A 250,864-nucleotide genomic window follows, 5' to 3' on the forward strand; every position below is an offset into this window, starting at 1 on the left:
GTTTTTGTTTTTCACTGAATCCATGGTGGGGTGTTTTTCTTTGCATCCCTGTCTTATATACGTTTAAAATTATGTTTGAGCTCCAATACACATACGAGTAGCAGGACAGATATACATGTGATATACAGAAACTGATATTCTAAACACGAAAATATAGTTTGTATGTAATTTTAGTCTTTAAGAAATATTTTCAAAACATCACCTTAAGCGATTTCAAAAACCGCCTTGTGTGCTGGTAATCGCCTTTGACGTAAAAACTGATGACTCCGCCATAGCCCTTCATCAAAGTCCTGGCCAAGTGGTGTTGTGGGTGAGATTCCAGTCCTTTGACAACAGAATTCAAGTGTTAATTATTTTAATTCTGTATACACTTTCTTAGCCATAAACATACAGTTAATAGGCATTACAAACGTTAAAATAAAATACATATATAAAGTGAATCATTAAAATGTCGCGATGCGCATGACATGCAGCATGTCTCATACTTACAAGTGTATGTACAAATGGTTGGCTTCTTTTCCCCTAATTTTTTTTTTTAATTTATAAATGGATAATTACTACGCGCACACAAATGAAAGAAAGCCTAAATGCTAGAAGGATGAAGCCAACTTTGCGAACCGAATGTTTTGTGGGGATTTTAAAAATTATTATTTTTATTCGAATGGACACAATTTAGTGTATTGACACAAAGGTTGTTTATGATGCAATGTGTTGTACAATATACACCACAGAGAGGGGATCATGAAGCACTACCCCTTTAACTCTGCCCCACCCTCCCCCAATTGTTCTCATCTTCCGTCGTCTATGTAGATGTACACATAATACTTTGAACATTGTAATTACATTATAATGTTTCTTCAGTGGATCTGTTTTGTTCCTATGGAGCCTTTTGAGCTTGACGTAGCTCGTGGTCACAGACTGTCAAAGTGTGGCCCGAGGTACATACCTGGATAGAGAACTCGTTCTATTTTCGGGTGTTTCTCTAAAAACTCCGCCACTACTAAAGCATTCTTGTCATGTTGCTTCATTCGAATGTGTAGAGTCTTCAAACCACGGTTGACCTGATAGCAGTCGAAGGGAGACGGGATTATTCCGAGATCTTTAAAACAAAACGAATGATTCAATATATCTTGAAGCTTGGGTTATGCCTAATGCTAGACAATAAGAATGATTCGATATATTTTTACAACAGTAGAAGTCTGAAGGGATATCGTGCTATACCTAATGTTAAAACAATAAGAATTATAGAATATAAAAAGTTAAGACCTAGTTTTTCAAAACAGTAAGAATGATTAAATATATTTAACAGCAGTCGAGAGAAGATTAGACTATTCCAACAAAACGTATGATTCAATATATTTTGGCAGAAACCAAAAGAAGTTTGAACTATTCCAAGATCTTTAAACAATAAGAATGATTAAAAATATTTTGACAGAAACTGAAGGAAGTGTGGACTATTTCAAGATCTAAAAACAATAGGGATGATTCAGTATGCCCAGGCCCGTAGCCAGCATTTAGAGTGTTGGACTAGGTATTTGATGGGGCTTTTTGGAAATGAAGTTATATATGGATCCAGTGGCATGCCCCAACCCACACACACACACACGCCTAGAAATTTCCTAATTCCTGGCATCTGGAAATTTCCTAATTCCTGGCATCTGGATTTTTTTGTTAAGAAAAACAACATTTTTGGTGCTTTTTTAAGATAAAGAAATTCTAGCACACAAACAGGAGTTACAGGTATTGATCCGAGATATATCTTAAATATTTTTGGCAATTGCTTATTATAACCTTAGCAACAGAAAAGATACCGTACGTGTACCTCCGAACTATGATCAGTTCCTTTAATAATGAACATTTTATGAAAAACAAAACACATTACGTTCTAACAAATTGTATCATCAAGAATCACCGCCAACACATGCAGCCCCTGTTAAGAGTACAGGTGTAGTCCTCAAACGTTTTCAGCAAAAGGTATTGCATTATTGTCATTTATGCGTCATATTGAAATGGCATCTATATGTTGGCCGTAAAACGTTTCGAAATACCTGGAAATAACCGGCATGGTAATGTAATGTCTATGCCAAAATGACAGAAGGATATTGCTTGATGTATATGGAAGCCAATGTCGATTTCAATCTCTTTAATATAAAGATCAAGGCATGAACAGGACTATTTTCTGTTGTTAACCTTTTATTTCTATCTTTGGTTAATAAATCAATGGAAGGTGAATTGCTGTCATTGTCATGTAATTATCTAATGCTATCTAAATCTACAAAATAGTCGAATATCACTGTTTACAAATATAATTTTTTAAGTTCCAAAAAGTACAATTAAACATTTTTGCTACATGTATGTTCTTTTGTTTTGATTTTGCTAGATTAGTTACTAACTTAGAAATTCTGAATCATGTACACTGCAGCTTTGGTAAGAGGAGTACTAAATGACGAAAACAAGCAAATATTGTTTTATGGGAGAGTTGCAAAAGTTACAATCAAGTATTTATGCAATATTAAAAAAAGACAAACGTGGACCTCAACTTTTGTGGGAGGGTTCGGACAAACCCCGCGAAACACCCCCAACCCTAAATACGGGCCTAATGTCTTAACAGCAGTCAAAGGGAAATGGGACTAAAAGAATATACATTATTCATTTATTTAACAGTCAAAGGGAGGTTTGTGTATTTGAAGATATTTAAAACAAGAATGATTCAATATATCTTGACATAAATCAAAGCTATAAAAGCAATATGAATGATTCAGTGTATCTAACAACAATCAAGAGAGGCTGCAGTTGACCTATTCGACGATTTTTAAAACCGAACGACGACGATTTTTAAAACCAAACGACGATTTTTAAAATCAAACGAATATCTTGACAGCAGTCGAAAACGATAACACTGATTCAATAGATCATAACATTCGACGACAGAAATCTTGATTTTTTTTTTTTTTTTTTTTTTTGGGGGGGGGGGGATTTTTTGTGTGTTTTGGTGGGGTGTGTGTGGATAAATAACTATTCTTTGCTCTGAATCATTTTGTACGGATATGCAACTTATGATTTGGATGTGCTAACAGTTTGGTGGTTGTACTATCTACTGTTAAATTTGTCTTGGATGTTCTCAGGCCCGATATATTTTTAAAAAGGAATCAGCTAGATCGCAACCCACAGGTTCGGGTTTCGTCGAGGGTTTTAGTAATTTTATATATTCTATTAGAGTGTTATAGATTGAACTCACTGTTTTGGAAACGTCTAAACTTCTTCGCCATGGAATCGTCATTGAGAGCAAGACTTCCCATCACAACATCACTATGCCCTGCCACGATGTAAAACAATTCATATTAATAGACAATAAATATAAAGTCCTAGGTCACAAAAAAACTTATTCAACTAGCCATGAAGTAGCCTACACTTTATACCAATATAATTTATTGTTCATACTGTTAAAAATTATTGGAAAACAGTTCTAAATATTCTTTCATAAAGAAAATGTTTATATCCTAAAAACATGTTTTAATAATAATGTAGAAATAAAGAAATGAATCTATAAGATTCTATTTTCTGCCGTTTATTTGTATCCTACCAGTTTCAACATAGCAAAGGATATTTTACAGAAATGTTTTTGTGATGCAAAAGCTTACCATTGATGTATTTTGTTAAGGAATGAAGAACCAGATCAGCACCAAGGTCCAATGGTTTCTGTAAAGAGGATATGAATAATGATTTTTATTTTTTATTATATATTTTTTTACGTATTTAAGGAAATATCTCAATATGTGACGCACCCTGGCGAATTCAGTCAAATGTCGCAAAAAAAACTAAATTAGACTATATGCATATTCTTCACCTGTTGAGTCTCAGCTTCAATGTGGTGCAAAAATTATTAAAATATATCGATTTTTGTGATATGTAAGATCATTATTTTGAGATAATGGCCGCCGAAGATAAGGTCATGGATGTTTGTCACTGGTATTAAAACATCATAGCAACAATATACTTAAAATAAAGGTACAGCTCTCAAATGTTGCACACATTGTTTAAATCATAAACTATAAGCATAAAAAGGATTTGTAGGTTCGGGTGGTTACATACAATAACATTAAACAGTTTAATACATAGTACTTTTTTGTGAAAATCATTTTGCAAAATTATGAGCTATATAAATTATAAATTAAGCAAAAAAATCCAGTAGATAGTAAATTTCTAAAATAGTAAGTCAAACACAATATACAGAGTGAAACCATTATTATTAGTAGTAGTAATAGTAGCAGTAGTAGTATTTGTATTCGTACCCAGCAGTGGGAGGTAAGTAGCAAGTCTTACCCCTCCCCTGAAAAATAAAGTGTTTTAGTCCATAAGTCACCCTTTGTCTGAAACAATGTCCCCGATTCGTTTTTACAATGCTTCCTAGTTATAAAATGTTAGGTTAAGTACGGCATTGCTTATCAAAACAAATTACAAACTAAAAGAAAAATTAATCTTCACTTTGAGATAATATTTCTATAGAATGTTTCGTAATAAAAAATGAGAGCGAGCTTTTTTATTATAAAATAATCGAAAAATGAGTGAGTTTTTCATTATAAAATGTAACCATGGACCCCTGGTTCAGACCCCCCCCCCCCCCCCTCGATTTCTACTAGCCTGCTAAGAGTTAGAAAATTAGAGATTATATTTGTTGCGATGTATGTTTACTTACACTGTAATATGGTGTCAGAAATGTATTATCCACGATAATAATCGCTTCCGGAACAATATCCCTGGTCGATTTGATGACTGCTCTGGCGTCTATTATATGTAGTGTAGGATTCGTAACAATTTCAAACCAAACCATCTAAAACAAAATATTAAAAGTCTATATTGTATATCTTGTTAAATTGTATGTTGATTGATGTAAATGATTTTAAACAAACTTTTTGTCATGTCGCAAAAGTTCATTAGGCTAGCTCATTGTGTTTTGTTTTGTTTTTTGTTTTGTTTGTTGTTGTTTTTTTAATTTTTTGGGGGGGTTTTCGGGGGGGGGGGGTTGAGTAATGATTACCGTATTTAATGCAAAGATTACAAGTTCCACCTTATAGAGAGAGAAAGGAAAGGAATATTTTGTTTAATGACACCTCGGTAAATTTTAAACTATTTGGTGTACCGGCATCGGTGGCGTAGTCGTTAGGCCATCGGTCTACAGGCTAGTAGGTACTGGGTTCGGATCCCAGTCGAGGCATGGGATTTTTAATCGAGATACCGACTTCAAACCCTGAGTGAGTGCTCCGCAAGGCTCAATGGGTAGGTGTAAACCACTTGCACCGACCAGTGATCCATAAGCGCAAATATAAGATCCCTTGCTGCTAATCGGAAAGAGTAGCCTATGTAGTGGCGACAGCGGGTTTCCTCTCAAAATCTGTGTGGTCCTTAACCATATGTCTGACGCCATATAACCGTAAATAAAATGTGTTGAGTGCGTCGTTAAATAAAACATTTTTTTCTTTCTTTCTATTGGGTGTTTAACACATACTCAATAATGATAATTGTGATAAGCTAATTAGTAATCATACGTTTTTGATGTATGTACCATACGTTTTACTTAAAACAGTTGCTGAGGACAACACCAAGTAGAGATCTGTGTTCAGTAGGTTTGAAATGGTTTAGATGTATAGTCCATATTTTTTACTTAAAACGGTTGCTGAGGACAACACCATGTGGACAGTACTTAACCTTTGGCTTTTTGTCCTTCAATGCTGCTACCAGAGACTCCATCTTCGTGAAGTCCACAAACGTTGTTTGGACGCCAAATCTAGGCAGCATTTCAGACAAAAGACAGAAGGTACCTGAGTGAAAAATAAACCGCTATAATGCATTTATTTAAATTTTGTTGTAAGAAATTCATCAACAGAACACTGTGGATATTTACAAAGTATCTGTTTGTCTACCTACAGATTAAAAACAGTTCCACATCCACAAACGTACCAGACGGTGATGGGGGATTTTGCCAACAGATTTTGGCGAATGTGTTCTGATTACCATATACACGGGGCGGGACGTAGCCCAGTGGTAAATCGATCCCCGTCAGTGGGCCCATTGTGGGCCACGACTGGTACATCAAAGGCCGTGGTATGTGCTATCCTGTCTATGGGATGGTGCATATAAAACATCATTTGCTGCTAATCAAAAAGAGTAGCCCATGAAATGGCGACAGCAGGTTTCCTTGATCTCAATATCTGTGTAGTCCGTAACCATGTGTCTGACGCCATATAACCGTAAATACAATGTGTTGAATGCGTTATTACTGCATGTTGTAAAAAACAATGTGTATCTTGATCTGAGAGGGAAACTATTTGCGTACGCCTATGACGTTTTTCAGTTTGCATAGATATATGACCCATTTCCAAAAAATAGCTACTGCTCTTCTTTATTACCCCTTCCTTGTCTTTATCACATTTAAAAGACATTTATTTTTACCATATGCCTGACAGGTAATACTAACACGAGGTGTCAATTTCACCAAAACTGCTTTTGAATGTGTCCTGGATTACATATAACATTTAAGAGAAACCGAAGAATGCTGTGTCACATTTAAAACGTAAATGTTGATTAACATTTTAATCAAATAAAGAATAATATCTGCACTGAACTTGTAAGATTGATTATTACCTCCATAAATATTTGACGCACACACAATGTTGTCTCCACTTTGTAGAAGATACGTCATGGTTGTTGCAGCCCCAAGACCGGAGGCGAAGCAGAAAGCTATAATAGAAATCAAAAGATGTTTCTGTTTGTTCGTTCGGGTTTTGTTTTTTTCTTTTGGGGTGGAGGTGTTGTTGTTGTTTGGGTGTTGTTTTTGTTGCTATTTGGTTGGGGGTTGGGGTTGTTTGCCTCCCTCCTCTCTCTCTCTCTCTCTCTCTCTCTCTCTCTCTCTCTCTCTCTCTCTCTCTCTCTCTCTCTCTCTCTCTCTCTCTCTCTCTCTCTCTCTCTCTCTCTCTCTTAGCCAAAAATGCTTTTCTAAATATAAATTGAACGGGGAGTAAATGTCTGTATTATAATTAATATTTATATTTGAATACTTTATTTCAGTTATATTATTATTCGTGTATTTTAAGTTACAAAATTATGTATACAACAATGTAACAACATCTTATTGCATTACAAGCCAGATACATGGTCGGTCTAGGATCGATTCCTAGCGGTGGGACCGTTGAGCTATTTCTCGTAGCAGTCAGTGCCCCATGACTGGTATATAAATTGCCGTTGTATGTGCTATGCTATCTGTGGGATGGTGTATATAGAAGATCCCTTGCTACTAATGGAAAAATATAGAGGGTTTCCTCTCTAAATTACCAAATGTTTGACATCCAATAGCCGATAATTAATAAAGCAATGTGCTCTAGTGGTATCGTTAAACAAAACAACTATAACTTCTACAAACTCGTTATTAGAAGATAGCCTATCGTAGTATTTCATTTGGTCACGTGAGTTTGCATATACTGCCCATGCAACTCGTATACATACCCCTATAACTCACACATTTCGACTCGACGTCATAGTGGAGAATACTGTGCATAGCTTCAAACTAATTCTGTTTAGGAATAAATCCTTACACACGAATCTTAATACAAGTATATGGACTTTACAATATCTAATATATAGTCGTATATTATATAATCCATTTTCTTCTTCTACATACCATGTTTGGCGCCTTCGATCGCTGCTAAAGCTTGCTCCAAAATTTTCCTACTGGGATTATGAGTTCTTGAATAAACGAATTCCTTGTAAAAAGGAAAAATAAAAATAAAATCTATATGAGTATAAACAATACACATGCATGTGATAAAACATCAAAAAAAGTATGTTTATTTTAAAGTATTCAAAGATTTAAAAGCAAAATGAATTTTGTGAAGAATTCACAGAATTGTTAACAAAACCAACGCATTACTGATTATGTTTACTTTCGTAACGAAATTAAGCAACATTCGGTAATATTATAATTTTGTTGTTACACAAATAATGACTGGTCAATATGCAAGTCTTGTAAATTACCAATCTGCAAATACAAGATCCCTTGCTGCATTATAAAACAAATGTAGATGTTTCCACTGATGACTACGGGTCAGAAATTACCAAATGTTTGACATCCAATAGCCGATGATTAAGTAACCAATGTGCTCTAATGATGTCGTTAAACAAAACAAACTTTAACCTTTTTACCCTTTACGGAATGTTTTACCTTAATGTCAATATTAACCTTTTTACCCTTTACGGAATGTTTTACCTTAATGTCAATATTAACCTTTTTACCCTTTACGGAATGTTTTACCTTAATGTCAATATTAGCTTAACTCATTATAGTTTGTTCAGTAAACTATGTTTCATTGGTGTGTGGGTTTTTTTTTAAAAGACCGTAGATTCCACATATTTAGATACCAAAATTATTCTTGAAACACAACAGTTCTGCTACTAAAGAACACCGTTATATCGAGTGTCATGTCACAATTTTGGAAGTTGAATAGCGGGTAAAATATGCGATGTAGAACAGTAAAATTTATTATCTTGGGTCTTGATGGTACAATCTTCATTTTGATATATTTCTTACTTTTAAAATGGCGCCTGATACCTAACGTGATATTTTAAAATATGATATATAATTGAAAACCTACTTAACAACCACAGTGCGTACTAACAACACTATTCTATTGGCCCGCCGTTATCTTACAGCCCATACTAATCTTTTTTACATGACAAAATACTTTTTTTATTTTTCTTAGAGTGTTAGTTTTGCCACCAACATGTCGAGATTTCTTTTTAAAACACTTCTAAAAATAATACGCGAAGGAAAATAAAGATGTGAGAGTGTGTGGGGATTATTCTATAGGCTGTGTGAAAAGATAATGGTGCGACAATCGACCGTCGTTGGTAGTAGGCCTACGTAGGCTACAGTAGATGTCGAGTAGATTCTGATTATCATTTTCACATTAGGTGTTGCATTGCGCAGCATTTTAAAACTAAGCCATCTATCAAAATTAAAATTTAACGTCAGTACACAATATAATAAACTGAATTTGTGCAAAATATCAAAATGTCACCTCTATTCAACTTCAAAAAGTGGAACTTTTTTAATTACTTCATATATGTAACTATTGGATTTGGAGAGTTCATTATGTTTTGGATGAAAAGTGTCTGTTAAAATTACAAATAAATTTAGTGCGAGTATTCTCCCTGCTTTTGAAAAGCGACGGTCAGAAGAGTTGACTAAGAGTTTAAAACACTTTGTTTCTGTGATATTTCTTTCTCTTTTTCGATAATACAATACAATACAATACAATACAATACAATGCAGTGCAACGCAACGCAACGTAACACAACACAACACAACACCACAATTCAATACAATACAATTCAATACAATACAATACTTTATTACCGTGCTTACATATGATGTATACATATAATTATTATATACATATAAGCACAGTCAGGTGACCCAGCAATAATAAAGCTAATGATACGAATAATGAGTGACGAACTATATACATTAAATAAAATAAATAATTTATAGTTATATTATAAGTGCTATAACGACTTGCAACATGGACTATTATTTAATACTCAACAAACTAATTCTTGCTGTATCCATGTTCCAACAGAGCTGTGCTATTGTTACAAGATGGGCAGCAGTGCAGTTGATAATATAGTAGCATTTTTCATAGCTGGTCGTTGGTCGAAATGCAGGAAATTCATCTACGAGTTCGTAAAAATGTTATTGTCTTGTTATTTCAAGTTCAGGACAATTAATAAAAAAAAAAGTGTTTTGTTCTCAATTGTAATGCTGCGTAGTTTACATAACCTGTTGTTTCTCGGTATACGTATTATCGTATCGACCACTTTTAATTTCAAGGTTATGTGCACATATTCTTATTTTGGTGAGATGTCGTCTTAGGTTACAGTTGTTAAGTTTTTCTAGATATGTTGCAAGTCTATATGGTTGTGTAATACGCTTGTAATATATAAGTTTTTCAGAATGTTTTAGTTTCTGTAGATAATGTTGTCTGTAGTTATGTTGTAATGTTTCAGTTATTATTTTCTTTAGTGTTTTAGGTTTCTTTAGAATAACGCTAAATTCTTTTATATCAATATTGTTTGTTTTTTAGCATCTTTGTTAATACAAGAAGACAATTCTTACCGTCCCTGTTTGCGGCTCATCCAACTTGAACACTGTGGACAGACAGATTGAAGGAATGACGGCCTTAGACTGGCTATCACTTGGTTTATACCCTGCATGGATTGCGTCTGTGGCGAAATGATGAAATTCATCACCACACTCTGAATCCATTTTTAACTGATCACTTTAAAAAACAAAACAAAAACAACGTATGAACATAATATTGGATATATTAGACGAGCTTATTAGCCAAGCTCTTTGTTGTCGTGTGCGTTTTAAGTGAGATCCCCTCCCCACCTCAAAGTAGGCTTAAAGGCAGTCAGTCACGGATGGCTGACCCAATTAATGACACAACAAAGTATATACCTTTGATTTGTCCCTAAAAGTACCTTATTTAATCACCTACTTAACAACCATATCCCACTTATTACTGATATTTTATAAAAATAATTGAATTATGTCGACGGTCCATAATTCAAAGAAAAATAACGGCTATTTGGATAGCAGAGGTGTGACGTTTTATTTGTTTTAATCACCTGACGGGCATCCACCGTCTAAGCGTTCAGTGTCAAAATGGCCGACCAACCTGTGTGTCGATAAAGCGTGGGCGACCTGTTCAAGTAAGACCACCAGAACGGAAAAGAAGAAGAAGAAAACAATGCCACAAAACTTGAGAAAGAAGAGGGCTACCTCAGTAGACATCAGCAATGTCTAAGAAGTGGGAAAATTGTTGAAAGCGTCATTCATGATCCCACAAAGAAATGGCCAATCGAGTTATTGACTTATTGACCAGTGTTGACAGGTAGACTTTGTCTTTGCTTGATATTTTTTTTTAAAACCTGCTATCATACTATTTAAATAATTTATTCGATATGAATACACTATAATATTAACTAGGTAAAAGCTAAAAGCGAGCGCCAGTAAGATAAATTAAGTATGCTGTATAAGTGCGTGCGCGCGTGCGTGCGTGCGTGCGTGTTTGTGTGATTATTAAAGAGAAATTACGTGGCAAAAGCATTTATTATATTAATAGACAATGAAAATAATGTTGTAGAAAATCAAAAGCAAATTGAGAAAGAAGTAGTAGGTTTTTATAAAACATCGTACACCAATCGAGATGATGAATTAATTAATGTTGACTTAGAAAAATAACTTCTAATGATACTATGTCAAAATCTATAATGAAGAATTAACCTATAATGAAGTCACTAAAGTTTTAAAGAAAATGAATAATTTAAGTCACCTGGGACAGACGGATATACTGCTGAATTTATCAAATTATTTTGGTCTGATATTACTGATTTTGTTATTAGAAGTTTAAACTTTGGAGAAAACTTTAAGTGTTTCCTCTTTTATAGATACATTACCTGTCCTCAAACTAGTGCATGTAAGGATAGTAGTCTGGTTCGAACATCCCAACAGTCAATGGGATGGCCTAAGATTCTTCTACTGTGCACCCCTTCCCGTTCCGGTCACGTGACTGTAACTCCCTTCTTTCCCTGATCGAATCGCACGGAGAACTGGAAGTGGGGAGGCCGGGAGGGTATAAACCCTTGAGGACAGGTGATGTATCTATAAAAGAGAAAACACTCCAAACTTTCTCCATTTCTTTTCAGCATCACCCGTCCTCAAACCAGTGCAGCATTCAACAGATGGCGGCGGGTTCCGTGCTTCGAAGATGCACACGTCTTCTCCCCATGGACCGGTAGGAAACTGACACCGTGAAAGAAAAGGCCAGCTGTGGTTAGTCCATTCCCCATGGGATGCCCGGAACAGACCATGACCGTGCTGTTAGTATTGACAGTGGTGATGGTGGCATCCGTCAGTTGTGTGGAAGAACGATCCCGCGTGTTTCGTACAGAATCACAATCTCGTCCTGCAACAAATGGGTTCAAACAGGGTGCGTAAGCGTAGCCACCAGGGATGCAGATGTTTGGTAACCTTCCGTGCATTTCTTGTGTTAGTAGCAACATCAACAATCTTATGGGTGCATCCATCAGAACATTGAGCTAAAACATCCCCCTGTTTTTTTCTTTCTAGTAAACAGTGATCTGCTAGCTCAATTAGGTGGAAACAAGTCGCCAATGTGCAGTGCATTAGATTAGCTAATATTATCCTGATAAACGTCCTGTCACCAACCAGTGCGTTAACTTCAGAATGTGCAACCAACAACTGTCAAAGTCGAGTCCTCACCTGTCGATTCGTTGGACATCTCGGTGTGAAATCCGTGAATCCGACAGACATCAGCGGCTACGAGGACGACCAGTGTTAACCAGAGCTTGTGCTGCGACCACAAGACCCATATGATGGAATCCATCGACATCTTCGTTAGATACATCTCGAAGATCAAGTCAGTAGGCCAAAAACACCCTGTTAAAATACTGTTAACAGTACTGGTTGCAGTGCAGCGACATCGTGGCGGCAAGTGCACGTAGTTCATGCGAATTAGATGCCAACGGTTGAGGTAATCCCTCAGCTTGGTAATAGAACAGGGTCGTAGACTGAATCCAGGTAGACACTGTGTTCTTAGTGATGTCTTTCAAGTGGCTCTGGTTGCATGAGAAGAACAGGTGCTTTCTACGCTTGCGAAAAGACTTAGTTCTCTCGATGTAATGCTTGAGGGCTCGGACAGGACATAAAGACAAGTCCTGAACATCATGCCGACCCACGATGGAAGAGTGCATGGACAGCACAGGTGCGAGGCGCTTAATCAGAAAACTGGTTCTTGGCCACAAAGTTCATCAGGAGACCCAGTGTAACTGAGGTGTTGTCTCTGTGGAACCGCATCATGTCCACATCCAAAGCAGGGATCTCTGACACTCTCGCCGCCGTAGCTAAACCCAGCAGGAACACCATGCTCCTTGTCAAAACCTCTTAGGACGCCTCAGCCATGGGCTCGTAAGGTGGTTTGGACAAGGCCCTCAGAACAAGATTCAGGTCCCATTTCGGTGAACGAAAACGTTGGACCTGGTCGTCGTGTTTGAAACCCTTGATCATAGCGTGAATCTCAGGCACCGTTGTCAGCTTGGTACCAGTGGCTGAATCACGAACAGTCGCGATGACCGCAATTTAGCTGGCTATGGTTGAGCCCTTGAGTTTCAACGTTGACCTGAGATACAGAAAAAAGTCTGCTAACTTCTGCACACAAATAGTCTGAGATTTCAGCTTTTGCAATCTCAAGTACCGGACATTATATGCAGCAGCAGTGGATTCCCGGTGAGCTTTCAGTATCGCCGCCACTGTCTTAGAAGAGAAACCTTTCCTCTTCAAACCCTCAAATATAAGGTCCACGCGTGTAACTGGAACAAGCGTGGATTGGGCTAGTGCTGGCTCGACGTGGGATGAAGCAGGAGGCGATCCCAGTCGTGTAATGGTAGAGGATTTGGATCCGCGAGACGTATGAGGTCGGAATACCAGACTTTGCCTGGCCACATCGGAGCATATGAGGAGTAGTTGACAGCGAAACTCTTGAAACCGCTGGAGTACTATTAAAAGCACTACCGGTGGAGGAAACGCATAAGCGTTTAGATTGTCCCAAATGATGGTCAGTGCGTCGAAATTGAGAGCTTTCGGATCTGGAACCGTTGAGTTGTACAACCTCAGCTGTCAATTGAAGCGTGTCACGAACAGGTCGACGTGTACACCCATCGGAAGGCTTTTGTTAACTGGCCTCGGTGGCGCAGTGGTTAAACCATCGGGCTGGTAGGTCAGGGTTCGCAGCTCGGTACCGGCTCCAACCCAGAGTGAGTTCTTAAGGGTTCAATGGGTAGGTAGCCCAGATAGCTGAGGTGTGTGCCCAGGACAGTATGCTTGAACCTTAATTGGATATAAGCACGAAAATAAGTTGAAATGAAACGGCTTTTGGGTTTGAGCATCTACTCTGTGGCTTGCACAGTGGACGTTCGGGACAACGTGTCTGCTAGAACATGCGACACCCCTGGGATGTGACGGGTTCTTGAGTTGCAGCGGAATAGCATCTACCAAATCAGGGCACAGTATTTCACGCGAACCGCCGTTCTCTTCGCGTGTGGGTTACGCAAAATTAAATTTACGCGAACCATCGGTTACGTCTTGACCTGCAGACGTTCAGAAATGAAAAATTGCAAACTTCACGATTACAGGGAGTTTATTATACAGTTGAGTATTGTAATTTCGAGACCCTAAGGTCTAGAATTCCGACAAATGTTTCAGATACTTGGCGCGTAGTAAACCAGTAGACAACGTTATATTGCAACAGTTGTAACTTGCGACCAGTCTAAACTAAATGTTCAGTATATAGTCGAGCCAAAATTTTTAAACACATGTGCACAGACCGCTTGGGGTGCCTAAATTATCTACTGCTATTTTAGCTCTAAAGGAATATATCATTAGACATATTTTACAAATGTTGAAAACGGTTTTAACGTAAACAGGAATTCAAAATTGTCACAAAAGTTGAAAAATACTAACATCGCATAATGATCATGATCTTTAAAAAACAAATATTTAGAACGTGACTGTAGTATAGAAGTACCATCAATAAAGTGAAAGTAACTTGGCCACCACCACCGCAAAACGAGAAAAGGAATCTGGGAGTGTATATATTTTGTTTCAGAACGGGGGCTGAAATTTAGTCTTTTTACAATATTGTTAACTTTAGCAAGCATTAGAGAATCTGTTTTATAAAATGTTTTCTTTTGTATTTTGTTTTAACTTTATGTTTGAGCTAAAGATTATGTACTATCGACATCCAAACTACGTTCACCTAACGACAAAAACACGAATACTATATTTAAGGAAATACTATTCTACATTTTTCAACTATGATACGTGAAACAAAATAGATTGCAATCAGTTAACGTAAAAAATCAACAATGTGGACGTAAAACAAATGTATTCTAGTAAACAAATGTACAGCACCCTCCAGTAAACAGGAAAGAGTGCAAGATTTCTAACTGCGTTCTGGCGCATGCGTTTGCAAAACGTATCGTACCGCGCATGTACGGTTCGTCATTAGGTCAGGTCATGTCATAGGGCTTTACGTGCACATTCAGAGCAAGCTGTTGTAGCGCACGCCTGTTCTGGACAGGAAAGGTGGGGGAGAGGGAGAGGAGGGACCGCCTGCACTGGCAGGTGCAAGGGAGCACCAGCAGCCCGACCGTGGTCTGTAGCAGGCGGAGGCGGGGGGGTGATGGTGCTATTGAATTTGGAATGGAGCAAAGTATTATGCCAAAGAGAAAAGGTGCGCAATTTGGGTTGAGGAAATTGGGCGCAATTTTGAACGGTCGGCCAATAAAAAAAAAAAGAGTACATTGATTTTTTATCTTATCATCGGCTATTGGGCGTCAAATATATGGTCATTGTGACACTGTTTTTTAGAGGAAACCCGCTGTCGCCACATAGGCTACTCTTTTACGACAGGCAGCAAGGGATTTTTTATTTGCGCTTCCCACAGGCAGGATAGCACAAACCATGGCCTTTGTTGAACCAGTTATGGATCACTGGTCGGTGCAAGTGGTTTACACCTACCCATTGAGCCTTGCGGAGCATTCACTCGGGGTTTGGAGTCGGCATCTGGATTAAAAATCCCATTCCTCGACTGGGATCCGAACTCAGTACCTACCAGCCTGTAGACGATGGCCTAACCACGACGCCACCGAGGCCGGTGGTCGGCCAAAAAGAAAGTTCCAGAGCTAATATAGGTTTTGACATTAGTGAATCGAGAGTAGCTCGTTAATTAGACCTCTATGATGTTGTGGTGTCTCCCTAAGTTGCCCATATGGCCCTTAAAAGGGCCTGACCGCTTCTGGTCGTGGCATGACAACCCAGGGGAGGCTCGTGGGTTCGTCATTTTTAATTTTTAAGGCCTCAACGTACATGGAAAAAAAAAATTCTTAAAGGAAGGGACAGTTAAGGCATTTGGCCTGGTATGCATATTCAACGATATATAATGCACATTATTGCTTAATATCAACAAGTATTTTCGTATAGTTAATTAATAAAACGGTTAAATCTTACGGCTATTATAGATAACGGGCGCAGCCATTTTGTACCATCTCAGTGAGTACGCCCTCAGGCGAGCTGGTGGTTACGTAATACTTAACGCGTAACGTCAGGAATGAGCCTTAGAACTAGATGATGATGATGATGATAACTAGTTTAACGTGCCCATATACCACTAGGGTTTAGAACTAGAGAAACACAATCTACCTGGTTTTTGCGGGATGATAAATAGTCATACATTGCAGTGTTCTGTAATAACCCAGTAAGCCAGCAGTAAGTATATCCAGCACTATATATATATTATTTTTCAATACAAAATAAAATACCATTGTCAAAGTGGCTACACAACAAGTCGAAATAATTAACAATGTTTTGTCCATGCATTAACCTACGGACTGAAATGATACACGGAGTGTTTTCTTAGTTAATTGGTCTATGCTATTAGTTGCTTCTACCTGTGATTCTTGATTGGCAGGTGTGTATTTGACTGGTAACCAGACGAGCCAATTAATTGACGCTGTCTAGACACAAAAATACATACCGGTGTTGTGGAATATTACCTGTCGCCCCTAAAATGGTAATAGACATGGTTTATTACTGTAAATAGTTCTGTAAAACTATTCATTAAGTAGACTTTTCCATCTAAAACCACAGAACTGACCAATAGACCTCTTTCACATTCCCATTGCGCATGTGCGCGAAGAGTACCGTCCCTTGCCGAATTGGACGGTATCGAGGTTATATACAAATTGGGGGGCATGATCGACAGTTGTCATGAGCATCGTGAGTAGCTTCGTAGGAGCTGTGAATCTCTAGCAACTAACGTACATATTTCGTATCAGATGTTAAAATGGCTGCGAAAAACGGTCTACTAAAGTTTACATCGGAATGGTTTGAGACCAAAAGCAGTGAAACATTAACTTAGACGAAGTCTCTGGAGCCGCCTGCCAAGGGTATTTTAACAACGCAAAATTAAAAGATTCATACAATAAAATTAACTTTAGTGTAATGTGGGTTTTTTGCTTTTAACAATTAGAATTATAGTTAAATACTCCAGTGATGTTTAATTCTCCACATGTATCAGTATTTAAAATTTAATAAAATATGCCTCCCCTTCCCCCTAAAACTCCCAACAAAACCCCCAACTCACATATACCTTTATTACAGCTTTATTTTCCCCCTTATCGTTTCATTAAAAAGACAGTCGTATAACTACTAATCAATGTTACATGTCTATCCACAAATTATTTATTTATGTATTTATTTTTTACTTATTTATTTATCTTACTTTATTTATTATTTTATTTTATTTTATTTTCACTATCATTTATATCAGATACATACAACTTCACTTGAAATAATATCTGATATTTACGAAGTTTTAAAACATATATGAGCCGTCACAGGCGAAAACCTACAACTTAGCAGGCGTCGGAAACCGAGTAAACGCGGCTCAAAGTTTGACATCACATGTGAACGTGGAAGTAAAAGATGACATGCTGTTTGCGTTGTTTTGAAGATTAGTTTGAAGTAAACATATATCTCTATGTACAATAGTGTTTGGTTACTATTTTGTATTTTGAACATTGGTCGAGATCGTTAACAATACCATCAGTACTTTGATACACATTTACAAATACAGGGAGAAGTGCTATATATCGATATGGTATGCAAGTATCACTTTTCCAGAGTAGTAGACACATGCAACCCAATACGATCCTAATTTGATGTTTGGTCTAACTTATGAATAGTGTATATAATTTCAGGCTCGTAGCCAGCATGATTAGCGGGGTGGGGTGGGGTGGAAATTTCATGTAAACGGAACTCATCAAACGCGAGCGTCGAAGGCGCGGAGCCGTAGATGGGGGGGGGGGGGGGGGGGATATATATATGGGGGGGGGGGGGTGGGGGGGGGGGGTATATATATATATATATATAACCCCTTGCCAAACAATGAGATGATGCCGGTTATACGAACACGAACTTTTGTTGCGAAATATACATTAACAAGTTGCATTAAGTTGTGGTATGCATGTAAAATGGCCTGGTCACAGAGCCACGAGAAGAAACCGTTTGTTTTCAGTCGTACCAATGTATTTATAATAAATGATACATGGCATACTTCTCACATCACACAAACAGGATAGCATACACGACGTCCTTTGATGGATCATTGGTTGGGACGGGAAATAATCAAACGGGCCCACTGAGGAGATCGAACTTTCAGCAAATGGAACCTCAGACAGACGTTCTTGTTACGTTATCCCGGCCATTTGGGGACAAGGACTTTTATATGTAAAATCCGAATTTTGTTTTCATTTGAGCGGAATTCTCAATCCTGCGTGGGGGGATCGTCCCCCCTGGCTACGGGCCTGACATGGTACTTAATATGCTTCAAACGAAGTACCTTATGACTGCGCATAATAAACCCTCATGAGTTTATAATAAAGAGACCATCCTGAGTTTGTAACTATATTATCAAGCTGTTGGCTAGTCTAATCTGTTATAAACAAAACTTACATCTTTATTAGGTTAAATAATCTTGCTTCGAATTTAAATAGCTGTATATGCAATACAGTTATATTTCTGAACATTTTCCGGTCGGTAGCAACCAAGAAGTCCGGGGAGGGGGGGGGGGGGGAGGAACTATAGCCCCACTTTTATAAATCCGGTTTAAAATATGGTTTTTGACCCCCCCTCCCCCCCACCAACTAGACTGTGTCCCTCCACTACAGATTGTACCCCTCTCCTCCCCCAACTCCAGATATCATTCCTACGGGCCTGATTCTAATGTTTTATATACCATAGCTCAACTTTCATATATATCATTTAATTTTATTCCAAATACCGAACAAAATTTTAAATAACTTGGTGAAAAGAAATCCCGACAAGAATCCTAAATGTATTTATCTGTATAATGCTTTATAACTATTTAAATTATGTTAAATACAATAAGTATCTGCATATATACACGCGCGCACACATTAATATTATTTTAGCCCATATCTGATATTTACTGCGTACGAATCCGAACCGATGGTTTGTCGGGCGTTAACAACAAAATATTTTTTATTTCATGACAAGCAATAATTCACAAATGTCTCCAATAAGTCTTGTTGGATGTTGACAGAATTTTCGGGTTCCCTACTGATAGAATAATTAATCATGGAGATATTCACATTCCTATTGCGTGGCCTCCCATTGTCCACGCCTTGGTGTCTAGACTATACAATTTGTTGGATACCGAAACTTTTTAATAAAAGTAGATATGTGATATACTGCTGTGATTAAACTTTATACCAACCTGTACAGTACAGTACCGAATAACACCCACTTGAAATGACTAGTCGTGTACTGAATTGTCCACTGTAGAAGTAGGTTGAAACTAGACTGATAATACTGCCACTGAGAGTTGTTGAGACTACAGACTGGCACACTGACTAGACAAGTTTCTCGTCAATGACGGACACTATGCATAGTATGACCAGTGGCGGATCCAGAAAATCTATTTGGGGGGGGGGGGGGGGGGGGGCAATGACATGAGGCGGAATGCCAATGAAACGTTGGGGAAGGTTTGGAGGTGATCGTAAAAAAAATGAAAATTAATATATAATAAAATTATAACTGTCACAAAATTTAGGGAGGGGTGGGGGGGGGGGTGGGGCCTGCAACTACTGTAATTTTAAGCGGGTGTTATTCGTTACTGTACTGTACAGGTTGGTATAAAGTTTAATCACAGCTGTATATCACATATCTACTTTTATTAAAAAGTTTCGGTATCCAACAAATTGTATAGTCTAGAGTCCAAGGCCATAAGGTATCTACTTTCATTAAAAAGTATCAGTATCCAAGAGGGAGGTGTACGAAGGCAACATACTTTCTATCAAGTTCTGACAAAGGATTATATATACTCTGTCAAAAAAGAAACGCATAGGTGATAGGGAAAGAAGAAAAGTGTTTGATTTTACAAAATATCGGGGTTTTTTGTACAATGTTGCTGAATGACCATGTTTGTTAATCTTCCTGGAATTGGACAGCATGTCCAAATGCATCCTAAAACAAATTTAACGCACGTTGTGCGACAATTGCAGGAAATCGGCGTGAAATGGTCAGATTTTGGCGAATGCATGTGAAACTCGGGGGAAAAGATTGGGGTAGTGATGGGTATTTAAAGCTGCAATGCTCGCAATGATGCCTCATTTCCATTTCGACATGGACAAATTACAAGATGCCAAGACTAAACCTGCCGAATCGAAACACTGCAATAGGCCACCTCTAGTTAGGTGAATCGCAGTCAGCAGTCGCACGCCACATGAACGTCCATCAGAGCACTATTTCACGTCTCTGGGACAGGTACCAGCAGTTTCAATCAGCTGAAGATCGGTGCAGAAGTGGAAGTTCTCGCATAACAACTGCAGCACAAGATCGCTACATCCGGTTTCTGGACTTGCGTCACCGAACTGCCATAGCAACGAACACTGCTGGACGCATACCTGGTTTGAGAAGGGTGTGCAGTGTCTGCACAAACAATTCGGAACAGACTTTGAGAAGCTGGTTTACGGGCTAGGAGACCGTATGTTGGCCCCGTCTTGCGACATCAACATCGACATTTACGTGTTCGCTGGTTCACGAATGTACAGGGGTGGAACTTGAGAAAAATGGCGACGAGTATGGTTCAGCGACGAGTCTCGTTTCCTTCTACAGCGACGTGATGGACGACAACGTGTTTACAGACGCCGCAATGAACGTTTTGCCAAGAACTGCATCCCATTTTAGATCGACAGAGAGCTCTTTCAGCAGGACAATGCCAGGCCGCATACGGCACGTGTAACAATGGATTTCCTACAGAATGAGAACATTAATGTGCTGCCATGGCCATCAAGATCGCCAGATCTCAACCCCATTGAACATCTATGGACGAACTGGACAGACGTGTACGCCAGCGTGACCCGGAGCCTCAGACGCTTCCGCAACTGAGCCATGCACTGCAGGAAGAATGGGCTAGGATTCCATGTGCCCGGATTCAGAGACTCATTCAGTCTATGACAAGGAAATGTCGCGCAGTGATTGCTGCTGCTGGTGGCCAAAAAAGGTACTGATTTCAGCGCCTTCGTGTGACGCCGTTTGGTGACGAAAACGCCTCCACTGCCGTCAGTCCATAGCAAGAACATTGTCACATACATTGTCAAATTTGACTGTGATACGATCATAAATAACAAAATTATGCCACTTTGTATTAAAGAGATAATTCCATGAATATTTCGCCTATGCGTTTCTTTTTTGACAGAGTATATTTTGTTCACAAATGCTCTGCACATCACAATCTGAATCATACTATGGATTTTGTAAATCTTTTTTTTTTCTACAAATATATCTTATCAAATCATCATGATGTTTGGTATGTAAATCTACCTTGAAATACTTTTAAAAGTAACAATAAAAACATTTTGAAAATAATATTTTATTACCATAACCATTATGATAAATAAGATGATTTCTACATTCACTCCAACACCAATGTAACATAGTAAAGTTATACTAAACCAGACACAGGGAAAACTGGCAGTGTAAAAATATTATGCAATGACATGCGTAGCCAGCATGAGGCAGACCAGGCACTTGCCATGTCTAGAATTTCCCCAGATTCATTTAAATTTTCCCATGACACTGATATTTATTTTACAGGTATGGGTTTGCCTCGGTGTTTTTTTCCTCTCTGGCTACGCCCCAGAATTATGTGTAATGATCACAACCACAGCCATCAATGCTGTTGGCACTGCATTATTCAAAAGTCCATATTAATAAAGAAAATGAAGAAAGCAGAAGAAAAAATCCAGTTTCAAATATTTTTGAAAATAAATACCATAAAACATCAAGTACAATGTATATGAATTACCATAACTATTAAAAATAGATTACTGAAAATAACATAAAAAACTAATTCTAAACAAAATTGCTTTTACAACAGAATCAAGAGAATAATATCATTCATCAAAAGGATTATAAAGGTATGCATACAAGGGATGAATACTAATAGGTTTTTTTGGGACACCTCAAAAAAAAACCTGAGAGGACTGCATATATTTCCCGTTAGTGACCCCCCACCAATTTTTTTTTTTTTGTATAATAATAAAACCACAAATAAAACCACCCCATCTGTAAACCATACTCAAGCATCTATCTGATGTAGTAACCAGTCACCGGACTGAAGAGATCATTTAACTGGATATGAATAAATCTACTGTATAATCAACCCATAAAATCACAAGTATTGGTATACATATAATGAATATATGTTCGGTTATAAGAAAACATTTATCAAAATATACACAAATAACAACTTGGTATCAATTTCAGCTGTCTTTGAAAACCTATGTAAATAAATCTGAATACAAATACATACGTTCCACAGAATTAACAAGAATGTTCACTGTTACAAAGAGGCTTTGAAATTGTTTGAAACACTTCTTAAAAATATGCACAATCTATAGGCAATATCTCACAACTATGTACAGTGTTCTGTCAAACGGCATAACTGGTGGCTTCTCGCCAAAATGTCTTAACAAGTTTTGCTTTGTTACCATGTCATCATCCACACTTCCAAAAAATATTGCAACCAAATAATGCCACTTATTAAGAGAACAAAATTAATGTTCTCTACACATGATCTCACACAAGTTGAAATGCATGACATCACAGTCTTATGCACATATGCTCTGCACACAATGATAATGGATATTTAAGGAAATGAATTAGATGTTCTTGAAGTTAGTGCTAGTACTTAATCCATTTAGCTGCAAAATTTTGCCAATAGTTAAAAAGTGCAGATTTCACTCAACCATGTTCCAAATAAATTTGTTAAATGGTTAAAGAAAACAATGCTTGATCAATTCAGTTCATAGAAATGTAGTATTATTGGTATAAAGTGCTCCTACTGGCAGTAGCTAGTGTGAATTTCCCTATTAGCTCAGTTGGTAGAGCGCTGGACTCTCGAACTGAGAGTCTGTGTTTCGAATCCCATCAATGGAGGTTGATTTTTCTGTCACATTTGTTACACCGCCAATTTCCTATATTTTAGACAGAGCCAAACCTTTCAATTAAGAAATATACAGATTCATGGATTTCTGGTGAACAATAAGGTCTAGTGATTTGAAAAGCACAATACAATATTAACAATATCAAAACCAAACAAGCAGGCAGTCAGTGTTCATTGGTAAAATCACATATAGAAATATTGTAATATGAAAATATTATGCCGTAAATATAGAGAATATTAAGTATATTAAATTGTGGAGAAACAAAATTGAAATTGAAATGATGTAAGCAAATAAAATATGAATACTACCCCCAAAAACAATTTAAAAAACAATACCACATTTAAAACAAAACACCAAAAAAAAAAAAAAAGTAAACATTAAGCAATATTGTTTTAAAAAATCTGCAGCAAACAGTGGTGTTAAAATTTTGAAAAGTACTGATCCCTTAACAGCCAACCTCAATGGGAATTAAATAACTTTATAACTGTCAAAGAAATTACATAAAATCAGTAATAAAGACATTACTACAACTTCTGAAGTAAGTAACACATCTTTCAAAGATACAGTCTCATTGTGTTTTTTTCATTTTAATTAACACATTACAAAATTACTCTAACACCATATATGCCTTTAAACTACTTGATGATATTTAATTGCCACAAACCACCGGATTTGCTAAAGTCAACACACCTCATCTGCGGCATAAGTTAGAAAGATATCCAAAATAAAAATCATAAACTAAAAATTTTAGCACAAGCATATTAAGCACTAATTTCATTTTATCTAAAACAAAACATATATTTTCGTACAATATATTTCAAATGGAATATTTTTTAATTATGAGTGTAAGTACTACATAATAACAGTAGTAACATGTTGTATTGCAAAATGAACATACAGACTTGTTTTAAATTTTGGTCACTGTCTCAAAATATAGATGATTTTAACAGATATTAAGATGAAAACACTTTTAAGCCAAGTAAAACACTTGTAACCACCACATTTCAAAATGCAATATATTCAGATTATATGTTGATTGTCTTGTATAAAATCTAAATAATATAAAGATGTCCCTCAATAAAAGTATTACGGTAGCAGTCAATAGTCAGAATCACCGTTATTTATGGAATCTGAAAAAGAAAAGGACCAAATTAATAGTTATAAAGTAAACAACTATTTCTATAAATTTATTACTTTTAGTTATTTGCTCCATTTTAACATGTTTACAACCAAAAGATCTTTTTTGATGACATATTAAAGATATTTTCTTGTTTATGATATCAGTGTCTGTAAAAACAAGGTGTTTGTTGTCGTCCTAATGTTTGTCGTAGCCTAAACCAGATTTTATCTCCCAATAATTTCTTATGTATGAAACAATATATATTTCGAAGTACAAAAAATCATTATTGATACAAACATTAGCACATGACTGCAAACAGATTGGATTAACAGACACTGGTACCCTAAATAAGAAAAAGGTATAAATATGTCATTTCAGTCGTCAGAAAGGCTTTTGGTCTGAATCATCTTACAACGGCTAAAAACTCTGGACAGTCCCCCTAATAATGGAGCCGTCGGTATAAACATTTTCCAACCTATATATTATAAAATTCAATATTTAATATTTAACATATCTTTTCCTAAATTTGAGAGGTTTTTTAAAATCTTCATAATATATGATTTTGTCCTGCTATATTAACACCATAAGGATAACCTGCAGTAAATATAATTACACCAAGAGTAAAACTCTAATTTCAAAATTTAAAAGTGTCCGATTTCTGGGGGGGGGGGGGGGGGAGGGGGATGAGGAAGAAACCCATCATCTGTACGAGGACAGGAGGACATCTATATCACTGCCATAAATCCACCCCTGTGTTACATACATATCAGAATTTATTCAGTGAAACCCCTCACAACCAGACCCACTATAAACTAGAATGCCCTCAAAATAGTTCACTGTCCCCTTCTAAATATCAGTACAGAACAGAACCTCAAAACGGGATACCTGTTAAAATAGAACTTTTTAATTGGCATCATGATTGGTTTTGAGGGGTGTCATTGTACATCTTTTTGCATAAATAACTTACAGCAGCTTTTAAAGCCTTATCGATGTCTTCAATGATATCGTCTAGATCTTCTATACCAACCGAGAGCCGGATCAGATTGTCTGAGATACCCAGAACCACACGCTGGTCGGCAGGCACTGAGGCATGGGTCTGCAAACCACTGAAATCATAATTATAAATGTACTCATCACAAACAGTTAAGCCAGAACCACACGCTGGTCAGCAGGCACCGAGGCATGGGTCTGCAAACCAATGAAATCATAATTATAAAGGTAACTCATCACAAAACAGTTGAGCAATAGCCAGTTAACTATGAAAATGAATAGCATTTGAGAACATTGTTAAAATAATTTGACGTGTTATTAAACCATGACCAAACGGTCAAAATATCCAACAAATGGAATTAGCAGTGCTATGGTTTGTGTTAAGAGTTACCTAGTCTTGAATAAAAGGTCCACAAAAAGAATGAATGAATGAATGAATGAAGTAAATGTTTTATTTAACAACACACTCAACACTGCCCAGATAAATGCATGCACAATCTGATCAGCAAAACATTAAAGGGACAGACATTAGTTTTCAAACACTGTAGCATATTCGTCACCTAGACCCTAGTTTCAACCCATAAAAATGGGCACTACGTTTGGTTAATTTACAAACCTGCAACAAATTTAGATACAACAGAGTGAAACAAGAGTCAGTGACATTGAAATACCCTTAAAAATAGACTAAAACGTGACTCCATAATCATTACTTCTCACACGTGAATTTTTAAAAATATGAAAAATGCATTTTGTGGTATTAGAAACACCAGGATGACCAGAAACACTCAGCTTGTACAGAAATTGATACTCTAAACAATAAAATATAAGTAATGTTTGATTTCGGTGATCATAAACGGCTCTAATAGTGAAAAATATACCATAGTGTTTAAAAACTATGGTCTGTCCATTTAATGTTACTTGGTTGTTGCTTAAATTTTTGTGACGAGTATATATTCATTTTAATTAGAAACAAGAGGTTTTTTCATTTTCACAAATAATGTTTATTTCATTCCACAGCATAATCAAGAACATTAGCTATTTAGTATCAAACGATCAAGTTAATATTGTCACGTTTTGAAGGTCAAAAACTACTGTATGATGGTTTGCAAGGACAGTATGGCCATCAAAAACATTAAGACCGATAGCTGCCCAAGAGAGGTGCTAGTTAAGCAGGATGGACCATCATTTAATTGTTTTTTTATTAGCCAACCACAGTGCTAAGAATTTGAAGTATTTAACTTACGGATGTTCACACAGACTTTCAAATCCACCCAGACTTTCAGCCAATGTGAAAATCTGAAAATAAAATATGCAATCATCAACATACACAATGGGCTTTGTCCAAAACAACCTATGTGTAATTAGGATTTTGAATGATGTGTAAACTGACATGATCTCAAAGTCACATTGAGTGACAGTTTACTATGCATTAAAATCTTGGTAATTCACAAACTGTAAACCGCATGCTATCTACTCAGGATGCCAGACAATTCCTTAGTAATTTGGAGGTTGATATCAAACACCTCTTGCAATTTCCTATCAATAGAGTATTGTGTATTTCTAAATAATTCAATCATATAAAAGGTTGGTGACATTATATGCAATTAAATATGTCTCTACAGCATTTTTTACTTTGACTGTCATTAGCCATGAAATGAATATACCATAAAACCCCTCAAAAGTAGATCCTCTGTAAACTGGATGTTTTTCATTATCCTTTTTAAACAGTAGTGTAGGACAGAACCTCTCAAAACTGGATACCTGCCAAACCTGACTTTGTACTTGGTCTCATAGGTTCTCAGTTTAGAGGGGTTTCTCTATGTGTATGTGTAATTTTGTCAAAATATAAATGGTAAACTAAAAAACATTAAGTGGAAAATCTGACATCAAAATTGAGGGTAGGTTTGAGGATTAATGCCAAATCAGATAATAAAATCTTGAATAGTATTTGTTGATATACAAACTGTAGAGGTAAAAACATGCTATGCTACATGGTATGATTAAAAAACCCAAAAACAAAACCCACATAGTATTGCAACAATGTAGCATCTACCAACCTTAACCGTTCCCAGGAATGTCTTTGCCTGTTCCAGCCCACCTTTGATTAAGAAGGTAACCATACCACTGAATCCCTTCATCTGTCGCTTGGCTAGCTCGTACTGCGGGTGAGATGGCAGCCCTACAAAACCAAACACGACACATTTTACTTTCATTAAAACATAAACTGTGTCCTTCACTCAAGTCCTGGCTGTTGTTCGTGATTATGTAAATAAATAGGTCTCCGTTGGTTTCTATATACATAATTCAAAAACAAACAAACAAACCAAAATAAAAGAAGAAAAGAGCCAGGGATAATGGTGGAGAGTAATTTTATATCATCATTCTGTAAAATTCTGCACAAATTGTCAGTTTTTGCACAAATGTTCAGAAAAGAAATAGTCCGGCTCCCAGATACCAATTTTCATAAGAAAACTGCATATGATCCGGGCACTATTTTCAAGATGGCTGCCAATTTGCAAAATGGCCACTGTTTTTCGAGGTGCAAACACTAAAAATGATAGAAATAACTGGTTTCAATGATCTTAGTGTCCATTCATATGTTTTTGACAACTCTAAAACTGAATATTTTGTTTGTAATTTAGAAAATCCAACATGGCGACCCATAGTGGCCATTTTCCAAGATGGCCACCATTATTTAATTTTTTTTAAAAAATAATTAACCAATTTTCACAATCTTGGTGTCGATTTATATGTTTTTGACCATAGTAAGACAGATTATGAGGTTTAAAATTTGGAAAATTGAATATTGTGATCAGTAACGGCCACTTTCCAAGATGGCTGTAATTTTTTGGGAACTTGAATAACTATTGAGAATGAATGATTCTGGTGTCAAACTTTGCTATCTGTAAAACTCATAGGCCATTTTCGGCGATTGGAATTGATCAAGCCCATGAGCAAAACAACGCTGTTGTCAAAGGTGATGGAGGTGCTATCGGACTTACTGAAGACAATGATGCCTTACGTAGATGGAATATAGTTGGTCCATTACTGAGTGAACTTATCAACAAATTCGAGGTTAGATCTCAACAAGAACTCTGCTCCTGTAAATCCTAAACACCATAAGCAGTATTGATCCTTTCAAACGAAGTTCTTGAAGAAAGTTCAATCTGTGTGGGATTCATTCAACGAGTTTGGTAATCCATTCAGTGATGACAGTTCAGAGCTATTCGTCTTAGACTCAAAGGTCGTCGTTCAAGCTGACATCGTGGAAAAGATGAACGGAGCAGAATCAACTGGACTGGAATGTTACAACAAGTTTCGAGAAGAAAGATTTGTTTGGAGATCAGAGCCACTGGATGCAGCAATTACTCGGACAAATCTACAACCATTTGCGAGTAAGAAGAAGCGTCGCACAAAGGCCGATGGACATGTCCATATCCTTAAATTGGATGTAGAGTTGTTCTCCAAATTGTTCATCATCAGCCAGAACCGTCAGCTAGATCTAGATACATTCTGAAAATCAACCATTTCCTCCTGCCTTGTCTGCAGATGGTGATCTCTATCTCGGGCAGAAAGCTGACCTGCTCGGACTGTTGGAAACTGTGCCAGACAATGCTGACAACAAAGCAAGCAACCGTGTCACATGTGATGGTTTGATCAGTAATGGAGCTGCACTTGTTAACATCTTGCAACACGGAAAAGAACTGAAAACATTTGACCAGTACTAATCGAACACGTTTGCTCCTCATCTCACCAAACAAGTCACAACAGTTAATGCTACCCGTCTTGATGTTGTTTGGGATACATACGTAAAAGATAGCTTGAAAGAGCAGACATGACAGAAATGGGGTACAGGGGTGAAGATGGTTTGTTCGGTTATCAGGTGCACTGCCCAGAAGTTGGAAGGATTTCCTCAGAAATTCAGACAACAAGTTATTTGACTTACTTGCATCCTTGACCGTTGAAAAGATGGGTAGTACGATGGCAGTTGTATCCAATGTCCACAACAGTGTACACCAGTCAGCATCTGCATCAACCCTTCCACCCACCGTAAAGCATGAAGAGGCAGATACCAGGATATTCGTACATCTAACAGATATGGTAACAAACGGAATAACCAAGATAGGCATTCGGACAGTAGATACGGATGTGTTAGTGCTTGCTTTTGATAGCTTCAACAAGTTATATGCTATAGGACTACGAGAACTGTGGTTATTATTCGGAACAGGTAAGAACTATAGAAATATTCCTGTACATAGAATTGCTGGTGAAATTGGTACCGAAAATGTGCTCAGCTCTTCCTGACTTCCACGCGTATAGTGGGTGTGACACTGTGTCTGCCTTTGTTGGCAGAGGGAAGAAAACAGCCTGGCAAATGTGGAAGGCTTTCCCAGCAGTTACGTCGGCATTCACCAGTATATCTACTGTGTTACGTTCGTTACCTGATGATGTATTTAGGAACTTAGAGCGCTTCACATGCTTGATGTACTCATCTAACACTGAACAAACAGAGGTCAACATGCTCCAAAATGAACAGTTCACCATTGGGAACAACGACTCGAAAGTCTGTCTCCAACAAAGGAAGCATTACAACAGCATACCCTACGTGCAGCATTTCAAAGTCGCCATGTTTGGGGGCAGTCGCACGAAGCTGAACCAACATACCCATGTCCTGAGGAATGGGGATGGCAGAAAACTGATAGTCACTGGGAACCTAAGTGGTCCACTTTAGATGAACTATGCAAATCTTGTCAAGAGTTAGTCAAGTGCAGATGCACGAAGGGATGTTCGAGGATTTGCTCCTGCAGAAAAGCTCAACTCAAATGCACTCTTCTTTGCCACTGCCAAGGTGAATGTTTGGAGTAAATATGTAAGTTGACACCAGAGATTACCTCCGACAACTAAGCCCAATTTCACATTCATGGAATACAGTGGCCACACCTTGGAAAGTGGCCGTTACTGATCACAATATTCTATTTTCCAAATTTTAAATCTCATAATCTGTCTTACTATGGTCAAAAACATATAAATTAACACCAAGATTGTGAAAATTGGTTAATTATAAAAATTTTCAAAAATAATGGTGGCCATGTTGGATTTTCAAAATTACAAACCAAATATTCAGTTTTAGAGTTGTGAAAAACATATGAATTGACAATAAGATCATTGAAATCGGTTATTTCTATAATTTTTAGTGTTCGCACCAAAAAACGGTGGCCATTTTGAAAAATGGCGGCCATCTTGAAAATAGTGCCCAGATGAGTGGGCACCCCTTCTGAGATTGAAGCCACATATGTTACCTTCAATCCCTGAAAGTTTCATAAAATCTTCAAAATATGCAGTTTTTTTCTGTGTGGGACCCAGACTAAAAACCTCTACTATTAATAACTGTGACTAACAACATGACAGAATTTATGAAGCCGGGTTTTTTCTTTTTTTAAACTCATGTAGTTACACGTGTGCAAGTCAAAAACAGGCTTTGTAAATTTAGCCCATATCTTTATCCTTTTCTGCTATGATGCTGAATCGAAGAATTTATTAACTGATACAGAATACTCTTTCATTGCAAATTTTCTTCTTGTTGTAATAATGAACACAGTTGGTTATAAATGTGAATTCTTTTACCTGGATATATAACTCTCTCAACTCTTGAACTGGATTCCAGGAACTTGGCCACAGCCATACCATTTTTTTCATGTTCTCGCATTCGGACGTGCAATGTCTTCAAACCTCGATTCACTAAGTAACAGTCAAAGGCAGAAGGAACTGGGCCAATTGCTAAAACATAACAGTTTTAGATATATAAAATATATTGATAATAATTACATTTATATAATAAATTAAATCATCAGAAAATATATATTAAAACACATGTAATTTATAACTAAGTATTCCATGGAAGATAAAAAAAACTCCAACAATTGCATATGTCAAGCTATAATCTAGAATTGATCATACAGGGTGATGCAATTTTGGGATTAATCTAGAATTTTAAAAGGTATATGTTTTGACTACTGAATACTCCTACACACCTATAACAAGTCTACACACCCGCCGAATATGTGCTACAAGTCTACACACCTGTTGAATATGTGCTATAACAAGTCTACACACCTGTTGAATATGTGCTATAACAAGTCTACATACATGTTGAATATTTGCTACAAGTCTACATACATGTTGAATATTTGCTACAAGTCTACACACCTGTTGAATATGTGCTATAACAAGTCTACACACCTGTTGAATATGTGCTATAACAAGTCTACACACATGTTGAATATTTGCTACAAGTCTACACACCTGTTGAATATGTGCTATAACAAGTCTACACACCATTTTGCAGGAATCGAAGTTTCTCATGAAGATCGTCTCTGTTGAGTGCTGCAGCTCCCATCACAACATCAGAATGTCCTGAAACCAAAACAAACAACGTGTAATCTAATTTGTTCATTCGTTATTTGTGTGCATATATCCAATTAGGGTTGAAGCACAATGACCTGGGTACACACCTCAGCTATTTGGGCGGTCTGTCCAGGACATGGGTTACTAGTTATTAGTGACAAGAGAAGTCGGTGTAGTGGCCTTACACCTCCCATCTGAATCATTAAACTTGTTCTGGGTAGGAGTCGGTACTGGGTAGGAGTCGGTACCTAGCCTAATACCTTCCAGCCTAAGTCCAATGGCTTAACCGTTACACCACCTAGGCTGGTGTAACATCAATATGCATGTCAGTTTAAAAGAAATAAAAAAACACAAAACATTTTGTGAACTTTCCAGCCATTAAAGCAACAATCATAAGTTCACATAGACCATCCACATTCATTTTTTTACTGTCACAAAATAATTATCTTACATCCTTTGGCTACATCTGCTATTACAGGTTATACAAAAATTGTTTTCCTGCAATTTCTGTTTATACTGGTAAAATATAATGACATCCATTGCTCTAGTTTGGTTACTGAAAAGTTATTGATATTTACACATTTTGAAACAATATAGCAGTGTAATAATTAATAAATGTCTTACCATTCATGTACTTAGTTAAGGAATGCATAGAGATATCAGCACCAAAATCTAATGGGCGCTACAAGAATAAAAAAACACACACATCAGAATGACATATATGGATAGTTTTAGAATACTGGGGTAAGCATTATGTCTCTGAAAGCTAAATAGTATAAAATAATTACATTAAAATCATGTTTTACTATTTAAGTATCCAACAGAATCAAGAAAGTGACTCAAATGGGCTAATAGTGTGGAGAATGATAGGTGAGTGAAGGTGAGTATGGGAGATATAATAATGCTTATTTTACTATATGCATTTGTTGAATGGACTCAACAGTAATATTGTTTGAATTGTAATTTAGTGTCACATGGAATAATAATACTGCTATTTTGACACTGTTTATATACCCATTATAGGTTAATAGTCAATCCAGAAGGTTGACCTCAGTCAATATCAATGTCTTGGGTCCATAATACACAATAATCTCACGTAGAGTCAACAAATGAAAAAGTATTGTAAACCAGGGCTTCTAGATTATGGTAGACACACTCCCATGGCTAGTAATATTCAATGTTGGGCTAATTCGTTATCCTTCCATGAACGTAAAAGAAATAACAGACACTCCTTAAATAATAATAATAATAATAATGATATATAAATATATATAGAGTGATGACGGCTCTGTACAGGACGTTCCCACACAGGTCCGTCTAGTATTTTATATACTTAGATATGGTGGAAAACACATTAACAGTAAAGAAAATAAATATATTTTGTATAATACTCAATGCATTCATGTTGACACTGTATAAAAACGTGTGTATGGGTAAACAGAACGGCATCTACCTTCAACCCCCAACCCCTTCAAACCCCCTTTTTTAAATTCCCACTTTATGGATATACATGTAACAGCATAAAATCTCTTTCTTTTTTTTAACTTTTCCCAATTAGATAGACACTAAGAAAAATGCAACAAAACACCTTCTGATATACAGTATAACCTTGATTTAACGCCAACCAATGTTCCAAGATAATTTTGGCGTTATATCGAGTTGGCGGTATAGTGAGGGTGCCTTGGGTTTAAAAGTAAAGTTTGTTTTATTTAACGACGCCACTAGAGCACATTGATTTTTAATCTTATCATCGGCTATTGGACGTCAAACATATGGTCATTCTGACACTGTTTTTAGAGGAAACCCGCTGTCGCCACATAGGCTACTCTTCTTTACGACAGGCAGCAAGGGATCTTTTATTTGCGCTTCCCACAGGCAGGATAGCACAAACCATGGCCTTTGTTGAACCAGTTATGGATCACTGGTCGGTGCAAGTGGTTTACACCTACCCATTGAGCCTTGCGGAGCACTCACTCAGGGTTTGGAGTCGGTATCTGGATTAAAAATCCCATGCCTCGACTGGGATCCGAACCCAGTACCTACCAGCCTGTAGACCGATGGCCTGCCACGACGCCACCGAGGCCGGTCGCCTTGGGTTTACTACCAAACTTATTTTTTTTATAATACGCAAAGTCGGAAATGTTTAGTTCATCACCAAAGGACCTGGCTTTAATTCTCAGGATTTCATCTGTAATAGGGACATTTTGAGCACGGGCATTGCTGAACGCGTCTAATACGATACATTTTCGCTTTAAATTCATTCTGCTGTAATAAAATGCGTTACCGGTGTCGTCATATTTATGCCAAAGCTAAATAGCAACTTAACATGAGGCCATGGTCGAAATATGCTTGAGCATAATAAAACTTACCTAAAGTTTGTTTATTAATTAAACTTCAGTCGTTGCTGCCAGCACTTCAAAGACCTGATGTAACAATCCGCGATTGAAATAATGAATCTAATGCACCCCTCTGTCACGTGATCACTATAGTGGCTGTTCTTTCTATACCGAGTGTTGATTGGACACAAACACCGCGCCTGCCTAAACAATTCTAGCACTTGCATCCGTTAATTGCTACACAATAAACACAAACAGATTCAGTGTGTACTGCCAGTGTACAACAGTGTCAGGATTTCCCCAATCAACAGATCGCTAGTAATTATGTCACTATAATCAACATTGGCGGCAAAATCGAGGGAATTATAATAGCTAAATGGCGTTTGGTTCAAAAACGTCGTTGGCGGATACTGAGGGTGGCGTTATATCGAGGGAAATAAACATGAATGAAAACGGTATTTTAAAGAAAGTTGGCGGTATGCGAGGTTGGTGTTAAATCGGGGGGCAATAAATCGAGGGTACACTGTATGTATATATATATATATATATATATATATATATATATATATACAGCGGCCACCTATACTCAGCGGTCACCTGCCTTAAGCGACCACTTTTTTCTTCCCAAACAATTTATAATGTAAATGCACCTGTAATAAGCGGTCACCTGCCTAACGTGGCCAGCGGCCACCTAAATCAGATCCCAAATCGCTAAAATACCTGCATTAAGCGGCCACAGTAAAGTTTTACTCTTATATAAAAGGGATATTTTAACAACAGCGATAAGGTGCAGCAAATAACCGATCTTCACACCTTCAGGAATACTAGTACCCATTCAGTCCCGACATCTCCACTGTGTATCAATTAAGGAAGTATGAATCTGACATGCATCTAATTGCCTCTGGGCAGGCTACGCTTGACATTTGTAGATTCACTTACTCTGACAATACATCGCATGAAGTTGGAATTAAATAATTAAATGGAAAAAGAAAACAAATTTGTGGAGAACGGTTTAATTTAATACATTCTATTTGCATTATTTCTAAAGGAGACAACATGTCAAAAGTTGATTTATAGTCAACTATGAAGCACACATCCGTTAATTACCAGTACAGACGGTAAAACAAGCACAAATGTTTTAAAGACTATATATGTGGCAACCTGTACTCAGCGGCCACCTGTCTTAAGCGGCCACACAAGTCGTAAGCAGCCACGTTTATCTACTCCCTTGTGTGGCCGCTTAAGACAGGTTTGACTGTATATACACACACACACACACACACTCACTCAGTCACTCTCTCTCTCTCGATGCCATAACCTATGTAATCTGTCCAATGTTTTGTTTATACTTTTGACGAGATAGTCTTTTAATCTGGCGTTATCATGAATGAATGAATGAATGAATGAATGAATGTTTAACGACTGGCGTTATCAAAACCCTCGGGTACGAGTCGCAGAGACTTTGTCCAAATTGTTGCACTGCTTTTTAATTTGAGCCATTCCGCTGTAAATTTCAGCGGACCGTTTTCTACGGCCATTATACCATCTAATTCAAAATATGTACATGTTAGTTGCCAAAGTTTAAAAGTCTCCTACGAAGCTACTCAAGTCGCCCATAACAACCTGTCTGTCACACCCCCCCAATTTGTAAATAGACTAGTTTCAGTCTATTTTGTCAAGTGACATTACTCTTCGCACACATGCGCAATAGGAATGCAAAATACCTCTATTGTATTAACTTAAAGTAAAGTAAGGCTAGTGAATTTTTTATCATGGATAGTAAATTTTTAATATTACTGATCTCATGGCTAGTGGATTTTATAAAAATTCTAGAAGCCCTGTAAATAAATTGCGTTACCTGGAAGTACGATGACATAAAAGTGTTGTCCACTACAATGAAGACATCTTTGGAAGCAGCCCGGGCTATTTTGCACACCGCCTCAATGTCGACAAGCTTCATGGTCGGGTTCGTAGGCGTTTCAATCCACACCATCTGTCACAAAAAAACTAATTCAGCCTCACAAGATAATATAATTAAATTTCTGTTACATTTATTACAAAATAATGTCATTTCATTGGTCAAGTCACAGAAACACAAGTTTGTTCTATCTCAACGAACGGAATAGAATAGATGCTTAACGACACCCAAGCACAAAAAATACATCAGCTACTGTGTGTCATACTATGGTAAATGCAAAAAGAATGTGATGATCAACATCAATATAAAAATTCATGAGTTGAATCAGAATGCAGTGTTAAGAACTGTGCAAAAAACACAAATATCACTGATAGGTAATATTACAATTTACAATAAAATTCAGTATCATGAAGAAATTGCAATAAAAGTTCTGGATGGAATCGAAATGATTCCATCACATTTCTTCGTTCAAATATATCTTTTCTAGTTTCTCTGAGATTATTGTGACCGGCCTCAGTGGCGTCGTGGTTAGGTCATCAGTCAACAGGCTGGTAGGTACTGGGTTCAGATCCCAGTCGAGGCATGGGATTTTTAATCCAGATACCAACTCCAAACCCTGAGTGAGTGCTCCGCAAGGCTCAATGGTTAGGTGTAAACCACTTGCACCGACCAGTGATCCATAACTGGTTCAACAAAGGCCATGGTTTGTGCTATCCTGCCTGTGGGAAGTGCAAATAAAAGATCCCTTGCTGCTAATCGGAAAGAGTAGCCCATGAAGTGGCGACAGCGGGTTTCCTCTCAAAATCTGTGTGGTCCGTAACCATATGTCTGATGCCATATAACCGTAAATACAATGTGTTCAGTGCGTCGTTAAATAAAACATTACTTTCTTTCTTTCCGAGATGATTGCACTCCACCAAAATGTGGCGAACAGTGTACACTGACAGTGCTCACACTGAGGTGGAGGATCCTTCTTCAAGATAAATGAATGGATCAAGTATGTATGACTGATGTGTGCATGACACAAAACTATTTCATCCTTCACGTACTGCCTATAGGAGGAATGGCACTCTCCCAGGATGACTTGATATGAAACTTGTTCGTAACCACACCGTTCCACTCATCTTGCAAGTCAAAAAGATAAATTGGTTAATACTGTTTAAAATCAGTATACGGTACACCAACCCTGACATAAGGCAATCTCAATTAACATAAAAATTATAGAAATCATAGAATGATGTGCCATAGGAAGAAAATTGAATTGCATGATATACTATAAATGTTTAAATATTGTAAACATATATTCAATGTTGCACATTGTACCTTTTAGAGAAACCAAACCTAGAGGCACTGATTTTCCGTTTCAGATTTTTCCCTCTTCCCGTTTCATGTTACAAATTCCGGTTTTTTCCGTTTCAGTATTAAACAAATTCTGTTTTTGTTTCACTCACTCTCTCTCTCTCTCACACACACACACTAACACACACACACACACCGCAATTAATTGCTGGTATAAAATAAATAAATATGCAATGAGGCAAAACATGTCAGTAGTTTGTATTTATTTTTGGTGTAAATTTAAACACGAATATGCCACGACACAGACTTCGGACATTTTCGGTTTTCTTTACGATATGATCGGGAAAATAATTACAAACGATCACACTATAAACCACTTCCCTTGTATAATTTATTTTGAACAAAGCCTGGCATACAATATGCAATTACTGCATTCCTTTGTGAGATCGGAAATATGGCAATGCCGCAAATGTTAAAAATTAATAAGCAAACATAACATAATATATCTTTCACTTGAGTAAATATCGGATAATTTTAGCTCACAATGTTCGGTTTTTCCCATTAAATCGCCAGGAATAAGCGAAGAAAACACGACTGGTAAAACGTCTAGATACATTTGGCGTAACATACAAAGGTACTAGTGTCCATAGTTTCTAGTTCGAAAAATAAATTTTAATTAATCAAATGCGCTATTTAAAGTTAAATGTTTTGGGAAAAAATCGGGAATTCCGTTTCAGATAGGTATTTCCGCGATTCCGCGATCGCGGAAAATCAGTGCCTCTACAAACCAGATTAAAAGATGTGGATTAAATTCTGCTCCAAACTTGTAATACAAATAACTAGAATTCTACAGCATATACTAGCACAAAAAAAAGAGTTTAACAAAATTATTATAATAAAAAGATCAAACCTTTGTGTTTGGTTTCATGGCTTTCTTTACTTCATCAAGATTGGTACAGTCAACAAAACTCAGTTCAAGACCCATCTTTGGTGCAGTATTTCTGAACAGGCGGTTTGTGCCTACAAGATAAACAAATGATTAATCTTAAAAAGAAAATTAGGTTTAAAAAAATATTTGCATTAATGATCAAGGTAAAGATTATTTTAGCTCAAAGCTTCATTCAACTGCATTTAATGTGTGGATATGGGTGGGTTGAGTGGCTATTTAAGACATTAAATATATTATTATACATATAATCAAATTAGAATATGATTTTAACATTAGTTATTAACTACAACCTCTTTATTTCCCCAAGTTGTATACAATAATGGTAATAAAAGTTTTCAAAAGGAATATTATTCAATAACAACCAAACACATTTAGTGTTTTACACATGATTATTTTGGCATTGATGAAAGTGAAACACAAAACCTCCTGCTGCACACACATAGGCTACTCCTATCAAATAGCATCGAAGAATCTTTTATATGCCCTTTCTCAGACAGAAACACATGTACTACAGGAAGGAAATGTTTTATTTAACGACACTCAACACATTTTATACTAGGCGGCAATAAAAACGCAATCTCGGAAATGATCATGGTTTATTTTATTATGCGAGATCCCACAAAAATGAAACTGATACCACCAGTGAGACCAACCACTGGCCCATCTGACTGGCACTGTCAGCCGCCAACAGTGAATCGCGCATAACGTCTCTGGCGATGTCAACGTCATGGGTGTCAGTATTTCGTGTGACCTCCATGTGCTGCGATGCACGCCTGCAGCCTCCTAGGCATTGACATGCACAGGCGCCTCACCACACGTCGTGGGATGGCTACCCAGTGATGCTGCAATGCCTGCTGCAGCTCAGCGAAGTTCTGTGGTGGATTCGGTTGGTTTTGAACACGACGTCCCAGCTCGTCCCACATGTGCTCTATTGGGTTCATGTCCGGGGAAACTGCTGGCCAGTCCAACACAGTGACATGGTGGGCACGAAGAAACGCCTGTGTACGCCTGGCAGTGTGCGGCCGAGCGTTGTCTTGCTGGAAGACGAGCCTGTTTCCGCCATGCCGTCTCATCAATGGGAGGAGGACCGGCCGCAGGATGTTGTCGACGTAGTGTTGCGCATTAAGGTTTCCCTGTACCACCACGAGTTCGGACCGGAAGTCAGCATTGATGGCGCCCCAAACCATGACTCCGCTGCCCCCGTAGCGGTCCCTCTCCAGAACACAGGCCTGCGCGACACGTTCTCCACGACGGCGGTAAATGCAACGACGTCTGTCCGTGACACTCACGTTAAATCTCGATTCATCCGAGAAGATGACATCTCACCATCTCCTGGGTTGCAAATGCCCACCATTCCTGGCCCATAAGAGTCTTGCTTGACGATGTCTGTGCAGGAGGATAAGGCCACGGTAGGGTCGGTGGCAATGCAGTCGTGCTGCGGCAAGACGTCTCCGGACAGTTCGGGCGCTGGTGAGTCGTCCCCTGGTTCCCACTTCAGTCCTGGCAGTGCTTGCGGCTGTCAAAAACCGATTGTGCAGGTGCCGCAACCGTATGTTCCGGTCCTGTCTATTGGTCGTTACGCATGGTGTGCCCGAACGACGGCGGTCATTGACGGTCCCTGTCGTCTGATATCAGTTGAGGAGCCGATTAATGGTTGACGGGTGCACGTGGAACCGTTGTGCTACCCGCAATTGCGAGTTTCCGGCATTCAACAAGCCAATGGCTTGATTCCGATCGGCGTTGTTCAAACGAGGCATCGTGTAGGAGTGAGATACTCATTGCCACCCGCGTGTTCTGAGTGTGCCCGGGTATCAGGAAATGCACGTGCAAAGTGTTATTTCGCCAAGTGGTTGCGTGTGCGCGATTTACCGGATAATGCGTTTTTAGCGTTGTTCCCCTTATGTTGGGAACAGGCCGGAAGTCGACCTTTACATGCTGCTGAAATAATGTGTACCACTGTACCATGTACATTGACGAATAGCGTCAACTAAGTCCAACCGGAACGTATATTATTTTGACAAAAGGAAATTGCGTTATTAATGACGGCTAGTATATTTACGGTTATATGGCATCAGACATATGGTTAAGGACCACACAGATATTGAGAGAGGAAACCCACTGTCGCCACTTCATGGGCTACTCTTCTTTCGATTAGTAGTAAGGAATCTTTTATATACACCATCCCACAGACAGGATAGTACATAGTTGTGGAGCACTGGCTGGAACGAGAAATAGTCCAACTGGTCCACCGAGGGGGATCAATCCTAGACTGACCACACATCAAGTGAATGCTTTACCACTGAGCAACGTCCTGCCCCCACATATACTAGTCACTGGTTGGAATGGGTTAAGAATTTCTTGGGTCAACTGAAGGCTATTGATCCTGCAACTCATCATACCTCGGGCAAGTGTTCTAGCACTGGTCTACATCCCACCTCTAATAAACTATAAGAATATGAATGGGTAATCTTGACTGCACCTCCATATACATCATCCATGCTGACAATATGGTCGCCAAGCTGCAACAGGTGGGTTATAGTCATTGTTGTTGCCAAACCCGACGAGAAGCACATACCTGTTGGGAAGACAAAATATATTTTAAAACATACTTTAATTTGTAAAATATCTATTAGCGTTTGCCAGAAGTATAAAACCCTCCTGATTACATAAACAATAAAATAAACGTCTGATATGTCACTTCCTTACAATATACTATCAAGTTATATTGTCCTTTCTGCAAACAGCTTGGTTAACTGGTGTAGCCAGAGTGGGCGCAGGAGGGCATGCTCCTACAATCACACCTCTTTTCTTTTTGTTCCAAGTTTTACACCCCAGCACGAAAAATGCATCGGCTATTGGGTGTCAAACTGTGGTAAACGCAAACAGTAAGTGATGATCAACATCGATATAAAAATTCTTTACACTGTGTTTTAATTTAACTGTTGAATTTTTATATTGATTTCGCCCAAGAATATATAACACATGGTCGAGTGGCATGCTCTTGTGCAAAATAAACGAGTGCAATAATTAGGAAGTGAAAACAATGTATGTTAAGTTCTGTATTTATTACATACATTCTTCTATTTTTTACAAAAACAGTAACATGATAAGTACACTTTCTTAAATCTATGATCAATCCTCCAACATTAAGAATCATACCCTGCAGCAATTCTTGTGTAACATTTCAAATACAAAGTGACGTAATTTGTAAATCATACATGACATCAGTAACAAAAAGGCGCTAAAATAAAAAATAAAAAGGGAATTCCCCATTTACAAGTTCCGGTCCTGATCGCATATATGTGTGATACAAGATACATTTATCATACAGTTTGAAAATGTCTTTATCACTACAGTAAGATTGAATCTAGGTATGTAATAAATACCATGTTTGGCTCCCTCTGTCGCTGCTATACATTTCTCCAGACACACTCGTGTAGGATTTCCACTCCTTGAATATTCAAATCCCTAAAAAATATATATATTTGTTATAGCAACAACAAAATATACATATGGAAATAAATTAAGCAACACCCAATTCATAGACCTATAATTCTGTGAATTAAGAAAACAGAGCATTTTCTTGAATGACATATTGACATGTGGCATCTTGCTGAACAGCATGACTTTCGTAGAGATATTCAATGCACGTGCAATTACGAACAATGCGCATGAAATGTCATACCCTCAACAGTGTTGAAATCAAGTTTGTAATGATTACATGTCACACTCTCTCGTCAATTTGCATTGAATATTCAGTACCATAATTGTCATGGCACGTCGTAAATTGTCAGAGGCTATAAGGTGGCAAATTATTGGCATGAGAAATGCAGGAATGTCCCTCAGACAAATTGGACGTTAACTTGGGCGCAATATTTCCATCATTTCAAGACTGTTGACCAAACACTGGGCTACCAATGATGTTAAAGATCGTCCAAGACCTGGCAGACCCCGTAAGACAACAATAAGAGAGGATAGAGTATTGTTGAGACTTGTTAGGCGTATTTCATGTCACTCAAGCACATCTTTAAAACAACAGTGGTTACCAGCCATTTCCTACAGGACCGTCAGGAATCGGCTGAAAACAGCAGGATACAGGGCCAGAAGACCCATCAAGCATATAAAACTGTCTCCAGCTCACAAAGCAGCACGACTTGCCTGGTATAATCAACGTGTTCACTGGAACATTGCATCATGGCGGAGGGTTCACTTTTCTGATGAGAGTCGTTTCTTATTGCATATGGTGGATGGTCGTACACGTGTCTGGAGACAAAGGAACACAGCCATGGTTCCCCACAATATTCAGGAGATGGTTCCCTTTGTGGGAGGGTCAGTCATGGTATGGGGATGCATTTCCTTGGGTTGCAATGACCTCATCACCATTCGTGGTAACCTTAATGGGCCTCAGTATCAACAGGAGATCCTTGAGAGCTGTTGTCCCCCATTTTGATAATCATCCTCATCTTCATGCATGACAATGCCAGGCTTCACAAAGCACGTGCTGTCACCCAGTTCTTGCAACAGAATGCTGTTGAGACCATTCCATCGCCAGCCACGAGTCCAGATCTCAATCCCATTGAGCATATGTGGGACATTTTAGGCCGTCGTGTTCGACAGAGAGACCCACCTGTCCAGACTCTCAATGAATTGACTACTGCTTTGCATGATGATTGGAACAGGATTCCTCAAAATCAAATCCAGAGATTGATCCAAGGAATGAGGAGGCGTCTTGAAGCAGTTGTTCGTGTGCAGGGAGGTTACACGAGATACTGATGGAAAGTCAATATTTGGACTTGCCAGACATTATTCTTCACTTCCGTGAACCAGATGTATGCACGGTTAAGTCTGTGCAACAACAGTGAAATTCGTAATGTTTTTGAATGAAATGAAGTCATTTTCCAAATCTGTACCATCTTCAAATAAACCACATTATGTCATGGTATTATTGGCTATGTTTCTCCTCATCCCTTTCTGTTCACTGAAAATTTCATATGGTATGGAAATCTTTGACACATTTCATGCACCAGTTCATTAAAGTTGCTCAGTCTGAGCAAATACGGGTGTTGCTTAATTAATTTCCATATGTATAATTAGATCCGAGTACCATGTTTAAAAGCAATACCTCCAATCAATAATCAATATCTGTCAAATATTAGGCTCAAGGGGGTGGGTGGGTGTATTACTTTGTTTTCATAAGTGCTCTGCCATTGCAACAATGTTAATATATACATGTAGGTAGTTATAGGTAGACATATAGTCAGACCTCGTTACAACGACCACATTCGTCCCTGGGTCACTTTGTCGTAATATCGAAATTGCTGTTATAAAAAATGTCTTTTGTTTAACAACACCACTAGAGCTCATTGATTTATTAATCACTGGCTACTGGGTATACTTTTTCCATTAGTAGCAAGGGATCTTTTATATGTATCATCCCACAGACAGGATAGGACATACCACAGCATCTGATATACCAGTCGTGGTGCACTGGCTGGAATGAGAAATAGCCCTATGGGCCCACCAACGGGGACCAATCACAGACCATTATTACATATATAATTATTAATCAAGGCACATTCACTGTCATTTTAATCATTCCTTGGTTAAAGATATCTACGATTGGTACCTACTTGAATTTCATTTACATATCATAAAATAGTGGAGCAATTTGTTGGAAGTTAATCCTTTGATTGAATGACTAAAGGCTTATTTTCAAAAGCAATACATGTCTACAGATTTAGCTGACATCTGTAACTCGAACATCATGTGATCATGTCGGCTCGCGACGAGATCATGGAAGGTAAGTGGCTGTGTGTGTACTGCCAACGTACTATGGCATCTGTGATTATGTACGTCGTAAAGAGGTGTTTTCAGACGTCGGATGCACGTTTGTTCCTAAGTTGATCTGTCATGTCGGAAGGTGTGAATTCTGTTGTAATGAACAGAATAACATTGATGAGTTTGTTCCAGACAATTTGTGGTCGGATGGTGTAAATTTCGTAGTAATGACAGTCGTAACAAGGTCTGACAGTACACAATGAGTTGAGATGCATAATTCATCGCAAAAGGTTGCGGTATGTTATACCTCAGTAATCAACAAACCAGCAGGAGAATTCTTCAACAACAGTAACAGCTGAAATTACTGTAGACTAAATAACATCCAAAATTAATTTTAGCAAAACCATGTGCAATGCTCATTGAAATAATTAGTTAACCGTCTAACGCAACCTTTAAAATTGACCATATAACTTTGAAGATTTTACTATGTGTTTATTAGACGTTAGCCAAATTAGTCATGGGCTAATTTTTACAAAAATGCACTAATCAAATTTGCAAGTGGTTACATAATCCTTAAGCATATTCTAAATTTCTACCGAACATTCAACTTACAATTTCGCGAACAGTCACAAGAAAATAATGTCATCCAGTTATTAGTTAACAACATGACCTCAACATGTATTAAAAGAAAGATCTGCAATTTGTTATTCAAACTTTATTTGAACCAAAGTAATAAAAACTGGCCGAAAATAAACTGTTTTTCACGCAGCCTATCAATTTCAAAACACATGCTCGTTTAGGGCTGATAGCAAGTGTCCCAAGCTGGAAATGTTATATGTCAGCTCTGTGATAATCTGACTATTATGATTAAACACCATGCTCGCAGGCCAGTAAATCTTAATGTAAATTTGTGAAAAAACAATAGTTGTTCACATCAATGGAGACTAAATTGCAGTTTTATGTACCCATTTCAATATTTGTTGATTTTGTGCACATTGTCAAGTGCATGTTGTCAAATGCACGGTTAAACCTATACACTGAATAAAGTTAGTTTGCAATCAGCAATGATCACAAGATAAAATATTATATTCATAAGACTGACATCACAAAACTGTCAAAGTTAGCTTGATTTTAAATACACAGTTAATTTTGATTTCATAATTATCTATAATATACGCAAACAAGTGCTACTGACGTAAAGAGAATGATTCTAATACAATGTGTAGTCAGCATCAAGAAGCTGACATCACAGCTATCACATGGCTGAATAGACTAAATGAAAATCACAAAATTGGTGGGTGGAATTGAGGGGTTAATTTTGAGAAAGAAAACACACACACACACACACACACACACACACACACACACACACACACACACACACACACACACACAGAGGGAATTATATTTTTAAAGAGATAATGAGCGCAATTTGGAGAAATTACCAGTTCTCAAATTCTTATTTGGAAAAAAAAAGGATATGAAAGAAAAACAACACTGTCCACAAACCTCTATATTTATGTACGTTTCCATAATTTTATTGATAGTGAAGTGTTCAAAAATTTATTTTATTTTGGTTTTGGAGAATGGTGTTCAGCACAGCAGATGATGTTTACATGCTTGTCAGGGCTCTAAAACAGCCTGTGGCCAGGTCACCAAATGTGACCAATGTCCTGTTTGGATGACTTAAATATTAAAAAAATAATGGCGTTATTCACTCAAATAATATTATCTTATTTAGAGCTATAACATGTGAGCCACTATTAATATTTGTATTCCACATTAAAATCTTGCTCGTGGTTCACTTACCATAATTTGTCAACATGCATTATTATTTTTTGGGCCACCATATTTTTAGCGAGTTTCAAACCCTGCTTGTTTTGTTTTTGCATCAATTTTCTTTTTATTACAATTTTATTTTTGTAATGAACATTTAATTATTTAATTTTCAACATCTAATATTCCAAAGTTTTATCAAACACATCCTACTATTTAAAGGCTATTTTTTACTTGTTCACTGGTGGGTTGCTTCATTCAGCAAGTCAGTAGTACAGTATTGGTAGATTCACTGTAATTATTGGCATTCGCGAATATTTATTCATATTCGAGACCCATATTCGTGATACATATCGTATTCACAGGCTCTAGCATTTTTACTTCAAATGCAGTTTTATGTCACAGCATTGTCAGCAAGAAAAGCCCCGCAAAAATCAACGTCATCCAGCGGAGGGGGGGTGACGTGCGAAGGTCAAAATCCATGCGCACGCTGACCAGAGACCAGAAATTTATTTTTAAGTTTTATTTAACAACACTTTCAACACATTTTAATTAGTTATATGACATCAGACAAACCAAAGTGATAATTAGCCGCAAATAACGAATAAACATGCTGCCACAACATAATGGGCTACTCTTTTCGATTAGACTACAAGCTTGTGTGCAGGGGGAAGATTTTAGTGGTTGGAACACTCCTACCCCTCCACTGAAGCAACTTTTCTCTTTGTTAAATACATTTTCAGAGGAAGTATGTCTCGACCCACCTTTAAACTTTGTTCACCACAGGCTAGACACACAAGCAGGGGTTTCCCCAGGGCCGTTAGGCGTAGCGGCCTGACACGCCTTGGTCCATAAAGTAAGTGCCTTAAATCAACTGCCGCTACGACTTGATTTTAAGTGCTTTAGAATTTTTTTTATCACAAGTATGAGCATGGCAGTTGACTACCTCTTGCAAACAACTTGTGTACCAGTATATCAAGCACACCTAATCACTATGACAGGTAAAACACTTCCTAAATACCTAACAATGAACCAGTCGTCTGCTCACAATTGGTGTTTGGTAATTTTACCACATCTACTGGGACCGCTAATTCGTCAGAAAGCCGCTTACACGTAACGGGATTGCCGTGCCGGGGCAATCAAGCTTCAAAGAAGATGCCCATTGACAGAATCAACTGTACCATTTAACTGAATAAATGATAGGAGAAGCACTTTTTAAAAGTACAGTTAAGTTGGTAATCAATCATTTCTATCCTAACACCCCATTCCCAAAACACACACACACACACTGAAAACATCCAGGGCTCGCACAGTCGGTAGCCAAATTAGCCATTGGCTAATTAAAATTTATTTTTACAAAAAATGGCTCATAAAATTTACAAGTGGCTAAAATTTTGGTTAAGCCATTTTCTATCTTCTGATGTGAACAGACGGGTTACATAATCTATCCGACACCTCAAACATAATAATAATACCAAATATTCAATTAGCGTAATAGCGATCTCGTGATCGGAAAGGAGAAACGGTGTTATCCAGAATACAGCATAGGCCTTATGATGTTTGCTTATTTTAATAATCACGGTTATTAATTTTAACGGCATGCATTCGACGTGTATGACAGCAATGTGACGATGATTCAATGTCTGGAAGATCTGTAACTTGTTATTTTAACTTTGTAAAGTCTTTGAACCAAAGTAATAAAGACATTGTTGCGGACATTAAACAATACGATTACACAGAAGTAAATCGCGGGAAATGAACATGCAGTATTTATACAAATTGCAGTTAAACCTACACTGAATTAGTTTACAATAATTATATTTTTTAGATAATGTTAGACTGTGAGGTGACATTTAATAAGTTAGCTGGATTTTAAAGACTGTATAATTTTGTTTAATTTATAAGTGGATTATACTGTGAAGTCAGCATTCTTAGCCTGGGTATTTTATAAGCAGAAATCACAACAAGCATTTAACACGATGCTGAAATCAACAGCAACAACATGACACAAATTATGAAATTGTTGGGGGTGGGGAATTGATGGGTTACTGATGAGCTTTGTAATTGTTGCGACGGAGTGTCACGAAGCGTAGCTGAATGTGGGTGCTGTCGGGTTTCTTTCTGTAGTATGTGTATTAGTGATTAATATGTGGATTTTTTTTTATCACTTAACTCGAAAATGATTGATGTAAAGGTATTTGACGTCAAACATAGGATTGCTGTGGTATTAGAGCGGGACTCGTTGCCTACCGTTTGGTAGTCAGGAATTGCCAAAAAAAGACATAGGTTGGTCTCTGACTGTAATGAGAGCGTGTTTATGTCCAAATGTCCGTCTAGCTCTCTTACAGTCAGAGTACTCGGGCTACGTAACCGTGTACGATATCGTTAATAAAATATGTCCGTGAGGCTCACCGCATGTTCGGCAGGTGCAAATTGTTTGAAGGTTGTAGCGAGAGATATAGGAGGAACAACTGCCATAGACTTCCATTGCTCCGGTTCTTGTCCTGCGTGAATGGCGTCGGTAGCAAAGTGGGGGAACGTACTCTTGCTCTTTTCGGTGGCCATGCTGTGTTTCCAAATGGCCTTGACCTTTCTCAGAATGACCACGCAAATTTGCGAATTTGCAAATAAATAACTTCGCATTGAGCAGAATAAATCAAGTGTACTTATATATAAGTGATAACATTGAAAAGGCGTTTCTATATCTAGAAACAGTTAAACTAACAGTCAGTAACAATAAGTAGTCTAACTAAACCTTTTATAGAGAATGCTGAAAAACGTCTCTTGTAATCCTCGGTAGTATAGTGGTGAGTATCCCCGCCTGTCACGCGGGAGACCGGGGTTCAATTCCCCGCCGGGGAGGATATTTTTTTTTTTTCGTCTCTTTCTTCCACACTCTTTTCCTTTTCATCCAGCAAAATCCTAATTTTACAACGTAATTTATATCTTTGTTTTGTCATTCAGATTAAAATAAATGTTATTTAGGAACTCAAAACCATGCTTTAAATACTTCTTCAAAAGCTATAGTCCAGTTGAACTGCTTTCAATCAGATTGTTATATTATAACGGTAATTAAAATGTGTTGAGTGCGTCATTAAAATAACACTTAACTTCTTCCTTTTATGTATCATGCATCTATGATACTATACCCCGTCGGTAGGCCCATTGGGCTATTAGTAGCCCATGAAGTGGCAACAGCGGGTTTCCTCTCTCAATATCTGTGTGGTCCTAACCATATGTCTGACGCCATATAACCGTAAATACAATGTGTTGAGTGTGTCGTTAAATACAACATTTCTTTCTTTCTTTCTATGATACTATAATGACACACGTATCATGCATATAATGACACATATCATGCACATGTGGTACTATAATGACACATATCATGCACATGCGGTACTATAATGACACACCATTCATCTGTGGTACTACAATGATGCATTATGCATATGTGGTACTATAATGACACATCATCCATATTTGGTATTATAATGACACACCGGGCATCTGTGGTACTATAATGACACATATCATGCATATGTGGTACTATAATGACACACAAGGCATATGTGGTACTATAATGACACATCATGTATCTGTGGTTCTATAATGACACAAGGCATCTGTGGTACTATAATGACACATAAGGCATCTGTGGTACTATAATGGCACATCATGTATCTGTCGTACTATAATGACACATAAGGCATCTGTGGTACTATAATGACACATCGTGTATGTGTGGTACTATAATGACACAAGGCATCTGTGGTACTATAATGACACATCATGTATCTGTGGTACTATAATGACACGTCATGCATCTGTGGTACTACAATGATGCATTATGCATATGTGGTACTATAATGACACATCATCCATATGTGGTATTATAATGACACACCGGGCATCTGTGGTACTATAATGACACATATCATGCATATGTGGTACTATAATGACACACAAGGCATATGTGGTACTATAATGACACATCATGTATCTGTGGTTCTATAATGACACAAGGCATCTGTGGTACTATAATGACACACTGTGGTACTATAATGACACATCATGTATCTGTGGTACTATAATGACACAAGGCATCTGTGGTACTATAATGACACATAAGGCATCTGTGGTACTATAATGGCACATCATGTATCTGTCGTACTATAATGACACATAAGGCATCTGTGGTACTATAATGACACATCGTGTATGTGTGGTACTATAATGACACAAGGCATCTGTGGTACTATAATGACACATCATGTATCTGTCGTACTATATTAACACATCATGTATCTGTTGTACTATAATGGCACATAAGGCATCTGTGGTACTATAATGACACATCATGTATCTGTGGTACTATAATGACACGACATGCATCTGTGGTACTATAATGACACGTCATGCATCTGTTATAAAATAATGACACATCATAAATCTGTGGTACTGTAATGACGCATCATGCATCTGTGGTATCTAATGACTATGTGTCATCGAACATTCCTTCCTCCTGTTTTTGATGAAAAAGCTCGCAGTGGTCAGAACCTGGGCCAAGACATGCGTTCACTATTGTTGTGAATGTGCAGGTTAAAACCCCTGACATTGACATTGAAATTATATCCTATGTCCATAAAGGCATTAATGGGGGGGGGGGGGGGGGGGCCTTAATTGGATATAAGCTCAAAACTAACCTTAATAAAAGAACAGGTATTAGTGCCCTATATTGCCAGCTTGTGCAGCCTCAATTCTCTCTCTCTCTCTCTCTCTCTCTCTCTCTCTCTCTCTCTCTCTCTCTCTCTCTCTCTCTCTCTCTCTCTCTCTCTTTCTCTCTCTCTCTCTCTCTCATTATTTCTCTTTCTCACTACCTCTCTTTTTTCCTTCTCCGTCTCTCTCTCTCTCTCTCTCTCTCTCACACACACACACACACACACACACACACGTGCACACACACACACACACACACACGTGCACACGCACATACATACACTATAATGTGTCGCGATAATCTATGATAGTCACCAAAGAGCTGTATTTTAAAATTGTGGTTATAGTGTAGCTCGAGTCAGCTCTGGCCCTCCCATTTAATTATTTGTTGCAACAAATAATCAAAGGGGAGGGCTAGTAGTGACTCAAGCTAGTTGTGGTGGTGGTGGTGTGTGTGAGGGCTTTTAATTATGTATAGTGTGTGTGCAATATGTCTCAAACAGCAATACTTAATACAACATATTCGTAATCCTCGGTAGTATAGTGGTGAGTATCCCAGCCTGTCATGCGGGAGACCGGGGTTCAATGCCCTTCCGGGGAGTATTATGATTTTGTTTTTTCCTCTTTGTGAGTACGTAATTTATTTTTATTTTAAAATAATTTATCATAATATTATATTATGTGCTACTGAATCTGGATTTATTCTAAAAAAAAAAAAAAAAAAAAAACTTAATTTGTTTGTAATCTGTTAATACAATGTTCTGATATACTAGTATATCTCGATTTCGTTGAACTATTCTCGCTTTACTCGGTTGGTTATTAACTGTGTTGGGGCGGGACCTTGTCCAGTGGTAAAATTATCGCTTAATGCGCTGTCGGTTTAGGATCGATCCCCGTCGGTGATTGAGCTATTTCTTGTTCCAGCCAGTGCACCGCGACTGATATATGAACGGTTGTGGTATGTGCTACCATGTCTGTGGGGTGGTGCATATAAAATATCCCTTGCTATTAATGGAAAAATTAGCGGGTTTCCTCTCTCAGACTATATGTCAATAGTGCCAAATGTTTGACATCCAATAGCCGATGGTTAATAAATCAATGTGCATTAGTAATAGTGGTGTCAAAACAAACTAACTTTTTATCAGTTGTGATATTTATACTACTGAATAGCTTGTCATCGCTGATCATCACTTGATGTTTGCTTAACGCCCAGTAGCGGGTGTATTTTTCGTGCTGGGGAGGGGGATATAGCTCAGTGGTAAAGCGCTCACTTGCTCTGGCCTCATGCGAGGTCAAAATCATACAGCGAAGTCACTTCTCTCTCAAACTTCAGAGAGGGTGGAGTTTTTAACAGCAGGGAGACTTGAATTTTTAATCCAAAAAATAAAATACGCAAAAAGAAGTTATGTGCTATTGAATTTGGATTTATTCTAAAAAAAAAAAAAAAAAAATTAATTTGTATGTAATCTGTTAATACAATGTTCTGATATACTAGTATATCTCGATTTCGTCGAGCGATGCTCACTTTACTCGGTTGGTTATTAACTGTGTTGGGGCGGGACCTTGTCCAGTGGTAAAATTATCGCTTGATACGCTGTCGGTTTGGGATCGATCCCCGTTGGTAGACCCTTTGGGCTTTTTCTCGTAACAGACAGTGCACCACGACTGGTATATCAAAGGCGGTGGTATGTGCTATCCTTACTGTGGGCTAGTGCATATAAACGATCCCTTGCTAAAAATGCAGCGTGTTTCCTCTCTAAGACTATATAAAGAGTTTCATCGCATCATGTGTGGTGGTCCATTTAAAAGATATTTTGGTACATACAGTATATGTCAAAAATTACCAAATGTTTGACAGCCAATAGCCGATGATTAATAAATCAATGTGCTCTAGTGGTGTCGTTAAACAACACAAAAAAACTTTCTTTTTGTTCGTGCTGTGATGTTGTTAAACATATTTCATAGGGTAGTTACACTTGCGCGGTACATATATTTATAATTACTCTAGGGACGTAGCCCACTTAGTAAAGCGCTCGCTAGATGCGCGGTCGGTATGGGATCGATCCCCATTGGGCCATTTCTCGTTCCAGCCAGTGCACCTTGACTGGTATATTAAAGGCCGTTGCATGTGCTATCCTTACTGTGGGATGGTGCATATAAACGATCTCTTGCTAAAAATGCAGCGTGTTTCCTCTCTAAGACTATATGCCAAAATAACCAAATGTTTGACATCCAATAGACGATGATTAATAAATCAATGTGCTCTAGTAGTATCGTAAAACAAAATAAACTTTAATTTTTATGGTACTTTAATAACACCTCATGCATATGGGGCTCAGTGGTAAAGCGTTCGCCTGATACGTGGTCGGTCTAGGATCGATCCCCGTTGGTGGCTCAATGGGTTAGTTCTTTTATATGGGTATATCAACAAAGTAGTATGTGGGATGGTGCATATAAAAGATCACTAGCTACTAATGGGGAAAATGTGTCCGGTTTCCTCTCTAAAACTATGCTATATATATTGATAACAAAAGAGTAAAGGTTACTTTTGTGATAGTATAGAGCTCTATTAATTAGTAGGCCTATTAAGATATAATTCCTGGCGAATCCAGGAGAGGTGGTCTCAGCTAGGGGTCCCGTGACAGCCCTAACCCCGTCTGTTTCAAGTGTGTTTTGTTTTGTTTAACGACACCACTAGAGGACGTTGATTGATTAATTATCGGCAATTGGATGTCAAACATTAGGTAATTCTGACACGTAGTCATCAGAGGAAACCCGCTACATTTTTCCATTAGCAGCAAGGGGTATTTTATATGCACTTTCCCACAGACAGGAAAGCACATACCACGACCTATGACCAGTTATGGTACTCTGGATGGAACGAGAAAACCCCCCACCAAATACTAGTTGAATGGATCCAAAGAGGTGGTTTGATCCTGCGACGCAAGCACCTCAAGCGATCATTTGACCAACTGAGCTAAATCTGGCCCCTCCGTTGTTTCAGACGTCCTTTTATATGAATTTGGGGTTGTTTGTTTAATTTTTCACATTCACAATATATATATATATATATATATATATATATATATATATATATATATATATATATATATATATGTAAAGTGCCCTAAAAACGAGACTGGGCACTTTACATTTTATGTAAGCACAGAACCTGCCCCCCCCCCCCCCCCCCCCCCCGGCTAATTTTCCTTCGACAAAATCAAATTGAATTCTTACACACACATACACCCTTACAAAATTCTGGATTCTGGATCCCCCCTCCCCAAAAAATGTGGTCCTGGCATCACGTGGCCTCCCTCTCCCCACTTCGTTCCTTCTCGCATGCTGTGTTTTTATTATTCATGAATTATTGTGTCTTTTAACTGTAAGATAACACTGTGGTGAGTTTTAATAACAAAATAGTGTTGGTGGTAGAATACACACAAACTTCATTCCCTCAATATTTTCTTTAGACTTTTCCAACCAACGATCTGGTTCAGTCTAATTTCACACAGGGGTTGAGCGGGTTATTCTCATATTCTCGATGTAGGTCACAATTGTAACCCACATAATAGTATTAAGACCGATGTACCTTTGCTGCAAGGAGGTAAACCAAAAATGGTATGAAAATAGTACGTAGGTGTGCTAGTAAACTGTTGTACGATTTTAAAATAACTTGGTTAACAGATCATGATCATCACCATGTTATATTTTACTGTTAACCACAACAATAGTAGTGCTTGAGCTGTACTAGTAATGCATGTAGCTGTACTAGTAATGCATGTGTTAAAGTAGCGTAGGGCTAGTCAATGTTGGGTATGTATTTCTGTTTATTATTCATACCAAAGGGGGGGGGGGGGGGGGGGATTTAAGCAGAAAACTAGGGTTTTTTTTTTTTTTTTTTTTTTTTTTTTTTTTTAAGAATAGATAATCATTATTTAATATAACATGCCATTCTTCAATTTCCTTTAAATATATGGGCGGGACGTAGCTCTGTGGTAAAGCGTTTGCTTGATGTGCGGTGGGTCTGGGATCGATCCCCGTCGGTGGGCCCATTGGGCTATTTCTCTCTCCAGCCAGTGCACCAATAAAAACATTTCTTTCCTTCCTTTAAATATTGTAGGTCACAGTCAGTGCAAATTGTTTAACAAAGAAGGTATGTACAAAGGAAACTAAGCTAATGCAAGTTGGTGACAATGGCAATGATATTTGTGAGTTGCATGTAGACTGCTGACAACACCTGTTGATATAGGAAAATAGACATGGTGACGAATAAATTATATCATGAATATGTGCCAACGAATACAAAGATACATCATGCACACCTGTTTATGAATATACATAAAAGTGAACTAGGTTTGTTGAAAGAAATAAAATTGTTGATTTTGTTTGCAATGCTGATTACACGAGTGTATCTAATTCATGATCATATTCTTTTTAGGAAAAACATATTTAACATGTCCTCGAGAATTCAGTTTGTGTTGTGTTTTGGTCAACATGAATCAGAAATATATATTGTATACTAAACATATATATATGTGAATATGTATTTGTGTATTTGGTTCAGCTTGTGGCGAGTACAAATGCAACAAATATTTAAGTATACACTCCTAGAGAAAGTGCACTAGTTTAATTGTTTTTTCCCTACAAGCTGTGCATCTTAACAGCCTTAACGAGGCCACACACATGGACATATAGATCAGACTTTAAACTTTTAGACCTTTAGTGTTTTCCCTAGCTTGTTTTAGCATGGTGCAGCACCATGCCTCAATAGTCTAGCACCATCTTGCCTCAATCAGCGCCATGCTGCCCTGAGATTAACAAGCCTTTTTTAGTAATTAATTCTAAAATTGCCTTTATAAAACACCCAAAAAGGTATTATTAATTAATAAAATATGCCTTTTATATCTTTTGCCCCAAAAGTGTTTTGTCTACCATGCCTTGCCTAATTTCTAAGGAAATCACTAGACCTTCGTTCAAACTTTTATATTGAAATTACTTCTTCTGTTTTTTTAATATTATTAAATAGTCCGATCCTTTCTTCTTTCTCTTATTTATTTTTGGACTGTCCTTTTAAAATGCTTCAAAATTTTATTTGTTAAATTCTATTAACTTTTTCTCTAATTGATATTTTTTAAATTCTGCCCAGTTCCTACTCTACAACCCACCCCACCCCCCAGCCCCCTTCTGTTCCAATCACTGGCTAAATCAGAGATTATGCCCGGGAGAGACATGCTTGAACCTTAATTGGATATAGACACATTAATATGTTATCCAATCCAACCCATGTTTTTATTGTACTTTAGTGAAATACTGGATTAAGGCAAGACTTCAGTTTTAACACCTTGAGCAGTAATAAAATACCTCTTTGCTGCCTATCAGTAAGTATACGGTAGCTTATGTAGCCACAACAAGTTTTTTCTCTAGACCAAGTGATAACAGGAATATTAATTTTTGTTCCTATAAATAGGCTTTAGAACTGTTCCAGAATTATTTATGTAAAATGAAACCTGAATGCTCCTTACCCTAAACCTACCTTGGCTGTACCACTTTTGTGTGTGTGTGTGTGTGTTTGCGTGTGGGTTATATTTGTTGTATCTTACAAGTAATTTGAAAAGCGAGTCTGGCAACCATGATCCATACCACTATGTTTTACACTGTGCCACCCCTGCCCAGTTCAGCCATCTTTGTACTTATTAGTGCAATGAGATGGGGACTAGCATACACTTGGCTTATAAACCAGTTAGCTGATTTTTCTTTTTTTATGTCCTCAAAATAATAAAAAGTCAAATACTTATTTACTTCCCAGGCTAACATGACATGTAGGCTACAATGTACAGGTGGCTGGGTGTAGCTGTCATCTTGTGTCTAATTAGCATGTTGAAATGTCTGTGTATTACAAGGTGTGTCAGTTGTTTAACTCGCCAGATATCTGTAAAATCATCCATAAAAAACAGATAGGTCTGCTGTAAGCCAGTGCCCTCGCATTTTGTGAAACTTTAACTTATGCATTTTTAAAATGACTTTTTTAATAAAGAAAAAAGAAAAAGGAAAGAAACATATACTGATATCAAAAACAATTAACTTAGGCAGAGGGGTTTTTTCTTTTCTTTTTTTATGTTTTTTTTTTATAGGTTTTTTTTTTTTTTTTTTTTTTGGCTTTGTTTTTCTTTAAACTTGGGTCTGGTTACAGCAAAAACAGTGTTGTTTTTTTTTCAGTTTGATGTCCATGAAGGTCATTTCCATCTGCCTGTCTCAGATTTGTGAAGAGCGGTGATCAGCAGGTCAGTCTGCAGTAAGACAAGATGGGACAAGCTGCAGTGAGGTAGGTTCAGAGCTGTGCCATCACATTCCACAGGGTTTATTCACTTAAACAATAAGTGCATTTAGAATAGATTTTGTTTTAGAAAGCCCGATCAATTGTGTCAGATTTTAAGTTAATATTTATTTATTATTAATTTGGACATGTGCACAAAAATTATTTAAAGTCCATATTTCATTTAGGCCGTAATTATGTAAACTGACCCAGTAATAATTTCTGTCCCAGATCAGGTCCCTGGCTATCCAGAGGCAGGATCTGGGGCAGACGTACTCGAAACCTGCGTGGTATAAGACAAAAATATATGGCCTTCTATTACTTTTGAAAATTAACAGGCAAAACAAATATATCCTGCTAAAAAAAAATATGGCCCCCTGGAAATAACAGAGTACTGGGTGAGGCAAGGGTTTGGGAGAGTTTTAAAAATTAAGATGTCGGCTCTAAGTTCAGCCAGGGAACATTTCGCTAATGTTCGCGAACTATTTGATTGGTTCCCGACATTGTCATTTGGTTTACCGTGAAATGCATAAACCAGTCTGGCGGACATTTTTCTGCTCGGTCTGGCGGAACACAGTCTTGATTAAATTTTGTTTCTTAGAGCATTATGGAATCAAATTTTTGTGGTTTTTAGCAGGTGAATTTCTATTTCACCTACTAGGTTTAAAAATGGACTGCTTTTCTGCTTTTCACAGGCTACTATTTTGAGTCCTGAATCTAAATAAGTTTAAAGGCATAAAATGTTTCAATAATCTCAGTCATAATGAATGTTGTTTTTCTTGTGTTTTTTCTAGTAACGCCACTGCATGCACGGCTACAGAAATCTTGCCATTTGCTATTGTATACTTTAAAGGTGAGTAGCCTGATGGCTATTGTGTTGCTATGTTCACAATCAGTGGCAAAAAGTGGGGGTGGGCACACTTTTATATTTACACACTTTTAAACTATTATAAAGTTAGTATAAAGCAAAATATCTGAAAAGTGGGGGGGGGGGGGGGGGGGCAATTGTCAAATATTGCAGTTAAGTCTGTTTTGTAAATATGAATATCCTGACTCCACCCCAACTACCCAATATTAGTGTTTTTAAGCTCTATCTCCCACTTTAGGTGACATATCTGATTATTACTATTATTTAGTAAAATTATATTAACTTAAATTAAAGTAGGGCTAGTGAATATTTAATCGTGGCTAGTAAAAATTATAAAATCACTGATCCCATGGCTAGTGGATTTAAAAATAATTCTAGAAGCCCTGTACTCAACACATTGTAATTATGGTTATATAGTGTTAGACATATTGTTAAGGACCACAGATACTTAGAGAGAAAACCCCACAGACAGGATAGTACATACCACAGCCTTTGTTACACCAGTTTGGGGTGGAACGTAGCCCAGTGCTAAAGCACTCGCTTGATGCATGGTTGGTCTAGGATTGATCCCTGTAGGTGGGCCCATTGAGCTATTTCTCGTTCCAGCTAGTTCACCACAACTGGTATATCAAAGGCCGTGGTATGTGCTATCATGTCTGTTGGATGGTGCATGTAAAAGATCCTTTGCTACAAATGGGAAAATGTAGAGGGTTTCCTCTCTAAGACTATATGTTAGAATTACTAAATGTTTGACATCAATAGCCATTGATTAATACATCAGTGTGCTCTAGTGGTGTCGTTAAAATAAAATAAATGTTAACTTTAGTGCACCAATTGTGGAGCACTAGCCAGAACAAGCAATAGCCCAATGATCCCACTGACAGGGATCGATCCTAAACCAAGTGCTAGCACTTTACTACTGGGCTATGTCCCCTCCCCACCCCCTTCCCCTCCGTCTCCTGTGCTAATGAATATTTTATTTATTTTAGAGTTGACGATTGGTGAAATGATTGGTGTTGCTGTTTGCTGTGGTCTGACTCTTCTGATTGTGGCAATGTTTATTGAGAACGTCATCTTCCTTCTCAAGAACCTGACCTGCAAGCGCACACTCAACCTCTCTGTTTACCAGATTGGAATCCATCCAGTAGTTAATTTCTTATATTCTTGTGAAATGACTGACCCTAGTGGCTGTGTAACATAGTTTTGGCTATCACATCTTTAATTATCTCTTTTGCTGACAGCATTAATGTCTTCTTTGATTACCCTATCAGTAGTTGGACAGTTGTAGGTTACCTTAAGAGTTAAAGTCTTCTTTGATTACCCTATCAGTAGTTGGACAGTTGTAGGTTACCTTACGAGTTAAAGTCTTCTTTGATTACCCTATCAGTAGTTGGACAGTTGTAGGTTACCTTAAGAGTTAAAGTCTTCTTTGATTACCCTATCAGTAGTTGGACAGTTGTAGGTTACCTTAAGAGTTAACCTCTTCTTTGATTACCCTATCAGTAGTTGGACAGTTGTAGAGTTACCTTCTTTGATTACCCTATCAGAGTTAACGTCTTCTTTGATTACCCTATCAGTAGTTGGATAATTGTAGGTTACCTTAAGAGTTAACGTCTTCTTTGATTACCCTATCAGTAGTTGGACAATTGTAGGTTACCTTAAGAGTTAACGTCTTCTTTGATTACCCTATCAGTAGTTGGACAATTGTAGGTTACCTTAAGAGTTAACCTCTTCTTTGATTACCCTATCAGCAGTTGGACAATTGTAGGTTACCTTAAGAGTTAACGTCTTCTTTGATTACCCTATCAGTAGTTGGACAATTGTAGGTTACCTTAAGAGTTAACGTCTTCTTTGATTACCCTATCAGTAGTTGGACAATTGTAGGTTACCTTAAGAGTTAACCTCTTCTTTGATTACCCTATCAGTAGTTGGACAATTGTAGGTTACCTTAAGAGTTAACCTCTTCTTTGATTACCCTATCAGTAGTTGGACAATTGTAGGTTACCTTAAGAGTTAAAGTCTTCTTTGATTACCCTATCAGTAGTTGGACAATTGTAGGTTACCTTAAGAGTTAACCTCTTCTTTGATTACCCTATCAGTAGTTGGACAATTGTAGGTTACCTTAAGAGTTAACCTCTTCTTTGATTACCCTATCAGTAGTTGGACAATTGTAGGTTACCTTAAGAGTTAAAGTCTTCTTTGATTACCCTATCAGTAGTTGGACAATTGTAGGTTACCCTAAGAGTTAACCTCTTCTTTGATTACCCTATCAGTAGTTGGACAATTGTAGGTTACCCTAAGAGTTAACCTCTTCTTTGATTACCCTATCAGTAGTTGGACAATTGTAGGTTACCTTAAGAGTTAACCTCTTCTTTGATTACCCTATCAGTAGTTGGACAATTGTAGGTTACCTTAAGAGTTAACCTCTTCTTTGATTACCCTATCAGTAGTTGGACAATTGTAGGTTACCTTAAGAGTTAACCTCTTCTTTGATTACCCTATCAGTAGTTGGACAATTGTAGGTTACCTTAAGAGTTAACGTCTTCTTTGATTACCCTATCAGTAGTTGGACAATTGTAGGTTACCTTAAGAGTTAAAGTCTTCTTTGATTACCCTATCAGTAGTTGGACAATTGTAGGTTACCTTAAGAGTTAAAGTCTTCTTTGATTACCCTATCAGTAGTTGGACAATTGTAGGTTACCTTAAGAGTTAACCTCTTCTTTGATTACCCTATCAGTAGTTGGACAATTGTAGGTTACCTTAAGAGTTAACCTCTTCTTTGATTACCCTATCAGTAGTTGGACAATTGTAGGTTACCTTAAGAGTTAACGTCTTCTTTGATTACCCTATCAGTAGTTGGACAATTGTAGGTTACCTTAAGAGTTAACGTCTTCTTTGATTACCCTATCAGTAGTTGGACAATTGTAGGTTACTGTAAGAGTTAACGTCTTCTTTATTTAACCACACCACTAGAGCACATTGATGAATTAATCATCACCTGTTGGATGCCAAATATTTGGCAATTCTGACATTGTTTTTAATGGAATCTTCTAAATTTTTCCATTGGCTGCAAGGAAAGTTTTATATTCATTTGCCCCCACAGACAGGACAGCACATACCACAGACTTTGATATACCAGTTGTTGTCTTTTTTTTTAGATATCACTGATTATTATGTTTCATGATATTATTATTTGAGTATTGTTTTAAGTGTGACTCAATGTTCTTACACTTCAGATATTTGCTTCCTTAAGTGTGACTCAATGTTCTTACACTTCAGATATTTGCTTCCTTAAGTGTGACTCAATGTTCTTACACTTTAGATATTTGGTTCCTTATGTGTGACTCAATGTTCTTATACTTCAGATATTTGCTTCCTTAAGTGTGACTCAATGTTCTTACACTTTAGATATTTGTTTTTTTAAGTGTGACTCAATGTTCTTACACTTCAGATATTTGCTTCCTTGGCCCTGTTGGCAGTTGTTGTGCCTCGGTCATCCTTGCTGTGTGATCTCGTAGGTTCAGTGTAAGTATTCTACCTATACCAGGGGCATAGTATGGTCTGGACCTCGGGTTTGAATATGAATCTAGCGAACCCTTTTAACCACATTTTCCTTTGAGATCTAAAGGAATAGCCTAATATTGCACTGTAAAAAAACCCAGTTTTAGCCTCAGTGGGGGAGGTTCATCCAAGCCCCCCAAATCCCTCCCAGCCCACAGTACACAATATTTATTACCCTCATTTCAGCAGGAGAAACTGATCAATAGGCCTCTGTGATATATTTATTACCCTCATTTCAGCAGGTGAAACTGATCAATAGGCCTCTGTGATATATTTATTACCCTCATTTCAGCAGGAGAAACTGATCAATAGGCCTCTGTGATATATTTATTACCCTCATTTCAGCAGGAGAAACTGATCAATAGGCCTCTGTGATATATTTACTACCCTCATTTCAGCAGGTGAAACTGATCAATAGGCCTCTGTGATATATTTACTACCCTCATTTCAGCAGGTGAAACTGATCAATAGGCCTCTGTGATATATTTACTACCCTCATTTCAGCAGGTGAAACTGATCAATAGGCCTCTGTGATATATTTCAGCAGGTGAAACTGATCAATAGGCCTCTGTGATATATTTATTACCCTCATTTCAGCAGGTGAAACTGATCAATAGGCCTCTGTGATATATTTCAGCAGGTGAAACTGATCAATAGGCCTCTGTGATATATTTCAGCAGGTGAAACTGATCAATAGGCCTCTGTGATATATTTCAGCAGGTGAAACTGATCAATAGGCCTCTGTGATATATTTCAGCAGGTGAAACTGATCAATAGGCCTCTGTGATATATTTCAGCAGGTGAAACTGATCAGTAGGCCTCTGTGATATATTTCAGCAGGTGAAACTGATCAGTAGGCCTCTGTGATATATTTAAGGTGTGGGATGTAGCCCATTGGTAAAGTACTGCGCGTGATGCGCTGTCAATCTGGGTCATTGGTGGGCACATTGGGCTATTTTTCGCTCCATGGGATGGTGCATATAAAAGATTCCTTGCTACTAATGGAAAATTGTAGTGGGTTTCCTTTCTAAGTCTATGTCAAAATTATAAAAATTTTGTCATCCAATAGCCAGTGACTAATAAATCAATGCGTTCTAGTGGTGTTGTTAAACAAAAAAAACTTTAACTTAAACTATGATATATTTGGTTCATTCATTATTACACAAATCATCAGGATGTTTTCAAATTACAGTTTTTGGTTTTTCAACTCTTACCAGTGTTCACAGGTATCCCCAAATACTAACGTCAGATATGTTATAGTAACGTTATATAATAAAGAGAATTTGTATAGTATTAGGGTTTTCTGTTTGGGACACCTGTGCTGGTGTCTACCTCTTGTGTAGTCATTGCCAAAATGTTGTGGCCACTTCATTTTGGGCATTTATAAGAAGCCTTTGCACTGACGTAGCCATGGAGACCATGCCCTCCACCCAATCGCATCTCTTTTTTTCTCCCCCACCATCTTTTATGTTTGCTTGTCATCCCATAACAGGACTCATGGACAGTGTGGTTGGGCCCACCCCATTATGAAATCCTGGTCCACCTACCTCGTTATGAAATGCTGGTCCACCCACCCCATTATGAAATCCTGGTCCATCCACCCCATTATGAAATACTGGTCCACCCACCCCATTATGAAATCCTGGTCCACCCACCCCGTTATGAAATCCTGGCTATGAAAATTAGCTTTTAGAACATCCTAGTACTACTTCTTCCCACTATCAGTGGTCATTAATAATTGTTATGATTTCTTATCAAAAAATATAATATTCTTAGTTCCTAACAACTTAACTTGTGTCCATTATCATGGGTTGACACTAGGGTCTGCCACTTTAAATGATGGTTTTGTTATTTCAGTTACTTGTCACTCTGTATTAATGTCTTTCTGAGGCTGACTTTAAATGATGGTTTTGTTATTTCAGTTACTTGTCACTCTGTATTAATGTCTTTCTGAGGCTGACTTTAAAAGATGGTTTTGTTATTTCAGTTACTTGTAACTGTGTATTAATGTCTTTCTGAGGCTGACTTTAAATGATGGTTTTGTTGTTTCAGTTACTTGTCACTCTGTATTAATATCTTTCTCAGGCTGACTTTAAATGATGGTTTTGTTATTTCAGTTACTTGTCACTGTATTAATGTCTTTCTGAGGCTGACTTTAAATGATGGTTTTCTTATTTCAGTTACTTGTCACTCTGTATTAATGTCTTTCTGAGGCTGATTTTAAATGATGGTTTTATTTCAGTTACTTGTCACTCTGTATTAATGTCTTTCTAAGGCTGACTTTAAATGATGTGGTTTTGTTATTTCAGTTACTTGTCACTGTATTAATGTCTTTCTGAGGCTGACTTTAAATGATGGTTTTCTTATTTCAGTTACGTGTCACTCTATATTAATGTCTTTCTCAGGCTGACTTTAAATGATGGTTTTGTTATTTCAGTTACTTGTCACTGTATTAATGTCTTTCTGAGACTGACTTTAAATTATGGTTTTCTTATTTCAGTTACTTGTCACTGTATTAATGTCTTTCTGAGGCTGACTTTAAATGATGGTTTTCTTATTTCAGTTACTTGTCACTGTATTAATGTCTTTCTGAGGCTGACTTTAAATGATGGTTTTCTTATTTCAGTTACTTGTCACTGTATTAATGTCTTTCTCAGGCTGACTTTAAATGATGGTTTTCTTATTTCAGTTACTTGTCACTGTATTAATGTCTTTCTGAGGCTGACTTTAAATGATGGTTTTCTTATTTCAGTTACTTGTCACTCTGTATTAATATCTTTCTAAGGCTGACTTTAAATGATGTGGTTTTGTTATTTCAGTTACTTGTCACTGTATTAATGTCTTTCTGAGGCTGACTTTAAATGATGGTTTTCTTATTTCAGTTACTTGTCACTGTATTAATGTCTTTCTGAGGCTGACTTTAAATGATGTGGTTTTCTTATTTCAGTTACTTGTCACTGTATTAATGTCTTTCTGAGGCTGACTTTAAATGATGGTTTTCTTATTTCAGTTACTTGTCACTCTGTATTAATATCTTTCTAAGGCTGACTTTAAATGATGTGGTTTTGTTATTTCAGTTACTTGTCACTGTATTAATGTCTTTCTGAGGCTGACTTTAAATGATGGTTTTCTTATTTCAGTTACTTGTCACTCTGTATTAATGTCTTTCTCAGGCTGACTTTAAATGATGGTTTTCTTATTTCAGTTACTTGTCACTGTATTAATGTCTTTCTGAGGCTGACTTTAAATGATGGTTTTCTTATTTCAGTTACTTGTCACTCTGTATTAATGTCTTTCTGAGGCTGATCGTCACCTACCACGGTGGCTCAGAGCGGATGTTGGCACGGATGTCGCAAGATAAAATACCACTGAGAAGTCCACCATTAGCTTGCTGCTGCTGCTGCTGTCCAACTATTACCATCACTAGGTAATAATTCCCACTATTTCTGTCACTAGGTAATAATTCCCACTATTTCTGTCACTAGATAATAATTCCCACTATTTCTGTCATTAGGTAATAATTCCCACTATTTCTGTCACTAGGTAATAATTCCCAGGATTTCTGTCACTAGGTAATAATTCCGACTATTTCTGTCACTAGGTAATAATTCCCACTATTTCTGTCATTAGGTAATAATTCCCACTATTTCTGTCATTAGGTAATAATTCCCACTATTTCTGTCACTTGGTAATAATTCCCACTATTTCAGTCACTAGGTAATAATTATCACTATTTCTGTCACTTGGTAATAATTCCCACTATTTCTGTCACCTGGTAATAATTCCCACTATTTCTGTCACTAGGTAATAATTCCAACTATTTCTGTCATTAGGTAATAATTAGTTCCCACTATTTCTCTCACTAGGTAGTAATTTCCATTATTTCTATCACTAGGGAATAATTCTCACTATTTTTGTCGCTAAGAGTAATATTGTATATACCATTCGGTATCAGTATCATGTTAATACCAATTTACCATACCGAGCAAATTTCTAAATGTTATCCACCATTTAGTAAAGCACCAACAGTATATCTGACAAATGCAAAATAGCTGAAAAGAAGAGAGAGATGAGTGCCTTGTGTATGCAATCAATCTAATTAAAATTAGCTCCACTGGTTAATTACCTGTGGATCTAACAGCACCCCGTTGGACCTCATGTCCAGTTGACCTTTCATTCGACCAATCAAAACCTTACTTGCAAAATTATTCCAGTGATTTGAAAACATTCTGGATTATGCCGAGGGTATACAAAATGATTCGGGTGAATTATGAAGTATGCCGGAAATTAATTTCAATATAAAATTTTATATAAAATTTGTTTCAATATGAAAAAAAAACCTGTGATGGTATAGCCATAAAATCTGTTTATACTAGTATACAATACAGAGTTTATTACTGCACTTTTCCCCCTATTTTTAATGTTGAAATAGACCAACAAGTTCGCCTATTGCATAAATAGTCTCGCCCGATATTTTTAGAATTTTTATGTTCCCGAATAATACTATAAAAGGCAAAGTGTAATTGGTCGATATTTAAATTGTTATTTATAGATGAAATGTCACCTGGACATGGGAGTCCACACAATGCTGGTAGACCAGTAGAGCTAATTTTAATCAGATTGGTATGAAATTTAATTTTATCTAGATGAGATTAGTGGGTGAGCCTTAACTCAGTCATGCATTTACTGAAAATACTGCTCGATATCAGTATTGTATAAATACCAAATACCATACTGATACTGAGGTAAATCACCCCAAAAATACCGATACCAATACTGAACCTGAAATTTCAATACCATCCAGCTCTAATAATAATTCACATTTATGTTTACCTTTTTTTTTCCGCTACAAAGTCATGGATTGTCTAAACTAACATAATACTGGCATTCATGCTTCCATATAGATAATCTATTATATTTTTTTAAAGTAAAGAATGTCAACAATAAAAAATTGTCAAAAGAGAATTCATTAACTCCTACCCAAAATGTATGATGACATATAAGGAATTGGGAGGGTACTTATAAAACCTATTCAGAATTGTACTGTTGCGAATATGATAAAACAATGGACAATCAGGTTACCGTACTTGCTCAAGTAATACTCTGTGTATATATTTCAGACGGAACTTCAATCGAATCAGGGTGATGGTGGTACAGGTTACGTTTGTGCGGCCAGTTGTTATGTTTATTGCTGCAGCTTTGTGGACTGATGGCCGATACACAAAAGGAGGAGTAAGTAGCAAAACCCCACATTTTACATACGCATGTTAAAAAACACTTTTTGTCTTCTTGAATATATTTGACTGAGGTCAAAAATGAAACATTTGCAGGTGTCAAATAGACAATAACACCCGCAAATCTAAAACCTCCATATGGTTACATGTATCTCAATTATAAACTCAATCGTTTTTCTATGGAACCAACTATATATTTGGTATTTCTTGAACAAAATACCTGGCTACAATCTAACTGTAGACCCTTGTATCGTCAACTTCGCCTGTTATTTTCATTTGATCCTGGAAAAAGAATGTAATTAACCAATCACAATACAGAACACACTCGCCATCAGTTTACAATGTGCAATAACCATGTATACCACAAGTAAGTTTATGCAGTAACTGACTTGTACCATCCCCTAAATGATGTTTGCATATAACACAAGTTTGGTTCAATGAAAGTTGGGGTTTAAAATGTGTATAATGATACAGATTTATTGCACACTTTTGTCAATGGGTGGAAAGGTGTTGTGCAGGCTCGTAGCATGGTGTACATTATTGGGGGGGGGGGGGCAATTGAATGAGCACTGAAGGCGCGAGGTATTAAATTCATGTGTAACATAATCCCCTTTTAGGAACACTGTTATATATAATGGAGTATATATCAGCTGGACTAAACAAAACAACTTTGGATGGGTATTTATTTGATTTAGATCTTACAAATCTTTAAAAACAACTACTACAACAAAACACCATAAACATATTCTCCAAATCTAATCACCACCCTAACTTTTGAACTGTCATGATTAGGCCTACTTTTTGAGACAATGGGTTTTTTTTTCTTCAGCAAGTCGATAAAGATCAAATAAATAACCATATAATGGATCATGTTTTACTTTTATTCACATCTGTAGTAAAGTAAACATATTTGGTTTCTGATTTATGTTTTTTAATTAACACAGCAGCAAATAAATTTTTAAAAACTCAAAGAGATAAAATGTGCAGTTGGTAACAAAGTTGACATGGTAATGGAAACATTGACTCCAGTGTTTTCACAATGGATACCTTGACCCCTAAGTGTTTTCACAATGTGGTTATAAATCATTGACGCATGACCTTTTGATCTGTAAGTGATATGTGTTTAACAAAGTATTTCATTAAAAGGAACATACAAAATGAGCCTCAACTCTTAACATTAGTATAATGTTTCTGAGGCAATAAAATAAACATTAATGGGAAAAAAACCAGAAGACAAAACCCCCATACAAAATGAATACAAATAAGTATAGGACTTTGTATATTTTGTAAACTTTCAAATTGAACTGATCTTCCAGTTTCTATGTGGAGTTGGTAGAGCACTCACATGAGGTGCTTGGGCCAAAGGATCTAATCCCTTCAGTGGTCTCATTCAGAGGTTTTTCCTGTCCCAACCAATACCCCGTGATTGGTATATTAAAGGTCATGGTATGTACTGTCCTGTCTGTGGGATAGAGAATATAAAAGATCTCTTGCTGATAATGGAAAAATGTAGCGGGTTTCCACTAAAGAGTACTACATGTCAGAATTATCAGAAGTTTGAGATCCAGTAGTCAGTAGCTAATGGTTACCCTCAGGTTTTTAAACATAATTATAAAACTTTGATTTTTAACTTAATCCTATTCATATACTTATATTTGTTTGACACCCAATTTAGCAGATATGAATTTTTGTGCTGGGGTTTCTTTAAACATTAATTCATTCGTTCGGTTGTTCATTCATTCATTCATTCATCCATCCATCCATTCATTCATTCATTCATCCATCCATTCATCCATCCATTCATCCATCCATCCATCCATCCATTCATTCATTTATTCATTCCAATAGCTAATGATTACATTTTTAAATGACTGATATATGTTATTTTCTGAACATCTTTGATTAGACAAATCACACAACATGGGTTTTTTGTGCTTAGTTTTCCGGAGCCGGTGCTGCATCATACATCAATGTAATAAGTTCGGTATCCACCCTGACAGCGATGTACGGTCTGATCCTGGTGTACCGCGCGTCGCGGAAACACCTAGCGAACTTCCACCTGATGCCGAAGTTTATCAACCTACAGCTCGTGCTCATGTTCAGCAGTCTCCAGCAGCTCATCTTCACCACACTGCAGAAATACAACCTGCCAAGCTGTAGGGGACACCTTTCCACGCCGGCCCTCGGAAACGGTAAGGGCAGTTCCAGAATTGGTCACATAGTGTGTGTGTGTGGGGGGGGGGGGGGGGGGAGGAGAGGGAGGCACTGTAATGATTGTTTTATGCCTGGTGGGTAGGGCTACTGCAGAAATACAACCTGCCAAGCTGTCGAGGAAATCTGTCCACGTCAGCTCTAGGAAATGGTAAGGGCAGTTCTAGAATTGGTGATATCATATATAGGGGAGGTGGGAGGCACTGTAATGATTGTTTATGCCTGGTGGATAGGGCCACTGCAGAAATACAGTCTGTAAAGCTGTCGAGGAAATCTCTCCAACCCGGCCCTTGGAAACAGAAAGGCCAGTTCTGTAATTTATCACATGGGTGGGTGGGAGTGAGGCACTGTAATGATTGTTTTATGCTTGGTGGGTAGGACTACTGCAGAAATACAACCTGCCAAGCTGTCGAGGAAATCTCTCCAACCCGGCCCTTGGAAACAGAAAGGGCATTTCTGAAATTGATCACATGGGTGGGTGGGAGTGAGGCACCGTAATGATTGTTTTATGCTTGGAGGGTAGGGCTGCTGCAGAAATACAACCTGCCAAGCTGTCGAGGAAATCTCTCCGTGTCAGCTGTAGGAAATGGTAAGGGCAGTTCTAGAATTGGTCACATGGGGCACGTGGGAGGCACTGTAATTATTCTACTATGCATTTTTGGAAAAGTGCTAAACATTTTTTGGTTTAGGTTGAGTAGGCTGGATTTAAAAATATATATATTTACTACATTTACCCCAAAGGTCATGTATGACATTGTACTTATCATCTACATAATACTACTACTACTACTAATACATCAAACAACAAATCAGGGTTGGCCCTTTTGAGGTACCATAGAGATGGGTTCCCAAAATCGTGCAAATTTTTTTAATGCACTTTTAGTTTAAATATCATTTTAAACAGCCCTAATAAAAAACATAGAGACAGCATAATGTATACAGGGCTTACACAGTGTATTTAAAAATGTGGGTGGGGGGTGCTGTCAGTTAATGGTCTGGGTTATGAAAATACATGTATTTCAAGGCCCAAAACTTTTGGGGGTGGGGGATCCTGGGTAAACTCCCATGAGAAAATTTTGAATTTTAAGCATTAAAATGCAACTTTTCTAGCCTTCTGACCAGAGTAACTGGTGAAAAGTGGGGGTGGGGCATGACCCCCTGTGGCCCCCCTGCTCCGCAGTCATGACTTATTTATAATTGCAGTACATATTTATAATTGCATGATAAATATTATTAGTTGTATTTGGCAATGGAATCTGAAAAAACCATCTATAATGAAACAAATATGTCATTATTACATAGTTTTACAAAATGGAACAAATACTTCATTATTACTTTGTTATAGGCACTTAGAAAAAACATTTGCTTATTTCATTGTATTAATGAAACATCAATGTTATTACTACACTGTATTAATAAGTAACGATTCCTCGCATCTACCATACTGTTCACATTAACAGTGATTATTTGTTTTCAGCTATGAACCACATGATATTAATTGGAGAAATGTTTCTCTTGGCCATTTTGGCTCGCTGTTACTACCGACGACGGGAGGGAGAACCAATAACCATCGCAGAGATAGGTAGTGACGGTGACAACGATAGAAACAAACTGAAGCAGAATGGTAACAGCCCAGAACTGACAGCGATTGATGGAGTGTACAGGAAACTTGACACAGAGGAGCCTGTTGTTCATACAATTGCTCAGTAGCTTCACAATGAAAAAAAAAAAAAAAAAAAAAAAAATACATTGATGGAAACTTTCCAAAATTCAGCTATCCAATTTTTGCATCATATATATTTACATCCTAAGCATATGGTATTGCACTTTACCTTGGAGTTCAGAAGGCATTTAGTCTGACTTTTTTTTAAGTTCTCCAATTTTCACATAAGTACTGTATGTAAACTAAAATTCAGGGCCGTACTCTGATCAAAATCCTAGTTGGGGCACTACTTTTTATAAACAAATGAAACACTATACAAATTAAACCCTGAGATGTGTGTGCTATTTTCTAAAGTCAAAAAAAAAAGTTTATGGTTATAAAGTAAAGTAAAGTTTGTTTTATTTAACGACGCTGCTAGAGCACATTGATTTTTTATCTTATCATCGGTTATTGGACGTCAAACATATGGTCATTCTGACACTGTTTTTAGAGGAAACCCGCTGTCGCCACATAGGCTACTCTTTTTATGACAGGCAGCAAGGGATCTTTTATTTACGCTTCCCACAGGCAGGATAGCACAAACCATGGCCTTTGTTGAACCAGTTATGGATCACTGGTCGGTGCAAGTGGTTTACACCTACCCACTGAGCCTTGCGGAGCACTCACTCAGGGTTTGGAGTCGGTATCTCGATTAAAAATCCCATGCCTTGACTGGGATCCGAACTGTTTATGGTTATATGGCGTCAGACATATGGTTAAGGACCACATAGATATACAGAGAGGAAACCCGCTGTCGCCACTTCATGGGCTACTCGTTTTCGATTAGCAGCAAGGGATCTTTTATATGTACCATCCCACAGACAGGATAGTACATACCACGGCCTTTGTTACACCAAATGGGGCCACCGACAGGGATCGATCCCAAACAACCATGCATCAAACAAGCACTTTACCACTGGGCTACATCCCGCTCCAGGATTTAGAAAGTTCTGCCCTAAAAAAGATCAGTTTGTGGTCTGAAAAGTCCTGACTTCCCTTGTGTGCTTGTGATATAATTTAATTTAATTCATCGCTTGTTAAAATAAAATAAAATTTAGATCCCTATCATTTTTTATGAACACAAAGATTCTGTGATGTATTCAGGCTTTAAACTTGTTTAGTTATCGACAGAATATAGGCCTAATTGTAAAACTTTTCTAACTTTTAATTCAGATGACAAGATTAAAAGATAAATGTTCATGTTGTGCACAAAAGCACTGTGTAAAATCATGCATGCTGGCTTCTTGTTAACTTTTGTTATTATTATACATGGATTTATGTGCCTTATCAATAGTTTGTTCTTTAAAGACAGGTTGTTATTTCCCCCCATGTTCATCAGGGTGCTGGTTTTCTGGAATTTGAATGTCTTTTATTTGGGATTTTTATTTTTATTAATGTTTTCCATTTGTATTAAAAGTATTAGTTTGGGATTTAGTATTGTTGTACAATTTTGTAAAATTTTTATTATAGAATGTTACAATCATCAGTATGATAAGTCCAAGTTGTACCCTATATATCTGTTGTACATGTATTTAGACCTGTAGAACTAGAAACCAGGAGAGCCAGAGGGTCTGAATTCCCCCACTCGATGACAGTGAAATTTACCTTCTGCCATTGAAAAAAATACATTTTTTGTTGGGGAGCATGTGTTCTGTACACCACTGAATAGCTGTGCCCTATCCCTTCATATGTTATTCCCACAGACCCCAGGTGTAATAAATAAAATAAAAGTATTTTAAAACTCAGTATTTATACAAGGAACGTTAAAATTTGAATTTAGCCTTAAATACAGTGAAAAAAACAACAACATTGTATACCGTAACTATACTGCCTAGAGTGAGTGCCTTTAATAGTAAATAAAATATCAAATATATATATATATATATATGTACACTATATCTTATTTTTAGATTGTATATATGATATGTCTTACTTATAATATATTTAATACACTTACATATCTGTTATTCTATGTATTACATAGTTTTTACTTGTTTAAATATATATGTATTACACTATTTGTAGAATAATGTTTTTTTGTAAGCTACTGCTCAATTTTTATCTGTCATGTCTTGGGCTATTAAGATTTTTTTTTTAAATATTTTCTTATAAAACAGCAGTGTATGTTATAATTTTATGTGTTTGTTTTTCATTGTACAAATGTAATACATAATTTTTGTTTGTGCCTTTTACATGATTTTTTTTTTAACTTCTACCATATTATAAAATTTAAAAAATTGTGTTCGCAGAAGTTTTGAAAAATGTTCATTCTCTTCTTGAGTTGAAATTTCAAACTTAGATATACATAATACGATTATTTTTATATATAATATATTGATATGCAGTGTGGGTGTTTTATTTCAAATGAGAAATAATGATTCAGGTATGTTTTATGTTTTAGCATTACAGATGGGTTTATATTGTTCTTCATTTTATATTTTATTTTAGTTACGAATATCTGCAAAATGTACCAGTTGCTAACAAGAAATGTTTTGTTAATAAGCACACATCGAGTACAGAAGCTATGAGATGGTTAACTGAGTACAGAAGCTATGAGATGGTTAGCAAAGCTATGCAAAATGTTTTAGTGGCTTGAGGCGATTCAATTCATTTCAGTTAAATTTATTGCACAATACCAAACAACTTGGTGTTAGAAAACAGAGATAAGAATTATGAATATACAGTCCATACGAAGACACAAAATTTGTATTCCTATTTATAGAAATAAAATATCTATATTATAAAACTACTCATATACCAGGAAATGTTTTGAAGTACAGAGTACAAGTCCTAACATGGTATATTGTGGAAGCTGTTAGAGACTTAAATTTGAGGTATTTTATATAAAAATTAATGTTGATGACAGGTCATTTTCAGTGCCAGATTAACAAAGGTATAAGATGTAGCAAATGCTAAGGACCCACACTTTTAGGGGCCATACAGATCGACATATTATTGTTTTTACTAGGGTACATGTATTTTATGGTTATTAGGCCTACTGGCTGCAATTAGATGTACATTTAATTTTGTCACTATGTAAGCCTATGGTAGGATGGGGATTCATTTAATTTTGTCACTATGTAAACCTATGGTAGTATGGGGATTCATTTAGGCTACTTTTGTCGCTATGTAAGCCTATGATAGTACAGGGATTAATTTAATTTTGTCACTATGTAAGCCTATGGTAGTATGGGGATTCATTTAATTTTGACACTATGTAAGTTTATGGTAGTATTGGGGATACATCTAATTTTGTCACTATGTAAACCTATGGTAGTATTGGGGATACATCTAATTTTGTCACTATGTAAGCCTATGGTAGTATTGGGGATTCATTTAGGCTACTTTTGTCGCTATGTAAGCCTATGGTAGTATGGAGATTCATTTAATTTTGTCACTATGTAAGCCTATGGTAGTATGGAGATTCATTTAATTTTGTCACTATGTAAGCCTATAGTAGTATGGAGATTCATGGTAGCTTATGGTAGTAGGTTGGTCTACCATTTTGCTCCATGCTCCATTGCTGCTTATTCCGGCACTGGACATTCTGGTTAAGTACATGTGCCATATTGTAAAATCTTTCAGACTGTATTATATAGAAGATTTATTCATATACATGTATGAAATGTGTTAAATAGTTTTAAAAGTTTAGTAAGTTGTTGTTGTTAGATTTTATTATATATTTAATAATCAGATATATTGGCAGGTTTTAGCCCCATTGTTGTTGAAGTAACCATTAGTGTATGACACCCATTCCAAATGAGACTTTTAAAATGTTCTATATTTATACTTTGCATTTAAATGTTACTCTTGCAGATACTAAATCAAAGTAATATCACAATGTTCAGGGTATGTTTGTATTCCTTGTGGATCTGCTGTTTTTAATGTGCATTTTTCATCTTAATATAATTGTTTTTAATACATGTACATGGCTATACTATACTGTGTTTTGATTCTTATTGTATCGATACCCCCACTTATTTTAGGCTTTAGGTATGGCCCTACAGAACATATATATATATCTATACTATATCTATACTATATATATATATATATATATATATATATATATATATATATATATATATATCTATCTATATATATCTATCTATATATCTATATATATATATATATATATATATATATATATATATTGGGAGTGATAATTTAGGAGAATGTTTTCGGCAGCCTACAAGTAAATCCTTTTTCCATGCATTGTGAGTATTAAAACAAATTGTCCACCATGTTACATTTCTGGACACTCCTCTGCTCTGAAAAATAATGATGTAGTGTTATCCGTGAGATTATATCTGAGGCAAGCTCTCATAACCATTTTATTTCGCTCAATATGGCATTAAGTTATTCTCAGTTAATTCTATGGTCTTCTTTGTTAATCATAGATCTTTTATATTTGTATGTTATAAATTAAGTTTACTTTGTTTGTTTATTATTGATAGTTCCATACATTATTCAGGCACAGCAGAGCAAGGGGTCTTGGGGGGGGGGGGGGGGGGGGGGGGATTAGCCTCACACAATAATTCTGAATCCAAACTATTATTTGTTGTAGATCTTAAGGCAGAGATAAATTTTAGTTGTAGAATGCAGAAAATTGCATTTCAGTACATCTAGTTTTCAAAATTTTACAGGGGGCATAACCCCAAATCCCCTAGAAATTTTGCTTAGCATCCTCAATCTCAGTCAGCCTCCATAACGTCTACTTGCTTCCGCTGTGCCTGTTATTAATATGTTATTATGGCGATATGATGCATTTTCCATTCAGTATACTAAATCAGTCTGTGTATGACTGTAATATTCTTAATATATGTTGGTCGTGAGATATTGTGACAGTTTAGAAAGTTTTCAATTCATATTTTTAATTATAAAATGTTATATATTTAAATTATTAAAATAGGGATATCGAATGTTAAAGCTGATTGTTATGAGATTGGAATAGCATATACATATACATGTACTGTGAAATCACTTTTATTCTTGGTGGTACAGCTAACGAATTTAAGAATACAATGAAAATATAATACATGTATTCATGTAATACGAATTAATGATGCACATCGAAATATGTTTTTAACAAAACCATGAAATTTAAGACCACGAAAATAAAGGATTTCACAGTAATAATTACTTTTTATTGAAAGATAAAGTTAACGTTTGTTTTGTTTAATGACATCACTAGAGCATATTGATTTATTAATCATCGGCTATCAAAAATTAGGTATTTTTTATACTTTTTATTGAATGTTTATTTTTCAATAAATATACACAACTAATAAAATGAGAACATCGAAAATTGCTGTTTGAAATAATAAAAATACTTTTATACATGATATTGTGTATCTGTCATATCTGTATACATAATATACAGATATGCATTTAGGCCTACATATACATATTATGTATATACATATACATATACTGATGGAAAGAAATAAAGGATCACACAGATAGCAACAAAATCAATTGATATTGTCAGAAGTTGACTGGGAACATATAGGCAGCACATTCAACACTACAGACATTCAGTCCTACATTACAACTTGGTATGAAATACAGACATTACTACGCTAGTTGTGAATTAAATTTGGTCTACAATTTGACGTGATCCCATATTTCTTTCCATCAGTATATACAAATACATAGCCTATACATATACATATACATATACATATACATATACATTATATACATTATACATATAATTTTTATATTGGATGTATTATTTTAAAAATTAAAACTGAAACATGCACTTGTAAGCAGTAAAATCAGATGATTAAATTGCCTTTTACAAGATGAAATAAATATTTTGTATTTCCTAACTGCTATATATGGTTTTACAAATAATTTTCTGGGTATGTGTTTTATTTTTTAAAATAAAAACTTTTTTCAGTAAGTGTTTTCTTGCAGTATTTTAATTCTGTCAAACACTGTATATTGATACATATAGCTGTGCACATTACATTTGATGTTGTCTCACTGTACAGTTGATAGAATGCCATGTAGACACAATAAGTTTGTTTTGTTTAACGACACCACTAAAGCACATTGATTTATTATTCATTGACTATTGGATGTGAAACATTTGGTAATTTTGACTAATAGTCTTAAAGAGAAAACCCACTATATTTTTCCATGAGTTGAAAGGAACCTTTTATTTGTACCATCCCACAGACAGGCACATACCACAGCCTTTGATATACCACTGGATGGAACGAGAAACAGCCTAGTAGACCCACCAATGGGGATCGATGATAGACGACCATGCATCAAGTAAACGCTTTACCACTGGGCTACATCTCGCCCCTAACAGGTGTAACAAAGGCTGTGGTGTATACTATCCTGTCTGTGAGATAATGCATATAAACGATCCCTTTCTACTAACCGCCTGCTACCGATCCCGGTCGGACTGCTGGTGCTCCCTTGCACCTGCCAGTGCAGGCGGTCCCTCCTCCAAGCTCTGTCAAGCACTTGCGCCCACGACAGGCGTGCGCTACAACAGCTTGCTCTGAATGTGCACGTTAAACCCTATGACATGACATGACCTAATTAATTTGTAAAAGTAGCCCATGGAGTGGGGGCAGTGAGTTTTCTCTGTAATTATCTCTATGGTATTTAACCCTATGTCCAATGTCCACCGATGGGGTTCGATGATAGACGGCCGTGCATCAAATGAGTGTTTTGCTACTGGACTGCATCCCGCCGTATGTAGATACATACAGGTTATTGCTTATCTTGCCGATTGGCGGTCTGCCTTTTTATCTCAGGGGCGGGACGTAGCCCAGTGGTACAGCGCTCACTCAATGCGCGGTCGATGTGCGATCGATCCCCGTCAGTGTGCTATTTCTCGTTCTAGCCAGTGCACCATGACTGGTATATCAAAGGCCATGGTATGTACTATCCTGTCTGTGGGATGATGCATATAAAAGATCCCTTGCTGCTAATCAAAAAGAGTAGCCCAAGTGGTGACAGCGGGTTTCCTCTCTTAATATCTGCATGGTCCTTAACCATATGTCTGACGCCATATAACCGTAAATAAAATGTGTTGAGTGCGTTAAATAAAACATTTCTTTCTTTCTTTTTCCTTTTTATCTCGTTCATGGCCATGGGGAGACGATTATTATTTTAATAGAATTTTTCATTTTAAAATAATGTTTGTGCATATAACTACTTATGGTTCTAGCACGCTGTCCTGGGAACACATATTAGCTTTCTGGGCTATCTGTCCACAATCTAATTAGAATGATCTGTCCACGACGGAGGTTACTGGTTAATTATTAGTAAGAGAGAAGTTTGTGCGGTGGCCTTAGATCTTCCCAATAACCATAATTGATCTATTAAAATGCATTCTCTTTCTGTGGGTGGGAGCTGGTACCAGTCTTAAGACCTGTGACATGTTAAACGGTACTCTCTCCAGGGCATATATTTTGAAAGTATATAGTATAATTTTCATGTGACTATGCAACGTCATTTGTCTGCACCAAAACAAATTTGACAAATGAAAAAAATATGGGTAACTGAAGCTAGGTCCAAGTTCTCTCTCTAACTTTGAAAGGACAAATTTTTTTAACACGGGATATTTGATTTGTTTTTCTTTAAAAGATAAAAATATATGCAAAAAGCAATTATATATAACGTACAGTCCATCATATCATAAGCTTGTAATTCCTCAAAAATGTAAGTAATAGTTGACTGTTTTAAAACGGTCGCACAATCCTCCAGTTGTGTTATCCTTTTTATAAATGCATACAGATATGTCGAGTGTTTATGTGTCCAGAAATTATGAAAGTTTTCTTTCTAGTCCCCTTACTTCGTGCTTCTACAAAAAGAATAATTAACGTTAAAACCACAAAATGTACCAGGGCCCTGTTCCACGAAGCGATTTTAGTGCATAAGGTGATCTTAGGGCTAAGATCGCTTTGTGGGACGGGGCCCTGGGCTGGCGGAGGAAGGGGGTGAGGGTACTGTCAGAGCAATGTCGTGGGGATGGAAATTTGAGGCCTTGAGGAGCATAAATATGTTATGAGTATTCGTGACTATCGCCCCCCCCCCCCCCCCCCCCCCCCCCCCCACCGCCCCGGAAATTTTGAATTTGAAGTGTTTAAATACGGCATTTCTAGCCTTCTGAGAATAATGACAGGGAATATGTGCACGAGAGGGCCATTGCCTCTGACCCCCCCCCCCCACCCACCCATTCTTGTTTAAAGACAAGAAAGAATAAAAGGTCATCAAAAACAAATTAAATAGTTAATGTAAAAATCGTAACCCCCCCCACCCCCCTCACCCCCACCCCCCCCCCCCCCAAAAAAAACCCCCCAAACAAACAAAAAACCCAACTTACATATTACAAACTTTGCATATTTTAAAATAATAGTACTACTGCTCTATTAATTTCAAACATCAGGTAATTAATTATTGAAACGTGTGGTGGGTGGGTGGGAGTGAAGTGGTGCTGGAGGGGTGACATATATGGATGGAGACTCCGCAATACCATAAATGATGTTTCTTTTGCATTGGGCGCATGACATCATGACACAGTTTAACCAACGTCTCATAATGAATGCTCCGCCTCGTAATCTCAAATCTGGTCCACCGAGCTTTATCCTAAAATTTATCACCAGACTGATACAGATATAAATGTATGTGTGTGTAATTTATATATATTGTTATTAATTCGGCTAATCTGATAAGGCTATCCATTCATAGTTAGTAATAGCAGTTAACTCTTGGTAGGTGGGTTTGTTCAAATATCCAATAGTCAGCATATGCCGATGTGTTAAATATATTAACACTGTGTAAACATTGTGCCCAGTCATAAATCGCCTTATCAACTGATCTGAAGGCGAGACAATTCTCACGTGTAATGTTGTTTGTGAAATTTCACTGGACTTTTACGCAAAAGAATGAAAAAAAGGTTGGGGTTTTTTTTCAACGACACCTCAGCGCAGTTTTAAACTAAAGTTATTCGGTGTCTTACATACTCGTATTTTGACGGGGGAAATCTTGGTTCATCGAGTGCGACCGATCCTGCGACCCTTCGCACGCCTACAGCTGCACCCCGCACTTATATTCCATCGAAGTGCGAGTTGAAAAGAATCGTGTGAGAATCGAGATACACCAAGACAGGTAGTACATACAGGTTTAGTTGAGAATGTTTGCAGGATGTATTATGTTAAAGCTTGTTTTGTTTAACGTCACCACTAGAGCACATTGATTTATTAATCATAGGCTATTGGAAGTCAAATATTTGGTAATTTTGACATATTATAGTCTCAGAGAAAACCCGCTACATTTTTTTTTCAGGTAGCAATGGATCTTTTATATGCACCATCCCACAGACAGGATAGCACATACCACGGCATTTGATATACCAGTCGTGGTGCACGGGCTAGAACGAGAAATAGCGCAATGGGCCCACCGACGGGGGATGTACTATGTATGCCTGGTGAGTTCGACACATCTTTTCCATATGTACATAAGAAAATTAATACATGTATGTATTTAACAACACCTCGGCACATTTTAAAATTACGGCTAATTTGTGTCTAATACATGGTTATTTTGAGAGAGAGAGAGAGAGAGAGAGAGAGAGAGAGAGAGAGAGAGAGAGAGAGAGAGAGAGAGAGAGAGAGAGAGAGAGAGAGAGAGAGACAGACAGACAGACAGACAGACAGAGACATAGAGAGAGAGGGGGGGGTCTAGGTTTCTCCTACCGATATAGCAGCAAGGAATCGTTAATATGTATTTTTCCACAGGAAGGACAATACATACCACTGCATTTGATTTACCAGTCGTGAGGCATTTGTTGTGACGGATCGAGGGGTGGAACCCGAGGCCGTTCATCCAGGGCGATCGATCCTGCAGCTCCTTGCAGTTTTCGCACATCAGGCGAGCGTCATACTACAGAGTTACAGTAGGTTTTCAAAAATGGATCTATCCATGTAATAGCTCTATAACATTATTTTTTCTCTCTACTTTATATATTGGTTTGTCTTACAATCCTTACAGAACTTATTTGGAAGGGTATTTGTTAGGGTGCTTCCCCCTATAAATTTTGGCTACATCAGTGTCCTATTTTATTGTATATAGGCAGCGCTGAATATCAACTGACAAATGTACTAAAGGTATCCAAGAATGCCAGACAGACAGACGGACGGACAGATAATTTATTAACGTGTGTCAAGATATGTCTTTGGGGTCAACCAATCCATTTATCCAATAATAAGGTCTACTACTATATTACATAAACATATAATTATGAGCGTCACTTTATTTCATTTCAACTTAGTTTCGTGCTTACACCCAATTAAGGTTCAAGCACGCTGTCCTGGGCACACACCTCAGCTATCTGTCCAGGACAGTGGGTTAGTTGTTAGTTGGTTAGTGATTAGTGAGAGAGAAGAGGGTGTAGTGGCCTTACACCTAACCACTGAACCCTTAAGAATTTGCTCTGTGTGGGAGCCGGTACCGGGCTGCGAACCCTGTACCTACCAGCATGTAGTTCAATGGCTTAACCACTGCGCCACCGGGGCCGGTTGCGTCACTTTAAACAGACATTCGTTGGTGAAAAGTATAATGAAATAGCTGACAAATCTCGTGCGTTGTGTGTTTTTCACCTGTAATCAGTTTCTTTTGTTTTCTCATGTCATCTATTTCCTTCAGTTCCCCTGTTTCTGTGGCTGGTCGATACTTCTTCAGTCTTTATCTTTCAGGTAATAATATCTCGGTATTGATTTGCTGAAATGGATAACGAAACCAGGTGAGATTAATTCGATTTTAATGTTAGTATACAACTATATACCGATTATATATATATATTTATATTTATATTTAAATATATATTTATATTCTATAAAGTAGATAACCTAACAGCTGCTTTCTTCTATACATGAGGGTTGTAAAATCAATAACTATTTGAATATTCTTTTACGTTTCTGCCAGGACTGTTCCAGAAATGATGACATATGGATTTGACATAGACGGATTGGGGGTGGGGGGAGACTTAGCACAGTTGTATGATTGATAATCGACTTCATGTTAAATGTGTTATACAGGTACTAATGAAAACAAAATATTAATAATTATTATTATATATGCATATAGAAGTGTATGCGTATGCATTCTTGAACGTGTGTGTGTGCGTGTGTATTTACGTACAGATATAGGTGTGTGTATACCCATGTGCATTCGTGCGTTTGTATATTTGTTTACACAGCTTGTACAGGGCAATTAACAGGTAAATATTGAATATATATATATTAATGGTGTTCCGAATAGTGAATAAATATACAAACTGAATACTGTTTTTGTTTTAACAGTAACATGACAGACCATTGTTCAGATCCTCTGCCTTACTCGGACAAGTATTTTCAGGGTAAACCACTATCATTTTATCATGGAATTACTCGAAAAAACACATCCAAATATTTCACAGCTATTAAAATTATTTTAGCTGTCTTCGTTAAGTTTTCGTTTAAGTTAAACTGAGTTTCGTGCTTGTGTCTAAATAAGGTTCAAACACGCTGTCTTGGGCTCACATATCAACTATCTGAGTTGTCTCTGGTGGATAGGAGCCAATGATTAGTTGTTACCGGCCTCGGTGGCGTAGTGGTTAAGCCATCGGACTACATGCTGGTAGGTACAGGGTTCGCAGCCCGGTACCGGCACCAACCCAGAGCGAGTTCTTAAGGGTTCAATGGGTAAGGCAACTACACCCTCTTCTCTCTTCACTAACCACTAAGTCTAAACAACTAACCCACTGTCCTGGACAGACAGCCCAGATAGCTGAGGTGTGTGCCCAGTACAGCGTGCTTGAACCTTAATTGGATATAAGTAGGAAAATAAGTTGAAATGAAATAAATTAAAAATGATTATAGTGGAGCAAATATGATCCCACAAGTAGCCTAAAAATGGTAGGTAGTGGTCTACGGAGTATAACATTTGTTATTATATATCAAAATGTTCGTCTTGGTCTCTAGTTTTGAAATCCAGTGTTTGCCACCTTGGCAAACCTTGCATAACTCCACAATTCAAGATGGCGTCCAAGATGGTGACCAAAAATAGGAATTTTACATTAAGTGACACTGGTTGCCTCTGAGAGCTTCCTAATGGAGCAAATTATTTTTAAATGATTGCAAATGCTCTTAGATGTATTCCTAGTACTGTTTACATGAACGCTATGCCTGGTTTTTCATTACTTATTGGATATGGTTCGTACAAATGCATCCAATATGGCTGTTAACAGCAATTATATAAAACAAAACACCTTGTTCCTGGTCTTTTATGAAATGTCCATTTGTCAACTAACTAGTGAATAAGTTTGTTATCCATTGTTTTGAACTATGCTTAACACAAAATGATAACATATAAATAGGATTAAGCCTTATCCACCGACTGGGAAGTTAACATCAAATCAAATAACACATGTTCAGTCTTCAGTAATTCAAATGAAGCAGTATGCTCCAAGCTTAATTGTCTGAGTCTGATTCACTGTCATATCCCTCGGTGAACATGACAAAAAGAATATACCGAGTCAAATTAAAAACTTCACAACCGTTTCAACTTGGCTAATTAGCAAATATGACAGAATAACGTTTTAAATAAGGTATGACGTCCAAAGAAAGAATAGAAATAAATGTTGAGTCAAAAATCTGTTCGATGCGCCCACAGCATTTGTCAAAACCACAGTCAAAATAGTAATTCACAAGCAGGGTCGTCTGATGAAATCACAGATTCAGTAGCGCGTATGCCCTTCATGTGTACCCACGTGTAAAGACTGCATTAGGGATACGGCACCATTGTTCCACTAATGAAGCACCAAGTTCCTGCAAAGTATGTGGAGGGTTCCTAACAGCGCGCAGGCGTCTTCCCAGCACATCCCAGACGTGTTCGATGGGATTCAGATCGGGTGACCTTGAAGGCGTTCATCAGGTAAACCCTTGTCAAGATGGCAGTGTGGGGTCTGGCGTTGTCATGCTGAAAGATCAGGCCTGGACCATGAGTAGGATCTCCACGAGTACTCGGGTACTCGGGCACGGGCCGAGTCTCGCAAGACTCAATTCCGTTCACAGGACTCTAGTATCCGTAAAAGGTGGAATACAATTTTCAACTATAATACATTTGACAATGTAGGACAATACTTTCAGCAGTAGATAATCAACGATACAAGTTACACAATAATTATATGACCATGCGCTAGTTTCTCTTTTTAAACTTGCCGTCCATCCATCACTGAACATATCAACCGGTTTCTAAATGCAATACAATGGCATAATTTGGCATCCATGTTCAGCGCTGGAATTAAAATGCATAATGCTATTTAGAAATTAAAAAAAAAAAAAAAAAGTTTTATTTAACGACGCACATTTTATTTACGGTTATAAGGCGTCAGACATATGGTTAAGGACCACACAGATTTTGAGAGGAAACCCGCTGTCGCCACTACATGGGCTACTCTTCCGATTAGCAGCATGGGATCTTTTAGTTGCGCTTCCCACAGGCAGGATAGCACAAACCATGGCCTTTGTTGAACCAGTTATGGATCACTGGTCAGTGCAAGTGGTTTACACCTACCCACTGAGCCTTGCGGAGCACTCACTCAGGGATCCGAACCCATTACCTACCAGCCTGTAGACCGATGGCCTGCCACGACGCCACCGAGGACGGTAATGCTATTTAAGTTTATTCCTTAATCTCATCATAATCTAGTGTAAGTGTCGGGTACTCGGGTCCGGGTCGAGTTTGACCCTCGAGTACTCGAGTCCAATACTTTGGACTCGTGGAGGCCCTAATCATGAGCTGCCATGAAGGGCACAAGTTCCTGGGCCAGCACCTGGTCGCGGTATGCAACAGCATTAAGGTTGCCACGGATGCAAGAAGTGGAGAACGTCCATTTCCACAGAAAGCACCCCAAACCATTACACTTCCGCCTCCAAATCTGTCAACTTCACTGACACAACACTGAGCATGACGTTTACCATGTCGTCTCCAAATCCTCTGCCTGCCATCGACAAATCGCAATGTGAATCTTGATTCATCGCAAAACACGACTCTATTCCATTTCCCCTGAGTCCATCGCAAGTGGTGTTGTGTCCACAGTTAACGTTGACGTCGATGAAATTGGGTCAAAATGGGTCCAACATATGGGCACCGTGCGTGGAGGTGAGCAGTTCCCAACCGATTTCGGATCGTTTGCGCGGACACCCGACGTCTGAAAAGTTCATTACTGGTTGCTGTCATGAAACGGTTGCCGAGGTGACGTAACACAATATGACGGCCATCTGCTTATGACATCACACATGGTCTACCCGGTCGGAGGCGATCAGCTGTGGTGCCCGTTTGTTGTACTCGTGTCCGCAGATCATAAATTGCCCGTCGACTGCAACTCAACGCCCTTGCAACGTTAACCACTGACTTTCCCGCTGCACATTTGCTAGGTGTAGCATCGAAACAGGTCGTAATAAATATTATTTTAATGTGTTTTTTCGTTGTTAGACTACTGAACAAGTAACGATGAAAACACGTGTGCTATTGTAGTCAGGTCACCAGTGGCACATGCAAAACCACTTTTGCCTTAATGGTGCTGTGCACGTGCTATGGATCGGGTCACGTGTGCTGTGGTGGGCTTTAAATGGAGTGTAGACATTGCCATTAAAATATTTATTCCTGAAAAATACCTGCTTTCAATTCTCACTGACTTTATTCAAATTTTAGATTGTGAAGTTTTTAATTTATTTAGTATAGTATGGACATTTGTGCACATTGCGGCATCAGAATCTTCATCATTAGCGACTGCAACTTTACATTCACATGCTACAGTACAGGGCTGCTAACAAAGAGAGCATGAACAGTCTTCATCACAAACATCTTAACCTTTTTACCTGGTACTTACGATACATCGAAAGTTCTGTCTTGTACCCTGGGTATTCGTGGGAAAGATACTTTCCCGCCAATCTTTGGAGATACTAAGACAGAGGTCATGGTATGAGTGGTCCTTTTGCCAGCTACGGTCCATTCGTTATGATCCCAATTGTCAGCCACTCCCAATATAAGCTTACCACCTTGATTGACACCCATCTATCAGATTTATCCAGCCAGTGCACCACATCAAAGGCAGTAGTATGTGCTATCCTGTCTATGGGATAAACAGGATTTGAAAACTACAGACCAAGACGAACATTTTGGTATATAATAATAAATGTTATACTCCGTAGACCACCCCCTTGAAAGATAGCACCAGATATTTGCTCCACTATTAGTGGTTAGGCAGAAGTCGGTGTAGTAGCCTTACTCCATTGAGCTACTGAAAGTCACTCTTGGCTGGAGCCTGTACTGGGGTGCGAAATAAATAGCTTTGAGGCCATTCAAATGCTTTAACCACGAGCCCATCAAGTTTAAAATTATATGAAACACCTTTGCGGCAAATAACATTTCTTCTCTCATGGTAATTGCCACATTATGATGTTACTTAATAACCCCTACTTATACACTGTGATTAAAAAGTTAACATTTTGTTTTGTTTAATGACACCACTAGAACCCATTGATTTATTAATCATCGGCTATTGGATGGATGTCAAACGTTTGGTAATTGGGAGGAAAGTTCGTACATATCTTTTATTAGCAGCAAGGGATCTTTTATATGCACTTTTTAGACAAGACAGCACATATCACGGCCTTTGATATACCAATCGTGGGGTAATGGTTGAAAAGGAAAAACCCCAAAAGATCAGAGAATGGGGCCACTGAGGGGGTTGGATTATACAACCCAAGCACTTCATGCAAGTACTTTCCTACTGAGCTACACCACAACTAGTACATCAAAGGCCGTGGTATGTGCTATCCTGTTTATGGGATGGTGCATATAAAAGATCCCTTGCTGCTAATCGAAAAGAGTAGCCCATGAAGTGGCGACAGCGATTTTCCTCCCTCAATATATGTGTGGTCCTTAACCATATGTCCGACACCATATAACCGTAAATAAAATGTGTTGAGTGCGTCGTTAAATAAAACATTTCCTTCCTTCCTACCTACTGAGCTAGATTTCGTCCCCAAATGAGTTATTAAATAAACATTATTTTTCAAGGTTACATTTTACAAATGATTCAGAATATGCTTTTAATTTGTTATGCCTTTTGATTCAGCAAAGCTTAAATAATAATTTCTGCAATGTTTAAACTAACTTTTATATAGATCTTGTTATTTCTGTCTTGGGCAGGATTTCTAACCCAAGTTGAATTTGTGCCTGATTGACCTTCAGTAAATATAGACACACCAATAATTTTCCTTCCCTGATTTTGCTTCTTTTCCTCTTTTTTCCAGATATTTCCACTGTAGAGCTGGTGTTTGTCATCGCCAGTGCAGTGTTGACAGTCGTCGTCTGTTTGATATTTTTCGAGAGTGTCTGGTATTTAAACAAGTACTACCACTCGTGGCACACCAAGGTCTTCTCCGTCTGGCAGATTGGACTTCATCCAGTTAGTTCATCACTTTATAAACCATTTTAAAACATCCATGAGTGGGTCCAGAGTAGTACCCATACGAAACAGCAAAAGAAGGGCGAATATTTTAATACCGTATATACGGTATTTCTTTCGTAATAGGCCCTACTGTTAATTAAGTAAATAGACCGTCAAAATGGGCCTAACATTATTCACTAGACATTGATAATTGTAACAGAAACAAAAACTAAATAAAAGGAATTCAAACTAAATAAATTTAAATAATTGAAAGAAATAGTTGCTGTTATTTTGTTTTTCAGTATAGTTAGGTTAATGTAAATAAAACCCATGTATCTGGTTTTCGGGGCAGTAGGTTTGAATTTCGTCAATATGCTCATATTGTTCTACATCTAAGGTGAAAATGCCTATGTCATCATCCCCTCTCCTTCTGGTCCCGGGGAACTATATCTGTAACTCCTGTTGAGTGCCAACCAGATGTGATGGACTCGCTGCTGTTCTTGTTCCAGGCAATTTCACTCACCTCTATGCTGACGGTCGTTGTGCCACGGTCATCAGTTATTAACAGTCTTATATCATCAGTGTACGTATACTAGTTTTATATATAGCGATTTGAAGTAAAAGTTTTCATTAAGTTTCTGGGAGGGGGGACGGTTAGCTCAGATTTAGCTCAGTAGATTGAGCGCTGGTCTGGGGTGCATTGGTCGTAGGATATAATCCATTGTTTCCCGTCCCAACCAATGCTCCACGACTGATATATCAAAAGCCGTGATATGTCCTGTCTGTAGGAAAGTGCATATAAAAGATCCATTGCTGCTAATGGCAAATTGTAGCGTGTTTTCCCTGTGGACTACGTGTCAGAATTACCAAATGTTTGACACCCTATAGTCGAGGGGGCGGGACATAGCCCACTGGTAAAGCGCTCGCTTGAGGCGCGGTCGGTTTGGGATCGATCCTCGTAGGTGGGCCCATTGGGCTATTTCTCGTTCCAGCCAGTGCACCACGACTGGTATATCAAAGGCCGTGGTATGTGCTATCCTGTCGGTGGGATGGTGTATATAAAAGAACCCTTTCTGCTTATCGAAAAGAGTAGCCCATGAAGTGGCGACAGCGGGTTTCCTCTCTTAATATCTGTGTGGTCCTTAACCATATGTCTGACGCCATATATCCGTAAATAAAATGTGTTGAGTGTATCGTTAAATAAAACATTTCCTTCCCTATAGTCGATGATTAATTAATGTGCTCTAGTGGTGATGTTGAACGAAACACACTTAAACTTTTTATTTCTCTGTGGTTTCTCAATCTAATATCACGGTTTTAAGAAATGCTGATGTTTTGTGCGCCTACATCATATAATCCTTTATGTGCAGTTTCTATGTCCATTAGATAATTTCAGTGTTTTTTGTAATTATTGTATTTTTGTTGTGCTATAAGTGTTGTGTATCGTATGCTATATTAGCAGGTACGTGTCTATGCCACAGCACATCTTCATATCACCGTGCCATATTTCCAGATACATGTCACTATCGCTGCACATCTTCATATCACCGTGCCATATTTCCAGATACGTGTCACTATCGCTGCACATCTTCATATCACCGTGCCATATTTCCAGATACGTGTCAATATCGCTGCACATCTTCATATCACCGTGCCATATTTCCAGATACGTGTCAATATCGCTGCACATCTTCATATCACCTTGCCATATTTCCAGATACGTGTCAATATCGCTGCACATCTTCATATCACAATACCATATTTCCAGATACGTGTCAATATCGCCGCACATCATCATATCACCGTGCCATATTTCCAGATACGTGTCAATATCGCTGCACATCTTCATATCACAATACCATATTTCCAGATACGTGTCAATATCGCCGCACATCATCATATCACCATACCATATTTCCAGATACGTGTCTATGCCACTGCACATCTTCATATCATCATGCCATATTTCCAGACACGTGTCAATATCGCTGCACATCATCATATCATCATGCCATATTTCCAGATAGGTGTCACTATTGCTGCACAGCTTCATATCACCATGCCATATTTCCAGATACGTGTCAGTATCGCTGCACATCATCATATCACCATGCCATATTTCCAGATACGTGTCAGTATTGCTGCACATCATCATATCACCATGCCATATTTCCAGATACGTGTTTATGCCACTGCACATCTTCATATCATGCCATATTTCCAGATACGTGTCAGTATCGCTGCACATCTTCATATCACCATGCCATATTTCCAGACACGTGTCAATATCGCTGCACATCATCATATCATCATGCCATATTTCCAGATAGGTGTCAATATCGCTGCACAGCTTCATATCACCATGCCATATTTCCAGATACGTGTCAGTATCGCTGCACATCATCATATTACCATGCCATATTTCCAGATACGTGTCAATATCGCTGCACATCATATCACCATGCCATATTTCCAGATACGTGTCAGTATCGCTGCACATCTTCATATCACCATGCCATATTTCCAGATACGTGTCAGTATCGCTGCACATCATCATATCGCCATGCCATATTTCCAGATACGTGTCTATGCCACTGCACATCTTCATATCATGCCATATTTCCAGATACGTGTCAATATCGCTGCACATCGTCATATCACCATGCCATATTTCCAGATACGTGTCAATATCGCTGCACATCGTCATATCACCATGCCATATTTACAGATACGTGTCAATATCGCTGCACATCATCATATCACCATGCCATATTTCCAGATACGTGTCAATATCGCTGCACATTTTCATGCGACTGATAATCCACTACCACGGCGGCGAGAAGAACATGGTGAGGACGATGTCTGGAGAAAAGATTCCTCTTCGCAGTCCTCCATTGGCGTGCTGCATCTGCTGCTGTCCGAAAATCACACTTACCAGGTAAAGCTGACAGAAATACTTATTCGATAGAAAGTTGAATCTGATATAATCAATTCTTCGGTAATAACCATCAATATATTACGGTCTGGGCCGAAAACGTACTCCTATTTGTTTAGTTTCAGTTTAGTAGTTTCTCTTTTGTCTACTTGAAGAAGACTCTATATTATTGTCTTGATTGTCTTCTGCTTCGATTTAAACAGAGAGGTTTTGACCCCCGAACCCCCATCCCTCTGCACACGCGCCTGGAGGCTTAACACAGCTATGACCGTATGTTTTTCTTTTTTTAACATTAAAAGAAATATTGCCATAAAAAATATTGTTAATCAGCATTCATCAATCAAGTTTTGTTTACAGTTGATTTAAGGCTAGTCATGTCCTTGCGTGCATGCACAAATGGAGAAGGTGCATAACAAATTGTAGACTCATGTTTAAAAATGTCTGTATCTGATATACTTTTTGTACAACAGGTCCAATCTGAAGAGAATAAAGTATTTAGTACACCAAGTGGTGTTCCTGCGTCCAATCCTCAAATTCCTAGGAGCTGTCATGTGGACTGATGGCAGATACACAAAGGGAAAGGTATGCAAGAGGTAGCTGTTAACATAATAGAGTTCTTGACTTCAGTGTCAACGAGTGGCTATATATATATATATATATATATATATATATATATATATATATATATATTACAATCAATGTGTAAAACCAGGCAATCTGTAGAATGCCTGAACATTTCAGGCAATCTGTAAAGTAACTGATTCACTCAGGCAATCTGTATATTGCCTAAATATTTCAGGCAATATACACGTTGCCTGACTTTTCAAGGTAATTTCTAGACACATTGCCTGAAATGAAAGATCCACAATTCATTGACAGCAATTGTTGTAAAGGTAAACACGCCTAGTGACAAAATGCAATATTAGTTAAAATTATGTAATTTATTTCAAATAAAAATCTCCACAAAGACATTCTTCAAAAACAAAACACTGACGAAAAGCTTGACATCAAAGTAATTAAGATTCAAAATATTGCTTTTAATCTCACACTGTCTTAATCTGTTAATTCTATACTTTGAAAGAATAATCGTAACGGTTAATTACCTTAAAATAGATTGTTTTTTCAATGGATTAGAAGCCCGTTGAACATGTATTCATAATAACTTTTGATATGGTTATATGAATGTTTTTGCAACGGATTAGAAGCCAGGGTAAAGGTGTTTCTCCATAAATACAGTATGGATAGGCAGGCATCTCAGCCCCCCTACCCCCCCCCTCCCCCTTCCCCCTTCCCGCCCCGGAGGTGGTCACTGGCGAAGTCAGAGGCTAGATCCGGGGCGGGCGTGCCTGAACCCTTGTGGATAGGGGCACGTAAATACAGTTGCCAGTTGCCAGTTGCTCTTAGCAATGGCAGAGTTAATGGATGTTCGTTTTAAGGAATTACTTCTAGCAAAGAAGGCCAGTGATACAAAGTCAGTGCTTATGCTGAAAGAGGAATATTTCTAAACGATGGATGAGTTGAAGGAAGCTTATTCGGTCAAATTAAAAACTGCTAGACAATACTACATTCTAGGACGGTACAAAATGCTCCAATGTGGTGATGTGGAGAAGTTAATTCGCAAGCGTGCCAACTCGGCAGAGGAACCAATATACTTTGTGAACATTGATGAAATGTATGACATCATTAAGCGTGCTCACATTTCAACAAAATGGTTACGTTTTTGTCTAGATATGCAAACATTACGAGGGAAAGCACTGAACTCTTAAGTCTCTTTGCATTGAGTGCCAGAAGAAAAGAAAACGTGCTACAACAAAAGGGGTTGTCGTGAGACCGATATTATCAAAGGATTTTGGATCACGAGGGCAAGTGGATCTAATTGATATGCCATCCATGACAAAGGCACCACACAAGTGGATCATGGTCTATCAAGACCATTTGACAAAATACTGTGTCCTGCGCCTACTAACATCTAAACGTGCAGTAGAAGTAGCCTTTCAGTTGATGGACATATTTCTGCTTCTCGGTGCCCTCAAATTCTACAGAGTGATAATGGCAGCGAGTTTACAGCATCTGTCATCACAGAACTCAAGGTTCTGTGGCCCGATCTCCTCATGGTTCACGGCAAGCCTCGGCACCCTCAAGGATCCGTTGGGCGGCTGAACTGTGATGTGAAACATATGTTGATTGCATGGCTCGGTGATAACAACTCAACAGACTGGCCTATGGGATTGCGATTTGTTCAATTCCAGAAAAACTGCAGTTATCATTCTGGCATCAAGCAGACACCATACAAGGCCTTATTCGGTACTGATGCACGAATTGGATTGCGTACCTCTGTCTTACCAACTGACATTCTGGAACGCATGGTGTCTGAAAAGGATCTCATTGCAGCATATGCTACAACAGACAGTTCATCAAACATGGATGCTGCAGAATCTGATGGACCTGAGCAGGACACAGTCAACGTCGCCAATGATGTTCCCGAATCCTTGTCAGGTATGTTCACTGTTCGTCACTATATGGCACGCTGTGTATGTTATCACCGTATAGTAATACTTTCAAATTAACCACTTTAAAATTAATTTTACTCTGTACTTTGTGCATATTATTTCTTTTTCATACACAACAAAAATAGTTCACCACTATGCCACAATTAGTACTATTAATAATATGTTAATATAACAGGTTTTTTGGTTAATGGATGACAAGATTTTTCTCTCGGTGGTTTTTCATGTAATAAAAAGTAAACTGATATATGTATTATCAATACTTAAAAAAATATTTAACAACGTTTTATTTTACATCTATAAGAACCAGCTCAACTCTCAGTGCAGCAAGAGAACATCTATATTCAACGTAAGCGAGCAGCTGATGGTGTCATATGGCACAAGCAGAACGCATGGTCAAACGAAGTCGTCTGAAGCATGTTGCTGGTAACCCAGGAGACAACGTGACCATTCCTATCCCTTTGGTAGACCGTGGCAAAGGGGATCCTCGTAACATCATGGGTGTGATTGTTGATCGAGATCAAAATTACTTGTACTGCATTGCAGTTCACGCAGGACTACTTAAAGGACGATACCGCAGGAACCAGTTTGATTTATGTAACCAAAAGTTATATACTTTAAGTGACATGTGTACCGACATTGAGGTGGGACTCAGACATGCAGTGAAAAACGAGTCATTGGGTGGAGGTCAGGGCTACGCAAAATGTAATTGTGCTATGAGTGGCAAACGATACTCATCAAACCGCTGCAAGTGCTACAAGGCAGGTGTAAAGTGCAATAGCAGATGCCTCTCCAGTCTGACCTGTCTAAATAAATAAATGTGTAGAAGCGCTAGTTTGTAAATATTTTAATGATGTATGTGATATGTTTTTATGCATTTATCTCATATCCGTAGTAAAAATATTCAAATTGTTTTAATGATTTGCATCTATGTATGCTTTAATGTATTTATCTCAAATCTGTAGCAAAAATATTCAAATTGTTTTAATGATGTGCATCTATGTATGTTTTAATGTATTTATCTCAAATCCGTAGCAAACATATTCAAATTGTTTTAATGATGTATGTGATGTATGTTTTAATGTATTTATCTCAAATCCGTAGCAAAAATATTCTAATTGTTTTAATGATGTGCATCTTGTGATTAATTATCAATTATGTGAATTAAATAATATTGCATTTTGTCACTAGTTGTGTTTACCTTTATAACAATTGCTGTCAATGAATGATGGATCTTTCATTTCAGGCAATGTGTCTAGAAATTACCTTGAAAAGTCAGGCAATGTGTATATTGCCTGAAATATTTAGGCAATATACAGATTGCCTGAGTGAATCAGTTACTTTACAGATTGCCTGAAATTTTCAGGCATTGACTGTAACATATATTATGTCTATGAATAAGGCCGTACGTGTTTTAAATTAATTAGTTTGTTAATATAATCATTCCAAGTGCAAGGTTGAGTTAATAAGATGAAAATATCACATACAGACTAGATACATTTGAAAGTTATTCAAGTGGGGTTTTTTTTATGACTTGGATTAGAATACGGTGAGATCATACTGTTATCTCGGGGCAGGGTGTGGATGGGGGTGGGGTTTTCGATGAAGATACAAAGAAAGGGGTTTTGTCTTCTTTTTGTTTTGGTTTTGTTTAAATTCAGTTAGTTTTGGAATCGTAATTCTTTGAAACAATCTCAGTACATGTGTCTTGTGCATGCGATACTACTATATGCACTAGCACGGGTTGTTTTTGTGTATTTTTAAATATATATATTTTTTAAAGTGCATGTATATTATTTTGTCACCAGTTTCATAGAGTACTAAGCGACTGATAACTGTGCCTGTATTTCAGATAGATGTGTTCGATTCCTTCATTTATATCACAGTTCTGAACGTCGTCTCGTCCCTGGTGGCGGTGTATGGGCTGGTACTCCTATATCGGGCATCAAAGAAGCATCTCAAGAAGTTCCACATCATGGCAAAATATATCAACCTGAAGGTCGTGATGGTTGTTACAAGTCTCCAGCAGCTCGTGTTCACAATCCTCAGTCACTACAACGTCCCCGCCTGTACTGGCTATAATACAGCCATGGCAAGAGGAAATTGTTAGTTCATCCAAAAGAAACTTTACAAGGCTTGATATTGTATTATAGAAAACCAACAAACGGTATGGTGGGATATGAAAGTATCATGAAGTTCGACATCTAAACATCACAATGCACTCCGTGATACATGTACATGCAAATTGTTTGTAAAGTGGTTTCTAAATTGGTTATTTTCGATAAGCAACAATATTTATAAAATTATTCAAATGTTATGTATGTAACGTTTCCTTTGGACGTCAGTACATTAATTATGTATACTGATGGCAAGAAATAAGGGAACACATGGTATCTGAGATCCACTTTAATTCTCTACTAGAGTAGTAATGTCTAGTGTTGAGAACTGGTTGGAATTTCATCATCGATCATCGGTTATAATCGTTTGGCTCCAACCGATCAACTTTCAATTTCACAATGGTTAGTTATATGAACATTATAATTATTTGAATTATAAGGATCATGCACCTACACCTGGCTAATTTTACCTTTATTAACTATTTATCATCTTTTTTCTTTATGTACACATGAAAACAAACCCAAACCTCAGCATATTTAAATTATATCATCTTACGTTAAACTGGTGGAATAATTAGTTAACATTTCCCCACATAATCGCTTACAGATTTTTACAATCGACCATCACATCTTTAGAACCAAACCGATAAATTTTCAATTATAATAGAACATTGGACATCACTAGTTATAAAATCCAGAGATGTAATATGGGATTTTATTACCCATATGGTTTATAATATCTTGGTACATATCAAAGTGATACGTCCCATTAGAACGTCAAGTGGAACGTGACACTTCTTGACGTCATCGTTTGGCGTATTACAACTTTATAGGAACGTCAACCAAACGAGCTGAGTGATATAAATTAAGATCGATTGTGGGTAATAAATAGGATATTAAACTCACTACCATTTCGTATCATGTTTATGTCCGTCGTGAAAATATGTTCATTGTTACTCGCTTAAGCTCGCGACAACTGAAAATTATTTCACTCGGACATAAACATCATACGAAATGGAAGTTCGTTTAATATCTTATAAATCCTGAAGCTAAATGAAAATAACCGTAGCTATTTTACAATTTCAAAGTTTAGATGCAATACTATTCATCGTCAGGTTAGCGCTAGTATTGTCACAAATATTTCGGTTATTTTCTAATACCGGGGTGATTTACGTTGCGGTTACTATTCATCATTCATAAACGTGAGATAATTTATCTTATGGTCGCAGTTTTACATTGTACCAGTAATAGCAGATGTATTTTAGTAGGTCATAGTTTGCTGCATGTTATGTAATACAATATCAATAATTGTAGCGGACACTTTCAACTGACCTTAAACCATTTTCGTTGATGTAATACATAAAGAATAATACATGAGTGGTCGTTAGATGCCATTTATCTTACGAGTTGTTTTAAAACATATCTAACGAGCGACTAAAAGTTAATTACAGTTACTTATAGCTAACTTACAGGTCACAGACAAATGATAGTTGGGATAACTATACGTCACAGTGTAATCGATTTCGATCGTGCTGTTTTTTCATTGGGTGTATGGCATTGGTGACCTGATCATCACCTAGAAGCAGCCAGTCGTAGGTCTTAAAGTTGTTAATACACGTACACGTGTAAACAAGTTTGTATTACCAAAAATAACAAATGATGTTCTGACCAACGGGTGTGTAAGAAAGAAAATTAATAGACCTGTACTTGTCATATTCACGGATTCGTAACCAGAATGAATGAATGAATGAATGAATGAATGTTTAACAACACCCCAGCACGAAAAATACATCAGCTATTGGGTGTCAAACTATGGTAATGGAAACAAACATGGTGATGATCAACATCAACAGAAAAATTCAAGATATAAATAAAAACAGTGTAAAGAACTGTGCAAAAATACAAATACAAATATCACAGATAGATACTGACTTTTACTCTAAACTTCAATTTGTGCTGTATTGGCCATTCTCAAAGAGAATGTTACACCCTTGCATCACACGGTGAGGTTACATCACGCGCAGGGAGGGGGGGGGGGGGATTCGTAACCAAGCAAATAAGACCATAACAACAAAGACAGTTTTATTTCTTTTTTGCATTAAAACAAATTCATACGGGGGCGGCTTATATCAAATTATGGCTTACGCATACTGTCCTGGGTACACACCTCTCCTATCTGTTCAATACTGTGGTTTGTGATTTGGCGTCAGGGAAAGTTGAGGTAACCTTACACATCCCCGCTCAGCGATTAAAATCAGCTCTGGGTGAGATCAAAGAATCTGGCCTCAGACCACAATTAATTTCGCTATGTTTCTATATAGCCTTAGTGGCTATAACATTTTTATTAATATCAGCAGGCCCGTGACGTTTTGTATGTACCTTTGCCTGCATGGGGGACACATACCCTGAAAAGGACAACCCCCTGTTGTCCAGCTCTTTCTCCCAGCATATTGGTTTAAACAGACACACCCTCTAAACCAGGCCGGAGTACACCCATTTTACACAAAAAGCACTACTTTTGCATGGGCCGGAATTACCACAAACAAGTCTTCGATGTCAACAAGTTACACATGTTTACAAACTACATGCTATCCCCCGTCACTTCAGTCAAACAGTTGCCACTTCATAGCTGTCTGCCATGAAATAATCAGTCAAACAGCAGACTACTTGCGCGGTGAAATTTCCGGATTTTGGACAACCAAATGGGAAGATAACAGTAATCTGAGGCCATCTATCGGCCTCAGAAACAATGGCTTATCCTCTACGCCACTGATGTGTTGTTATCTCCTTATTTCAGCTTTCAACAACATGCTGCTGATTGGTGAAATGTTCGTGCTCACCCTGCTGGCTCGGTACTACTACAGAAAACCCGAGGAGCCTATCACACTGGCAGAGATCGAGAGTTACGATGCATCCACCGAATCCATCACAGATCGCCATGTCCAAACGGTCAGCCAAATCTCAAGCATATCCAACAACTCAAAGGACGCTATTCCACAAAGTAATGGATTTGCATGTACGAACCCAGCAACAAAGATGGACGAGCAAGTGGAATCATAAATCCATTGCAATAAACGCTTATACATTTGGTCATTTCAAGCAGTTGTGCAGTCGATACTAGAAACAAGATCTGGTACCACAGAAGTACGCTATGGACGTATTTGAACTGAAGTTCTTCCTGTTGAGTTATTAATTAATATATTCTATTCAAAATAGCAAAACCATTATTCGCTGTTCTTGTCACTTTTATTTCATTGTAGTAGCCCAGACTATTTGACCAGCTCTTTTCCAAAACACAATAAACGGGGGTGGGGACCAAATACAAACGCCAATAAAACGAGGTATGACCGAGGACACAAAATGGCATCTCGATCAAATAGGTTTGTACGAGCAACAGGACATTATGTATAAAAGTATAATTCCAGTCGCCCGACACCCCCTCCAACAAGTGACTTGAACCATATGCACATCTTCTTGAGACCTCTACAGGGGCAACAGAAATTGTTGAAGAGCATGGCGGCAGACATGTTTTTAAGGACCAAACAAGAGAAAGAAAACCCGCTCTTGCCACTGGCTACTTATTGTTTTACTAGAACAAGGCATTTTCATATGCACGATCCACGACAGTACAGGATAGTATATACCACTGTTTGTGAAACCAGTTGCAGTGTATTGGCTAAAACAAGAAATACCCAAAACACACTTATTTTGATTAGAACAAGGCATTTTTACACAGTACAGGATGTTATTTACCAGTCTGTTAAAACAGTTGCACTGGCTAGAACGAGAAATAGCCCTGGCGACGATTGGCCTTAGACCACTGGGCTAGGTCCCGACCCACACTCATACAAGTGAATCAAAAGAAAACATGAAAATATTTCACAAGTTTTTATTTAGTCAATTTCTCAACTGTATGGGTTCATTCATTTTGATATTCATGTTAACAACTGTGATATAAATACAAATGAAATGGATTAGGTTACAAAGGAACTAACTGAAATGTAAATGTGTGTATATATATATATGTATGTGTGCAAAAAAAAAAAAAAAAAAATGGAAACAGAAAATGGACTGTGTCCAGGATATTCTAAGGAATGCCAGTTTAATATTGAACCTTGATGGTCACTAGACAATAATGTTTAGTTCTTTTGACTTATTTTTGGTCCCTTTGTTAAAAAATATTCTTTCATCCAATCAGGGATGTGATTTTTCAGCTTTTATGTGTAAAATAATTTTCACAAAGTTTACTATAGACTGGATTTGATCTACATGAAATGCTCAAACAAATGACCTAAAAAAATGGTAGAGAGATTTCAGCTTTTTAAAATCAGTTAAGCTTTTATTTTTAAATACCTATCACATCTCTGTAAAATATGCAATTAAACAAAAATTAATTTAACCGTATTTTGGCAGACCAGAACATTCCTGAAACTACCTGGCAAGTAAAACACCTCTAGAATATAAGTATTCAATTTTTTACTCAAAATATTTAAAACTGAAATGCACTGAACTCTACAGAAATCAGTGATACAGTTTAATATGCATGATCAGATTTATATCAATAGTGTTAAATTGTTACATCTAAAATCCAATACAAATTTCCAATTATCAACAAAACAGCCATTTCAAACAAAATGTTTGGCTATGAACACCTATTTTAATCCATGGATTATAAACGACACCAAGGAATTCATTTAAAGTTACTTTGGTCCGATTTGAGGATGCTCTATGAAGGAATATTTTACACACAAAGAGAAAAACAAATTCACTTCAATTTGGTAAATCTGGAGTAAATGTAACATTATTTATAACTTATAGCCACTGTATATTGTTAAACATATTTTATAACAGTCTCGTAAGCCTGTTATGGCTGGATGTGGTTGTTTTATATATATTTCTCTATGTACGAGGGGCAGTCAAAATGTTTATAGAACTTGATACTGAAAGTGATGATCAACCAAATGTTTGTATATTACTTTTCAATATAATCATCATCGACCACAATGCATTTGGCCCAATTATCCATGAAGCTACTGATGCCAGCATAACAGAACTCTTCTAGGTGACTTTAATCATCATTAAACCAGGTACCACGAAGGAAGGCGTTCAAATTCCAGAATAATAAACATAGTATACAATTAACAAAACCATGTTATGGTATTATTTACATTTCAAATATTATTTTACCCCTATACTTGCACCCTAGCTAGTAGGTAACATTACTCATTCTAGATCTATATCCTGGAAATGTTGACATAAAGATACGCAATGTGAAAGATGAAGAAAATGAAACAAAAAAATTATGGAACACTACTTAAAAAGTGGAAAACAGCGTACTCCTCTACATATACATGAAATGATAGCAGCATTAAATTGAGCAACAGCATGCACACTAACTGCATGGACTGAACACCAGAAGATATGTGAATGTAATTTTCAGCTGAAAAATTTAATTTTGTTTTTATTAAAGAAGAATTTAACACACATTATTTATGAAATACTACCCTCCTGACCACTGGTTTTTGCCGGTTAACATCACCACAGGCCAGAAGATCTTATTTTGCCTGCCGTGGTATCAGACCGCCAATTATTTTATAATTTATGGTCATGTTTGGTCTAGTCCAGCAGAATTTGAAGCTTACTGGACAGAATGTCCAAAACAAATTTCAGCCAATTTCGACCCCTGATATATACTGAGAATTACGGATTGATATCATTTTACAGAATCAAGATTTTGTAATAAAGTTAGTTTGTTTTGTTTAACGACAACACTAGAGCACATTGATTTATTAATCATCGGCTATTGGGTGTCAAACATTTGGTAATTTTTACATACACTAAGAGTCTTAGAGAGGAAACCTGCTACATTTTCCATTAGTAGCAACCCCTGCGCGTGCTGTAACCTCACCGTGGTGCAGGGGTGTAACATTCTCTTTGAGAATGGCCAATACAGCACAAATTGAAGTTTAGAGTAAAATTCGGTGTCCGTAAAATTCTGTGATATTTGTATTTGTATTTTTGCACAGTTCTGTACACTGTTTTTGTTTAAACCTTGAATTTTTATATTGATGTTGATCATCACTTTATTTATTTGCATTACCATAGTTTGACACCCAATAGCCGATGTATTTTTCGTGCTGGGGTGTCGTTAAACATTCATTCATTCATTCATTCATTCATTCATTAGTAGCAAAGGGTCTTTTATATGCATTATCCCAGACAGGATAGCACATAGCACATCCTTTGATATACCAGTCATGGTGCACTGGCTGGAACAATATATAGCCCAATGGGCCCACCAACTGGGATCGATCCCAAACCAACTGCACATCAAGCGAGCACTTTACCACTGAGCTACATCCCGTCCCAATTTGTAATAAAGGAAATCTATTCTAATTACAAACTAGCCATAACCCTAATTTGATTTCCTTTTGCAGTTCAGTATACTAAAGCAGATTCCATTCGAAAGCAATGAACACACTCAACTAGTCTTCTTCCCACTTCTCAACATTACACTTTCAACATAACTATTTACACTTCTGTATAACAAAATAAAGTGGTTTTGGGTTTTTTTTAAAGTGAAGAAGTTCTTAGTGCAATCCACAGGAATAAATATGTAAGCCATTACTGTCTTTCACGGCCATGTATAGGTGGATCTGAGTAAAGGACATATTTTTAAAAGAATTAATTACAATGCAAAAGTATGTACAAATTTACTAGTTGATGCATTTTTCAGCATATTTCATATCTTTTGAGGTATCCAGTAAGTCTAACATTAATTCAAGTTATTTTAAAGCACATGCTAAGTAATAAACAGCACACAACATATTACACTATACATCTGAACAAAATAATAGTCAACAGTTAATTTAGAAAAATAAAGAAAAGAACAAAAATATCCCTAAACTCTGTCCAAATTGCATTTTTCTAATCTATAGTTTCTATCATCATTTGTTTCTGTGTTTTCAATAAAAAGGAAAGGAAAAAAAAAAGGCCATCAGGGACCAATTTCACAAAACATCGCAAGTTTACTTGTCACTAGCAGTTATACCGGTTATGTGTTTACACGTTTGCCATCCATTTCATACAACAAATTACACTATTACGGATAATGGGAGCATTTTAAGAACTTTTTTTTTTAATAAATTTATTTCAAATTATATTAGTTGTACAGTTATTAGTAATAAGAAATGTGGTTTAGTCATAGATTTGTTGTGCAAAATTAGACTTAAATGTTTTCTAAAATTGGGCCCACAAAATGTAATCCAGCACATTTTAAAACTTCTTTATGAAATGTTGATTGAACATTATTGAGAATTGAAATTGCTGCAATGATACACGTAGTACTTAAAAAGTTCTTATACACGACCACTCATACATATTTTAACCTGCATAAACAATATTGTGTAGTAAAAGGAAAAGTATATGTTTAACACCCTCAAATAATTTTAATTTATGGCTATTTGATGTCACCATATAGGCTACTCCTAGCAAAAGAGCAGCAATGGATATTTTCAATATGTACTTCCTCCAAAGACAAGACGGCACATGCCACCATCTTTCATGTACTTACCAGTCATGGGACACTGGGTTGGACGGTTAATGTCCATTACAAACGTTAATATGCCAGTTACAATTTTCATCGTTTGATTTGCTTTCTTGCCTATAAATCCACTTGAGATTCAAGCATGCTGTCCTGCACACACACACCTCTGCTGTCCGAGTTGTCTGTCCAGAACAGGCACTAGGTTAATGGTTCAATGTTGCTGGAAAGAGACTCCCATTGAACTGCTGAAACAGACCTTGCCATAGTCTTAGAGAAAACCTGCTACATTTGTCCATCAGCAGCAAGAGATCTTTCATACACTTATTCACTTTCCCACAGATAAGACATACAAATCGTGGAGCACTGGTTGAGATGGTGAAAGACCCAATCAGAAAATGGGTCCACCATGGTGATTCGATCCTTTAAGCAAAGCATCTTGGGTGAATACTCTATCGACTAAACTAGATCCCGTTCCAAACTGTGAAATTTGAGGCTGATGGCATAACCCATTTGCCACCGCGACTGGTACATCTTACAAGCATTTTTAATCAATATCACAAAAGCAGCAATATGAAAAAATTGCAAAATCCTTAAAATATCTGGCAAGGATTACCTGTATGATAAACAAATATTGCCATGCATTACAAGAACACAAAAATACTGAGTTTAAAGGCAACACCATAGATACTTTTAACTCATTAATAAAAATGTTTCTAATGAGTGGATTCAATTGTAATAAGAAAACAAATTGGAGTTGTAGGAAACACATTTATAGAAAGTGGTACATGAAGGTATGTATGTATGTATGTATGTATGAGTTTCAGTGATTATATTTAAATATGAATATCACAAGACCGCTTTTATTAATGATGAAGAACCTCTACACTTGAACCCACAGTTAGATGCTGAACCAACAAATTTTCAACTGATCAAATCTTAGTACTGCATTGCAAACATTCTCCAACTGTGCACTGTTAAGGTTCCATTGCCGATGATGTTCTGGGTTCTAGTGTAAATAAATGAGAATGGCTTTACAACCCGACACCTGTAACAAAAGTTACATGAATTTATGAATTCTGAAGCTATGGCAACATTAGTTTTAAAAACAAAGAGATGAAAAAAAAAAAAAAAGAGAAAAAACATGGATTCCAAAGGTACATGGTGATGTCACTTGTAAAAAGAATATAAACATATGACGAAAGATGTATGCATGCACATAAACAAAACATTCAAAAGTGAGATTACTAACAGGTACATACAACACCCAGAACAGACATCACCTGTTGTGTTACTGGCAAGCCGTCCCATTTCACATGTATTCTTCAATAGCTCGTAAATTATAATGCAGTTTGGTTTAACAATATCAGGCCACATGTATCACTTATTAACACAATGCCTTCAGTACACATTGCAACTGCTGTGATATTGCATGCTTTGAAGGCACTCTTTAATACTTTTATCATCGTATAATACAATCAGCATCCATTCCACATAGACAAATCATGCATAAAAACCAACGTTAGTATACAAAGCTATTTTACTAAGGAAAATGTTCTCTCTTCATATTTTCGATGATGTTATGTGTTTTAAATGAATTGAAAGTACAAACAAAACAATACACATACTGTAATATTAATTTCATAAATGCCACTAGCACTGAATTCCTGTATTTAACATCATTTCATACAGTTAATACTTTGACTACAAAAACCAGTGTACAAAACAGTTCCTTTATTACAAGTACTACAAATGCTCAAAGTATCAACACAAATATGTGAATTTGTCGATAATAAAATGAAAACACTATCTTTCACTCAGAATACCATTTTGCATTATCCTGAGACCCAACAACAGTTCTCCTCAGAACCATTAAAATACATTCTCACTGATCAACACATCATTAGCAAATATTGTATCTTCTCTTATTCATCTTTCTTTCTCTCAAGACAAGTGTTTGTTTATTTTTATCTTCTGTCTCGATACCGGTCCCGATCCATGCGATCCCGGTCCCGACTGCGATGGTGCTCACGATCTCTGTCTCGATCCCGGTCAGTCGATCGAGAACTACTCGTCCCATGCGTTGTCCGCCTCAAGAAGTCATCGACGTCTCTTTCGTACTAAAAATGGCAAAAAAAGAAAACAAATTTATTTAAGTATATAAACATTAAATGATATCAAATATTTTAGTATAAACTAAGTGTTCACGGCAAGAACTAGGGGTGTGGCGGTGGACAGCAAAGAATTCAGAAGCTAGGAAGCTGCTACATTGGGAGGAAATAAATGGTATTCAAAAGAAGGATGAAAGATGGAAGGAAATGTTTTATTTAATGACGCACTCAACATATTTTATTTACGGTTATATAGCGTTAGACATATGGTTAAAAACCAGACTGATATTGAGAGAGGAAACCCGCTGTTGCCACTTCATGGGCTACTCTTTTTCGATTAGCAGCAAGGCAGCTTTTATATGCACCATCCCACAGACAGGACAGCTAATACCACAGCCTTTGATATACCAGTTGTGGTGCACTGGCTAGAACAAGAAAAAGCCCAATGGGCCCACCGACAGTATTCAAAAGAGGAAAAACAAAAATTTAACATTATATCCGTGCCAGTCACATGATTAGATTTTTGACACTGTTCATAAGGGTTTTGGTTGAACTCAACACTTGCTGTTAATACTTATGTGTTTTCTCATATCTTTCCATCAGTATATTAAAAGTTTATTCTAGAGAAGCAAAAACAAAAATACCTTAATGATTAACTTGCCCTACAAATAATACAACCCATGACATCAGGTCAGATTGGTAGTGATAAGTTATTCTTAATCCTATAGGCCAATTACTTTTTAGTTACATTAAAGTAATTACAATGTTCAAATATTATGTGATAACACTCAAACAGTTTCCCTTTACCTTTTGGCAGACCGTTCAAAAAGTGCCCAAAGTCCTTCATTGAAACTGTGCTTAATCCTACAGGATTTTTCAAAAATACCATAGAACCAAACCCCCTCGGCCACTACTGACCCCGGTGGGGCTGCTAGTGCTCTCTTGCCCATGACTGGCGTGCGCTACAACAGCTTGCTCTGAATGTGCACGTAAAACTCTATGGCCTGACTCACACACAAATTACAGTACAAAAAATTAGGACTCGTTCCCATTTCTTTCAAATTACTCAAAAATTAAACCACCTAATAAACAAAGTTTTAGAAAATGTATTCTACGTACTGATCTCTTATCACTGTTTCTTGAATGGCTTGATTCTGGTCTGTAATCGTTGCCAGGCATGAAGTTTCTAGGCTGCTGGTGTTGATGCTGGCCGCCATAGCCACGATAATCTGGAGGTGCTTGGAAGTAACCAGGGGGCTGAATCAAAGACAAACATGATTAAAAAAAGCTGTGATAATGTAGGAAAATGTAATTGCACTACTCTAGCTGTAAATTTATACTGCACACATAACTTTCATTTTAGAATATTTAAACTTTGATCATTAAACCATTTTAAAAGCAGTTGACTCATGAAAATTAGTTCTAATGATTATGGGACTATTACATGCTGTTCTGCAAACATTATGAACACTTAGACCAAGTCAAAATAAACAATGTTATTTTTTCCGATTTCTCGAAATGTATCCGTAATTCAATAATGATATATTCCAATATATCATTAAAGGGGTTTTGCCAGAAAGTATAATTATGTACCCTAAAATCTTTGCAATTAATGGACATTGTAATTTCAGACAGATCATAGTTAGGAAACTGTGTTCAAATTTTGTCAAAGCGTATGAAATACAATCAAATTCTACTGAAACATTTCAAACCCAGACCCATCTGGTAAGGGCACTTATGGTCTGTTTCATTTTTATTACGAACCCTCAAATTATGTTCTGAGGTGGCATATGATGACTATGCATAGCCCATTTGGGTAAAAAGGAACAGATGAATTAGCATGTAATGTTATAATGAATAATATTAAACTTATATTAAAACATAGTATAGAGTTTTAAACCCATACCAACTCAAATAAAAAATGTTTACAAAACCTTTCTATGACTATGTACAAAAAAAAAGAAGTTTTTTTTCTTCAAAAAATTATATAGATTAATCTTATTTTTAATACAGGGGTGAAGACAAAATGTTAGAACAATCAAAGTAATTAATAATGCAGTACACAGACTAAAGGTAGAACTGTGCATGCTTTACATTGGCCGTTCCATTAGTTGTTTTCATACCTGTAATTGTAAAATAAGATTTAACCTATGCAATAGAGGTATTTCGCATTCCTATTGCGCATGCGCGCGAAGAGTAACGTCCCTTGACAAAATAGACTGAAACTAGTCTATCTACAAATTGGGGGGCGTGACAGACAGGCTGTTATTGGCGACTTGAGTAGCTTCGTAGGAGACTTTTAAACTTTGGCAACTAACATGTACATATTTCGAATTAGATGGTATAATGGCCGTAGAAAACGGTCCGCTGAAATTTACAGCAGAATGGTTCAAATTAAAAAGCAGTGCAACCACTTGGACAAAGGGTTTTTGATAACGCCAGATTAAAAGACTATCTCGTAAAAAGTATAAACAAAACATTTGACAGATTCCATAGGTTATGGCATCGATCGATATATATATATATATATATATATTTGAGAGAGAGAGAGAGAGAGAGAGAGAGAGAGAGAGAGAGAGAGAGAGAGAGAGAGAGAGAGAGAGAGAGAGTATATACACACACACATACTATATATATATATATATATATATATAGTCAAACCTGTCTTAAGCGGCCACACAAGGGAGTAGATAAACGTGGCCGCTTAAGACAGGTGGCCGCTGAGTACAGGTTGCCACATATATAGTCTTTAAAACATTTGTTGTTGTTTCTTGTTTTACCGTCTGTACTGCTAATTAACGGATGTGTGCTTCATAGTTGACTATAAATCAACTTTTGACATGTCTCTTTCAGAAATAATGCAAATAGAATACATTAAATTAACCGTTCTCCACAAGTTTGTTTTCTTTTTCCATTTAATTATTTAATTCCGACTTCATGCGATGTATTGTCATAGTAAGTGAATCTACAAATGTCAAGCATAGCCTGTCCAGAGGCAATTAGATGCATGTCAGATTCATACTTCCTTAATTGATACACAGTGGAGATGTCGGGACTGAATGGGTACTAGTATTCCTGAAGGTGTGAAGATCGGTTATTTGCTGCACCTTATAGCTGTTGTTAAAATATCCCTTTTATATAAGAGTAAAACTTTACTGTGGCCGCTTAATGTAGGTATTTTAGCGATTTGGGATCCGATTTAGGTGGCCGCTGGCCACGTTAGACAGGTGACCGCTTATTACAGGTGCATTTACATTATAAACCGTTTGGAAGGAAAAAAGTGGCCGCTTAAGGCAGGTGACCGCTGAGTACAGGTGGCCGCTAGGACAGGTTTGACTGTGTGTGTGTATATATATATCTATCTATCTATCTATCTATCTATCTATCTATATATATATCAGAAGGTGTTTTGTTGCATTTTTCTTAGTGTCTATCTAATTGGGAAAAGTTTTAAAAAACATGTATATCAATAAAGTGGGAATTTTAAAAAGGGGGATTTGAGGAGGGGTGGGGGGGGGTGAAGGTAGGTGCCGTTCTGTTTACCCATACACATGTTTTTATAGTGTCAACATCAACACATTAAGTATTATACAAAATATATTTATTTTCTTTACTGTTAATGTGTTTTCCACCATATCTAAGTATATAAAATACTAGACGGATCTGTGTAGGAACGTCCTGTACAGAGCCGTCATCACTCTATATATATTTATATATCATTACTATTATTATTATTATTTAAGGAGTGTCTTGTTATTTTTTTTACGATCATCGGGGTATGAACAAAATAAATCATTCGTAAACTGTGACCGGCTTCGGTGGCGTCGTGGCAGGCCATCGGTCTACAGGCTGGTAGGTACTGGGTTCGGATCCCAGTCGAGGCATGGTGTTTTTAATCCAGATACCGACTCCAAACCCCGAGTGAGTGCTCCGCAAGGCTCAATGGGTAGGTGTAAACCACTTGCACCGACCAGTGATCCATAACTGGTTCAACAAAGGCCATGGTTTGTGCTATCCTGCCTGTGGGAAGCGCAAATAAAAGATCCCTTGCTGCCTATCGGAAGAGTAGCCCATGTAGTGGCGACAGCGGGTTTCCTCTCAAAATCTGTGTGGTCCTGAACCATATGTCTGACGCCATATAACCGTAAATAAAAATGTGTTGAGTGCGTCGTTAAATAAAACACTTCTTTCTTTCTTTCTTTCGTAAACTGTGATGAACATAAAAGTAATAACAGACAATACGTATAATTAAATTTGAAACATACTGAGTAATTATAACATTAAAAGTTCATATATATATAGATATATATGTGTGTATGTGTATGTGTATGTGTATGTGTATGTGTATGTGTATGTGTATGTGTATGTGTATGTGTATATGTATGTGTATATATATATATATATATATATATATATATATATATATATATATATATATATATAACGTGAAACGATTACCCACAAACGTTTCCGATATCCATATGCTGGATATCGATGGAAGGATAACGAATTTCCCGGACATATGCGATTGGAACAGTTAATAATTGAACAATAGTCGTGGCCTCCCATTGCTTTTGCCCCCCAATTTGCAGATAGGTCTATTTTGGCGAGATCTCGCGAAATCTCGTGGTTTGCGTCCTCGAGTAACTTCGCAACGGGCACATGCGCAGTGGAATGAGAAAGAAGTCTATTAGATGATAATTTGTTACATTTTTTTTTTATATACAGATTTTAGTTTTTTCTAAAAAAATTTTACTCAAGTTGGTTTAGTTTTAAAATTTAATAGTATATTTTTATATGAATTTTAACTTTCTTCATTATAGAGTTATATACCAATTCATCGGTTCCCTTTTAGATACCTACTGAATGCACAGCAAAAGCCCTTTAAAGTGGACAGCCAGAAGACCAGGTAAAGAGTCTGGTTATAAATGGTATCTGGTCAAAAGAGCTTCCATTCTAGGACCATGAAAATTTTGTTTTGAGGGAATCTACTTTTCAGTGGTTTCACTGTATAAACTTTCAGGTGATATTTTGTTCCAACAGTTGTGCTTATCCTGCTTTTATAACTAAGATGAGTAGATCATACCAAGCAACACGTGTTAGTATAATACCTGCCACCAGAAGAAATCAAAATGTTATTACCATACTCACTGGCGGACCATACGGTGGCATGGGTGGAGGTGGTGGTCGTACATGGGCAAACTCCCTTATGTAGTCACTGTACGACTGAAATGATACATTTTAATATTCATGTGTAAAAACTGTCAATTCATTCACCTGTTGATTCATTATCATTGCTTCAAACCACCATGCATTGTACAAATAAAAGGGTTTTATTTCTAACATTTGACTTGACACCCATGATGGCTTTGAAATTGGGAATTTTAGTGTCATTTTACCAAAAACTGGGATTTGAAAAACATCTTATTAAACCAAGTTAGAATTAAAAATGTAATGTTTTATATATATATATAAATATATATATATATATATATATATATATATATATATATATATATATATATATATATATGTATATATGTATATATGTATATACATGTACTTGTGTTTATTCAAATAAATATATCTATTGTGCATTACAAAACGTTAGTGGGGAGGGAATTTACTCCAAAATTGGGAATAAAAAACAACATAGCCTCTGTAGAATGGTGGGGAATGGTGCCCATTATCGGAGTCTAGAAACATAGGTGATAAAACCCTGAATACATAAACCTAAACTTTCAATGTAAAGTAAATCATAACTTAACACATTCACTTGGGTAAAACTTGAGCCATTTCAATTTTCAATATAACAAGTACTAGCAGAGCAGCCATCCATATGGCAGATATCTCATTTTGGTGAACCCATCAAAGTACAAATACCACTTTAATAAAGACTTTAATATTACAACAACAAAAAACCCTGATGTGTATAGAGCAAAGTACAAAGTGGGATAACATTGTTCTGTTGAATTTCCATTTTCTTCAAGTGAAACAAGTAACATTGTTCTGTTGAATTTCCATTTTCTTCAAGTGAAACAAATGCATATATTTACATTATTAGGACATAATTGTAGTTTTGTTTTTGTAAAGACAGTGTAAATAATATTTAGCACTAAGACGTCACTGTAATAAAGAACACTACACCTTATGTTTTGTAGTGTGCCAGTAAAATCCATAACACAATGAAAACTTCTGATTTTTTTTTTTTACGAAACGCAAAATAAACAAGAGACAGTAAAAGCCATCAGTCATGATTAAGTAAAGCTGCGATGAAGACAAATATTAGACGACAGTCAGTGATAAAAATCTTTTTAAAAATAACCACTCTGAATCACATGACAAATTACTTTCAGAGTCAAATTAGTGTTTTCAGTCAAAAATTGCAAAAAAAAAGTTCCATTATTCAAATACAGTATGTAAGTGTAAGTTTTTACTTAAGTTTTTGAACCGTCGATTAGCCAACAGGTTTTCATTTACTGTTTATTAATACTTTTTAAATTTATTTTTTAGAATAGGGTCAATCTTTTCCCATTTTTCGGTGTGTGGATAAACAGAGGTACGTTCTCAGTATTTTTTTATCACCATAACCAACACATAGCCTAAACAACTGTTTGAATCTTACACCAAGCTCTGAAAACAGAGCCTAACAATGACTTAATGTTGTATCCATCCCATGCACTTACCAATGACAGATTGTACAAGCCTCTAAAAATTGAAAATTTACGTAACCCAATTATGGGTTATGCAAAATTAATTTCAAGTAACCCATTTTTTATTGGCTTAACCCGTCATATGATTTTACCCAAACAAAAAGTAGATTACACACAATTAGATTTGCACGAACAATGCACAAACAAAGTTATCGTTCTCACAATTTTTAGAAGCCTGTCCTAACTTTTATTGGTCAGTGTATGTGTATGTTTGTTTTCTTTATTTTATTAATCTAATCTTAATTGATAATGAACTTAATTGAAACCAGTCTGTTTCATACACAATAGCTGTTGACCGACTTCAGTATCTCTAACCTTCTTCACAATGGTAGCACAAAAACAAACAGCTAATCTAATTACTTACATAGTACATTTCAACCAAGTCCTTATGTAGCTTTCCCATTCAACAGCTATCAAATACTCATAATACTCATGCTCCATTCAACCCCCAAGTCCATGCCATTAAGTGCAATCCAATAATTAGTATGTTAAAAATAGAAATAGTCATAACATCATCCCTCAGCTGAAACTTGCATAACATTTTGTATATATATATATATTTGTACTGCATTTACTCACCAAGAAAATTTGTACTGCACTTACTCACCAAGAAAAATATGCTGGTATCACCTTTGCCGAGTTCCACCGAGAACAGGAAGATGCTCAGTTTGTAAAAGGGGAGGGGGAGAAAAAGCACAGGATTGGCCTTGTAAATGAGGACCAAAAAAAAGAGAGAGGGAAAATAGCCGAAGATCTGCCCAAAGAACCTGCTCAAAAGCTGTGCTGGAAAGAGTTGTAAGAGAGAATGGATTTGGAGCTACACCACCATGAAATATCTACTTGTAAATTGGGACTCACATAAACATGTTCCTCTGGCAACTGGGACTGAAATGAATTCTGTCAAAGAGAACGAGCAGAGTTGATTTTTGTTCTGTCCAAGTACCCATTATAAGTAACTGGTAACCCAAAAGCATAGCATTAATTTTAACTCATTACAGATCAACAATGCTGAAGGTATAAAACCAGGCATCAAAAATGTCCCAGACAGTGGGGTTTTTTTTTTTTTTTTGTAATGGATATTCCCAGAAAGCACTTAACATAAAAGAGAAAAACATTAAAGTTCCATGTCAAAGTTATAATAATGGTGGTTCCCATTAAAAATATTTATTATTTTTTGGTTTGAAACATAAAATTTTTATACTTTTAGCTATGCCTATAAAAAAATTACAACCAAATAATTCCATCTACTAGTAAAAACAAAATGATTATAGGGGGACTGGGGGATCTTGAGTGTCCCCCGCAGGCAATAACTAGTGACAATGTTATATGTACACATTCAACACAAAATTTACCCAGAATTATTTGTGGTCAACTGACAAAAGAAACAAAGATGGTAGCCAACCTATATTTAGCAACAAATTATTCGGGAAATTCCTCGTCATCCAGTGCAAGACTTTTAAAAACTATTTTCTAAATAAAGTTAATTATGGAAAATGTATGCACGGGACCAATTAATTTGTAGTTATTTATTACAAATAAATGTGAAAATAACAAAACAGTGTAGTTTCAACTTTGACATAGGACCTTTAATGGTTATTGCAAAGAAGTTTATAACGTGTACCTAATGTATATTTTTAATTTAAAAAACAACCCTATAGCATACCGATACAATTTATTTTAACATGTGCAATTTGAGGATGTCTGTGCCTATTCTATTTTAGTTCACAAGATAGAAATAAGTACAATTGAAATCTCAAAGGTCATTTCCCATGTTTTAAACTATAAACTACAAGATCTAATGGATATATGGGTTAGAAGAAAGAATGCAAATGAGATAGGGATGTCACAACGTCAATACTCTACAGATATCACAGTAATGTACATTCACTTACTCCATTGATAATAGTCTCCCTCCGTACACCTGGAAAACCACGTGGAGGCCTGTAAGACAAAAATGTTTTCCATTAGTTGTTCACAAAAAAGCCAACCAACTAACATCCTTTAAAATTCATATGAAAATCTGAATGTACATTATTAAAAATTTCATGTTTAGGATTAGATGTTAAAGGAAACATGTCACATGACCTATATTTGGCACAACCATGTACAATTAATTATAAATTGAATCACCTAAAAAAAATTTTTTAAATTAATTACTTAAAATATCTCCATAAAAAAAAACCAAATACGAGCTCTTAGCAGAAATTGCCCATCTTTAATGAGCAGGGCAATCACGAGGTCCATGACGTCAGAGATGCGTCGCTTGATCTGAAGCCTTACACTTAAAAGCATTAGTCCGTACCACTCATAAAGAATCTAAGACTTGCACAGCTTACCAAAACAATGAGTGTTCGTTCGCAAAACGTTTTGCCGTATCGATTTGAGCTGTTAGTAAATGAAGAAAGACACACATTTACTTACAACAGTGATACTGAAGAAAAAACGGATAGCGAGTCGGAGGGTGGAGAAACCGATGGTGCCAGACCAGACCGGTCGACTAATTTACAGCCCGGAGCTCGAAAGTAACCCGGAAACAAAACCAAAACCCGGATGCTAATGCCGAGGTGTATACTGTTCATATTTAGCATAAAGATACACCTCGATATGATGTATTTAAATATGTAAAAAATATAAATGTAGGACAATTTTATTTATTTTTCATTTTTTTTATTATTATTTTTTAATAGAAAATATCGCATTTTTCATGTTCGGGCTGTAGGCTACATAATGAAATCTGTATACACAGTGTAAACAATCGCTCTAATTTTACGACAAGGCGCTTCATAAACCTGACTTGTAAAACAACATTGTCTTAGAGCATAATCAACTTTTTAACTAAATATATTTCAATTTGCATCAATAGAACAAAATGGGGTTATAGTATTTTTCTCTCTTAAAAAAAAAAGCAGCATATTATTAGGCCTATTGGTAGGGTGCGTTAGAGTAAAAACGACCACTCACGATACCCAAGTGATAATTTTCTTTTCTTTGGTACTACGTAATTGGTCAGTTTTGTAATTTTAGATGGGAAAGTCTACTTAATCAAGGGTTTTACAGCATTATTTACAGTAATAAAGCAGGGTGGCTGATAATGTCCATTAACATTGTACTATAGTCGCGACAGGTTACGCCACAATACCCTGTGATCTTAAAAAAACTGGCACGTATTTTGTACGTATGTCTAGACCGTGGTAATCACTTACCTGGTCGATACCCTGCAATATACACCTGCCAATCAGGAATCACATGTGCAGGCCACGGAAAGAAAGGACCAATTAACTAAAACAACACTCCGATTCTCAAGTCAGCCCGTGGATGAAACATAATAGTTATTTCGACACCCACAGTAGTGGTTTATTTTGTATTGAACTTCGTGTTGCTTTGGGGCTTCGGGCGATGAGGAACGTTTTTGTGACGTATTCCGCCCGAAGATTAAAAACATTATTTAAAATTATTATTGTTTTCTACACGTTTTTTTAAAAACATATTTAAATACATCGTACTGAGATGTATCCGCATGCCAAATCCCATGTTTGTATATGCCATATTTAATTACTTATTGACGTTTCCTTCTTCAGACGGTGAATACAGATTTTGTTATGTAGGCCTACAGCCCTAACATGAAAAATCTTTTTTTTTCCAAAAAAATAAATAAATAAAACTTTCTACATTTTTGTTTTAACATATATAAATACATCATGCTGAGGTGTATCTTTGTGCCAAATATGTACAATGTACACCTCGGCATTCGCAACCGAGTACTGTTTTTGTCTCCGGGTAACGTTCGGGCTCCGGGCTGTAAATAGGCTGACACCAAAGTACAATGCGGTGTTGGTGTCCAATCTTTTCTTTTGCGATAAATTACACGCGTCTTTCTTCAGACACAATCCTTTGGAAAACCATAAAAAGACAATCCCGATCGTTTAAACTGTTTATTTTTATACCCAAAGGCCGCACAGTACGGCACTGTTGGACTGAAAAGATCGTAAGCCCCTACTCCATATATAAACAGTTAACAACAATGGAAGAGTACAGCGGCTCTGACGTCACTTCCCTTTTTTTCCAAACGCTCACGAATAAATATGCATAAATTGTACTTTGATACTGATTGGCGTAATTTCTTCATTTTAAGTTAACTACGCGTATTTTATTGTTATAAACTTATTTGTATATTATTTTTATATCATTTTGCTTTTAAAATGAGCTATAATATGGTCTCGTGACATGTTTCCTTTAAAGAATTAATTCTTTGAACATTCAAAGTTATCAAATCAATTTCTACTATAGATTTTCGTTAAATCTAGATGACAGTGTAAACAGAATGAAAAGAAACTATTGTTATACCTGTCCATTCTTCTACCCCGGAAAAATTCTGAAAAGTATAAACAAAAATCAATTTTCAAGAACTAAAACAATTTTTTTTTTTTTACACGTAAATAGAGATTATATGAGTTTGTGTGTCATACTGATTTTACAAAAAGAGTGTCGCTCTCGCTCAGGCAATACATAAATCCTGACAAGTAAAATCAGTGTGACACACACAAGTGTAATAATTTTTATTATCCATACTATTCTTATAATTTTTTTATGAATAAAAATGGCCGTCTCAAAATGTTTTAACCAAATCTAGAAGAGGACGACAAAATGACGTCATATTTCACAAGTACAGTAGGGGCTAGGACTGAGGAAGCAACCTCATGTTATGATGTCGCTTCCCATATGATTATTATTAACCCAGTTATGTTGAACAATGTGGATAATAAAACAATGTAAGAAACCCTTAATGTTTTTCTAGATGTGTTTTATTATTCAAGCCTTAAAAGTTTTGTCTTGTGTTGAACTTTGTTTCGGGTACTGTAAAACTGATGATCATGTTGTGAACCCACAGAGAACTGTATTTGATTTTTGATGAAAATAATTCAAAAGCTAAAGATGAAAATATTTCAAAAGCTAAAAATACCCCAACCACATTAATGACATATATTGACTGCACCATCTAATAAAGAAATTTTTTATTTAACGACGCACTCAACACATTTTATTTACGGTTATATGGCGTCAGACATATGGTTAAGGACCACACAGATTTGGAGAGGAAACCCGCTGTCGCCACTACATGGGCGACTCTTTCCGATTAGCAGCAAGGGATCTTTTATTTGCACTTCCCACAGGCAGGATAGCACAAACCATGGCCTTTGTTGAACCAGTTATGGATTACTGGTCGGTGAAAGTGGTTTACACCTACCCATTGAGCCTTGCGGAGCACTCACTCAGGGTTTGAAGTCGGTATCTGGATTAAAAATCCCATGCCTCGACTGGGATCCGAACCCAGTACCTACCAGCCTGTAGACCGATGGTCTAACCACGACACCACCGAGGCCGGTGCACCATCTAATAATGCAAACGGCTGCATATCAGTAATTACACATGATTTATTTTGACTCAAGCAATTACTTAAATTTATCATATTTACCATTTCTTTCAAATTCTCCTCTGTTTCTTTTGAAACGCGGGCCTTCAAAATATCCTTCGCGACTGCTACGCCGCCTTCTGTCAAAATAATAAACACAAGAGATTATTTTCATTCCTTTTTAAATTATTTTTTGTTTTCTACACAAGGATTAACCTTCCTTTCAACAAGTACATTGTAGCAAATCCCATTTCCTCTCATTTAAAAACACCACAATATTTTTTAATTACTTTCCCACACGATCCACAGTGATTCTAGGTAAGATGTAAGTAAAAACAAAAAAATTGTGTGACAAATGCAATGCAGACATCATTAAAAATCACATTATCAGCTAGCAGGAGTATTGCAAGCCTACCATTATATAATCTCCATTTACCTACCCTCAATAATGGATTATCAGTTTTTAAGAATTGTTATTGCAATAAGACTGTCAGTTGTAGATAAACAAAGTGTATTAGAAACTAGAGCCGTTCTTGAATATTCAACTTTTACCTATTCCGACAGAAATACTGATGTTTGGTATCTAACATTTAGTTATTTTGAGATTTGGTCAATCAATAGAGAAAAAGGATACCTGTTGCCACCACATAAACTATTCCTAATGATAAAATAGGATGGGATCTTTTATATGCTCTTCCACATAGACTGGACAGTAATGGTATCAGGTATAAGAACCCAAGGGCATCGGACCTCCAGTGTTCAGGGCCCCATTCCACAAAACAATCTTTACACTACGATCACCCATTGTTCGACAAATGTTTGAGAAAGTCACTAGCCCTCACAGAAGCTTTGGCTAGTGCCCTACATAATATAGTAACAGAGTTGATAATTTCCACTATCTCAGACCAAATAATCACTAGCCAGGACTGAGGCCTAGTGGATTTGTCAAACCATGGATCACCATAAATGCATAACTACCGTATACTTAAAGTGATCATAGTGCTAATATTGCTTCAACTACACACTCCCTTATACCACTGATTATATTCTTTCTTCTTATCAACTACACAACTCCCTTATACCAATGGGGCAATTAATATTAATATGCTATCAGACGTGGTCCACCATTAGTATATGTAGTTCTGATAAAATAAGAACTGATGGCCGACTCTACATATGTTAACATCAGAAACTTATGTGTTCTTTTCTGTCTTTTCTGTTCCGAATATTTCAGCCAGATACCAAGACTGTTTCAACTGACAATTACTTTAGGATTTACACTGGAAATAAGAACCAGTCTACCCATTACCCTACATGTGCTCAACAATAGAGCTTCTGCTCCAGTTATTTACCCATTCTCACGAGTGCTTCACATACGGTAAATCAAAGGCTAATGCATGCACAAAAGTCAGGGTTCTGCTCACAAATTTATGAGCGAGACTACTATAACCATAGACTTAAAATGGACAGTGGAGCAGTCAGCAAATGCTGCTCAAAATACATAGTATGCTTTCTGATAATTATTTTCACAAGCAGCTTTCCATCTTATTTTTGCAGCATTCCGTATATATAATAAATTTCCCCATTTTAGAAGCAATAACAGATTATAATCTTTTGTCAATGTTTGTCTCAAGCCTTCTGCATTGCTGTTAAAACAGTTAAAGTTTGTTTTGTTTAACGACACCACTAACACACATTAATTAATCGTCGGTAAAGGATGTCAAACATTTGTAATTTTGGCTTGTACTGTTGTAGTCTTCGGAGAAAACCCACTATATTTTTCTAGCAGCAAGGGACCTTTTATTACATACCTATTCAATCTTTTGAAGCCGTGTAATAAATTTATTCTGTATCAAACATATGTGCAATCTGGACCGGAACTTTTAAATAGGGAATTCCCTTTTGTTTTTACAGCAGTTGGTGCCTTTTATTTACTCAGGGTTGAAAAATAGCAGTCTCCTGGTCGCCCATGGCAACCTTTATTGGCTAAGGGCGACTAAGAATTTTACAAAGGTAGTCCGTTGGGCAACCATTGATTTTAGAGTCTGGCAAGTATGGTACTACCAGTTAAAAAAAACCGCACTGAAACTGAATTGAATGACCAATGTGACAAAACACACCGCGTTTCTGCTGGCGCGAACAACAGATCTGGCAGGAAACAATATTATGGAACATGTTCTATATATTGACAGCGCCAGTCGCAGTCTCAGCTTCTACGATTTGGTCTGGGGATGTAAAAAAAATATAGCTCAAAACGTATTGCAGACACTTGAACTGTTTTTTTTAAAAGTCGTCGGCTTATTGTAATGGACTGGATACACCATAATTATTTAGTAGACCTACTTTTTGACATTTTATAATGTTATGGTACAAATTACCGGCCTCGGTGGCGTCGTGGCAGGCCATTGGTCTACAGGCTGGTAGGTACTGGGTTCGGATCCCAGTCGAGGCATGGGATTTTTAATCGAGATACCGACTCCAAACCCTGAGTGAGTGCTCCGCAAGGCTCAATGGGTAGGTGTAAACCACTTGCACCGACCAGTGATCCATAACTGGTTCAACAAAGGCCATGGTTTGTGCTATCCTGCCTGTGGGAAGCGCAAATAAAAGATCCCTTGCTGCCTGTCGTAAAAAGAGTAGCCTATGTGGCGACAGCGGGTTTCCTCTAAAAACAGTGTCAGAATGACCATATGTTTGACGTCCAATAGCCGATGATAAGATAAAAAATCAATGTGCTCTAGCGGCGTCGTTAAATAAAACAAACTTTTTTTTTTTTTTGGTACAAATTAATCCTATTTAATTATTTATTCTGGGACAAAATCCAAATTTATTTTGTAGTTTTAACTCACACTAACATAAAATTTCCCATTACTACAGTGATTAATCCAAAAGTCAATTATAAAATTATAAAAACATTAATTTATTAAATTGTAAACCCATCCCATCTGAAATAACTTTTTTCCAGTGTAAACAATAATTTTTTTATATATATATATACATGTATATATAAAACTGCATACAGGTTTTAAGGCCAAGGTAACCTGAACGACTAAATCATAATACGAGATCAGGGCCGTATCTCTGCACAATGCAAAGTCGAATGGGTATTTGGCAAAAGAGTGGATGATTCCATCAATCTTCATCTAGTGCCTTGTCTATAGCAGGACAGCTACTCCTGGGGAAATTCTTTAATGGAGAGTTCATCCCTCTTGCATCGCTATAAAGAGGACTTCCATGCCCCGACTAATTTACTAAAACACGCAGTTTTACCTTTTAAGGCTTTAGTCTCTTTGTACCGCATTATCGTTTACTTAAGAGACAATGCAAGTGAAGTTGCATAAATTGGCTGTTCTAGCATTTTTCTTTATACTTATTATATGTAATCTGTGTCATTTAATGGTAATTTGTAAGGAAACATTTTTATTTATAATGGATTTTTTTTTCAAAAATGTTATTTGGATTAGTATGGTTTTAAAACTTAATAATATATTTTTTAATATGAATTTGAACTTTATTCATTATGAAGTTGTATGCCAATTAATTGGTTTGCTTTTGATGGAAATGGACTATATACATGGTTATTATTATACATGGTTGCTATTCAATAAACAAAATTCTAGTTTTGATTTTTGCTGTGCATTTAAATTTGAGGGCTAGTTGAATTTGGGATGGGCCAGTAAGATTTTTTTTCAACTGGCCCTGCTGGTGACCATGGTTTTCAACCCTGTTTACTTATGTCATATATGATTTTACAAATGACGTCATAACACAAGGCTGCCACAGAGTATGATTCTTAACATTAAATGAATGAATGAATGAATGAATGAATGAATGAATGAATGAATGTTTAACGACACCCCAGAACGAAAAATACATCAGCAATTGGGTGTCAAACTATGGTAATGCAAATAAATAAAGTGATGATCAACATCAATATAAAAATTGAATGTTTAAACAAAAACAGTGTAAAGAACTGTGCAAAAATACAAATACAAATATCACAGAATTTTATGGACACCGAATTTTACTCTAAACTTCAATTTGTGCTGTATTGGCCATTCTCAAAGAGAATGTTACACCCCTGCACCACGGTGAGGTTACACACGCGCAGGGGTAACATTAAATGAATTCATGAAAGGAGTTTTGATCATATTTTTAACAAAGTGTTGTTATGACGTTAAATTAAAAACCGGTTTTGTAAAACATAAAAGAAGGTATGTAATAAATACAGAACTTGACATACGTTGTTTTCACTTCCTATTTATTGTACTCGTTTATTTTGCAAAAGAAAATACCACTCGACCGCTACGCCGTCTCATGGTATATATTCTTGTGCAAAATAAACTCGTGCAATAAATAGGAAGCAAAAACAACGTATGTGAAGTTCTGTATATTTATATGTACTTTTGCACAGACATGATAGCACATACCACAGCCCTTGATATACCAGTCGAGAGGCACCGATCAGGATGGGAAAAATCCCAGTCAAAGAATGGGTCCACTAACTTTGTTTGCTGTTAAAAGGTACGCTAGCCTACAAGTCTAATTTTGAGACAAATGCTTCTCATTTTTAGCATTCGCTTCCATTTTGAAAATTGAAATCGATCGATTCCCAGTCCATAAATTAGGGCACAGTATTTTTTGCCAACCAACATATGTTTGACTGTCAATGTGCAACTTTAGTCCTACTGAAGTGTTATTTATTTGGATTTATTTGGATCAATAAGTTTAAGTTTATTATCGAGTGATAGTTCAATAAGGTGATGTTTAGCTGGACCTTCATGTTGAAAATCGATATGGTAATGAATGCTATTGACATCTTTTTGACACGACAGAGCCAACGTTGTGTTTGCCTCCTTTTTACTTTGCTAAATAAGTTGTTTTAGGACAAAATCAAGGGAAGACATTGTAACTGTTGTTTTGTTGATCCTTGACGCAAACTATAAACCTGTTTGTGTGTGAAGAATGTCAAACCTGCCACTTGATCATTAATTGTTTAAATGTTATTTGTCAACCATACCCAGTCAGTCCATTCCTTGACGTGGGCTTGTATGTCTCAGTGACCCAGAGAGCTATGCCAGCAGGAGCTTTGGCTTTTGTTAGGGACACCCAAGCTGGACTTGTCAATGGGTACTAGTAGAGGCTAGACTGATATGGACTAAGGGTGAGGTAACCCTAAAACCTCGAGTGCTGAAGTCAGAGGTATTGGGCACTCTAATAGACCACAATACCATGCATCAACAGCTATTATGACTACATTTCTGGACAATAATAACGTGATCAGTGCTTGCCCTGTGATGTCTCGCCAGGCAGGAGCAGCGCCGGCCTCCTTACCTCAAGGGGGCCCATCCTCAGCTAGAAGCTGTATGGAACAAGAAGTGATCTACAGAGAACCCTATCGTTCATAGTCACTGCTGGCCTCAACGTGTAGTCAACAAGTGAACGAAACGAAAAAGAAGCATATTGCACTAGCTGTTAGTGGTCAGGTAATCAGACCGAAGATGGCTAAGAGACAATAAACACAACAATTAGTGGCACCATAATCATTGATAACTGTCTGATTGTCTGTTTTTCAAAGGTACAATTTTCACTAAATAAAGAGTTTGGGACTGAATTATGCATTCAGTGTTCAGTTTAGAGAGGTTTCTAGTTCAGAGAGGTAAATTTTAGTGTTAAAAGATGTGTAGGTGATGGGACCATGAAAAACGTCCGGTTTTGAGAGAATTCCAGTCTTGAGAGGTTTCACTGTAGTAAATAAAATGTTGGATTAGTTAACTCATCACCGGTTATGTAAATATAGTTCAAGTAGAACTCATGTCAACATACTTCCCCGGTTACCTAAGGTTATTAAATATTGTCATTCTGAATATTCTGAAAGCACACTGGTCCACACATTTGTTTTGTATTTTAAAGTTAAAAATTTTCTTTAAAAATATTCATTTCACTGCCACAATAAAATGGAACGATAAACGTGTTACGAATGAAAGTTATTTTAATTTTAAAAAATTAACACAAGTAATATGCACATTTTTAGTGGCACCCACCTGTGTTCACTGGCCTGCATGACGGCACATAAGTCTGCGCAGCAAACATTAAAACAACCACTTCTGTCGCTAATACTCACAGAAACAATAACAGGTAATGGATCCGACTTTTTGTAAGTTCTAGACAACAAATACTTCCTATTGTAGTCTGTTTCAGGAAAATTTAGATAATGCAAATGAGATAAATATAAATAGTGTTCCATGCTCCTTAGTTTGGATAACACAAAATGACAATATAAAAAAAGGCCAATGTCAAAATTTATGATCATTATTCAACAAAAGTTGTCTGTTATCAACTGTATAAATGAGCACAAATAGAAATATAGCAGTCAATGTTAATTTTGAAACAAGACTATAGCTAAAAATAGGCAGTTTAAGCTTAATAGCCTGGGCAGCCCATTGCTTGTGTTGTGTCACTCGGAGGGAAATTTAAAGTATGCTTGGATGTTTACATTAACAGATAAAATAAAACATTTATTTCATTCATGGATTCATAAATTACAATAAGGTATGCATTGAAGCTTCTATGTAAACTTGTGGAAGTTAATATACAAGGTTGATCATTACAGTGGTGACAGACACATGTTGAAAGGTGATACAAAAAACATGTTGATCGAGGCTGGCCAAAGTACACTTTTAGTGCATTAATTCATAGTTTTTTTCAATCAAATTGTTATGTACCAGTTTTAAACATATATTCACAATCAAGATGTGTTGTTTTGACAATTGTTTTATGAATTAAATTAACATTGTTAGTTTGTTTACAAACATACCCCAGGATGTAATGTAACATCATTAAAACGTGCAGACTTCTGTGCCACGCAGACTAATGAAACAAAGAAATGTTTTATTTAACGACGCACTCAACACATTTTATTTACAGTTATATGGCGTCAGACATATGGTTATGGACTACACAGATTTTGAGAGGAAACCCGCTGTCGCCACTTCATGGGCTACTCTTCCGATTAGCAGCAAGGGATCTTTTATTTGCACTTCCCACAGGCAGGATAGCACAAACCATGGCCTTGTTGAACCAGTTATGGAACACTGGTCGGTGCAAGTGGTTTACATCTACCCATTAGGTCTTGCGGAGCACTCACTCAGGGTTTGGAGTCGGTATCTGGATTAAAAATCCCATGATAATACTAGACACATTTTTTTTTAGCTCAATATCTGTAAAACTATGTGGGACAGACAGGACAGAAGAGCAAAAAAAACCCAAAAAACTATAGTCCCCTCTGGTTACTGGTAGAAGCAGACAGGGATTAACAAATTGAGCTTTGAAATATGATTATCAGATCCAACCAGCACTCTGCAGGACCCCTTACTATTATTAAAAAATATAGTCTATGTGGTAACAGCAGGTTGCTTCTCTCCTCTAGATTGTATCATTTATTATCAAACATCTAATTATTTTTTTAAAAAGGTAATTTCATTGAGGAAATTGAATATTTTAATGTAAGAACAGTGCATCAAGATCAGTAATAAAGAAAAACAAATCAGGGTTTTTATTTTAATGGTGTCAACTGTTCAGCTGTCTAGACTATGTAACAAAAAATTAGCTTCCTTTTTGTGATATGAGAGCATAAATCTTTGTGATGTAGTCTTTACCTTAGTGAACCAATAAGTTAAGTACTAAAACATATTTTAACATGTTATACTTCAATAACTGATATAATATAATTAGCGTTTTGATGGTTCACTGGTCTCAACCTGCCTTCTCATGTGATTTGCAGTTTGCAATTTCGCACTGCCGGTAGCCATCAGAGATTAGTTCAGAGACAAAAGAATGCATGCCTTTGATGAACTTTTTTGTGGTGTGGTAGACGTTTTATTAATGATAGTGTCCACAACTACTTGTTTTTAATTTAGAAACACTCAACACAGCTAATTAAGCCTTAACAGTACTAGATCTCTATTTTACTATCACTGTATCAGACATAAAACCCATCAACATGTTAAGAGATACAGCACATGATGCCCATTATTCTTGGAAAAACCTTGGATCATGTACACAGTGATTTACATAGAATGATTGATGAATGGCTTAAAGATATCACTTTAATACCATAAAGATGTCGCAAGTCTCAAAGAGTAGTTTTCTATTTGATTTGAATGGGATGAAGCCCGCATTTGAAGACGGCAACAAACCAGTTATTTTATTTATCTTGTAGTCCAACAGAGTTGGAATATTATATTTATTCAAAATGTTATGCAAATTGTGCATCAATGAAGGAAATCTTCTGAACTATGACATCACTCCCACTACTTTTGTCACATCAATCAAATGGGTTTTTAACTCTTTAATTTATAAATAAATATGCATTTTCTGCTATCTTTATTATCAGACAAATCTTTATTTGTATGTACAATATTGAAATTAAGGATATAAAAGTTATGTAAATAAAAATAATATTAGACATTATTTCATGCTTATGTATATAGTGATTGCGGAATAAATAAAAATAAAATTGTACTTGTAGGTTTTATAAAATGTAGTGTTGGGAACTGGATGAAATGTTTTGGCGATCTTCAGTTTGCACAAATCATTAATGATTTATTAATTAATATTGATTAAAATGTATGCTGTGCTCTGAGGAACCTAAATCGGTTTGCTTCAAAAATATAGGACGTGCAGTTTGACTAGATTAAAAAGATATTTCTCGTAACTAAAGTGCCATAAGGAGAAGATGTAGTGGGCCCTAAAACCAATCCAGCAAGCTCTACAATAATGTACCACTGATAAAACACATTAAAGGAAATTTTATACTGGACACTTTCTGTATTATTATCATTGATGAATGTCATTTTATTCTGGCTCTTGCATTTTGTTTCGTTATTCACAAAGTGACAGTATTATTTAGACATAGTATAGTGATAAAGTAAAGTTACAAATGTTTTCACTAGGAACATTTCTGCGACTAATAGGATTCAAAATTCAAAAGAAAAACTGGACAAAAATTATTATTTCCTGGTGGGTTTTTTTTAAATATAAACGTTTAAAACTACTTTAAAAATATATATTAATTACATTATGGGAGACTGTCGGACACAAATTCTTTAAAGTTCTACTACAGTCCAATATGATTTTTTTTTTTTTTAAGTACAAAGCTCCTGGCTCAGTATTCATAAATATACTTAAGTTAATGTATGATACTTAACTACGTATTTAAAGTGCATAGATAAGTATCATACTTTAACTTAAGTATGTTTATGAATACGGAGCCTGGCCTGGTGCTCATAAAACTTTTAGTCTTCACTCAGACTCTGTTATGACAACGCCATACAAATTGTGTGTGACGTCATTAAAGATAGAGTCTGGACTCTTTTTTAAGTTTTACAAGCACGGGCCCAGGTCTCACATAAAAATTGGGCACTACATTTCATGTATATACTAAAAACTAAATAGTACATCTCATTCATGTATTGCCTAAATATACTGATTTTAGTCTTTGAATCAAGAGTAAGCTAAATGTAGCAATCAACATATTCACTACAGCATCAAGGACTACTGAACTGGAAAAAAGTACTTCTGTAAAATACTCTTTTGTGTTCCATTTTTGTAATTGTAATCAATTGGTTAAGTGGTTTTTGCAATCAATGCTGATCTCAATGATCAGATCATCACTAATAAAATGTACCAAATTCTCAGCACATGCTTTTATTAATTTTCTCATGAAAGCATGAGCTGATCTATTTGCATGAAAAAGAACTAGTTAAAATAGTTCAATATTACCAACTCTACAAACAAAATTATAATTGCTGGATTTTTTAAATTTCACACCATATTTGTTTTTTGTTGCATTCGATTTGTCCTTCAATCTCCTTAAATTATTCTGATATTAGTTTCAATTCACAATTTAATTTTTTTAAGATGCAATCAGGTCAAAAAAAATGTTTTGTGATTATATTGTTTTCTGTAGCTATGGGAAAACATTTTCTGTTTAATAAACTATGATGTAAAAAAAACCCACTGTGATTTATCAATTCAAATTTTAATTTGCAAACTGCTTCCAATTAACAATATGAAGGTGAAAATTTAAATGCTTATTGCGTGATTATAAGGACTTTATATTTTAAATGTTCATCTGTTACACAGGAGGTCATTAAAATTGTAAAGCATTTTTGTCATTAATTCCAGTTTGACGTTAGAATAAAAATTAAAATCTATTTTTATGTGAATACTGTCAATACTCACAGTTAAAGAACATTGTCTGCTCGTGTAGTTTAAAATTTAAATTTTTCAAAAACTTTTTTAATTCTAAAGTGACACCTAAAAGTCTGGTCTCCAACTAGTAGAGACCCATTAATAAAAGAATAATCAAATATTGAGGTTAGCAGGATAAAGTATTGAAGAAAATATCATATTAAACACCAGGAGCAGACAACATTCTTACCATGAGTGAATATTCGGTTGGAGATTTTCATTTATTTACTCACAAATGTGTATACAAACTGCAAAATAAATGAATTTTTTATTTTATTTCCAAAACAGTTTTCCTTTCTACATGAAGCCAAATTGGAATTACTGACAAAAATACTTGTAGTGTTTGATGTAACAACGTATAGCTGCTATCAATCATACAAAATTTTAAATTTCTTTTAATGTAACATCATACAATATTAAACATTAATTTTCATCTTCATACTGTAAAAATGAAAGCACACAATTAAAATATTCTTCAGCCTGCATTGCCACACCTGCTTTACATATCCACAAATGCTAAGTCATTTAACTATACCATCCTGCCAGTGTTGTGTAAAATAAAATCAAAATGAACATACCCTTCTGTCGATGGAATCATCTCAGCTACCAGGCGAGATTCTCCACTAAAAGGTCACATCCTACGCACAATAGTCCCACGAGTATTTTTTCTACTCAGTCCAAAATTGAGAAAACCGGATACTAGTCCATAATTTCACACATTACTTTAAGTCCCAAACTTTTTGTTTTGTTTTAATTATTGTCCTTTTATGCCCCTATTTACCCGAACTAGCAAAATTGTCCATTGCAGAAAAATTGGTGTAGAAATCACATTTTTATCTAATAAAATATCCAAACTTAGCCACAAATTAAGAAAGTTCACGGATATGGCTATTTGGATGGGTACATATACCTAGAACAGACTGAGCATTCACACAACCCATACTTAGTCCACATGGTAGGAGTGGTGTAATGCACAGACTTAGTCAGTCTCTATTACCAGTAAAGATCGTCTCTGCTATTGGGCGCTTGTTGCACACTGTATACTTTTTGGCCAGTAACTTTGGCCATATTTTCTCCATGCTTTTCTACAGATCAAGTAAACACTACACCTGATGCTTGCACACAACTTGAATCTTCAACTGGTTTTAGTTTTTTTGAGGTGGAATCAGTTCTTTCGAACCGGATTTAGTTGTAAGAAACTGGATTTTAAGTTGTTCCATGCACTGGAACTGCTTTCAAAATTAAGTCCCTGTAATAATCTAATAAGAGAAAAAATATTCATTAAAATTATGTTTAAAATTTTTCTTTTTTCCTTTCTTTTTTACGCTCAAATATGTATATAACCATTACACATTTGCCCCACCCAGACATCCTCTAAAATCTATCTTCTATATATATTTTTTCAAATCCATTTCTTGTTAATAAAAATTTCCAGAAACAGGCTTGAACTCAGAATCAAAACCATGACACAAGGTATGGAATCTGAGTGTGGTTTGAATTATTTCACCAGTGATCCACATGATCATAACAGCCGAGTCTATGTTACTCCTCGTCCAGAACAAGAAGTCAGCTCTGACACAATAAATCCTAACCTAGAAAACTCAAACGGTCTGCCAGTGCCACGTCGCTCTCTTGGCTTTACAGGACGAACTAGGTGGCGAGATTTCCGAGCTTTTCGTATAATTGCATCAATATCTTGCTTAGTATCTGGTGGAAAGAGTTTACACAATGTTTCACCACATCTCCCTTCAATTTCCTGAAAAAAGAAAATAGTGTGTTAATAATTATAAAATATTAGAAAAACCCACAACACATTTTGCAAATGGTTTTAAGTCATTTCCTTCCAAGTTAGAGTACAAAGTTTAAAAATAATCCTTGGAATATAAACATAAGAGTCAGCACACGGAAAAATCATACCAAAAAATATATACATATCCAACATTTGAAGTGGGTATAAAAAACAAGAGATTGCAATTACCATGGAATGGCCTAAATTTAAATTCTACTATTCATCCAGTCAATTTTTAAAACGATCAGTTTGTGATAAAATAAAAGAAAAAGAAAAGAAGTTTTCTTTTGACTTACCTGACCATCTCTGCCTATTTTAACGGGTTTGTATTCATTCCATGGATTGTGAAGGTGACCAGCCTTTGTGAAAGGCAGTTCACGTCTGAAACGAAACCAATGATTACAATAAAGAAAAATAAAACACCTCTTCTTCATTCTTGTAAAAGAAGCAAAAATAAGTTTAATTTAAACAATTGTTTTATTCAAATGGCAAGCAGGTAGTTGTGTCCAAGGCAGCCTCAACAACCTACAATAAACAAAGTACTCAGGATGAATAACAAGTTACACACAATAAGGAATTAAATTATTCCATTTACCTACCAGCAAGATTTCTTTATTAGTTATCTGAGCAAAAAAACATTTTTAATATTTGATAATGTAGGCAAAAACACATTCTAGGCTGTGTGTTATCAAAGTGTTAGTAACCACAAATTTATACCTGCAAACCCAGTCGAGTTTGAAGACCCCACTAAGAGCCCTGGCACTCATGCCTGGAGGAAGTACCCAACGTATCGGTGGATGGTCCTTTGTAGATTCATCACCAATTCGTGCAAAACCTGAAATATCATTGACAAATAGATTTCAAAGTTTGTACTTTTGTGTACATGAACAAGTATATATAACAACAACAAAAAAACTTTTAAAAATAAACTGATACACTAGCCATTATACAATTTGTCACATGGTAATTCTATCCATAGGAAAATGCAGACATGCACATATCATACAAGTTGATTTATAGATTATATATCCTTTTAAAAACTCCTATCCTATACATTATTCTTGTACAAAGCCAATCACAAAAAATAAACTGTCAATTCTATTACATTATAACATCTAATATACTTTACCAATTACGTATTCTTGTACGAAGCCAATCACAAAAAATAAACGGTCAATTCTATTACATTATAACATCTAACAAACATACTTTACTAATTACAATTCACAACTATTACTTTTGAATCTAAAACACTAATTTAAATGAAATCATATATATATATTGTTAATTCATACCTTGAAATTTGCCACTTTCCTTAACTGAGAAAATTAGAATTACATTGTTGCTCTCCTATAATAAAAAAAAATAATAATAAAAAAATAAAAATAAAAAAATATATATATATATTATATATATTATTTGAAGACAGCAATTTTGATGCAAGACATGTAATATTACATTATCTCAATAATTATGATCAAACGATACATAATTTTAGCATATATTCAATGTGTTTTGAAAGAAAACAAATTGCTGGGAGTTAAGTTTCACTTTCAGTGCATACTAGTCCCTACAACTTCAAAGAGGTCGATGAATATTTAAAACCCAATCATAAAAATTTCTCAAATAAGTTTATTTTTATAGTTTTCTATGTATTTTTAGACTATAAGAACTAGTAATCTTAGACTTACCCGGAATGCTTGGTTTAGCCTGGCCTCGTTTTGTGGAGGTGTGGACCAAACCCCTTTGGCTTTAGCAAGAGCTACATTTTCATGGTTGTTACTTTTGATCAGAAAGTAACGAGCATTCCGAAAGATGTATTTCAGTTTGGCATTGAAACCTGTTCCGAAAAAAGAAAAACAAAATTATTTTTTAAAATTATATTATATTACAAAACAAATATACATACATAATATTCGTCAGGAACTTTATGACTACGTCAATCATTTGATGAGTTTAGAAATATTTTCATGTAAACTGAAACAGACCCTAGTTTCAACTTGTGAAAATGGATACCAAGTTTGGTTCATTTACAAACCAGTAACACATTTAGATAAAGTTACAATAGAAAGAAAAGTCTGCAACATTAAAATGAGGAATTATCAGTAAAAAATAGATGGGAGCTCATATCCATAACTGTTATTTCTCCGAGGTACAAGCATTTTTTAAAAATTTAAAAAAGCATACCAGTATTGTGGTATTAGAAACAACAGGATGACAGAAACACCTGGGATGTACAGTAATGGATAATGTAAACAATAAAATGTAAGTAATATCTGATTTTAATTATCAAAAAAGGCTTCAATAGTAAAAACATTTGCAGTAGGGTCTATCACTTTAAATACAATATACAGTTTTATTACAATTATTCAATAACCAGTTGATTATATCTGAAAATTATAAAAACTGTATTGCAATCACTGTTCTACCAAAACAAACTATATGTTAAAGAGTTAAAACACTTGATGGCTATTCTACAATTAATTACATTGTGGAAGCAGGAGGAACAATAATTATATTTTATATTATATTATACTTTTCCTTTATAGATACATTATTTAAATAAAATTCTGGGCTTTTTTTTTTATGTTGTGACTATATAAAAAAAAACCTCATGTCATAGCTTCTCCATATAATCAATTCTGGAACATTGCCAATATAAACTTTTAAAAGTATAAACAAAACAAAGTCTCATTACGTCTTCTCTCTGTTTCACTATCGCTCTTATTTCCACTCTTGTTGCTCTTGAAGCTTTCGTTACTGATGTCACTCTTGTCGTCATCAATGTCGTCCTCATCTTCCTCACTTTTCTCACTGTCTTCCTCGCTCTTGTCCCACTCTATAGGCGAGATTTCTCTTCCATCTAAGCGTTTCTTCTTTCCTTTTTTCTTTTGCGATTCGCCATCTGCACCAACCTCACCATCTGCAACAGAGCCAAATATCAGTGTCCAATTTTTCGTACTCAATAAAAAATCATGTCACTCTCTCTAGCTTTAATAGCATCCATATCAAACACCTATAATGTCCGATATGAAATTAAAATACATTGTTTTGTTTAATGACACCGTTAGAGCACATTAATTTATTAATCATAGGCTACTGGATGTAACATTTAGTAATGTTGACATTTAGTCTTAGAGAAGAAACCCCCTATATTTTTCCACTAGTAGCAAGGGATCTTTTATATGCACTATCCCACAGACAGGATAGCATATATCACAGCCTTTGATATACCAGTTGTGGTGCACTGGCTGAAATGAGAAATAACTCAATGGGCCCACCGACAGTGATGGATCCTAGACACCCCATGCATAAACCAAGCACTTTTCCACTGCACTATGTCTCACACCGCACTTTTAAAATGACAGTTATTAAAAACATAATGGTTGTTTTTTCAGGTTGACATTTTAAGGTTTAGTTTCTATCATTTAATTGGCTAAAAAAAATTGGGATTGTAGTCAATCCTAAACAGCTGTAACTTTGGTCTGTCGCTGTACTAATACATCAGAATGATATTACTGTTAGTACAAGTGTAACAAAAAAAGACCCATAAGAGTCATGATAAAATGACATAAATCAAACACAATAATAGAGAAAGTTTACAAAATATAGTTTTATTATTATTGTGTTTTATCAATGTCGTGTGGTAAGGCTTGCTGGATTGGCGTCGGGCTCTTTTTATCTCCTGCTGGCACTTCCTTTGTTTTTACCTCAAAATTGTTCACAGCAATTAATCTGTGGTCTAGAACACATTAGCACAATGTCACCACTAAGATTCTTTAGAAAGTATAAAACCAGGAAAATAATTTCAAAATTAAGAGAAAAACAAATGATAAAAATAATAATAATAATAATTAAAAAAATTATACAGTATAATATTGATAGAGAAGAGCAAATTGACACAAATGCAAGCAAGAGCACAGTAAAATAAATTAACATATATGTACCGGTAGTATTAATCACACACAACCGTTTCCCAAAAATCTTACTTATCACTACATAAGCTACCCCAAAAAATCAAACTCATGTTTCCCGTAAATCATCTTCAATCACAAAACAAACATTGTTTCATACTTTCAATACTTCACAAGACCAAAATTAGCAGACTATTAAATACAGAGCTTTAGACTGCACAAATGTGATTAATGTTGAGCACCAAATATGCAACCTAAAATAATCATACCCAAATAAGTAGGCTACAAACATGTTGACCTCAAAATGTTAAGCTCTAATTAAAATAATTTAATGAATTTCCGAAAATTCACGAACTTTCAGCAGTTATACCAAGTTAAACCAAAACTTATACCAAGTTAGTACAACTGAACATGCAGATTTTTTTGAAGAATTGAATATGACAATTTTTGTCGTTCATAAACAGTACCACTTTACATATTGCATGAATGGTGTTGTGCATTAGCGCAGAGCCTTTCATACATAAATATGTAAAGCAACTGTCAGATCTCAACTTCAGTGAATGTAAAAAATTATCATGTTCAATTTTCATATTTCTAAGTGTGTAACTATTTTACCAATATAAAACACGGTACCATGAAATATCAAACAAAACCCCACTCTTCAGGAAATTAATATACAGAGTAAGAGGAATCTATCAGTACTGACTAACAAAATGACGGAATTTTCTTCTCTTTTTTTACATTAATACAAACAATTTTAAACATTTAATAACATTTACAGATTCAACATTAACAAATAACCTAGACACTTACGTTAATTTAAAATAAACATCGAGTGTCTACTAGGCCCAACAAATTTTCATGGGGATGTAATATATGAATATAACATTTTTGAAAGGGTAATAGAATAATATGAACTCTGTCAAAGTGTTAAAATTCATTCAAAAATGGGGAAATCCCCACAAAAGTCAACCGTATCTGTAACTCTACATGCAATATGCAAAAGTTCCCAGGTAAAATCTTGAGCCACTGCAACGAAAAATCCAGAGTTTAGGGGCCACAACTCTGTCAAATATAGAAAAATCCCCATGAAATACATGATTAAAGCAATATATAAAATTTCAGTTAATATCTTGATACTTTACTAAAACAAAGTCTGGAAAACAATATGCAGGACACATGATATCATTCGGACCAATCCAAGCATTTAAAACAAGAGTATTTATAGATTGGAATTATTATGTACTTCAAAGCAAATATGTTTAATTTAAGGACGACATTGTGTCAAATAATTTGAACTTAGCTCCTATGTGCTTGTATTGCTTATATGTCAACTTGATCTCCACTACCAACCTTTTAGCAATGCATCTAACATAAACTCCGAGTGGCGGTCACCCTGCCAAGCCTCCTGTTGGTCACCTGCCAAGACACCAATCAACAGTCAGGTCGGTTTTTGTACAGTGATGTTCTAATTATCTATTTATAACTCACGGTGAACTATATCCATATACTGTAAATCATGAAATTTATGCGAGCAAGTAATTAATGCGAAAAATGTGGCGAACACATCGACGCAATAATAACTTGACGCATTTTGTTTAGACTCATTCCCAATACAAAAAATGTGCAGGATTTTACTAATTTTACGATGTATTTTTCAAATTTTCTTACACTTCATATTACTGTATACATTTAAACTGTTTTGAACATTTGTAAAATTATAATCAATAAATTTTATTACTAAATATATTCCTGTAAAAATGAAACAGTAGAAAATTATATAACTGTAACCAACAATCCGTGCATATTTCTTCAAACCATTTGGCTTGATTCTATACATAGCATTTATATTTAGACTGGTCACAAGTTGTCACTGTTGCAATATATCGCATTTGTTAACGTCTATTCCTGTGCTGTGCAACAAGTGTATAAAATCAGTCTAAAACATTTGTTAGAATAATACGTCTGTGTTCGCGTGAAATATTGTGCCCTGTAATAGTGACCTGTTTACCTTTTATTCCTACTGGTGGATTAATTAGAAGCAATCACCACACAAAAGTGCGAGGCATACCCTTAACAATAAGGTGTAGTTATACTAATTACACTACTTTAAGTAGGCTAATTAGGGCTTCTTGGTCGACCCAACATGCGATTAGCTTCAGGTTATGTAGTAGCTGTGAAAACAACTACGGACTTCTTTTAACATGAAAGTAAAAGTTTGTTTTATTTAACGACGCCGCTAGAGCACATTGATTTTTTATCTTATCATCAGCTATTGGACGTCAAACATATGGTCATTCTGACACTGTTTTTAGAGGAAACCCGCTGTCGCCACATAGGCTACTCTTTTTACGACAGGCAGCAAGGGATCTTTTATTTGCGCTTCCCACAGGCAGGATAGCACAAACCATGGCCTTTGTTGAACCAGTTATGGATCACTGGTCGGTGCAAGTGGTTTACACCCTTGCGGAGCACTCACTCAGGGTTTGGAGTCGGTATTTCGATTAAAAATCCCATGCCTCGACTGGGATCCGAACCCAGTACCTACCAGCCTGTAGACCGATGGCCTGCCACGACGCCACCAAGGCCGGTTTTAACATGAAAGATGAAGCCCAAACAATATAATAACAACAGAACTGTTTTTTATGTGATGTGGACTTTTAACCGACGCATTAATAAAAATACGCATTTTTGTTCACTCATGTACAGACGCAATAATATCATGTGTTAATTACATGATTTACAGTATATAGCACATGTGATAAGAATTATCATATATTATTTTTTAAATTTGAAATTAAAAAATATATATATGTAGCTCCCACTCACCATCCAAGCAAACAACAAAAATATTTAATCATCAAAATAATATCAAATATTTTTAAAAGAAGACACTTAACTTATAAATATGGAAATAAGGAAATAATCCTACAAATGTTATCCTTTTTTTTTTATTCATAAAAGACAAAATGTTTTTGTGCTAGGTCTTATGGAATAATTGACACACCAAAATGTTGAGTATATCCGCTGTAGTAGGGTGTCAAACAAAGGTAACGGTCTTGTGGATCAGCACGTCTAAAAATATTCAGTTTTTTTTTTTTTTTTAATATGAACTGAACATTTTAAACCAGTGTTTTTCAGTTTTCAGTATGCAATCCAACGAAAAGCAATATAATTTTATACCTAATTCTCCATCGCTCTCTGTGAAGTTTGACTCATCTCCCCCGGTGCTGTCTGCCTCACTGCGTGTGTCGTAGTCCTGTGTGTCTCCATCAGTAGTCGTCTGCTTCACCTCCTCGTCCTCACCACCACTCAAACTCAGGTTGCACTTGACATCGCTGTCGGCTATGGTGTCCGTCACCATACTAGTTTCTTCTTCCAGCTGCAAGTCATCACAAACTACAACAAAGAAGCAAACAATGAAAATAAACAAGCATTCTGAGCGCACTGCTAAAGTAATACGTGTCCCCTACCAGACACTACAAATTTTTGATCTCCTAAATTAAAGGGCCATAACTGAAAAAAATTGGTAAATTGTCATTAAGGTTATACTCGATCTGTAACAGTACACAATACAGCTATATACACATTTTTTATCTCAATATCTTCAGGCATTGCATTTCTCTTAAGTTTAAGTTCAAGGGTCATAACTGTGAAAAATTGGTAAATTACCATGAAAGAAAAACTTGATCTGTAGCAGTAGAAAATTTCAGCTCAGTATCTTGAAGCATTGCAAACAAAAAGTCTGGAAAACAAATGTTCCTACCTCCTAAGTTCAAGGGCCATAACTGTCAAAAATGTAACAGTACAATAAGACACGACACAAAATATCAGCTCAATATATCATTCTGGTAAAAACATCCGGAAAACTATATATGTGGAACAAACGGATGGACAGACAAGACACATGGACATGAAACCTATAGAGGCACCCAACTGGACCTGAAGGGCACTAATAAATGATAAGTAACAGTTAAAAAAAAAAAGGTTTTAAAAATTGCAGAAAAAGGACTCATATAAAGCTATAAAGAAATAAAGCTCAGAAACATCTAGCCGATATAATAAATGGAGTAGACCATTCATTAGAGTAAAAATCATTCAGCATCCAACCTTTTTCCTCAGCTTCCTTCAACTTCTTTGCTTTTGACACTTTTTTGACTGGCTTAACCTTTTTTACTGTCTGCTTAGCAACTTTTACTGGTGGTTCTGAAAAAATGAAAGAGAAGATTCTAACAATCACCAAATACCAAACAAAATAATTCTGACAAGAAAATACTTCAAATAAACAAGAATATTTATCCTAAACATAAGTTACCAAATGCATTTTACCAGAATATTTAACATCTGACAAAAAGTTTGTTTTGTCATTGGCTATTGAAAGACAAACGTGATAATTGTAACTCAAGTCTCCTGAGCACATTTTCCTAAAGTAATATAAAATCTTTATTTCATATTCAAACAACCCTCTCCAAAATGTAAAGTAACCCTCCCTCAAAATCTACTGCAGGGAAATGTTAATTATCATATATGGTAAAAACAGTAATTCTATAATACCTGCAATGCTGTCAGTCTCTTCTGATGGTTCTGGTGCCTTTTTCTTAACGGCCACTCGCTTCTTTACAACAGTCTTTTTCTTGCTCACTGGCTTTGGTTTAACGTTGGCCTGTTCATAATCTGGTTCAACTGCAGCTGTTACTACTTCCTTCGTTACAGTATTTGCCTGTTTTGTTTGTTTTACTACCTTTCCTTTTGTTTTTACTATTGTTTTCCTTGTCTTGCCTGTCTTTTTTTCCTTAAGATGACCTGGAATTAAATTACTACTACTTTAATATAGAACTTTTTAATATATATATATATATATATATACATAATATTACTAGATGTGACATTTAACACACAAATTTAATGAGCTTATTTTTGTTGACCATTTCTGTTGGGGAAAATAAATGACATGGTACAGCATTAAGTATAGTATCTGAAACAAGACATTACTCTTTGCATTTTGACAATTTAGTGGTGCTTTAATAGGTTTAATATTTCCGGTCTTACTCAGGTGCAAGGTGTTTGTATTTGTCTCCTAACCATACCACTGATCACTAAATACTTACCATAGTAATAACATATTAGTGTCTCCACGAGTACTCGAGTATGGGCAGAGTCTAGCAAGCCTAGAGACCATTCACAGGATTAAGAGTACCCATCCACGGGAACTCTCTCATTTAATTATATTTTTACGTCACTTTGCTTGCTGCCAGTTATGTTATAGGGCTGAGGGAAAATAAAATTTGAATGTGTGGAATAATTTGTATTCCGATATAGAAAAGAAGAAAACTAATTGTTGGTATTCGTTTTAGTTAAATACCGACAGCATCACAAGTACAATGCAAAAGCACTAGATTTCAAAGCACCCTAGATTGACTATAATACACTGGACAATGTTTTGACATTAATTTCAGCAGTAACTAATTAGCGATATTTTACACAATAATTATATGATCATGTGCACAATACTGAACACATCAACTGGTTTCCAAATGCAATATGTGGCATGATTTGGCATACATGTTCCGCACTGGAATTAAGATGCATAATGCTATTTTACTTTATTCCTTAGTCTCATTATCATCTAGATTACGTGTTGGGTACCCAGGTCTGAGTCAAGGATTCCACCAGAACTATAAACATGATTTAATACTGATATCTTGGGATTCCATCTCATAATTTCACTTTTCTGACCCAAAATGTGGGATTCACGGAAGCACATAATCATGCTAAATTCGCTACCTGCTATCTAATGTTTAGAATTGTTTAACGATTTCTAAAATTTGTAAAACAAAATGATCTTTGATTAATGCAAGTATACCCTCTGGCTTTTCCTCAGTCACTTCGCCTGTAAATTCATCTTCACCTGTAGTGCCATCAAGTATGTCATCCAAAACATTCACAATTCCATCTGAAAAAGTAAGACCGTATTTAAATGCAATAAACATAAAAAGAGTTAGTCTATATAACTATAGTCTACTGTTTTTCAAGAGTAACGTGTGTCATAGGACTTCACCAACTCTTTATTCAATGAATCTGCGAAGCAGACGAGACTTTGACAATGACAGTGGTGTAAAACTGTTGTTTAAATATTACATGCCATTTAATATAGTGCGCACAGTGCAAAATGGCAGTCATCAGGGGTTCAAAAATCCCATCACCCGACGCCCGTGTCAAGTGGAATTTTTCATGCCGGGCAAGTAATTATGTTAACTGCATATGCCCGATGACAAGTGACTATATAATTAACACCTAAAACTTTTGTTTTGTTTTGTTACAAATCTCGGTAAAACCTTTGGAAAGAGTTCCGATCGTCCGAGCATTTACATAGCTCTAAGGAGAACTAACTCTAAATGCTGGAACGATCAGAACTCTTGCCAACGTGTTAACACCAAAACGGAAAACAATGTGTTAAAAAGTTCAATAACAACTTTAGAGTTATTCCCCTTTTACTATCGACTAAGATCGGTAATTTCCGCCACTGAACGTTTGACTGAATTCGTACAAGTAATCAGTTCGATGATCTTCAAACTTGGAAATAGTGTCCAATACACTTTACAGCTTATGTATAGGGGAATGTCCGAGTAACTCTCCATTCCTGAAAAATAATGGAGACGAGTCCCATTATTTTTCAGGAATGGAGAGTTACGAGGATATTCCTCTACTTAAAATACACAACTGAGTAATAATTTTATGTGAATATATGTTAGTATGGAAATTAACACTAATGATTTTAGTGGGTTAATTAAGTAGGGTTTCATCTCTCCATTACTGAAAAATAATGGAGCGTTGAGACAATACTGTGACTTCGCAAAATATACATGCCTTGTGAATGCAATCAAAATGTTTAATCCTTACAAAAACTGTCATATTCAAATTATATTAGATGTTAACGCGGTGGACTCTGGAATCTACTCTTTGCAAATGAACGGGGGTGTAAAGCACGTTTATAATTTCTGAGTTCACTTGAACAAAGCATAAATATTATGAACTGTGTTCTTATAAAGTTGCAAGATATTTTAGTTTAGATATCATAAACAGTGTAGCAAAAACATACTTAGATTTCATTAGCCCTACGCCATAATCATGATGGTGCAATTCTCTCTAAGCATACATGAATATATTAATTTTTTCTGCTTTATTAATAGTTTTTAACAAATAAATTATGCTCAATAAATTAAAAATACAAGGCTGCAATCGATGTACAACCCGTCCCCTTCTGATGTTTACCAAACATGCAGTTTTTAAAAACATAAACAGAGCTCATGTTTACTTTGAGCCCAGCCACGGCTGTTTGCGAGACTTTTCTCAGCTATAAACAGGGTAAAAACATCCCAGAGAAGTGTTTTGGGGCAGAGAATGTTAAAGGAAACATGACACGAGACCATATTATAGCTCATTTTAAAAGAAAAATGATATAAAAATAATATACAAATAACTTTATAACAATAAAATACGTGTAGTTAACTTAAAATGAAGAAATTACGCTCATCAGTATCAAAGTACGATTTATGCATATTTCTTCGTGAGCGTTCGGAAAAAAAGGGAAGTGACGTCAGAGCCGCTGTACTCTTCCATTGTTGTTAACTGTTTATATATGGAGTAAGGGGCTTACGATCTTTTCAGTCCAACAGTGCCGTACTGCGCGGCCTTTGGGTGTAAAAATAAACAGTTTAAACGATCGGGATTGTCTTTTTATGGTTTTCCAAAGGATTGTATCCGAAGAAAGACGCGTGTATTTTATCGCAAAAGAAAAGATTGGACACCAACACCGCATAGTACTTTGGTGTCGGCCTATTTACAGCCCGGAGCCCGAACGTTACCCGGAGACAAAAACAGTACTCGGTTGCGAATGCCGATGTGTACATTGTACATATTTGGCACAAAGATACACCTCAGCATGATGTATTTATATATGTTAAAACAAAAATGTAGAATTTTTTATTTATTTATTTTTTTGGAAAAAAACAGATTTTTCATGTTAGGACTGTAGGCCTACATAACAAAATCTGTATTCACCGTCCGAAGAAGGAAACGTCATTAAGTAATTAAATATGGCATATACCAACATGGGATTTGGCATGAGGATACATCTCAGTACGATGTATTTAAATATGTTTTTAAAAAACGTGTAGAAAACAATAATAATTTTAAATAATGTTTTTAATCTTCGGGCGGAATACGTCACAAAAACGTTCCTCATCGCCCGAAGCCCCAAAGCAACACGAAGTTCATACAAAATAAACCACTACTGTCGGTGTCGAAATAACTATTATGTTTCATCCACGGGCTGACTTGAGAATCGGAGTTTTGTTTTAGTTAATTGGTCCTTTGTTTCCGTGGCCTGCACATGTGATTCCTGATTGGCAGGTGTATATTTGCAGGGTATCGACCAGGTAAGTGATTATCACGGTCTAGACATACGTACAAAATACGTGCCAGTTTTTTTTAAGATCACAGGGTATTGTGGCGTAACCTGTCGCGACTATAGTACAATGTTAATGGACATTATCAGCCGCCCTGCTTCATTACTGTAAATAATGCTGTAAAACCCTTGATTAAGTAGACTTTCCCCATCTAAAATTACAAAACTGACCAATTACGTAGTACCAAAGAAAAGAAAATTATCACTTGGGTATCGTGAGTGGTCGTTTTTACTCTAACGCACCCTACCAATAGGCCTAATAATATGCTACTTTTTTTTATGAGAGAAAAATACTATAACCCCATTTCGTTCCATTGATGCAAATAGAAATATATTTAGTTTAAAAGTTGATTATACTCTCAAGTCATTTATGTTGTTTTACAAGCCAGGTTAATGAAAGTGAAGCGCCTTGTCGTAAATTAGAGCGTTTGTTTACACTGTGCATACAGATTTTATTATGTACAGCCCGAACATAAAAAATGCGATATTTTCTAAAAAAAAAAAAAAAAAAAAAAAAAATGTTTGTCCTACATTTATATTTTTTACATATTTAAATACATCATATCTTTATGCTAAATATGAACAGTATACACCTCGGCATTAGCATCAGAGTTTTGGTTTTGTCTCCGGGTTACTTTCGGGCTCCGGGCTGTAAATTGGTCGACCGGTCTGGTCTGGCACCATCAGTTTCTCCACCCTCCGACTCGCTATCCGTTTTGTCTTCAGTATCACTGTTGTAAGTAAATGTGTGTCTTTCTTCATTTACTAACAGCTCATATTGATACGGCAAAACGTTTTGCGAACGAACACTCATTGTTTTGGTTAGCTGTGCAAGTCTTAGATTCTTTATGAGTGGTACGGACTAATGCTTTTAAGTGTAAGGCTTCAGATCAAGCGACGCGTCTCTGACGTCACGGACCTCGTGATTGCCCTGCTCATTAAAGATCGGCAATTTCCGCTAAGAGCTCGTATCTGGGGTTCTTTTATGGAGATATTTTAAGTAATTTATTTTTGATAAAAAAAATTTTTAGGTGATTCAATTTATAATTAATTGTACATGGTTGGTGCCAAATATGGTTTACGTGACATGTTTCCTTTAAATAATATACTCACAATAATGACACATGGGCCAAAATCCATAAACATTTTTCAACCATAAAAGAATGGCTTACAAGTGGAAAGGGTTCTCACCACATCCACGGCCACTAATACATACATCGACACAATAATTATGTTGAGATGAACAAGTGGACACTACCAAACAAATAAAGTTTAAATCAACAAATGGACACTATTTAAAAAATAAAGTTTAAATCAACAAATAGAGAAGACAGTGGATACTACTGGACAGACATATACATTTAGTACTTCCTGAGTAAGTGTTGTAACCTACTGGCAAAATTCTTTATTTGTGCAATCAAACCAATTACTTTCAATATTATTACATTATTAAGCACTGTATTAAATTAAATAAGAGTAACACAATTAGTTACCTTAAGAAGTATGGGCAAGTGGAAAAATATATGAGGCAAGTGAATATCTGATTGGCACTTGCCCTGTGGCAAGTAATTTTTGTGAAAATGTTTGAACCCGAGTCATGTATACATTTCCCTATATATAAAAATATTTGGAATGTCTACTGGTCTTTTCCTCATTTATGCACTTTGTTTTGGGGAATGTTTTCATAATTCAACAAAAGGATTTTGACGTCAGGGTTTAGTCATATGCAGATTCCTTAAAAACAAGTCATAGCATCAACATCCCAAACTGTGTTTACCTAACAACAAAAAGAACCAAATACGACTTTTATAGAAATACTATTCTACATTTTTCAGCTACGATGTGACATAAAATAGATTGTAATCAGTTAACGTAAAAGATCACCAATTTGGCCATAAAAAAATTCCATTCTACGAATCTAGAAAACCAAAGTGAAACATCCTCCAGTAAACAGGAAAGAGTGTAACATTTCTGTGTTTAGGCGAAAATGCTTTTGCAAAAAGTATCGTACAGCGCAGATGTGTTTGTCATTTTCCATTTTTAAAGCCGCACATAATTTTGAAAGTTAGTATTCTGATGTCACCGGTAGATGTCGCTCGAAGCACAACAATGCCTACGTCATGACAAATTTCACAGACTTGAGGTGCGTTCATTTCACCTCTCCTGGACATGTTCCAATTGTTCTGTCCTGGTTGTATCCCTTCTCCAGATATCGTAAGACTTGGCAAAATTATTGGTTTTATGGGTTTGTAACGTTTTGTATTGAGACACTTACTTGTCTGAACTTTATCGTTACTGAAAATGTTCACGAACTGTGAAGAAAAATCTCACAAATGAACAACAACAAATCGGATGTTGATTGCGCGAACATTGCACGAGAAAACAAACTGAACCAAAATGATAATGGTCACGTGATATACCAACGTCTGTGAAATTGAAATGGAAATATCCCCTCTAAAAATAGATTGGACCTCGTTTGCTTAACGTTTATTTCTCGACAGCACGTCTTGTGAAAAAATGCATTTCGTGGTTTTACAAACATCAGGATTACCAAAAAGCACTTCAGGTGAATGGAAATGTGTATTCTAAATAATAAAATGTAAGTAAAGTGCAATTTTATTTGTGAAAAATGGGGTTTAATAGCAAAAAACAATGCGTAATGGTTAATAAATAGCCATAACTAGGGTGTGTCCCTTTAAGGCCACTACATGAAAAACTATGTTCTTAAAGTTCTATGTACTGTTGACAAACACTTTAATTTTTTTTAAAAGAAAAAATTCAGTTTTTCAAGTTTTACCAACACTCATCACTAACACTTGTTGTCAATACTGATAAGTATTACACGTTCATATCAGTTAATAGTTTGTAAAATATAATTTTTTATTGAATTGATTCTTATTAACACAATTGATACACAAAAAGCCACAAAAATGTAGCATACCTTTTGTCATTCAAATACATATCTGAAAACAAATTCTAACAACAGGGTTACAGGGGTCTTAAAAATGGGATCAAGCTAAAACAGCACCACTACCAAAATGGAACCATTTTCGTTGGCAAAAACGGAACCATTTTTTTCCACCTTTTCTTTGACATAAAAAGAAAGAAAAGAAAATAACAAAATAATACAAAAACACATAATATAAGAGTAGTATATACAGAGTACCTTCCATTCTATATGTAAAGTAATGTAAGCTTATAGTTTAATTGCTATAAATAAGAGATGATACCATTAGTTAATTGTTTAACATTTTCATACATTCATTTGATATTGAATCACAGTGTCCAAGGGATTTAGTTCAATGAGCTGCTTGCTCATGACAGAATTAAGTGAGACGCTAGGGCTATCACAAACACTTGCTGGTGGTTAATTAAATTTACTATGAAAACAATACAACAAAACTTAAAATAACAATACAACAACAACAAAGACAGACAAAATGTTTTTCCTTTTAAAATGTGTTGTCTTTATCAAATGTTGAATAATGTAAACAATGTTTTTTGCAAACATCTGTGGACGATTGTCTGCAAATTGCCAACATCTAGCTGCGATTACTTCTATCTGCCTTACATGGACATAAAAATAAAACAGTAACAAATGATTAATATATTAATATAGCTGTTTTACTGGGCATATCATCGCTCACTTGTAATGATTCTTGTTCTGTTTTAGCAATCCATTTTAAAAGACTTGGTAACGTTTCAGCCAATTCCAGGTTGTTTCGCCCTCAAACAACTTCGAACCCTGCATTATTTCGCTCGTAAGTAGACCTTGCTTTTTAAGGTGTGAAAAACAGTGCACGTTACACTCAACAAACGGCGCACATAAAATAGATGGGTATATTTATTTCCACTGTTTACAAAAGTCGCAACAATTGCAAAGCTCGGCGATCTATTTCGAGACGTAGACCACGTGATCGCTCACTGGGCGATTCCGCCTTGTGCAGCAGTTACAGGGGCCGTCTCATATCAAGCGAAGTTACAACATGGAAGAGTTGGCTAATGCCGTTTTGGATGAATTTGGATTTCATTACGTCATTAAACCAAAACAATTACACATTATTGATTCCATTTTGAATTTGAAGGATACATTTGGGGTGTTATCGACAGGATACGGCAAAAGTATGTGCTACATACTGCCTCCTCTTATGAGATGACCCCTGTAACTGCTGCACAAGGCGGAATCGCCCAGTCTCGAAATAGATCGCCGAGCTTTGCAATTGTTGCGACGGAGTGTCACGAAGCGTAGCTGAATGTGGGTGCTGTCGGGTTTCTTTCTGTAGTAAGTGTATTAGTGATTAACATGTGGATTTTTTTGTATCACTTAACTCGAAAATGATTGATGTAAAGGTATTTGACGTCAAACATAGGATTGTTGTGGTATTAGAGCGGGACTCGTTGCCTACCGTTTGGTAGTCAGGAATTGCCAAAAAAAGACATAGGTTGGTCTCTGACTGTAATGAGAGCGTGTTTATGTCTAAATGTCCGTCTAGCTCTCTTACAGTCAGAGTACTCGGGCTACTAACGGCACTGTTACCTGTATGTAAATAGATCGGTTTATGGGGTAACCTGGTTCATAGTTTTTCACGATACGTAGTTTAAAATAGCCTGTGACCTTTTAAATTAATTTAATTGGCCGCAATAGAAACATTGGTCAATACAACTAAATAAACATTCAAGTCACAACCTCCAAAGGAGCTCAAAACGGAGGTCCAATTTGGGGTCATCTAACGCGTAAGCCTAATGGAACAATTACCTCTTGAATCTGGAATTTCTGTGCTCATTATTTTGATAAACACTTGTAACTGGTACTAAAAACAAAGTATTAATGAAATATGAATACTTCAAAACAATCTAATTAAATTAAATGACTAAAATAAATGTTATTAACATTCTTTCTTGGCGAAAAACATGGCGGCTGTGTTGTAGATCACGTGATACGCGTGAAATTATAAAGGTAGAATCACAAAAGAACACGAAAACAAAAGCTAGCCATATACTTTTTGTTATATTTATTTAATTTATTTCTGTCACATATTTGTAGGCGGTTGTTTATTTATTTCGTAAATTACTATGCTACTAACAGAACAGACAACGCATAATGAATAAGTCTTTTCAGTTTTTACAACAGATAACGGGACTCAGAAAAAGAAGAAGGAAAATAATAAGAAAAAAAATCATGGCAGAAGATGAGATTTTAGTCCTGAAATCAATTTATTGTTTACCTGGAGAAGTTCAAGTCATCGATGGTATATGACCGAAAGTTTATATGGCGGAATATTACAAAAACACACCACTCTTTGTTCATTACTAATCTCTTGTTGATATATTTAAAATGTTAAAACGGGGTACCAGACGTTTCGCCCCCAAGCCAGTTCGCCCCCAAATATTGAAATAAGTCAGTTCGCCCCACGTGCATAACCAGTTCGCCCCCACAAAGATACCATTGTGTCGAGTGAATGTGTGGTCTGGACCCATCTGTGTGTGCCGAGCTTCCTCTAGTGCAACCATACCCTATTTTTACTGTCCAAACCAAAATGTTAACAACTACAAAAAATTACTCTCCTACCTTTAATTACCGTTACATTTCCCCAAAATTTTGTCCACACACAAGTTGTGAAAAAACCCATTAAAGTGACACAGATTCCACATATGAGACTGTAATGATGTCGCCAGTATCGACTTTGCTGAGATAGCATAGGGCAAAATACATGCAGTTTTCTGCCGTCTGCCATTTTGCTATTTTTTATGGAATATTCTTCAAGAGGGGTGAAAGCCTCCAAAGTATGTGACATAATTAATATAATTTATAAAATCAATGATATTTAGTGGTATATTTAAACAAACAAAAAATAATTAAAAAAATTAATATGACATCATCACGTTTGCTTTTATATCATAACATGTTATGACGTTGCTAGATTAAGTCATATCCTTTTACCCCTCTTGGAGAATATTCCATAAAATGGCAGCCGGCACAAAATTACATGCTTTTTGCCCTATGCGATCTCAGCGAAGTCGATATTGGTGACATGGTTATCATCTAGTATGTGGAATCTGTGTCATTGCAATGGTTTTTCCTAGATTTCTGTTAGGACAAAATGTGAGTAAAAGCTAACGAAAAATAAAGGTAGGAGAGCAATTTTTCGTAGTTGTTAACATTTCGGTTCGGACAGTAGGCAATTTCTATAATCGGTCATAGTGTTTGTAGAGGGATGTGGTGAACTCGTATGGAAACTAACTCGTATGAATGGAAAACGAACTCATATGGAAAAAATAACGGTGAACTCGTATGGGGATGTATGGATATGCAGATATACTTTGATATTTCTCTTAAATGTGTAATTTGACACTTGTTGTCACCATCAGTCAACTATTTGCGTGTCAATCGCATTTTGTGTGTCAATGGCAGTCACCTATTTTCGTGTCACCCGTGGTCACCTATTTTCATGTCATGTTATATATTTTGTTTCGTGCATAGGCGTATGAGCACATTTTTCCCGAATTACATATGACGTCAAGAGCATCCTTGGCCGAATGACCAAACAATTTTTACCCGAATAGATAAATTCAAGTATGACACAAGTATGTTCAATCATGTTTAATTTATTCTGTAACAAGCATCCAATAAATAATAACAAGCAATAAAAAACGCACTACGCATCCAGCACTATAATCACAGACACACACATTCAATGTCACCGTCACAAATAAATATTTTATATTTCATAATGTATCCATGTGGGACCGGGCTATTCCACCCTCGGGTACATAATTTGATGTCAGGGACTGGCCAAGTTCACTGCATACGAGTAAGTCTTCCATACGAGTTCACTTTTGGATTTCCATATGAGTTCACTGCATTTTCCCCCATACGAGTAAGTTTTCCATACGAGTTCACCGCAAGTCTTTGTAGAAGATGATAATCTTTTTTGATTTTCATGGTTACTAATTATTGATCAAAAGAACCCATGCATTAATCCTTCAACTAGAATAATGCTTACCAGAAGAGGGCATATCGAATTGTGGTTCAAATCCCTCTTAGGTGTTAGCCGAATATGCATGATCAGCATCACGGTTATGTAGCTGATTATAGCATTTTTCCATTTTGACAAAATCGCATCTCAGATTACATGCATTTTTCTCCAGCCTTACATACATTAACGACTGGGGTAATAATGGGAATTGTGCCGAATATGTAAACTAGGGTGACTCTGCCATTTTAGTGCGAAGTAGATATTGACGATTTTTTTTTTACAAACATTAATAAACACTTTACAGCATTTAAACATCCAGACGCAACTTCATATGTTTATAATATGATGGGAAATACTTTTAACAAATGATATTCACCAGTGACATATTTTAAAACAACCATATTCATAGTTTGTTTATTTATGAAACGTTGGTACCGAGTAGTTATGGTGACCGGAAAAATACCTTGCAAGGGACGTAACTTCTCTGGAATACCTTGCAAGGGACATAACTTATCTGGACGTACACGTCACTAATGGTAGTTGTGTTTCTTGATAATATTGCGCATACTTCCATAAATGATATATAAATAACGTGGTAGACATTCAGTAAAGATTTTATAGGTTTAATTAGTACCAAATTAGTTTGTTTTTGAAGAATAAATCACATTGAAAAAGTATTGAGTCACTGAGGACCAAAAAGTTTTTGTAGTGTTCAACAGAAATAATAATTAAAAAAATACAGCCATTAGCCAAAAGATTTCAGCGATACAGTTGTAGAACACAATTGCACACTTCTAGTTCAAAGTTTACTCCTTTATTTTTTCTTCTTTTTTTTTGGGGGGGGGGGGGGGGTAGTTCTTTGGAACATATTTAATCACTGAGTGTGAATAAAAGAAACTGTAGATTTCTTTACATAAATTAAAATAAAATATAGTAATTAGCCACAAATTTCAGTGTTACAGTAATTTTTGTTGCATTTGTATACACTGACAAATTATTGAGTGACAGTCACTGTGTGGCAAAAACATGTATAGTGTTTCAGAAATTGATATGTAATACACCAACATGACCAAATGTATGTCTTTTATCATACCGTACTCATTTATTGTGAGATACTTGTATGATTTGTGGTTGTAACAGACTGATAGGAACATTTTGATATTGATCATGAGGGATTCACTGCATATTTCTCAAGCAACTAATAATTAAACAAAATATTTCTATATTCAAGATTACCGTGTATTATTTTGTTGACGTCATTGTTGTACCTGCACTTGTATGTATTGATAATTGAGCAAAATACAAATTGGTGCTTTTCAAACAAACTAAGTTACGAACATCAGGAATATAATCATGATATTTTGTGATACATTCAAGACAAAAGTTTCACATATATTATTTAAAATGACCAATCAAAACCAATTGTTCATACATAATGTTAGCCAATACTAACAAAACTGTGATTCCAACTGACATCTGCATTTTAACAACACCAATCATGTTTTTTGTTTCATTTGTGTTTATTACTAAAAACATGCTTGTTTTATTTAGGTATTGAAACTATTTCCTTGTTCCAACCAGTGCACCACGACTTGTATATTAAAGGTTGTGTATGTGCTATCCTGTTTGTTGGAAAGTGCATATAAAAGATCCCTTGCTGCTTATTGAAACATGTAACGGGTTTTCTCTCTAAGACTATATTACAAAATTACCACATGTCTGAAATCTAATAGCCCATGATTAATAAATCAGTGTGCTCTAGTGGTGTCGTTAACCAAAACAAACCTTGAAACCATTTTTGTTTGTTCATCCAGTAATGTTGTCTTAAGTCATAATAACTTGGACTTTAAAATAATTCTGATATCAAAACTCGATTCATAATCTTGTAACAAGATGCTTTCAAAATCAACTGCTGCTTGTAAACGGTGACGGTCTTTCAGCAAACTGAACCAGCTAAAAACACTGCAAAGAAATAGAATGTCACAAGAAACTCTCCAGTCTGTACTGTGCATTATGCATCTTGGCCCTGAAATAGAAAGTTTTGATCCAGAAGAAAGTATTCAACACTAGACTGAGTGTGCAAAAGGTACATACCATGTAAATGAACACAGTCTTCCTACTGTGAATTCCTGTGGTAGCCATGTGGAAGAGGTGGTGGAACTTGATTAATAATTCTTGACCTTTGGACAAATTTAATGATATGGTTTATATTCTTGTGTGTTTTATGCTCTTGCTTGTCTGGCCTAAAATGAAAGTTAAAACATGATTTAATTGTTTGTTTCATTTTACTGTTATATTTGTAAATTGATCAGGAATTCGGGCTAGTGCTTTCTCTTGGTGGGCTAGTGGTTTTTGCAAACCCACTAGCCTTGTGGCTAGTGACCATTCAAAACATTTATCATATTCTGTCTTGTTGTTTAATGCATTTTTTATCTGTGTGTGTGAATAGCTATATATAAATTACTGTGTGCAACTGAATTGCAAATACATGTAATGTTGTAAAATGTTGGTGATGGGAAAGCCTTTCAACTCAATAAATACATACATAAACGTTTGGTTTTTCCTATAGACATATATACCAATAAACAAACACTGTTTAGTAAATTGTATGAGTATTAGTAAATTTTATCACCAATTATGTATATATCCTTAGTAGAAATAATATATATAATTTGATTATTAATATGTAGCAACACTATAAGAAGTTTTCACTTTTCGACATTTCACAGACACAATTTTGGCAGACGGGTCACATGTTTGACAGGCAGCTAAAAATACAGGGAGTGACTAAACATATTGAAATTGTGAGGATAGTTTGGTGAGATAACAAGTAAAATTGTCATATTTTTTGTTTTTTGTTATACTGCTTCATTTTAGTGTGGTACGGTGAAAACGCGTTTTTGCCAAAACCACGAAATTAGCCTCTGCAATACCTGTGAAATCGTCATTTTTCTGACTATGAAAAAGAGGTTTTTCTATGAAAAATTAAAACTTTTTGTTTATTTTTCTTCTAATTTGGTCCATTTCCTTCAGTTTACATAAAAAAAAAGTTTTTAAAAAGTGTTTAAAAAAAATGCTTGCTCTATGCTACTGATTAACCATTGTTTTAAAATCAAATAAGGTGGAAGTTTATTTTGTTTTATTTGTGATAGTTTGTAGATGCTCATACTTCTTTTTACTCATATTATTTCTTTATTCTTAAAGGAATGCTAAAGCAAGGCTTTTGAACTGATATGCATATTCAACAATACATAATGCACATTATTGCTTAATATCAAGAAGTATAATCTTATAGTTAATTAATAAAACGTAAAATGTGACGGCTATTATATATAACGGTGCAGCCATTTTGTACCATCCCAGTGAATACACCCTCTGGCGAGCTGGTGGTTACGTAATATCTAACGTGTCAGGTCAGGAATTAGTCTTCGAACTGAAGAAACAAAACATACCTGATTTTTGAAGATGCATCGCAATGTTCTGTAATAATATCCATCCCAGTAACATAGCATCGTGTATATGTGGTTTATTTTTCAATACAGAATAAACCACCATTGTCAAAGTGTTGAAATAACTGCATTATGTTTTATATATAAATTAACCCACGTACTGAAATAATAGTCGGGAGTGTTTTCTTGGTTAATTGGGTCTTTTCTTTCCGTGGCCTGTACCTGTGGTTCTTGAATGGCAGGTGTATATTTAGACGGTCCCCAGACACTGTGTCTAGGCACACTAAAAAGACATGCCTCTTTTATTAAGATCACAGGGTATTGTGTGACAACCTCAAATCATAATGGACCTTACCAGCCGTCCTGCTGCTTTATTACTGTAAGTAATTCTGTAAAACTCTTGATTAAGTAGACTTTTCCATCTAAAATCACAAAACTGACCAATTACATAGTCCTAAAAAAAATAAAAAATTATCACTTGGATATCGTGAGTGATCGTTTTTGCTCGAACATATCCTACCAATAGGCCTAATAATATATACATTTTTTCTTTGGATTTTTTTAAAGAAAAAAATACTATAACTCCATTTCGTTATTTTGATGCAAATTGAAATATATTTAGTTAAATAGTTTATTATACTATCAAGTCATTTGTGTTGTTTTACAAGTCAGGTTGCTGAAAGCGAAGCGCTTTGTCGTAAATTAGAGCGTTTGTTTACACTGTGCATATTAGAGAAGTTAGACGGAGCCGACGTCACTTCGCCCCAAGCTATACCACCGAACGTCACAAAAACATAATAAAATGGCTGCCTCCAGTTAGCAGGAATAATCATGTTTTTTTATTAAATCTAAAATTACGCGGTTTTTATTTGTTAAAGTGTCAGTATGTGTTGGTGGTCTGGGTATGCATCTTTCCAACACATAAGGCTCTTGTTGGAGTTTAGTCTACCTTTAAGACAGATCCTATCTCTGGCAGGAATGGATGTTTTAGTAAATGTTGATGATGTGGTTTATATGTGTGAAAGTGCTCTTTTTAATTTTATGAAACACTTTCTATATACATGTGTGTGTATATATATATATATATATATATATATATATATATATATATGTATGTATGTATGTGTATATATATATGTATGTATGTATGTATGTATGTATGTATGTATGTGTATATATATATATATATATATATATATATATATATATATATAAAAGAAAACATACACACATGCACACTCACACTCACACTCACACACACACACATACACACACTTTAACAAGCCTCTAAAGAAACAATACAATAATTGTTAAAAAGTAACAAATAGTTGGGGGCAAACAGTTTGGGGTGAATCGACTTGGGGGCGAACTGGTACATGGAGCAAACAGGTCAAACTGGGGGTGAAATGACTGGGGGCAAAACATCATGAATTCATTAAAACGTATATATTCATAAAACCGTATCATTCATGATTGGACCAATCATTGGTTTTTATAATACATGGGTAAAATTTAATTTACAATGTAAAGTTGTAAATAATGTAATTGAAATGTTTTTGTTTGATGACTATTAATGTATATGTCAATTTTGAGGTGTCACCATATTACATTTGCTTACATATCAATAAATATAGGGTCGTGACCTGTAACAGGTCGTTTTGCCCTTTTTACTAGTTCACCCAAGTCGTTTTGAGCAGGATTGATTCCTACCTCCAAACGAGTCATTTTGCCCCATGTTACGATTCACCCTAATTTTTATTTTGTTAATAAAGTACATTTATTCATTGATTTGTCCAATATCCATTGATTTTTAGATGTCACACATTGTGTGTTTATATTTACAGATAAAAATAATATAATTTTTTTTTTTTTTCCAATATCATTTACTCAAGCCATATACACAAAATACGTACAGGCCTAAGATAACTACAAAAATGTATTCACATTAATAATTAATTTATGAACAGTCACACTGCATACTACTGATGTACTGTGCTTTTTTATTAATGCCAATATAATTGTGTGGAGATTGTGCTCGCTTTTAGGTTTTACCTAATTAATATTAGTCCACATTTTAAGAGAGCATTTATTTTAAATTTAGTAAAGCTCATATCAAGTTAAACATTTTAAACAAACTTTTAAAAATTATTTTTTTATAATTGTTTTTATTTTATTTTATTTTTTTCAGAAGCAAATGGTGCCAAAGAAATTACACTTAATGTTTGTAAGGGTGAATTCAAACCACAGGCAAAAGTTGTTTTCAGTATTCCATCCAAATACCCCTTAGCCACACCACATATCTCACTTTTTTCAGAAAATATTGATCCCAAGAACATTAAACATATTCGTTACAAACTTTACAGTCTTGCTGAAAACCATAAAGGATCACCAATGCTTATGAACCTGATTGACTTTCTGCAACAGGAGCTCTTGGGTGTGCCACCAGTGTTAGATAATCATTCCGCAAAGATGAGGTGTCATGCACCTGAATTGTCTGGTAGATCATTATCTGAAGAAGATGGTGAAAAAAGTGATTTCTTCAATGGGACAAAATATCAACATGAAATGGTTTCAACCATTCTTTTATATATAGACCATATGCGAGCTAAAACCAAGTATGTAAAGCTCATAGAAAAATGGGTTAAAGAACTAGAATTGACTGGCAGGCTTCTGTTCTGTAATAGACTTATTCTTCTTCTTCTGCAGGGAGAATCGGATAGACTGAAGGTTTGTGAATTCATTTATTGGAACGTTTTTTAATAAGGAGAGGGCAGAATGTAGCTCAGTGTAGAGTGCTACGGTAGTAGGATTAACCACCATTAGTGGAATCATGGTTTTCCCATTCAACCAATGCTCCACAACTGGTATATCAAAGGTTGTGGTATGTACTGTTCTGCCAAAGGGTTAAATGTAAAGATGAAACAGATCAAACCAAGTAATTTTTATGTTATAGAATTGGGTAATGAAATGTTTTTAATTCTGAAGTTTCATTTTGCATTTTTTAAACCACTTTTTATACAATAGTATTATAACATAGCCTTCATGCTTGGGCAATAATCTTGACAACTGGAATTTGCTTTTAGGAATATATCACTAAACACAAGACATCAATTGTTGATGTTGACTCAAAAGGTCATCCATGCAAAGAGAAGATGATGTCAGTGTTGTGTAACAAACAACTGGACAATCAGAGCAGGTATTGTAACAATTAGACTTACCTTTCAGTTAAATTTATGAGTGAAGTAGTGGCATCTGAAGGCTGGTATGATATTGGATACATGTCCTACCAGCCTCGGTAGTATAGTAGTTATGCATTCAGACTGGTAGGTATTGGGTTCACATCCTAGTACCAGCTCTCACCCAGAGCGAGTTTAACCAGAGACTAACCACTAACACCTACCCATTGACCCACTGTCCTGAACATAGCTCAGATAGTTGAGTTGTGTACCCAGGACAGTGCTTGGACCTTAATTTGATATAAACACATGACTATGGTGCAACTGCAGGCATCATGTAAACACTTTGATCTGGGTTAAAAAAAACCCAACCCTGTACAGTAACAATTCACCATTTACCCGTATCCTAGACCAAACAGCCCCGATAACTAAGGTTTGTGTCAGAGACAGCATTCTTTAATCTTAATTGGAAAAGAATAGTCTTGTAATTGGTTAATTACTCAGATTTAGGATGAGTTTGTAGCTTCCTACTGCTATAAAGAGAATTCTCTATATAAATACTGTAATATTTTTTGTATTAGTACTTTCTTAATAATGTAGTCATACTTTGAGCTTTATCTAGGATTATCCAACTTGTGTGCTGTAAACTCGTTTAATTATAATTTTTATTGCAGTTTTTCAGATTTTGAAGTTGTTGAGTATGCTTGTCTTGAAGATCTGCGGGAAGCATTTCAAAAATACAAGATGGACAATTTATTTGAGAATTATGTTTTAGGAATTAAAGGACTGAAATTCAGTTGAATGTACAATAATATATTAAAGTTGAAGGCAAGTGACTGGTAAAATTAAGCCAGCATAATATGAAACACTGTGGCCTATACTGGCCCCACATCTCTGAAAGTGGTAGCAGGTCGGTGTAAATATTGACCCTTTAAGGCGATGCCACACAATATAAATGCCTTGTGCAAGAATAGCTCTTTGTCACAAGACAAACTTATGATTTCATCAGTTGCTATGCAGTAGGCTAATCTTGTATGAGGCACTTGCATTGTGTGGCATTACCTTGAGCTATGGGTGTATGAGATGACATGGCATAAATTTTAGTCTTTACTCCGATAAATGCTTAATTCTCTAGTCACCCAGATTCCAGTCTTGCACATATACATGTATGAATGTTTATACCCATTGCTAAATTATTAATGAACAAATGTGCGTGTAGTTGCTGAAACAGTTGTATGTTGGTAACAAGAATCAACAGATTTAGCATCAAAATCTGGACTTATTATTGTTTTTAACAAATTATTATAAAGAAAGAATTGTTAATTTGAATAAAAATAAATATTTTAGGATTTAAAGGTTTTTTATTTTTTAATTAGAAAATTTGCTAATAAAATATGTATGTCCAGAACATGTTTGAACTGTTACTTGAATATAAAAAAAGTCGATCAAATGAATGAAAAAGGAGTTTGGGAAAGTGGGTGTATTGACCATTATTTATTTCACTGAGCTGTTCTTTCTATGTTTAGCTTTTAATATGCACTTCCCTAAAATATCCACACCCCTGTAATTATTATGCTTACCATTCTATCAGTTATCATTATGCGTAACACCCCATATAAACAAAACGTGCACTTCCCAGTTATTATCAGTATTCATTCATTATACATTCATTAAATCTGTACTCGTTAGTCATTATATTAAATCTAAAATGCTATCCTATTTTAAACTTATAGTTCATGAGCCAGAGGGGTCAGTCGGTACCATCTGAGGGGACGAATGCTCATAGCAATTTTTGTCAAGGCCTACATCCCTAGGAATGGAAAATTTATGATAGCATTGCAGGACTCGCAGCTTTCTTTGTGTATCTACCTGTTTTGTGACCCTACCCCTATTTCCACGATGGTGGTATTTTTACAGAATTGCTAAAGGGTGATTATATTAAAAGCATTGTACAATATTTCTCAGGGTATTACACATTTTATACCCCTACCCCTATTTCCTCAAACAGCATTTCCTCAATGGAATTGTTAACAGTAACTAAATAAACACATTATAAAATATTTATAAGCATGGCGAGGCAAACATAACAGAAAAGCAAGTTAGTGGAATATGAATTTTAGAAATAGAAGCAATCGTGTCATCCCTAGAGGGTTAAAGTCTCAAGGAACACCTTTTTTACATTACCTAATGCAATTTCCACCATATCCCAACAGTAATTTCACTTGAAGTTTAGGTTGACATCCTCAAATGTTCTGTTCAGGGATTTTATTGAACACAAATCTATATTAGGCTGCTAAATACTACTTAGGTCCTGCATTAGAAGTGAATATGATGTTATATGGTGGTGAGATGCCATTAAAATGATCTCTCATTAGACTAAAACCAATTAAAAATCTACGTTATTGATTTAAAACCCATATTGATAATGGATTTAGAGTTATCTTTGTAATACATGTATAACCATGACTACAAAGGTATTATTGTTTAAAATTGTATCTTTGTACAGAGCCCATGGAAGATACTATTGTATCATAACATGACCACACCCAAATAGGCATATTGTTAGACTCCACAACTTAAAAGATCAAAACAACACATTGCTATCATGAATTTTCCATCCCTAGGGATGTAGGCCTGGATAAAAATCTCTGAGCATTCGTCACCCAAGTGGTACCAATTGGCAAAATTTTGGGTCCTGGCTCATGGACAATTAGCACTTGTCTCAACTATAACTGATTTTCAGGTAAACCTAATCCTTCCCCAAAATGCATGAGAGCAGATTATCTGAAGGAGTGCTTGTTGTTTATGAAACATATATTGAATTTTCATAGTAAAATATGCCATTGTCTTGTACGTGGACACGTCACACGTCCCCATTCATATCCGTAGTATAGATTTTTCACTTGTTTTATATCTTGCTCACATCTGCCATGAAAAAACCCGTACGTAACAGTGACTTAAATGTCAGTTTCACTAAAACTGCATTTGAGATTGTATATAACTAAACAAAAATAATCGAAGAATGGCATTTAATAGGAAGAAAATAAAAGTTAATACATACGGTTAAAAAAAACCCCAAAACATGTTAGAAATAAAAACTGTCTACATCAAGGTATGTTAGAAATAAAACTGTCTGCATCAAGGTTATTATGTTTGTGTAAAAAAAAAAAAATTCTTGTGAAGATGTTCAGGAGCCAATAATTTGACATCCCATTTTTTAAAAACAGCAAAATTAAAAACACAGCAAAGATAGTTTCTAAATCAAGAGATGGGTCACATGTTTCGTAACACCATCCCCACCCACCGTTTTTATACGGCCGTCTTTGACGCGTCGTATTATGATAGACGTTGTCTGTCCGTCCATAAACTGTTCGTGTCTGGAGCATATCTTCCTTATCAATTCATATAGGATCATCAAACTTTGCATGCAAGTACAACTTGAGATGATTGTGTGTCGCGTACCAACAGTAGATCACCGCAACCTATTTTTCAAACATTACTGTACGTTAAAGAAAATCTTGGTCAGGGTCATATCTTCCTTATAGTATGATTAAACCTAGTACAACTTGGGATGGTGGTGGTGGTATCACCGTGACCTACTCTGCATGTATTCTGCACATGAAAGGAAATCCTTGTCCGGGTCATATCTTCTTTATTAATTATTCATATAGGATCATCAAACCCTTCCATACATGTATAACTTAGGTGTGTTGTGTATCATTACTAGGTCACAGCGACTTCCTTCTGATGGGCGTGTCATGTACCTCACCGGTACTCTTTGTTGACACAATGTTATGGGTTAGATTCCTGCTGTTGGCCCTAAATGTATCGTGTGTTGGGCTTCTTTTTTTTTGGGGGGGGGGGGGGGGGGGGGGGGGTGGTTTTCTTTATTTTTTGTTTTTATTATGTAGCAATACTACATGCATTTGCAATGAAATAAATCTCATGTTGAATAAAAAAAATAGCTAATACTGGATCAGCACCTGAACACCCATGAACTAAAAGTTTGTTTTGTTTAACGACACCACTAGAGCACATTGATTAATTAACCATCGGCTATTGGATGTCAAACTTTTGGTATTTCTGACTCGTAGTCATCAGAGGAAACCCGCTATATCCCCATAAAATAATGCTAAATATTATTTTTCTTTCACATTCAGTAACAAATAATACAAGTTCGACGATGTCGAAGTGGTACGCAGAGGTGTGTACGCAAACGTGTCGAGTGAAATTAATGTTGTCCAGTTTATAAAGGAAAGGAATGACACTTAAGCAAATGTATGCTAAAATACGGCTTTTTGGGGTGTAACATAATTATAGCTTTTTTGACACGTGGTCAATAACACGACTCGATGTGTTTGCTTTCGACCCATCCAATATGAAATCCCGGCAACGCAAAAGCACTTGGTCGAGATAAAACCTGCTTTCACTATACACGTATTACCTACAGTGTCCTCAAGCCCTCTTCTATTTTTAATATACATGCATAAACAGAATGGGACATTCGAGCTAGACCCATCGCCACATACGCTACATGCTCCTACCGAACAGGGATATTTTATAAGCGTTCGTTCATCTAGACAGGGCAACACATACCATCATCATTGATGTACTAGCCGTTGGGAACTAGTTGGAATGGGGGGAAAACCCTGAATCCATTGATAACAATCGATCCTATAATCCATAGCACCTTAGACGAGCGCTGTACATTGAGACACGTACGCACGCATGCAGTTACGCACATTATTCAGAGTATCTTGCTTAGAATATCGAATCTTCGGACATCTGGTATATATACATATGCAGTAAATGAAAATGCTTTTAAAATGAAAACTGCTTACGTAATATGTCACTAAAAAAAATTATGGTCGGGGAAAGGAAGGAAGGAAATGTTTTATTTAACGACACACTCAACACATTTTATTTTCGGTTATATGGTGTCAGTCATATGGTTAAGGACCACACAGATATTGAGATAGGAAACCCGCTGTCGCCACTTCATGGACTACTCTTTTTGATTAGCAGCAAGGGATCTTTTGTATGCACCATCCCACAGACAGGATAGTATATACCACGGCCTTTGATACACCAGTTGTGGAGCACTGGCTGGAACGAGAAATAACCCAATGGGTCCACCGACGGGGATCGATCCTAGACCGACGGCGCATCAAGCGAACGTTTTACCACTGGGCTACGTCCCGCCCCTTATGGTCGGGGAATGACATTTCTTTGTATTTTAATGTGACTTGATCCAGATGTATTACAGATGAGTAGATCATCATTCAATCAATCTATTAATCAAAATCGAAAATTAAGCTTCTGATGTCCCATCGGTAGCACTCGTCATAAAGAAGTGGCAGTGTCTTTTAAAAACCACCATATATTGAACTACTAATAGAAGCCGTAACATTTATAATGATTACGAATCTTTCATTAACATATTCATTATCGTATCACTGCATAAAACATAGTTCAAAAGATATGAAATAGAAGTGAGAATATGCACATGCCAGGTGCGTTGTCTACATGAGAGATGGCCCTGGCCACGATATAGGGTTTCCACACAGTAGTTGTCATTTCATTCATTTATAGTTGTTTTCGTGCTTGTATCCATTTAAGTTCAAGCACGCTGTCCTGGGTACACACCTCAGCAATCTGGACTATGTGTAGAACAGTGGGTTTGTGGTTAGTGAGAGATCGAAAAGTCGGTATAGTGGCCTTTCATTTACACAATTCTTCTTCTTCTGCGATCCCGGCAACACAATGAATCGTTAAACTCATTCTGGGTGGGATCCCGTACCAGAAAGCGAACCCACTGAAGCCAGTGCTCTGTCTGTAGGTTTTTTTTGTCGTGGGGTGTCGTTAAACATTCATTCATTCTGTCTGTCTGTAGGAGGACTGCCACTTTTATTGCCTTAAAATAGCTTAGGTAAATATAACTGCATGTCTAAATGCGCACACTGATGTGCATAAAATAGTACAAGGCGTGAACTCATAAGCATTTGACAGACATATTGTACAAAGTATTTGGAAAGAGAATTCCCATTAAAGGTAGGGTCAACTCAAACAAGAGCCTTATGTGGTGTTGGAAAGATGCATACTCGGACCACCAACACATACTGACACTTTAACAAATGAAAAACGCGTAATTTTAGAGTTAATAAAAAAACATGATTATTCCTGCTAACTGGGGGCAGCCATTTTGTTTCGTTTTTGTGACGACCGGTAGCAATCTAATTAAAATTAGCTCCACTGTTGCATGTGGATCTAACACCAGCCAGTTGGAGCTCATGTCCACCAATCAAAACCTTACTTGCAGAATCCTGCCAGTGATTTAAAAATAATTTGAAAACATTCCTAATTATCCTGAGGGTATACGACATGTTTCGTGTGAATTATTTTATAAAATAAATAATTTGTAATGTAAAACTAAAGACTGATTTTTTATTTTATTTATATAAATAAATAAATAATTTGTAATGTAAAATTGAAGACTGATAACCCACCCCGTACGTATTGGTATGGTTCGCTGTACTGCGGCAACTAAAATAGACTCGCCCGATATTTTTAGAATTTGTATGCTCCCAAATAACGTTATAAAAGGCGAAGTGTGATTGGTCAATATTTAAATTATTATTTACAGACGAAATGTTACCTGGACATTGGAGACTACGCAGTGTTGTTAGTTTTAAATCACTGGCAGGATTCTGCATGTAAGGTTTTGATTGGTGGACATGAGCTCCAACTGGCTGGTGTTAGATCCACATGTAATAGTGGAGCTAATTTTAATTAGATTGGACCGGTAGTATAGCTTGGGGCGAAGTGACGTCAGCTCCGTCCATCTCCTCTTAAGCACAGTGTAAACAAACGCATTAATTTACAAGGCGCTTCGCTTTGATTAACCTGATTTGTAAAACAACATAAATGACTTGATAGTATAATAAACTATTTAACTAAATATATTTCAGTTTGCATCAATAGAACGAATTGGAGTTGTAATATTTTTCTTTTTTAAAAATCCAAAGAAAAAATGCATATTATTACTTTATTAGGCCTATTGGTAGGGTACGTTCGAGCAAAAACGACCACTCACGATACCCAAGTGATACTTTTCTTTTCTTTGGGACGACGTAATTGGTCAGTTTTGTGATTTTAGATGGGAAAGTCTACTTAATCAAGGGTTTTACAGAATTACTTACAGTAATAAAGCAGGCGGCTGATAATGCCCATTGCGATTGGAGGGGTATCCGTGCGGTTACCACACAATACCCTGTGATCTTAATAAAAGAGGCACATCTTTTTAGTGTGTCTAGACACAGTGTCTGGGGACCGTCTAAATGTACACCTGCCAACCAGGAACCACAGGTACAGGCCACGGACAGAAAATACCAATTAACCAAGAAAACACTCCGATTATTATTTCAGTACATGGATTAATTTATGTAAACCATAATACAGTTATTTTAACACTTTGACAATGGTAGTTTATTTTGTATTGAAAAATAATATATAATTGTTGTTGGCTTACTGGGATGACTATTATTACAGAACATTGCGATGCATTCGCAAAAATCAGGTATGTTTTGTTTCTTCAGTTCGAAGACTAATTGACCCCTCCGTACGGCGTGATTGACAACCGCGCTGGACCAATCATGTTTCGCGGTTCAAAAACCGCGGGCCCAAATTTGCTTGGACGTCATTAGGTTAGACAGCATAATATTTTTCGATGTGTAACGTTTTTGTATAGTTAGCATTAAAATTAGTTAAAATAATTGTCTCCTCCAACTGAATTATAATCATAGTAAACATATACTTCTGCTGACAAGTGTTAACAGCGATGACATCTATGCGGAGCCTACGATTGACGTAAAATCAAGTGTTTTCCTGCGAAACAGTCACATGGTATTGAAAGTGAAGTTTTGCCGAAATCCATCAAAATTCAACTGATATATAAATTCTACGAAGGTAAGAGTTTAAGAATCACTTTCCCTCCAATGTAATGGAATTTACTGACTAATTTAATCAGTCTTCGATGTATATATTGTCGTTAAGAATCCGTCGTTAAACAATACACAGTCAGACGAATGGCCAAAATAAACGTTTACTCCATCTACAACTTTGCCAGGAACTGTGGTAGTTGGGTTTTGAATGATCTCGATTTCAAGGCATCACTGTTGACCCGTGGTCTCCTTTGTTCAGGTCCTGTTATCAAAAATTCCCTGTTATCTGCTCAACATAAGCACAGGGAAGGCTGCCAGTGACAAGATTCGGGAAAGTCTGCTCAGCGTTCCAGAAAATGGACGGTCACACCACCGAGAATTCCTACAGTCCTGCATTAGTGATCTCAACAGATTTGAAGAGAAGATAAAGTCCTTTACAAATGATTGTGTGAAGAATCAAAGAGCTAAAGACCACAGAATAGCTGAACTTAAGAGTACAAGATATCTTATGGTTCACCTGGTGTTACTAGCAACCAAACGGAATCTGGACTTGCCATTCATATTTGAATATTCACTCACACCTGTACCATTGTCAATGTGCAGCACAGATGGAAAAATGGCAAAAACCGAAAAAAGCGCTTCCTTCCATTTATTGGAATCAGAGGTGAAAGACGGAAAAGGCCACCCCGAATTCACACGTGTATGCATTGTAGATGGCCAATTTCTCCTTCATACATTACCTCACTGTCTACCGTCAACTTACGGAGGACTTGCAAGAAACATTCTGATTCAAACAATGGCATTGTCTGTCATTCAAATTCATCGTCTTTGACAACTACCCACAGCCATCTTTGAAAGATATGGAGTGAGGCAGAAGAGGAGCACATAACAGAGAGTTTTTGATCATTCAAAACCCAACTTTCACAGTTCCTGGCAAGGGAGTGGAAGGACCAGCAATATGTACAGATAATTGGAAGCCGCCAGCTCTACCTTGATATTCCAGGGGAATGCCATCATTTCAAAGTTGTAGATGGAGTTCTCAAGTGTGATGTGGTCGATGACCTTAGAACGAGGAGGTGGATACCAAAATATGCCTTCATGCAAAAGCAGTTGATGACACTCATAAGACTGGGGTAAAAAGAGACATATTCATCCGTGCGTCAGGTACTGACAAAGTTGTATCACTGCAGAAAGTTTGAGTTTGATACTTGGCCCTCAGATATGTGCAGCACTACCAGGATTCCATGCATTCACCGGTAATGACTACACTGGATCATTTGTTCGCAAGGGAAAGTTGAGACCATCTGCTAATCTGGAAAATAATACAAAGGTACAAAAAGTATTTGAAGATATGGCGATTGAAGCAGTCATATCACACACAAAATACCCTGCAAACATTTACCGCTAGCATCTATGAAGCAAAGGATACAAGCAAGACAACACTTAATACCTTTCGATACAAGATATTTGAAAAGGGTTATGGACCAAAGTCAACGACAAAGAATCTGTTGGAGAAGCTGAAGGCCATAAATGCTAGTGCCATTCCCATGTGAGGCAGAGCTAAACATTCATATGAAACATGCATCCTTTGTTGCAGAAATGTGGGTGAATGCCGATCTCACTGATATCCAACAACATCAACTCATCAAATGGTTGGGATTTTTACAATGGATATTATTAACCAATATTCCATGAAGAAACACAACTGCCAGAAACCCTCATCCAGATGAAAACGGGATCATTGGTGATGAGAGCACTGAAGAGGAAGACATGACAGTATCATCTGAAGATGAGGCAGTCCTTTCTGAGGATGAAGATTAAGGAAGGTGAAAGTTGTTTAGGCAGGCAGTGAAATGGAACCAGACTGGAACTCAAGTTCTGTTTTGATCAATAATTTTCTTTCTGTCTGGTGACTAAAAAAACCCCAACAACCTTGAGTTGAATTTTGATCACATTAATAACTTAGTTTAGATTTAGGGACGCACTTTTTGTTTTGATCTAGTTCTGGAGTTCGACTGCATTTAGTATAATCATATACTCACATTCTTTATTCATGCTGTGGTTTTGGAGAAATCCCATTTTTATGTCATGTGTTATGGCGTGGAATCGAAAGTATATCATGTGGCTCGTAACTTGGACAGAATTCACCAAAATTTATTATTCAAATGAGTGGCCATTACATCGCCCAGAACCATCACCTATGGACCCTGTGAACTAGCTTGTATCTTAAGTTTGGTATACCAGACTTTTCATTGTTAACTAATGGTACATTCAGAATATCACCAGACAATGGTGAAAACAATGGATCAACGTATGTATAACTATTACAACAGTTACTCTTGTTCATGCAAAAAGTATCACTGCTATAACACTCACACTGAGAATTAAAGGCAATGAGAAGATCAAGTAAATGTAATCTTTCGTTGTTCAAATGTGGAAATAGTCATATTATCATATTCATATACTATTACAATCAAATAGAAAACTATTTAGTTATATTAATCATACATTTTCATTTCACACTCATTGCATTTAAAGTGGACTAACTACAGGAGTTGACATTAAGAATCGTGGGTCTTGTTTATCATAACAACGGAGAACATATTAATGTTTTGATGTACTCGTGAATGCTACTAAACCTAATATTGGGCAAATTGTTACCTTTGACCTTAAGTGAATTCAGTACAGGGGTTGATATTTAAAAATCATTGATCCTTAGTGGGGGTACCCTAAGGAATATTTTGGCATCAGTTTCGTTGATGTACTCAGTCATGCTAATTAATCTTCTAATTAGCGCTAATTAGTGGTAGTCTTAAGTGGATTAAGTACAGGAGTTGACACTTAAGAATGGTGGAGGATCTTAATTTGTACATCAACAGAGAAAATTTTAACGTTAGTTTCGCTGATGTACTCGATCGTGCTAATTAAACCTGAAATTGGATGGATTTTGACCTTTGACCCGTTCTTAAGTGGATTCAGTACAGGTTTTGACACTTAAGAATCACTGATCCTTAGTCAGGGTACCCTAAAGAATAGTTTGGCATCAGTTTCGTTGATGTACTCAACCATGCTAATTAAACTTTTAATTAGTGCTAATTAGGGGCGTTCTTAAGTGGACTAAGTACAGGAGATGACACTTAAGAATGGTAGATCTTAATTAGTACATCAACAGAGAAATTTTAACGTTAGTTTCGTTGATGTACTCGATCATGCTAATTAACCTGAAATTGGGTGGATTGTGACCTTTGACCCGTTCATAAGTGGATTCGGTACAGGTTTTGACACTTAAGAATCACTGATCCTTAGTCAGGGTACCCTAAAGAATATTTTGGCATCAGTTTCGTTGATGTACTCAACCATGCTAATTAAACTTCTAATTAGTGCTAATTAGGGGCGTTCTTAAGTGGACTAAGTACAGGAGATGACACTTAAGAATGGCGGATCTTAATTAGTACATCAACAGAGAACATTTTGGTGTAGGTTTGATTGGTGTACTCAACCATGCTAATTAAACTTATAATTTGGGGCATTTTGAGGGGCGGCCCCTCGGATTGGTACAGGATGTGACACTAAAGAATAACCGCCAGGGGCGGTCCCACCTGTTCCGAAGAGGAGGACTGGACTTGGAGTGACGCGGGGTGATCCAAACCCGGTGGCTAAACCACCGGGGGCGGTTCAGTCTGCGCAGCACCAAGTAACCAAACCGAAGCACCCGCCAGGAACCATCCAGGGGGGACCAAAGCTGTCAGCTCCACTGACAGTGGCGGTCCCTTCTGTTGAGGAACCGACAACTATGGATACGGGCCACGTGGTCACTCATGACCCACCGGCGAACCCACCACCACCTCCGGCAGTTGTTGTAGCTGACACCGCGGCAGACCAGCGAGAGTTCAAGAAGAGGAAGATGTCATCGACCACCGTACCGATGTCGTCTGATGATTCCGATTGGATTCTCGTCTGTGACAAACTGCCACACAAGTACACGGGGGCGGTTATCGGTGACTTCACCGATAACAAATACCTTAAGGGACCTTGGGACGACAAGTACTGGCGCCAACTTCCAACCGGACAAGGGAAGTACCAGCTGCAAGGTGCCCTAAACTTTACGTGACAGCCCAGCAGGAAGGACTGTACAGGCAGGGGCTCCTGATGCCAACGATGTCAAATGGGACCATCCACCGCATCTTAAAGATGGTCCTACGAGACATCTACCCAGTAGCCATCGACCGCAACATCAAGGTCTTGACCGAAGGACTCCCCAACTTCAAGCCTGAACAGTCCATCAACTCGCCATGAATCCTGCTGTGCCAACCTTAACTAGGGCAGGTAACCTCCTTTTTGGGCTTAGTTGGACTTTAAACACGTTTTGATCGACCCTCCAAAATTTTATGTTTATTTTTTTATAAATAGTCCAACGCATTTTACTTTGGCGTCCGTTCAATTGCTCAAATCACCTCAAAACCGTTTCGGCCGAGCAATCAAACTTATTTTTGGGTTTAAATTCTTAGTCCGGACATGATGTTAGGTGCAGTTAGTCTCCGTAGACTTAGGTTTTTCTAGTTAGATCCGAAGGAATCGAAATTCAGCCAGTCAGAACACGGCCCATTTTCGGTGTCTACTAGTCGGTCCGCGCAGTCGCTGGACACTACTAAATACTTATTCAAAATTCTGCCCACTTCAAACTCATCCCCCCCCCCCCCCCTTGTCCTGGACTCAGTCACTGGCAAAGGCCAGAGATTAAGCCCAGGACAGGCGTGCGTGAAACCTTCGTGGTATATATGCACAAAAAAGATTTAAACAACAACAACAACAACTAAAGAATGGCCGTTTGGGGGTCCCACAGCCCACACCTACATATTCCAGGCCTCAGACCTTTTGTACTCGCAATGCTAATTAAACCTCTCTGGGCTCCCGGACTATTAGGTATTACGTAACCACCAGCTCGCCAGAGGGCGTATTCACTGGTATGGTACAAAATGGCTGCGCCCGTTATATATAATAGCCGTCACATTTAACCGTTTTATTAATTAACTATACGATTATACTTGTTGATATTAAGCAATAATGTGCATTATATATCGTTGAATATGCATACTAGGCCAAATGCCTTAATTGTCCTCGCCTTTAACATAGCTGGTATGTTTGTATATACATAAATTACAGTTCCGTAGCTATAAATCATATATAATAGTGGCATTAAAAATGTGGCAACTCGCTTAGGAATTTAATGTCGTAAAACATTTATGAAATTTGAAGTACCACGTACTTGTACTGAAGACAAGAGTAGACCGTAGGGCCTATATGATACCAGCACATGGCCCACGTACGTAATAAGCCACTGCTGCACAATATTACAAGCTTTTCTGATTTATGGATAAGTACAAGGCCTTAGATGTTGTAACTGAGTAGATGGTTGAATAAAAGTACTTTTAGGGTCAAATCAGTTTTATATTTGTTCGAGTAAAACTATGTATAGCCATTTAACCTCGACTCTTTATTACCCCTAATAATTATTTCCACGCTGGGCCTGCCAGTGACACAAGTCAATATTGTCCCGATCCTGTCGCCACTCCATTACCCACAATTCTTATTTATAAGTATTTCAGAAGAGAAAACACCATATCGTTTGAATATTATAAAATGTTCATTAGGCCAGAAATGCATTGACTGATCGCATACCGGTACTTATTCAAACAAAAATGGGTATGGAACATCCGACAACTTCGGTATTCGTAGCTGTAATTTATCACGACGGACTATTTGCATTCCGAAAATAAAAGCCGTAAATGAATCGTTTGCAAATATGGTATATGTACGTTACTGCCCGGCGAAAAGTGTCGTAAAGCTGTTCAGTTGAAGTCTTTTGAAATAAATCAATTATGTTTTCAAACTTATTTGACAGTGGAAGTTAAAACAGGTTCTACCGTGTTAACGGCGGAATGGAATCAGATACGTAAATCGGCGCTCGGCAACCACCATGGGTATTAAGATATCGAGCAACAAAACGCACTTGGCTTTTCTGTTTTTGTGACTCGGGTGGCTGGCTTTTAAAATAATAAATGACAAAACGAGAATTCGATTTACTCAGCTCCTGGGCCGAAATCGTGTGGTAGTAACTATAGATACACCTCTCTACATTGCTTGGTGTGGTAGTGGAAGTTACTGCAACGCATATGCGAAACTCATTTGGAAACAATCCTTAGAAAGTTTATGTAAGTATATATAATTATGTTCATATTTTCGACCCTGTATTGAAATAATGTTTTGTTACCTTTGTATTATATATTATTGAACAAAGTAGTGATGGTGTACCTCTAACTTGTAGCTAGTAGCTATACAACAATGAAATAACATTCAGAGGTCCAGTAGTAAGATATGTTAATATGTTAGATCATAGAGATATTGTTACACATTTAATCAAAGGTAATGGACAGAATGTTTAATGGATTAGCGGTGCGGGTGTATTTTAAAGGATTTTTGAAAATTTTGCATACATATAATGATACATGTATATATGTAACTATCAATGAAATTACAACGTCGCTTCAACCATCCATGGACTATATAATTATATTGTTTGGAATATATTCATCTTGGTGTCTTTGTTCGGATCCGTATACAACAAAATAAAAAGTTGTTTAACACCTAAATATATCAATAGCCATACTGAAAAGTTAATTCTAGTTTTAATCCGTAGCAAACATGGACATTATGAGACTTGTGGACTATTTTCCAGGGCAAAGACTGCACTTTTTAATTCAAGCGTTTTAACAATTCAAGAAAAACCTTCAGACTATCCAGGATAAGCGCCGGTTCATACCAGCAACTGGAGGGGATCATATCAGTTATATTAATTCGCCTCTCAACTGAGGTCCCTCCAGACCCGTAGGAGGCAGGGTGGGTGTATATTTGTCCTTCTCTGTATAAATAAAGATACAAATTTGGCTTATGCTGCCCACTAGAGACTATGTCCCACCCCTTTACTAGATAGTCCACGCACGCACGCACATACACACACAGACACACACACGCGCGCACACGCATACATACACACACACACACACACACACACACAGAGAGAGACACAGACACACACGCGCGCACACGCATACACACACACACACACACACACACACACACCAGATGTCATTCAGACATGCATGTGGTTGTTTGACCATTTATCTTGTTAGCAAGTTTCTATCAGCGTGACTAGCAGCTACATTGTTAAACTAGGTTTTTATATAAATACTTTAATCCGCCCTAATCATGTACGTCGGCCCATGTTTAAACATCACTTATTGACTGCCACTTGAGTTACTATGCAACTCGTGTGTTACCCTAAGACAGAATCCATACAAGGCGTGTTAGTATGCGATCTTTGATTCATATTCAGTGGAATACAGTATTTGTCGAAATATTAATTCCAGGTAACCAATTTACGTGAGCTGACTGGTTGTCACCCATTATGAGGTTGTTACAAAAATATTTTTGGCACGACCATTGCTTTGAATATATCGCTCCAGATATCCATTACATAACTGCAGCCAGGATGCATACACAATATAATCAAAATATTAACAATAAAATGTCTCCAAATTAGATTTTCCATGAATGTCTTATGGCCTGTTGCACGCAAGAATCACGTTTATAAGTATATGTAATATGGCAACAATGTTTGACTGTACAAAGATCAAGGATTCAAACCGACGACATACTTTTGATTGCTTCTTATTATTTAGTATAATTGTTTTGTTTTTAAATATTGTATATTACCGTTAGTGACCCTGGCCCCAAACGTTTGACATCCAATAGCCGATGATTAATTAATCAATGTGAGCCAGTGGTGTGGTTGAACAAAACAAACTGGTCCCCAAAATGTGTACTTCGGTTGTTGTTTTATTTAGTTACTACTAACACCAGACTGGTCGGAAACATTAGATTTAAAATTGTAAAATTAACCAAAAGATGTTTAAGTAATGTGAAGCAGTAATAGCCGAAATTAGTTTACACTGCCTGATACGATTGGGTCAGATAGTCTTTAGCATATATTGTCGGGGAAAATCCACAACCACCATGGTAAGATAGATTTGTTTTATTAATAAATGTCTTACTATTTAAGAAGTTTTATCAAGAATTCCCTGCTACCACGCTTAGGTCACGATTTTTTCGCAAATCCGAGACCATGCATGGTCGTCAGATTATTCCATATGGGATCAAATACCACTTAATCATGACAACTAATGGACAGCTTGCGATAAGTTGTCAATACATAATACTGGATAAGTTTCATGTTTGTTCTAAATAAAATTAAACAAGACAGTTTTTTGTTGAGTAATCCCATGTATCCCAATGTGTTTATAATACCCTTTCGATTAAATGTCACGTTTAGTCAATGAATGAAATATCACGTTAATACTAAGCTTATATTTATTTCATTAAAAATTTTCTTTGATACATTTATTGTTACATTTTAATGATAATTTATTTGTCGTTTTGCAGAGACAGCTATCATGAGTACCCGTGAAACGAAAATGAATCATTACCAGTTTCACAACAAGAGTCAGAGAGGTGGTCGTCAAGGAAGAGCTGAACGTGCAGACGAACAGAAGTCACGTGGCAAATTGGACCTCCATAAAGAAAAGCAGCCGACACTCCGTGGAGCCAAAATCACAGACATGCACGCGTACAGACCACGCGCAGGCACGGTGGGCTCCCGCAAGGACACCTTCTTTTCCACAGGAAGCAAAGACAAGCACTTCCAAGCGAAAGATCAGGATCGTCAGAGTCAAGGAACAGACGACCATAATCCGGTGGAGTACGAAAATACGTACAAAATGGAACCGGACCTAAAGTTCCAGGAAAGTCAAGTCAGGGACATCATAGCAGCGGTTCTAAAAGAAAATATATCAGAAAAAGAATACAACCACAGCACCATGAACAGGGGAATAACCTTGATGTGCTCAAAGATCCTGGAGCGCGTGAAACAGCTAGATATGAAGCGGTACAAGCTGATTAGTCATGTACTCATTGGCGAGAACAATAGCACCACATTACAGTTTTCCTCCAGATGCTTGTGGGATGTACGCTGGGACACGTTTACTTCTGTAACTGTCACTAGTGGTAATATATATGCAACTGGTATGGTATTTGGTGTGTACGCAGAGTAGGGTGTATACTACCATATCAAATCCCATAGACGACAATAGTAACATATGTGGCTAAAACTCCTACCTGCAACGTATCAACCGACATAAACGCCACGGATATAAATACTACCACCCCTCACACTTAAAGTGAATCAGAAAAAAATGGGGGTCAAGCTGCTCGTTTCTGAGATAACGGGTAGCGTCTATGACTACCCTAGTTCCGCACAGAATTCGAGTACTTTTTTTTACAGGTACCCCATACATGTTTCAAGCACAAGGCTACTTGACACATTGGTACTAGATGAAATAAAATTGCATTTTTTTTTAACCCAGATAAAACGATTATTTTTTACAACCAACACACTCACATTTATAACCAATCACAGGACTTGTGGTGTTCACTTCTCTATCAAAAGTTCGGTGTACCTCGAACTTGACCCAGCCGGAAGTTATTTGGTCTAGTACTACCAGTAACACGTTGTTCATCTAATCAGTTGACTGCAATGGATTTGGCGTGTGCGCGGAATAATTCATTTTAAAAAATATAATCAGTTGACTGCATTGAAATTGGTGTGTGCTGACGAATTATTTTTGTTTTCAAATTCTAATAGTTGGCTGCAATAGATACGCAAGCATCCAAAGCCTAAACATTTAGTGCGAAATTATAAGCTAATACAGATGGCGTGGTGTTAGTAGCAATCGCAACCATCCAAGATTGTCTTGAGGGAAGACACGACTCGTTGCATGAAATGTTTTTTGGTTAAATGTGTGGTAGGCTTATGTACAGTGCTGTCCGGTGTATCGGCGCACCAAAGCTTTCAAGGACCATTTTCTATGTGAACATTGTGAAATATTTAATAAAATGCGTCTCTCACCAATGAAGAAGTGCATAATCTGAAATACACTACAAACTGTTTTATGTCTGTAGTAAATAAACATTTTAAAATGGTGCATAAATATAGGCACCCCCTTGTATCCAAAACGATTTGCATGTCCGGTGATTCGGCGCAGTAGATGTGGATCGTAGACCCCGCTATTTATAAACCGCCCATGACCTCACTTTTAGCCCTTAAACGCTATACTATTGTCCCAGAATTATTTTGGTACTTTTTTGTTTTGTCTAGTTAAAAATATTACTATAAAAATGAACGATCACATATGACCCATCTCATGATCAGTTTCGGAATCGTTTTCTTGAGTGGCACAGTACTGCAGATGCATACATGTTCATTGTCATGCATGGCTGAGATGCCTACATGGATTTTATTTTTCTCGGGTAGATTGTGCACACACGTGGATCTTATTTCGTTTTTATTTTTTATAACAATGTGACAATTGTGAACTGGAATGACTGTCAATTAAGGTGTAAAATGTTCGTTTTGTTTGCATGTCTGTGTTTTCTTTTTCGGTTTAAATAAAAAAAATAACCGAACAAAAATAATTACATTTATACTGGTTGCTATAATTTTTTTAATGCGGGAAAGGTGTTTTTAGACTGGTTTTAACCTTCTTAATATCAATAAGGATGACCTACTTCGCGTTTATAAACACGAAAACAGGTGAATGATTTATTTTGAAATTATTATATAATTATTGATAATTCTAAAAAAAAAAAAAATTGCACCCTTAACAATAAATATATTGATACTTGATTAACCATTGAAAAAGGAATTGAACTTTAATTCGTTAAAAATTCCGACAACATGACAACTTCCTAAGCATACTGCATACTAAGCAAAATACCAAGTGCGCCGAATCACCGGACGCGCCGATACACCGGACACGGTTGTACTATCTTTAGAGATACATTTATTATTTCATACAAATGCTACGTTTAAATGTATTAATAAAACTACTATATTTTCACATTTCATTTAATGTTACTTTTTATTACCTTACTCACAGAGAAATAATATCGTACATGGTGTTAGACCACATGGGCAATTTAGCACTTGTTGACTGTTGTTTCATGACCATGTTGGTATTGGTCGGTTTGGGATCGATCCCAGTCGGTGGGCCCATTGGGTTATTTTTTGTTCTAGCCAATGCACCACGACTGGTATGTGCTATCCTGACTATGGGATGGTACATATAAAAGATCCCTTGCTATTAATGGAAACATGTAGTGGGTTTTCTCTCTAAGACTATATGTCAAAATTACCAAATGTTTGACATCCAATAGCCGATGGTTAATAAATCAATGTGCTTTAGTGATGTCGTTATATAATACACTTTTTTCTTTATGTTGGTATTGATAATTAATTGTGATACATGCGTTTAAAAACGCTCACTAGTCATCGGGCAACAATGGATTAATTTGGGAAAGAAAGGAGATGAATGACGAGAATTACTAAATGTTTGACATGCAATAGCCGGTGATTAATAAATCAATGTGATGTGGCGTGTTGTTGTGAGGGTAGGTGTAGGCCTAAATATGCGTTGTATGGTTCTTGAACGGTTTCCTAATTATCGGTTAGGTTCTGTGTTAATAATAAATGATAATAATATTGTCATTTAATACCATTGTAGATTATATCTCGTCTTCATATGAAGAACAGGTGTTTTGTTTTAGGGTGGTGGGCGACAATGATATGTTATGTAGAAACTTTTACTATGCTATTCACTGATTTGGATTTAATAAATATGCCACCGATTTCAATTAATTCCAAAATGACTCCAAGGACACCAATTCCAATAAGTATATCTAAGGAGGACAACTGTTTGTTTAACTAACGTAATTAACCGTTTCAAAAAGAAATCTAGATGGTTGTAATGCTTCATTTTCATATATTTTCATGCTTATATTCTCTTGAGGTTTAAATAAAACATTGCGTACCTCCTTCCGACGAATGCAAGTGCCATAATAAAGTTATTTGGATTAAAACTTGGGGATGGGACGGAATTTGGCTCAGTCAGTAGAACCTGAGGTGATTGGGTTATAGTATCGAAACACCGGCGAACCCAATGTTGTTGTTTGGTCCCAACCAGTGGCCCATAACTGGTATATAAAAAGCTATATATGCTGTCCTGTTTGTGGATGAGTGCAAATATACATTTAGATGTGTATATATAAGATCCGTTGCTGCTAATGGGGGAAATGTAATGTGTTTCCTCTAAAACTATGTCAGAATTATCACACGTTTAACATCCAATAGTTGACAATGAATTAGTCAGTGTGGTATCGTTAAACATAACAAACTTGTAACACTGGGTTAAGTCGGCATTGTGATTCAATTCTTGCACGTACCAGACTTAACGCTGATAGTGTAATCACTACGCCATCTGCACCGACCGGTGTTTGTATTTTGATAATTTTGATCTGTCCTTATGGGTCGCCTTCCTTAGATTGCACGCTCTCTTAGAAAGTTTTGGGTGCAGGTGAGAGGTTGTTTTTTTGTGTTTTTTTTTTGGGGGGGGGGTAACCAATGCTTAGGATCCGTACGTACTACATTCTAAGACATTAACACATATAATGTAGCTAAAGGATAGTTAACAACTTTTACACAGGTGAACATGTTCTAAGCATACGTCATATATAATTGGATGTCTTCGCCATTGTTCAGGGTAGTTATACACGAAGCTATTAATTCGTTTGAAAGGTTGCTGCTTTTTAGAATATGATTTCAATGTTTTGTTGCACAAACTGCAGTATCTGTGCTTCTTCTCTGCGAGATAGTCCTGCAAACAGGGCCATCTAAATAGGGGTACCGGTACCGGCAGGGTAACAATACTTTACATGGCTAGACTTATTCATTATGGTGTGGGGATCATGAAACCACCTGATGACACGTTCAAATATGCGTGCGTTTTGCATGGCGGTCATTTTTCAAGATGGCCATATTAAAGATGGTGATTTCAGTATCAAAACATTTTTTTTTTTTTTTTTTTTTTTTTTTTTTTTGGGGGGGGGGGGGGATATGAAAACACGCTTCCAGACCAATTAGATATATTCTGGACCACTTTTGAAGATGAGTTCACAAAAATTTACAACTTATTACTGTATTCTTGACAAACTAATATCATACTAACAATGCTATATACAGATTTCCCTGGAACATGTGATTGATTCCATTCAAATTTGTCATTTAGAAAATTAAACAATTCTGCCATATAATTTGAAAACAACGGATTTACTTGAAACTATTGTTTCAGAGTGATCTGGTAAGGGTCAAACCCAGTGATCGTAATCTGGTATATTATACAAGCTAAATTCAGTCATGATGGTGTCTGAGACTATTCTCTCATATCGTCTGGTATATTCCTCACACCTAGTTTCAATTTTGATATTTCCTGTAATTGATGAACTTCATTATATCAGTTCTTCAGTCAGTGCGTAAATATGTCCTCTGCCTTTATGATTAAGTATGTCAGTATAATTAAGCCTTACAAGATGTTCCCTTTTTAACATCATACCATATATCCATAAACCCGGATAGTATTGGGACAATCTGATTAACATTAGCTCTCCTAGTATATGCCAGTAGCTCTTAACAGCATTGCATGGACTCCCGTGTCCAGGTGACATTTCATCTATAAACAATTTAAATATCGACCAATTACACTTCGCCTTTTATAGCGTCATTTGGAAGCATACAAATTCTAAAAATATCGGGCGAGACATTTCAACATTGAAAAAAAGGGGGAAAAGTGCAGTAATAAACTCTGTATTGTATACTGGTATAAACAGATTTTATGGCTATACCATCACGGGTTTTTTTCGTCTTGAAACGAATTTTATATTGAAATTAGTTTCCGGCATACTTCGTAATTCACCCGAATCATTTCGTATACCCTCGGCATAATCCCGAATGTTTTCAATTTGTTTTCAAATCACTGGCATGATTTTGCAAGTAAGGTTTTGATTGGTCGAATGAAAGGTCAACTGGACATGAACTCCAACGGGCTGCTGATAGATCCACATGTAATAGTCTTGGGACAACATAGCCAGGGTAGGGTGGCTGCAACAACTCGAATCCAATTTCGCAGAACCCCCAATACAACCCATGCCGGGTGAGCTGATACAGTTTCGTGAATCAGCAGAGGTTGTTTCATCGCCGTTTTCGACGGATTGACTGACGTAAATGCCTAAGCAAATCAGCGTAATGACTCTTAATATTATGAGGCATAGTCAATATGGATTCATGATCCCCACACCATAATGAAAAAGTCTAGCCATGTGAAGTATTGTTACCCTTGGTATCAAAAAGAATGCTGCACATGGTCTTGCTAGTACTAGGATGGACACTGAATTTCTTTGGTGCTGGAGAATAACGAATTCCACCATTTCAAATGTTCTATTAACTATTTTACTAATTGCTATTTTCAAAATTTGGCCAGTTTCAACACTACCAAGCCCCAGAATGTCTAATGTGTCACACTGTCACTCTTCGATCCTCCATCACAGCTGGTTTCACAGTCTTAACGTTTTCTTGAGTTTTCGATATCTAAGGCCTGACCGACCTAGGGTCGCCTTCAACAGATTTCCTGCCAATAATGGAATTCTGCAATCAACCTCTTGACTATGGAATATGAAGAAGACTGGTCCTGGTACTGATTGATTATGCGAACATGAATCTCTGAAGACGTGGGTTTTTTTTTGTTCTAATGTTATAATATTTAATGACAGCACTGTACCTCATTTTTTATGTTTTTCAGTTTACCAGAATGAAAAGCATAAACAATTACAGCTATAAAATTGGTCCTTCAGAGTAACACCCCCCCCCCCCCCCCCACACACACACACACCACCGCTCTAAGATGAAAATATACGGTGGGTTTTTTTTCTTCTGTCCTACCCTATAAAAAGATGGCTTGTGCCCCACTAGTAGCGACTACTAGAGACTGTGCCCACCCTCAAAATATTGTTCCTACGAGCCTACACATAGGGCAAAGTGATATAAAAGTATTGTCGTGTTCACTGGGAAAGACTGCAAATCGCTAATTTTATATTTACATTCGGTCATAATGGTGGGTCATGAGTTGTGAATGGAGGGGACCATTGTCGACCCGGTCCGGTTGACCTTAGGTTGGAGGGGCTTTGAGTCGGATGTACGCGACACCCATCAAGGCCACTATATTGTTTTGGCGTTTTTTGGTATACACATGTATACTATTTTGGTGTGAAATTTAGAAATAATGACGGCTAAAAAATGAATAACGTGTAGTATATTCTATAGTATGAAAAAAGGTGTTCCCTGACGGAAGGACTATAGTTGCCAACACAGATTTGCCAACGTCTTAAGATTTTATAAGATTCAACAAGATTCTAATCGTAATGAAGCCGGGTCTGGTTTTCTTCACTTTCTGTTTTCAGGAAAGCAAGCCCTTCTTCGCGCAGTGTCAGCACATTAAAGGAACTATACGCCGAGTTTGTAGCCATTTTAAATGTGGGGTGTTTTTTTTACAAATAAAATAAAGTAATTATTAAAATGACAACTTATTTACATTTTCTTGCATAGAAAATGAATATCTCTATAACCAATGCATTTTTGGACATCTTAAAATTTTGCAGTATCTCAATAGAGGTAATTTTTTATTTTTCTAAAATAATTTGTTCCAGCGGCCAAACAAAATTTTAAATAATTTAGCAAAAGGTATTCTTGAGTTAATTACCTAAATAATGTGTTATGTATCACAAATATCTGGAAATGTAAAGTATGGTACTTGCAGGTTTGTAACTTTAAAGTACCCTTCTCAAAAATAAACCAAATGTTCAGTTAATTTATCAAAGGACATGAAGGGAAGCAACTCCATTTTACTAGGTCCTATGCTCAAAACCACGTAGGGCAAAAATTCTTTTTTAAATATTATATTTATTTTTAGAAATACCCGCTCTAGAATGCGACTAAAATAAATTTAATTAAAGTAAATTTAAATTTTATAGTAAAAAAAAAATAATAAAAAAAAAAATAAATAAAAAAAAGGAAATTAGTTCGGTTTTGAACCAATTTTTTTTTTTTAGATCTGCACGTCTTAATTTAATAATTATTAGTTCACTACCCCCATCCTAAAAATAATGAGTCGAAATTGTCCCGTAGTATTACTTTCCCGAGCCACGCCACTGGCTATCCAGAGACAGGGTCCGGGACAGTCATGCCTGAAACTATAGAGGTATATGGGCATGTTAAAGACTGACACACACACACACACACTCACACTATCTCAAAACCTGTCAATTTTATTTACAACTTTTACCTTTTTAGCACAGATATTATTATTTTGTGAAAAGATCACATAACAAAAATAAATAAAAAGCTAGACCATAAAAGGTATTAGTGATTTAGAAGAAATACCGATAGCCAACACTGTGGCCGTCTTGGTTCTTTAGTAAATTTAGACGTCAATTTGAAGCAAATAATGTTGTTTTTGGGGGGTTTTTAAGTATTATTTTTATTTTTACATCTCACACTTACAAACAAAATAATATGTTCAGGAGCTTCAACTATCCATGGGTTGATCCAGAAACCATTATATGTACAGCTAGTGAACTTCATCTCAACCACATTCAGACAGGACTGACAAAAAGTCATTAGCGACAGTGACCAATTTTAGCTTGGCGATTATTTTTAATTGTATGGTCTTCAAAATTCTTCAAAATGTACATGGAAAGATTTAATACCAGCTATGAGTGTAGATATGAATATTTCCAGTTTAATCAAATGTTAAACTCACTTTTAACTGAAGATTTTATGTCTTTGAAATAACAGAAATGTAAAAATAAAAGTTCTCAAAGAACAGCTATAAACCAATCAATCCCAAAATAAGTTAATGGAACGTGACAATGGCTGATGATAAACTGAGCAAGACGTACATGCAGAAAAGACATTAATTTAGTTGCATACCATGTCATAACATTAGTAAGATGTGGGGCACTGTTCATGCAAAAGAAAGAGTACAGTAGCTGCCAAATTACCAAGGAATTGCTGGTTATTATTAAGCAAAGACAAATTGCACCTATCTGAAACACCAGTAAGTAGAGTAGACAGATCTAAGAACGGTGTATAAGACTCTTTATAGAACTCGTTGTTCTTGAATTCACATCCAAAATCCAGAGATCACCTCCAGACTCTAAGCAGACATTTGGTTGAATTTAGGACTCCTGGTTTTGACTTGCACATGGGTAACTACAAACATTTATTATGCTTAAACACCTGCATTTATAAAAATAAAAATAAAAACCAAAAAAAAACCCCACCCAGGTTTCATAAATCCGGCTCAATGAACAGAACTTTAAAAAAAACTTTCATTGGGTTTCCACAGCCTTCTTAATTACACAGATGCTAGCTTGAACAGAGCCACTGTACTTATAAATTAGTGTTTATTGCAAATGGTAATTATAATCAAAAATCTATTTTCAAAATCTTTCCAAATGACAATCATAACTGAATAACCATAATAAATAACTGAAGACGTATAGGCATAAACAATTTTATTTGTACAAGGTTGTTTTGTTGCAATCTGTGTTTCTTTTGAAGAACACAGGACTGATACATCATTGCTCAAACACAGACAGGCAGTACCTCAGCAGGCTTGTGACTGGAAACATCACGGCAAGGGACACGTACACAATCTCGGAGAGTAGTACAGGTTATGCAGTAAGATATAGGAAATACATTTAAAAACCTGAAAGTGTGTTATTGTATAATATGCTTGAAGCAAAGATCACACAAAAACAACCAATCATTGAGGTATCAACAGAATCCTCAAGTCCAAAAGCTGTCATGTTCTGAAAGGATATCTTTAAAAAAAACCCCTTAAATTCAAACTTGAAAAGACAAAAAAGAGAGCGAGGATAATCATCTTTCTGGTAAAAATATTCAGCATGACAGTCATCTATTTGGTATATTACAAATGTCATTAACAATGTTGTTTCCAAAAAGATGGAATTCTTGTAACAAATAATTTTGCTAGTAATAAGAAACAGATATGCAAAGATTTAAAACATCAAAAAATGTTATTTCTTTTTGCAAATACAACAATTTAACATATTTTCAACAATACCTCTTTCCCAGGCATAAATTAAAGATGCTGATGGTAATAGTAGCTGCACCCACCGACTACATCATTATGAGCAAATTAAAAAGCGAACAGGATGGAAAGATACAATATTGTCAATGTTCTGTTTAGAATTAATCTACATAATCAACACTTTACATGACCTTTTATGAAATAATTTCCCCCAAGAAGACTGTTTCGGAAATAATCACCATTTCATTTGAAAATATTCTTTTCAATTAGGTGGGGTACTGCATTGCAGAGTCCGAGAATTAAAGAAAGAAAGAACATAGTGATAAATAATAGAAGGAAAAAAAAATTAAACCATGCTTCAAGATGCCCAGCGGCTGTAATGAATTGGTAGACAGCTCCATGTCTAAGCACTCTCTGAAAAAGTTGCTTCCATTTAAAGCGTCGTCTTGTGTCCATTATAAACCATTTTGTCACTTTACACCAGTTTCTAACCGTGAACAGACGTCAGGCATTCAATGTCCTGATCAACTCTGCAAATCCTCTTCCTCAAAATTTTCAGACATTAAAAAATTAGCCGCTAATTCTTCATTTTTTTCACATGCGAAATATGCTTGAATGACCAAAGCTTCAGGAAATCCTAAGGCTTTTAACTAAAAAAAAGACAAAATGACAAAGACTAAATATTGAGAGGTACATGTAGGTAATACACTAACACTACATAAAAACACAGATGAACCATAAACTTAATTAAAAATACCTTTGTTTTCAAACTAAATAAAATTAAAACCTAAAACTAGGCAATCTGATTAAAATTAGCTCCACTGGTTAATAACTATTACCTGTGGATCTAACAGCATCCCGTTGGAGCTCATGTCCAGTTGACCTTTCATTCGATCAATCAAAACCTTACTTGCAGAATCATGCCAGTGAAACCATTCCGAATTATCCCGAGGGTATATGAAATGCTTCGGGTGAATTACGAATGCATTAAAACATGTTTTATTTTATAAAATAAATAATTTGTAATGTAAAACTGAAGACTGATTTTTTTTTTTTTTTTTTTTAAATAAATTATTTGTAATGTAAAATTGAAGATTGATTTAGTTCACTGAAAAATTATTGAATCGCACGATTTTTTTTTAATTTGTATGCTCTCAAATAACGTTATAAATTATAATATATATAATTAGAATCAATATTTAAATTATTATTTACAGACGAAATGTCACCTGGACATGGGAGTCCATGCAATGCTGTTAGGTCTACTACCCGTGCTTGTAAAAACGTTTATAGAGTCCAGACTCAATCTCTAATGATGTCACAGGCATGCAATTTGTATGATGTTGCCATAACGTTACTGTCTCAGACTCTATTAGAGTCTCGAGTCTAGACTCTAAAAGTTTTATAAGCACCAGGCCAGCAGAGCTAATTTTAATCAGATTGAAAACTAGGTTCCATACCAACAATTTTTTTTATAAATAAATTCAAACTCAAGTCAGTTCTCAATATGTATTGCATTAATGTTGAACTCTCAATGCTGTATAGTTTAAAATACAAACAGTACCAAAACGAGTCTGGACCCAAGATGAAATACAAAGATTATACTAAGGTCTGTTTTAGACTTTCACCTCAAGGGAAGTCAGGTAGCAATTTTTTTAGTATACTCATTATATACAAAATAAAGCTTTTTAACCATGCATGCACCCATACAAAAACATGTGCACACACGCCAATAAAAACTAAAAACTATGATTTTCAAGATCCATACTACAGATTTACGAAGCTATCTTAGCTCTACGATATCGTAAAACCATCATAGGCTATAACATCACTACAATACACGCCTTAGTGATGTCACAGCCTACAATGGTTTTACAATATTATAGCACTAAGATAGCTTTGAAAATACAGGCCCAGTATTGTGCATGAAGCCACTCCACAGAGAACTACTAACCCTCTCAATAGCTTCTTTCTCTTGAGGTGTCACCTGGATGTAGCCACCTGCTCCCATGGGAGCCCCACCACCTGCACCTTGCTGGGGACCTTCCGAGGCTTCATCCAACGGGTCATTCAACATCTGGACAAATCTTTCTTGATTTTGACTTATTAGCTGAAAGGCAAAGTCTCAATAACCATCAAAACCACAAAACAGGCCTTCTTTTGAAGATATAAAGTATATGTTTAGAAAAACTAACATTTTAGACAAATGGATTATTTTGATTGATTTGGAGATAGTGTAAATGCATATTTCAAAATGAATTAACGACCACTTTAAAATAAGTCAGTGTTGGTGGATTTCTGGCTATATCGTGATTCTTTCCCGTCAAATAAATATACGGGAATATTTGTATTACTTAAAATAATTTCATGAAATGATGTCAGTTTTCATATATTATATACTGTTACCATTAAATTATATATTGTGTACAATTTATCGATTAGTAGAACCTTTTACAAAAATTATTTATGTATTTTATGTAATAAAAATATTTCATTTTATTAGTTTTTGTTGTTGTGCATTCATTTATCGTTTGTTGTGTTAATTATAATTTTTTTATTGTTTAAATATAATTAAAATATATAAATATATTTCATGAATTTGTATGTTATTATGGGTTTATTAGTTCATTCATTTTCCCGGTTTTGCCAGTTTGTTGTTGGGCTGTTGTATCATTAAACATTTATTTTAATAAATATACTTTTCATTCTTTTAACATTTAAATATTTATTTGAAGTCTTCTTCTGTTTAAAAATGTTCTATAAATTTTATTTTTTTCTGCATAAGGGGTCACCTAATTCTGCTAAGGACCATTAATTAGTTCCCCACATTCAATATATATAGTGTCAGTTACTACATAATTTTCAATATATAATGTTCATTCTTTCAATGTTAACAATGTATATAAAGTGTATTAAAAGAAAATACATTAAAAATGTGTTTAAACATAGTAACACGGGATAGAATGACAAACACTTTTAAAGGAACATCAAAGGTAGCTGTTTACAATAGTCATAGGTTCACTTTAGTATAGTGCAAGACATGAAATGAAAACACACAAAATTAAGTAACACATCAACTTTTATTTACACTTGCCACGAAATAAGAGACAAATACAATTATAACGAATTAGGTTGGTTTTAGCAATTAAAATAAAATCCATCCACTGAAAAATTAACACTCTAGACTTGACGCCTAAACAAACAATGATCAGAATTTGGACAAGCGAAACGAACACTACAATAGTAATAACGTACGAAAAACAAGATCTTGATCTACTCAATATAAATTTAGGCGTATACGGTACCTTTTACCATCTCGAAGTAATACAAAATATTTCAGCAATTTTAGTTAATATAGTTTACTCATGACTGCTCAAAACAAAACTCTTAAATAATTTATCCTTAATATAAGCTTACTTTATAAGTCAATTATTATATACCAATTAAGAAATATATGTACCAAATTACCATACCGAAATTAATACAAATAAAACAAATTATATCCATATAATAAAAATAATTTATATTAAATAAAAAATTCATACAACCTATTTTTCGAAACAACCTAAATCCGTTTTCACAACAGCTATATGCGTTTTTCTTTACTGGTTTCATTCCTTTCCTTTTATTGCCAATTTTTTTTTTTTTTTTAATTTAAAAATTTAAACACATTTTTAGTCAAAGGTTGTAAATCAGAATCATCAATGACATATTTTACTAAAAAAAATTATAAATTCACCATCCCCTTGGATTTTCAACTTCGATGTTCCTTTAAACTCCACATGTAGACGGTATTAAGTGACATATACTGTTTGTCATTCTATCCCATGTGAATGAACGGCAATTTTAAACTATTATTATTACATGTATTATCATCGTTGTATATAATGTTTGTCATTGTTTAACAGATTTTTAATGTATTTTCTTTTAATACACTTTATATACATCGTTAACATTAAAAGAATGAACTTTATATATTGAAAGAATGAACGTTATATATTGAAAATTATGTAGTAAGTGACACTATATACTGTTCATCATTCTATCCCGTATTATTGAAAGTAAATTATGTATAATTTGTAATGTCATCGTCCTATATACTGTTCGTCATTCTATCCCGTCTTTATATGTTTCACATATTTTTAATACTACTTTTATTTATTTTCCCCACAAAAAAATATCTGAACCCCTTTTTTATATAATAGTCCCCAAAATAAAACCCTTTTAAGACACTTGATAACATTTAAAGAGAAAAAGTTATATATGGCAAAATATATAGTGAATGACACTATATACTGTTCGTCATTCTATCCTGTGTGAATGAAAGTAAATTGCAATAAATGATTAGTGTCCACGTTTCATATAAAGAGATAACTCTTGATAGAATGAAAATGTTAAATGCCACTCAATATATGGAAAATTATGTAGTGAGTGACACTATATACTGTTCGTCATTCTATCCCGTGTTTATATTTTTTACACAATTTTAATGCTATTTTTATTTCTTTTCCCCCCAAAAATATCTAAACCCCCTTTTTTATATAACAGTCCCCAAAATAAAACCCTTTTAAGACACTTGATAATGTTGAAAGAAATAAACTTATATATTGAAAAATATGTAGTAAATGACACTATATACTGTTCATCATTCTATCCCGTGTTGATATGTTTCACATAATTATAATGCTATTTTTATTTCTTTTCCCCCAAAAAATATCTAAACCCCGTTTTTTTCAATATAATATTCCACAAAATAAAACCCTTTTAAGACACTTGATAATATTGAAAGAAATAAACTTATATATGGCAAAATATGTAGTTAATTACACTATATACTGTTCGTGATTCTATCCTGTGTTGATACGTTTCACATAATTTTAATGCTATTTTAATTTCTTTTCTCCCAAAAAATATCTAAACCCCTTTTTTAATGTAATATTCCCAAAAATAAAACCCTTTTAAGACACTTGATAAAATCGAAAGAAACAAAGTTATATATGGCAAAATATGTAGTGAATGACACTATATACTGTTCGTGATTCTATCCCGTGTCCATATGTTTAACATAATTTTAATGATATTTTTATTTCTTTTCCCCCAAAAAATATCTAAACCCCCTTTTTTTATATAATAGTCCCCAAAATAAAACCCTTTTAAGACACTTGATAACATCGAAAGAAACAAAGTTATATATGGCAAAATATGTAGTGAATGACACTATATACTGTTCGTGATTCTATCCTGTGTTCATATGTTTAACATAAATTTAATGCTATTTTTATTTCTTTTCCCCAAAAAAATATCTGAACCCCTTTTTTTACTGTTCGTGATTTTATCCCATGTGAATGAAAGCAAATTACAATAAATTATTACTGTTGACTTCTCTTATAAAGAGATAACTCTTGATAGACATCTCTTCTAAAGAGATAACTCTTGATAAAATAAAAGGTTAAACCAATCGATAAATGGAAAATTTTCAATCCCATATGGGATAGAATCACGATATAGCCGGATTTCTTTAAAAGAAGTATTATTTAAAATAAAAGTAAGAGCTAGGTTACTGATACCATGTATTTGAAAACTATTAGTAGTGATGTTCCAGTGATTGATTATAATCGAAAATCGATCAGTTTGGTTCTAATGACGTGATGATCCATTTATAAATATCCATAATCGATTGTGTTAGAAAATGTTCACTGTAATTGTTCCTCCAATTTAGATGGAATTGATGTAAATATGTTGTGTTGGTGGTTGTTTTCATGTGTACGTAAAGAAACCAAGCATTATGCTTTAGCAATACATGTTCCCAAAAAGGCCCAACAAATTTTCCTATTTCCTAAGTTCAAGGGCCGTAACTCTGTGAAAAATTGATAAATTGCCATGAAAGTCAAATATGATCTGGTAAGAAAACTATAAAGCTATATACAAAATTTCAGCTCAGTATCTTGAGGCAAATAATATGTCTGAAAAACAAATTGTCTTATCTCTAAGTTCAAGGGCCGAAACTCTTGTCAGAAATGGATAAATCACCAGGAAAGTCAAACTTGACATGATAAAGCTATACACAAACTTTCAGCTTAATATCTCAAAGTATTGTAAAAAAAAACCCATCTAAAAACCTACATGTGGGACAGATGGATGGAGACAAAACTTATAGTCCCCTACAAAAGGACTAAAAAGAGATAAAAGGTACAATTTGCTATTTGTAGGCACTAGATCCCAGTGTACATGACAATATGTCCATGGTCCTTATAATTTAACTTTTTTTCTTCTTTTTTAAATGTTCATATAACTCTGACTGACTGTATAATCGAAAGGTGATCGGTTGGTACCAGTTGATTATAACCAATGATTGACGATGAAATTCTAACCGATTCTCAAAACTAACTATCTGTAAGGGGTTGAGTTCATCATTCAGTATCTAGACTATCACTTACTGATAAAAGCTGTGGATTTTGCTGCCCAATTTGCTGTAACAGAGCAGGCAAAACTTGAGGATTTTCCTGTATTACTTGCCGCATCCTCTGAAAATGTGGCTGATTTCTTAAAAATGCTAGGGGATTTTCACCTGCAAAAAAACAACAAAAACTCTCATGCATATAAGCGTAGAAAATATACAAAGTGAAAAAGAAATTTTAACCCCAATAGAACATCTTATCCTTAGAGAAAGACCAAAAACAGAGTCTCAATGAAATCCATTACAATTTCAAAGGTAACATGTGAACACATTCATCAAAGATAATATGATAAAAAAAATGTTTACTACTGTATTACTGTGTTTCTGTGAAAGAAATGAAATAAAAAGAATATATTTACATATTGTAAAGTACTGTTCTCCTGGTACAATTTATATATACACCTGTAAATTAATTAAGCACCACCTGAATTATATTGCAGCCAAAAAGGAGCATAGATGTAATTGTTTGTGCCGACATAGTTTAAACCTGATATTAAGAGTTTTTACACATAATGTATCTACTGGGTTTTTACCGTGATTGCATGAATAAATTGCTTATAAATGAGAAGCACATTAGTGTGATTCCAGCTCCATAGTTCATTACCATACATTTTCATGCATTTTTACGGTTTCTGAATTTTCCTCCAATATACTTTAAATTTGAATGTAATAACTATCTCACTTGCTGTCATTATTTTTCAATATCTCCTGTATACAGAGAACATTAATTTCAGTGTTTGCTATCCACGAAATGGTCACAAATACATTCGAAGTATAAGCCACATGGTCAAAACTAGGCAGTGCTTTATTAATTTTGCAGGTGTATGTATATATATATATATATATATATATATATATATATATATATACAGTGAAACCTGTCTAAACCGGACCTTGAACATACCGGAATCCTGTCAAAACCGGCCAAGTTCCATGGTCCCGAATTTTTTTGCTATTTAAACCATGTATAAAAACCTGATAAAACCGGAACCTCTCAATTCCGAAAACCGGATTGATTTTTCGCTCAGAAATGTTAAATGCTTAATAAATTAACCTGAACAAACCGGCGTAGTGTAAATGAATGAAGAGTCAACTTCGCGTGAAAACACAACTTCCAGCTAACAAAGCCGACCGGAATTTCCACTGACCAACATCCGGTGTTACGTCACGGGTCACCGCTTTCTGCGGTCTCAGCCCAGAATAGCAGACAGAGTAATGCAAAGGATGAACGCTATTTAGAACACATTCTGAAACTTGAATCAATGTCTATGAAGATTGTCCTCAAAAGCAAATCGGAAGCAAAACAACAAACTGTGGACTCGTTTTTTAAACGTTGATCGGGTCCATGTTTTTGGTGAAAATCATGCAAGGTTTCGATAAAAACTAAATTATACTGAAACTTGTTTTGTTTTGTTTTTTGTTTTGTTTTAAAGTTAGTTCACAAATATATATATAACAAAATAGGGATACGGCGAGATGATTAGCCCTTGTTGCCTTTACCACATTCAGATTCATTCGGCAATTCTCGGACATGTTCGTTTTTAGCTACGAACATATCAGAGAATTTACGAAAGAAAGTTCTAGATCCATGGCAAAAGAAACTTGTGGAAACAAACAATGCATTAATAATTAGTAAATACTGCAGCACAATGTTATCATTAACTAAATAAATTATTATATAACTGTACGTTACAAAACAGGTTTATTGGATCAATCAAATCATTCTCAGGTAATTCGTTGCAAATTGCACGTCAAGGGCAATAACTCTGTTTTATAAAAACGCGACCCACTAAACACCGGATCCTGTCTAAACCGGATAAATATTAGGTCACCGACGTCATCCGGTTTAGACAGGTTTCACTGTGTGTATATATGTGTGTATATATATATATATATATATATATATTTTCAATGCTATATTAGTATAAAAGATGATGAATGGGCTTGTATTTGTTTTTGTTATAATCTTAACCAGAAATGTAACTCAGCCTTTTCATGACAGGAGGCAAGCAGAGACTACCGATCCCATACTGAAAAAACTGGAAGTGGCAAGTGTTTTTGCACTGCCCTTTCATAATTTTGCATTATTATTTGTTGTTGTAAAGCTATTTTCTCCTTATATGAAATGGGGTGTCTATGAATCTGTACTAATCAGCAAACATGCAACTTGTAACAACTTAATGACTTCTTTCTTTTCTTCTAATAAATAATAATGAAATGATAACAATGTTTATTAAACACAAATTCTGTGGTATTAAATGTCTAACCATAAACTTATTTGCTGTTGTTGACAGTTTTATCCACAGATGTTCCTCTCAATATTCTTATGCTATTTTTTGAAATTTAAACAAAAAATCTTTTTTAAATGCAATTAAAATTTTAATTTAATAAATTTCAATTAAAAAAAACCTAGAATTGTTTACAAACCAGCAGATGGCTGCGTTGGCCCAGTCCCAAGACCAAGACCAGCTGCAGGGGCCGCCGACTCTGTCCCAGTACCCGTCTCTCCCGTACCGGTCCCGGTACTCTGCTCGGTGCCTGGACCTGTGGTGCCTATTCCTGATGGCGGGGCAGCCTGTGGAGTTGACGCAGGTTGTGCAGCAGGAACAGCTGGCATTGCAGCTGCAGGTTCCTCTACGGGAATATTACCCTGTTAGTAAAAAAAACCAGATGGTGAAATCATGTGTGTTAAACTTTGTTTATTTCAGTGTTAACACAGGTTGTGCATTAGGAACAGCTGGCATTGCAGCTGCCGGTTCCTCTACGGGAATATTATCCTGTCAGGTGTGTTATAATATATATTTAAACATTGTTAAACCAGCGGTTCAAGATGTGTGTAATAGTTGTTGATGAAAATTATACCATAAAGCAATTTTTTCAATGTGGAGATATCCTTAGCATTCGAGATTACATTAATGGCGATAATGAAGTTTTAGCGTATATCAAATGTTTTATAATATAAAGATATTAGAAATATAGAAATAAGTAAATTTCGACTAGTCCGTTTGGTGTGTAATGACCTTAACTGAATTAATATTTTCAGTGTAATTTAGACTTCTAGAATGGCTCTCTAATCAGCATGAACTGTATTACCAGCATTGATCTACAACCAACACTCCCAATACAGGGAAAAGGGACCATCAGTTCTGTACATTTACAGGTTTGTGATGTTGACAATAACACAACAAATTTATACTAGTGATACTTATAGGCAAGTGGACAAATACAAAAGCATCCAATGGTGTAAATAAATTTAAATTTACATGTAGAAATATTGTTATCGTTTGTCAACTAAATGAAATCAATATGATTTGGGTTTTTTTTAATGACACCACTAGAGCCATTGATTTATTAATCAACAGCTATTGGATGTCAAACATATGGTTATTTTGACACAGTCAGAGAGGAAACTCGCTAAAAATATATTCCATTAGTAGCAAGGGATCTTTTATATGCACCATACCACAGACAGGATAGCACATACCAGTCTTTGATATACCAGTCGTGGTGCACTGGCTGGAACGAGAAATCCATATTACCGCATTTGACCGGAAATAAGCCCAGGGGGCCAAGACAACTCATTGTGAGCTTGGCATGGGGTGGGCTTATTCCCAGACAAGGGGCCAGTTTTGTTGAAAAAAAAATTAATAATAATAATTAAAATAAATAACAATATTTAAATGAACTAGGAAGAAAACAAAAAACGTTCAGTAGCACATCTATTAATTAGTGTTCCATTTGTTATTAATAAATAATAATTGTTTATTAATTAAAAAGGTTTTTTTTTTTTATTAGTATCTAATTATCAGAAACACACCTTCTATGTTACAATTACTTACCAGTGTTGTTTATTTACATCCAAAATTTAATGCTGAGAAGACTTAAAACAACAGCAATTAACAACAAACTCAATAGCCTATACACACGTTTCTGACACAGGCAGCTAGCTTACACTACAAAGAATTGTCAATCTAAGGTCATTGTTCTTAGCCAATCAGAATAAGGTATTTGCTTAATTAGCATTAACTGCGGACCCAGTGTGGTGGTAAAAATAGACACTGGTTTTTAGTTCATACTTGGCTTGGATACTTCAGAGAAATACCACAGGCATGAAATTGAAAACAATGTTACACACTGTTATTGTTAGACTGCTAAATCTCACTGGTGGTAAAATATTGTGTTACATTTGTGTTTAATTATCTGCAGGAGGTATGACCTTTTAAATGAACTTTGAGCAAACTTGCAATTTCATGTTATTTATAAGGTGACGAAGTTAGGGGTGGGCTTATTTACGAATGAGGGCCTAATTTCTTAAATGCTATCAAAACGGAGGTGGGCTTATTCAAAGACATGGGCTTATTTCCGGTCAAATACGGTAAGTCTGTTTACTGCAATGCTTACACTAAGAAGATATTCTACGGCTCTGTCAGGGTTGTTGAAGCTGGCTCTCAAGGCCTGCACAACCTGCTCGCGTTCGAAGCCCATACTCATCATCTCCGTTAACATGTTCTCGTACTCCTGGCCCGTGACAAGCGTGCTCTCGGCTGACTGTATGGCAGACTGCGTAGAGCTTGTGTCGGACGGCACAGTGGTTGGCGTACTCACGTCCACTGCAGCTGGAGCACTGAAAACAGGAAAGCAGATTTTAAACTATGCGAAACAGAAATGAACGATATAGAGTATACTTTCGTTTAAGGGCCAAAGTGTAATATATTTCCTCACTGTTTTACGATCTATTACGTTGAATTGTCTTTCAGAGTATGTAACGGTACTAGTCAATGAACATATAAATGTTTTAAAACTTATTAGCACTGTTTCATTTCTCTACCTGTATTATTTCTATGTATGTACCTTTCGTTTCTGTAGCTCACTTTTATGAACATTATTCATCTACTATTATGTTTTATTATTATTATTGTTAGTTATTAATTGTACTTTGTCTGTCATCTTGTTAGTTTGTTTGTAAAAAAAAAATGTATGGAAAGGTACTAATATAGGCTTGTAGCCTGTCGACCAATCCCACCAGCGAATGGAATAAATACTGTTTAAACTAACATATTCTTCATAAAAAATTCCACTTTCTGTTTAAGGAATTTCTGGAATTTCAAACCATGCCGTGCTAAACGTCAAATCAAACAAACTTTAATTTTGTGCAAAAGTTAAACCAAAAAAATCTGTTTGTTGATAATATCAGACTGGCAATTTTTGTTGTTATTTTCTTTATAAACGTTAGGGTCACAATTTTTCTAGAGAGGGTAGGATAATCGGAACCACAATTCAATTCAATTTATTGCCCAATATCAAACAATCTGGTGTCAGCAACTAGAGACTAGAATTATATAACATCAATAACAATAATAATAACAATATGAATTTTTCAGGCCAGACGAAGACACACATCATTTTGGGTATCTAGCTAAAAACCCAAGTCATGCAGCACAGATAACAATGGTATATTCAGGGAGTATTTTGTTTTCTAAATTTTTATTAACAGTAACTATCAAAAATATTTATTGGCAACTACAATACATTTAAAAAAAAATTGTTTTGCAATTTTTGAAACCTCCATAACGAATCACAACATGATACTGAACAAGATGTTATTAGATGATATTATCAAGTAGGTTCACCGGGATTGTCTCTATGATCAATACCACCACATGCAAGTGTTCTACAACTAAACTATGTAACTGTCTACATCCAATATCATGGTAATCCTCATATCATCATCACACTCCACAGTTCTCATTCTGAAAGCCCTATGCAGGTAATTATGAAACAAAACTGAAGAAATCCATCAGAAATTGAAGACATATGTATTACAATGTAGAAAGTAAGCACTTAATCCCTGCAGTGAAAGCTGATAAAGCCTACAGACAGCTCATAATAATCACTAGTTATTGACTGAACACCAGAAGCCTGTAATACTCCCACCACCATGATGTTGCTCTCCACTGTAATAATTACATTTAGTCTGCCAACTCCATATATTTCAGCACTGAAGTGGTGTCATGAAAAATGTTTAACATCCAATAGCCGACGATTAATAAACCAATGTGCTCTAGTTATGTCGTTAAACAAAACAAACTTTAATTTTGGTGTCATGAAATTTTACATCAGTTACATCAATACAGCTTAAAATTATAGGACCAACTAATTTGAAGCTCAGAAAGACAAACAGCATTAAAAAAAAAAAAAACCACATGCTTGAATTGACTTAGGAATACTTAGAGAATATTCTGCAACTTATGAGGTAATACTGTTATCTTGTATGTGTGCCAAAATCTGAAATAGAAAATCATCCCCTCTACCACACTACTGAATGAAAACGTTTCAGGTATTCTTTCAAACCGTGACAATGCAGCACTGTATATGAGATCACACAAACTTTCCATGCATTTCTCTGCCCACATGGACACAAAATCTTAACAGCTAATATGTTTTTACAGCACCTTAGTGATACACACATAAGTATATGTACATATTCATATACTGGTAAAACTAAAAATACACTTTAAAAAAACATTAGCAGCTGTTACAATGAAGCGAAGGAACCAAATGGTAGTAGACAAGTTATTAACTATGCCAGTACAAAAATCAATAGTGTATATAATTTATGTCAAATCACAAAGTGAATAAAAAGACACATGTATTTTCAAACTAGAAAGGCCAACAAACCCATGATGGCTTGAATGGCCGTATGTTATATGTTGAATGATAGACATTTCTTTTTTAAAGTATGTAGGAGCATTAGTCCAACACAAGACTCCTTTTACCTTTTTAGTTGTATACAACCCATCATGTCATGTCATTTAGAGAATTTTATAATATTTTTCTTAGGAGCTTAAAAGTGTTCCTTTCTATTTGTAACAAATTTCTAACTTACTCTGGAATCACATTTATGTATACAGAAATATGTAATTTAAATAATAATAGTATTAAATCAGTCCATGAAAGAATTGTCACAAACAATTAAAAATGTAAGACAAGATGCATGCACCCCAAGAGGCAGATGAAAGACTCACTAAAAACTGAAACCACACAGCCTATAATTATTAATATTGTGAACACCTTTTCAAAATTTAGTTAGGATTAAATAATTTGCGAGAGATTCATGTCATAAAATTATTGATTAACTATTCACCTAGCTTGGGCCATATCAGATTTTGCCTCTTCTGTTTTCATTGCATCGGGTTGAGGATGTTTTTCTGACTGTGCAATATCTTTTTCCAGATGTTTAAAAACTACCGGATGATCACTGAAATGCTGACATTTATCTGTCTCGTCATCTTCAAAGTCGGGTGGCACTGGTTCTGGATATTTTTCTTGTGATGCAATATCCATTTCCGAAGGTTTAGAAACTACAGGACGATGTACACTGTAATGTGGACATTTATTTAGGTCTACTAACTCTGACTGTACATGATTTCAGCACTGAATTAAAGATCAGTTTCATCAATATTACTTAGAGCGAAACAGCATTTTAAAAGAAAAGAACACATGCATGCGTTTCAAGAGGAGTAAAAGGAAAAGGATTGATCAACTATTCACCTAGCCTGGGCTACATCAGATTTTGCTTCTTCTGTTTTGGGTGCATCTGCTTTCTCTTCTTCAACTTCAGGTGGCACTGGTTCAGGATATTTTTCTGGAGGAGCAATATCTGTTTCTATAGGTTTAGAAACTACAGGCGGAGGTGCTTTGGGCTGAAAATTAAAGTGTTAAGTTACAATATTTACTCGTATTATGCTTGTTGTTCATGCCTGAAAAGTCTTTTTTTATAACAAATAACAAAAACATTAACAAGTAGCTTTGTTTTGTTTTTTCAATGTGATCTTGCCATCCAAAATCCTCACACTTTTAAATAAAAAGAAATCAAAATACTATGTTAAGTATTTTAGCTATTGCCATTCTCTTATTTCCTGCTATCTTTCATAGATCTTTAAAAACTGTAGCTTAGTAGAGTGGACCTAGCAAATAAAACAGGTTTGACACATTTTTTTAAAAGTCACTAGCCACAGGGCTCGTGGGTTTGTAAATTCCACTAGCACATCAAAATAAAGCACTAGCCCAAACTTCTTATCAATTACAACACACTTTATATAAGGCTGAAAAACATTGTTTCAGGGAACACAACCCCTTAGTACCTAAAAAAACCCCGGCTGACCTGTTTTCTTCTTCTTTTTATGTATGAATGTTTGTTTAACAACACCCCAGCACAAAAATACATATCGGCTGTTGGGTGTCCATGGGTATAAAGTTTATATATTTTTTTTTAAAGTTTAATATTATTAGTATTAGTATTATTTAGTAAAAATTTATCTAGACCTGTAGAGGTGCATGAAGTTTCAACAATAAATATATTTTTTTAAACTGCAACCATTGTCCCGTTTTTGCTTTGCCCTCCCCCTTCCTATCCCCTCCCCCCAATATACAAAAACAAAAAACAGTTGTCTTCTTTCCATTGGCTTTCATATGCAACATTTGACTAAATAATATTTGGCCACCACTAATCTATTGTATGACGCATCCATGACATTAATACACCTACCGATATTATTTTATTCAAGTAAGTTAAATAATAACACGACTTTTTTCTGTACACTGTCTCCCCAAAAGTGTTACTGTAATAGTAATGTGAGCGTAATGTAAAACGGCAACCAGTGTTAATGTGGGTGGCAGACATTTCATCCCCAAACCAGTTCGCCACAAATCGGTTCGACCCCATTACATGCATATGGTGAAATAGTGCATATGTGGCAATGTACCTACATAAAAATAACATTGGTCCCAAGTTTGTTTGTCACTTTATTGCTAATCTGTAGGTGGGAGTCTTAAACTGTAATAGAATATTTGCTAATAAAGTGGGTTTTTTTGTGTGAACTTGTTGATGATTTTTGGTGTAGGTGTGTGTGTGTGTGGGGGGGGGTTGTGTCTTTTTATGAGGCAGTTCCAATTCACATATAAATAATGATATACTCATTTGTATTATTATTTTGCAAATATATTTGCACTGTTTAAAATTAGTTTTATGAAAATGATGTTTTCGCGCACTTAAAATTATTATTTTGAAAAGGGCGTTTGTGCATAAAAATGAAAATATCAGAAAATTCCGGAAAAATATTTCCATTAGGTTGGTCGCCCTGCAATATAACACGATAATGCATGTTCTTGTTCAGAGTATCTGGTACTGGTAGTGATTGTCACCAGGAACGGTGATGTCAGTTGCTCAAGTAGCCTACAGGGCAATATATCCCATGTCAGACAGATGTCAACAAATATATTGGCAAGATTTAACTTATTAATTGATAAACAAAAAAGTATTATCTTGTATAGATGTGAAACGTTATCTAAACTGCTACACACATTAAACAGGTCAAGCCCGCTCTGTTATTGTGTTCCTTGATTGCCAACATCCCTATCGCAAGTAAACGAGGCATTAAATTAGAAGACCATAGATAAATAAGACAAACACAGTAATTCTGAACATGACTGAGGTTGTACTTCGGTTATACTAGCCTGTTAATTAATTCGGACTGGTGATTCACACATGATTTGTTACCTTGTTGACATGTGCGAGATTTTACTACCACGTGACTTGTACAACCAATCAAAACGTGTCTTATTAAGGTTGTTTCTAGTCCATGAAATTTTAAAGTAAAAAGAAAACAAAGTCTGTATCGTGTGTATTGTTGTAATTGACAATGTAGAATCTTACTGCATTTAAAAAAATCTAGTTCAAGTTGAATATTAATATACACTTATTGATCTGTTGACATTATGCGATGACCAATGTCATAATAACATTTATCAAACATACGTCAGTGGAGGAAAAACATTGTGAGCTAGCGATCTTTTTTTGTTTTGTTGTGTTTTGGGGGTTTTCCGAAGCCTAGCCCATCGGACTACTGGTTTTGCATTTGTCACTAGCCCTATGTTAAAAAGCACTAGCCCTGGGCGTAAGGCTAGCGGATTTTTCGAACTCTGTAAAACGTGTAAAGTTTAAAGATACACACAGAATTCCATCTAAAACTAAAGGTGGCAGTCACTTTTCAGGGCTCGAATTTAAGAATTTGTTACCTACAGCAATGTTTTAATGTTTTACCGTAGGCCAAATGCTTACCACGGCAATTTTCAGCCTGCCTACAGCAATTTTAAACCAGAAACTTTGTCAACAAATATAAAAATCAAGCAACAGTCCTTTCAATCGCCAGCAATAATTGTTATCCATCGGCGAAACGATGCCGTCAATTAATCCTCTTAACAACAGCAATTCACATCGCAATAACGGCAATTGCTGTAGGTGTCGTCGATAAGTTTGAGCCCTGCTTGGCCCTTCATTGCATTTCTTTTTTAAAAATAAAACTGGGAGCAGCAATACATTTGCAGCTTAACAAAAAGATGAGAAGTGCAACAACAGTGTACTATAATTGTGTTTACCTTTGTCACCATGACAACAACAAAGTTCTTTTCTTCTATTTTGTAGTCTTCTATTTTCTTTTCATCTTCTAAAATTTTACCTGAAATTAAACAAATGATATGAAGGACTGAAGAGTGTTTTTACAAAACTTGTTAAATCTATGATATGTCAATTTAAGAAAAGAAACAAAATGTATTATCTCGTCTTCATGTAAAATTCTTTAAGCTCATTGGTTGTTTGTCATTGGACAAATCCCTTATACCCCTGTAGGCGGAGCCAAATTCTCTTATACCCCGTCTGTAATTTCTTGGTTTTTTTTGTTTTTTTATTATTAATATTTTTTTATTTTTTTACTACATACATTTCTGATATAAAAAGGTTTTGTTTTTTTAATTAATATTAGTTTCAGACATTTGAAGTTAAAAACTTGTTTATCGATGCAACTATTTTTCATCACTGGCAAGTGGTTTCGTTCGCGTCCGCATGGTACGGCTCCATTAATAAATTGTTAACAATTATTGTCTGGCATTATTTTGATTATTTGGCTATATGGTTTAACATGTCGGCAAGATAAATTCGTTGTAGAAGCATCTCTCGGGGTATATGGCTTTTTATGTACCCTCTGTGTGCTCTTTTACCCCCTCGCCTTCGCACATAATGACAAAAAGAGGTTTTGAAGAGCGTAAACAGTGAACAATTAATTGAATGATATCCAAACACCAGAGCAGGTTTGGATCAAAACAGGTTCTTTTCAAGTAACTATGTGTTATCATATTTTTAGGTGGGAAATTGGCTAAAACTAAATTATTTTCCTGACAACTAGAAATGGAACTAAATGCAAAATTTTAACGTTGAGCTAAATGGTTACCAGTAAGATATATACTGACCAGAAATATCAAATTCATTTAGATCCATAATTTATCAGAAAATAATTTTCTAAACATGATTCTCAAAACAAACGTGGTACAAAGATGTCTTTCAAAATGAAACAGACAAAATTACAAAACATTTCATCTTCAATAACGTGTAGAAAAAGTATTACATTTAAGGATTGTCTGTTATTTCTTTTATGTTCATCGGGTATTAAAAAAAGAAAGAAGCAAACTGTGAATCGGCGAAGCCATTCTTACATAAGTTTGCTGCTGATTTTTTTTTTCATACCCAGATGAACATGAAAAAAACCCCAGACAATACTTATAACTAAATTTCAAACTTACTTATTAACAATAACACTAAAACTTTCATCAAGAAATGAACAAACTTGCATTCTACGGCTGGACCAACGGGATGACGTTAAATTGTAATGAACGTAACAGAAATTTACGTATTTATCTTTATAAACAGGCTCACCAGCATATATAAGCTTCTGACCAGCGGCAGGGAAATCCTTGCCCTTTTGTTGCTCAACTTTCTCTTTCAATTCCTTCACCTAAAACAAGAACAAAACACACTAAAACTCCTACTGTAGAAATAATTGTTTTCAGTAATTCAGTACTTAAAATAAGTCACGAACAACGGGTCTGATCAAATATAATTCTCCAAAATATTAGTTACTCAATGAATGATTTTCACTATTTTCTCAAATGACTTAGAGAATATTCAACGAGCTATGAGGCAATACCATTTATCTTTCACAAGTGAATTGATGGCTTCACTTGTGCAAGATAAACAGTATTGCTCAGTAGCGAGTTGGGTATTAATTTTCTCAGTGGTAAAGTGTCTGCTTGATGGGTGGTCGGTCTGGGATCGATCCTCGTTGGTGGGCCCATTGGGCTATTTCTCGCTCCAGCCAGTGCACCACAATTGGTATATCAAAGGCCATGGTATGTATTATCCTGTCTGTGGGATGGTGCATATAAAATATCCCTTGCTGCATATCAAATACAGTAGCCCATAAAGTGGCGACAGCGGGTTTCTTCTCTCAATATATGCGTGGTTCATAACCATATAACCATAAATAAAATGTGTTGAGTGCATCGTTAAATAAAACATTTCCTTTTGTTCGAATAACTGTAAAAAAGCATTGTTTTACCTTTGTGATTAGAGACTGACAATAAACAGTTCTTGTAAACTTATACACAAATTAAATCAATTGATATAGACATGGTAAATGACAGTACATAATTACTTGTGTAGTAAAGATTACAAACCTTTGTAAACAGGGGTACAAGACTAGAGGTAGTGGGCCGCAAGTCGGCATAAACAAACATCAGAACAAAACTTTTGTTAAATAAATTTATCACCTATGACATGAGTCTGTATTTGTGGGAAGGACTATATATGCTTAAAAAAAATTTTGTGACGACGGCTTGGTTAAGTCTTTTCAAAGCTGGCTTTGTTCAAGTGGTAGTGGTACCTAAACATATTTTTTCTAAAGATTTAAATCGGACTTCTTTTTAAATCAGACTTCTTTTTAAATCAGACGTCTTCTTTATCGGCATGAGTTTGACTGGTTACACCTTCCATTTCTTCAATGGCTAGGGTTAGTGTTAAGAGCCTTTGGTATAGAGGGGTACAGGTCAAACTCTTTCCCATTTCTTCTTTACCAAACCTCACTTCTCCCTAATGTGTCTAGAGGGAGAAGTCACCCTTGAACCATGACGATAATATATACAGACAATATATTCACATCAAAACTATAATAAATAAATAAAATAATGAAATGTAATTGAACAGCACTAATTTAACCGTTTAGAATTCATTCTCTCACAAGTTTGTTTTATCATTTCATTTAATAACTACTACATGCAGAGTATTGTCCTAGTAGATTAGCATACCAGTGTCTGAGTGTGTTTAAAAGTGTGGGAAATACAGATAACAATTGAAAGGCATATGAGTCCGGTGTTTAGAATGTCACCATGCACGTCTGCTGAAATTGTCTGCCAGCCTAACTGGCTGCTAGAATCCGCTCAGTGAAATTTATTTTTAATAAAGTTGGAATTTTTTCATTTAATTCAAAGTGAAGATCGTTTCAAAGTAAGTATTTCTTGGTCTCCATGAGCTCAAAATAGACACAATTAGGGTGGGGAAATGTGATGGTAGTCGTTATTTTGACCACAATTCCTTCCGACAAAATTCCTTGGAACCATTCAGATTTGCTAACGGCTTAATGGCTCGGCAGGATAAACCTCACATTGTGCTTGCACTTGACTGTCTTGAGGTTAATCTTGATGAATTGGGTTTCCAGAGGCTTTGACAATGATTGCAGGGATGATGTGATATTATGTATCATACTATACTACTTTGGTAAGTGAACTGTCAGTTATTGACAAAAGTTCAGTTGTAGATTTGCCTTTTTTATGACAGTGCCCGGCTGTTCGCCAATATCACGAAAACTCAGCAGGCGAGGTTACAACTACAAGTCGTGAAACATTTCTAACAAAACTGGTTGCTTTGATGTGCTTACCAAAGAATCCCCTTCAACTTCCACCTTAAAGGTTTGCTGTTGTAATGTTTTAAGTGTTATTATCATCTTGAAAATGTACGTAGACTATACTAGATAGTTTTGGTTACACAATGACGAATACAAATTGACGAGTAACGCAATTCCTATTCAACCGGCCGCCATGAAAAACAATATCGCAGCAATTGTGTCTAAAAAACCCGACGCGCATGCCCCGTGATTTACATAGGCCTGCGTCTCAAAATCCCTGTGTATATATTACTTTCAACTTATTTTCGTGCTTATATCCAATTAAGGTTCAAACACGCAATGTGTATGTTGAGTACAAATGCCAAACAAATTATTGTAAAAATCACGAAAAATAAACCGTATTATTATTTTATTTATTTATAAATTCCTACTTTTGCAAAAGCTTTTGAAAATGACACCTTCACCATAACTCCGATTTTTGTATTCAATCCCTCTTTTTCTTCTTCTTTTAAAAAAAAATAAAATAAATAAAAAAAAAAAAATATTACTATTTTTTTTGTAATTATTATTTTAGCCCCAGAAACATTTTGTAATGTTAGAGGTTATATAAAATCTTGATATGATTGTAAAATCAATGCAAACACGGCCATGTTCCTCTACTTCACAAAACAGACCCCCACAAAACAATAAAATATATACAACCATGAAAATTAGAATATTAGGGCCTATTTTATTAACATAAATGCACCGATGTTGTCAGTTGTCTCTGAATATATATCGTATTGAGCACTGGATCAAAGCATGTGCTTTAGTGGTGTCGTTAAACAAAACTAACTAACTGTTAAACTTCACCGAATAGATATAGGTATATATATTACAAAAATGCTATTTATAAATCACAACTTGTGGTTATAATATAAAACATTGAAAACAAAAACAGAAACATTGTTTGAATTGTTCACCATGATGTCAACATAAATACTGTATTAATTATATCCATCATAATGTAAAATGGCTTCTGAATGTTTAACATTGTCACTGGTGCCTGGATAGAATAGGCTACCTAAGCATAATTCGTATTGTTTAAAATGAACATATATAATGAATATGATTTAATCGTAATATATGGGTATCAAATGTTGAAGCAAATAAATTATCATGTTCGGGGGGGGGGGGGGGGGGGGGGGGGGGGGGGGGACGACTTGAAAATAAAAAGGCCACCCCTTAGTCATATAGCTTGATTTACTTATATTGCACATTCTCGAACCGGCTACATCTGATATGAAGTTAAATGGAATTTCGATTTCGATTTAGCTAAATCTTATTTAAATCATGATTAAATCAAATACTGCTATTTTAAAAACAAAATATTAAAGATTGCTATATGTTGGAAAGATTTAATTAATGGAAAATGTTTAATAAATATTGCCATTATTTAATAAATAAGAGTTAGCATTTAATAAATAGTTTTTACATTTAATAAATATTTGTAAATATTTATTAAATGTCAATAATGTTTTATAAATATCTAGAACATTTAGCATAACATCGATTTTTTTTTGGATTTTTTTTTAATTTGTTTAATTTTCATATAATTTTAGCCATATTTGGTAAATGTTCTATATATGTTTTATATTATAATAATTTAAATATAGATAATGTGTAGCTGCTGTAGCATTCTTAAATACTTTTTTTTTTACGAATCTTAATTGATTGCAAAATTACAAGTAGCTTTCCGGCTTTGCGTTTTATTGAGAGCGTAGGGTTTTAGACCAAACACATTTTTTGGTAAAATTTAAATTATAATATATGGAAATAATAAGCCATGTGATGATGTATTAGTTCTCCAAATGTGTAAGGATTTTCATTAAATTCAAATGTTATTTTTTCATTTATTTTAATTTTTCTAATTACTCCTTCTCAAAAAGCACTTTTATTTACTTCCGGTTTTCTCAGGACTTTGTCATAACGAAAGTAACATTTCAGTCAATTTGAGTTGTTACAGGTCATCTAATGCGAATACATCACAAAGCGATCGCATAGTGCAAAATAACAACATGAATTGCGAACCACCAGAAAATTCATGTGGTTTTTATTTAAAAAAGAAACGTAGATTTTGCAAATTTAGGCCAAATATGGGACACAAGTTTTGCTCAGAACATTCATTTGTTATGGGAGTAAGTTACTAAAGTCTGAACCACATTGTTAACAACTACGATAAATTATTCTCCTACCTTTAATTACAAATAGATTTTACACACATTTTGTCCAGACAGAAAATGTGAAAAAGCCCATTACAATGAAACAAATTCTAGCCTACATGCTATAGTCTGTTCTACCCTGAGCGTCCTACTCCTACCAATTTTTTTTTTTTGTGTAAATAATTTCAGTTTTGTTTAACGTAAGAAGAAAAGTAAAACTGTTTTGAAAATAACTAAACAAAAGCCCTACAGTTTCTTTATGCAATTTAGAAAACAACTGGCTCAGAAATAAGTTGTAGTAAATTTCATAGTGCCAATATGAAAAAAGGTGTTCTCTGTGGGACAAACTATAAATGATAAACATGTCACCTATCTCGACTTTGCCAAGTTCTTCCTAGGACAAAAAGCATGCAGGTTTTTGCCATCTGCCGTTATACATTTTTTCTGGAATATTTCTCAAGAGAGGTGGAACCCTCCAAAGTATGTGACATCATCACAAGTGCTTTTATACCACAATGCATGTTATGACATTGTTAGATTACATCATATCCCATCATCTTATCTTGAAGATATGGCATGCACAAGTCCAAAATATTGGACTCTAGTACTCGAGGGTCACACTCGACCCGGACTTGAGTACCCGATACTTAACAGATGATTATGAGATTAAGGAATAAAGTAAAATAGCATTATGCATCTTAATTCCAGTGCTGAACATGGATGCCAAATCATGCCATTGTATAGCATTTAGAAACCAGTTGATGCATTTAGTGTTGTCACTGTTGTGATAGACAGACGGCCAGTTTAAAAAGAGAAACCAGCGCATGAGTAACTTATATAGTTGATTATCTACTGCTGAAATTATTGTCCTACATTGTCCATTGTATTATAGTTGATAATGGTATTTAGCCTAAAAAATTATTGTATTACTATTAAAGGGGGAACCTTTGCCTACCCAGTGGTAGGCAGAAATTCTGTGCTTTCGCTACAGAGTTATCTCTGACTGAGAGAGCGATTGTAATCGTCCAAATGTCCGTCTAGGGCTCAAACACATTTGTTTTTAAATAAAAAGATATGCATACAATAAAAATTATATTTTAATCTTCTTTTTCTAATTTATATGAACCAAGTATTTTACTGTCTGCAGTTTCTCCTATTTAAAAAACCCAAAACGACAGCAGATGTTAAAAAAGTGTGCTTGTTAAGATTGATAACATGTATAAACTTATTACATGATGGTAATGGTATCTTTACGTACTGTTGTGACATTTGATATGTTATTACTGATGATGTTCTGCATCTATCTTGAAAACATTACCTCTGTACTATTTATTTCTGGGTTAAATATTAGTGTTCCTGGACTAAGAATGGATCTGCACTCAAAAAGGAAAATCATCAAAGATTGACATACAGTTAATTTCATTTATTTCGTATTAGATGAACATCTACCTGGTAAAACAACAGAGAAAAATATAAAAGTCTTTTAATATGTTTTTAAATTCATTAACTCAAGTCATTGTCTTATTTTCAGTATTAATATGTTTCATTGTGTTTTACAGGTTCAGTTGGAAAGAAAACGAATACCATGTCCATTGGATCCTAAGCAGTAAGTATCAACAGTATTATATAATCTACATTCTGTTGTGCACTTGAATGTTAAAAATACAGTTCATTGGTCAGTATAATGAAATAAATACTTCATGAAAATTAGGGGGTAGGATGTAGCCCTGTGGTAAAGCGCTCACCTAATGCATATTTGGTCTGGGATCGATCCCCTCAGTGGGCCCATTGAGCTATTTGTCGTTCCATCCAATGCAATATGACTGTTACAGAGGCGTAGGCTAGAGGGGTTCGGGGGGTTTGGACGAAACACACACACACACACACACACCCCTGCTGAAGCAAATGGTCCGCTTTCAGAACTAAAACATACAGGTTAATACATATGGAGTTTCTGGTGGTGCAAAAACTAAATAGAAAAAGGTCCACTTGGTTCATATTCGACCCCCCCCCCCCCCCCCCCCCCCCCCCCCCCCCCGGTCCAGATCACATTACGCCCCTATGGTATATCAAGGCCATGGTATGTTCTATCCTGTCTGCGGGGTGGTGCATATAAAAGATCTCTTGCTACTAATGGAAAAATTTACCAGGTTTCCTTTCTGAAACTAAATGTCAAAATTACCAAATGTTTGACATTTAATAAATCAATGTGCTCTAGTGGTGTAGTTAAACAAAACAAACTTCTTAAGAAAATTGGGTTTTAAAAATATGTTATTTTTACATTTATCTAAGCATTACTTTTTGTTTTTTAATTAGTTGTCATTACCAGGGTCATTACTTTGAAAGCCAAATCAGGTGGTAAGATACAGCTGGTAAAATTAGCAGTTATGGTTGTCATAGAAATTAGGTGAAGAAAACCTTAATGTCAACCAGTCATAAATGTTTATAAAATCAAGAACCATGCATTACATTTCAAGTTTACTGAAACAACTCGAACACTTTTGTCGCATCTTATTCTTTATTATCATGCCCAAATATATAATAATATGTGTTGGATACTAATACCTGCTGACTAAATCATATTTTTTAATGTTTAATTTTATTTTGACAATACATGAATTGATTTTATGGATCTTCTCCAAACAAGATAGTTTTTCTTCTTTTTCTTCTTGCAGTACATGCTACGAACATAAATTAAGTAAACACTTGAAGAAATGTAATGAAAATCAAAAACAACAAAACAGATCTGTGAGTATCATGGTTTTAATTGTTACGGGATATTGCCTTTCATTTTCATGTGTTTGTACATTTAGTTAGTGAAAGAACTGATGTGTTTATGTTCTGTTAAAAATGTGTAGATATTCACAATTTGTTATAACAGATCTAGTTATCTTTGCTTTTATAAGTCCATATATAATTATAAATATGTAAACATTAATTTGTTTTTAAATGTGTCTATATACAAGAGCCATTCACTTATGGAGTGACAGTAGAAATGTAATGTATACTGATGAAAAGAAATAAAGGATCACACAGATAGCAACAAGAAATAATGACTGCATCAAAAATCAATTCATATTGTCAGAAATTGACTGGGAACATATAGACAGATATTCAATCCCACATTACAACTTGGTATGAAATACAGGCATTACTACGGTAGTTGTGAATTCCATTTGGTCTACAATTCCATGTGTTCCCTTTTATCTTTCCATCAGTATATTATAACTTTAAAGATATCCATAAATGTAATAATAAAACCTACTTTTTAATATATAAGCAGTGATATAGCAGTGTCATTGTTTCACTATAAGTAAGCTTAGATTTTAATTGTCAATTTCTGTACTTGTGATCGTCTTTAACATATACATGTGTTACATATTTGGTCTTTAAAATCTAAATTACAGTGGACTCTGTCTAAACCGGACTCGCTTTGTACCATTGAAATAGTCCGGTTTATACAGAGGACTGGTTTAGCCAGAGTTCATCCAGAGTTATGGTTCTTGAAAGATCAGCGACTCGCGATCAGCAGTGACATTTACACCGCAAGCCAGGCTTTCAATCGATCATTTCAAAGACAATAAAAATATTTTTAAATTGCAAAACCTCTTAACACATAAAACATAAAACGTAAAATGAATAAATAATTTATTGATTTAATACATATCAAATAGCACAAGGACATGGTAGTTTTAACAAGTGTCACATTGATTGAATGGACTGTATCGAATGAATAAACATTTTATTTATTTAAATAGCAAGTGTCACTGTTATTAGTTGAATGAATGTACACGTAGTTTATCGAGTTTCACCTGAGAAATAGTCTGTCACTGCTGTCTGTTTGTTCCTGATGTTTCTTTCAAGGGCAAACTCTTCTGTCATGACTTCCAAGTTTAAAACTGGTTGTAAAAGTCTATTTTCTTTAGTTGCCGCAAAGTTTTTAACTTGTTTTATCATTTTTAGCACTTCGGCATAATTTAGTTCAGGCATTGTGTCCAACTCTGTGTTGTTGTCATCGTCTGAGCTGTCGTCTGCTGGTTTTTCCTCACCTTTGTCGGTAGATTTGTGCGCCGCCACTAGTTGAGTTTCCCAGTCACTCGCATCCGGGTCCTCTGTGGGAATATCGTGATCGAAATTAACAAACTCAGCCACTGGAACTTCACTTGAGATGGTGGCTAGCAATGTAGCGAGAGGAATGTTGTCATCATTTTCATCATCAGATTCCTGCTCGGAGGTGACAGGAAATCCGCACATCATAAAACACTTGGCGATTGTTGTTTGTTGGGTTTCCTTCCATGCTGCATTAATCCAGTTTACTGCATCCAGAACCGTGATTGCCTTGCAGAGCTCGGTCACGCTTGCACAGTCTTCCATCCGCGAAATGAGTGATCGCATCAGATACTTTCGGTATCGTGCTTTGAAAGCTTTGATAATACCCTGGTCTAATGGCTGCAGCACTGAAGTGGTGTTAGCAGGGAGAAATTTCACCGTTACATTGCTCACACTTAGATCTTGACCGTGGGATGGTGCGTTGTCAATAAACAACAGGATTTTTCTTCGCTGTCGCCGCATCTGTCTGTTAAGTTGTTGTAGCCAATCGTTGAACAGTTGAGATGTCATCCAAGCTTTCCGATTGGCTGTCCAAGTGACAGGTAGTGTGTCCTTATTTATGTTCTTAAAACAACGAGGATTCTGTGCTTTGCCAATCACCAAAGGTTTTAACTTTTCTCCCATTGAACTGCAGCACAATAAAACAGTTAATCGTTCTTTCGAAATTTTACCTCCTTTCGCCGCCTGGCTTTTGTAAGAAAGGGTCTTGTCAGGTAACGCTCGAAAAAACAATCCGGTCTCGTCACAGTTGAAGATATCCTTGGAGTCGAAATCTCCTATTATCGTCGGTAGGCGTTCTTTGTAATCGTCGACGTCATGATTGACACCTGCGCTTTCTCCGCTAACTTTGAATTGTTTGATATTAAAACGAGTTTTCCATGACGTTAGCCAACCATCTGACGCTTTAAAGTCTGCTATGCCAAGCTGCTCGGCAAACTGAAGAGCCTTTTCTTTTAAAATTGGGCCGGAAATTGGTAGAGTTTTAGATCTTGCCTGATTAAACCATTGGTGCAACAGTCCATTTAGATTTTCAAACTTTCCATTTGTTATTCGTTTTCTCTCCCCAGAAATGTTTGCATCGTACAATTGCAGGTAGTGTTGTTTACGCTTTATGATGTCTGATACTGTCTGTTTTCCGATTTTAAATTTTAGTGCTAAATCTTTCTGTTTTGACTGAGGATTTGAATCAAATTCTTGTATTAATTTGACTTTAGTTTCTAACGAAAGTTCGATACGCTGCCGTTTTTTGGGACGTTCCGCCATTATAAATGAAATGAGAACACAAAACATACGAGCGACTCGCACGTATTTATACATGTGTTAGTTTGACAAGTACAACTCACAGAATTCGTAAGAGTGAAAGTAGTTGTGTATCAACACACACACTAATTTTAATCCGACTGATCTAACGGCCGACCGTAATTAGAGTAATATTCACACTACTGGGATTACGTTTTGTATTTGATCTTGCGACGGCATCCCGATTCCTTGATAATTGGCGATCATTGTTCCACTAATTAAGAGGCCTGTCGTTTCGGGAAATCCGAAACCGGTGTAGACAGAGGTAATTAATACATGAACGGTTCTTTCGTTTTCTTGATTTTTGGTCCGGAGTCCGGAATACACAGAATCCGGATTAGGCAGATATTTATACCTAAGAGTTTAACGGTAGCTGGGCGGGACTTTAGAAATGGACCAGTTTACACAGAGATGCAGATTACACAAAATCCGGTTTAGACAGAGTCCACTGTACTTACATTTATGTTTGATATATGTAGGTTTTCTACAGCGAGGGCATTAATGCTGGTAATGATGAAGGAGACCATGTGCCAGATACAAAGGTAAATGAGTTTTGAAGCTACATCCTGTTATGCCAGAAGAGAGACGATTATTTGTTTTTTACTGGCACATCAGCACATTTTAAACACCTGCTGTTAGGTGTCTGAGATTTGCTTATTTCAACACATGATGTAGAGGATGAAAGCCTCTGCCACCACACAGGCTACATAAGTTTGATTTATTATTTAATGTTTAAACACAATAGTTATTTCCATGTATTATGAATAATATTACCGTAATGAGCATGTAATTATATTATATTATAAAATTTGTTTGATAAAAATAATATTCCTCAATGAAAATAACACAAAAATGTTTAACAATTTATAACCCATCAAACGTGTATGTATTAAGTAGTATTAAAACTCACTATATACATGGGGCTTTATTACAAAAAAAGCATGTTCTGATCTGTCGTATAATGTAGTTTCTTAATACTGTTATATTCATTTTTCTGGGGTTTTTTTTCATAGGTTACAGTACAAAATGTCTCAGAAGAATCTCTCATGCATATGATTGAAAAAGTTAACAGACTCTATGAAGGTAAACACTAAAAGTCGGCTCAGCTCACCACATTATTAGCAGTAGTGAGAAGTCTAAGTAACCATAATAATTTAAAACTAATCCAATTTCAAAAACAAAATCACACGACAAATGTCAAGACACTGACTTGTTTACTGGTCTTTCCGAATGAACGTGGAATGTGACAAAACTTTGTAAAATGCACTGATAAGTGTTCACTTCACCCATTTATCAAACTTTTCCCCTTTCTCCTGGGAAGGGAGAATTCACTTCTCAAACGTTTTTAGTTATAGATTAGAGCCTGAATAACCTATTTTATTATAATATGCTTCACTAAAACAAGAATAATGTATATAAATTAAAAATATTTCACTATAGAAATAAGCTCCCAGAGTTTTAGTTTCATTATTTTATAATATTGTTTGTTGTATTCAAGCTTGGTTTGAACCAGCAATTCACATAACATTTAATCAAGTTTATTGTGTAGAAGTAGTTATTATGAGGTAGTTGTCAAGTTTACGGTATTCTGTTTTGGAGATGTTTAGATAATATAACAAGTTTATTTTATAAAAGAATACATAACATGTAACAGACATCAAGTTCTATTGAAGTTTAGATAACAAGTAATATGTTTCAAATTTATATGTAGAAATTTAGATATACATGTACTTTAAGAGACATCAGGTCTATTTAGAGAGGTTTAGAAAACATTAGGTTTAGAGAGGTTTAAATAGCATGTAACAATAATCATCAGTAATTTAAAAATATGATGTTATATCTCGGGGGAAGACTAAATTTAGTTTCTTAACTACAGAGCATATTAGTAAGCTGGAGAGTGAAGTATTAACTCACAGTTGTTTGAGAGAAGAACTTGAGAATCCTACCTTTGGCATCCCAGCACTGAGACACAGAAAACAACAGGTTACGTTCTTTAGAAAATAATGTTATTGAACACAATAGTTCATTCCATATCATAGTTATTATTGATAACTATAATCAAGAATTAACACAAATATTTTATTTCTCTTCAGGGCTCACACTAAAAAGAATTTTGTTTGAGCCAGTTTTCAGATATATTTGTTTGATGAAAATTATTCAAAAATGGCTAATTTGTGCAAAATTCTAGAAGCCACGTGCTAAATGTTATAGCCAATTTAGATAAAATTCATCTGCATAAATCAAGGCTAATATTCATTCCTCGTATTCAGCCTTGATACATGTAGTCAAGATTACTGATATCCACTACTAGCGCTCTCTATTGGAAGAAAATTTGTAACACCGATTAGGTTCCTTACACGATGACATCGCTGACCAATCACAGCATCGGTAACATGCGACAATCTTGAAAGCAATATCCAAAATTAACCGCCGAAACCTTTTTTTAACATATCGTGACAAACATGACATGTTTCCATGGACGCTGACGCTGCCATCTTTGTTTACAATAACAAGGGGAATCTATAAGGAGCGTTGCAATCAGATCTCATCACATCCAATGAAATTTAAGCATTTTGTGGCACGATTTCTTGATGACATGTACGAGGAACGAATATTAGCCTTGATTTATTGCTGCCTGTCGTACAAAATAAATAGCTATTTCTATTGACTTAAAATTGTATATTGATATAGACCTAGTAACTGAAAATGTGAACTTTCCTCTGTTACAGGCATCGATAATAGGACATTTGGATAAGCTTGGATTGCTTAAAGATGGAAACTGCTTTGTTGAACTTGGAGCTGGAAAAGGTCTATAAATGATATTTAGTTACATAGTTAGTCCTTTAGACAGTCAGTCAGTATGTCAGTCAGCAAGTTTGGCAGCCAATACTTAGTCAATTAGTCAATCAGTCAGTCAGTCAGGCAGCCAATCAGTCAGTTTTGATGTTTTTTTCAATAATAGTTTACTAGTGTGGAAACTCATTAATTCATGTAATTGCTTTTTAACTGTATTGTCTGAAATACCATACTGTACGTTGTGTCTCCCTTATTTTTAGGTCAGCTATCACACTGGGTCCAGAAAGCACTTGATAAAGCAAATGATGTGGCATTTATACTTGTTGACAAAGGAAATGTTCGGAACAAGGTTTGTGATCAAATATTATATTAAAACTAGACATTTTTTATGTCCCTAGATTTGTTAAAATTATCAAATATACTTAAAATTACACACCCCACCCCAGGACATATGTGACACTGTAAGTTCAGCCAACAAATGTTTCGCCAATGGTCGCAAACTATTTGATTGGTTTCCCATATGGCCATTTGGTTTACTGTGAAGCGTATAAACCAAACTAGCAGACATTTTTCTGCTCGGTCTGGCTAACTCATGCCAGTCATGGTCATAAGTTTAATTCTTAACTTATTAAAGCCATATTAAAAATTTACTTTATTATCAAAGTGCTTGTGTGAGTGTGTGTGTGTGTGTGGAATTGTTTTACATGCAACTTTGGTAGGTAAAACTTGAGATAAGGACCCAGTGCCTAAATATTTATATAACTATTCATTTTTTAATTTAATATAATGTTTATTTAGTTTTAACAGATATTTTGTTTCTATAGAAAGTTATTTAATTTTCTCTTCATTAAATATAAGCAGTTGTTTTGCAGTTTGACCTTCAACATCGAGAAGGTGAAGGTCCAGTCTTTGAAAGGTTGCGCATCGACATTGAGCATTTAAATCTAGGTTAGTCAGTGTTACTTCAGGCAGGGATGAATATTGTGGGCATGGGGCCATTTGGTATTGCCTCTATTCTGTTTTGGAGGAGAACTGCACCCTACCAATATTGTCCTGGTTGTCTCTTACTTATATATAGCAATATTTTAATTGCCATATATTCTGGTATTACCTTTCACAAAAGCATGTAGTCTCTAATAACTACATGTTGGGGACAGTAATATTTAGTTTGAAAAATGAGGGAAACAAATGTTTCTTACATATTTTTTTAAGATTGCACATGAACCCTGAGTTTTTTAAACTGGTTAATCAATGTTATTTTAGGTGCTAAGTCAAGAGTGATTAAAAAACAAATTGGTATAAAAGTTCTTGTATAATAATGTAGCCATAAATGAACAACTTAATTAATATTAAGAGTTGTGATTTTGCATGTGATTCTGATATACAATATTCATGTAAAAAGCAAGGTCAATTAATATAAATGTTTATAAATTGTTCATAAAAACCATTGCAACCACTACAACATTGCCCATTATTAAAATATTGCTGCAGATTTACAGGACATACTGCTATTTTCAGGAAAACATCTGACTGTGAGCGAGAGTGCGAGACCAGTTGTTGCCATGGGTAAACATTTATGTGGAGCTGCTACAGGTGAGATTTCTACCTTGCTCTGGACTTGGTAAAGTCAGAGGTTGTGCCAAGGTGGATGTGCCTAAACTTTAATTGGAGATCGGCACGTAAATAGTGTTTATTAATCTATTGGAGATCTTTAAACATTAGCCAACCATTAATTATGAAATTTGCAGACGCAAGGACAAGCTTTTGAGGTCTCAGCTTTAAGAAGTTTTGAAATACCACACAAATTTAATTAATTAATGACACCCAATGACATAGTTAGGTAAACAAACCTCAATTAAATTGTCAAAAAGCAATATAAAAAGAAAAGTTTATTATTTGTAAAAATAAAGGATTCAGACTTTTTTTTAAAAAGGTTGTGTAAAATACTCTAATTAGGCAGGAATGTGAAAACATTGTCATGTTTTAAAGTATGATAATGCAATAACAAATTTTATGAGAAATAATGTTAGCGATGAAAACAGTTGTGTATTTAATTAAGTTGATTTTTGTTGCAGATTTATCACTACGGTGTCTTTTAGAAACCATGCAACCTCCGGATGATGACAGTGAGGAATCTGCTGTTAAAAAGCCAAAATTAGAAAAGAGCAGCCATTTAATGTATGTCAAACAAGTTTTTTCATGAAAGTCAGAATATAATTGAATGAATGTTTAATAACACCCCAGCATGAACAAATCATTAGTCAGTGGGTGATAAACATAGAATAATGTAATATTATCAAGATATTATCAAAGTTGTCTGTTTGAACATAATGATACCTTTAACATTTAGAGATGTTTTTACACTATGATTGAAATGAAATATTATTTTCTTTTCCTTAAAGGTTTACAGTTATATATGAAGGGAAGTGTAGAGATGTGCATGTCACAGCTTTCTGTAACAATTTCCTGAACTCTTGAGATGTACAGTTATATATGAAGGGAAGTTTAGAGATGTGCATGTCACAGCTTTCTGTAACAATTTCCTTGAACTCTTGAGATGTACAGTTACTATTCTGGATGTTCTAACAATGTTGTTTTGTTGATCGCAGGGCTCCAGCAGGCATCGTGATAGCTCTGTGTTGTCATCACCGGTGCACATGGCGTGCATATGTTGGAAAACACTTTATGAGACAATGTGGATTTTCTAGTCGTGATTTTCAACTGCTTACAAGCATGAGCAGCTGGGCAACTTGTACATGGAAAGGATGGAAAACTTTAGGTCTGTACTGAGACACCTATGTATATTATAATATAGAGAAATATTGGAGTGCATGCTAAACATCTCCATTTACTTACATCCAGGTTTAAATAAGAAAACATCATCACTGAACCAAGCTTTCATTGTGAAATTAGTCATTTTGAACCTACATTTTTCAGCCTCAAATTGTAACAAAACAAATAAAGTAACACTATCCTGATGTGTCTAGCATTTTAGGGAATATCCTAGTGAGTCTAAACTAAATTTAATATTTTTTTATTATTTTATTTAGAACCCTACAATAACGATTACTGACGTCATTGTTTATTACTCTTTCACCAAGTTTACTTTCACTTGACGAGTAATCCCAACTATATTATTTTTCAAAGTCATTGTCATCAGTCATTATCGGCAAATATATCCTTTAAAACGTTTTCTACTTTCATTAACTAATAATGTCAATAATTTTTTTAAAAGAAATAGTTTTAAAATATTAAGAAATAGAACCCATGTACATTATGTCATGAATACATTTTACAAACATCTAGACTGGGTTTTTTTTTTTAGGAATCTCGTTATAGACCCAGGACAAAATTTATAACTAAGTATTTAGTTTCTGTATTATTTAAGTTTCCATTCTAGAAACTAAAAGTCTACTAAGATCGCCTTTGAATTCTTTAATTATATATATTGCTGGTCTCTGGTCCACACGTGTCAGTTTTGACCTTGTGCTTCAAAAATGTTTTGTTCTTCAAACTTTCCATGGTAGCTACAACAGTGCCATCTATATCAGAAATAATGCTGCACTGCTTCAAATAATAATATTGTAACATACCATGACATTGTTGGTCCAAATGAGGCAAAGTTTAAGTCATAAACGTTGTGCTGGCTAAATAGGAAATGTGAAAGAAAGCCTTCATGTACCAAGGAAATTAGGGGCACCATGGCCAATGAGGAGAACCAAGGCAGATGAGGGTATAAACAAACAAAAATATACACATCTTTTCTGTGCAATCCATGTTTTTCCAGAAGAAAAAAAAGCCACCTCCTTACATCAATTCTGGAACTTGGTTGATCGGAGACTTTTTTGGGGGTGGATGGGGGACTGACAGCAGTATGATACATGTTAAGGCTAAACTATTTTCTTATTTTCTAGGTGCAAAAACAGATGAAAAGATAGAAAATGGTTCCGTTTCAAATGATTTAAAAGCTGATCCAGAGGAACATGTCATTGATGTAGCTTCAAGTCATCAGTGAGTTTATTACTTATATGTTAGGCTATGGAAACCATGTTTTCATACCAATCTGATATTGAAAAAAACTTCAAATAAAGTCCCGCCAAAATGACCTACAGTTTCAAGAAGTTATTATATTATTACAAAAACCTCTCATCAGTTCAATACCATTATTGAAGAAACTGAAAGTCAACAGAACGAATTATTGGCAAATCTCGTCTGTCAGTTAACCAACACAAAATATTGAGTTTTGACAAGATTAAAATAAGTGTTTTCTGCTCACTTTACCTAGTCACATGCGGTCTGAAATTTGTAATGCTGTATTTCAGAAAAAACCTTTATGTTGATCTTTTATATACTAATCTTTGATGCTTCAAGCAGTCGTTGAGCTTTACCTGTGTATAATTTAATGTTTGTACTTTGTATTAGTGTTGCAATGATCGATTATAATTAGCTAAATAAATAAAGATGGTTTTGTTTAACGACACCACTAGAGCACATAGATTAATCAATCATCGGCTATTGGATGGTAATTCGGAGTCGTAGTCATCAGAGGAAACCCACATTATTTTTTAATGCAGCAAGGGATTGTTTATATGCACGTTCCCACAGATAGGAAAGCACATACCACAGCCTTTGTCCAGTTGTGGTGCACTGGTTGGAACGAGAAAAAACCCAATCAGCTGAATGGATCCACAGAGGTGGTTTGATCCAGTGCACATGACAACAGATACATAGCCATAATAAATAAAATGTTTTCCCCAAGTTAATAAATAAAATTAAAAACAACTGTGTAATTAAAATTTGATTTGTGGTGCAAACCATTTACAACAGACAACTGAAGATTAAATTCAAAGAGCTAGCTCTGGGTGAGCAGAAAATTTTACCAAATTATCTATTAAGTTAAAAAAAAATTGCTAAAACTTGGGTTACTACAAACTATTAATTATTACATGAAATTATTTTTCACCAAATTAAACTAAAATTTGCCATTTCTTTTTAAATTAGTAATTTGCTAGTGCCAAAGCTAGCCCTAAAGTCCAAGCACTACTAGATATATTGTTATATTTCAGTCCTGAGCTTCGACTGTCTGAGGAAGACCGGGAGAAGGTTGGCAGGAAGTGTAAGAGATTGATAGACTACGGGCGAGTGAAATATCTGCTTGATCACAACATGGACGGATACCTTAGACAGTACATTGATCAACAGTTGACACCGGAAAATATCATCTTAATAGCTCGTCAGGCTGGGAATAATTAGTCTTCACCATACGTCACATGTCAGACATTTCATATACTGGCAGCTGTTCTAATGGTTTAATACAATATTGTAAAACTACAATTATTAGGCATTATATATATTATGGTGACAAAGAGAAAAATAAAGAATGTTTTGGAAAATATTTTATTTCTATTATGTATGATTACAAATACAATATGTATTAACTTACCAATGTTTTAGCTTCAAGAGCAACACATTATATATACTTGCAAAATACATTATAAAATCAGTCCATACATGATAATGAACAACTTGTAGGTTAAGTAGCACTTGCACGAGTTAAATTCATGTGTCAGTTATCAATTACATATTACAATTACAGTATGCACATTTTTGTCTGTTAAAGGTGCATCATTTACTGAATTGGCTATTTTCACATCAATATGTAAGGAGTGCTTTGCACATAAACAAATACCGTATACCAACTGTAAAAAATTTCACTTTAGGAAATCTCAATTGCAATGATGTTTATGAGTAAATGTCTTTTGGAAAAAGTATGGTCAAAAGAGGTTGGTCCTAACACTAAATTAACAAAAATCTGTCTCATTAGCTTCGTAATAGGAACAGATTGGGATTTAAAATGATACAAGACCCCCATAAATGATTTTATCACAATTAGTAAACCATATTAAAAAAAACCTGCCTTTAAAGAGACTGTCGGTTTGTTTTTGTCTAAGGAGCATTTTTCACAAATAAACTTACATTTTAAATACATTTTCTTGTTTAAAATATCAGTATAAATTTGTATATATAAGTATTTTTGGTTATCCTATTACTATTTTTTTGCAAATAATTTAGTACAAAAATTTTTATACCAGGAATTTAAAATGAAATTTGAACTGTTAACAACCAGAAACACATTCGATAACAGATGATCTAAACAATAAACTGTATTCAAGCTGTATCTTTAGTTGTTGAAAAAGATTTATTATTTTAACAAATGTTTTAATGGTTGCAAACACAGAATAGTCCCTTTAACACTGAAGTATTGGTAAGAAAATGAAAATATACATCATGTTCCTTTTGTAATAAAAAAAAGTTCACTGCACCACATGGATGCGATTTGTCCATGTAGTTTTATTAATAGAAAACAATGTGGTAGCTATATACCATAAAGGCCACATATGAGCTGATTTTTAATTTATGAGAAATCATGTGCCCAACACCAATAAGTGAGAGTCAAATAAAAGACCAAAAAAGCCCAAAATAATAATTTGAAAATCTAATATTTATATTTTGAACAAATTTACATTTTATTGCCACAAGTTTGACGATGTGTATATGTGTGGTTAAATATTATACCTTAAAAAAACTTCACTTAAATACAAATATTGAATTTGTGTGTGACGTACCGGTAATAATAAAAAATAGAATTTATTAAAAATTACCATATTTTACCAAGCTTATATTCTAAAACAAGGGGTATTAATATTTTATTACCAACAAAACTTCTAATAACATATGTCTTGGTGCATGGTTTTAAAAAACCCACCTACAGACTACATTTGAAAAATAATTTGTCAACTTAACAATACAATCGTTTAAAATGAAGCAAAATACTATTTGACAGATTGGGCTTTTTTACTCCCGCCATGGAACCGTGGACTGGCGATGCCAGAACATGGATCCATGGTGGGCGTGCCTGAACCATATATGGATAGGGGCACAAGAAAATAGTTCCAGTTCCAGTTCCAGATTGGACTTTTATATATGCTGGAATAAACTGATTATTCTAACAATTTTTCCATTAATAAATGACTAGTGATCTACACAAACTCTCATCACATGAAACTAAGCATACTTGTGTCAACAAACTGTTGACTAAATCAAGTTGGGCAAAACTGTTTTATGGCAAAAAATATGTACAGTTAACAAAATGTTTCAACAACAAGTTGCATTCTTATGCATTATACATAATCAGTTTTATATATAGCACAAAAATACATACAAAATACAATTAACACAGCATTTTAAAGCAGCTGATTGCAACAATGATGGAAGTCTGTGTTGATCTAAAAAAAAAAAAGGCGGATGGTTCTCAATGTGACAATGCTAGTATGAAAACAGTTTCATTTAATTTACAACTGGGAAAACGGTTGGTTCGAATAACGACAAGACACTGAATTTATATTTTTGTATTGGTAGCCTTTTTATACTTGCAAACACTGCTCATTCAAATGTTGAAGATAAATATAAAATTGATGTTGGTAAAGATTCCATTGTCAAGCTTTATGGACACTATTAAAAATAATAATGCATGTAATACAAAAAAAATATTAGAAGTTGGCCATCAACCAATGGCTTTTTTAAACTCAAGTGTGTAATGTAAATATTACTAAAGTACTTAACTAATTAGTTTTAGAAAATTGTTACCAACACTTTCAACTTTAAAAAATCTTCAAAAATGGGGACCAATCAATAATTAAAGGCATAAAACAATCGGAATCAACTTGTCTCATGTTACTAGTGATTTAAGATTTCTGTAGAACATGAAATAATCAGTACACCTTATAGCAGAGACATTTAACATCCAATAGTCAATGATTAATTAATCAATGTGCTCTAATTTAATGTGTTATTAAACAAAACAAAACTAAATTTTATCGCAGATATAAAACGCTCAATGATCCCTAGCAAGTGAGAAAAAAATATAGTTTGTGTGTATGGCTCCCAAATCACGGTAGGGTAGTGCCCAAGAAAACAACTTTTTTTATATGTGATAGCTAGTTTAAATGATGAAAATATAAATGAAGCCATCACTGGGCAGAACAGGTATACATTGCAGATTAATTTGGTTTACACTAAATCTTTGTCCACAACATGCTTTGAGCACATTCTATTGCAACAACTTGATCCAATCTAATGATTTTGAAAAGTGAATTACATATCTTATTTTGCTTAATAATAATAAATTTAAGCATCCTGGTGGTGGGTGATTTGTGTGTCTTACAGAGAATGTGTTAAAGCTCACAACTTAAACTTTTAGCAGGTCTGCTAAAAACAAGCAAATAGAGTACTACTAGAGCAATATTTGTCCCCTACCAGGCTCAACAATTTTCCATATTTTCTAGGTTCAAGGGCTGTAACTCTCAAAAATGGGTACATTCCCATGCCAGTCAAACTTGATCTGTAACTTTATATGATAGAGCTGTACATAAAATTTCAGTTCAATACCTCGAGGCATTGCAAAAAAAAGAAAAAGAAAAAAGTCCAGGAAACTATATGTGGGACCGCTGGACGGACTGGTAGGGGACTAATAAAACCTCACCACAACCTACTCTTATTATCAGTACATAGACTAATTACAGAACTTTTATCAGAGGAAATAAGGTAGCTATGCTATTATCTCACAATTCCTTACAACTTGCATACATCACAATTTGTATAAACCTTTAAGGCATATTTAACAAACACAAAATTGAGAGATAAAAAAGCTATGTCGGTTATTACAATGTTTATTTACAAGAGAAACATTTAAGAATGAATTTATCTGCAAATATGGCTTTATAATGAAATAAATCTTATTTGCAATATGGCCTGCCATTATATATGTATGATTTTTGTAAGAAGCAATTATAAATTATACCAATATGAAGATGACGGACAAGAAATGTTGCTTACTAAAATTATCTATTTACAAGACTATACACTACTGCCAAACAATGCTACATAATGGTTTAAAATATTATACATTTTTAGTATGGCACTTTCTGTAAATTACAATAATTATGATGATTTATTTATGGCCCTTGGTCAAAGATCAGTACAGATTCACAAATCAAACGAAAGAGCAAGGATGCAAAAGGAATAATTATTTTTGCCTACACATACAGCACTATAAGAACCTAATTATCATACTTTTAATGGTCCTTACAACTAAGTTGTTTAAAAAAAAAAAAAAAGTACTTTTCCTAATTTGTGGTCACTATATATTCTCAAAAACAAAGGGTGTAAAATCATTGTTATGTAATGTATTTGAAAAGCACCATTGTACAATAAATCAATACCAAAATTGATAAAAAGAACATTGATATCATTTGGGAAAATCAGTGTTTTTTATTAATACGATGTAAGTAACCATATAAATTCTTTATAATAAATTACCAGCCATCAAATCACTTCACTGTATAAATGTTGCAATTATTTATAGAAGAGGTTTTCTATTTTAGATTTTGGCAAATATTTGTTATTAAAATTTTCATTAATGCAAAATATTTACCTATGAATTAAATTGTAAATTATACAATCTGATTAAAATTAGCTCTACTGGTCTACCAGTAGATCTAATAGCATTGCATGGACTCCCATGTCTAGGTGACATTTCATCTATAAATAACAATTTAAATATCGACCAATTACACTTCGCCTTTTATAGCGTTATTCGGGAGCATACAAACTTTAAAAATATTGGGCGAGATTTTTTATGCAATAGGCGAAATTGTTGGTCTATTTCAACATTAAAAAACAGGGGGAAAAGTGCTGTAATAAACTCTGGATTGTATACTAGTATAAACAGATTTTATGGCTATACCATCATGTTTTTGGGGGTTTTTCATCTTAAAACAAATTTTATATAAAACTTTATATTGAAATTAGTTTCCGGCATACTTCGTAATTCACCCGAATCATCTTGTATACCCTCGGCATAATCCCGAATGTTTTCAAATTCTTTTTCAAATCACTGGCATGATTTTGCAAGTAAGGTTTTGATGATCAAATGAAAGGTCAACTGGACATGAGCTCCAACGGGGTGCTGTTAGATCCACAGGTAATAGTAATTAACCAGTGGAGCTAATTTTAATTAGATTGTAAATTATACTGTCAGATGATTTTGTATGTTTTTAAAACAAAAGAAAAAAAACCCAAATGGAAGGCGAAAATTGGGCTGTTTCACCCATTTTTCTTTATCATGGAAAATCATCCCCTCTAGAAATCATTCAGTCATCAAGGCAGATTACATGAATTATAAGTATTATATAATATACAAAAGATACAAAAGACAACATGGTCAACAATTATAAAACATTCATTAAGAGACATGAGATGAAAGAAAATTTGGCAAGATGAATATAACATTATTACAACAGTGCTAAACAAAGATAAGCATTACCCTCTACAGTTAAACATTTAAAGACAATCAGTGGTGTTGGCGTGTGTGTGTGTTTTGATGTGTATAGCATTGAATGTACATAAAAAAAATATTACAACTAGCTCCCAAGATTGTAAATATTAGTATATTAATTATGTTTAAAAGTATTTACAACAGTGCTAAACAAAGATAAGCATTACCCTCTACAGTTAAACATTTAAAGACAATCAGTGGTGTTGGCGTGTGTGTGTGTTTTGATGTGTATAGCATTGAATGTACATAACAAAAATATTACAACTAGCTCCCAAGATTGTAAATATTAGTATATTAATTATGTTTAAAAGTATTTTCAGCCATATCAGATGACTTTTCTGAAGGCACTTTTGAAGTACTCTAATAAATCTGCTGTATGTACTAATATTCATGAGCAAATATCAACACATTAACTTTTCAGTTCTAAGAAATTAAAATATTTATTTCTATAATTTTACCTTATGAGTAATATAATCAAAGAATTTAGATGTATTAGAAAATAACTAAAATATTTATTTTTATAATTTTACCTTAAAAGTAATATAATTACAGAATTTAGTTTATATTAGAACATAAAAAACAACACAGCAACAATCACAACATGGACACACATTATTACATTTAACTTTTTTAAGGCATCGTGTTGTGCAAAAGAGAAGAAAAAAAAGTTGTCTCAGTCTGTGCATAGTGATGCTTCATTTACTCAAACTACCAATTAATTTTAACAACTGACACCACTTGTTTAAAGGTTTAAAAATTAATGTGTTCTGGTGTGATTTGGTGTGCAAAACTTTAACCATAACCAATCTGAATTACAAACGAAAACAATGTTTCTTTTTTACAAAGTAATTTTACATATCCAGTCAATTTGCAATGCAATTTGCAATGCCTGATCAGTTTTGTTCTATAAAAGTGGATTAGTTATACAAAACTAAAAAACAGACCAGCAATTTCATGTAATTGTTACACTGAAGTATATATTATGAGCTATATGGGATACACACCACCTACCAGTCAGGCAAACATTAATATATCCTTTATCTCCTTAAAAAACAGAAAAGAAATGGATTATGTGTACTGCAAACAATGTATCATGGCACCAAAACACCAGAAAATGGATCCCTATAAAGCACACTATTTCCCTCAAGATGCTTGCATGAGATATTGTTACTGTGTAATTACAATTCTTTGCAAAAATGATATCAAAATCATGTTTTGGCAATTACCTTTATAGTGACCTTCAACTTGTATCTTACTTTTTATTAAAACGTACAACTCCAACTTTTATTTATTCTACACTGTTCAAAAAAATATTTATCAATTCAAACTAAACCATGTACATTTACTTCTTGTTACTTAATAAGCTGCATAACATACAGTGCTACTTAAATGATACTTTTAGTGATATGAAAAATTAATAGCCCATCTGAAAAACAGCAGCACCATTTAATGTTTAAAAACAATTTCCAAAGTAGTATATCAATAACAAATTACTTTTTATATTTTTTTGAAGATTTTTTTAACGGGGTTTTTTAAAGCAATATTATCAGAGGTCTGTTTTAACATAATATATAAAAGTAACATATTATGTAATAATTTTTAAAGCAATTTTATCTGAGGTTTGTTTTAACATAATATATAAAAGTAACATATTATGTAAGAATTTTTTTGTACCCGATAAAAATCATGGAATGTTAACAGATCACTATCAATTTACCACGAACATCTATAAAATATTCAGCAGTGTCGGACTTTGAAAAGCTGTACTACAAATGGACTATATATGATTTACAAACCTGGCAATTAATAAAATGGCCACAATAAAAAACATGCTGTAGAAAAAATACTTTACACAGCATTTCTGAAGTCACAAAAAAAAAAACCACCATGGAAAACTGAAAACACCACAGCAATCTCCATGCATTGCTGACTGCTGCGGTTAATTGCCAGGATTGGTTATATGCACCTGAATTTCATCATTCAACAAATAAGGCAACAATCACTGGAGCAGAACATTTTGAGATGTTCAACCAAACAATTTATGCAATTATCTCTATAACAAAATTGAGCAAAATGACAGCAATAATATGCCTAAAATTAGTTTATAATGCACATATTACAAAAAAAAAATTCTGCGAAGTTAAATGTAATGCTATTTTGTTTTAAATTTAGAATATTTCAGAAATATAAACTGCAAATTATTAAGAGTGGAATGATGACAAAAGCCTGTTTCAAGATAAGTACATGCATGAATTCATACAATTCTGAATGAAAAGGTTTAATTAAATCAGTTGATTGTGAAAGACAGTACACATACTTTTATAAAATAAATACTAATCCAGACCTATCCCCAAATAAAGATAGAAAATAACAAATGGTTACCTTTAGCAACAGAAAAATACAGTTACATTTAAATTAAGCTACATATCTTTTAGGGGTGAAAGGTGAAAGAAAAAGAAACTGAACCAGTCACCTATGAAGAAGAAGAAATGCATATAAATATGACTCGAAATAATTGATGAACAAATGCAGTGTTAAATGCATACTGCATGTGAAGTATGTCAGCTATAAAGTACAACAATCGGGTATAATATCAAAATGAAACCAGTTTTGAATCGTGGAATCCTAGAACACAAATTACATCAGGCAATGCTTGAACTGCAAATTTATTTTTATCTAAAATTTTGATTTTTTTACTTTCCGTTCTTGTAAAGTGTATTTTGTTACTTCGATCGGATGGGAATGGGATTTAGTGGGTTGAGTGCTTGCATAGTAGAATAGAACCCCACCTTAGTTGATACTTGCTACTAATCGAAAAATGTAGCAGGTTTCCTCTGATGACTGAGTCAGAAATACCAAACGTTTGACATCCAATAGCCGATGATTAATTAATCAAGGTGCTCTAGTGGCATCATTAAAAAACAAAACAAACAAATTAGCAGATGATACAGCCCTTGCAAGGTGCAGTGTTCATTGGATAAATTACATTTTTATAATTCAGTTTACATTTACTTTACAAAGGTAACATGAGGTAGTTCTTTTGCATGTTAACATACATATTCTAATTGCTAGATAATAACAAAACAAACAATCAAACAAAATCTGTTCCATTGTAAATAGCATGAAGATACAATCTTTCACAACTTTGTTACCTCAATATAAATGTTGCATTGGCTTCTGTCAACAAAAATACAGCATTGTATTTGTATAGTTTTTGGATATGTTGAACATTGAAGATGCACCATTTTAAATATTAAACACTAGACTACACATGAAAGTGCTTGTTTTGTTTTATTGTTTTTTTAATTATTTAAAAAAAAAAATTAACAATACAAAGCAGAAATAAAAACAAAGCTGTAATAAACTCATGTTTTCATTAGCATTAATATTAACTGTCAAAGCCACAGAAATATAACTCAAGATCGTTAAAAATTTAAACACTTACAGCACACATAAAAAAATATGTGTTAAAGTATAGAAAGCAGAGTACATCTTGTCAAAGTATAAAAACTGTTACAGGTTTAGATTGCACCAAAGTCAAGGCAATAAATGTGCACAAAATATTATGTATAAACTTGCTGACCATAAAATATTTAATTTCAAAACCAGTTAAATGTTAACTTAAATGCATTCTCAATACCGACGACTCTACGGCAGCTTTAACAACATTACTCTGTTAACGATACCTCAAATTAGAGATATCTAAAGTCTTGCAACTACTCATTTAGAATCACTTCTTTCAAAGGCACTGACCCTTGTTATTAGGCAGTGTAAAATACGTTCAATGATTACAACTTTTTCACCATTAAATTACACATTAATTAAAACGAATTGCGTAAATTATACATTTGAGCAAATTCTATTGCAGTTCCAATTATTCTGGTGCTTATAGTAACTCCAAAAGCATTGTATGTGAAACAGATGCACACCTCAAAAATTAAGATCAGTGACCTTAACTATTATAAAAAAAACACAATAGATGCACATATAATTCAGATAATATTATTTGATGTTTATTTCTAAAATATGAAGACAAAGTAACACAGAAAAATCTAAATGGCACTTTATTGATAATCTGGTTAATGTTCCCAGTTCAAAACCATGACCCTAACCTAAAGATTACAAAAGAAAAAAAAGAGAGAAAAGTTAATATAAGGCAGATGTATTGACAACATCGAGGACGTTTGATCACAAATGTCATATCTGAAGGAAATAAACTAAAGATCAAACCAATGATGAAATCAAGTTTTTTTTGTTTCTGAGAGAATTGTTTTGTACATGATGATGACAATTTAAGAAAGACATAATAATCAAGAAGCTCAACTTACAATTTGTAATACTTGTTATTGTCATATGAGTGACATGGGGTATTAAGGGAAGGGGGAATGAATGACACGAACAACAAATAAGCACTACATTTGACTTTTTTTTTCAAAATATTGCTATAATTAATGGATTAAAGTGTGCAACAGCCCAAACCACACATCTGAAAATATCTATCACTTTTAGCCCGAACCACACATCCAAAAATATCACGTTTTAATACCAAAATCTCAGTTTGTAAAGCCGTAGTCTTTTGTTTTCACTATGATCGCTTTTTTTTTCTCCTTCCTTTTTTACCAGTGGGGCCGGATGTCCGAGGTGTCCATGGCGATTGAGCACTATGAGACTGAGACGCCGATTTCTGCTGCTGCTGTTGTTGCCACGGTGAAGATCCATCGGGTTGCATTGACGCTTTGTGAAACAAATGACTTAAAAAGTCTTCTATATCATGTTCACTAAAACAAAAAAACCCACATTTAAAACAAAACTGAAAAGAGATCAAGTAAAAAAATTTTTGCTTACATATGAAATGGGAGACATCAGAAGAAAATTAAGGTCAGTTTCAACCCAGCAGTTATTAGAGCTCTAACATAAGGTAACTGCATTAAGTAATCTTGAGAAACTTTCATCACACAGACTACTCCATTTGGTAAGCATTAAGAGGTTTTTACATGCATTTTCTCATAAACAGAAAATCCTGTTATACAGATGACCAAAATACATTTCTGTCTATGAGCACTGCCCATCTATCTGACCTCGTATTTCTAAAGCTGAGGCACAGGTTAGGTTTATTATAGCAAAAGAACATCCTAAAAATTCACAGAAAAAACCTCTTTTAGTGCTATATACATAACAATGAACTTATAAAAATATTTGTATTATTTACCGAGATCTTCATCAATGTGCTATGTGTAAAAATATAAACTTACAAACATTCATATTTATTGGTATTATTTACCCAGTTCTGCGATGAGTTCGATTTCCATCTGTCGCTATTCTATAAAATACAGGATGAGCATTGGGCTGCATGGACTTAAAGAAATCTTTCTGCAATGGTAAAATAGGGATTTATAATACCTGACAATTGGAAAATAATTACTGAAAACCATTTCACAACATATTAATTCCTTGTTATTTAAGATCGTTCTCAATTATGATCAACATTTTCACAAGCGTGTAAAACACATGCTAGGAGCAGGGAGGTTAATGATAGCATACACTTTAAAACAAAATTGCTTTCAAATAAGGCTGAATTTACGAAGCCAGTTTATCTTAAAAACAGGTGTTTAAGCATAGTAAATGTATGTAGTTATATGCATTCAAGTCTAAACATGCTTTGTCAATTCGGCTAATATTATTTACAAAATTAATACTTTAGGTGAACTTTTAGGAGTGGTAAGAGTACCAAAACAAACGGTTGTATTTTTATGAAAATATTGATAATTATGAATGACCCCTTATTGGATATTTTTACTGGATGGGTAACAGTGCACACAGCAACAGTATACCTGCATAAACTGTTTTGGGGTCAAGCTAGTACACTACATGGAGATTCCAGTGCAGTCAACCAAAATCTTTCCAGGCATAAGAAAAAAAATCTGTCCTGGGGCCGTTTTAACAGTGCAAATAGTCCATGCTGCTTACAATTACAGAAATACAATTCAAACCTTTTAATAATTGCAGAATCCAGTTACTGAATAACACACCTATTAATTACACAATCTATATTCCAAGCAACCACATGCTGCCCATAAAAACTGTGTACATAAAATGTACAATACAATTTCTCTGTCAGAATATATTCTGTGAAAAATGCAACATTATCGAGAGGGACTACTAATTTTAGGGAGTGCTCTCAACTGACAAGTACTGTGTAATCAGCATAGGTCGACCATGAAATGTTTCAGCTTAGGTAGGTTTCATTTACACAGTGTTACAATATCAGCAACAGCAGCTGCATGTTTCAAGTCAGTTGGAATTTAGCTAAAGAAAATGTTGACTGTTCTGCTAATCTGCAACTACATTTTTGTTTAACAACTATAAATAACAGTTTACCATCAATTTCCAAATGTCTACAATACCACTGTAGATTAGAAAGTTAAATGATACAGTATCACAAATTACAAGGTTTATTTTAAGCCAAATGAATATTACATTTAAATGAAATACAAACATCACAATTGTACTACCCAGCATCTTTTGATCGACCCAGGGACGAGGAAATTCCACATCAATATTCTCAGTGATCTTACAATAGACTAAATACACATGGGTTTTAACTAACATTTTGCACACACTTCAAAATGGCCAGTGTTGGATAACAATGAACCAAAGATATATTTTTTTAAAGTAATATTTTATTAAGTCTTTAATAGCTCAACAGCTTGTGCCACTGTGCCTTTCAATTTTAACTTACATGACAAGCAACCCATTCCGTTATACAATAAACATTCTGCTCCATACAAGCATAGTAGTGCCACCGAAAGCCCAGCATTGAAGTCTCTGCCCAAATATCACCCTAAAACAAGAAATAGAGTTACATCGTAGTTAAGTAGCAACAACCAATATAGTATTTTCTTAACACAGCATAGATCATGCAATACTCTGATTACAGGAATATGACACCTATTTAAAAAATATAATCTGAAATTAACTTTTAAAAGGTCGAATTACTGAATAAGGTAATATTTAGCATTTTAAATCAAAGTTAAAGTTTTTTGGCTTAACAACACCACAATAGCACACTGATTTAATCATCAGCTATTGGATTAGTGTTCTCGCTGCTCCATTTAAGCGGGGTGGCCCGCCCCGCTATTGCATTTTTCCGCCCTCCTTTCACATCTCCACCCTCCTTTATGTTTCTGCGCCCCTCTTTATTTTCCAGCACCATACTATATTTTACAGCACCTACTGCGCTATTTTCAAATGCACACTTTTTTTACACACATAAAAACAATGATCAGTCTGCACATTGGACATCAAAGGAAACAAGTCGTGTTGTCACTTGAACCATTATGTACGAAAAAGCAAATGACAAAACATTTACGATAATTACCGTAATGTAATTTAACAGTATTTTTAACAGCCTCTATTTTGTCCCATATCTGTATCCATTTTTATGTTTAATACACACAATAAAAGTTATATTTTATTTGAGCAATGAAAACATTATTATTTTTTACGGATTCGGCAATCTCCGATTGAAAAAAAAGCCTCACTTATTTGGCGCCAAATTTGTCACGTGATCAGAACGGTCATTCTGTCTTTTGTTTCCATTAACTATCGTCTGATATTTTGTAATTTCTGTTTATTCAGCAGTTCTTTATAAAATATTGTAAGCTTTTAATTTTGGGGGGATATCACTGCTTATAAAAACAACGGAAGTGGTAGTGTTTATCATTAAAATCATTTATCTTGGTGGTCAAATAATGTATACACCGCCTTTACAAAAACAAAACTTTATTGTTTTTCATATATCTTGAAATCTTTACTAAAAATAATATAAAACTTTGATCGGTTCTGCAAAACCAAAAGTGCCCAATAACCAGGGGCGGATCCAGGAATTTTAGCGGTGTGTGTGTGTGTGTGTGTGTGTGTGTGTGTGTGTGTGTGTGTGTGTGTGTGTGTGTGTGTGTGTGTGTGTGTGTGTGTGTGTGTGTGTGTGTGTGTGTGTGTGGTGGTTCAGTCTTGAGCCTTTGAAGGGCCCCCCTCGATAGGAAATTTTCATATTTGAAGATAGCTTTAGCTGGATTTGAAGTATATTCCCGTTATCAAAACCTCATAATTGAAAAATCCACTCGACCCCCACCCCCCCCCTGGATCCACGTCTGAATAACATCTTCGGTTCAATTAAAAGACCAGTCTGCTTGTATTCCGTATAAAAGTTTTTGCACTTTTTTGTAGGCAAAATAAGGAGTATATACGTCTTTCCACAAAGTCTACCAACACACAATATGGTAACCAATCTTTCTCCTCTTTTTTTATTTTTTTGAAGGGTGTGGTGCTGCGCGGCCGCCCTCCTTTAATTTTCACATAGCAAGAACACTGTATTGGATGTCAAACATTTGGTAATTTTGACATTCTGTTTTAAGAGGAAACCCGCTATATTTTTCTATTAGTAGCAAGGGATCTTTTATATATAAATTTGATCTGTAACAGTACGTGATAAACCTATTCACAAAATTTCAGCTCAATATCTAAAGGTCTTCTAAAAAAAAAAGTCCGGAAAACAAATTTTCACATTTCCTAAGTTCAAGGGCCATAACTCTGTCAAATGGGTAAATCATCATGAAAGTCAAAACATATCTGTAACAGTACATGATGAAACTATACACAAAATTTCACCTCAATATCTCAAAGCCTTCTGCAAAAAACATCCAGAAAACATATGTAGGACAGATGGACGGAGATGAAACCTATAGTCCCCTCTGGTTGGACCGATAGGGGACTAATAATTAAAATTTATTTTAAACTCACTTCTTTTGCTGAATGGCGGGTATTACATCTACTACAAAAACGACAACTGTACCAGGCACGGTCAATAGGTATTCTTTTGTGCTTTCCTCCACAGTTATCACATCGCATCAAATTTCTTGCCTGCAACATTCGTAAATATTGTTTTTCAACATTATTATCCAATAAATATATGTTCCAGAAGTATGTGGGCATTTCATAAAAAACCAACTAGTCTAATAAATAAAAATATGACACTGAAAATATCATTTATATATTAATCTCTTCAGAGTTACTGCAATAAAACTTGTTTATTTGTTTGGTTCTCTCCTAAAATTCAAATTAAAAACTGACAATATGACAACAGGATATAATATTTCAAAATTATAGTTAAATGTTTTGTTAATTGATTTACATTTGAAAACCTTACCTCAGAAATCTTTTCTTCCAGTGTAGATAATAAATCAGCAAATTCTCTCTGAAATAATTTAATGAAGAGAATTCAGAAACAACATTTCCAAATATGATATAATCACATCTTTAAAAAGACTTTGCTAGCATTTTAAATAGTAATTAATAAAACAATTCTAAGCTTTTGTTGTGACGTACATTTCCAAATTGCCAAACTAACAAAAATGTGCAGTGAAATTAGTAGGACAAAAAGAAAAAATATGATTTATGAACCCCGACATTTAATTAATTCAAAACTTACCATAGCCGCTTCCGCCTCAGTAGCTTCTTGCATCTGAAGATCATATATTTTCCTTTTTCCCTGAAATAAAATTTGATAAGCATTAGTTATTATGTAATAATTAAAAAAAAAATACTACAAGTTCTTTAAATTGCAAAAAAGATTAGATACTATTAAAGGAAACATGTCACGTAACCCATATTTGGCACCAACCATGTACAATTAATTATAAATTGAATCACCTAAAAAAAAAAAAAAAAAAAAAAAATTACTTAAAATATCTCCATAAAAAAAACCCCAGATTGGAGAAAACTTGGAGTGTTTTCTCTTTTATAGATACATTACCTGTCCTCAAACAAGGGCACCTCCCCCCCACGCAAGTGGTCTGGTCCGAACATCCCAACAGCCAATGGGATGGCCTAAATTCTTCTACTGCATACTGCTCTCTAGTTCCGGTCACATGACTGTAACTTCCTTCTTTTTCCCTGAGCGCATCGCACGGAGAACAGGAAGCGGGGAGGCCCGGGCGGGATAAAATCTTGAGGACAGGTAATGTATCTATAAAAGAGAAAACACTCCAAGTTTTCTCCATTTCTATAGCCATTACCTGTCCTCAAACAAGGGCAGCATTCAACAGATGGTGGTGGGTGCCGAGATCCGTAGATGCTTGTGATAATTCCCCAACCGGAAAGAGGCCGACTAGTGGAAGAATAAGGCCAATCTTGGTAAGCTCTCCTCCTAGGGATGCCCGTCACAGACCAATGCAGGTGATGTTAGTAACAACAACCAGAATGGTGGCATCCGTCAGCAGTGGCAGGTACGGCTCCCAGAACAAGGACCAGGAGGCGGCTGCCACATCTCATGCTGGTTCTGACAGGTGGGAAGTCGTAGCCACCAGGGATGCAGGTGTTAGGTAACCCTCACGTATTGAAGTGTTATTTTTTTCAATAACAAGCGACAACCTAATGAGGTGCATCCGTCAGAACATTGAACAAAACAAGACCCCCGAGTGTTTTCTGTCTAGTACACCAAAGATCTGTTAGTTCAATAACGACAACCAATAACCACATGCAGTGCAGGGTAAAGGTTATCGAGACAAAAGTTCCGGCACCAGTACGTGAACTGTGCAAAAGAACAAAAGTCTAAGCAATCCTCATCTGTCGATTCGATGGACATCTCGGTATGCAGCCCAGAATCAGACAGGCATCAACGGCGACGAGGACGGCTTGTATTCAACAGAGTCTGTGCAGCAACAACCGGACCCAGATGATGGAACCCCTCAACGTCTTCTGTGGAGACATCCCTCAGATAATAGTTGGCGAAGATGGAGTCCGTAGCCCAGAAACAACCAGTGATAATGTGCTGAATGGATGTGTTGCAGTGCAGATACATCGTGGCAGCCAAGGCACGGAGTTCATGCGGATTAGAAGCAGACGGAGCAGGTAAACCCTCCTTCTGATAGGCGGTCAGGATAGAAGACCGGATCCAGGTGGCCACCGTGTTCTTGGTAATATCCCTCAACCGACTCTGGTTACAGGAGAGGAAAAGTCTTTTGCGATGTTGTCGAAAAGATTTGGTCCTCTCGATGTCCAATCGATGTACCGTAATGGAAGCCGCCGGTTAACCGGACCGTGGATGGTCCCGTCTAGCCCTCGGAGGCCTTGGAAGCCACATCAACTGAAGGTTGGCGCTGACGATCTGTGGAACCCGTAGGGAGCCATACAGGTCATGTGGAACGGCTACGGTCCCGGCTCCGATGCGCCGAAGAGGACTTCCCCGCCAAAGATCGGTGAGCCTTGGAATCCATGGAGCGTCTATCTGAATGAGCCGGCTTCTTAGAGGGCTGCGTAGAGACCGCAGGCCTGTCATCCGAAGTCTTAGGTATTGGTGGAGCTGAAGAAGCCGCACCCCCTGAAGAGGGGACTGGAACCGGACCTGACCCCGAACCCGCCGGTTTGGGTAAGGTCGCCATTGACGCCATTGTTTCTTCCAGCATGGTCGGTAGAATTGAACGTAACACTTCCGCCACGGAGTCAGCAATCGAAGGCGAAGATTCCACCTTCTTGGTCCTCGCTGACACCACCTTCAGGTAAGCCGCGAACTCGACATCAGACAAGCCCACACAAAGGTCGCATCTAGAAGTGAGGCCACACGAAACACGACAACCTGGACATAAGTCGTGTGGGTCGCCGCCGGCACTAACTTCTTGCAGCGTAAACACGCTCGAACTAGTCGCCTGAACATTATCAGATATGATAATAGTAATTTTTCAATCTGTGAAAAGAAAGAAAAACCAACCATAAAACAAACACAAAGCCAGTCAACACAGACGCCATTTTGCAAATGGCGTCCGACACGACAACCGGCAATATAAACAACATTTCATGTAATTAAACGCTACGAAAGCTAACGAAAACATACGAAAGCTAACGAAAACGAAGGTGAAAAACATTTCACCCACACACGAATACAAAACCAAAGGTCTTATAAAAGTTGACTCCAAACAGAGCCAAGCAAAAGGACGTCCAGACCCTTTAGCGAAGAGAAAAAGAATGAAGTTACAGTCATGTGACCGGAACTAGAGAGCAGTATGCAGTAGAAGAATTTAGGCCATCCCATTGGCTGTTGGGATGTTCGGACCAGACCACTTGCGTGGGGGGAGGTGCCCTTGTTTGAGGACAGGTAATGGCTATAGAAAACGAGCTCTTAGCGGAAATTGCCAATCTTTAATGAGCAGGGCAATCACGAGGTCCATGACGTCAGAGACGCGTCGCTTGATCTGAAGCCTTACACTTAAAAGCATTAGTCCGTACCACTCATAAAGAATCTAAGACTTGCACAGCTTACCAAAACAATGAGTGTTCGTTCGCAAAACATTTTGCCGTATCAATATGAGCTGTTAGTAAATGAAGAAAGACATACATTTACTTACAACAATGATACTGAAGAAAAAACGGATAGCGAGTCGGAGGGTGGAGAAACCGATGGTGCCAGACCAGACCGGTCGACCAATTTACAGCCCGGAGCCCGAAAGTAACCCGGAGACAAAACCAAAACTCGGATGCTAATGCCGAGGTGTATACTGTTCATATTTAGCATAAAGATATACCTCGATATGATGTATTTAAATATGTAAAAAATATAAATGTAGGACAAACATTTTGTTGGGTTTTTTTTTAGAAAATATCGCATTTTTTATAATGAAATCTGTATGCACAGTGTAAACAAACGCTCTAATTTACGACAAGGCGCTTCACTTTCATTAACCTGACTTGTAAAACAACATAAATGACTTGAGAGTATAGTCAACTTTTAAACTAAATATATTTCTATTTGCATCAATAGAACGAAATGGGGTTATAGTATTTTTCTCTCATAAAAAAAAGTAGCATATTATTAGGCCTATTGGTAGGGTGCGTTAAGAGTAAAAACGACCACTCACGATACCCAAGTGATAATTTTCTTTTCTTTGGTACTACGTAATTGGTCAGTTTTGTAATTTTAGATGGGAAGTCTACTTAATCAAGGGTTTTACAGCATTATTTACAGTAATAAAGCAGGGCGGCTGATAATGTCCATTAACATTGTACTATAGTCGCGACAGGTTACGCCACAATACCCTGTGATCTTAAAAAAACTGGCACGTATTTTGTACGTATGTCTAGACCGTGGTAATCACTAACCTGGTCGATACCCTGCAATATACACCTGCCAATCAGGAATCACATGTGCAGGCCACGGAAAGAAAGGACCAATTAACTAAAACAACACTCCGATTCTCAAGACAGCCCGTGGATGAAACATAATAGTTATTTCGACACCCACGGTAGTGGTTTATTTTGTATTGAACTTCGTGTTGCTTTGGGGCTTCGGGCGATGAGGAACGTTTTTGCAACGTATTCCACCCGAAGATTAAAAACATTATTTAAAATTATTATTGTTTTCTACACGTTTTTTTAAAAACATATTTAAATACATCGTACTGAGATGTATCCTCATGCCAAATCCCATGTTTGTATATGCCATATTTAATTACTTATTGACGTTTCCTTCTTCGGACGGTGAATACAGATTTTGTTATGTAGGCCTACAGCCCTAACATGAAAAAAAAAAAATTCCCCAAAAAATAAATAAATAAAACTTTCTACATTTTTGTTTTAACATATATAAATACATCATGCTGAGGTGTATCTTTGTGCCAAATATGTACTGAGTTGTACTCAGAATATGTACTGTTTTTGTCTCCGGGCTGTAAATAGGCTGACACCAAAGTACAATGCGGTGTTGGTGTCCAATCTTTTCTTTTGCGATAAATTACACGCGTCTTTCTTCGGACACAATCCTTTGGAAAACCATAAAAAGACAATCCCGATCGTTTAAACTGTTTATTTTTACACCCAAAGGCCGCGCAGTACGGCACTGTTGGACTGAAAAGATCGTAAGCCCCTACTCCATATATAAACAGTTAACAACAATGGAAGAGTACAGCGGCTCTGACGTCACTTCCCTTTTTTTCCAAACGCTCACGAATAAATATGTATAAATCGTACTTTGATACTGATTGGCGTAATTTCTTCATTTTAAGTTAACTACGCGTATTTTATTGTTATAAACTTATTCGTATATTATTTTTATATCATTTTGCTTTTAAAATGAGCTATAATATGGTCTCGTGTCATGTTTCCTTTAAACATACTAAATTATATAAAGGTAAGCAACCAAACATTTTTGCAAAAAGCCCCAAAAAGTAATATGAGGGAGGTTTGTTGAGTGAATGAAGCAAAATAATTCAGATTTAAAAAAAAAACTAGACATTACTCCATAAAACAAAGCACAATTATAATACAAAAAAAAAAGCCAGTACTTACAGGTTCTCCTATCATTTCGAACGCATGTCCCAAAATCTTAAAGCCTTCTTCTGCACCAGGTTCTTGATTCTGAAGAAATTAAAATATTTATTAATATAAGCATCCTGCTTGTCATGAAAAAACACCATGGGCTTAATTTACAAAGGATTTAATCCTTAGCTACGGTTAACTTATCTAACAGCTATGCAAATATAATAATTTACGATAAATACAGGTGTTTTGTGCTCATTTTATTTTGTACATGCATAAATTGGCAATGATTGCTTATCAGATATTTAACTCACAGTTTTATCATTCAAACTGACAGACTACACAAGCATACATGACAGTTAAACCCACCAATATTTTTTATGTTTTTTTGTATTCAGCTTTTTCAAAATGGTCATAGAAAACAGTAGTACACTATCAGACCAGTTTGAATGAAACCAATCAAACTGGTTAACCTGGTTTTTGTTTTAGTAAATCTGACACAAGCCCATAAAATAGCATATTTAGGTGACCTTTTTATTTGTACAGTCAAAACTGCTAAATTATAAAATTGGACTTTTGGATAATAAATAAAATCCATTTCTTCTTATTTAAAGTCAAGTTTTTCGTATTGCTATATTTCATGTTTTCCATGTTTAAATAAGGCAAACATTTAATCTATTAATGGATTCTAGTTCAGAATTTGGCACATTTAGTTACTACATTTCCAAAATTCTATTTCATATAATGTGAGTTACTATGGATGAAACCAAAACAAAAATACTGTTAAGTTCCACAAAAAAAACCTGTCTAACCTTGTCTGGGTGTACCAATACTGCTTGTTTTCGGTAATACTTTTTTATATCTTCATCACTAGCATCAGCTCGTAAACCTAAAATACTGTAAGAATAACACAGAAAATCAAGCAATCAAATATTATTAATACATAAAAAATATTTTATTTATTATTCATTAAACAAAAATGCATTGAAAATAATAATAAAAATTACATGTATATATGACCACGCTAAACTATTTTATAATGCTTTGGGTAACAGAGACCAATTTCACAAATTGTTAAGTCTAGTTTTACATGTAAATGTAAATGTCCAACAGGAAAACAAATTCTGTAATTAAGAACAGTACAAATAATCAATTTCGAAATATGTATAAATCTTTTTTCGTCATATGATATCTTTGGTAATAATGTTAAAGATAAACTTGTTTTGTAAAATTGGCACCAGAGCCCCGTTTTAGAAAGCAATCTTAATGCTAAGATCATCTTAAGTGCGTAACTACTACCGTATGCACTTAAGGTAACCTTAGCCCTAAGACTACTTCGTAAAACAGGACCCAGGGCCCCATTCCATGAAAGAATTGTAGCTGAGGTTAATTGTAGTGAGTTAAGGTGAGTTTTTCAACTGGCACTGTAAACTTAACAGCCATTCAGAAAAGTTTGAAGATATTCATTGGTATCGGACATCCATGAATTAACTTTTCCATTTTATTTGCTAAGCGATAATTGCCAAATGTATAAGACATGAGAGTTATCTCCCGTATTTTTGTGTGAAGATCGTATGGCCTAGAATGTTATTCATCGAACGCAGAGTTTCATGAAAGATATTTGGTATATATTAGATCCATTTTAACACAAAAAGTTAGTATCCCTCTTAAAAAATTATCAAATCATCATCTGCCATTTGACATCTACATTAGTGGCTTACAACTGCCTCGTACCTATTGTATATTTCCACAGTAATTTACGATAGTAAGCTACACAGCGTCATGTATCAGGCATGGTGATCGTAGAAAAAAAGTAAGGTAGCCATGGTAGGCATTTACGGCGACAGTAGTGCTAAGATCGCTTTGTGGAACAGGGCCCAGGAACAAGGAGGGCACCGACCCTCTCATTGGTTGAAGATCATAAAATTAACTCTTTAGTCTCATTACACAGATTAAAAATATATAAAACAGGTGAAACTTGTCATCCAAAAATATTGGTATTTCAATTCTCCAAACGTTAGGATGTTACAGATGATGTTAAATATAGATAATAACATGATAAAATTCAACATAACACTTACAGATGTTTTTCAAATTCCCAATGAAAACAACATATACATGTAGTTTGTAGCTACCAAATTGTTAAGATCCTTTAGGATATAAAACAACATTTCCGTGTCACCTGTATGAGTCTTTTCCTTTGCATGCAAGAAGTCTGCGCATAGCTTCTTCACCTGAAAATAGATAGAAGAACCATTATTACAATGAGACTTCAACAAATTTGCACAACAATATGGGGTTTTCTTGTTACAAACGAACATTGTAAATGAACACATTTTCAAACAAAAAACCATCGAAATGCTTAAATATTACTTTCTACCAATTTTATATACTCAGTGACATCCATATGGACATGCATGGTGAAAGACAGCTTAAACCCTGCTCGACTCAAAACTTATTATTATGAGACGTTAATGTCATGGTCATTAAAGATTTTACTCTGGACTCGGTTTTATGGACAGGGGCATTTACACCTCCACTATTGGTACTGTGTCCTGGGTAGGGATTAATAGTCATTAGTATTTAGCAATAGGGAAGTCAATGTTGTAGCTTAACACCTTACACAGAGCTGTACAATCAGTCTGCATTGGAGCCAGTACAGGGAAAGAAAGAAAGAAATGTTTTATTTACGGTTATATGGCGTCAGACATATCAGTGTTCTCGCTGCTCCATTTAAGCAGGGCAGCCCGTCCTGCTATTGCATTTTGCCGCCCTCCTTTCACGTTATCCGCCCTCCTTTATTTTTTGGCGCCCCTCTTTATTTTTCAGCACCCTACTATATTTTCCAGCACCTATCTCCGCTATTTCCAAATGCACACTTTTTTCCACACATAAAAAAAAAAAAAAAAAACCCACAACGATAAGTCTGCACACTGGACATCAAAGGAAACAAGCCGCGTTGTGTACGAAAAAGCAACTGACGAAACATTTACGACAGTTAGCGTAACGTAATTTAATAGTATTTTTAACAGCCTCTATTTTGTCCCATACCTGTATCCATTTGTATGTTTAATACACACAATAAAAGTTATATTTTATTTGAGCAATGAAAACATTTTAATTTTTTATGGATTCGGCAATCTCCGACTGAAAAAAAACCTTATTTGTCACCAAATTTGTCACTATCTTTTGTTTCCACTAACTGTCATCTGATATTTTGTCCTCAGTTACAGATATAATTGATTGTAACACGATTTTTACTTTCTGTCATGTCTGTCATTCTGTTTATTCAGCAGTTCTTATGACATATTGTAAACTTTTCATTTTGGGGGGATATCACCGCTTATAAAATCAACGGAAGTGGTAGTGTTTAGCATTAAAATAATTTATCTTGGGTGCCAAATAATATATACACCGCCACTACAAAAACAAAACTACTTTTTATCAGTTGGTGATATTTTATCACAGCGATCGATTCATTCGATGAAGATGGGAATAACAAAACATGTTTTCGACGTATGGATATCACACAAACGTCTTTTTTGTTTTTGTATATCTTGAAATCTTTATTAAAATAATATTAAAACTTTGATCGGTTCAGCAAAACCGGAACTGCCAGTGAATATCAGACCGATAACATCTTCGGTTCAATTAAAAGACGAGTTTGCTTGTATTTCGTATAAACCTTTTGTAATCAAAATAAGGAGTATGTCTTTCCACAAAGTCTATCAACACACAACAACATGGTAACCACCAAGCTCTCCCTCACCCCCCATTTTTTTTTATTATTATTTTTTTTTTTTGAAGGGTGTGGTGCTGCGCGGCCGCCCTCTTTAATTTTCACCCAGCAAGAACACTGCATATGGTCAAGGACCACACAGATACTGAGAGAGAAAACCTGCTGTCGCCACTACATGGGCTACTCCTTTCCATTAGCAGCAAGGGATCTTTTATATGGAATTCTCCATACCTGTATTGGGTAGTACAATATTCTCATCCAGGCCAAGTCTCTTTCTGCCTCCATCCATATTCCAAGATTGTCCGTCTGATGCTGGTGGTTGCTTGAAAATTTTGGTTCTAGCATAACCCCAGACTATTCCACATAAAACATTTATATAATGAACACATCCAGTGACTCTGAAAATTAAATAAAAACAGGTAAAATAAATATTTATCTGGTTGCTTGATTAGTAAAATGGGATGCTGAGCAGCTTTTAATTGATCTAGGACTTATAGTTTACAAGTGAGAAATGGACCTAAGCATAAAAACTTAATGTTGAAGCTAAATGCAAAAGTAATACTACTGTCCGAACCAAATTGTTAACAACTACGAAAAATTACTCTCCTACCTTTAATTGCCGTTAGATTTCCTCCAAAGTTAGTCCAGTCACAAATCTTAAAAAACCCATTACAATGACACAGATTCCACATACCAGATGCTAACCATGTCATCTATATCGACTTCGCTGAGAGCGCATAGGGAAAAAAGCATGTACTTTTGTATCAGCTGCCATTTTGACTTTTTATGGAATATTCTTCAAGAGAAAGGATAGGACTTAATCTAACAACGTCATAACATGTTATGATATAAACGCAAACGTGATGACTTCATATTATTAATTTTTTTAATTATTATTATTATTTTAATGATACCACTAGAGATCATCAATTTCATATTAATTGTGTCACATACTTTGGAGGCTTTCACCCCTCTTGAAGAGTATTCCATAAACAAGCAACATGGCAGACGGCAGAAAACTGCATGTATTTTCCCCTATGCAATCTCAACAAAGACAATATCGGCGACATCGTTGCCGTCTCGTGTGTGGAATCTGTATATTTGTAGTGGGTTTTTTGCGATTTGTGTCTGGACAAAATTTGGAGGAAATCTAACGGCAATTAAAGGTAGGAGAGTAATTTTTTGTAGTTGTTAACAATTTGGTTCGGACAATAATTGATACTTTGATTTCAGCAAACTAAACATTTGGGTATATAATTTTTTTATTATTATTCACTTTCAGCAATTCTTACAAACAGAAAACCCACACAATTCTTAAACTTGGATTTGTGCATCACTATTAAAAATATATGAATTATCTATTTTAAAGGTACTTCGCCCTCAATGGAAAGTTCTGTTTTTACCAGAAAAATTACGATAATATGCATTAATCACCTGTAAAAAAAATAACATATAATTTTTTAAGAGTAATATACCCTACAATCCTGAATTTTCCATTGATAAATTCAATAATGGATCTTTGCATAAAACCAAATCCAAACCGAACATTATTTTCCTTGTGCCAAACGGTTCACTGCATACAACTATTGTATTGTATTGTTGATTCATCACACTATGGGCCTAAATGCACAATAATATATATATTTATTAATAATATACTTGTATGTATATACATCAAACACATTGTTTAATGTTTCGTTTTCTTTCTTTCAACCCTAATTTTGTTAATTTTTAGAGGCAAATTGGCAATGATTTATTTTTATTATATGCCAACGAAAGTTTTATAAAATTCATGGATATTAATATTATATCGTAGTTTACATTTGCCATAATACAAGACATGCAGCCGGTATGATCGCGTATGAAGAATGACATCATAAGCAAGATATTTTTTTACAAAGTCATCTTCAACAAAGATTTTGCAATTGTGTCAATCTTTTTTTTGCTGATTTTAATGCCACTTTCTCATCAAGATATGCCACATCTGGACTTATTCGTAACTGCTTTGTCCATCTCTCGAACAAGGGGGTGTGGTTTGCAAACTGCAAGTTAACGTTTACCGTTTTGTTTTGGACAATTTGTTTTGTACATTGTCATGAGTGGCATTTGCAGTTATTTGTAGTAAATTCGATCCGCGCACCTAATTCGTAACATTTCAGTTCCGCATCGAGAGTTTCCGACTGTCCTAAAAAAATATTTAATGTTAGCATTTCAGAAACCATAACTTTACACAATCAAAACTATAACTTTCAACGTATTTAATTATTTTCACGGTGAAATTAAAGTACTTTTTCAGGACAACATAAATAAAGGTAGGTTTCCAATAACATTCAAGACCAACTTCAATCTGATTTATTGAGGGGCACTGACAGCAAGAGGGGATGAAGAACACGGAAATACATTGTTCTTGGTTGGGGTGAAATTGGGAGGGCATGACGGCAATTGCTGTAGTGCTGTTGTCTAATTCAATCCCTGGAACTGTAAATATTTTACAGCAAAATTGTTCAAATTATTTTTAGGGTGAAGTTCTTTTCAAGCCGAAATGTACAGATCAAATGTCACTAAAGAGATCCGATATGCTGCCTAACAATATCATTATGCACATTATCAGTGCATGGGATCAGTACATTCTGATTAACACACTGACCTCATTTCCTGATACTTGCTGGGCAATAAAGAGGACAATATTTATCGAGCCATAAATTTAAACACAAAGCCATAAATCATTCTTACTCTTAGTACTTACAGATACATAATGATTCCAAGCAGGTAGATAAGAACTGTAAACACAAAGGACAGAAAAACATGAAGAGCACCTTTTGTTTTTTCAACAATTGTGGACAGCCAGTCATCTGAAAAGATAAAATCAGTGCTTCACGTTTGAATATATTAGGCAAGTAATAAATCATTCTTCTCTTCCAGGCGAGTGATCTGTGTTTGATTGTAAAGCTTGCACATACTGACCAAAAAAAGAAGTTTTGAATAGCACACATTGAACAATCATTGAATCAGTATAATGATATTCAAATATTAGGCCTAAAAAAAACCAAGAAAGAAAGAAAGAAATGTTTTATTTAACGACGCACTCAACACATTTTATTTACGGTTATATGGCGTCAGACATATGTTTATGGACCACACAGATTTTGAAAGGAAACCCGCTGTCACCACTACATGGGCTACTCTTTCCGATTAGCAGCAAGGGATCTTTTATTTGCACTTCCCACAGGCAGGATAGCACAAACCATGGCCTTTGTTGAACCAGTTATAGTGGTATACACCTACCCATTGAGCCTTGTGGAGCACTCACTCAGGGTTTGGAGTCGGTATCTGGATTAAAAATCCCATGCCTCGACTGGGATCTGAACCCAGTACCTACCAGCCTGTAGACCGATGGCCTAACCACGACGCCAGAGGCCAGTATGCCCATCAGGAGTTTGATGGAAAACCGTATCTATATTAATGAATATGTTACAGGTATGATTCGAGTCTAATTATGTGAAATTTCTGCAATGGGATGGATGAAGTTTGTTTTGGATCAATCACCATCCCAAGTTGTTCTTACATGTGAGGTTTGATGGTCCTGTATGCATCTGTATACAAGATATGGTCTGGACAAGGATTTACTGTTATGTGCAGTAGACAGTAAAAAGTATGTCACAGTGACAATAGTAATAGAATGCAACACACCGCCATCCCAAGTTGTTCCTACATGTGAGGTTTGATGATCCTGTACGCAAGATATGGTCCGGACAAGGATTTACTATTATGTGCAGTAGACCATGAAAAGTAGGTCACAATGACCTAGTAATAGAACGTGAAACACCGCCATCCCAAGTTGTTCTTACATGTGAGGTTTGATGGTCCTCTGTATGCATCTGTATGCAAGATAAGGTCCGGACAAGAAGAAGTTAACAGATGGACGTACAAACTTTAATAATGATGAAATTTTTACATTCATCAAGAAATTAACAACTCAGTTGATGTTATATTGTAATGAATGTAATGAAAATTTAATTACTGCACATTGAAATATGTTTAGTTAAAATACTTTATTATATTGATTGGGAATTTATTTTGTTTTACAAGTCAATGCAGAGCACTTTGCCTTAAATTACTGTGCTTGTTTATGTTCAAATATAGGAGGAACTTAATTTACTCAATACAGGTGATGTTACTTCCCTTCCAAGCTAGAGTACCAGATGTGATAAAAAGGAACAAAATGACTGTCCCCAGTTAGCAGGAATAATCATGCTTTTTTATTAATTCTAACATTATACATTTTTCATTTGTTAAACTGTCAGTATACGTGTGATGGTGGCCCAGGTTTGCATCTTTTCTACACATACTTGCTCATATTTGACCTGATGTCCCTAGAAGCAACTTTGATAGAGCACCTTTAAGGGCACCAAAGTCAAGCGATAAATGTGCCCAAAATATATATGTTTAAAAAAGTACAAACATGCTGACCTGAAAACATTTCACCTGAAAAATCACTAAAATATTATCATCAAGCTATAATTATATCAAAATAATTTTAAATGCATTTCTGAACATAACTAATCTTCAGCAGGTATTATTAACATTACTGCACTAAAAAGACTTTGTTGTGCTCAGAACAAACAAACAAATAAAACAACTGTAATGCCGAAATTAGTGAGTCTATCTAAAATCCTGTTCTCTATACATATCAGCAATCCAACATACATACATATGTACATTGTTATATACATGAGTTAACTTCAAAACGACTGTTACAATCCAACAGATATAAACCATCTGCTGTAGTATCAATAATCATAGAAGTAGATGCATACATACTTGTACTATAACACCCTGTGCTCATTTAAAGTGGCAACTCCATATCAGGCTTTGAAAATACCTAACATACCATAGATATCAAAATGATAATGTATGTGAAAATGTATTTTTTATCTTAGTCAAACAAAGTAAAGACTCATTAAATGTTAATTTTAAAAACTTTCACTTTAAGTTCAACTTTAATTCACATGAATGACACCTAAAGCTTAAAACAATAAAAACTGGACTGCATGGTTTAAGATTAGATGAATACTAATAATAATGTTTTAAATCAAAAAATTATTTATTAATATTAAATAAACAGTAATGAAACTGGTCTAACATTTCTGTTAAAAAATTTAAAAATCAATTAAAAATAATTAAATTTATAAAAATCAATTTCTGTCACAAAATAGTTGCAAGGCACATGTATTTAAAACATTACTTACAAATGTTGTGCTATAATCTGCCTAATACATCTGTCTACTCCCGATACTGATAACAAACTCAAGTAATTTATGTTATGACAAATGATTGGCACATTGATCATTCTGAAAATATAAAACTATTACATACCTATCAGTTTCCAGTCTATATGACCTGTCAAGGGAACATTCTTGCCAGCGAGTCCAGCATGGGAACTTGAAGATGTTTCTTTCTTCACTTTTCCATTAGTGCTCTGCACCGAATCTGTGCCACCATTTTCGATCAAATCTGATGGATTGCCCTTCTTAGTTTGGGAGTCTCGAGTCATAGCAAAGCTCTGATTAGTTCTCTTCCTCGAGTCTCTTAGATCATTGTTAATGTAATCCGTCTTTTTGGAGGCAACCGAAGAAGCCTTATTCAAGTTGGCAGGCTTTCCATTATTTAACACAGTTTCAGCCGATCGAGAATGTGGAACAGTTTTATGGTCACCTTTTAATTTGTTTTCTCGTCTTTGAAAAATTCTCTTAGGGTCAAAGAACAGACGCTCATTTTTTTCTTTCCGTGGTGGTGGTGGTGCTGCTGCTACAGGTTCCTCCTTGGATGTCTTGCTGGTTGATGATCCCAAATAAGCAGATTTCCTGGAATTCTCAGTAAGCAACTTTGATATGCCCTCCCCACTATTCAGATTATTCAGTGGTTTCGTGAGCAGAATTTCTTCTATCCCACTTGTGGCACTGGTGCCACTACTAACACTACTAGTGCTACCTTTCCTGCTTCGGTAGGACAGATTTTCTGAGCTGCTGGTTATTCCTGATTTTTCTCCTTTCCCTCCAGATTTCTCCTCAAACTGATCAAGTCCATATTTAGAATCTGGCAAAACCACAGAACCAACATTGCCATCACTTGAGACGCTTCTAGTACGTCCAGCATAGGCTCGGGTGTAGGGTTTTTTCACAGCAGGTTTGAAATTTTTGGGAACGTTATCCATTTTCTTTTTCACATTGTCGAAGTCTTCTTTCTCCTTTGGCTTTTGCATAGGCTTAGATTTCAGAGTTTTTGCTATATCAGAGTATGTAGGTTTGGCATTAGCACCATCAGCAGTGTCATCACTGAAATCTTTCTGTCTACTTTGACTGAGCACATCAGCAGTACCAAATGGATTGTAAACACCATGATTACCACAAGAATTCAACTGGTTCATAGCCTTGGCATACATGTCATAGCCTTCTCTTTGTGCCATATCATACACAAAATCTTCAGAGAACTGAGGTGGGCCAACCAGGAAATCATGTTGTGGTGAAGCCAGGAAATCATGATGTGGTGATCCAGAGAAATTAGGTTGTGTCCCTGGAGAAAAACTTTGCTGTGGTGAGGCTGAAAAACCATCCTGTGGGGATGACCTGGAAAAGTTTGGCTGTAGAGTTGGGTGCATGAAATCTTGATGCTGGCATTCAGAATGGCCATGTTGAATAGATGAAGATAGGTCATCAAAAGGTGGCAGTGGAACAATGTCCTGCACAAAGCCAGAATACTTCGAGTAATAATCTGGACCTGGTTCAGCCTCAATGCCGTAATCATGAACTACTAAAGGATCCTGTGTAGGAGGAGGATGCCCCATGAAAGGAGGTCTGGACAAAAGGTTGTGTGAGAGAGTAACTTGGTCCCAGGAATACAGACCTGAAGGAGACACCGGAGGATTCACTCCACTGAACTGTGTCCAGGTGTTAAATGGCAGTGATTCCTTAGCTCTGCGACTGTCAACACTCTCAGGACTTTGCTGGAATTTTGGCAGACCGGGCGAGTCATTCTTTCCTCCTTCTGCCATCACTTGGTTCAGACGAATCACCACATCTGAAATACACAAGGAACATAATTAATAACTAACAACATAAAATCCTTGCTTTAGTGATGAAATAGAGTAAGAATATTTTGTTTAGCTAATTCAACCCTCAAAATTCGGATTATATTGCGGGGAATATATGTGATAATGATAAACATGCCATTGGAGATCAATTCAGCAATAGCTCCCCCCCCCCCCCCCCCCCACCACACTGATGTTTGCTGTTTCAAATTTTAAGGCCTGCAAATTTAAACTATAAGCTGTCCTAACAACCTTTAACAAACATTATCATTTCAAAAGTCAAGTTAAAGCCTTAAAAGGGTTTTGGAGTGGGTTTGTCTTTTTTTTTTACAACAAAAATCAAACGGTTTGTCACTTTTTCTCCTTTTCCTTTCAAGTGAATTAATTTAATTCTAGATATATGCGTGCTATAAACTAATTTTTTGCATTTTCCACTTACTACATATACACTATTTGAAAAATATTTTAAACTTACATTAAAACTTTCCATAATACCTGTATGTACCATGAAAATCAGAGTGGTAAAACAAAATCACTAAAATTCACAACCTTGAAACTTTTGCTCTAAAATAAATATAAAAAAAAAAAAAAAAAAAAAAAAGGTTCTAGAATATGGTGGCATGATGCCTAAGTCAGAGGTTTTTTTTTTTTTTATGATGTCCTGGTGACAAAACAAAAAATCATTTCTTCAATTTTGCACTTTTTAATAAATTTATTTCACCATCAGCAACTATATGACCATATCAGATTTTAATGAGGTTCAAGTTAACTCAACACAGTTTATTTACGGTTATATGGCTTCGGACATATGGTTCAGGACCAGACAAGTATTGAGAAAAAACTCTGTCACCACTTCATGGGCTACTCTTTTCGATTAGCAGCAAGTGATCTTTTATATGCACCATTCCACAGACAGGATAGTACATACCATGGCCTTTGTTACACCAGTTGTGGAGCACCGACGGGGATCGATCTCAGACCGACCGCGCATCAAGTGAATGCTTTACCACTGGGCTACGCCCCCCCCCCCCCCTCCCTGCATAACATTAAAGATGCATATACAAATGAAAGGGCTAGCTCTGCCACTCACAAATTTTAAGCACAATTGGCAATAATTTTTATGTAACATCAACGTCTGCAATTCAAAAACAATGCAAGTCCTTAGCCAGGGTGTCGGCCCAGGAGTAGAAAATCCTGTTGGGTGGTACCGGTAAGCTGAATAATAAATGTCCCCAGAAGTAGAAGGCTCCAAAGGTTATTTTCGTATGAGACGGCTCCTGTAACTGCTGCACAAGGCGGAATCGCCGAGCTTTGTAATTGTTGCGACGGAGTGTTATGTGTATTAGTGATTAATATGTGGATTTTTTTGTATCAGTTAACTCGAAAATGATCGATGTAAAGGTATTTGACGTCAAACATAGGATTGTTGTGGTATTAGAGTGGGAATCTTTGCCTACCGTTTGGTAGTCAGGAATTGCCAAAAATATACATAGGTTGGTCTCTGACTGTAATGAGAGCATATTTATGTCCAAATGTCCGTCTAGCTCTCTTACAATCAGAGTACTCGGGCTATAAGCAGGCCTGAAGAAAAGCCTACCACTTGGCAAACAGATGGTGCACAATAAATATAATAATAATAGAAACCGTAGATGTAAATATGGGCAAAATATGGAAAAATTAAAGTAGCTAACAATAACATTCCTTCCAAGTTAATTCCATGAAAATTAGGATCACCAAAATAAATGGAAATGGTGCCAGCAGCCGAGCAGGAATTGCAGGCCTTTGCATGTCAACTTGTGAACCTCTTGAAAATCACGCGTTTGGCAGTAAACTGATATTCGTGGGGTAAAGAACAAAGCTGCAAGAGAATAATGAGTGAGCTCTTTAAAGTAATAGATTGTGTCACCATGATATATCTCTTGCAAAATATTTCAACACTTACACTATGCCATCGGCATGGCAGTTGTCAACTCTAAAATCTCGTGAATCCCACGTGACGATATCTTCGCGCTCCTTCCTACGAGATGTCAGAGTGACCTAGCAGACGATTAAATGGCTACATTTTGTTATTATCAGTAGCCAGTAGGTTGGACTATACCAATTAAAAATCCCATAGGCGACCATGTTAACGTCTGTGCTTAAAAACACTATACATGCAATATATCAGCCAAACTATGACCCATAAATATCAGTACTACAACCCCTACCTCAAAGTATTAACTGCAGAAAATGTTTTTATAACACCCCTAGTTTCGCACAAAATTTGAGTACGTGTAGTCTGTTTGTAAAACCCAAGTTTTGTGTTAAGGTTGTTCCAAATGTTTTAAGTCCCTACTGTAGTATAAACCAACGGCTAATCAAAGCCACCCATTCCCCACCCCCCACCCCCATACTTGGATTATAATGAAATACGGGGGGGGGGGATTATACTAGCCTAGCTATCTAATTTGAGGGGTGTTCCCTTATAGTGTAGGTATTGGTTAAAAAGCCTAGTGCTTAACGTATTGGCAGCAAAAACTATTGTCTATTAGGCAATAAGGCAGATAACAGTTTTTGTTTTTAAAAAAGTTTATGTAAGCAACTATATAGCCTACATGTGACTAACAGGAAGTTTCTCCGCTCTCACCCAAGATCCCCCTGAGATAAAGATTACATGGCTGGTAATATCTAATAAGTTAAACTTACTTAATTTCAATCTGGTTTTCAATTTTCTTATCTATATCTTCGTCTGGAACCCTAAATAAATCACCTTATTTTGCTGTAATAGAGCTTGAATTTACTAATACATAGCGCTGATGCGGAAGGCAAAGTCGTGAAGATTATTTACAGTATTGCGGTATCCTAGACACACCCTAGTTACGTTTATTTGTTAACCATTACGGCGTTGTTTTTCGCTATTAAACCCCATTTTTCACAAATAAAATTGCACTTTACTTACATTTTATTATTTTATAATTATTATTTATAATTTATTACATTTTAAGGGGATTAACCACAGCAAAAGCAAAAAAAAAAAAAAAAAATCCTAGATAGAAAGAATTAAAGCCGCACGCCCTAGTTCCATCCAGTGAAAATAAATTATAATTTGGTTAATCTACAAACCTGTAACACACTTAGATCACGTTTTTATCAAATGGAGTGAAAAAGCAGGTTTTATATCGATAAATACCATAGGAATCCCCATGTCCCAATTGCTTGAAATAATTTTGAAAGTTAGTATTCTGATGTCACCGTACTGTGTATATGGAACCTCATGTAGCCCAGTGGTAAAGCCTGGTGTGCGGTCGATTTAAGAGCAGTCCCCGTCGGTGGACCCATTAGGCTATTTCTCGTTCCAGCATCACGACTGGAATGAAAAGATCCCTTTCTATTAACGTACAAATGTAGCGGGTTTGACATCCAGTAGCCGATGATTAATAAATCGTTAAACAAAACAAACTTTAACTGTTTTCTAATTTATAAAATCGTATTGTCAACTGCTTTTCTTGCAAAGTTGAAGCCATTTACATCAGCCATATTGTGTAAAGGTAAAATTCGCCCAGCTTCATCAAAATATAGAATTTTGGCTACTGAAAATATTAAAATTATTGAGACAACATAACCCGTTACGGGGTGGTTGTCATAGGACATGAGGTTATTTGTCATTATATATTTTAATTTCTAAAAATACAGTAATACAATACGTTCTTGTCATAGAATATCACATGGCAATACACTGTTTAAAATTTTACTCTAAGAATTTCGTAGTTTTTTTTAATAAAAATTATTCAATAAGATTTTATAATGGGGGAGGGGGCCAACCCATATACTGTATGTATACGTGTATGGTTTTATTATAACATTTAATAAAACCAAATTTGTCACGGTTATACTTTTAAAATAATGATATAGATGTGTGTGTGTGTGTGTATGTGTGTGTGTGTGTGTGTGTGTGTGTGTGTGTATGAATAGATATATAAATATCTACATTGGTGCCTCCACGAGTCCAAAATATTAGACTCGAGTACTCGAGTGTCAAACTCGACCCGGACCCGCGTACCCGACACTTACTAGACCTTACTAGACCTTACTAGATGGTAATGAGACTACTTAGGAATAAAGTAAAATAACATTATGCATTTTAATTCCAGCGCTGAACATGAATGCCAAAGCATGCCCGTGTATTGCATTTAGAAACCGTTCAGTATTATGACGAACGGACGGCCATATTAAAAAGAGAAACTAAAAATGTGTCTTGATCATATAATTGACCCCTCCGTACGGCGTGATTGACAACCGCTCTGGACCAATCATGTTTCGCGGTTCAAAAACCGCGGGCCGAAATTTGCTTGGACGCCATTAGGTTAGACAACATACTTTTTTTCGATGTGTAACGTTTTTGTATAATTAGCATTAAAATTAGTTAAAATAACTGTCTCCTCCAACTGAATTATAATCATAGTAAACATATACTT

General features: G+C 35.7%; 10 protein-coding genes and 1 non-coding gene across 16 annotated transcripts in view; 6 read left to right on the top strand and 5 right to left on the bottom strand.

Moving 5' to 3' along the window:
• The window catches only part of LOC121376186 (cystathionine gamma-lyase-like), a 21,254-nt gene extending 1,713 nt beyond the window's left edge, over positions 1-19,541 (bottom strand). The window contains exons 1-10 of the mRNA XM_041504005.1: positions 19,434-19,541; positions 10,169-10,331; positions 7,676-7,757; positions 6,643-6,738; positions 5,707-5,819; positions 4,697-4,831; positions 3,642-3,699; positions 3,239-3,316; positions 947-1,099; positions 203-324 (exon numbers count right to left, since the gene is read on the bottom strand). Coding sequence (XP_041359939.1) covers positions 203-324; positions 947-1,099; positions 3,239-3,316; positions 3,642-3,699; positions 4,697-4,831; positions 5,707-5,819; positions 6,643-6,738; positions 7,676-7,757; positions 10,169-10,318 — 987 coding nt within the window. The 5' untranslated portion in view covers positions 10,319-10,331; positions 19,434-19,541. The remainder of the gene's footprint in view (positions 1-202; positions 325-946; positions 1,100-3,238; positions 3,317-3,641; positions 3,700-4,696; positions 4,832-5,706; positions 5,820-6,642; positions 6,739-7,675; positions 7,758-10,168; positions 10,332-19,433) is intronic.
• A 2,033-nt stretch (positions 19,542-21,574) lies between these two features.
• On the bottom strand, positions 21,575-48,514 carry LOC121374218 (cystathionine gamma-lyase-like). The gene is made up of 12 exons (XM_041501214.1): positions 48,150-48,514; positions 41,570-41,651; positions 40,663-40,758; positions 38,145-38,254; positions 35,876-36,010; positions 32,306-32,363; positions 31,613-31,690; positions 30,902-31,054; positions 27,334-27,455; positions 26,520-26,572; positions 25,254-25,392; positions 21,575-24,296 (listed from the first exon to the last, which is right to left on the bottom strand). Exons 1-12 carry the CDS (start codon positions 48,378-48,380, stop codon positions 24,288-24,290), a joined length of 1,266 nt encoding a protein of 421 aa, XP_041357148.1. The 5' UTR covers positions 48,381-48,514; the 3' UTR covers positions 21,575-24,287.
• Positions 48,515-48,527: 13 nt separating this feature from the next.
• Positions 48,528-48,599, top strand: Trnad-guc. The gene has a single exon. It is a non-coding gene; the product is annotated as a tRNA-Asp (tRNA).
• A 5,436-nt stretch (positions 48,600-54,035) lies between these two features.
• LOC121376329 (organic solute transporter subunit alpha-like) lies at positions 54,036-70,405 on the top strand. Its single transcript, XM_041504174.1, has 9 exons — positions 54,036-54,077; positions 56,676-56,781; positions 57,567-57,625; positions 58,630-58,784; positions 61,092-61,165; positions 64,470-64,628; positions 66,322-66,433; positions 68,375-68,627; positions 70,124-70,405. The coding sequence occupies exons 2-9, from the start codon at positions 56,762-56,764 to the stop codon at positions 70,354-70,356; spliced, it is 1,065 nt and encodes a 354-aa protein (XP_041360108.1). The 5' UTR covers positions 54,036-54,077; positions 56,676-56,761; the 3' UTR covers positions 70,357-70,405.
• A 9,771-nt stretch (positions 70,406-80,176) lies between these two features.
• On the top strand, positions 80,177-97,602 carry LOC121376097 (organic solute transporter subunit alpha-like). Its single transcript, XM_041503893.1, has 9 exons — positions 80,177-80,273; positions 81,073-81,119; positions 81,679-81,734; positions 86,680-86,834; positions 87,326-87,399; positions 89,596-89,754; positions 90,222-90,333; positions 94,111-94,363; positions 97,173-97,602. Exons 2-9 carry the CDS (start codon positions 81,103-81,105, stop codon positions 97,433-97,435), a joined length of 1,089 nt encoding a protein of 362 aa, XP_041359827.1. The 5' UTR covers positions 80,177-80,273; positions 81,073-81,102; the 3' UTR covers positions 97,436-97,602.
• A 6,035-nt stretch (positions 97,603-103,637) lies between these two features.
• On the bottom strand, positions 103,638-145,498 carry LOC121376275 (YTH domain-containing protein 1-like). Of its 5 annotated transcripts, none has more exons than XM_041504105.1 (19): positions 145,333-145,498; positions 137,973-138,062; positions 136,664-136,912; positions 136,220-136,315; positions 135,293-135,508; positions 133,463-133,528; positions 130,894-131,118; positions 129,887-130,035; positions 129,491-129,545; positions 128,913-129,030; positions 128,492-128,576; positions 127,999-128,162; positions 116,216-116,292; positions 115,087-115,114; positions 112,635-112,683; positions 111,601-111,639; positions 109,181-109,255; positions 105,149-105,286; positions 103,638-104,038 (listed from the first exon to the last, which is right to left on the bottom strand). In XM_041504105.1, exons 1-19 carry the CDS (start codon positions 145,358-145,360, stop codon positions 103,886-103,888), a joined length of 2,100 nt encoding a protein of 699 aa, XP_041360039.1. In that variant the 5' UTR covers positions 145,361-145,498; the 3' UTR covers positions 103,638-103,885. The 5 variants fall into 5 exon arrangements, with proteins under 5 accessions (XP_041360039.1, XP_041360038.1, XP_041360042.1 ...); XM_041504104.1 differs by having other exon boundaries at positions 109,172-109,255; XM_041504108.1 differs by lacking the exon at positions 133,463-133,528 and having other exon boundaries at positions 109,172-109,255.
• Positions 145,499-145,751: 253 nt separating this feature from the next.
• LOC121376125 (RWD domain-containing protein 3-like) lies at positions 145,752-155,525 on the top strand. Its single transcript, XM_041503926.1, has 4 exons — positions 145,752-145,825; positions 153,191-153,729; positions 154,086-154,198; positions 154,853-155,525. The coding sequence occupies exons 1-4, from the start codon at positions 145,756-145,758 to the stop codon at positions 154,977-154,979; spliced, it is 849 nt and encodes a 282-aa protein (XP_041359860.1). The 5' UTR covers positions 145,752-145,755; the 3' UTR covers positions 154,980-155,525.
• A 15,261-nt stretch (positions 155,526-170,786) lies between these two features.
• Positions 170,787-171,359, top strand: LOC121374198 (dynein light chain Tctex-type 5-like). Its single transcript, XM_041501181.1, has one exon. It carries the CDS (start codon positions 170,794-170,796, stop codon positions 171,283-171,285), a length of 492 nt encoding a protein of 163 aa, XP_041357115.1. The 5' UTR covers positions 170,787-170,793; the 3' UTR covers positions 171,286-171,359.
• An 8,320-nt stretch (positions 171,360-179,679) lies between these two features.
• Positions 179,680-200,684, bottom strand: LOC121375063 (UV excision repair protein RAD23 homolog A-like). 2 transcript variants are annotated; one of them, XM_041502285.1, is made up of 9 exons: positions 200,512-200,684; positions 198,456-198,534; positions 197,126-197,205; positions 194,240-194,391; positions 191,090-191,312; positions 189,116-189,338; positions 186,669-186,799; positions 182,186-182,341; positions 179,680-180,881 (listed from the first exon to the last, which is right to left on the bottom strand). In XM_041502285.1, exons 1-9 carry the CDS (start codon positions 200,575-200,577, stop codon positions 180,756-180,758), a joined length of 1,236 nt encoding a protein of 411 aa, XP_041358219.1. In that variant the 5' UTR covers positions 200,578-200,684; the 3' UTR covers positions 179,680-180,755. The 2 variants fall into 2 exon arrangements, with proteins under 2 accessions (XP_041358219.1, XP_041358220.1); XM_041502286.1 differs by lacking the exons at positions 194,240-194,391; positions 197,126-197,205; positions 198,456-198,534; positions 200,512-200,684 and adding an exon at positions 193,833-194,047.
• Positions 200,685-202,431: 1,747 nt separating this feature from the next.
• LOC121374139 (tRNA:m(4)X modification enzyme TRM13 homolog) lies at positions 202,432-216,277 on the top strand. The gene is made up of 14 exons (XM_041501099.1): positions 202,432-202,655; positions 204,239-204,285; positions 205,355-205,427; positions 208,568-208,630; positions 209,102-209,171; positions 209,965-210,071; positions 210,818-210,896; positions 211,145-211,233; positions 211,757-211,832; positions 212,403-212,477; positions 212,960-213,062; positions 213,494-213,663; positions 214,799-214,895; positions 215,951-216,277. Exons 1-14 carry the CDS (start codon positions 202,536-202,538, stop codon positions 216,135-216,137), a joined length of 1,356 nt encoding a protein of 451 aa, XP_041357033.1. The 5' UTR covers positions 202,432-202,535; the 3' UTR covers positions 216,138-216,277.
• Positions 216,278-221,027: 4,750 nt separating this feature from the next.
• LOC121375566 lies at positions 221,028-246,402 on the bottom strand. Its single transcript, XM_041503080.1, has 12 exons — positions 244,700-246,402; positions 242,070-242,175; positions 239,555-239,721; positions 237,767-237,818; positions 236,397-236,481; positions 235,615-235,683; positions 230,768-230,827; positions 230,486-230,533; positions 230,080-230,199; positions 228,020-228,121; positions 226,562-226,650; positions 221,028-226,058 (listed from the first exon to the last, which is right to left on the bottom strand). Exons 1-12 carry the CDS (start codon positions 246,372-246,374, stop codon positions 225,866-225,868), a joined length of 2,766 nt encoding a protein of 921 aa, XP_041359014.1. The 5' UTR covers positions 246,375-246,402; the 3' UTR covers positions 221,028-225,865.
• Positions 246,403-250,864: the final 4,462 nt, after the last annotated feature.

Source organism: Gigantopelta aegis, chromosome 6 (assembly GCF_016097555.1).
Source record: "Gigantopelta aegis isolate Gae_Host chromosome 6, Gae_host_genome, whole genome shotgun sequence".
NCBI classification, from domain to species: domain Eukaryota; kingdom Metazoa; phylum Mollusca; class Gastropoda; order Neomphalida; family Peltospiridae; genus Gigantopelta; species Gigantopelta aegis.

What these genes read in the sequence shown, in the direction of transcription:
- LOC121374218 (XM_041501214.1), bottom strand. Translation starts at nt 48,380, where the DNA reads ATGCGAAGTTATTTATTTGCAAATTCGCAAATTTGCGTGGTCATTCTG. An exon ending in CCATGAAACCAAACACAAAG is followed by an intron (nt 36,011 to 38,144) that starts GTTTGATCTTTT and finishes TTTTTGTGACAG; the next exon opens with ATGGTGTGGATTGAAACGCC. An exon ending in GAAAGTCTGTGTGAACATCC is followed by an intron (nt 25,393 to 26,519) that starts GTAAGTTAAATA and finishes TTATGATTTCAG; the next exon opens with TGGTTTGCAGACCCATGCCT.
- LOC121376329 (XM_041504174.1), top strand. Translation starts at nt 56,762, where the DNA reads ATGGGACAAGCTGCAGTGAG. An exon ending in ACCAGATTGGAATCCATCCA is followed by an intron (nt 58,785 to 61,091) that starts GTAGTTAATTTC and finishes CTTACACTTCAG; the next exon opens with ATATTTGCTTCCTTGGCCCT. An exon ending in CCAACTATTACCATCACTAG is followed by an intron (nt 64,629 to 66,321) that starts GTAATAATTCCC and finishes TATATATTTCAG; the next exon opens with ACGGAACTTCAATCGAATCA.
- LOC121376097 (XM_041503893.1), top strand. An exon ending in GGCAGATTGGACTTCATCCA is followed by an intron (nt 86,835 to 87,325) that starts GTTAGTTCATCA and finishes TTCTTGTTCCAG; the next exon opens with GCAATTTCACTCACCTCTAT. An exon ending in CCGAAAATCACACTTACCAG is followed by an intron (nt 89,755 to 90,221) that starts GTAAAGCTGACA and finishes TTTGTACAACAG; the next exon opens with GTCCAATCTGAAGAGAATAA.
- LOC121376275 (XM_041504104.1), bottom strand. Translation starts at nt 145,360, where the DNA reads ATGAGCACAGAAATTCCAGATTCAAGAG. An exon ending in AGAGAGCGATGGAGAATTAG is followed by an intron (nt 133,529 to 135,292) that starts GTATAAAATTAT and finishes GTGTCTTGGCAG; the next exon opens with GTGACCAACAGGAGGCTTGG. An exon ending in AAACTCGACTGGGTTTGCAG is followed by an intron (nt 128,577 to 128,912) that starts GTATAAATTTGT and finishes GTTTCGTTTCAG; the next exon opens with ACGTGAACTGCCTTTCACAA.
- LOC121376125 (XM_041503926.1), top strand. Translation starts at nt 145,756, where the DNA reads ATGGCAGAAGATGAGATTTTAGTCCTGAAATCAATTTATTGTTTACCT. An exon ending in AGAAGTTCAAGTCATCGATG is followed by an intron (nt 145,826 to 153,190) that starts GTATATGACCGA and finishes TATTTTTTTCAG; the next exon opens with AAGCAAATGGTGCCAAAGAA. An exon ending in CAACTGGACAATCAGAGCAG is followed by an intron (nt 154,199 to 154,852) that starts GTATTGTAACAA and finishes TTTTTATTGCAG; the next exon opens with TTTTTCAGATTTTGAAGTTG.
- LOC121374198 (XM_041501181.1), top strand. Translation starts at nt 170,794, where the DNA reads ATGCACGCGTACAGACCACGCGCAGGCACGGTGGGCTCCCGCAAGGAC.
- LOC121375063 (XM_041502285.1), bottom strand. Translation starts at nt 200,577, where the DNA reads ATGATAATAACACTTAAAACATTACAACAGCAAACCTTTAAGGTGGAA. An exon ending in CCGTAGAATATCTTCTTAGT is followed by an intron (nt 189,339 to 191,089) that starts GTAAGCATTGCA and finishes TTTTACTAACAG; the next exon opens with GGTAATATTCCCGTAGAGGA. An exon ending in AAAATCCACAGCTTTTATCA is followed by an intron (nt 182,342 to 186,668) that starts GTAAGTGATAGT and finishes TTTGCCTTTCAG; the next exon opens with CTAATAAGTCAAAATCAAGA.
- LOC121374139 (XM_041501099.1), top strand. Translation starts at nt 202,536, where the DNA reads ATGAATTGCGAACCACCAGAAAATTCATGTGGTTTTTATTTAAAAAAG. An exon ending in GAAAGGATGGAAAACTTTAG is followed by an intron (nt 213,664 to 214,798) that starts GTCTGTACTGAG and finishes CTTATTTTCTAG; the next exon opens with GTGCAAAAACAGATGAAAAG. An exon ending in GATGTAGCTTCAAGTCATCA is followed by an intron (nt 214,896 to 215,950) that starts GTGAGTTTATTA and finishes GTTATATTTCAG; the next exon opens with TCCTGAGCTTCGACTGTCTG.
- LOC121375566 (XM_041503080.1), bottom strand. Translation starts at nt 246,374, where the DNA reads ATGGCAGAAGGAGGAAAGAATGACTCGCCCGGTCTGCCAAAATTCCAG. An exon ending in TATTGTACTACCCAATACAG is followed by an intron (nt 237,819 to 239,554) that starts GTATGGAGAATT and finishes ATCTATTTTCAG; the next exon opens with GTGAAGAAGCTATGCGCAGA. An exon ending in CGAACTCATCGCAGAACTGG is followed by an intron (nt 226,059 to 226,561) that starts GTAAATAATACC and finishes TTTTTGTTTTAG; the next exon opens with TGAACATGATATAGAAGACT.